Source organism: Melitaea cinxia, chromosome Z, assembly GCF_905220565.1.
Source record: "Melitaea cinxia chromosome Z, ilMelCinx1.1, whole genome shotgun sequence".
Taxonomy (NCBI): Eukaryota; Metazoa; Arthropoda; class Insecta; order Lepidoptera; family Nymphalidae; genus Melitaea; species Melitaea cinxia.
Genome location: NC_059424.1, coordinates 5,848,615 through 6,062,012, shown reverse-complemented (window position 1 = coordinate 6,062,012; position 213,398 = coordinate 5,848,615). Strand labels below are relative to the sequence as shown.

Below are 213,398 nucleotides of genomic sequence, written 5' to 3'. Positions count from 1 at the left end.
TTAAGAATTTTATTATTTATCATTATCTGTCCCGCACTACGTCCGCGTGGAATTTGACAAAAAGGTTATTTTTCATTTCGCAGAGTAATAATTTGAATCAGACCCTTGATCCAACAGTCAAGCGAGAGTTTCTTAAGGTGTTGGTCGAAACTTTTCGCTAATAGACCATTAACCGACACACCAATAGGAACAATTATCGTTCAGTGTACATTCCACATGCTGGCAATTTCGTGGACAAGGTCTAAAATTTACTTAATTTTTCTTTTTGGGCCTTGATGAGATTATCGTCATGTGGAACTGTAATGTCAACAATAATTGCTCGGCGCGCTGATTGGTCTACTAACACTATATCAGGTTTATTGGCTGCAATAAATCTGTCAGTGACAATAGACCGATTCCAGTAGAGCAATGCACAACCATTTTCAAGAAATGGCGTTGGCTTATACCTATAATAAGTCAACTCATTTTCAACGAGGCCGTAACGAATAGCAATTTGTTGGTGTATAATCCTGGCTACTTGGCTATGTCTATGCAAGTACTAACCATTAGCAAGATAAATACAACCGGAAACAACATGTCTAATGGATTGTACAGGCTTATGACCAGCTCGGCATATGTCTGAAGTTTCGTCTTTTAAGATATGTTTCCGGTAGTTCTTCGTCTTAATAACTTCGTCCATAATTGCACAGACAAAACCTTCGGTTTCTCCGAAGAGCTTCCCGTGTTGTAACTAAGATATAGAGCTAGGCTGGTCTACACCTGGGTTTGCAGAACTTTGTAGAACCGGCCATGTAATTCCTTGCTCTTCTATACGGCCACGCGGTCAACGGTACGCATTACTATAGGCTTACGCCATTTCTCTTTGCCTAAGGACAGCGGAGTAAAGCCCATATCAACTACAACAACGTCCATGTGCATATCGCTCTTGATATTTAAAAGGTACTTTCTGAGATTATACACCTCACAATTGTGGAGATTTTTAGCGTTTAAAAAGCCACGACCTTCATATTTTCGTAGGGTGTATAATCTCATTAGAGACGATCGAGGATGATGTATTCGGTACGCTGTCAATAGTTTACGGACTTGGAGATCAAAGGACTCTAATTCCGTTTGAGTCCATCTCAAAATGCCAAAGGTATAGACGTTTGGGCATAACCCAACTGTTAAAGGCACGTACCTTGTTACCACCCGAAAGAAAGCTATTGAGAACTTGCTTCAGCCGGCCAAACAATCGTTTTTTTACCAGTTGTTGCATGGCTCCGTCATCAATGCCCAACGCTTCTGACATTCCGAGATATTTATAGGTTTCATCTTCATTGAGAGATCTAAAAGACAAAGAGTTCGTAATTTTTAAATTTTCTGATGATTCTATTCTACCTTTTTCTACATGGATGACAGCGAATTTATCTACACCAAACTCCATTCTTATACAAGTGCTAAAGGTTTCTGTTATTTTTAACAACTTGCATAAGTCTGGTAGTTTGGGTGCGAAAAGCTTCAAATCATCCATATAAAGTAGGTGAGATATTGCTTTGCTCCCTCTACGTGGTGAAAGCTTAAGCGTAAGGTGAAAGCTTGAATCCTCTAATAAAGTGCTTAAAGGGTTCAAGGCTAGAAAAAATCACAATGGACTCAAATTATCACCTTAACAAAAACCCCGCATAATCCTTATCGGTTCAGTCGATCCTGAAACATCGACCGCACCCAGATGACGTAAAAAAGTGTTCCACTGTCTCATACACGTACTCAGAAAAGAGTACAAAGTAGCATCAATTTTGTAATGCTCCATTACTTTAATAAGCCATGTATGAGGCAGCCAGATTTTTTTCAATTTCGACGTATCTGTTGGCATATGGTCATGTATATGAGGAGAAGTTCCTTGGTACTGCAGTCGCAGTCACCAGACTTACATCCGTTCTGAGTCGTAGCCAAATATTATTTGTAATAATATGTTTTGTAATTTTTGCGACGAGAACAGATGTGATTATCTTATAGATGTTGGGTAAGCAAGTTAAAGGGCGGTAGTTTTTTGGATCAACGGTACGTCCCTATTTGTATAACAGGAATTATCATTATTATTTAAGGAATCATAATCATCATCATCATCGTTTCAGCATATCGCAGTCCACTGCTAGACATAGGCCTCCATAAGTTCGTGCCAAAAATGGTTTGAACTCATGTGTTTTGCTTATAGTCGCCACGCTGGTCAGGTGGGTTGGTGACCGCAGGGCTAGCTTTGTCACACCGAAGACGTTGCTGCCCGTCTTTGGCCTGTGTATTTCAAAGCCAGCAGTTTTTACCATCAACTACAATAGACCGGATATAACGCTCCAAGATAAATTAAATAAAATAACCTATCTGATAGATATTGCTGTTCCAAACACTCATAACCTACAAAAAACAATTTCTGAAAAAATCAACAAATATACTGAATTAAAGGATGAAGTAGCTAGAATTTGAAACCAAAATAAAGTATACATAATCCCAATAGCTCTTTCCATCACAGGTGTTATCCCAAACCATTTGTTACATAGTCTCAAACTACTAGAATTAAACGAAACTCTTTACATCACCTTACAAAAAGCCGCCATTTTAAATACATGCCGAATCGTAAGAAAGTTCTTGCAAATTGACGAACACGAAACAATACAATTTTAACACATCGCACGTTGCATTTATTTGATTTTGACCCATATATGCAGAAAAACCAGCCAAAGGCTGAGAAAAATTACCAAATACAATTAATAATAATAATAAATTCTTTGATTGACCAAATACTGAACAATTTAGTTGGATGGTTATCCCGCGTCGGTCAGCTTTTTAAGTTTCAAGATAGTGGTGGAACTGTGTTATCCCTTAGTCGCCTCTTACGGCACCCACGGGAAGAGAGTTCTTTTCTCTATTCTCTCTATTCTTATTTTCTATTTTCTCTATTCTTACTACCATAGCCACACAGCGCTTTTAGGAATACAGTAGATATATTTAATTAGTACTAATATTTAAATTTTATTTACTTTATTTTCGTAAAAAAAAATGTATTTTAACCGACTTCAAAAAAGGAGGAGGTTACTCAATTCGACTGCATATATATATATATATATATATATATATATATATATATATATATATATATATATATATATATATATATATATATATAATTAGTCTGGCCATAAATACTGTTACATAAAAACTTATCTTTTTTCAACTTTTTAATTATTTTGAAATTGGATCACGTATATTATTTTAAAAACTTATTTCGATTTCGCGCCATTTTACATATTTTTCGTGTTCATTATCAAATTACAATATGGAATGGGGTGTTAAAGAAAACAGGATTGCAGTGATCGCCTTGCACAAAGTGAGTATGAAGCCGTCGATCATATTCCAGACACTTCAAAAGCCTGGTATAAGCCGTATGTTCGTATATCGTACTATTAACAGATACAGCAACACTTCGTCTGTCGAAGACCAGCCGTCGGGGTCGGGGCGGCCGCTGTTGTCGCTGTGTCTATTGTTAGAACTACAAGGGCTGTTAATGCTGTTAAAGCCAGAATTCGTCGAAACCCAAGTAGGAAGCAAAAAATCTTACCGCGTGAAATTAAGATTCCCCCTAGGACTCGGTCGTGTATTATAAAACAAGACCTGAAGCTCGGTGCGTTTCGCCGATATACAGGACATGCCCTAAATCAATCTTTACAATTAAAGAGAGTGGCTCGATCAAAACGCCTTCTGTCGCGATACGCAGGTGAAAGGCACAGAGATATCTTTTTACCGATTAAAAAATTTTCACGATTGAAGAATACTACAATAAGCAAAATGATAAAGTTACGCTCACAGTTCAAAAGAAGCTGCTCAAGTTATCGGAAACGTACAACGTGGTCATCATCCTGCTTCAGTGATGGTTTAGTAGGGTGTGTCTTATTAAGGAGTCACAAAACTACATTTTTGTGAAAAAGGAGTGAAAACTTCAGCCAAAGTGTATCAAGATACAGTCTTGGATCATGTTGTGAAACCTCTCAGCAATACACTTTTTAAAAATATACCGTGGACTTTCCAGCAGGACTTGGCACCTTGTCACAAGGCACGAACTACCCAAGCCTCGCTTGAAACCAACGTTCCGGACTTTATAAGAGTTGAAGACTGGCTCCCATCTACCCCAGACCTCAACCCTTTAAACTTCAAATTATAGTCAATTGTACAGGACATGGCCTGCTCTAAATGACACGGCAACATTGAGTCTCTTAAAAAATCTTTGGAACAAGCAGTGCCGAAATTTTCCTTGGAAACAGTGCGTAAATCCATAGATTCGTGGCCAAACAGATTAAAGGCCTGTACAAAAAACTAAAGGTGGCCATTTCGAATAGAATATTTTTTTATTTTTTGCTGAGACGTTAATAAATATGTAGGTATAAATTTTAATAATATTATATTACTTCATTTTAAAAAAATGCATTTTCATTTGTAACAGAACTTGTGGCTGGACTATATATTACCGGAGGTATATATATATTACCCGCGGAGCGGGCCAGGGAGAATGACGTCTCCGCTGACCCACTCCGGCGCAGACGTACGGGGGCAAGAAGGAGACGTTTTCCCACCTCACCTCACGTAATAGTGGGTTCGCCGGCCGACAGTCGGGGGACATCGGCCGGCTGGACGACACGACCCCACACGAAAAAATGGAGTAATATAAATTTTGGAGTAATCTTTGATAATGAGTTTTTACTTGACTATTTTTTCATCTACCTACATTGTATTACTTGTCTGTATAATTGAAGTCGTTTTTTTTTTTCGTTTGTCAGCAAACACAATTTTTTTTTCATTTTCTTATTCTTCCCTTTACTTGACGTTTCATAAAAGTAAGGCATGACAGGAAATATCTTTTTCAAAATCAGGAGTAGACCGTCTGGGAAAGTATTTATTAACCTGTCAGAAGATCACAATCAATTTATATTGTTCTTATAGTAGTGTGCTGTTTTTGTGCTGAGTAAGGTGTTGCCACTCCTAGAGAGACCTTACACAGACCTCTTACCATTAGGCATAACAAATTGTTTGCAATTATACATATCCTTTTCCAAGTAGGTATGTAATATAATGCTCAATGCTTCAAGCTAACTTGTCTCGTTAACTTGCATAAGTTCGGTCTGCTGATTTAGCAGTGACTGGTTTCAAATTGATTAGCTAACTATATTAAGAATTACACGTGGTTTTATAGCAGATTTTCCTTGTTACCAACTTATTATAATGATAAAGCTATTAATTCACTTAGTTGAAGCCTCTCAACTAGACTAGATTTCAGTGATTAAATCTTGAGAGGGATACGCTGCAAATGCAATCACGAAATTATTACCACAATTACAAAAGTATAGGTACCTACGCAAATATAATAATGTATTTTTTTATTGTTAAGGAACACAAACAGTAAAAAATAAACACATACAATTAAATTTACAAACATAATACATAAACCAAAACTGTGTCCACAAATAAGTTTAATACAATCAGCTTTCGCCAAAACTAAAAGCAAGAATACATTTTTTAAATAAATTAATAATTAACATTAGCATTTAAAAACTAAATTCAGGCTACAACTACAGGCAAAGGAAGAAATATTACGAAACAATACTATACAAAAAATTAAAAAAATTGATCACCAGAACTGGTCAATTGTTTTAAAATTTATATTATGTATATGATGAAGTTGCACGTGGAATGAATGTGTTGCCACCATACTTGGTTTTGGTCTTGGGTATATGGTACGACTCCTTTGATCGAGCACTAATACGTGGAATCAATATAATTATTAATAATTTTATATAAAAAGCACTGATCCCATTCAAGTCGGCGTACATACAATGGTTGGATAGGATGAGCAGTCATGTCAGTTTTTAAAAGGAATTTAGTCCTGCGATCCAGATGTTTAAAAAAAATTGTTTATTTTTTTAATATATTAAACTAGTACTAGTATATTTAATACATTAGACTTTATATAAAAGTTATATGTAGAGGCGTAATAATATATATTAATACCTCTTTGTTTATTAAGACTGGCTTGATATTTTTAAATGTCGTCGCCGTAGAGAAATATTTAAATATTTGAATATAGAAAATCGGTGATGACAAATTAGTTCTTCTAGTTTGAAGCCGCGTTGAATAGCTGTTTGTATTATGTAGCATTTGCCAGTGTCGTTATATTATATTAGATTTAACTGTATTTAATTATTTAATTGTATTTTTCAATACGTTCAATACAAAAAGTAATTAAATAAGTGATACAATGGCCAACTCGGATTATAGGAAGGACGTAATGCCAGTGCGACCGAGGAGTGTTTACACAGCACATTCTTATAATCAGGTTATATGCTTGATTATTTAAAATAGCATTATTTTTATTATAAATAGAAGTAAGAATCTCACTCTCTCCCAACAACTTTGATTGACTCAATATTTTGGCTTTATCATTTATTAAATGTTATTATTGTTACGTAGTAATTATAGAGTGATAAAAATTAATCTACATGAATAGGTAGGTACTAGTAAACTTGTGAATGTCGATGAATGCTAATGATATATACAACACTCTCGTACTACCTACGAAGTGTCCATTTTATAGCTATTTCTAATATAATCCCTATTTAGCATTGAGTTGAGGATAGATTTATTATATCATTGCTATTTAGGTAGCATTATTTAACACATAAATTATAAATTTGACATATTTTATAAACTTGCTTACTCAGTGTCAAGCTTACATACTCTTTAGTAAAAATTGTTGTTTGGAGAAATATTTTGATACAGTCACATTCTTGGTACAAGGTGTACATGAGTCACGAGTACATAAAATTACATGGGGTCATGCATTCGTGTCATTATAAACATAGAAAAACCTTTCTCTTCTCGATTCAATCATATTCCCCAGTATAGTGAGAGTTATCACAGGAATTAAACCTTCATATTATTCCGGAACTTCAGCTGTCTACGCTAAGATTAATTGTTTGTTTTTAGATGATTTTATTTGTTCTATTTCAGTACACCTACTAAATTCTTATTTTTAATTACCATTCAAAGGTTGCTTGAAAGAAATTGGTTTATGCGATAACGCAGCCTTTTGAACTTTTTCTTGTTTTGTAATTTATTTTAATTACTTTTTCTGGTACAATAAAGAATTTATTATTATTAATGCTGAGTAATGAAAGAGTACCAAACATCCGTCCAATCACTACTGAACATAGGCCTCCCCAAGTTCGCGCCCAACATCCCGGTTTTCCGCAAGTACTGTTCATAAGTATGTATGTACATACATATCATACCTTTATGCCGATAATTTAATTTAAATCAAAGTATAAAGTGGTAGGATGCGATAGTTGTCTTAAATGAAAATAAAAATAATAATTCACGATCACTGCTTGCCTTTCAACTCTAATATTTGCAAAACACGTATATTGATTCCCAGTGGCGGATTTACCAAAAGGCTAAGTAGGCTGGAGCCTATAGCGGCAAACTTTGGAGGGGTGAAAATTTTTGCATAAACTTTATTTTTGAAACATTATTATAAACATACAATAATTGTACTTACTCGCAAACGAAAAAAACCAACTTGAATTACATCGACAAGTAATACAACGTAAGTAGATAAAAAAAAAATTAAGAAACGCACTAGTCGTCACTTTGATTTTGAAGGCTTTCCCTCGATTTCTCTGGCACTCTATCATCAGATCCTGGTATTGTTATCATGGTACCACACTTGGGATATCTTCGTTCCAACAAAGAAAGAATTATCAAAATCGGTTTATAAACAACGAAGTTATCCCCGAACATACATAAAGATATACACGGTTGACTTGAGTAACGTCCTCCTTTTTTGAAGTTGGTTAAAAAATGAATGGACATGCATAATAATATATTTTTCCTCGACTCAATTATTTTATGGAATTATGAAGTGGACGTCTTAAAAAAAATCTGCTGCTGGGTTGGATTCGCGCCTGACTGTACTCCTACTAGGAAATAGGGTATCGTTGTCACATGTCAGTAGGGGCGGCAAAAATTGAATAGCCTACTGGTACCAAATTTGTAAATCACCCACGTTTGGGTTCTTGTTTTTATAATGTATATATTTTAGATAATAATAATACGTGTTTGATGCAGGAGGAGTCGAGTCTATCGACATTCCAAGATTACAGTAAATTTCTGGAAGGTGGCCTCGGTCAAGCTGAGTTGGTGGGTGCGTCGGGTTGGCAACCTCCTTGGAGGGCTCCCCTTCAGCGCAAGGCGCCTTTCTATCCGGGCGATGATATCTTTCATGCTGATACTTGGCGAGAATTGGAGGTATATTGTATATTTTCGGTAATCCAATTTATCTTTTTATTTACCTACTAGCTTCTGCCAGAGACTTAGCCCGCGTGGAACTTTTAAAGGGGAACAATTCTGTCATACATGATTTTTGGGAAACACTAACTGTTTACGTAGCGTACGCAGCGGAAGCTCTCAAAAGAAATAAGCTGCCGATTTTGAAATATTCTTCATTGGTGCTCCGTTCCTATTGGTCTTAGCGTGATGCTATATAGTCTATAGCCTTCCTCGATAAACGGGCTATCTAACACTGAAAGAATTTTTCAAATCGAACCAGAAGTTCCTGAGATTAGCGCGTTCAAACAAACAAACAAACTCCTCAGCTTTATAATATTAGTATAGATTGCTGAAAAAAAAAATGTAATCTGTGACGCTTGTATTAGTTACGTAATAGGGCCATAAGAAAAACTTTACATTAATTAACAATCGAAAGGAATAGTCGAGCTTTTTTAATTAATCAAAACAGTACAACTTTTTTAGATGTGTATAAATACAATTAACTTTAAACTTTTTTTGTAATAAAGACACGACTGCGACGAAGTCAAATTGAAATTGGTTACTTCTTAATGGTTTTAAACGACTTCAAACATGCTTCTTTTCGACATTTCTTAAGACTCATGATATAATTACGAAAGACGTGTTCTCATTAGTATTGTTCTAGTCCTAAGGTATCTACTTATATAGCTCTTTAAAAGTATATGTAAATAGTTAATATTTTATGTTTGATTTATTTGTAACTGTCCTTTAAAGCATATCGGTTAACTTTAATATCAAACGACCCTCACAAAGTTCAAACAGTCTCTCTTATATCGGGTTTCCTTTAAGAAAAGCACCTGTAGTTTGAAACGGACTTGTCGACTGATTAGGAAATTGAAAATGTAATTTCTTCGAAAACGATATACCTGTTTACATGCAGTTTATGAATGCTTAGCTTAAGACATATATCTTAAATACAATAATATTAAAAATAGATAATAGTAAGGATACTACTAATACTGTAAAGCTGAAGAGTACAAAAGCTGGGTACAAAAGTTAATTTAAGAAATTACCGATCTTTTAGTGTTTTGTACTCTATTAATCGATGAAGACTATGCAAACAATAGGAGCGGAGCATCACTGAACAATATTCTAAAACCTGGAAAACTTGCACTTTTTGATGGCATAACATATGGGATTATAGGTGTATGAACTTTTTTTACGAAAAAAAAATTGACAATATAGATGGAACTAGTTATGTATATACACATAAATTATTTTACAAAAATCACTTTTGTATAGTATTCATAGTATTTCTAAGCCACAATATAATATTTATGTCTAAGAATCTCAAAGTACAACTGGAGATCCCTCACGTCTTGCGCTCGCTGTCTTGCTACTTAAACATGAACTTACACTCTACGTGAGCTTTTGCTACGCAGACGTCTTCAAGTGTATTCATTTGATGCTGTCAGTACACTTTGCAGATTTGAACTATATTTTTAAGATGTGCTATTAGTCATATTATTAAAAAAAGCTATTATTACTCTAGTGCTAAAGATTATAAGTTACTCTAGAAGTTATTAGGCACAGTGCGCAATACCTGAAATAAAGTATGCCTATAATTATTTCGATCGCGTGTTTTTTTTATTATCGTATCTACATATCTCAGGTTCTAAGCGGCGTATTGTGATGAAGCATCACCAGTTTTTAATTTAGACCTCCAGTAATACAACTGTGAAAATCCCACTAAATTTTATTCAATGGTTAGTGTGTCATACACGGACAAATATATGGATACACAACAGAACGAAAATTTAAAAACTAATCTTTTCGGCTTCTATTGGTCCTATGAAGACTTACATTTTTTTTACTCAAATATCTCTTTATGTGCAGACGTAAACCATCTTATATGTATGGATATATATTCGAAGTTGCTATGTTGGAAATTCGATCCACATTGAGTGTTCGGTCTCAACGCTTCCCTTCACTTTTAGGTAACGGATGGAATGGGAGGAGCGACCTATAATGTTTCTGTGACTCCGCACGGCACTGTCTGCATGCGGTTAAGAGATCGAGTAAAGTAAGCCGAATATTTGTCGTTTCATACAAAAAGCTTGTAACTTAATTCAGTAGATAAGTTTTTGTTGATCAACAAGAAGTTTCACCTGTGTGTTTTTTCTTTTTTAGTTTTCTATATCATTTTTTATTTGTGATTAATACAATGTTTTAAGGTTACTTCATATTAACTTAGTATGTTATTATAGAATTATTATCTAAGTTTTATGTACATTAATAAATTGCAAATTACTTTTACACTTCCATCGTTTGTTACGCTTGCTTATTTCTATTTTAGTTTGTGGTCCGATGTTTGTTACTGTACATAACCAAACAAAAAAAGTTACTTAACATATGGTCAGCATTATATAATTTACTAGTATTTGATTTGCAAATTAAATAATATAATATAGTGTTCATTAACTTAAGTTTGTTATTAATAATGTGGATTCTTTACAAACTCTGTGCGAATAAGCTTAATTACAACCACGGAGTAGTATAATTTCTATGGTCCGTGATTACAACCTTATGTACGCTACAAAATATGTTAAATAAATCATATGTGATATGTTTATGTAAACATGTCTGTTTCTTAGGTAGGCAACATATTGCATGAGCTTAAGGGAACAGTCGTAGATTGATATAATTTTTAAATAATACACGTTTTCGACTTCTAACTGCGTTCCTTCTAATGGCGGTTTGTGTAGGTGTAATAGGTCACATTACGAGTGTAAAAAGTTCCTAGCCCATTTTAAAATTTGTCTTTGTCTAAATAGACAAAAGCTACCTTGATAGACTTTTCGCATGATGCATTTCGTGAGCATATAAATAGTTAAAGACCCTTTTAAATTACGATGAATTACATTCTACGAGGAACTGCCACACCAACCGAACCGAGGAACCAATACGCTGTTTTTTATTTTTAGGACAATATAAAATATTATTAATTTTACTAATGAATTCAAGCTGTGCTAAACAAAGTGTCGTATAGTTGTCGATATCTTTTAAATATCGAACACATCAAAAAATCACTCGAGAATCGATCAAAAAACTCGCACGTATCGTGAACAAAAGTACAGTTGCAAAACAATCGCAAGTGGCCGCTGACACTGCGATTCTTTAACAACTGTACTTTTGTTTACACATAATTCGCTAAGTTGCATAAGTAAGTATAATATATCATAGTACCTAGGCCCTTAAACACGTACATGACTCAAAATCTCAATGAAAACGCAATTGATAAAGCAAACTAATAATTTAGTCCACAGGGCTGAAGTAAAACTTTTTTAGCAATAGGCCTGCCCAATAGGCCTATACTGTGCAACTAAAAAATAACTAAAACGTAACTGGCTATGAGAGAAAGCGAGAAAGAAAATGTGTGCTCGCACTTCTCTCTCTTGGTTCTTTCGCCTCGCCTGATCACACTTTTCGTAACGCTCTCGTCACGCATTCACCAGCATACTCCCCAAGTTAGCGTGCGTAAAAAAGTATTATTTCAAAAAAAAAAGTTTTATATCAGCTATTACAGCTTAAAATTATATAAATCACATTACACTTACAGAATATCGATTTAATATGTAGCTAATACAATAAGTTGGTATGCTTAAAAATCAAAACTATAACTTAGTATTTACACTAATTAATAAAAGCAAATTGTTTTGTCAGGTCTTATAAAGTGTATTAAATAGATATTTTGATCAGGGTCGATATGACCATCGACGGGGCAGTGCGTTTGACCAACGCCAAGAATAATATAATTCTCGCGCTGTCTCGTTCCGGGGCCTCGGCCGCGCTCATCCACCCCAACGGTCGCGTCTATCAGTACGGATCGAGAGTTGAAATCCAGGCTCGACATCAACAAGGGAACAATAAGTAAGGAAACAAAATGCTTATTCAATTAGTTTCATAATAGATATATTAGTACAATAACCGTCCCGATATAGAACGGAGATTATTCAAGTTTTTAAGTAAGAAGTATTAAGCTTATATTTCTCTAATAGTTACAAAAAATATGGGTACCTACAATTAATTAGTAAATGTTTAGCCTATTTACAATAAATTTTAGCTGCAACAAATCACACTATGGTTTATACAGATGTTCAACCGTCAAGTTCTGACAAAAGATTTAGTTGATATGGTTTCTTTTGTTAAGAATAAAATCTAATCTTTTTAAAAGATCTGCAAATCTATTTCGTGTCACAGTTACAATAGTTTTTGATGTGAACGTACTAATGACAAAAAGATGTTAGGAATAGAAATCGATTTACTCATAAACATACCTACCTATGATTGGTTACATGCTATAATACGCTACATAGTTAATAAGTATGTATGTAGTGTCTACACTTATGTTGTAGTATAAACTAATGTAAAATTCATTTGAAGCCTTAATTTTGTTAATTTTGTTCGTTATTTCCGTCCGTGATAGCGTTGCGCTGTAGCTTTCAATCACCACGACCGAATGCATTCATTGGACTTCAATTAAAAGTCAAAGGCTGTTTGGCTTTTCCCTTTGTGAAAATTGTTTCTGGAAATTATATTTGTTAGCTCTGAAAATTTTTGGTATTCATATTACTGCCCAGAATGTCTGCTGTTTTTTATTTAAATTTTCGACATGAAATTGATCTTTATGCTACTTTTACCTAACAGTTCTCTTTTATGCGTATTTTTATTGTATGGTGTAAGTATACAGTCGTCATTATTAAAAGTATTTAAAACTAGCTGAGCCCGCGTTTTCGTCCGCATGGAATTAAGAAAAAACATATTGTTCAGTTCGCCGAGGTACAAAATAAATAAATCCCTAAAACAAAAGTAGCCTAAGTTACTCCTTATTACATCAGCTATTTGCCAGTGAAACTCCCGTCAAAATCGGTCCAGTCGTTTGAGCTTAGCCGGAACAAACAAACAGACAGACAGACAAAAATGGTAAAAAATGTTATTTTGGTATATATGTACCGTGTAAACATCCATAATTATGCATTTCGTAGAAGTGGTTATTTTACTATTACAAACAAACACTCCAACTTTATTTATTTGTTGTATAGATAAATCATTTTGTTTTTGAAATTATGTTTCGCATTAGAAGAAAAATAGAAATTTATAAAACCCAAATATTTATTAATAAATAGCGACCCGCCCTGGGTTCGAACGGGTGCAAAAACTATCAGTGTTCCTCTACTATATTATGTACGTATTATATATATAAACCTTCCTCTGGAATCACTCTATTTACCAAAGGAAACTGCATTATAATCCGTTGCGTAGTCTTAAAGATCTACATAGCATACAGACAGCGGGAAACATAGTATACTATGTAATGGACACAATCTTGATTATAATATAATTACTTTTCATGTACTTTGATGAATAAGATCACGTTATAAAAATGCTTAATTTTCAACCGACTTGATACAAAAGGAAGAAGCTCTGAAATCGACTGTATTACATAACACATAGTTTTTTACTGAGATGCACAAAATTTGATAATTCTTTTTTTAATGGAAATCCAATCCATGTGCCATCAATTTAAATCTGATCAAGATCAACGAATGTTTTTCAAGCTACCCATTATAATTTGTATTTAATTGATAATTTTTTTATACTACTTTTCGATTTTAATTGAAGTCGGTAATTTTGTTTGAAAACACGATTACTATTATTTAGATATATTTAGTAATTTAACCACAGTTTAACATTTGAACGATTACTTGTACTTAATGTAGGGGAGCCCTACCGGAAATTTCGAGAGTGAATCGAGCGCGTCAGAATAACATAATGGGGGAGCCTCGCACCTTGAGAAATATTTCAACCATACTTGAGACCTTTATATAGTGTCGAACGTCTAAGGCATCTGATCAGATCCGATTATTATACGATAAGGACGTTTCATCTTGATGTTTGTTTCGTACTGACTCCGAATCTGACAATTATATGGAGGAAATTTCTTAATCAGACGGTTTCAAAAAAACATCTATCCCTTCGTACGGTCACACCCACCACTCAAATTAGCAGATTAATATTTTCCGTTATTAAAAACACGTAAGGACACCTATTCATATCTGACGTACTCCAGTAGATACCTGTTTCTTGTGACTGACTGCAAAAAAAGAGAGCGCTCTTGGTTATCATATAAGCTTTTTTTCTTTTTAGCATCTTAATCTTCACAATCTAATAGGAGGTCCGCAAGACGCTCGAGTAAATCCCTATTTAGCTATTTGACCTCCGCACCATTAAAAACTGAACAATTATGTTCTCAGAGAAACATAAGTACAAACATAAGTAATGTATATGCTTGTTTGATTTATTTTATTGGTTTGTACTTTTAGATTCTAATTCCTGTGCAGGTACGCTAAGATGTGGTACAAAGGAGTGTCATTCACAGCAGAACAGTGCGCGTTAGTTTATTTAGTAGACGCCGCAGGGACACGCACTACTACTGACACCTTCCTCGACATGAGTCAGGATTTCACGCTCAACGTTTTCTACAAGTAAGCAAAATATCTTTATTAATAAGCCCACCACTGTAGTTTTCATCAATTTAGTCAAGTTTAAAGCAATTTACATTTTATAAAGGAAAAAAAAAATAATAATGAGGTATATTGACTAAAGAAATGTAGGTAGTTGACTCTATTAATTCATTTTCACTACGTAATTGTTATATAGTAGTTATACACTCACCTCTAATTTGAAAATCTTGTTATTCTGATTAAAAAAAAAAAGCTTAGAAACTGTTATACCATATACTCGTTATATCACGTAGTTCGACAAAAAAAAAAAAATTCTTTAACGAGAGCGCCTGTCAGAATCCCAAAGAGCTTTTGTTGTAGAGCGTGTTTGCTCTCTGCGCGCGGTTCAGACAACTGCATTTACTCTTTTATTTGTGCAACACCAACTTTTCATGTTTTATTCACACATATAATTTTCTTTTCTTCTAGAAAATATAATTTTGCGATTAGAATAACTATTGTTTTAGATACTAATAATCTTTTTGGCTCTATTGTTTGTAACTGTCTGCCATACGTATTTACCCACTCAACATAAATTGAGAGAGTTCGACTGGAAATCTTAATGCATCCACGGCCACTAAATACCTACCCTGGTCTTGTACTCTCAGATTTCCATCTATTTTGATCTCTTTAGAATTATTTAAGTAGTCTAAAGTTAACTCCAAGAGCACTGTCAAAACTACTTGTCGCGATTTCTAAAGGAGAAGTCCCAAAATGTCTCCACCAACGATGGTGGCAAGCTATTGAACAAAATGGTACATAAAGTACATCTATTTAAAGTACGAAGAAACTCTTTACCCGACATAACATGATACTTTTTTTTTAAATAGAATTCAATATCGTTCAATTCAATTACAATTTTCTAGTTTATATTGAAGTAATGTTACTTGTAACCCCCCCTCATCATCAACTTCTATTAGTGTAACCTTGACCTTGGGCTACATCTAAGTTTTAGATTATTATTTTATGAATGTGAACAGACGTTTCCCTGTCTAAGCGTTGGCGTTCAATTTGAGTGCTGGTATAATTGATTTATGTAACCCGTAACAGTGGGGGCCAATTGTGAGTCCAAATTATCTAGAACCATTGGTTTTAGTGTGGCGGCATCAATCTCGCGACATACACCCCCAAATTAGTACTGATATAAGTCGTAAAAATTATAAAAAGAATATCATTGTATAAAAACAGCTGACCCGGCGAACTTCGTAACGCTAGAAATTTTTTCGTCAGCTATCGATTTTTTTTTAGAATTTTCTCAATCGAAATGTGGTGCATTCGTTCGGAAGTTATGCGCGTATATACATTTTGGGGGTAAATTTTTATTTATATAGATAAATATTAACAGTGAGTCTCGTCACGGTCCGTCGTATGTGAACGAGGCGCTGTCTCTCCTGCAAGCCGTGCAGTACTGGCTCACGGACGACGGTACCGATAACTGGATCATTAACAACGTCCGCGTCAGCCAAACCTCTGACGGCTTAGTTAGGTAAGTATTATATAAAAATATATTAAAAAAACGACTCGTTTTGCACGTGAACCGTCCAATTTCTAACTTGTAGTTTTCGAAATTGAACAGTTCGTGAGTAAAACCAATCGTTTTTTTTTGAGTATAGGATGAGCTTTTCAATGAATAGGACGTGTAAATTTGAGTCCAAGAATTAATTGGTTACCTAATTATATATACAGGTATTACATTTTAGGAGTTTACTCTCCAGGAAACGATTTTAGGCACGCAGCATGGATAAAGAAAAGGGAATGAAATCATATGAAACAACGAAAGATCTGTGATGCTGAGATTTGATGCTTCACAGCGCTGTTAGCTATACGAAATATATTATAACATCACACCTATGCGTGACTGTGTACGAGCAATAACTGTACCGAAACAAACAACAAGCGTCATTATCTTTTGATTTTTTTTTTTTTTTGATTAATTATAATCGTTTTTAGAAGTTTATCATCATGCATCGGCGCTGACACACACTTTTTGTACATGTGGTATATTTATTAACGTAGGGAAAGTCCAATAAAATACAGATCACATAATATTCATTAAAATATTGCGAAAGTTATACGAAATGGTTGAACCGTGACTTGAAAGCATACACTCGTAGTTATTGCTAGTGGCGGCGAAAATTTTAGGGGACACTGCAGTTTAACGAAGTTAAAATTATGACAACCGTTTTAACAAGTCGTCATCACATGGCAAATGTTAAAATTTTATTTGGAAAAAATAATTTGACGTAAATGAAATGTTAGTGTAAATTTGGACAGTTTGACCAAATAGCCAGCTACTGGACACAAAAAGAAGTACAAAAATCAAAATTTTACGTCAATACGTCTTCCTGTGATATAATTCCAACATATGTTGTGACAAGCTATTGTTTTTACCTAGCTCTCAAACTTTGTTCCTTTACAACATCAAAATATAGTTTAAATTTAAAAGGGACAGGTTAAAACGTCTTGACAATCTTTGAGTAATTCTGAGAGTAAAAGAAATTGTAGGGAGATTTTTTAAAAAGTTTATCTTGCGGTAGGGTTCACCGCTGTAGCCACAAGTACCAGCTGCGAACGAGTCCAAGCAACGGCTCGGCGTCCATCACCAGCCCTTTCCTACATTGCACCGCTTCGCTTGGACAGACACAGCATCTCTTCGTACGGTGAGATTGTTACATACGATACATACACTTTTGATATATTTTACTATTTTGTACAGGATATGCAGATCATTTGTGAAAAGATACCTTCAAGTAGTGGCTACATTTATCATCAATTGTAAAATTAACTTAAGGTCGGTAAGTCCGGGTGTGTCTAAATAAAAAACGAGATTGTACTTCTGTTCCTTCGTATAGTTGTTTGATAACGCAATAAAATTTCGAGCTATCCGATGAAACAGTCTTGAAATACGATTACGTTTGACATAGCGACCCGCGAACGACAGCTCAAAAATGTCCTCGTCGAGTGGCGAAATGCGATATGAATGGGTGATACAATGTTCTCAGGCGCGGGGAAAGGCGCATGCACTTTGATGGGAACTCCTTTATAGTTCGTAACGCGGGACACTCTGCGGGCTTCGACGACAAGAACCAACTGAAGGTCTACTGATAGCGATACCGCGAACCTTCGTCTTTATTAATACAATCTTACAAACATATTCGATTCAATCATTCATTACCAATGTTGTACAGAACTCAGCAGGCGATTACGATTACATAAGTTTAGTCACTGTATTTTTGTCGCTTAGTTTGAAACTAATGTACGAGCAAAATTAATTTCAAATGTATCTTTGTATCGTGTGCAGATGAAAATTGCTTACACAATAAATGCTGATATGTATTTTGTTTTTATGATAATGTAGTTGTTAGTAATAACTGGTTATTGACTCGGGGCCGGTGAAACTATATAATGTTGACTTCCGTATATGTCGCATCGAATGGCGTGAAATTATGAACAGATTAGAGACTGACTCCTATTTTGAAAATGCATTTCATTTGATTCGATGTCTGTGATATTGATCATCTCGCATTTCTTTCTAACTGTAAAAATAGCCTGATATTTCGTCTCTTTAGTGAGATGCTCTGGTAAATATTATTAACAACTACACTCTGTCTATATGTTTAATACATAATTGTGTACTTCTACTGAAGTCAGTGCACGGAAATTTTTACAGAACCCGTAATCCCGTATTCCTTAGCAGATTGTAATAGTGATTAAGACTACAGTTTTATACTAAGTGTTAGATTGATCAGAGTCCCGTAACGTGTTCCAAGTTAATTTTCAATTTGTATTGGTTTTTTACCTCTTGGTTTTATATCTTTCATAAATGTCAGGCACAAGTCGCGTTGATACATTTTCAACGGGATTTTCATTTATATTTTGTTTAATGCGTTGTTAGCATAAGGCTATGTTCATATCCTACGTATTAATGAACCACACTACTTCAAAATTGTTTGCAAGATAGCGAGTGTTTCGTATTAACTATAAAATATACCCACACAAGAAATTTGACGGATACGTGATATTAACCATGTGTTATTAAGTTTATCTACACCTAACAAAGCCTTTGAGGTTAGATGATTGCAAACCGATTTAATATATAGATTAGCTATACTCAGTTGTATATAAGAAACACATTGTTGATATGTATGGTGTAATGTAAAAGACCCATACTTTAAAATAGTGCATGTTTATCATTCGATCTGAGCGTGCCTTTAGTTGTTAAACAAATTGCATTTCTTAAGTGAAATCATAACGACGCATTAAATTAAATTTATTTCTTCCTTAGTTCGAACTCGTTTATCCGTTTAATCTCAGTACTAAAGGTAACAAAACGGCGTGTGACAAAGATTTCAATTGTGACAAGGGAAAAAAAACAGATTGGTATTAAATACAGATTGGTCAAAACAATATTAACAATTACATGTAAAACTATTGTTTTATTAGGCTTGCGACATTAGTTTCAAAGCATTTAAAATATCCAGTGTGATAATTACGTACCTAATGTTATTAATAATAAACATTTTTTGTTGATTTATGGTTTTTATTTATTTAATCATTTTCTTTTAATTTGTTATTAGCCATATATATGTCTAGCTCTAGGAAACCCTTAAAACATCAAACTGGATTTTCTATTTCCAGGCTCACTATAATAGTATGCTTACCAACGATTTATTATGATTATGCAAAAGTGACTTTAAAGTACCGTTTATAAGAAAATCGTCAGTTAGTAATTGTTATGTGTTTTATTGGTTGTTTTAACCATTTAAAGTAAAATTGTATACATGTCATGTACAGCATGAGATATTTGGGCAAAATGTTATCCTCCGGTATTCCTAGTTTAAGAGGAATAGCTGTGATGGTAAAATTTTACGTTAAATTAGTCTGAAACTGAATTTGTTACAAAAAAATTATTAAATTAATATTATTTTTATTCAACTTGCAATGTATTTATGTATGTATGTACGTAAGTATCTTTGTTAGGTGGAACCTTGCAACTCAATTTTGAAGCATATAAATCTACAAACGATTGAAGCAAAAGCTTTTCAAAATTTGTTTTTCTGTGGATCTAAACCTTAACAAAGAATGTGTGCCACAAAATAAGCAATTCAGCACAGAATGGGGCAATTCGGGTTTTAAATTAGCAAACCTGACGGTCCAACTTAAAATTTATTGTAGATTTCGTCTTATTACGTCGCCCAAAAATTGTTAACAACTCTAAAACTATTGTAATGAAATAGCAAAGAGATAGTGCATTATAAATGTATATAATTTAAAAAGAAGTTTGTTCTTCTGCAATATTTTACGAAAAATATAAAAAAATAAAAACAGTTCCATGAGTAATTATTATGCTTTTATTTATATAAATATATTTTATATTACGTGAATATTTTTGTTTTTAGTGGTTCTGATTACATAAATTTATCACAAGGTTGCATAATATTTCAAAATTCATTTCATTTTTGAAATCATAAAATTTGCTGACGTTTGCAAGATTATACTTGAAAAGGGTGGTCAGCGGAATTCAATCCTGGCCAACGAATTGTATCTAACACTGTATGTAACAGAATTTGTAAGTATGGAACCGATTTATTGTTCCGTCAAATTGATGACTCGCATGAATAATGCGTGTCACCGAGCTATGCAGAAATATGCTTATAATCAGTGTGTAAGTCGTCGGAACAAAATAGTTCGTATCTTACTTAAGCTCAAAAAATACAAATTTGTAGTATATATATTTTAAGCTACGTAAGCTTAAATGACATACGCAAAATCTAAATTAAACTAATTTTACCTATCTATTTGGAGTGAGCTGACCTGACGGTAGGTTCGGATGTGTTGTACCTACACTTGAATTGCATGAATGTTAATCGGTTGTTACGTAAAATACGGGCAGTAGGTTGCTTGCCTAAGGAATAGACTATGACCTATGTTCTATCCGATAACAAATCATCTAAATTTGAGTCCTATGTGTGTGTGTGTGTGTGTATATTAATATGGAATCAAAATAATTTTGTCACCCAAACGTAATGAAATAAAATTTTGATATAATAACTACAAATAACTCTGCAATTCATATATTTTTTTTAAATTTGTGTTCTCCAATACCTTTTCAAAGTTATAACAGGTATACTAGGACTGCCATTTAGACGTAAAATATGCAATACTAGTGGTCGCCCAATGGTCAAAATTCGATCATAATTGATTTAAATTATAAGTTTTAATATTATTAATATTCTGTTGTCAAAGACTATACTTCTATAATAATAAACAAGAGTATGTAATACATGGTAGTGTGTGTGATGTTTTTTTTATTACCTTAATGTATTTTTATGCATAATTAAAAAACTATTTGCAATTTGCACTCCTTCTCTATATATATAAGTGTGCAAAATTACATACTCCTCCGTCCGCGCAATTTTCGTAAAAAGGTGTATAAAGTTTTTATTACAAAGTATTTAAATATATAGAAGATATTTAACAGCGTTAACTTAACCGCGACTTCGCGTGGAATTCAACAAAATAGTCATTGCTCAGTTCGCAGTTAAAAAAAAAACTGAAATAAAAATAGCCTAAGTTACTTCTTATTACATCAGCTATCTACCAGTCAAAGTCCCGTCAAAATCGGTCCTGTCGTTTCAGAGATTAGCCGGAACAAACAGACAGATAGACAGACAAAAATTATAAAAAATGTTGTTTTAGTATATGTAATAGATACATATGAATTTAGTAAAAAGCGGTTACTTTAATATTACAAATACTCCAATTTTATTTATTTGTAAAGATTCTGCTATTCAATTTAGAATCGGAATCGGTTCTGATGCGACACATCAGAAGCCATCACGACACGACGAACATAAATGTAAACGTTGTCATTATAAAATCTATGAAAACGATTCTGTTCTCATGCGACACGATACAACACGTCAGTCAAATATAAAACCTCCTTTAAAGTTTAATCATGGTTAATACATGCTTTTTGGGTAATAACTTTAAAAAATTATAATATTCTGGAACCAAATCCGATTTCAATTGAAAATTAAATTAATTACATTATACAATATGCACATGGATTTAGCTTAATTGTATAACATGAGAGTACTAATATGGTATCTGACATTTACGGTCGTTTCATAATTTTGTATCCTATACGTTATTTGGGCGTCTGCGTCTTGTCTAGTTCAAAATGAGTATTACAAAGAACCGGTTATTAAATTAATTTTTCCGTATCGTTAAATTATTTTTTTCTTACCATAGGAACGTATGTACTTTCGTTTCGTATGTTAATGCTTTCAATGCCGATAATTTTGATGACGCGTTGGCGCAACGATCGCAGCACTGACTTGTGGCTATTGCGCTGGCGGTTGCAAGTTCGATCCCCGCACACGGCAAACGTTTTTATTGGCCATAAATATGTTTTCCGTGGTCTGGACGTTTGTGCTTGTGTATTGGGTGTGTTTCTGGACCCCCGATACAGGAGCAAAGCCGTTGAGTGTAATAGGTTTATTATTTATTTATTTGTTTATTTATTTATTATTTAATGCCAAAATACTAATTTTTCATGTAATTGAAAGCTGAACACTATCAAAATCAGATGTTTTTTTAATAAATGCGACACATTCAATGCGTGGCATTTATTAAACTAGGATTATCTCCTGTGTCGTCCGAAAAATCTTATAAATAGGTATATACCAAATTGAGGGGTATGAAAAATAGATGTCGGTCAATTCTCAAACCTAACCGATATGCATCCACATAAAAATCGGTTCAGCCGTTTCGGTGGAGTTTGGTAACAAACACCGCGACACAAGATTTTATATGTTAGATCTTCTTATATAATATGTAGTAATAATACATATACCATAAGATGCAGCGTGTTTCGGCAAAAGTTTTAGTATATGATATGTTGGTAATTACTTATCGTGTAAAAAACAGATAGAGGTCGCTAGTATATATATATATATATATATTTATTATTTATTATTATTATTAAAAAAAAATATTTGTATTTTATTACGATTTGGCATTGAAAAATACATACAACGCAAAACTTTCACCCTTCTGCCACTATTTTTTAATAGCATTTAGTGGTAATACAACGTTTGCTGGGTCAGCTTGTATATATATATATATATATATATATATATATATATATAGCTATAAGTATAACTCCATTGTCTAGCCGTCTGTCCAGTTAGTATCTCTGGAACCGTAATAGGACGACAATAGAAACTTTCATATTTTATACATATGATTTTTATAACGACCCATCCAAATACAGACGTACGTATTAACTAATCTTAATCTGTCTTATCGATTATCCGTTCAATAAACTGAATTAATGCTAAAAGGTTGATTTCATCAGATTACAAAAATTAAATTACATCAATTTCCAATGCTCAAAATTTAGACTTATAAATCATGAGCTAAAATCCTACGGTAGACTGTAGGTAATAAATAAGCGTGATTTTTGATTCATGAGCTCTAAACATTTTTCAATAGATCAAAAATTTGGGAAATCAAGAAAAATAGTATATAAAATTCTGACTGCAAAAATTTTAACGTATAGATGCTTAGGAATTACGATAAGTTAACCAACACCTAAGTATCTAACCATCAGAGTCCATATACGTTGTTACTTATAACCTACGGTCCTGAAGAATAATTGCTAACTGTGAGTCTGAAGGTAAAGTCTCACACAAAAAATTATAAAAATATTGATGCATCCCACGACCTGAACAGATATGATGAGAAGTCCGATCCAATGTTTCAATAAAATGAACTGAAATCGAAAAGTATAATGAATCTAATTAAATGGTCACACTGAGAAATTAAACAATTTATTTAAATTTTTAGTAATCGAGATATAGACTGAGAAAATCAGTACATATGAAAAAGATAATTCAATCAAGTAATGCGTTGACAGTCTCCTTCGAAGATTGCTGTTGCGATTAACCTCTTACAAAGAAGAAATACGCTTGGTTTTCATTTATTTAGTAACTAATTAATAAGGAATAATTTTTTCACCTTATGCTCAAACGGCCAAGCAACATGTCTTGGTTATAGAGTTGTTTGTGTAGTTGCGGATTGTAGATTTAGAAGCATGGCTCAACACGAGACCTGATCACTTTTGAACATTTCGAGCCATACAGTTTAGCCTTAGCTTTAAGAAAAAATAAAATTAAAACAAAAATATTTATGTAACACATTCGAAAACAAGCTTTTATTAAATACATTCAGTAACCGCTACGTGCTTTTTTTTCCTTCTTTTATATGCTTATTTTTCATAATTGTTATTCGTATATAGGTAGATTGATATCGAAATGGTGCTTATAAGCAATACACCCAAAGAAGGTCCATAATACAACGGCAAAATTCACGACTTTTATCGAAGCTGTAATTTTCATTGTAACTTTTACTGCATCCGTTAAATAAACACATTTTTAGTTTAACAATTTATGACACAAAGTACATACTAGTTTTGGTATAACAGAATTCATCTTTTCCAATATTCTTTCGTCTATGTCTATAAAAGCTTAATTGTTGTAAACGCTACGCAGTTAATATAAGAATATGTGTATGTAATATAAGGTAAGGTCTTTCAGATTTTACTTTCTGCTATTTGTTGTAATTCTCATGTACCAAAACCAGCAATTCTCCATTCGACATTTCTAACTTTTTGCTCGGCCTAATAGCATTCTTAGAAAAATCTAATTTGTTGAATCAGTTTAATCGTTTTTTAGCAGATTATGTGTTGCTTATATTAAGCAATTTTTCTACATAATTATGTTGGGCAAATAAATGATAACTGCCCCTGTTTTTTACTTATTGAAAGTGTATAAAAAACCTGATTGTGTAAGAAATCCTTCTATAATATTGTTAGAATGCAAATAGTCCGGAAATGTCGCGTTAGCTTAGGACTTAAGATGGCAATATGACAAGAGGTAGCGGGCGCGGGTTCCGTGGCGTATCGATCGGCTTCTGTGCGGAATGCGCGGACGGCAAAGCGCCGGTGGCGCCGCGGCATGGATGCCGAAAGCGACGTCATCCTCGTGCGCCAGCTGTCAAAACTATGTGACGTAACTACTAGGGCGGCGCACACAGTACACACGGCTGCGGCCAGCCGCTCGTGCAGTACGTCTGTGTAGTCCTCTCTCGCGCTGTTGTGATCGTCGCCTTTCGTCCGCGGTCCAGTGCACTGTGTACCCACGCCGCGTCTTCCGCGCGGCAGGTGAGGTTGGGGCCGGCGGCGTGGCTCCGGTCGCTTAGAATTCGCCCGGCGCGGTATTGATCGCATCCCGTACTGTTCGACTGTTTCAATGTTTATAAACAGCCGGCCGCATCCATTTGTTCCTTCTTGTTTTTGATACGTTTGTTCGATTACAAACGATTTGGATAGCTGAGCCTGAATGCCCCGGTCGCACCGACTACCTTCGGAGGACTTAGTGCAAGTATGTATGCACTAGCGCAAATTTATTGCAGTATATTTTTCTACGCAGTATTATGCTGACGACAATAATACGATTATGGTGGTATAATTAGAAATAAAACCAATAGCTATTGCTAGGATACTGTCTGATCTGCGCTTATAAAAATGTTTTACTTTATACATTATACATTTTTGCTAGCGTTTGTACAAATTTTTAAGAAGAAAAATATATCAAGTTAAATAATTATATTATAAGATGTACTTGTATAAAAAAGTACGTATGCAATTTTTAAATCTCGCCGCATAGACTCTACATTACCTACACCGGTGTAAGCTCATTGATTACATCGGCACAACCTAGTGAATTACGCAAGTTAGTACCTACTTTCAGTCTGGGTATAGGTTATATTTATGAGGAAATAAAAGTGTAGCACCAACTGTATAGTTTTCATATCTTATGACGATTTTTAGTAATTGAAGCATTTTCATCGGAACCGACTTTGCTCTGCAATATTGTTATCTAACGGTCTTAATATATAATATTATGGTTTGTGTCTCTATAGTTATTAATATTTTAATCATATAAATTAAAATATCACCGTGTCAGAGGTTAATAAAGCGATAGTAGAAATTCAATAAAACTTAATAAATACGTAAAATGGTTAGTCATAATCAATAATTGTAAAAATGTGTAAGTATATATGCATAGCGTGTTATACAAGTAAAACGGAATTATCACAGTTTTATTGCGGAAGGTCGCGAAGCAATTTATAGGTGTGATAGTCGGTAGGAGGCGTGCATTTTCCTACGCCATAGCGTTTGAGACAGTAGACTAGTTAAACGTAGTCATCCTGTTTTTGTGCAATATCAGTTCGACGGAAGTTCCAAGAGCTATTATAGATGAAAGTACACCGACAAGACCTTCTATATTGAGTAAGAAACTTTTTAGATTGGTCACGGTATAAAAAAGGCACTAACACAAATCTTTCTCACACAAGTTCAAGGTCAGTTAATTTATAATGCATGTCTTAAAATATGCTTTATGCGATATAATATGTTTGCTACGGTACGATCGTTAATAAGAATTTATTATATGATTTTGTTTAGTAAATTTCAGCGTTTGTTTTTTATTATTTCGTAATTATTGATAATATTCGCAATAATTGATATAGTAGTGATTGTTTTGTCATTGATAAGAAATTCTGATTACATGTAGATAGTGTAATACTAGTACATCTCTAGCACAATCGTAGATCGCCTAGAGACCAGAATTAATAAAAACGTTATGATTACATACTTTTTAGTTAATACTCATTTTTTAAAGTAAATTTGTGTGTACCTCTTATTATGAGACCGTCTAAGGTCCCGGTTGTTATCATAAATAAATTTTTATTGTGGCTCTTGTACTCTGTACATTCCAGTATGCAAAAAAAAAAAATACCTATTAAGTCAGTATTTAAAGATACATATCTTATTTTCTTGGTATTAACATTAAAAAAAATTATATGCATGACTGAAAATGAATTCGGTAAGTCTAGAGATTTATTTTATTTAGTTTAGTTCTGGTAATAATAAATTCAGATGAATAATACATTTGACAAAATAAACCGGTTTGTAATACTGGTTCTATAATAGTTTATATGTATTTTGGAAGATTTTTTAAAATATTAAAGTCTTTATATACCTAAACAAGATTTTAATCTCATTCTGGCACAGGTTTTTGTTTTTATACTATTCATTGAAAAGTAAGGGCAAAATTAGTGCCATTGTCCACTGTTTATGATACTATTGTTACAATGATTCGAATAAAAATATTTTATTTCGGCAAGGCCATAAGCGAAAATAACATTCGATTTTGCCGAGTGATTTATTCGAAATAAGCCTTACATTATAATAACAATAGATTCAGTAGAAACTCGTTAGCAAAAATAAACAAGTAGACGGTAAATATACCACATAAACCTTCTTTTAAAATATTAATTAATTTTTGGGCTTAATTGCGTATTGGCAAACGCAGTGTGGGACTTCCTCCGGCCCGTTGGATCAACGATCTACGTAAGATTGTCGGTGAAGGCTGGATGAAGATTGCGGAAAACCGGGATGCCTGGTGGGAAGTTGGGGAGGCGTATTTCCAGCAGTGAACTTCAATAGGCTGAACTGACTGACTGACTGACTTGGGCTTAATGGCTTTCAGTTCTTCCAGGGGCTTTAAAATATATACTATCGAAGAAAAGAGTGTGTTTGCTACCCACGTTTTTCGTTTAGCTTAAATATGTTACAATGATGTCTTTTAACAAAATCGGTAAATATAACACGAATAAAAATGTACTTCTTCGTACTAACTCAGACACCTTTGTGGGCTCATGCACAACACTTTGCTGAAGATTATGGCATGATCAAATCGATTCTATAAAGGCCATATAGCCAAACATTTATTTATATATATAGAAGATGATTCGAGTAATAATAAAATAGTAAATGCCCTTATTATCTTTGTAAATTATTGTATGTATTATTTAGAAAAAATATATCTTCAGTGGGTATACATTTTTTTAAAAATGATATTTTACTTTTTAGAAGCCTAATCTTAGACCTAAAAACAACACTGCGCTGCTAACCCGCAATATTAAATATGTAATAAATTATATATGTATAGCAATAGACATATTGAGGTTAATCTTTAAGTTTTCTTTTCGCAATAAAAGTGCTCAAGTACAAAATAATTAATAACTAATGAAAACAAAAATATGGTTTAAGAGAAAATGCAACAAACGCTCATTTTGTACTTGACGCTATTATTTTTCTGCCCGTGTTTTTGTCAAGTCGATCATCGAGACTTTTCTTCATTTGGAAAATACCTAACTTAATTTAATCGTTATTCTGAAAAAAACACAATTAATCGTATATTGCTAACGTCGTGCTACGTTTTTCTTTAAGTGATATACTTTTTCATGTAACTTACGGCAAATGAAATAAATGTATTAGTGTTTATACAATTAAGTATTTAGATCACGTCGTTATCGATAAAAAATTACCTACGTATTCGATACTTCTATGGTTAAAATAAAATTGATTATACTCAGTTTGGTCATGCATTTCAATGAGTATCGTTTCAATAAAAGTCGTGAAATAGTGAATAGAATAGTTTAATTTTTTGCTCAACAGTATGATACTATTAAATCGTCTTCGTGAATAAATTAGCCACAGTTCAAACCCCGTAAATACATTCTAAATTCGGGTTGATCGTTGTTGACTTCGATTGGAAAGTCGTTTTATGAAGTTGAAGAGAAGAATCTACAGCTTTGTTACTATAGATAATAGATTAGACACGACTTTTAAGACGTTCTTTGACGTTTCTAGAACAGTTATTCTCGTCGGTTCAAAGAGTTACTATTAACATCGCGGATACCTCGAAATATAATTTCTCATGCACAATAAGAGAACAGTTCCATTCCCGTTTATTATCTACTGATTTTTATATCTAAGATTATAATATAATTTACAACTGGTACGCTAGCAGTTTCTATGAGATCATCTCCGTTTTATTGTTTTCTCATCATAGGATATAATTAGACCACGTTAGAAATGCATTACAAAGCTCGGTGTCCCCGCGTCCTTGTGGATGATGTCATACGGGCAAACACAACAAACAGTGTGTGTCCGACAATAGGGAGCCCTGCCCACGTCATCTGGGTGCGCCAAATCTATCCACCTACAGTGATGAGCATTTTATTCAATGCGGTTCAAATACCTATTTCCCGTTTCTTTTAAACGATAATCAATAGATTGATCAAAGAAATTGTTTTTTTAAATCAGATGTACAGTTTTCTATCCTCAGAGTTGTTAAATTCGTAAATTGATTTGTTTAGTTGCATGTAAATTGCATAATAGGGTTTATTTCGTAAGTGGTCGTAGTAACATTGACCGTGTATGCATCAAAAATATATTACATATTTGCACGAATCGTAAAGTAAATAGAGCTAACAATGTCGACACGCAAATACTAGTGAATCGTTTTTTTTTAATAATTTGTTTGCTGAAATAAAATATTTGAAATCATTTTTGTATCGTAACTGAAACTATAAATACAACGGCTTGACAAATCGATATCCGGCAAGTACGTGGTAAGATTGCACTTGTAAGATTTAGGATTTATTCCACAACGGATGGGCGGCTAACTATTATATAGGTAACTGTTTTATGTTTTTAAAAGCCAAAATTAAATGTCAACTACACACGTACCTGCTTGATTGATTTCGTTCCCCATACATTAAGCCCGTAAGTTAAAGTGGTAAACACCAGCTTAAATTTAGTTCTGGATTAAAACGGTCCTGCACTTTCCAAGCTCTAATATATTTTAACCAAATACTAAGATCATGAAATACTTTATGATATAGATGTAAATCTTCAAGTAAAAAAATTATAATACCTTCTTTCTGGTAAAAAAAAAACAATTAACAAAGTTGTTACTCAACCACAGCAAGTACACATGTCGATTTTCATTCCCTTTCCCAAGGTGACCGACCATGCTCAATTTCTGGTTAAAAAATACCCAATATCTTAAGTCTCAGTATAAATACAAATATTTTCCAAATTTATTTAAATAATATTTTGAGTGAGACGTGCGGACCAAAAACAGGTAGACAGTCAAATCTATAGTGGAAAGTTGGAGGAGTGGAGGCACTCCAAATAATTTTCAAAACTTGTTTAATGGACTGAATTTTGTCTGCTACAGTTTTATTATAAAATATACAGATGTGTATTAAGGTTTGTATTACCGTAGTTATTTTCACATTGTAAAACTTATAAATTGCTATTTAAAATATTACGAACGTAAATATTACGAAGTAACGCTATATAAGTGGATTCTTGAACAAAAATTATGAATTCCGCTACTCGTGTTAAATTAACTGTTTACTTACGTAAGTGAATGCAGCTCTGCATAGAACTTGAGCTTATCGAAACGGAACAGTTGCCATCTTTCCCACGTCTGTAAGAGAGGCGAGAGCTGAGCGTTGAGCGTAGAACTGAAATGGTAACATGGACTGTCCCATATCAGATTGCAATCTTTACTCGGAAACCGTAAATTTACCAGCATATCATATATATACATCTTTAGATTTCACAAATTAAAGAAGTCTTATTTAAATATAAAAAATTGGTTCATTTGTCGTTTCAGTAAATTTTTTAAAGTTTTTAGTTTCTTGGGTTTGAAAACATGAAAAACTGGCACAGAACAGAGACATTAAAACTAGAAAAAAAGTACTGATGTGAAGTGATGATTTGCAAAAAACATTACGGCAGTGGAAACACATGACCGTACGAACGCATACTCACAAATAAACATTTTTTTTACAACAAAACGGTTTACCGTTTTCTTTCGTCTTCGATAAAATAAATAAACACGTGATAAGAATTTTAACGGTGTTTGTAAAGTTGTTTAGTGCTTCATTTTACTATCGTATATAACATTTTATTTGCTAAAGATATATTTTTTGTGAATTTTTGTGCCCCCGGTTGATTGACCCACATATTTAAAAATAAATAAAACCTAATTTAATAATACTTTTATCTTGAATGAAATTGATATTTTTAAATATTGTAATGTCATGGATGTATTTACGTTGGTGTAATTCAGTGTCCTAAATGAAGTTCATGATCCTTCTTTATTAATCAAAAAATGTAGTGTATATGTATGTATGTAAGACTAAGAAATATTTAAAACTCAAAAAAAATTGTTATACCGAATGCTAGAAATGTTTACGGAGCTAGAATGTTAAATACCATTATACCCGCATTTGTTAATAAACTTCCCGAAGACCTACAAGAGTTATACCTGGACAAACGCAAATATAAAAGATCACTAAAAGAACATTTATTGAAATCTTAAAGCGTTTAACAGTCACAAAACTTTGGTAATTACCTTAGTTTAGATTTAATTACTATAATATGGTACGGTACGGTATATGTATTATATGATAATATGGTATGCAACGCGGCGGCTTGTCCGGATAAACTCTTGTGAGTTTTCGTGGCAAGCTTATGTATAAGTGTTAAGTATGTGTTTTTTGTATTTTTGAACAAATAAAAAAAAACTATGGATATAGGCAAAAGTAGCAGAAAAACACTCAGATAAAAATTGTTTTAATTGTCTTTGTAATAACTGTGAATGAGAAACATATTAAGGTCATACATATATTAGTTTTTATTTAAATTCCACAAATACACTTAAATATGTGCATTTTAAGAGATTTTACTCAAAAAATATATATTGTAAAGCACAAAAGAGTGCTATCACGAGGCTATCATGACACTGCAACTATGTCGTCAAAATGAATTATCTATAGCTTTCAAAATTAAATATGTATCTAGATAAATCGAAATGGAGTCAGCAAGATTACAGTCAATTATAGCTCAAGTTAGTTCATTGTATTTTAGCAAAGTCTGACCTTTCCCTTGCTTAAGAATGTTATTATTACATTGTCATTCCTATTTCCTGTTAGATTAGTAATGATACTATTGATGCATATAGAAAATATATGAGCCTTATGGTAGCAATTATGTAATTGAAGATTAATGAATCTTAAATTGCCATTAAAGCATGAATTATATTTAGAAAACCACCTACGCGAAAAATGTGTGAGAGAGTTGTGTTGGCATCAAATCATGTACAATTACACCTGACGTAATATATTTTTGTTAGTATTAATTACAATATAGCTATGCATAGTATTTATGTTAGTTTTAATTAAAAAGATCAATTTCACCGAGTTGATTAGTCGAAGGAGAGATACGTCATATGTTTTTGAAGAGGACCAGATATCCCTGTCATCTATTTGAAGATTCTGTTAGCCTTAAATAGCTTCTTATATTCATTTGAACGTAATTCTTGAAACAGTAATTTAATTATTTTCGTCAATAAAATATTTTGATCAAATAATTCAAAGTTCAATTTTTCAGATTTACGAACGCGAAATGGGACAATGGTTCGGAGTATAGAATTACGTAATTACGTTCTGAAGCATGTAAGTGTGAAGATAAATTTAATATTTACTAGTTTGTTGAGTAATTCATTTCACCTTGACAATGGCAGAACTGGAACAATCTTCTCGCAAAGCATTGGAGCATATCTTGTACGCATTGAAATAATTAAACGTTTTGTATGACGAATATTCGTTACACTCAGAGATATAATCTTAAATTATCTATTTCGAGTTTCACACAGTAAATTCGTGACATTTTATATAACAATAATAAGTATTGGTCTCGATTCGCTCGAATTCTATGAATATAAAAAAACGACAAAAAATCTTCAATGAGATATATATTGTTGCTGTCTGAATTGTTTCCAATGTGAAAACTTACGCAACAAAATGCGGTTTCCTACTCTAACTTGCTTCCGATTCTAATAATCCCACTAACGAACTCATTGATGCTAGTCCAATTGGATCCTAAATGTCTATGTACTGTGTAACATCAAGAATTAATTCTAAAGTTGTTTGTTGTACTACTCGAATTTTCAAGAAGCAATATTCATTTTTTGTAGGTAAGTTTCAGTTGCCAGCACTAATTAGGTCATGGTAAAAGAGGCCAAGAATTCGATTCCTTTGTTGGTCTGTTTCTGTTATAAAACTAAATTATACTTGCTATTTACACATATCTATATAAATTATATCTATATAAATTAATACGAAGTTGCTAGCTGTAATTCCAACAAACAATATTTGGGCACAATATTCATATCCAGATTCGTATTTTATAAATTTGTCTGACTAGCGCAGTTGTATTTTAGATTAATCTTATAGCATTTTAAAGCGATAAAAAATAGGAAGAATATTTTTTTTAATGATAAATCAATGCTTCCTCAAACTCAGATGAAGGTTGACAAGATTTGATAAAACATTATCATTCATAGAAGAGATTATAATTATCTGCTCCAAATCAAGGATTATACCACTCTATTATTTTTAAACATGAATTTTGACAAATTTCTATACACGATCCAACTTCTATTTCACATCTGTTGTGTTATACTTTCGAAAAGTAGCCTTCTATCAACTACCATTTTTCAGAAATTATTTATAAGTAATATTAATAACAGTTACTACAATATTAGTTACTTACTTTCAGTACTTTATTGATATAAACACTGTGACGTACATTAACTCTTTCATACTACTGTCTTATTATCTGTTTTTATTTGTTAAAAAATACAAAAACACATACTTAAAACTTATTCATAAGCCTGCCACGAAAACTCACGTTTATCCGGACAAGCCGCCGCGTCGCATACCATATTATTATTATAATACCTATACTGTACCGTACCATATTATAGCAATGAAATCTAAACTAAGGTAATTACCAAAGTTTTGTGACTATTAAACGCTTAAGGATTTTAATAAATGTTCTTTTAGTGATCTTCTATATTTGCGTTTGTCCAGGTATTGTAGGTCTTCGGGAAGTTCATTAACGAATGCGGGTATAATGTTGTAGCTCCGTAAAAATTTCTAGCATTCAGTATAACAATTTTTTTTGAGTTTTGTATATTTCTTTAGGGTATTTGGTCTACATTTTTCGATTAATAAAATAGGACCATTAACGTCATTTGGAACATTGAATTTCACCAACGTAAATACAACTATAACATTACAATATTTAAAAATGTCACTTCCATTCTTTATAGTAAGGATCATCGGTATGGCAATTATTTCTATAATATTTTTTGGTACTCTATTAATTCAATCTCTTACAATTTTTGTTCAATAAAATTGTATATCTTAACCATAAGATAAACGCATGAATTAGCTCAATATACTAAAATTATCCATCACTCAAACTTTTACTACACGAATAAAATAATGATTACTCCTCTGATATGATTGTTGGTCTGGCTAGTACGAGTCATTCTTGTTATGCTTTATAGCCAATAATTTTCCTCAATAACTACCTATCGTAGAAAATTCTGATTAGACTAACAACTGTCAAGATAAGCGCTTACAAACAAACAAACTCTTTTGGTATCTTAGTTATATGAATATTATCAAAGAAATAATAGTAGATATTTTTTTTTTTATGTCACAAGATCGGCAAACAAGCGTACGGCTCACCTGGTGGTAAGCGATTACCGTAGCTTATAAGATACCTGCAACACCAGAAGCATCGCAAGCGCGTTGCCGACCCAATCCCCAATCCCCCGAGTAGCTCTGGTCACCTTACTCACCAACAGGAACACAATACTGCTTGAAAACAGTATTATTTTGCTGTGATCTTCTGTAAGGTCGAGGTACTACCCCAGTCGGGCTGCTCCATATTTTGAGCAGGAAATTCCTGCTGTGCCCTACCAACACATACATAATAAAGTACTTTTAATTTTTAACGACATTTTTATACTAATATTAACGAAGTGTAATGTTAAGTTTAATTTGAACAGACATCTAATTTTAAATTGCATTTCAGATCACATACACTGAGTGATTGACAAGGGCTAAGGTTGAAGTACGTGTTCTTTTATTGAACGATGTGAGAATAATTTACAAAGCAAAAGTGCATTTAAATGTGAATTGACGGTATTTTTAAATGCTATAAAAGAACTTTCAACGGACAGCCATGCTGTCCTACATGGTGCCCGTAGACGAAAAACCTCCCCCGGTGCCGGGAAAGAACCGTCTGAATCTTGAACTAATCGCAAGCCCTGGTAGTCCAGAATCAGGAATACGAAAAACACGAACAAATATTTCTAAGGATTCATCGACGAGCTCGTTTGCGAGTGATTTGACGATATCGTCTTCGACACCGACGGGAGCTCATGATAAACCCAAGCATAAGCTACTTAGTAATGGCAGCAAACACACTTCGTTAAAAAGGTTAGTAGTTTTTGTTTAAAATTTATCTAAAAATTGTCCTAGACCCTAGCTTTATATAGTCGCTCGGTATTATCCAGTAGCAATGTACTTTTTAAAATCCTTTCTGTTGGTGAATTAAAGCTATCGAAGTGGCACTCTATTACTATATCACGTATATTACGACAGTAATTGGCTTACTTATAAAATGTGTACATAATATTTATAATTTATTTTTAGTAATGATTTATTGCCAAAAAAATAAGGTATTCGAAATAAATAAAAACTATTTTACTGCACGCGAATATGTAGATCATTTTAATTTGTTACATTTAATCTGTGGCTGTTGCCAGAGACGAGTGTTCTCTAATTACTGAGTCAAGTTTTTGAATCGTTATATTTAGAGTCATGTTTAGTTAAATTTATATTTTGTATTATAATTGTTTCAAGTACATATGTAAAAAAGTATTTTTTATGTTACAAACACAACACGAGAAGACTAAATGAATATTTTATTAAAATGCGTAATTTAACAATTAAATTATTGAAACAGGAAATTAAAATGAAAGTATATTTTTCAAACATTAATGATCTTCTTAGGTATAGTTTTTGTCATCCCAGGCATCTGGAAGTCTTAAAGGAATTTTGGTAATCCATGACGGGTAAATTTCTAACTGGCAGTCCGGTCTGAAAAAATAACATTATATATTATAGTTAAATTTTAAAATCTTATTAAGTCTGGTGTTATTAAATTCATCGTTAATACACGAAAACATAAATCACCGAGAGGTTTTGATCCTTTAATTCGTCAAATACTTTTATTAAGTTTATTAATCGAAATTTAAAGCTGAGGTACCCAGATTGTTCAATCAATTGCGTATAAGTAGAGGAATTTTATGAGTACAACAATTTTTATAAAAAATATACTTGGCAGCTAGCCAGCCGATAATGCCCGACGATACGATGGGCACTGGTTTCAATGATTTCGTGGATTCCAATTTGCCCGTGACATGTGGCAAAACAGTGGCAACCTCCTGACGGATCGCATCCGCTTCGATCTGAGCCTGTCTGTAACGAATGGGTTATAAAATCACTTTTAATAATAGACTAATCAATACTGTTCGTTGTCATGTCAGTGATTTTATATTAAAGTTATAATCGCATGTTCGTTTATTTAACCATGACACCAGCGTAAACATCCTGACCTTTTAGTGACAAAACTGGAAGGTGTAAATTGATAATGACCTTTGTAATAAATAAGCCGTAGCAATTAACGTTTCTAATAAAAATATCAATAGTAAATATGACAACATAATCACCAAAATTGAATCTCAAATATTTATTTTCAATAGAAGCCACTCAATTTTTATGGCAAATTTATTACTCAGAGACGGCAGCGTGGGCGAGGTACTATAATATTTGACATTGGTTTCGCACGAAACTACTTTAGACGATTTTAATTTCTGTGGTAAATGCTCCTACTTTGATGCAGCGTTCAAATAGTCAGCAAATGCAATAAACTGTAATCTCGTTGCAGCGGTCACTGAGTAGTGCTCTACTTGTTATTTGCTTTCAAGGAATCTCTTAAGTAGAAAAATACTTGATAGGCTTAATATGATATCATTAACGTAACTTATTATAGTAGGTATTAATTTGTTGTATATTATTGTTGTATATAAAAAAAAATGGTAATGGTATCTTTTCCATGATCAAATTAAAGTTTTGTTTTCCTTTGAGAATTGTTTATAACGCCATTGTTACTTTACCTTAGAAAGGCGTACATCGGTTAATTGTAAATGCTCTGTCTGATATTTAAAAAAAATTACTTTCTTTCATCCAGTAACCAGCTCCACCTCTCAATCCACTGTTTCCGACAATTATCCACTTTCTTCCACTGAGCTCGCGCCTGGAACGCCTCAGTGTTCGGATCATACTTGGGTACGAGTTCCTTGGCCATCGCTTCAATAAAAAATCAATGTATCACCCAAATCCGTTCTCTATACAACCATTTAAAATACATTAGATATCGTTTAATAACTAAAACTTAAAATCAAACCCGTTTAGATAATTATTGCTGTTATAAGAATAGCCACACTGACATTAGTTTTTCGTAAAATTCATAGGTCACAACAAATCCGTACTTAGTTTCTATTAAGACATAATAGGTATGTCTCATATTAACAATTTCACTAATTCGCGAATCTAAATATGTCTTCTTAAATTATCAAAACTTGATTTATGTCAAAAATTAAGAACTCAATGTTGATTTCAACCTATCGATTATTTATAGACAGTTCTGTCTGATTGTACATAATTGTAACAACTATATATGCACGTATATAAGTAACAAGATAGATCTTATATGTGTTATACCTAATATATAATAAATACAAATAATAAGTGACCAATTTATAAATAAATGTTTATCTTTATACCTCTCACTCTTTTTTAGATAATAATAGATTGCATATATATCACAAGGGAATTAGAATCAATTATAGTTAAGTAGGACAGTTTTAACAAAGAATATTAATCAGCTTCCGACCGATACGGAAATAGGTACAATAAGTATAAAAGTTTAGGTGCTGCGTGCTCTACCTTAAAAGTTAATGTAGGTCAATTAGAAAGTATTCGATTTGAATTTACAAAGTACTTTTAAAACCAGCTTAGTTCGCGAGCTAAGGAAGTGTTGTGAAAGAGAGTAATCTTGTCGTTTAAGCATTGTTTACGCGATGTTATAAGACTGTTTTTAATAAATAGACATTCCAATCGATGTTTCATAATTAGCTGTGTTCGATGTCGTAGCTGACATACATTCTTTTATGAATTGATATTTAATAGCCTATAATATTATGTAATCAAAATAAATTGTCACGTATAAGTTACCTAAATGACTTAATAAGAAGTAAGCAACGTAATATTACCTAAAAACTGAAAAATTAATAAACTTTTATTATAATAAAATACTTTAAAAATAACACAAGTTTTTAAAGTTTAATGGCCGTAATATTATTAATTTATATATAATAATATATAAGTATGTGTGATTTATATGTAAGACGACATATTTTACATTTTTATTATTTTTGAGTTCCCGATATTCGAAGCGGCTAGTCATGGGTGCACTTACCAAAAAATCGCTTCACTTTAAATACTCTATAAAAGCACGTACATTTTTACCTGTTTAAAATTAATTTGAAATATTCTTCACAACGTTTAAATCAAAACTTTTGTTTTTGATACTAATGTCATACTAATAGAGTGACTTAAAATAGATTTTTATGTCAACTAAGAAGTTTTTTCTACGTTGTAATTCAACTATTTTTTCTTACGTGACAACGTCTCATAATTCGATGAACGCCGGCGGCATGTACGAAAAAGGATCACTCATTACGTTACGCTCATTTTCCCGTTACGCTCAGTGATAGTATACTATCACTCGATTGACCTATACGTTCGAGAAGATGTTTTCTTATGACGTTGTCACATTAAACAATCGTCCGTAAACCAACTTTACAGACAACCAATTTTTTATTTCGTTATTTTTTAAAGAAATAGCAAAGCTCATCGATTACTTAAAAACAAACACACACACACACAGTCGACTACAATGGCATAATTGATGACAAAAGTCAACAGTGGCTATCAAAGTGCTTGTATGAATAGGAGAATTAGGAGATGACTTAACAGTTAGGTACTCGTAACTATTTGTTCACCTTTGCCCTCCAAAACAGATTTTTTCATTTAATGACCAATTATTTCCGAATCAGACTATTATTTTGGGATGCCTAATAATTTGAATTTGCCTATTGTTTATTTATACGTCACGATATCGAAATATCGGTTATCAACGACTATATAATCATTATAATGTGTGGTCCCGTCGTATGAAGGAAAGGCGAATATGACGTTAAATATTATTCTCTAAACGCCTGAACCACCTTAAGAAGAATAATGTGAATAGAGACAAATATTTCTTTTATGAATAGTTTAATATATAGTATATATATATTAAACAAAAAAGTTTTTGTTCAGTTCTCAGATTTATAAAATAAATAAATATCTAAAATAAAAGTAGCCTAAGATACTCCTTACTACCTCAGCTATCCACCAGTGAAAGTCCCGTTAAAATCGGTCCAGCAGTTTCAGAGATTAGTCGGAACGAACAGATAGACAGACATTTTAAAAATCGTTAATTTTAACTTCTAAACAAAACGGTTGTCGTTATCCTTCAATAAAAACTCCATTCTAGAATTTAAGAAATGTAGTCTAACACACGAAAGTTCTTTTTGAAGTAAAACTTTTTTACGCTCGTTTGACTTGGGGAGTAAGCTGGCGGAGGCGTGACAAGAGCGTTACGAATAGTGTGATCGTGCGTGGCGAACGGAAGTTGAGAGTGAGATATAAGTTAGATGGAGTTAACGAAATTTTACTACAGTTGTGTGGTCTAAAGCACAATCGTTTTTTTTTTAAGAATGTCAAAGTAAGTTACACAACTTTTACGTGGCAACACTAAAACAATGCAACGTCGGGCATTCGACCGAAACTTTAGAGCTCTTCAATAAGAGTTAGAGGTTTACAATATGGAAAGATTTTTTGAAGTAAAACGTCTTTACACGCGCTTGACTTGAGGAGTAAGCTGGCGATGCGTAACGAGAGCGTTACGAAAAGTGTAATCGGGCGAGGCGAAAGGAGCAAGAGAGAGAGGTGCGAGCACACATTTTCTTTCACTATTTCTCTAATAGCCTGTTTCGTTTCGTATATCTAGACACAGTCCAGGCAGAGGTCTAAAGTACACTCTTTTTTTTTTATTAATTTAACTAAAATACATATATTTATTGCAATTACTTTTACAGATTTTTAAAATCGACATTACATCGAAACAACTTATTTTGTTATAACGTAATATTACTTGGCGTACCAGCAATTTAAGGAGAATTTATGATTTTACCGTGCTTTTTTAAGTTCAGCTTATGAGCGTTGTATCGTATCCGCTATTTTTCTCATACAATTTAAAATGATCTGCAATTTATTTAATTTCATAACGAATTTGAATGTCAGCATATTTAAGGAGTACTCATCTTTAACCGACTTCAAAAAGGAGGAGGTTACTCAATTCGACCGAATATATATATTATATATGTTTGGAGATAACTGCGTCGTTTATGAACTGATATTGATAATTCTTTTTTTGTTGGAAAGGAGATATCCTAAGTGTGGCACCATGATAAGAAAACTAGGATCTGATGATGAGATCCCAGAGAAATCGACGGAAACTCTCGAAAATCGTAGTGACGACTAGTGCGTTTGTTAATTTTTTTCGTCTACTTACGTTATATTACTTGTCGATGTAATTGAAGTCGTTTTTTTTTCGTTTGCCAGCAAACACAATTATTTAATACCTTCTTAAATTGTCTGATGACAAAATAAATCATAATATAATAAATATGTTAGCAGAATTTAAAACCAAGTGTCAATATAACTTTACAATATATAATCTAGTAGCCTAACGTTTTAACATTATTATGCTGTTGACAGGGTATCCTTCGGGAGCTCCAAGGGGTCCATGGTGGAGACCCTTATTTACGAGAGCCCTCTTCAGGAGGAGCCGGAGAGCAGTCCTCCGCCGAAGTTTCAAGAAACTGCGTTCCCGTATACGCCCGTCGAAGACGAGTACGTTATGCTCTTTTAATGAGTATGTTTTATTTGTTAACACTAAGCGAATTGGCGAATTATATTTGTGTGTTATTTTACGACTTTCTAAGTAATACGGGGAGCTACACGATATCGTAATAGGTGTTACCATTATTTATTTTATGAAAACAATTACGTTATACCATACTATCCTAGACGCATGCTTTTGTCCATATAGATGAATCATTATTATTACCGGCGAAACATTTATTTATTTAAAGATAAAAATAAATTGACATTCGACCAAACATAACTTAAACTGCAACTAGCGACGAATCAGGGCACACTTGATTACACTGGATTGAAGAAAAGCGAAATGTAACAACATTTGTATTTTCGGTCAGTAGTGTAAATTTTTAAAATAAAATATCGAATAAAATTTCATTCACGATGTAATAATAAAACAATAAAAATAGATACTGTAACTACCTTATTGATTATTGTAGGTACGCAATTAAGACATAAGACATAATCGCTACAGTAAATGATAATTAAAGACTTAAATGAATAGATAAATAAACGCCTCACTCTTAACGCCAACTCAATGGCCCCACTAGTACTAACAAATTAATGTTTATTATAGCCTATAAAAAAATATATTTTTCAAGTGCGGGGATCGAACCCGTAACCACTAACAAAATGCCAATTGCTAAGACAAATGCTCAAACGCGTAATGAAAGTCTAAGATTTTCGACCAAAACAAGCATTTTTAATTTAAAACAGTGTATTTTCAGTTTTACGTACTAGGCACAATATTGTTTCGCAATAAGGCGTCTTTATTAGCCCAAAAACCAATTAGATAACGATACATAGCCGTAGCAAAGTTACTTTTAGGAAACACTATTACTTACTAAGCTTACAAGTTTTACGAGCGTGTGATAGAAGGGGTCAATTGCATAAGGTCCTTTTCCGCGAACTGCGCAATATGGCCCTCATAAAAATAGCGGTTTTAGTATTACCGTAACTTTTTTTAAGAAACTCCAACATTTTAAAAATATTTCTTTATTTCAACGCGTTAAAGACTTTTCTGACAACTGCATACTTGTTAAGGGGCGTTCATAAAATACGAGTACGTGATATGTTTAAGGGGGTCGAGTCAAATCTCATCTAATCTTACGTGGGTCCTCGGCAAATATCACGCAATTTTTTTCTGATTGAAAAGTATTATTTAAGTATTCTATTGTTAAACTTTTATTACACTTATAATTAAACTCTCAGCAATATTGATTAGTAGTCTTAACTAGTCGAAATAAAAGCACGAAGCATTTTTTTTTTCTTTTTACAATAACAATCCAACCCGTTTACGTAAGAAACCTACATTTTGAAAAATCTCAAGTTGGGGGATGGGGGAGGGGGTTGAATAAAATCTCACGACATCTCACCAAGGGGGGAGGGCGGAACAGAAAATTTGAAGAACACACATAAAAATAATTTTACTATTTATTCACAAAAAGAAATGTACAACTGGCGGTCTTATCGCTAAACTGCGATCTCTTCCAGACAATCAGCTAGGAGGAGGTAATGTGAAAAAAGCGAAAAGGGTGTACAGACTTATAATAAAAAAAAACAGAAAGAAAATCAAATATACACACATACATGTATACATATATAGCATACTACAAACAATATTAACTATACTTACAAAAAATTACAGAACGTACTACATAAAAATATATAAATACACTACGTATAAATACATATAAAAAATATATATACACATACAAATATACATACACATATACACATGTATACACATAATATTATATATAAATCAATATTATTAAGGAACAGTAGTGGAACAAATAAGTGTATATAAATATATTATACAATTTGTAGACAGAACATTTCGTTTAATTTTTATAATTAATTAGGTACCTATAGATAATTAGGTAACGTATAAATATTGTGATATAAATAAAATATTTTTAAGCTAGTAAAAATAGAAGTTAACCTCGCACTAAATTACTGATATATTAAATGTAATTTAATTGTTATGTAAATGTTGTTAAATCTTTTTCGATTATTTAAATTATTAATATATTTTTTGTTTGCATTTATAAATTGAAGCAAAAATCTAGTCAAAATATTTCGTAAACTTATCTTATTTTTCTAATAGAAGCTTAAAGACCTGCAGTGTCGAAAAAAATAAATACTTTTTATTTTTAATTGACTCAGGTCCTTCAAGTAAGAGGTGATTCCAAAAAAAAAACAAGTTGCAGATAAGACTGTTTAAAAACAAGTCTGACAATGAGTCATTCTTTATATTTGGAAATGTAGTTTTATAATTGATAATATGTGTTAAGTTTTACGTGTTTTTTTACCGATTTTGTCTTAACATTTTTTCTTTTCTGTTTAAACAAGTGGGTATAATTTACTTAGATAAATTTAAACTGTCATTATTATATTGATGTAGATTTAATCATATTTCGATACAAAATAGAAATATTTAAATATTAGTCGCCGTTTCGTAAACTTTATCGAACCATCAACAGAAAAATAATTGTGTTTGCTCGCAAATGAAAACGGACTTCTATTACATCGACAAGTAATATTACGTAGGTAGTCGGTAAAACAACTCTATAATAACTCAGAAGTACATAATATCTCAATTAAATTTAAATGGGACCACATACGCATAATAAAATAAAGTCGAATTGAGAACCTCCTCTTTTTTTGACGTTGGTTTAAAATGAGATGTAAGACGCTGTAACGAATTTACCGACAAACCAAATAAGCAAAAACGATATTATACACATTGCTTCCGCCTGTAATATTCCACTGCTGGGCATAGGGGCTCTGATTTTTCCCATGTAGGAGAAGGATCAGAGCTTAATCCATCACGCTGCTCCAATGCAGGTTGGCGGATATATTTCCTACTATGAGTAACGATCGCTATCAGGTGTACATGACCACACATGACATACACATGATATAGACAACAGCGAACATCTGTATGGCCAATACAAATGTTTGTATCGTAGTACGGTGAGAAGACCCATAAGGACTAACAACCAGACCGGAAATAAATATTTGTACACAAATGACCACTCCGAGCGAGAACCGTGCCTGCGACCGTCTGTAATTAGATGCCGCCGACACGGCACACGCGCTATTTTATATACATACTAGCTGACCCCGTAAACTCTGTTTTGCCCTAGCACCCTTACAACTTAGAGGTATGTAAAATAGATGTTAGCCGATTCTCAGAACTACCCGATATGTACACAAAATTTCATAAAAATCGGTGCAGCCGTTTCGAAGGAGTATGGTAACTAACATTGTGACACGAGAATTTTATATATACTTAATATTAATTATATTAATTATCTAACAAATAAAGACATCCTCTAGCGCAGTGGTAAACAGTTTCGGTGATATTACATCTCCCTGTCTTACCCCACGCCGGAGAAAAATAGGTCTTGTTCTCTGGTCCTGGACACGAACGCTGGAGAATGTCTTTAAGATGTTGGATTGGGGAATGACGCATCAACGTCAACGGTGAATACATCTCTTACCTTCGTTTCGCCGACGATATCGTCATGTTTGCGGAGACGTTGGATGAGTTAGGCCAAATGCTGGTCGGCCGAAACGAGTCCTCCCGACGTGTCGGTCTCTGTATTAACTTGGATAAAACGAAAGTTATGTTTAACGACCAAGTCATACCGAGACCGGTATCAGTAGATGGTACCCTTCTCGAAGTTGTTTAGGATTATATTTACCTAGGCAATACTATTTAATAAAACACTTTTTTCGGATTTTATCGCGGTTTATTGTTAACTTTTGATTCCCGACGTTTCGGATACTTTACAGCAACCATGGTCACGGGAGGACTGTCCTCCGCGATAAACCGCGATAAAATCCGAAAAAAGTGTTTTATTAAATGAGTAAAATTCGCGTAAACATTAGAAAACAATAGGCAATACTATCCAACTAGGCCGCAACGACTTCGAGAAGGAGGCCGATAGGAGGATTCGGTTGGACCGGGCGGCTTTCGAGTCTTCACTTCGAATATTCCGCAATGCTTGAAGACAAAAGTCTTCGAGCAATGCGTCCTGCCTATGTTAACATACGGAACCGAGACGTGGACATTGACGAAGGGACTGGTCCACAAATTTAAATTCGCTCAACGTGCAATGGAACGAGCTATGCTTGGGGTTTCTCTTAAAGATAGGATTAAAAATGAGACTATCCGCGAGAGAAGGATAGTAACCGACATAACCCACAGAATCAACACGTTGAAGTGGCAGTGGGCTGGTCATCTGTGTGGCAGGACCGATGGCCGTTGGAGCAGACGGGTCCTGGAGTGGAGACCGCGTCTTGGCAAACCAACGATCTACGTAAGATTGCCGGTGTAGGAGGATTGCGGAAAACCGGGATATCTGGCGCGAACTTGGGGAGACCTATGTCCAGCAGTGGACTGCAATAGGCTGAACTGACTGACTGATACAAATAAATAAAATTGGAGTGTCTGTTTGTAATATTAAAATAACGTATACATGGTACATAAACCAAAATAATATTTTTTACAATTTTTGTCTGTCTCTTCCGCCTAATCTATGAAACTGGCCAATTTTGACGGAACTTTTACTGGTGATAGATAGCTGACAGATAGCTGGTGTAATAAGGAGTAACTAAGGCTACTTTTATTTTAAAAATTTATTTATTTTATTACTCTGCGAAATGAACAATATACATTTTTTGTTAATTTCCTCGCGGACAAAGTCACAGGCACAGCTAGTTATACACATATATTTTATGTTTTGTTTTGCCATAGATCTATAAAATGTAATAAATAAATATTAACGGCGAAGAAAATGTGCCATTTACGTAATACAAAGTAAGTAGGTACACAAAAAGAGTCATTTCGAAATTTGAAATGAAATGAATTAACTTCTTTAACCAAACCTACACTGAGGTGAGGCACTCTTTAGTTGATAATGTTTTGTCAAAAGATCTACTAAAACGGTTCATTTTTTATTGTTGTTAGAGGAGATAAAGTACTTAATGCTAAAATAGATTTCACAAACCGATTTATCGAGATCGAATGAGAATCGTGAATCGTGTTCGTGAATGGTAAGTACGTCACTAGGTTGGCACGACTGTGCTCCGCCCGCTTCGCTCCATTCGCCACGGCCGCGCGCGACCGCGACTTCCCGAGATCGATGTTGTGATCGCAGTAAAATTGTTCACTATTGTAGGTCGCTGAGCGAATCTAGCTCTACAGTACTTTATGTTTTTGATCTTAGCTGTAACTGACGAATATTTTTGTTAAGTGCTCTATTAAAAGTGATTTTTGAAATTAATGTCCGCCGATTGTATTTGTGAATATTTGTAAGGTTTAAGGTATGTTATTTACCAGTTCACGTCACTTGTTATGCTGCGCACTACGAATTCATGAGTTGAATATAACATGATTTACATTAAATAAATATTCATGTTTTTTAATTTAGTATAAAGTATTATAAGAAATGGTTGTTAACTTATCTTCGCTGTGGCGAAAAAATTTTTGAGTATACAATAATTTTTGTGTAGAATTCGGTCAGAATGACGTCACGAGGACCGAATTATAAACATAAAACGACAGTTAATTTCATCCAGCAATTTGGAACTCAAGGTCAGAAGTGGTAAACATACATTAGCGATCAATTAGATATTTGCTATTTATAATGCCACTATCACCAATTGTAACCCTAAATCGAGGACCCGCCCTGTGGTCCACTACAAGGTCGTCTTGCTGAGCGTCATCTTTATTAATTCCCCACGTACAAAAATTTATAAAACGAAATATGTTAAAATGTATGATTATATCATTTGGTTATTTATAGACGTTGATTACTTATATGTAAAAATTAAATTTATGAACCAATATTATGAACAATACTTCGTTTCGTTATACTTTCTTTGTTGAATTTTTATTGTAATAATGTAGTAATGTGCTCACAGTTATTTTTAATTTGCTTTAATATTGTTCGACTCTTTTGCAATTATAACCAATTAAGTTAAAAGAAAGATTGCTTTAAAATATTGTTTATTACATTATTTATAAATTTAGTCTATTTATTTAATAAAGTATTTTTTATCGACGCCATTTATTTTAATACCTAATAATGTTAGTGTAATAGGTATATATCGGCAAACTAATATTAATCTTCAAATAATTCTTGTGTAATTGTATAAAATTGACCATCAATTTTGTATACTGTTGTTGCTCAATCAACTCATTACACACATCTGATGTCATGAGTTCATTATTGGACAGCCTCAAATGTCTCAAAACATGTGGGCGGGCATCCTTAGCTGCCGTGATGACAAGTGGAACTCGTGTCAGCATCCGCTTATTTTCATGACCTTTTACTACCAGATATTTTACATAAATAACTAAATTATTTTAAATCGCACAAGTTGACTCCACGCTTGATATTAAAGATAATAAAATGTGGGAGGAACAGTCATTTACTATTAAAAGAACCAGAGGTCCGGAGCTGCTAAATTACCTTCAGTGCTAACTGTGTGATATGCTTGCTAATGTGTCATGAGTGCAAGGCAAATATTACATAACTATTTATATAAATGCGAAATGATTGTTTACTATTGATTAACTACAATAATGTTTTAAATATCACATGTTTTTGTTTAATTCATATTTGTGACATTGTTGCATTTGCAATATACATTTGATTTTAATAAATGTTATTAGGTGATATATTATGCTGTGTGTGTTAAATTGTTTCAATCATGAAATTTATACTAATGTGTTCATTATGATTTCAGTTCGGAGCGTTCAAAAGTGCGCGTATCTTTCTACCAAGGGGCACGGCCGCAGTGTCTGTCACCACCCCCAACACAGTCCGAGTCTCACATACTTTACGCAGACTTACTCTCTGCTGCAGCTAAAGTAGATATGGCAGACCATCCTATGTATAATAGGCAGATCAGGTATTATAGCTTTATTTCTTTTTATTAATTAGTTTACTACAAGCACTTATTGCTACACACACATATCAGTATACTTTGAAACAATTGTTATACTGTTGAAACAATACATGCTTTAACAAAAATAGGTCACTCAGTCTATCGCAGTCCACATATGGACATAGGCCTCCCCAATTTTGCGCCAAAAATGGTACGAACTTATGTGTTTTCAAAATTGGTCAGAAAAACAATATTTAGTTATAGTGAAAATTTTTAAGTGAAAAAGATTTATAAACAGTACAGCAAGGTGTTCAAAGAAATATAAATTACTCTTTTAAACGTAATTTTTAATTGTGTGGTTGTCCTATTGGATACCACAAATTTTATTCTATGAACAGGAAATATCCTGTACTGAACTGAAACAATGGCATTTTCCATCACATGGATTTATACTACTTTATTTAGTGCTGTGTTAACAATTTACAAATAGACTCTTTGTCGGTATTTAAAATGTGTGTGATTGTATTTATTTATATAGTGACCTCATCTTGCGGACACAATGCAATATTGTGCTTTATTCTTTGAGTATTACACTATGTATACTAGTTCTGAATAAAATAATACTAAAATAAAAACAGGCCAAGTTTGAGTAGTTTTTTTTTTAATTAACTGAAAAAAAAACATGTAACACAATAAAAATTAAAATACAACACAAGAAAGTGTTATATTTTCATTTTTATTAATTTTCATTAAGACAGTTATAGTAATAGGGTTCTATTATCACTGGATACCGTGCACCCATGTAATGTAAATTATTCTATATATTATATATAAATATATTACACTAAACTACACTATTTATTTTATAATTTTAGCACCGAAAGCGGGTGGGACAACCCATTCCGCCCAGATGGTGACTTAAGCCGTGAAGCAGATGAGATTGTCTCTCTAATCAAGGGTGGCAAACCTATAACTCCTACACCACCTGCACTTAATCAAACACCAATTTGCGACGAGAAAGAGGAAAAGGTGCATGCAAACAATGTTAACGTATGTAACCATTTAATAATTATCTCTAATTTAAAACAATTGTTTGTAATATTGCATGCTTTATAAGCTAAAATTTTTATCTTCTAAAAACAAAATTAGTCGAGAAATACGCTCATCTCAATTTAACAAAAAAAAAAATTATCTCTAGGCCAGCCCTCCAACGCAAGCAAAATCTTCGAGTCCAGTGCAGCAGGCTACTCCAAAAACTGCAAACGGCACCAAGAACGGCTCAGTGCCTGAAGTACGCTCTGGCCAAGTAGAGGTGCAGCGCGCGCCACCACAGGAGCCTTTGCAGCCAGAGCATGTCACCATCAAGAAGAAGCAGAAGTGCAAATGCTGCGTCATTCAGTAAATCCATAACCTTCCCAAAGCCGGTAACACTCTGCTTTTAGTAACCAGCATATTTCGATTTTGGTGTTTACTCGGTGCTATATCATTTTTCCACTCGTTCTACTACAAGAAGTACCTAAGTAATGTTAAAATTATACGGAAATTCTATGTGTTCAATCGTATTAAAAATTATCACAATACAACTCTGGCCTGTACTTTAGTGTACTTCGATTTTTATGTATGTTTATTTTATTTTTTGAGGTTTCATTATTTAGTGTAACTGTTTTTGTTTATTTGTTATTTCATAAGTATTTGTAGCAGTTATGTTAAACTTAGGGTACAAATATACTTTATTTGACTAGTCTGGTGAGATATTTGATTCAGGTTTCGTTTTTTTTTTTTATATTATGATCAGTAATTGGAAATCCAAGCAGCCCACCAAAGTATTTGACGTTATTATAATTTAAACATATTTGAAAAAGAATCTCAACAGGATTACTTCAGTATAAGAAATTTAAATAAATATATAAATTAAAGTAAAAGAAAGAAATTATATTAAATAAAAATTTTAAATTATTGTGACTACATAATTCAATAAATTATATTTATCATTAAAAAAAAAATCAAAGTGAGGTGTTTAATATCATAAATTAGGAATCAAGCAATTATAATTTATTTTAAAACTGTTACTGAGTTAAATCTGTGTTGAATAATGTTAAAATATATAATTTAAATGTATATTTTTTTATATTTATTTATGAAGAAGTATTATAATCCTTAAACTATAATAATTTACGTAGTATTTAGAGATATCAGCGACAGTAATAAACATACTTTTACTTATATACATGCTTAAATGGTGTCATAATACATACTTTATGGGATGCTGTCAGCTGTTGTGAAGGTTGTACTGAGATGAAAGCAGTGATGATCTCGTTTATTTGGTTTTTAAAATAACATTAAATAAATATAGGACATGTTGGATTTAAGACTGCTTATTTGATACGGGCTTATAGCACATCCATAGTTTTTGAGAGTAGCCCATGAAATGGAGTTGAAGGTGTCTAAATGTAATTCCCACGTCCTTTTAGCTGCAGGCTTACGTCCAGTACAGTGAATGTATGTACATAATGTTAATCATATTTGCTGTTGCAACATTCATCATATGTATTGGTATTAATGTGTCCTTATTATATTCCATTATATTTCCTCATAAAACTATGTGGCCAAGTAGGGTGCTCGTTAATCTGTAACAAGTGGTTAGTGACAAGGATTATTTATCTGATTAAAATTTGAGTAAACAAGTTTTGACATGTTTGCTATGCTACCTTTCCAGTTTTTTTCTAATTTTCAGCAATTTGATGTATGGGCTTATAATTACAGTAATTGTAACAATAGTGCTATAATAGATTAAAATCAATTGATACGATAATTTCATAGATAGGCAAGATGGGAACGAATGACAAAGTTGTATGGTATAGGAACGAAACATCAATTAGATTAAAGAAAGATTGTAAAAAATTAAACGAGATTAGGTTTCCTTTTCGAATGGAAAATTCCTTAAGTAGATAGGTAAATAGAAAGGTATTACCTTAAAATATTAATTTAAGACAGTTTTATTACTCTGGTTATTTGTTAATGATGATTATTGAAAAAGTAATAAATTATTTTGATTTTATTCATAGAATTCTTTTGTAGTTGTAAGCAATAGTGAAATGAAGACAGACGTCCGTCGTTACAACAGTACGATTTTATTATATTGATGATAAATCAAATAATTTCGAGTGAAGTAAATGGGTATGAATGTGATTTTTTTTGAGAATAATAAGGGTGCAGTCGATTTTGTGTTAGATACAGCATCGCTTGGTAGTTATTACAAACAATCCGCTCCGTTTCTGCTTCAATGAATGTTGCATCATACTAAACGTAATATTAAAGAATCCACGTGACTTCCGTCGACGAAGTAGATAAGATATGCACCTAGAAATTAGGCATTTAAATTTTGGCTATGAATGAATAACTGTAAAATGGCTAGTAAACACTTATTTTCTTTTCCAGTATAATTAAAAACAATTGTAATGTCATTTATTATACGATCACGTACCGTTCACGTGGCTTCTTTTTATTATTAATTTAACGTAACAGTAAGAATGTCTAGTGTAATAATGCTTTTTTAAGTATTATTTTTTATTTTGATATTTTTACATGTAATTTTTAAGTGCATCTATTTGGGCACAAAAGTTTTGGTCATATAATTTATATAAAATACATATAGTATGAACAAATATCCTGTTCGAGTTATTTATATAAATTTTTATCATTATTTTAATATTGGTGCTTTATCTCTTTTTAATTCAGTAATGGGCCCAAATATGTTCGAAAAATTTGATATGCCGAAACAGTTTCCTATTTTATATTATCCATATGTATAAGCCGCATAGTCTTATATACCTAGTATCTTGACGTTTTACGATTCAAGTAATCACTAGAATTTAGCTGAACAGTCAAATGCGATGGCCGTTTAATGTTGAAACTCTTAATATTGGGTCGAGAAAAGTAGAACTGAGCTTGGAATATACGTTTGGGAAGAATATTGAAAGTTGCCATATTCATCTTCAAAATAACTATCAATATAGAGCTGTCTTCTAAAAAGAATAGAACTGGAGCCAAATCTAATATTTTACGAACGAAGTGTTTTTTTAAGTATCAATAACGACTCATAATAAAACGTGCTGCGCAGCCCGTGGACTGGGGCGTGATATATGTACCTTGATAATGTTTCTTATTTGCTAATAAAATACTGTCATTAAGGTTCATTATATTTCGTAATGTGAAGCAGCGGCTTATTTCATTATGAAAATAGTAAAATTTAACTTCACGACATTACACCTAAAGTATATTCTCATTTCCAATATTTTACATTGTATTAGATGTGTAATAGAAAACTAAATCTAAAATGACATTATATTTGTATAAACTATTTACTTTCTATTATTATTATCAATCAATGAGTATGTACAAATCGATTACATTGTAATTATTTATATTAAATCTTTAAATATGAAGTCTTGTCTTTTATTACATACCTACCTTTCTAATAATGATGATAACGATAGAACTGATTCACTTCCTTAACCTACATATGGTGGGACACTCCTACCTATAGTGGGACACTCCTACCTATAGTGGGACACTCCTACCTATAGTGGGACACTCCTACCTATAGTGGGACACTCCTACCTATAGTGGGACACTCCTCACTTCCTCACTCCTACTCATGAACATATGGCGTTTTCAGCTACAGTTTATTAGAGTTAAGAAGACAGTTACTCATCGTTCACTCAGCGAAGTTAGTCATACCTTATTATTCTACGGTACCCCTTGACCAATTAAATTGTTTGCATTTACTTGTTTATTCTCTTGTATCCAAAATTTGTGAAAATTATTAGTATGTTGCTGTTTACATTTGACAAAAACAAAAATATATACTCATGACGAATTGTCATTGGACTCACTTTTTGCGGTGTTAGACGTGATGCTATCTAACCGAAAAAAAAAAATTCCGATTCACTATAAACCTCTACTTTAAATATTGACGTCTATTTTCGCAACCTTTGAAACATCCTTACACATATTCCAAATATAAATTGGACAATAAATAAAACGACAACAAATGATATAATTAATATTATTATGGCCTGCTATTACATTTATTTCATGTATATACAACACAAAAACACATTATTTACTATTACATTTATTAAGACGGTTTGCTATTTTTCTTAAGTAAAAAGTGTTAAACTGAACAAGTACTACGTAGTGCTCTTTATCCCTATAGTTTACTATTATTTTTCCATTTATATGTTCAAAATGTGTGATCAATGAGAACACATTTTTATAATACGTGACATTATTTTTTAATAAACATCGTTCGTGTAATAGAACTACTGCATATTGCGATTTGAAAATTTATTTACCTATTCTAACATTCCCATCTTTCAGAACAGATATATAATTTTTTTTCCTGTATATATATATCTTCAGTAATTTCATAATTTTCATATTTTTTGACACGACGTAAGTTCTAAATTTTCATATTTTTCGTGTTTCAGACATTACATGAAGTTTGATAACATGTATTTATATAAAATTGATCAAATTGCGTGATTATATACTACCGACTACTGCATTTTTTACTTCTGTGAAATGTAATGAATAAACAATTATATGTCAACGGTTTGATATTCATGTAGTAGAACGTTGCTTGATTTTTATATTAACAAATTTAAAAATAAACTTAATGCTAAATTTTGTCGATTTAATTATATAAAAACGAAAAAGAGAATAATTTTAACTTAAATAATAACTAAAGGATAAAGTTAAAATACTCTATGTGTCTATAGTACTATCTAATTCGGATCTTTTTTATTTACTTTTATAGAGAAAAGCCTTCAGATCTAAAGCAATTATGTTTATAACGAATTTTATATCACTTCAAAAAAAAAAGGAGTATAAATAACTTTTACAAGTTTGAAATGAGCACTAATTATTTAAAAAAAAAGAGTAGGCCTGATAAAATTCTTATTCATATAGTATAGATACAATGTGTTTAACTAAAATAAAGTCAGATATAAAAATATGTATAAGTACTTGATCTGTAGTAGAATTTATAGCTATATATATGCTAGCTATGTATATGTGTATATATTTGACGTCAAATTATGTTTATATTTTGGAGATATTTTATAGAATTCTGATTTTTTTATAAGATTAAAAGAATAATAGCGAAAGTTAATTTATTATTAAAAATTACATTACATAATATATATTTATTTCTTTTTTGTTATAATGATTGGGCATTTTTGATTGTGGAATGTTCTTAATTCTTAAATACAGATAATATATTAGATTAGACAATTGTTTCCCCTGAAACAGTAAATATCATCATATAAAAAGGAATAAATTGTATATTATAAAATATTAATTCTACATAAGTTTCAAATAGAGATTAAGCTCTAGATATTTTGACTGCTTTATTTAATATTAAGGATACGTCCATCGGTGGGAAGTTTTGCAGTAATTTTACGTTCGACGCGAAATCTCCACTCAATATGTTGTCTCTTACTAACCTGAAAGGCAATTAATACATATTTTATTTTATATCAACAGAAGGGCAAAGAAGCGTATGATCTGCCTGATAAGCGAATATTGTAGCCTATGGAAGCCTGATACAGTACAGTGCCAGGAGCACGTTGCCAAAATTTTTCCTGACAAACCCCCAAAGGTGTAAGACAGAATTTTAAGAAAATTACTCGTTTTGGAATAACTTAATATTATAATGTATATGTCAGGTTGAGAAATAACTATTCTTAACTTACAAAATCATGGCACAGCAAATATATATCAGCGAATTGAACCTCTGCGGGTCGGCGAATAGGGAATCCCAAATCCTTTCAACGTCAGGGAGAGAAAACTCCTGAGAGAGCAGCAGTGTCAGCCATCTGCGGAAAAAAATTGTTTATATATTTGTTTATGTAGTTCGTAGGAGCGGTGAAAAAATACTATACCTGTGCCCAGCAAAGAGGTTCAAAACGTTATACGAGTATAATAGCAGAATGCATTAAATTTAAGTAAATAATGTATCGCTATGTAATATTAAAATTTTTTAACATTTTTAGCATCGGGTGAACAGGTAAATGGAAAATAGCCACGCTAAAATATTTCAAAACAAAAAATAACAAAGCTATTCTGTTTATCCCATAAAAAAAAACATATTTAGTGTTATTTTTCTAACGTCTTCCGGCTTACTTGTTAATTGCAATATCAGAATCAGTATTGTATAAACAAACAACCTACTTGCGATACTAAATAATTTTTATTTATTCAATAAAAAAGTCTATAGTCATAAGTTGTAAGTACAGCGTGTTATATTTCTTTTATTTTTGTATAGGTCTTTCATGTACATATATATATAAAAGTCCCTAAATAAAATAAATAAAAAAGCATCAACGCGCGTCCGGAGTTTACTCCCTTAAGAACGGTTACTGAGATATTAAAAAAAATATTTAAACTTTATTACACAACGTATAAATAAGTTGCGCAAACGGCGGACTTAACGCATGCATAAATATACATTCAATAAATACAGGACGGAGATTTTGCGAAGAAGGACATTGTAAAGAGTATAAAAAAGCTTAAGATAAGGATGTAAAAGTTACAAAATTAAATAAAAAAAGTAGAAACTAGATGGATACGTTGTTAACCAATATTAAACAGACATCTACAAACAGCGCAAGCGATTAAATAAATATTTGAATAAGTGTTTAATAAGCAGTAGTAGTAGAAGTTGAAGGTATAAAATATCGATTAATTTACATATTGACTAACTATTATCAATAAATTCGTTTTATTGCTTCAAATCTTGTTCCCTCTTATAATTTTCACTAAAAATAAGTTGGTATATTAAAGTATTTTTCATTAGTGTTCGATATTTTACAACATACAATATCATATTTAAATCGCATCACCATGATGCTACTACTACTATATTTTGAATCGATATTTCTAGTTCCCATATTTGTAAACGATTTCGAACGTTTTGCGATTGACACTTTTGTGAAAAACTGTTAATGTTTAATGTTTTAAATTTCGAAAATGTGTTCGAAATTTAACTGTTCGTGGGAAAAATGAAATATGTGACTTATTTTTTTATACAACTAAGTCGGCAAACGAGCTTACGGCTCATCTGATGACGCTACACCCAACCCCCTCTCAAGCTTCCAAGCATCGGTCACCTCACGCAACACAGAGACACAACACTGCTTGACATCAGTATCATCTAGATGTGATCTTCTATAATGTCGAGTTTTCTCCCCAGTCGGGCCACTCCAGATTTAGGTTATATGCTGTGTGGCTACGGCATCAAAAAATATGCCCACCCACTCTCTTCCCGTGGGTGTCGTAAGAGGCGACTAAGGGATAACAAGGTCCCACTACCACCTTGGAACTTAAGAAGCCGACCGATGGCGGGATAACCATCTAACCGCTGGCTTTGAAACACACAGGCCGAAGACGGGCAGCAACGTCTTAGGTGCACAAAGCCAGCCCTGCAGTCACCAACCCGCCTGCCCAGCGTGAGTTCACGCATTTTTGGCGTGAACTTGTGGAGGCCTATGTCCAGCAGTGGACAGCAATAGGCTGGAATGATGATGAACGATGATGATGATATGGTTAGGGACGGTTCGCTACATCACCTGAAGCTGTAGTACTGTGGCCTGAGTTCCTGTCGTTGCAATTGCTCCCACACAGCGCGGTCATTCTTCTTAACACACTCGCTCAGCTTGCTCATCATATAGTTGATACCGCTTTCAGTTTCGTCCAATGTTCGGATGAAGAAATCACGGATCTCGGCCATCAGGTTCGTGAAGCAGAAGAAACAGTCTGCCTCCGCGTGTTCTGTTAAATGTAATGATGACGGTTATTTTGGTAGGTATTTATATGTGATTATAAGCGTCCGAAGGAGGCTGTGCTTTACTATAAATTTACTACTTTATATGCAAATTAATTTATTTTCTTACTTATTAACTTTGTAATTAAAAAAAATTAAAGAGTAAAGCGACCGATTTGAGTGAAGGGGAAATTACAGTATGCAGCTATAATATGTATAAAAGAGTGTTCCTTATTAGGTATTTAGGGCCCGTTTCACTGGTTACAAAAAAACCTATCTGACGTATGACTTACATATATGACTTATTTTTACCATCGAATCCCATTTTATTTATGAGATATGTATATTCGAAATCTGTAAATCTAAAAATTATAGTTTGTTAAAAGAGGCGAAACAGAAAGAAAGAAAGAAACCTTTTTTATTAGCCTTTTTTGGCTAGTAGTAGTTTTTAGGCTTTTAAGTAGGAAAAAGTAAATAATAAAATAAAAATATATAAGAATAATAATTGAAACATAAAAAAATACAATTAACAAAATGATAGGTAGCAAATACAAAAAAGCAAAAAAAAAAAAAAAGATAAATAAAAAGGCCAACTAGGTTTCTGCCTCAGCATTGTTTTTGACAGCAAGAATTTGTTGCCAAAAACGCAACAGACCGTTATGGTCTATTTTACCGTCTGCTGTTAAAATCTATTGGCAACTTATACGCAGGGTAACTTCTATCTACTACCGGCGACACGCGGCCTAAATGCTAACAATACTTCGAGTGTTTGATATTTTAATTACTAATTACTTCAGTTCAATCTTTATTACGTCAACTGTTACCAAACATGTGTTTATACCGTTGACTCATCAATAATTTATTAAACAATTTACAGACGTGATTTTTTTACTGTACGTTTGTTATAATATACTCTGGGAGTACAATTGACTTAATATTTATCTCCAATGAAAACAAATTACGTATACGCTTCAGTCTGCAATCCCACTGCTGGGCGTAGGCCTCTTTCCCCGTTTAGGAGAAGGATAAGAGCTAAATCAATCAGCTGTTATTACATATACACATTAAGTTGTCTATCTTAGGAACAGACGACCGTTAGTGTATGTGTGAAGCAGAAAGATATTTATTATTTACTAGGTGGATCGACACACATTGTTCTGCCATATGGACACAATAATCACCTAGGGGTTTTAAAACATAGCCTACGGCATATTCTCAGACCTACCATGACCTACAGAAATACACAAAAATCGGACAAGCCGTTTCGGAGGATGTCTGTACAATGTGACACGAGATTTTGATATATAAGATTTACTCATATCCATCTACAAATGTAAGACACAATTCCTGAGCAAGAATCAATCAACACTCCAGACAATTAAGGTCACGTTCAGTGACAATCAATTAAAATTGACTTGTACTTACTACGGAATTCTTTGTTCGAGTCAGAGGCGAATGTGTGGTAGATGGGACCGATTATTTCGTTCATTCCCTGAACGTAGCCCTGCCCGGGGTTCAGCTTCGCGTAGAGGAAGAGCATCCGCTCGACGACCTCCCAGTGAGCCTCGCAACCTTCGTTCAGAGGCGTGTAGTCCCCGCTGTACAAACCTTCGTTACGACGGATTTCATTACTTAACTGCGGAATTATAAAATATCATCATTACATAGTATAAAAAGAAATCACTCCGCGCTGTCTGTATGCTTAGATCTTTAAAACTACGCAACGGATTTTGATGCAGTTTTCTTAAGTAAATAGAGTGATAGTTTAACTGAGGTAGGGCACAGTAGGAATTTCCTGCTCAAAATATGGAGCAGCCCGACTGGGGTAGTACCTCGACCTTACAGAAGATCACAGCTAAATAATACTACTCTCAAGCAGCTATTGTGTTCTTGTTGGTGAGTAAGGTGACCAGAGCTCCTGAGGGGGATTGGGGATTGGGTCGGCAACGCGCTTACGATGCTTCTGGTGTTGCAGGCGTCTAAGCTACGGTAATCTCTAATCATTAGGTGAGCCGTACGCTTGTTTGCCGAACTAGTGATATAAAAAAAAAGTGATTCCAGATGAAGGTTAATAAAAGTAATACACGCATAATATCGGCGGGTCGCTAGTTATTAATAAATCAAATTTATTTAATTCAGAGCAGCCTTCTATACGTACATAGCCGTTTTGTGCCTGTCGAGTGCGATACTCTTGTAAGAGTGTGTCGTAAAGTAGTTGACATTAATGAACAATAAATAAATAAAATAATTTATTATTGCTATTCTATGTAACGGGTATGAGGATGTGATGCGTGAAGTCGTATAACCGACGGTGAGTACGTATTTGTGTATGTATATACATAAACATTTATTTTGGTCTGGATGTATGTCCAGTTACCACCGTGTATCGAGGAATTTTTAAAGCAGTCGGTTCCTTATCGTAGACGTCAAAATAACAGTAAGATCATGGGTTACTTATAGGTACGCGGAAACGCCGTGGAGCAGCGTGATTCCACAAACAAGAGACAAAGTTTGAGTGAAAACATTACCATTTAGCATTAAACTTAATTTTCTAAGTTAACTGATACATTGATTACATTAATACACTAGCTATGCCCGCGACTTCGTCCTCGTGGAATGTAACAAAATAGTTATTGTTCAGTTTGCAGTTATAAAACTAAAACAAAAATCAAAAACAAAAGTAGCCTAAGTTACACCTTATTACATCAGCTATCTGTCACTGAAAGTTCCGTCAAAATCAGTCCAGCCGTTTCAGAGATTAGCTGGAACAAACAGACAGACAGACAAAAATTATAAAAAATGTTTTTTGATATATGCATTTGCATTTAATAAAAAGCGGTTATTTTAATATCACAAACAGACACTCCAATTTTATTTATTTGTATAGATAAAATATTTAAAAGTTTAATTAGCAATGGTACAACGAAAGATCTACTATACATATTACGTTCTTATTGTAATAGGTGTGAATCCTAAAATAACCCTTTTCAAAAAGATAATAATTATACAGACATTAAATAAATACAGTATATGTACCTATAGGGAACATATTTCTATATTATCATATGCAATTCAATTGTGTTAATTATTTCGAAAAAAATATTCACAAACCCTACCGAACAGGTATATTGTGAACGTGTAACGTGATCTATTATTACGTATCAAGTAACGTTATTAGAATGCGAGAAAATTGATACTCTAGGTATAACATAATGTTGACGTCTACTTTTAATAAAAATGAATTTGATATATTTAACATACTATATATACTCTTATTAGTTATACATATTTTATACTAGCTGCCCGGACATACTTCATTCTGTCAAAAGTTAATAGTAAAAACTTTTTTTTTGTATTCAATCCTTCTATGGGCCTTAAAGAACATATAAAAAAATAAATTAGCCGAATCGGTCGAATTATTCTCGAGTTATGCGCTTAGCAACATTCATTTTTATTTATATACTAGCTGACCCGGCGAACTTCGTATCGCCTAACACAAACTTTATCGTATGGTATTAAAGTTCAAATTGACTTTTAAGTATTATCACAAATCTTTTGTATGGGAGTATAGAAAAGTGTTGTTTTTAGACTTTTTCAGGAAATTAAATTTTTTTTTTTAGAATTTTTCTCTCCGTAAGAACCATCCTCGTACTTCAAGGAACATTTTAAAAAAGAATTAGCGAAATCGGTCCAACCGTTCTCGAGTTTTGCGCTTAGCAACACATTTTGCGATTCATTTATATATATAAGATAGATATATTAGGGTTATTATTCACATCACACATTCTACGTTAATATGTAAAAGCTGAGATATGACGATTTTCAGTTAGATTAACCGAAGCTTGTGCGATTATATATATATATTTTAAAGCCTATGATTGCTAAGGCCCGAAGGAGTTTGGTCTCTGCTAAGACAGATAATATGAGGATGAATAAAATAGATTCTAGGTCGAAACTGAGATTAGACACACAAGTTAAGTGGATTAAGTAGTGAACAAAGATTTTCTTCGCGAATTTTATTTATTTTCAAACTGTAAACAAAATAGTATTCAAGACAACACAAAAACAAAAACAAAATTTAAAATATACAATACTCGTCGAGTCTTAATTAACGCTCTTAATAAACAGACTTGCTAATGGAAAATACGAAAATAATTTAAAGTGTAGGAGATTAGTTTCAAAACAATGTCTTCTTTTCAATAACATCTACGACAACATTTGAAAATTGCTCTACGTTTTCGTAAAAAGTCCCAATTAAAAATAATATGGTAGGCATTTACATTATACTAGTTGACCTGCAAACGTTGTTTTTCCATATATGTTATTATCCCCCATAATCCCCCCCTTCCCTTATAACTTAGGGGTGTGAAAAATAGAAGTTGGCCGATTCGCAGGCCTACCCGATATGCACACAAAATTTCATAAAAATCGGTCCAGCCGTTTCGGAGGAGTATGGTAGCTAACATTGTGACACGAGAATGTTATACATAAGATTATACTTGATTTGAACATAAGAACAGAGTTTCAATCCTTGGTAAATATAACTGAAATTGTTTATTAAAAAAAAAAAAAAAAAAAATTTGGGGATATCCTGTTTGAAAACTTACTTCTTTATTCAAGAAGTTGATGTGTTAAAAAAACTTAAGCTTTATTAAGAAAATTTAATTACCTTAGCGACACCGAGCCCTCTTCGCTCTAATGTAGAATATTTCAGCACCGACTGCTCGACTCTCTTGTGCAAACGTTTCACACCGTTACTGTTTACAATCTAGAAGTAAGACGAAATGGTTTGTCATAAACTAAATTATGACGTTGTCCATAAAAATGAAAAACTATTGACACAACAGAGCAGCTAACAATTGTTAGAAAGTTCAATTATAAATTCAAAAAAAAAAATCTATGAGTAAGTATAAAATATAGGCATTCAAGGCAAGAATGACCCGCATTTTCTACCAAATACAAAAAAAAACTGATTTTTAGGTTTGCTAAAATTAATCTTTTATTTAACTTAGCATGTGACATTTCTTTCTGTAAATTTTGTTCTGTTTTTTAATTAAAGTTCATCTAATCTCGGTTAAGAAAACTAATTTATCAAAACTGTCTTCGCGCATTGACAAGCTTTTAAAAATCTAAAGATATTTGCGTTTACTTCAACTGGGCAATTTGAACTCGTGTTCTTTTTTACTAAGATTTAATTTGTCATAGGGTGTGGTTATACTAAGTGAAAGCAATGACTCACTATATCTCAACAAAAATAAACTATAGTATTAATATTGTGTGAGATTTGAATTCAAGTAAACTTAATATTTCAAGCAATAACCATACAATAACTTACTTCAGGACAAGGGAATTCAGTAGCCGATTGGAAAAAGGATATGTCTGGACATAACCTCCTTACGTCTTTATCTATTTGGAGGAGGACTTCGTTGTCTTTAAAGTAAGTGCTCCATGAACTGTCTGGACTAAGATTTAAGGGATGATCGGTCGGACCTCCCGGCGATACGATAATTTCATCTAAAATACAAATTATGTTTTAAGACTACGAATATCCGTATACATATTATATCATTCCAAAATGCTTTACAATATCAAATTACGTATTTAAGTCAAGAATATTTTCGTCAATAGTTTGGAAAATTACCAATAAATTGTTGATAAAGTTGCCGTTTCTTTAAAAGTGTAGATTCCCAGGCACTCCTTTCTTGAGGTATATAGTGGAGTAGGATCTTCCATACAAATGATCGCAAGCCTTTTTCATCTGGAACCCCTAGATAACAAAACATTCAATAAAAATAGAAATCTGATTGTGGTAATATGTACGGAAAAACTAGCTGCAATATTAAATGAAAGCTTAAGTCACAAAATTATAACACGTCTATGTTATTAAACATCTAAATTAAGTAAGTCTTCTAGAAGCTAATAATAACTTTAGTATTAAAAATTAGTAATATTTTATCAATTTAAAATATGTTAATATTTCCATTATTATTGCTTTGTAATTTTTTTTAGCACAATTACCATTAAAAGCTAGTTTTTGAAGCTGTTTCATGTTTACGACATCTTCGTTTAAGACATCTTCAAAGGCCTTAATCCTGAAAAAGAATAAACAGTTAAGTTAAAAAATAATGTAGGTATGTGTCATAAAATTTAAGGAACAGTGAGAACAAGGTTTAAAAAAATTCTTGTACATGAACTAAGTGAGCTTGGTTCAATTGGAGTATTTTCTTACGTAGAGTAAAACATTCTCTTTTAATATGCATTTAAGTTATTTTGATAAACATTAAATTTTAAAAGTTTTTTTACAAAAAAAAAACTTTTGAATTATACCCGTTTCACAATTTTTAAGAGCTTAAATTATGTGATAAGTGGTACCTACTTTTACAGTTAAATCACTACACATTATAACTTTTCTTTGTGTCAATTCTAGAAGCTTTCTTCTATATATCCTAAAGAAACGTTTCTCAAACAAAAGGTAAAGAGAGGAGTGTCTTTACAAAAGTAGATATTTGCATATTTTTGTTTTTTTTTTTTTTAAACCGAATATACAGTCTTGTTCCGAGTATACAGCATCAAGATGCTAAATCAAACAATTTTGGTCACACAAAACCTAATGTAAATGCGATATTCTCCAAGTAAAGTAACTTTAAAAATGAGTTTTTGTTTCAGAAGGGGATATTTCGACTCATAAATAGAGCTACAATCAGGCTGAATTGATTTTTTTGATAAAGGATATTTACAATTTGAATTCATTATGGTTGCGATTAGTCTTTTCAAAACCAATATTTACAAGATTTTTTTTACTTTCTTATAACTTCATTGTTTTATGATTTATTTTTTTAAACGGAATCCAATATACGAGTATCGTATTGGTAGAAAAAAGTCATATATACACACTCACACACACACACACACACGCTGCAATACTAACTTTCAAATAACTCTCCACTACACCTTAAAGACATAATGATATTTTTCTGGAGAAAGAAATAAAAAAGGAAACCAGTTATCACTAACAAAAATTAATATTACAACATTTTAAAGCTATGGTCATTTAAAAATACTGGATGCAGACTGGATTCTTAAAGATAGCATTCTTGGAAAAGCGATATAAGAAGCTGGATAGCCTATGTTGTTATTAAATAATTGTGTTTGTTTGCAAACGAAAAAAAATCGACTTCAATACATTGACAAGTAACATGACCTAAGTGGTAAAAAAATATTCAAGTAATCCGCGGTATCAAAGATTACTCAAAAAGTACTCATTATATCTTGATCAAATGAATTGAATTTAAATGTGACTACAAAACAAGCATCAGCTTTCGGTTTAAACAAGAATCATCAAAATCGGTATACGTAGTGAAAAGTTATGCGGTATAAATACAACGTAGGTCGTCAAAAAAATAGTTAAGAAATTCGCAGATATATATCAAAAAGTACTAGTTAGATCTCAATTAAATTTAAATGGGACCACATGACACGCCTTTCGATTAAAAAAGAATCATCGAAATCAGTCCACCCAGTAAAAAGTTCTGAGGTAACCTACACAAAATAATAATAATAATACAACAATTGAATTGAGAACCTCCTCCTTTAATAATTTCTTTTTTTTTATTTGCATGTGATTTCTTTTTATTATATTGTTTTAAAAAGAATAACTAGTGTTTTATTATTTTTTGCAATAATATCTAAGTAAGTATACTGCATAAGGGGATGTGACAAAATAGTACACAACTAAAGGGGATATTTATAACTAGGGAAGAATAAATGTGGACATTATTAAGATTTCTGTGCAAAATATTTAATTTTTTGTTTGTTTTGTACCACTAAATTAAAAAGTCAATTTTTTTTAAATATACTATTTTATTACTTATTACTATACCACCTACATAGCTATGCAGTCTTTAATATAGACCTATGTGTCTTATCTCAGCATAGATAAAGTAAAAAATATAGATAACGCACCTAGAACAGAAAAGTGAAGCCACTTTTTTAAAGATGTGTGAGTGAGTGAAGTGTTGACACTTTTTAAAAAAAAGTCCCTAAAATTTTTATTAAACAATTAATTTAATATAGGTAAAATGGGTATGTGGAAATAAAAACCCGTTTATAGTTTTAAATATATTTACTCCTTTTTTCGATTCAAATTGTTACATAAATCTATTGTAGCCGTGTTTTGATTTATTTAATTATATAAATCTGTGTCAATGAAAACTTGCGTTTTTAAGTAATTGATGATTCCTCTGAGGGGCAAGTTCCTGCTTTAAAGACGTCTAACTCTTTGCTGTAATAAATTGATTTTATTTTTACATTTTTTTTTAAATTAAGTTCCTGTTTTTTTAATTTTTTTTTTCTTAGTTTATGTTTTCTAGGTGTATCAAAGATTGAATCTTGGTTAAGGACTGATTTAGACTCATCCGGTAGGTCCTAGAACAAAAAATATAACATTAAAATACGTAGTAGTAAGTAGCAGTATGTACTTGATGGTACTCTGCGAAGTCCACGTTTTGTACTGTACATGTCAGCTTTATCAAAATGGTTTGAACAAACCAACTAGATGATGATGGCTGTCGTTGTAGTTCATTTCGGCTCAGTCGTAAAGCAGCTACCCATTCATCTCCTATTAAAATATTCGTTGGAAACCTAAAACCATGATATTTAGTAGTAAAATGTGAGTAGTTAATTCACAAATTTAAACAGAAACAAACGAGTTAAAAATTCATATTTAACTTGACTTCAATTTAGGAAAAACATAAAAATCACACAATAAAAAAAAAAACAATAATTTTGTCCACTTTCTACTTAATTATTTTTCTATGATTGTCTACAAGTTACTTACCCGCATTTTGGGCTAATGGAAATAAAAATTACTGGTAACACACCCTCGGTACGTCATTTCGGGACATTGAAATTATAAGTTCCGAATAACCTCAATATTATTTTGGAATAACAAGAAATATAAAGTTTTGTATGTACTTACGTGTGAAACGATATTTCTTCAGACTTTTTATTCACTTTGGTATTGTTTTTGCACCATTTAATTACATAAGAACGGCATTTTGAAGGCAAAGTTACTGTACGAGGCCCCGTGAGATACTAACGAAAATGAGCGGAGTTTGATGCATATGTGTGCGTGAGCGCGTGTGTTTACTTGAAGGAGCCGAGTTTTGTGGCTTCAGTAACAACAAAGGCCGCGCATTATCTACCTTTTTTTACTTGATCTATGTATCTCAGACAGTTTTTTTCATTTTCTGATAAAAAAATATAAAGTTGCAATATCCCCTTTTGTAAAGACTCCTCAAGATATCACCCTTTAGACTTTTTTTGTTATCATTCTCCTATTTAGATACTTGCATTTTACTAAATTACGAAAGCTTTATGTTTGAAATATATATAACTCTTGATACAACAGTATTCACGAAAACATACTGAAAAATTATTATAATATTCAATACAATGACACTGAAAATCACAAACCATAAAAACTTGTCTTTAATACTTCCAGTGATTCATTTACTGACATAGGGGTACAACTTGGCAAAAATCTATTTTTACAAATTTTTTTAACAGTTCACTTTGCAAAAAAATAATTTTTGTAACTATAATAAGTATATTTGTATAAAAGAACGTGATACAGACCAAAAAATTAGAAGTATTTTTCTGATAATGGCCACATTAAAATCACGAAAATGGTAACACTCAACTTATATCACTTAAATCACAGGAGGCACAAATTTAATTTGGACCTTCCCCGCCCTATAATGTTCAATGTTTGTTAATATTGGTGTTTAGTCCCTACTGTACATTTTTGTGTAAATATTTTGAAATAAAATTAAAGTACAATAAATAATGTGTCTGTCCTAGTGTAATTAGTGTGTAATAGTTTAGCTACTAACAGCTGTAGTCTTAGTTTAACATTAAATGTTTATGTTGTTTTGGGTTAATTTGTAACAATGAAAGTCTGACTATTTTGTCTCTTTTCAAAATTAAATTGAGACTATTATCTCAAACGCACCGACCAACCAATCTCCTACCTTTGTTGTCCACTCTACGTGACATTGGTGGAATCAACCGTGCTCCACTGGCACAACTTAAAGCCAATCAATCAATAATTTGGACCTGCGGACTAAGTAGGTCCCCAGATATTAACTATGAAATGTTGATTTTTCTATAATAACTGGCTTTTTTCGTTTACACTTTTCTTGTTCCATTGTAAGGCCTACTGCTTCCTATTAAAGTAAAACACCAGTACTTAAAACCAGTGAAATCAAAGAAATAACAAAAGAAATGATGCTTTTAATGTGACCTTTGATAGGATAAAATTCAAAATTTTACTCTCATCATCAAGAAATTATATAAATAAATAAATATCTTATACACATTCACACACAGACATCTGTTCCTATGCTAAGCAACATAATGCTTGTATGCATTATAGGTAACAGCCAGCTGATATAGGTGAATATTTTTTTTAAATATAAATAAAAATATATGGAAATAATACATATATAAATACAAATATTACACCCAGGCTCAGGCGGGATTCGAACCCACAACCCAGGCAGGCCCCTTGGCAGAAACCAAGGCCACTACAAACTGCGCCAAACGGGCTAGTCTTGTTCATAAATTATTTTAGCAATGACTGCAGACATTGTGGCAGTGAGCCATTGTTTAAAGAAGATAACTCTATCTTTCACTTTTAGAAAGTTAAAGTTTGAAAGCAGCTATAACTGTGCATCCCAGTTACTTATGTTAATAATGTTTTAGTATTTTGAATTCACCAGCAAATTTGAGACTAAATTATATCTTGTAAGAATTTGTTGTAACTAGAGATAACACCATAAACTACTATAATAACATCCTACAAGTAATTTTACAATTTTCAATTCATAAATTCATATTAAAAAATATTTAATAGCTAATTACTCAGTAGAGGCGACTAAGGGATAACACAGTTCCACTACCACCTTGGAACTTAAAAAAGCTGACCGATGGTGGGATAAGCATCCAACTACTGGCAATGAAATACACAGGCCGTAGACAGGCAGCAGCGTCTTCGGTGCGACAAAGCCAGCTCTGCAGTCACCAACCAGCCTGCCCAGCATGGTGACTATGGGTAACACACATGAGTTCATACCATTTTTGGCGTGAACTTGTGGAGGCCTATGTCCAGCAGTGGACTGATAGGCTGAAATGATGAATTCCTCAGTACAAGATAATAATTGATTAAGATGTGGTTCGGATTCAGTAGAGTTTGCTTGTATACATTATATATGACTGAATTTATAATTTTTGAATAATGTATCCTGTTGATCCTTTTCAGTAGAATGGATACTCTGGTAACTTTCCACAGCCTCTTTCTCCATGGAGAAGGGCCAGACTTTAATCCACCACGCTGTTACACAGAGGGTTGGGAGATATTTCGCACTACAAGTAACAATCGCTACTAGTTGTCTATGGTAACAACCGGGACCAACTGCTTAACGTGCTCTCTGAGGCACAATGGGTGACCCACAAGGCCAGATAACCAGACCAGAAGGAAATATTTGCACAAATATAAATATCCATCCCAAGCGGGGAGCAAACACAAAATTGCCAATGTGTGAGCCCATATAACATGCACTAATATATCAGAGGGATGTCCAATACGCTCCATAAGCTATATAAATTAATTAAACAAGAATAAACTCTATTTTGTATAATGATGACGGTTTAAAAGTATTTTAAAACCTGATCAAGCAGCAAAAAAATGGTACTATTCTTAAATATTTTGAAATGAATTTTTTTTTTGTTAACTTATTTGATATTGATAAACTCTAAAATCCTAGAAGCACCACCATTAAAAAATCTACATGGACATACCGATTAGGAGTCAGTTATAGGTGCCAAACTACAACATAGGTGAAAATGCTAGGGTCATCTAGTGTGTTATAAAAATAGCTTAAACTTTTATCATAAGGTCGCTGTAATATTAATTTAAAAACAACATTTCATTTGCATAAATAAGAAAGCTATTTAGCATAAAGCAGAATACCTACATTGCGTGAATTACCGTTTATAAATAAAGGGGTGTATTTATAACCTTACTTTAGAAGAACATATTTTATATTATTATATTTATAAGCTAGTGCAATTACCTGGCTTTGTGCAGACTCATTTTAAATGTTAAATGATTTTTTATAAATTTAAACACATAATATTTATCACTTTTTAAACTTTATTTAAGTTTCAATTTTGATCATTTACACAGTTCACCTTATCCACGTAATGTGTAATATTTTGTACGATAAATAACAAATATAATGTGAGCTATGATATACCAAAATACTATACAGATACGTTGTTTTTACACTTTACGTTGATACGATACTGTCATTGTCAGGTGAGCACCGTGAGCATGTTTGCCTATGGGTGCGTTCCACTAAAGGCCTGCAACGGTGTTGTAGGCGAATTTTATAAGCGGAACCATATTTGAGCGCTGTCAGGTGCAAGCCGTGTTGTAAACTGTACATATTACACCATATACCTAATGTACAGCTTACCTCTACTACCTTTGCTATTTTACAGATTTGTAGTCCAAACAAAAGCTAACATTATGAAAGTTCAGGAACGACGAGTGCATTAATTAAAATATGGCAATTTTTTTTTTTTTTTTTTTTTTTTATAAAGGTTGATATAAACTAAGCTGTTTGGGTGTTTTCATCAAAAACGCTGGTTTATCCCTTTGAGATATAATAAAACAATTGGAATGGAAACAATGGAATTATTCCTCATTTATAGGTCTACAAAAGTCCACGATTGCACATCTGTTAAAGATAGCTCATACTATCTCTATGCAGCCTATCGCAGTCCACAGCTAGACATAGGCCTCCCCAAAGTTCGAGCCAAACATGCTCAAAGGTAACTTAAACAACAGTCCATAAAAAAATTTGATCACAACTAGGATCTGAGGGCAAACGATTCTGCCATCCACTGTTTTAAATTGTATGTAATATTATGCTCTATATGAGTTGTAATACATAAATACATATAATCACGCCTCTTTCCCGTAGGGGTAGGCAGAGACCCCTCTTCTTTCCACTTGCAACGACCCTTACACACTTCTTTCGCTTCGTCCACTTACATTATTCCCTTCATACATGCTCTTCGGTTTAGGGTACTCTTGACCTGGCCTTTTTTCAAGACGTCCCTTATTTGGTCTCGGAATGTCCGCCTAGGTCTACCCCTTCCAACCCTTCCATTCACACTCGCCTTATACACTTTTTTCGTCAATCGTTCTTCACTCATTCTCTCGACATGGCCAAACCATCTGAGCATACCTTTCTCAATTTTCGTCACTACATCTTCTTTCAGACCACAACGTTTCCTTATCTCACTATTTCTTATCCTGTCACTCAGTCTAACTTCTATCATACTTCTTAACGTTCTTATCTTAACTGCATTTATTCTGTTTTCATGTTTCATCTGCCATACCTAACTTTCATTTCCGTAGATGAGTGTCGGAACCAACACCCCCTCATGCACAGCCAAACTAGCCTTATTAGACACCTTCCGACTGCTCATAAGTGAGTGGAGTAAGAGTTGTAATATCTTTCGTATTCGAGCTGCGGTGGTCTCTGCATATAAGTTTCCGTATCCTCTTAGACCTCTTAGCTTTCTATTCTGGCGAAGCTGCTTGAGTACTGGGAATATTGCGCCTCCACCGCAGTAGATCCAAGGCTTCGGGAAAAATTTTGGACTGCTTCGTTGATTTCGTTGGCAGAACGTGTCTGTGACCCAGAGTTCACACCGTTTTTACCATGTTGTCGGTCATCTCGTTCAATTCGCTTGTGGTTTCCTGCGAATCGAATCGATTATAACTTTTACTTGGAACTGCTCGGAGCCACATAGTATTTGAAGCGCTGGAGGTCTTAGAGTAGACTCCGCAACAGCCGCAACATATGATTGTTAATTACTATTTTGTTAGGAAACAAATTATGATTGCTAAGTTATATATGACATGTCCCCATGGAGGAGAAATCTGATCTTTTCGCCGAGGCCAGCCTCTCGCTGGAAGGATCCTGTTACCTGCAGATCCGGGACCCTCCAATTAAAGCGGCTGAAGGCACCCGCAGGGGTTTGGTTGGTATTGCAGCCCCAAGTGCTGAAGCTGACATACGGTCTAGGACTGCCTATCCAGGCGTCCTGGATATTACCCGTAATTTATTATATACACTATGATATGATATGAGCAATATGATATGATAAACAAAACCTGTGGTTTCAATTAGATCTTATATGGTGTTGAACACGTGGTTTACTATATTAGCTCGAACTTGAAATATTTCCATAAAGGAAATACGAAAGGCATGAAAATAAACACGCACCATCGCCAGGTATCTCTATTACTCTACATTGGATTGGTAATCCTTCAAAAATATATTGCCTGTAATTTAGTTTTTAATAAGGTTCTGTGTAAATATATGCTACGGAAAAGCGTAACGCACGGTCCTCCGTGACTCCGTGACGACAGGGAGTAAATAAAAAAGTATTCTACTTACGTAAAGGTTAGGTTAGATATTTTATTTGTACTACTTATAAGTGATAAATAATATAAATGTTTCTTGAACTCATAGGGTTGCAAACGCGGTTATTTTCTTTTAAACCGACCCCGCTGTAAGTGTTTTATACAAACTATCAACCCCAATTAAACTCCTTTAGCGGTAGAATATCGCAAAATCTGTTCTTAGCGGACGTCTACTAACTATAATCTACCTCCCTATCAAATTTCATCTATGTCCATCCAGCGGTTTTTGAGTTCTCGTGATGAGTGAGTCAGTGTCCTTTCTCTTTTATTTAAATAGATTAGGAAACTTTTTTGCAGTTTTTGAACAACTCTGAAATCTAGTGTAATACCACTTACGAATGCTCTAAGAGCTCTATAAAAAATTAAAATACTTAAGAAAAATTATTTACTACTGTTAATATATTTATTTTTAAGAACACTTAAAAATACAATATATGTTCGTAATTGCAGTAGTTAAACCACATTATTCGCATTGATCGTTCAGCATTCTTTTAAACGTTCCAAAGAATAACCTAATAAACTTACATTTTCTGTGCAGATATAAATTAAATTAACCAAGTACCTTTATGTTTCCGATAGTTTAAAACTGAAACAGGAAAATGCTTTAACTTTAATTGACATATAGTAAGTGCCGGGCTGTGTGTGCTCCCTCCCCGGACATCCTGTTTAATTACTCTGTTCAGACGTATACGTTAGATCCGTTTAGATATATGTATATATAAATTACGCGTCACGTTGTTTGTCCGCGATGGACTCCAAAACTACCAAAGTGATTTTAATCAAATTTGCACAACGTATTATATTCACAAAAATAAGGCGGTACGAAGATCGCCACGCCAGCTAGTATACACTAGCTGACTCGGCAAACGTTGTCTTGCCGCTAAACGCTTTTTTAAAATAGGGGTTGGTGGTAGAAGGGTGAAAATTTAGGGTTGTATATATTTTTCAACGCCAAATCATAATAAAATAAAAAATAAATAATTTATCTAATAATTAAAAAAAATTAGGGGTGGACTACCCTTAACATTTAGGGGGATGAAAAATAGATGTTGTTCGATTCTCAGACCGACCCAATATTCACACAAAATTTTATGAGAATCGGTCAAGCCGTTTCAAGCCGTTCAAATTTGTGTCAGTTAACTAGATATGTTACTTCTTAAAGCGATTTTCACAGAATCATAAAATATGGCATAATTCAATCTAAACAAATAAAATAACATTCAAAATTTAAAGTAATTCAAATATAATACATTTAAAACCAAACAGATCAGAGTTGACATCAAAAGAGTATGTGTAATCTGAGATTACCAATCAACAGATATCAGATGGCGCCACTACACTTAATTTCCAAGTTGAAGGGTTAGAAAAGCCCTTATATCTTTAATAACACTTAGGTTAAAACGACATATTTTAAAAATTAATCTTGACTAGATCGATTTATCGGCCCTGAAATCCCCTGCATACTAAATTTCATGAAAATCGTTGGAGCCATTTCCGAGATTCAGATTATTATATATAATACAAGCTGTCTTGCCGCTAAATGCTATTTAAAAATAGGGGTTTATCGTAGAGGGTTGAAAATTTAGGGTCGTATGTATTTTTTAATGTTGTATCATAAAAAAAATATCGAATATGCACACAAAATTTCATGAGAATCGGTCAAGCCGTTTCGGAGGAGTTTAACTACAAACACCGCGACACGAGAATTATTATTATATATTAGATATATACAAGAATTGCTCGTTTAAAGGTATTAGATTTTAGGAAGGCGGCAACCCGCGGGATCCCACGCGGGCTTACGTGTTTAAGTATCATTAAATCCCTTAAAGGGGTAAAAAGGAATATTAATGTTAGTAAGAAAAATAAATGGTTTATTATCAAAATGTCTTGAAAGTTTAGTAAATATGGTCTCTAATACAATGAAACATGTGAATTTGTGGATTTTTTTAGATTAGTATCTATTTATATCTATATTTATATTAACAGAAAAGAAAATTGTAGTCGATATGAAAAAAATGCGTTACATCATTTTTGTTGTTTATAGAGACCAGATTTTAGTCAGACCTCCAGGATTAAAATAGAAAAAAGTAAACATAATTTCGTGCTGCAAATTTTTGGTAATACCGGAGCAATCAAACAGACAAACAGGTAAAAAATAATTATGTTGGCTTCTATGGTCGACAAAAAAAATCCTTATAATTCATTTCCCTAAATATCTCTATTCTATTTTATATGTGCACTAGAGCCCCGCCTCGGCTTCGCACGGTTGCAAAAACTACCTGTATTCGTGTACTATAATTATGCATGTAATATAGATAGTACCTGGATGACCGAGCTTAGCTCGGAATTTTCAGTAAGTCGTGTTTTTTGGAAATCACATTTAAATACGAATTACGTATTGATAAAATATGAATAATATTTTCCGATTTTACGACATAACAATAAAAAATATGAACTGGTTATTTAAACGAAAAATCATGAGTGCAATTAGAAAAAATAATCGATATAGGTACGACAGGGATAAAACGACATTTTCTAAAAATGAATCCTTGCTGTATCGATTTCAAAATCAAAATCACAAATAGCTTTATTCAAATAGGCTCAAGAGCACTTTCGAATCGTCATTTTACAAATTAAAACGTTAAAAATAAATTACTATTTTTATAAAAGTGAAGCTACCACCAATTCGGAATGTAGATTCTGCAGAGAAGAATCGGCAAAAAACTCCGTTACTCAGTTACTCTTTTGAAAATAATATATAAACTGTGTTTTAGTACAATATTAGAAACATGTTGCATGAAATACAGCGTCACTAAGTCCAGAGTAATAAGCTTTATCTATCAATTTTTTTTTTTAAAAAAATCTTTAAATTTATGTTGAGACAATTCCAAAATTGTTTGTGGTATTTTATTATACATGCGAATACCATGACCCAGAAAGGAAACGTTTAACCCAGTCGGAAACTTGGAGTTACAATTTTGATATTCCTTCTCGTGTTTACAATGCGATTATTACTATTATATATATTTATAGCCCCCGAAATCCCCTGCATACTAAATTTCATGAAAATTGTTGGAGCCGTTTCCGAGATTCAGATTATATATACAAGAATTGCTCGTTTAATAGTATTAGATAAACCTTTCTCTTGAATCACTCTATTTTTTAAAGAAAACCGCATCAAAATTCTTTGTATAGTTTTAAAGATCTAAACATACAGACAGCGGAAAGCGACTTTGTTTTATACAATGTAATGATAATACATATACAGTTTATTGAAGTAAAACAATAAACGGTACATTAAACTAATTAATTCTTTGTCGTAGTACTCAATGGAGGGTCGTGATCAGGATCTAGTTGTGCTTACGTCTCGGCTTCTAAATTACATCCGGGTACACTGCTGCGGGCTATTGAGTATGAATCGCATCCATTATATGTAATCAAAAGTGTGAAGTTTACTTTATCTGATATAAGTTTTTAGCTTTCACGGCACTATCTACAAATTACTCATAAGATACTTACCTGGACTGTATTGCGATGATGGGCTGCTTTGTCGCCGAAATATTAGAAGTTTCAAGATAACAATAGCGTAAATCCCCGTATAAGAAAAGTTTAGGTAAATGTATCTTTAAATTATGTAGAAACTAGCTGCACCCAAGATTTCGTCGGCATGTAATTTAACAAAAAAGTTATTGTTCAGTTTGCAGAGTTATAAAAAAAATCAATAAAAGTAGCCTAAGTTACTATTAAGTCCCGTCAAAATCGGTCCATCCGTTTCAGAGATTAGCCGGAACAGACAGACTATTGACAGAGATTTGTAAATGAAATGTTATTTTGGTAGGTATATATACCGTGTATAGATCCATATGCATTTTGTAAAAAGCGGTCATTATAATATTACAAACAGACACTCCAATTTTATTTATATGCATAGAGTATAGATAAACACTTTAATTCGGATCATTTAAATAATTAATCACAGTCATTAACGCTCGATAAAATCCGACCCAGAGGTTTTGGATTATCTTTTTTAATCGTCATATTGTTATTACTTTTACAAATGCACATGATTCAATTTTTGCCGTCCCTACTAAACGAAAAAAGAATCGTAAAAGCTAATAATTTAATAATAATCATTAGGTGAGGTAAGATCTCAAAAGGTTTACTCCAATATTAATACAGCTTACACAAAATAATGTACACGTTAGGTAAACGTTACTAAATATGCATAACTAAGTTTAAAGTCAAAAAAATACAAACACTATCTTTATTAATTTTCTGTTAACAATATAGCTAAAGATAGCAAATAAAACATTTAGGTTATGAAATTTTTACATTACTTTTTAGGATTTTAATTCTGCAAATTCATCGTTAAATCTGATTAACAAAATAATTGTGTTTGCTCCCAAACGAAAAAAAAAACCGACTTCAATTACATCGACAAGTAATACAACGTAGATCGACGAAAAAATGGTCAAGCAACTACGCGTTATCAAAGATTACTCAAAAAGTAGTTATCAGATCTCGATAAAATTTATATGTGAGCACATGATAAATATCAGCTTTTGATTAAATTAAAAATTATCAAAATCGGTACACCCAGTAAAAAGTTATTACGGATTTTCGAGAGTTTCCCTCGATTTCTCTAGGATCTCATCATCAGATCCTGGTTTCCTTGTCACGGTACCAAACTAGGGATATCCCCTTTCTAACAAAAAAAGAACTATTAAAATCGGTACATCCAGTAGAAAGTTATGCGGTATAATACAACGTAGGTCGACGAAAAAAGCGTCAAGTAAAAACGCATTATTAGATATAACTCGAAAAGTATTTGTTAGATCTCAAGTATTAGTTAAATGGGACCAATTGGCACACACCACCTTTCGATTAAAACAAAATTTGTCGAAATCGGTCTACCCGGTCAAAAGTTCTGATGTAACATACATAAAAAAAAATACAGTCGAATTGAGAACCTCCTCCTTTTTTGGAAGTCGGTTAATAAATCACAAAAAAGACTTAAGGTTTCTTGACTTAAACTGTTAAGTATATTGTATAGTACCTACTGATTGATATATTGAAATTTTTGTTTAATTTATGAGACTCATTTTCTTGACGTATAATAAAATATATATTTTTAACTAGTTGCCCGAATAGACTTCGTTCCTTTAAAAATTAATAGTAAAAATTTATAATTAATTTTTTTTTTTAATTTTTAGTATTAAAACCTTCCATGGGCCTTAAGGAACATACAAAAAAATAAATTAGCCGAATTGGTCGAGCCATTCTCGAGTTATGCGCTTAGCAACATTCATTTTTATTTATATAGATTTCAGTCAAATTTGCCGCCCCCCTAAAATTTAGACTCCAGCCTACTCAACCTACTGGTAAATCCATCACTGAGCTACCCGTAGTGGTTAATGCAAGTTAATTATTATGCAAAAGTAAGTTATTGATGGACTGGCTTTCCGATCACGGCTTTGCGTTGGTAATAAAGAATTGGTCAAGTGGTTTTGAATTAATCCATTAGAAACAAACAAGAAATTAAATGTTTACTCGCCGTTCACTCTGTAACATATTGTGTTAGGTAAATTTCATATTGTTTTGACTACGATGTTAATTATACCTCATGGGGTAACTAAATAAGTGTTTGAAAGTATGAGGTCGATCTTAGCGTATGATGAGTAAATATTTAAAAAAATAAAAAAATGTAAGTAAAAATATTTCACCTGTTTAGCAATAATTATTTTATTGAAAGTAGAACAACATCTATAGTATGAAATATTATACACAGTATCGATATCATGCCAATGTTCATAATTTCGTTTCTTCTGTTACCGTGGGCTGAATAAAAATCAATAAAGGACATTATTGCACTTAACAGATTCAAACAAATTCCCACAACTAAAAAAGTTACTTCTAAGCATTTGTCAGATTTCACTTGTAATCCTGATTCCAGTAAAATGCCAAAAACTACAATAGAAAGTCCTCCACACACTCCTAACATTATAAAATGATCAAATCTTGTCAATTCATGTCCTTCTGAATTAAAGAAGAATCCTAAAACCACCAGTGCTAAGGCGAAACTACGTAAAATCACAGACGTTATTTTATAAGCCATAGTCAATGAGATTTTATTTTGATTTAAAAGTATAAAATATTGTCTAAGACATTTTCTCAAAATAGCATTAATCGCGAGTGTTTATTGCAGACATTTTTATAATTCCCGCACTAACGTCAGATCACAGTCAAGGTGGCAATGTCAAAGGGATGCAGAGAACTCTTTAAAGACAATAGCAGTTTTATTTTGTTATAAATAAACACGTATATCTTCATAATGACAGAATTTGTCAGGCGTTTTTCATAGAACTGTATTTATTAGAAATGTATCTTTTTATTTTTATTTTAAATTATTTAATGTTTATTTTAGTGTATAGTGATACTGGTAATAAAACTGAAGTATTCGATTATTGTTCGCATCCCGATTGTTCTTTAAGAAATCAGCATACCCTTTGTTTAGCTAAAAACAAGTATAGTACAAGATTATTTGCTTCGGGGATGACTACATGGATGAAATATCAAATTCTCCAATTACATAATCGCCACAGAGATAATATTGCAATGGGCCTTGAAGCGGGTCAACCGCCAGCCGCTAATATGCGTAAAATGTATTGGGACTACGAACTCGAAGAGATGGCGGAGATATGGGCAAGACAATGTCAAAAAAGACACGACGAATGTAGGAATACCGTAAGATTTAATGTTATACAGAACATGGATGTAAGACCAATTTTGCCTCGAGTGACCATTGCACAAATACTAGCAGATACTGTAGGCGCATGGTTTTCCGGGTCAAGAACTCTTCCACCTGAATATGTTCGGTCATTTAAACCAAGTAATTGCAGCGCTCCTGGTGGATGTAACGCTCATTGGTATTCCGCAGCCGCTTGGGCATCGACGTGGCGAATAGGTTGCTCACAGGCTTTGTGTACTGCAAAGCAAAGTTCATGTGTATTGTTTCGAAAAAGACGGACACCGCGACCTCAATTTCTTAATTCAATGCAAAATGTAACACGAACTCCTAAAAAAGAAAATTTACTTCGTAGAACTAAATATATGACAAATGCCACAGTGACACGTTTTGAAGACTTTGCAACAACGATAAAAACTAGTTTCAACAAATCACCATTACACCGCGGTGACTTAAAATTTTTGGACCAAGAAGAAAAAGAACCAAATGTCATGGCATACATATTTTGTAATTATGGACCGGCTGGTAATATTGACGGATTTCCAATATACGAACCGGGTGTGACTTGCAGTAACTGCCCTTATGGAACTAAATGTGGTGTCGGAACTCACAGAGGCTTATGTTCTCTTTTAAGTGATCCAGAGAATAAGCCTTAAATCTTTTGTATTAAATAATAAAGTTCGATAACTCTGATCATTACTATTATTATATTTTGAAATGTATTTCTTAGTTGTTATTGTATATTTTGCACTCATTTTCACTCGAATTATAAGTTTTTTAAAATACATACACAGTAATAATAATCATAATAATAATTGTAATCGAAAGCCGGTACTCGTCATGTAGTCCTATTTAAAATTGGGTAAAATCGATTATTTTAAGAAGATTTTTTTCTGTTTTAGTTATTGAGTACAATTATTTATTACACACACTTTATTCTTCTTTGTTTCATAAATAAAATTGGAGTATCTGTTTGTAATATAAATATCACCGCTTTTTATTAAATGCATATGAATGTATACACGGTACATATATCAAAATAACATTTTTTTGACAATTTTTGTCTGTCTATCTGTCTGTCTGTATACTCCGGTTAATCTCTGAAACGACTGACTGCTTTAGATAGGACTTCCACTGGCAGATAGTTGATGTAACAAGGAGTAACTTGGGCTAGTTTTATTTTAAAAATGTATTTATTTTATAACTCTGCAAACTGAACTATAACTTTTTTGTAAAATTTCACGCGGACGAGGTCGCGGGCACAGCTAGTCTCTAATAAAAAAAAAATAGAATTCTCCTTTTAGACAAATAAAATATTTAGTATGATAGCTTTGTTTTACATTAATTTTGTTGTCGCATTCTCGTCGACCACTTCATGCTTTTTGATCGCTTTTCTTTACTATAAAATTGCTATACGGGTATGAACTGATGAATATTAGAACACTAGTTCTAATATTCTATCAATTTCTACCAATATTTTGGCAGTAAATCGAGGCAATTATATACAAATAATAATAGTTATCATCTGTAAAAGTAATTATTTTTTAAGCTTTGTGAATTGTATATATATTTAAAAATAGCTATACATACCCTGCACGCGTTGCTACGCTTTTTGTTATTTTTTGGTCGTACCAAGTCAAAAACCTTTGTGGGCTCATGTACAATACCTTGCTGAAGAACATACAGACATACATTCATTTTTATATATTTAGATAATAAAACCTCATAATAAATTGTTAGTGATGACATACTACCTCGTTTTACATTAGGAATTAAAAAAAATACGTTTAACGTCATTTTTATCTTCAGCATTTTATGCATTGCGAATATTTTAAACACTGTTTTAATTTGTTTAAATAATTTATCAAGTTTTATATGAACATGTTGTCTGCTGCTAAAGTACGCATTCATGGCATGCAAGATGAGAATTGGGTTATCAAAGATAAAATTAATCAATATCGTGGATTAATCAGACTATATGGTAAGAAAAACTTTTGACAGTGGAGTAATAGATATTATTATGAAACTTCTTGTGAAGGGCAAAAAAGAAGACTATGAAAATAGAAAGGCCACAATGAATTTAAGTTTTTCGATGCAATTACAGCACAAGAGCGATAAAGTTGCTATAAAACATAAAATTTTACAATAAGTTATTTTCTAAGTAAATATAGTATTTATTTTCTTATAATAACTCCTATTATGAAATATAAGTATACTAGTTGCATTAATATTGTAACCCTTTTTTCTTTACGATTGTTATATACTTTTATCTCATTGTATAGAAAGAGATCGTAAGATTCATGAGGGTGATTTGGCTAAGCAGAAAAAACGGTATTGTCGCGATATACGACAATTACGAAAAGATATCACGAATAAACGTGAGGAACTTGAGGTAGCTGTTTATGGAGACAAACAATTTTTACGCAATGCCTTCCAGGAGCACAGACGCTTGCAACTGACGTATATGAACAGCCAAGCTGACGTAAGTTGAGAGTTGTCTTAGTTAAAAATAATTTTTAGCATAAATATGGTGAATTTTAGATAGTCTATAGCTTAGTCTGGAGCTAGGTGAAACCTGCTTAAATCTATTTGATACTAAGCGTTTTAAGTTTGTTGTAAGACTTTATAGAGTAAACAAGATGGAATTAAAGCCCTACTTTGATCTAAGACCGTTCTAATAGAAATAGTTCTTTAAGAATTCCGATCGTAATTCACTTCGGAACTCACTTATTGTTAAACTCTCAAGCAAAACGTTTTCTCACTATTTTTTTCTTTCACTGCGTACTTAATACAAAACTATGTAGAGCTGACTCACATGTAATTCAACGCTTCCGTGCGCTTGTCAGCTAGCTTTCGTTACCAATTTTCCAACTTTGGATTCTAAATTTGGGAGTACCTCAATCTCAAAAAATATCGCTCCTAATACACCACTCTCTAGTAATGATGTGTTGTTGAGATGTATGGTAGCCAGAGCTACTGGAGAGGGTTGGATGTAGATGAGGCAACGCGCTTGCATTCTGCAAGAAAAGGTAAAAATTTTATGTCTGCGATTTTCCTGCGAACATAAGACCTGTTTTATGTAATGCACTAGTTAAAATCTATATCTATACAAATAAATAAAATTTGAGCGTCTGTTTGTGATATTAAAATAACCGCTTTTTATTAAAATCATATGTATGTATACACGGTACATATACCAAAAAATAAATTATAATTTTTGTCTGTCTGGCTGTCTGCCTGTCTGTTTGTTCCAGCTAATCTCTGAAACGGCTGGACCGATTTTAATGGGACTTTCATTGGCAGATAGCTGATGTAATAAAGAGTAATTTAGGCTACTTTTATTTTAGAAATTTATTTATTTTATAACTTTGCGAACTAAAAAATAACTTTTATGTTAAATTCCACGCGGATGAAGTCGCAGACACAGTTAGTAGATTAATAAAAATTATGTGTAGAGAAAATTGACGAAGTTTCTTTCTTTGTGCAATGATAGCAGCTACCTAATACGTACGTCGATTTGCCGCTAAACTATGTAAAACCCAATATTCCCGAATATTGGGTTATACGATATAGATAGGTCCAATACATCAATAGTCTAGCTATGCTGATAACGCTTAACTCTACATCTATCTTTATCTGTCTGTATATATATATTTGTATGGAGAGGTTGGGTGATTCATCATCGTAACGTTGAATCTATACAGCGTTATAAACTACTAACATGAACATGAAAAAGTGTTTAATTTAAGGTTAGAATTTCCATAAAAGCTGAAACATGTGCTAATTTATATTAATTAATAGTCTAGATTCATGATGATATTCAAAAATGTTTAGAATTCCTAATGTGTGGGTAACACAAAAAAAAATCGTGCATATTAAAAATAGCATGGTGTCGTCTCCTGTCAAAGATTTTCATTGTAATATGAAACTTTGAATAGTTACGGGTTTCTGTAAAGAACTCACTATAGACGGCGCCACGGTTCGCTTAAACCGAAAATAAAATCATCACATCAAAAATTTCGATCTAACGGGTACATCGTTCCATAGCTTAATTGGCTAGAGCGCCGACACGGTCAGTCGGAGACGCAGGTTTGATCCCCGCTGGAACGGTCAATTTTTGATATGATATTCAAAAATAATAGTCTAGAATTAAAATTATCTTTAATTCCGCATAAAATCTATCTAATATATAAAGCAAACTCCTGTTAGTTACACCATTTATAGCTCAAGAACGGCTGGACAAATTTTTATGATATTTGATTTTTTGAATTTCTCTTAGTCCGGAGTAGAATAATAAGTATTAAAAACATTGGAAAATAAAATACACTGTATGTACTTTATATAAATGTTTTAAATACGTAGACTAATTTTCTTGTCCTTTTAGAAAGTAAATTTATATGACCTTTGTTGTCTAGCGTGGTGCTTATAGGCAAGGTACAATAGTTCACACCATTGTTGGCGCCAACTTTTGGAGGTCTATGTCTAGCAGTGGACTGCGATAAGCTGAAGTGATCAATCTATACTAATCTATACTAATATTATAAACCAGAAAAGTTAGTTTGTTAGTTTAAACGCGCTAATCTTAGGAGCTACTGGTTCGAACTGAACAATTTCTCTGAGTTGGATTGCCCATTTAAAAAGAGAGATTAGGTATGCTTGAAGAAGAAGTTGAAACGCTATTTTTTTTCTCAAATCAACGCGGGCGAAAGCGCTTGGCACAGTTAGTAAAACCTTTTTATTTATTTCTGATAATTATTCAAATAAACTGCATCACATTTATTTTAGTTTTGCTATAAAAAGTTAGAAATATAGTTTTTTTTTATAAATGTTACTATTTTGAAGTCATCATGTCGTTAACTCCTGAGGAATGTACCAGGATTCTAATAATGCTTAAAGATGGGCATAGTCTGTGAAACATAACGAGAACTGTTAAAGTGACTCTTTCTACAGTTCAGCGAGTACCCCAGCATTCATTATTGAATAATTATTTACGAGATGGAGGAAACCATCCGAGTACGGATACAGTAAAGCGGCGTCTGGCTGAAGCAAACTTAAAGCCATTAAGACCTGTAAATGACCCAAAAACTAGAAAGACACAACAGAAACTCAAGGTTGAGTTATGGTAGAAAACACGAGAATTGGACTCTGATTGAGTGGTCAAGAGTTATGTTTTAAGAGTCTAGATTTCGTTTATACAAGCACGACGGGACAAAGGCAGTATACAGATAGCCGGGAGAACAATATAACCAAGTCTGGACAAGCGTGTGTGCTGGGATTTTTCAGAAAGCTGTGCTGAGCTAGTGGTGATAGAAAATGGAACTTTAACTGCAGACAAATATATCACCTAAATTCTGGATAACTAGGTACGTTGGTCCATTTTTAGTAGATAAAGGCGAGAATGCAATTTCTATGTAAGACAATGCCCGCTTGTATACAGCTCAGATAGCATTTGCCTAGTTTCAAGAAGTCGGTATTACATTCATTGAGTGGCCAGCAAGCAGCCTCGACTTAAACCCTATTGAGCATGCATGAAACAAACTGGGATGACGTGTACGTCATCGAAATCCGCCGCCAATCACGCTACGTGAAATGAAAGAAGCTTTAATAGGGGAATGGCAGAATAATCCGCAGCATCGCCTTAAAAAACCTAGTAGAAAGGATGACAATTCACATAATAGCAGTATTGCGAGCTTGTGCAGGCGACACAAAATACTAAATGAAAGCGGTACATCTGGATATGTTTAATTTCGTCCTTATCTCATAAAGCTAGGGTAGGTACTTTTGAAGATATTGAAAATTTTCTAGTTGACCTTTTTTCTTTGCGGGCTAGTTTATTATATATGCACTTGAAAAACAAGATTGTTTTGAAATCACAAAGAGATACTTTAATTTTATATATATATATATATATATATATATATATATATATATATATATATATATATATATATATATATATATACTAGCTGCCCGGACAAACTTTATCCTGTCAAAAGTTATTAGTAAAAATAAATTTTTCGATTATTATTATTATTATTTTTTAATTTTAAAACCTTCCATAGGCCTTAAGTAACATACAAAAAAATAAATTTGCCAAATTGGTCGAGCCATTCTCGAGTTATGCGCTTAGCAACATTCATTTTTATTTATACACTAGCGGACCCGGCAGACGTTGTCCTGCCCGGAAAACAGCTATCAACAAAAATTTGATAGCTTACATACCGATAGCAGCGCCACCTACCGGTCCAATTGAGATAAAAACTACTCTATCTCCCAAGTTGGACCATATTACAGATGTTTAAAAAATTTGATAAAAATTGGTTCAGTAGTTTCGGAGTTACATACATTTCAAATTTTCATTGTTAACACCCACCCCCGTAATCCTTATTGGGCATGAGGTATCCTAAAATCTGCTCATCGATCATTTCTACATAACATATCGACACCTCCGACGCATAAGGTCTTAACGCATTTTTTATTGAAAATCCATATTTTACATTTTCGTAATAACGTATATGAGCTTTATAAATTCCTGAAACCAGAATCTTAAAATTACTTTTAATTAACGAGTTTTAGAAACGCTTATGGTCGTATATTTTGATAGTTACCGCGCATATAGTCGCATTTCACGTTACGACGATAAGCGTTGTGCTATTGGTTCGTGCAAGACCAATCAAGGCCAGTTACCGCCGTCGTATGTCACTGACAGTGCATATAATAAGATGTGCAAGTAATAAGAAATTTTAAGTGTTTTACGTTATGATATTATCAAGTGTGTTGTGATATGTGGATTGTATTATATTACCACCACTTACGATCATCAAGAATTTTAAAATTAGCACTTAATGAAAATGAAAAAAATTACTTCTAATGAATCCAGTCAAATTGGTAAGTTTTGTTTTTTGATTGATTGTTTTTTATTACATAGTTAGAAATCATATCACTATACAAACTTATTAGATTAGATTTATTATTATATTTATGTGATTTTTTCGAAATTTATAATTTTAATCTAGTTCCACGCATAACGTCGTAATATTATAGTTACGACGTTATGCGTCATTTTTTTTTTCAAAGTTAACGGTCGTAACTAGTACTTACGACAATATGCGTCGTTATTAAAAAACAAAATCTGTGTTCTTATAGTCGTATGTAGATTATACAACGTTATGCTTCGAACTCAATATTAAATAAGACTTTATGCCATTTTTTATTTGCTAAAATCATAAATAAATTTAAAATTTTGTACCATTAATATGTTGTGGTGGTTAATGAAATGTAAGTGTGTGTTTTTTAGAATAACCTGTTCAACTGGAAACCGAGCATAACTGGAATTTGTACACGTCAATGGTTGAGGTCGATGAAATTAGAAAAAGTTCCCAAGAAGTACGACTAGCTAGTTAAATAATTTATAAAATACTAGCTCAAATCAAGACATGAAGAGTTTTATGCCCATCGAAGGATATGGTGAAACAATTAATGTGGCTTTGGAATCCGAGGTACTGTACGTAGTAGATAGCAATCAATCTCAAATTGATAAAACATTATTCCTTCACCCCTAAGCGAACCATTTGGAGTCGAAGAGGTCACTCATGCTTGTCCATCTGATCACAGCCTGGTGCCAGATTCGAATATCTGTTTATCAAACACCAATAGCAGAGCTGACACACCTCTGCATAGTAACGCCTATAGTTTTATTTCTTCACATTGTTCGTCTGTTGAGGGAACACCATCTTCTAGTCGAAAACGACTCAAGCGACGAGATGATTGGAAATATGTAAAACGAAAATGTCTTAAGAATTTAGGTAAAGCCTACATAAGCAAAAAAGACAATGTTAAGGTGAAAAAGAGATGTTAAGGTGATTAAACTTCCGTTTACCTCAACATGTCGCCTTAAATGTCATCAGATGTTCAGTTCTCAGCAACCTTATGCGTTTTGGAAGCTTGGTGACCGTACTAGACAGCAAGATTACATAGCTAAGTATATTGAAGTTTGAATTGTAATACTCATACCACTACAAAGGCTGAATCTAGACGTAAGAAAACTTTGAAATATTCCTTCCCACGAACAGAACCTAATTCCGATAATAATAATATTGTTTTGGTGTGTAAAACTATTTTCCTCAATACTCTTTCTATAGGAGAGCGAACAGTTAGTACGGCCGTGTCGAAGTGGTGTTCATGTGCTGGATCTATTTCCCCAGACCATCGTGGCGGTTCGAGAGTTGTTATCATAGACGAAAAGATTAAACAAGGAGTAATAAAGCATGTATTACAAATATTTCTACCAGATGAATCACACTATGTGCGCAAAAAGTTTACGAAACATTACTTAGATAGCGGACTCACGTTTACAAAGATGTTTTCTTTATATAATGAGTGGTGTACTAATGAAAATATAAAAAGAAAAGTTAAAACAGCTCGGCAATATAGGGATAGTATAAATCACAATTTAAATTATTCATTTTACAAACGAAAGAAGGATATTTATAACGAATGTCATGCTTACGACACAAATAAAAATAATATGACAGAAGAAGAAATAAATAAACAAAAAGAACATAGGTATAATATCAAAAAAATTAGCAAGAAATTTTAAGGAAAAAGACAAAAATTAGCTGTAGAAAGTAAAGGAAAAATAATTACAGCATGCTTCGATTTTTAAAAAATTCTGAATTATTCTCATGGAAATGTAGGTTTATTTTATTATAAAAGGAACAAAAGGAACCTATCGGTCCATAATTTTACAGTTTTCGATCTAGCCAGTAAAGAAGCATATTGTTACATGTGGCGAAAGACTAATGGGAAGCACCATGCATGTGAAGTTGCAAGTTGTGTCTAAAGTAAAAGATAGCGCTAAGGAATTCATTTTTGGTCAGATAATTGTACTCCGAAATCGTATTGTGTTTCCATTTTATACTTATGCTGCAAAAAAATATGGTGTAACAATAAATCATAGGTTCTTAGAGCGAGGACATACTCAAAATGAAGCAGATTCTGTTCAAGCTAGAGCGAAATTCAAAAAATAAACTCATATATACGCCAGAGTAATGGTATGCTTTAGAAAGATGGTCAAAATTTAACACGCCTTATATAATGTGATTAGGATGAGTATTACAGATTTTTATAATTTCAAAAAGTTATTGGATGGAAAAAACTATTAATAACAAACTAAATTATAATAAAGTTGATTTGAAAAAAATATGTTTTTATTACTACTAATCTTATTTTTTATAAGTATGTCAAATTTTTTCATATGCGGTTTATGGTGATCAAAGTTTTGATTGTTTGTCTACCAAGAATTACGTCGTAACAATTTGCAACTTGACGGTATGTAAATTTCTTACCACGCATAAGGTAGCAACCCGGCGTAACTTGAAGGCAAGGAAAATTTACTCCACGCATATCGCTGTAACTCGTCGTAACATAATAATATAACACTTGCATCCCTACGCATAAAGTCTTAAGTATGTAATTTCCGTATTTTTTCATTAAATTACAATTCATTTCCTATAAATAGTGTTTGTTTAAAGATGACTTATGGCACCATTAATTATAAGCTTGATTAAAATTTAAATTTCCTTCTCGTTTTCGAGTAGTGAGAAAAATAAACTTTAAATGCCCATACTGTAAACTTGCCATATTCTGTATACGACCTTATGCGCTGGAGGTGTCGATATAGGAGATTCGTACCAAATTTGGAGTCGATAGTTTAAAAACAGTAATTTTTCATTGTTCCCCGCAACAATATAATAAGTAATGTGAAATAGCTAGTTAGTATCATTTTTACTGTATGTAAATTAAATTAAAATGCGGTCTACGAAAAAGATCAATTTAATCATTAATAACTTACGTAAAATGCACCCTAATATATTATTTAACATGAACTTTATTGAATAGTAATAAAGTTCAAATTGACTCTACATTTTAGTTAGAGAACGTTTGTATGGGAAAAAGAAAAGGGCTGTTTTTAGGGTTTTCACGGAAATTATTCGAATTTTTCTCGCCGTAAAAACCATCCTTGGACTTCAACGAACATTTAAAAAAAAGAATTAGCGAAATCGGTCCAACCGTTCTCGAGTTTTGCGCTTAGCAACACATTCAGCGACTCATTTTTATAGTATAGAATATATCATCATTCATCATTACAGCCTATACAGTCCACTGCTGGCCTCCACAAGTTTACGCCAAAAATATCGTGATCTCATGTGTTTTGCCCATAGTCACCACGCTGGGCAGGCGTGTTGGTGACCGCAGGGCTGGCTTTGTCACACCGAAGACGCTGCTGCCCGTCTTCGGCCTGTGTATTTCAAAGCCAGCAGTTGATTGGTTATCCCGCCACCGGTCGGCTTTTTAAGTTAAGGCGAGTTAAGGTGGTAGCGGAACTGTGTTATTCCTTAGTCGCCTCTTACGACACCCACGGGAAGAGAGGGGGTGGCTATATTCTTTAGTACCGTAGCCACAGAGTATAGATATATATGATAAATGATAATTACTTTATTATGTTTAATTGTAAATAGGTGTGTTTAAAAGGAATGAATAGTATTTTATAATATTTTAACAAATTTTCACAAAATACAATATCAGATCTAAAAGAGTTACGTTAGACTACTCTTGCGTTTTAACAGGATCAGTAGAGGCAGTGGCGTAGCGAGGGTTTCTGTCGCCCGAGGCGCAGGTAAATTTCGCTGCCCCCATTTGTAGTTATTTTCATTCAAAGGGCTTTAAAATAATTTTATAAAACTTTCAAGAACAGCAAGAGCATTTATGATTTTGATATAGGTATACTGTATAAGTGTATACAATTTATTCGTTGTAAATGTAATAATTGAATTTCATAAAAAATTGTTGTTAAAAATGTGTGCAGTGCTTAAAAAATGTTCTTATTAAAAAACGTGCGTGCGTACAAAATACACATGTCAGAAGTGAAACTTCTTTGGCAAACTAATTTTTAAGTCTTGTTTATATTTATACAAATCTTAAGCTTTACATTTCTGTTCCAGCGATCTATCACTATCGATATTAATGTAATAACCTTTGTAGTTTCTATAGTACACTCAAGGTGGCTTTGTTGTTCGACAAAAACGTTGCACATCTTCGTGACGCTAATATTATTATTAATTGCGTTTCATCCATAAAAATTTTACCCCAATGCGCCTAAAGAAGTTTCACTTCGAAAAAAATTCGGTAGAAATAATTTTTTATTTAGTACTAGCTATGCCCGCGACTTCGTCCGCGTGGAATTAAAAAAAAGTTATTGTTCAATTCTCAGTTATAAAATAAATAATTTTCTAAAATAAAAGTAGCCTAAATTACCTCTTATTAAATCAGCTATCTGCTAGTGGAAGTCCCGTCAAAATTGGTACAGCCATTTGGTTGGCCATTGGTCAGACAGACAGACTGACTGACAAAAATTGTAAGTAATGTCATTTTGTATGTCCCGTGTATACATCCATATGCATTTAGTAAAAAGTGGTTATTAAAATATTACAAACAGACACTCCAATTTTATTTATTTGTGTATATGTACTAGCTGTTTCCGCGACTTCGTCCACGTGGAATTTAACAAAAAAGTTTTTCAATTCGCAGAGTTATAAAATAAATAAATTTCTAAAAAGGTGGGCTTTTAGGGCTCATTTTGCCCAGCTAGCCCCGAGAGTCGTCCAAGCCGCCGCCTTCCTGGGTAGGCTGTTGCCGAACGTGGGTGATCCGAGCGCCAAGTGCAGTCGGCTGTACTCCGGCATCATCCGGAGTATGGATATGTACGGGGCACTCGTCTGGGCGGACGCCCTCGGTCCCGCCAACAAGACGCTGCTGCGACGACTGCAGTGGGTCATCGCGACAAGGGCGATACGCGGTTACTGGACGGTGTCCTGGACGGCGGCGTGCGTGATGGCCAACGATCCCCCCATGGGAATTGCAGGCGGAGATCCTCGCCGAAATATATCATTTTGTGGCGGCGAGGAGAACCCGGATCTCCTACGTGGCAGGAACTCGCACGCATACAGAGGCTGGCGCAGGATACCTTGTTGCGGCGGTGGATAGAGGACCTGGCCCCGTCAGTCCCCGGGGCAGTGTACGGTGGACGCGGTCAAGCCGGTCCTCCGAAAGTGGATGAAGCGGCGGTTCGGGCCGCTGACCTTTCGTCTGGTGCAAGTACTTTCCAGATACGAGTGCTTCGGTAAGTACCTGCACCAAATCACGAGACGGGAGGAAATTCCAGCCTGTCACGAGTGTGGAGCGCCAGAATACGTGTGGCGCTCCACACGCTGGAGGTCTTTCAGCGGTTCTAGGACGGAATCTCTCGCTGCTGAATGTCATAGCGGCCATGATGGACAGCGAGAGATCGTGGCAGGCGGCGGTCTTCTTCTGCGAAGAGGTAATGACGCAGAAGGAGACTGCGGAGCGGGCCAGGCAGGAAGACGACTCCACTCCGGCGCAGACGTCCGAGGGCAAGGAGGAGACGGTTTGCCGACCACGTCTGAGGGTTGGCCTTGTTGTGAGCGAGGCTGCCGGGGCGAGGTGGCGAATGCTAGCGCGACCCCATCTCGCCCCACCCAGTCGGACGACTGCTCAACGTGGTGGTTTCTTTCCATGGTGGATTTCCCTACGTAAAAAAAGGGCTGTAAATAGCTGTCTTAATGTTGAAATAGTTAGTTTCTCAGATTTATTATGATTGTGTTTTGTACATCACTGTTCTTAAAATAACAGTATAAGAGACAATTAAGTTCATCAGTATCATAACTTTAAAAACAATGTCAAAACATACCCACCGTTTATAATGAAAAATAAAGATTATGTTATTTAATAAAATATTGTAGAGTCTAAAAGTTTAGTTATTAGAAATTAAAGGGATAGGTTAAGAAACTGAAAAGTTTTATAAAGTCAATAGAATATAATTATATATTTAAGTCAACAATCAATAAGAACTTTATTGGATACGCAGGGGCTCGAGGACTCAAGGGTTCTATTATAAGACATTTTATTATATTTTACTACAAATAATTCGTCTATTTTAAATATAGTTAGCTGGTTAGGTTCCAGACAGACGCTATCTATCTCTCAACAGGTTGGGTTATTTTCGATTTAAATAAAATCAAAACACGGATCTTTGATAACATTCCAATTAACTTTAATTCCATCCCCCCAGAGAAAATGTCAGCTATATATTTAGCTCCAGCTAGAGCTGCTTCACATACCAAAACTGCTGTTCCATTGGCATTTCTAGATGTACAAATTCTAGAATCTAAATTTTATGTAGCTTTATCGTACTAAACTAGTAATTTCCAATGTTATAACTGCCGATTAGTAAAATAACCAGTAAATAAATGACGTTATAAATATTTAATATTTCTATTAAAATAGATAATGTGCTTGTTGCGTTTACTTATACGTCTTACGAACATACATAAGTACCTTATGTAAATACCATATGTAATTAAATTAAAACAGGTAAAGGTATACAGTGTACTTATTACTGAATTTTAAAGTAAATTCATTTACGTAACTCGTAATTATATTAACAAAATATTTATATTTTCCGTTAAACGCTCGTAAAAGTATTTTAACTTTTTATAATATATTAAGTAGTTTTAGAAAAAATGTCTGTAGATAACTGACGCGGGAGTTGAAAGTTGCGAAACTGTTAGTTAGTAGATAAAGTTTCATAAATTTTATTAGGTATCTTGTAGTATGTTTAACAAAAATTGTTTATCACGGTCTTACGTTCAAAGCGTTATTAAAGTCTTATACCGCTATAATTAAAAGACTAATAAATAGTAGAATACGTATATAAAATAATATAGTGTATATAATTTAAGGCGAATAAGGGATAACACAGTTCCACCACCACCTTGGAACTTAAAAAGTCGTCCGATGGCGTGATAGCAATCCAACTGCTGGTTTTCAAATATAAAGATCGAAGGCGGGCAGCAGTGGTCTTCGGTGCGACAAAGCCAGCCCTGCTCACTAACCCGTCTGCCTAGCGTGGTGCCTGCCAGCGTGGCTATGGGCAAAACATAGAGTTAAAAACAGAGAGAGAGTAAGAGAGAGTTCGTGCTATTTTTGGTGCCAACTTGGGGAGGCCTATGTCCAGCAGTGGACTGCGATAAACTGAAGTGATGATGATGATGTATGTAACTTTGAACCCCTACGAAATACAAATATATATTTTTCATATTTCCAGAAAGTGCTAGAGAGTATTCACCAAGAAAATTTCAATAAGAGAAAACAGCTCGACAGAATCAGATACACTAAAAAGAGGAAAATGGAAGAGTTTCGTCAAATCCAAGTACTGTATTAATTTTGTATTATATTTAATTCTGGTATTTTTTTTCAATAGAAGTATTTTTTTAAATATTAATTACGAATTAGATCTAAGTAATGTACATTATTAATTAGATACGAAAGCAGTACGGTTATTTTTATAATTGTATTTGCTCGCAAACAAAAAATACCGACTTCAATTACATCGACAAGCCATGGGACCACACGACAAGGACCATCTTTCGATTAAAAAAAGAAAAGTTCTGAGATTCTCATACATAAAAAAAGTACAGTAAAATTGAGAACCAAAAAAAAAGGAAGACCTTTATTGGAAATCGGTTAATAAGTGACTATAAAGACGACAAAACGAAGTAAATTTCTTTGTATATATATATATATATATATATATATATATATATATATATATATATATATATATATATATATATATATATATATATATATATACATATTAATTATTTGAGCGGTAAGTACTCACGCGCGGTAAATGCGGTAATTTCGAGATAAAAAATAGCCTCTTTGTTGCTCCATGACCTCGTCTATCTTCCAGTGAAAGTTCCAAAAAATAAACGCAGCCGATTTAAAGATTAGCAACATTTAAAAATCGTTTGTGGTGTTTTACTCGTCGTGTAAATAACTAAATGCCAAATACACTTGTAAAAAAAAACGCAGTTATTTTAAATCACAGAAGGCCAATTCAGTTTTATTTATATTATGTACGAATAAAAGTTAAAGGTAGAATAATTAAAAAAATAAATATGAATCTTAGTTAATCAATAGCTGATATTCTAACTGAGGAGTGCCTTTACAAAAAGGTAAATATCTCCACTTTCTCATTTTTTTTTTCAGAAAATGAAAAAAACCGCCTGAGACAAGACACACAGATCCACATAAAGACTGCATTGCTATATAGGTACAATGTAATGAGATTAATAGAAAGGCATATTAAGAAAAATATATTTGACTTTCTAATTTAGTGGTACACAAGAAACAAAAAATGTAGTATCCCCTTTTGCACATGAAATCTTAATATGATGTCTCCATTTGTTTTGTTTTAGTTATAAATTTCCCATTAGTTGTGTACTCAGAACTGGATGGACTGATTTCGATGATTCTTTTTTTAATCGAAAGATGGTGCGTGTCATGTGGTCCCATTTAAATTTAATTGAGATCTAACAAGAACTTTTTGAGGTATATCTAATAATGCGTTTTTGCTTGACTATTTTTTCATCGACCTACATTGTATTATAACTCATAACTTGTCACTGGGTGTACTGATTTTTATTCTTGTTTTATAATCTTGTCAATCAATGGTGCTTGTTTTGTAATCTCGTTTAAATTTGATCGCGATATAATTAGTACTTTTTGAGTGATCTTTGATAATGCGGATTTCTGTGACTATTTTTTATTTACGTTACGTCTACTTACGTTAAATATAATGTAAGTAGACGACGCGTAAATATTCTTTTTTGTTATTAAATCAATTTAGCCATTTAGCCTGAACGTAGCTATATTTTATGGGACGAAACATTTCAAAAATGGATTTTTAAACAAAAACTCGTTTTTGAAGTTTTTGTTCTTTACTTGGAGAATATCGCGTTTTTTTTTTTTAGGTTTTAAGTGACAAAATTATGTGATTTAACATTAAGAACAAGGCTGTATACTTTGTTAAAAAATATAAATATGCAAATGTTCTCTTTTATAAAGACACCCCTCAACTATACTGTAATTACTATAACTTATACGCATTCAGTTTGTATCATCCAACTGCTGGGAATAGGCTTCTTTCTTCATGTAAGAGAAGGATTAGAGCTTAATCCACTACCCTGCTCACTGTTTCTTGGCGGATATGTTCCTTACTACGAATAACGATCGCTATCAGGTATTTATGATATCAACCGGGACTGACAGCTTAACGTGCTCTCCGGGGCACGGTGGGGAGACCCACAAGGACCGATCCGAACCGAAAAGATACATAAACACATACGGATATAGGTGTATCTATACTGGGTGTACCTATTTACGACATTGGAATTCATTACCAACGTTAAATTTTAATCTAAAGCCGTAATTTATTTAAAAATATTACCATATTTTACTAGACAAAAAGTTTAAACTCCGGTATTTCAGTTTTTACTAATCTGTGAAGAGTTATATATATTTAAAGCATTTTATGTGGACATGTTTTTTTTTATATTTAAAGCTTCAATCGGCAGAGTTGAGGGACCGCCTTCTTTATGAAATCGGTGGAAAACTACCGGCTGAAAAAAAAGAACAGGCGGTCGCTAATTACGTCCAACGGGCCAATATTAAGAAGAACGCTGCTTTGGCTATAAAGGTCATGTATAAGAAAATACTGGACATTTTAAAAAAGGTGTGCTATAAAAATAACGACTATTTTTTATGTTCTTTTTTAATGTGTATTGGTAATAAAATACATTTTATTTGTTTACACGTTTTATAACTGCACTATTTTTTAATAGGATTCATCATACTTTACTGTAGTTTTAGAAGCTCTTAAACTAGACTGTCGAGCGCAAGGGAAATGTCTAATGGGAGCTACCGAAATGGGACAGTTAGCTATGGAATATTTAGATGATAGAAAGTTTGAGTTTAACAAATTGGAAAAAGAAGTTAAAGCAAATATGAAGGAAAGGGAAAGAACATTGAAATTAGTGAGAAGAGAAGTAGCTTTCTTGACAGATTCTTTTCCTAATCTGATAAGAAAAGAGGTAAATTTTTGTTACTAATAAGTAAATTTTGTTTAGCACTTTATTACTTACATATAAGTTTAGAAAATAAATAAAAAAGGCATGAAAATACAAGTCTCAAACATCAATTTTTAAATATAGTACAAATGTTTATATGACTAGCCCGTTGGCGCAGTTTGTAGTGGCCCTGCTTTCTTTTCCGCGGATTGTGAGTTCGATTGATTGCCTGAGTTTGGGTGTTGTATGTGTATTTATATATATATGTATATATATGTGTGTGCGTGTGTGTGCGTGTGCGCGCGCGCGCGTCTGTGTGTGTGTGTGTGTGTGTGTGTGTGTGTGTGTGTGTGTGCGTGTACGTGTGTGTGTGTGTGTGTATGTGTGCTCGTGTGTTTTTTTTTTTATTATTTACTTCAGACTTCGTTCTCTTTTTTTTTGTATTAAAACCTTCCGTGGCTTTAAGGAACATACAAAAATAAATTAGCCGAATTGGTCTAGCTATTCGCGAGCTTTGCACTTAGCAACATTCATTTTTATTTATATAGATTTATTTCATTTTAGTTTTAATTTAGTTGAACATTATAGGTATAAACCAAATAAATGCTAAGTTTAAAAAGTATCTGTTGTTCATCATTATTTAAACGAATTAATAGCGATATATCTGTATTCCAATTTCAACTGTCTGTTGGCTTGAATTGAATAGCCCGAAGCTCTCAATACCGGAAAGCGTTGTCAAAATCAGCTTTGAAAATAGCAGTTTTAGGTAAAACCGAATTAGTACGTATTTTATCGACAAAAATTCTATTTCACTTTACATTTCCTTGAATTTTTGTTCATGGCTTCATTTATGTATATAAGAATCAATGTTACATTTAAGTTCATAGTTTTTATTAACATTTTTTCACTTTAAACGAGTACGAGGTCAAACAAAAAGGCCAAGTTAAATTAGTTTTTTTTTTTTATTTTTTAATTTCTGATTTCTATTTTGACAATAAACCAATGACTAGCCCGTTGGTGTGATTTGTTGTGATCTTGTTTTCTTTTATAAGGCTATTGGTACAATTATTACCTCTTGAATTTGTGTAATATTTATATTTATACTAGTGACCTGCCCTGGCTTCCCACGGTAGCAAAAACGATCAGTGTTCCTCTACTATATTATGCATGTATTATATATATATATATATATATATATATATATATATATATATATATATACCTTCCTGTGCAATAACTCTATTTTCTAAAGGAAATCACATCAAAATCCGTTGCGTAGTTTGAAAGATCTAAGCATACAGACAGCGGGAAGCGACTTTGTTTTAAACTATGTAATGATGTCTTAGTAAGTTATTTATTCATTTAAAATAAAATATAAATAAATGTATCAGTTGGCTGTTACTTAAAACATAGACATTAAGTTACCTACCACAGAAACAGTCAACGTAGGTGTAATCTGTGTATGTTCCATATTTATATATTCATTTATTTAAAATATTGATTAAGTAAAACACTAATCCAGACTTTTATTAATTTTAAAATGATTTACTTAGGAGGCAACAAATCTCGACGATTTGTACGAAGACGCTGACGCGGTCAGCCAACACTCCGTCCACTGGGAGCTCGAAGAAGTGATGGGGATCTGCAAACGTTTGCAGAAGGCTACCTTGGTTTCGTCATTTGAAAAAATTCTATTAAGGTAGTAATGATGCCATATGAAAATAAATAATACTATATATGTTTTGAAAATACTAGTATTGTTATAGACTAAAGGAGCAGAGATACCAGACGGAGCGATTGATGACGCAATTAACCCTCAACAGCATGAAGCGAAATGCTCTCATAGAAGATCGTAAACATGCAATATTAATGCTCGATTCACTAAAAAATGTAGGCCAGGAAAGAACCGCGGAGTAAGTATTAGTGTCTATTAATTCCTAATCTATCCGACTCGTATTTTTAAAATCAAAAGATATTTTAAGTAGTTAAGACTTAACATTGCAATATGACTTGCAACTGCAGGGCAGAGGTAAATAAGTATCAACGTATTTCCGTCGTAGTTTTAGACCAAGTGTCTTTAAATAAACGATGTTTGTCAAAGACATGTGACAAAATTATTATTAGAGTGCAGAACTCCGATTGACAAGTAAACAAGACAACTAGAGTTATATTTGTAAATGGGGTTATTGCTCTATCAGCATTACGATATTTGACTTACAAACATCAAAAAGATAATTTTATTTTGGACCGGTAGTTCTTTGCATTAGTTTTCAAGGAACCACATAAACTGTTCGCTTAGTCTTGTATATTAGTTTAGAATAGGAATAAGCAGTCCATTACTATTATTAGACGAACTAGGCCATTCGACTATTAAGCTAATTTAGGACACACTTGTGAGCCCTTTTGGAAAAAAATACTACTTTGTATTCAGTACGCTGGCCTACATGATGTCGTTTGTGCTTTTTTTAAATTCGTAATGTTTCCGTTGCGTGTAAGTTCATTTTTTATTACATAGTAGAACTTCAAGTCGTCAGGAATTCAAATTTTTGTAGTTCGGATAAATAGACATATTTAATCATTTTCTTGATCAAGTGCTTAGTAGTCAAAGAAAAGTAAAAGTTTTTTTACACGCTTTTTATTAGTTTCATCTGTGTGTTTGTATGTTTGTAACCAACTCCTTTGGACTTTATTTTGACCCACTTCAAACGTTCAGATTTCATTTAAACTTTTTAGACTTGTCGAGGACCGATGACAGTACACTAAATTGTAAGATTATCCCTTTTTAGTTTGGTTTATTTATAAAAGTGTGTTTTATTAGTTCTTTTTTAAACTTTTTTATTATTTTGAGCGAATGAACTTCTCTGAACGAAAACTCATTTTTCCAACAAATACAAAGACCTTAATATTATAATCAACCCGCAGTGAAGCAGCGTGGTGGATTAAGCTCCAATCCATCTCTCAAGTGGCGAAAGAGGCCTATGCCCAGCAGTGGGATGATACGGGCTGAATGCGTATTTGTTCATTTTTATTTGTGTTGCGTTTGATGCTATCACTGGTTTTCAATTCTTGAAATAAACGAATTATTAGTAAATTTACTAATTATGTTACTGTTCTTCATACATACTTACAGTAGTATCGCAATGGGTTCTGTACATGTTATTAGATACCCTTTTTTACACATAGTTCACTAGCTGTGACAGCGACATTTTTACAAAATAGTTATTGTTCAGTTCGCAGTTATAAAAAAAAAAAACAATCTAAAATAAAAGCAGCCTAAGTTACTCCTTATTACATCAGCTATCTGCCAGTGAAAGTCCCGTAAAAATTGCTTGAGCCGTTTCAGAGATTAGCCGGAACAAATAGACAGCCAGACAGACAGACAGACAAAAATTATAAAAAAATTATTTTGGTACATGTACCGTATATATATAATTTTAATATTAAAAAACAGACACTCCAATTTTATTTTTTTATATAGATGTATAGATAAAGATTTTATTTTGGAACATATTATTTACTTTGAACTATAAACCATGCCAAATACACAAAGCTAAAAAAATATCCAATCATTTGCGACCTACCTGTCCACGTTTTTAATTTTTAAACTGACGATCAAAGGACGCTTGGAAATGTCGTCTACCGACTGGGACATGCAACGTTAAAAAACTCTACTCTATAATTCTGTATGGACGGGCACGTCAGCATCGACTGCTTTGACATTCTCGTTTAACGTTTCAAATTGCACACAAATATACTGATGAAATAGAAGTCACAGTATTCGAATCTTTTAAAAACAACGCAAATATCACTGTAGAGTTGAAATAGTTCAGTAAATTCAACCATTTCTTGAGAGAAGGTAAGCAAAAGCAACACTGATTTTTTTCTAGTGCGTTTTATATTTCCAATTCAACACATTCGTAGACAGAAACACAGACAAAAATTGTAAAGAATGTTATTTTGGTATATGTACCGTGTATACATCCATGTGCATTTAGTAAAGAGCGGTTATTTTAATATTACAAACACAGTATTTATTTGTGATGATGATAAAGAATGTTATGTAAAATAAGGAAAATGTTTATATTTATAAGCAGTGTTTTGTAAAAAGTAATAAATATTTAACTACTTTATTAAAGAAGAGTTAATCGATTTGACTTTTCAGACTGTTATGAAATAATTTCCATTATTAAAAATTTGTTTTTCCTTATGTAGAAACAATAAACCGTAACACAATATGAATGTACAAATTAATAGGTAACTAATTCGCGTATAACATTTTTTTTAAAATTGATCCCGCAAACGTTGTTTTGCCATATTATTAACCCCCCTTTATTCCTTATAACTTAGGGGTATGAAAAATAGATTTTGGCAGATTAGACCTACCTAGACCTACCCGATATGCACACAAAATTTCATAAATTTCATAAAAAACTGTCCAGCCGTTTCGGAAGAGTATTGTAACTATTCCCTGTGTGGCTACGGTAGTAAAGAATATAGCTGCCCCCTCTCTTCCCGTGGGTGTCGTAAGAGGCGACTAAGAGATAACACAGTTCCATTACTACTTCGGAACTTATAAAGCCAACCGATGGCGGGATAACCATCCAACTGCTGCGTTTGAAATTCACAGGCCGAAGACGGGCAGCAGCGTCATCGGTGCGACAAAGCTAGCCCTGCGGTCACCAACCCGCCTGCCCAGCGTGGTGACTTTGGGCAAAACACATGAGTTCGCGCTATTTTCGGCCTGAACTTGTGGAGGCCTGTGTCCAGTAGTGGACTGTGATAGGCTGAAATGATGATGATGATGATGATTGTCACTAACATTGTGATACAAGAATTTTGTATAAGATTTTTCACTGATTTTTTTGTTTAATCACAATAAAATATAGCCTATGTCACTCCTGAATGGCGTAGCTTTTTATTAGTGAAAGAATTTTCGTGATGGGATCAGTATTTGCGAAGATTACCCCCTACAAACAAACAAAGTTATTGGTGTGCAAAAATATAAATAAATACACAAATAAATAAATAAATAAATACATAAATAAATAAATAAATATGTGATTTTAAGTTATTAAAGCATACTACTATAAAATGTTAATTCTACCTGGGGATTTTTAAGTCGCGAGTGAATAGGTTACTTCTAGGTAAGCGTTCTCCATCTTAGACCACATTTTCACTTATCATCAGGTGAAATAGCGGTCAAACGCCAGCCTATCTTAATATATATAAATCTCGTGTCACAATGTTTGTCCTCAATGGACTCCTAAATTACTTAACCGATTTTAGTCAAATTTGCACACCGTGTGCAGTTTGACCCAACTTAAAAGATAGGCTATATTTTATTTTGATATATTATGTTATTATTATATTTCAGAAAAAAATAAGGTGATACGAAGTTCGCCAGGTCAGCTAGTCTATGTATTAAAAAAAAAACATTTATTCAACATCGTTCCAAAACCTAGTTAAAATTTTCTTTATTTTTATATTTCTCGTAGACGTTATAATACTTTCGTTGTAAATTTTGTTAATTGACTGACAAAACCAAACCATAGAAGGGTAAATAATACAGAAATTTTAAAGTGAACACTAAATTTTATCCGAAATAAGTGCAGCATACATTAATTGAAAATATAAGAGAAACAACGTAGTCACAACGATGCTGTCGATAACGTTCGCAATTGTTCAGTGAAGTGAAATAGAATATTGTTTGCAATTAAATATCGTTTACGTAAATTTATCGGAAGTAGAGGTGTTCGGTTTCATTAGTTAAAATTTTTCAATTCGTTGCCTTCAAAAGAGGACGCACGTGTACATTTTCAAAACAGAGAGAGCAGTTCATATTTACGTTGAGCATTTTGTAATTTGGTCCTTTGATGGTTCCATTTATGTTTGTAAATATAAACTTATTTTTGCGTTTCGTTTGCATAAATGTTTTAGTTTACTCGAATTATATTTATTAAATTGCCGTATAAAAAAATATTAATCTAAATAACCTGGACGTATCAATATACTGCAAATGTAGTTAGTAGTATTTGAAAGGCTAATTATATCCTATTGTGTGGATTGATCCGCTTAGTGGTTTCAAAACATGTGTTGCATGTATGCATAGGGTTTGTGCGATACTAGCAACTTTCTCATAAACCAAATTACGGTTTCAAATGAATATGAGATCGGGTGGAAGCGTAATTCTATCAATGCCGGCGGGAACGTATGGTGGACAATGAATGCAACATATGTTTTATTAAGCATGCGGCTCCTCCATGCAAACGACTATGAATAATTACAAGAATACAATCTCATATATAAAAATCGCGTGTCAAAGTGTTGTTACCGAACTCTTCCAATACGGCTTGACCGATTTTTGTAATTTTTTTTTTATATTTGGTGTATCTGAGAATAGGTCGTGGGCTATTTTTTGTACCCCTAGGAAGTAAGAGTGTTCCTACCTATATGGTAGAACAACGTTTGCCGAGTCATCTTATACACACACTTACACATCTATACAAATAAATAAAATTGGAGTGTCTGTTTCTAATATTAAAATAACCGCTTTTAACAACATTCATATGTATGTTTACACGGTACATATACCAAAATAACATTTTTTATAATTTTTGTCTGCCTGCCTGTTTGTTAATCTCTGAAACGACTGAACCAATTTTGACGGGACTAAATAATAAATTAAGAATAATTATAATTAATTATGATATAATAATTAGGATCTGATTTGATTAATCTGAAACATGCCATTGTTGGCCAAAAGCCTCTTTCTACCGTGAGAGAAGAGTAATTATCTGCGATTATAATTGTCAATATATTTTTTGATGAATAATACAAAATAACGCGAAACTTAATTAATTTAATTGATACAATACAATGTATACAGTGACAGCTGCAAGTGAAGTGATTTCACGTCCGCATTGTGTTGCCTATTGCATTACACAACAAAGATGTGATGAAGACTATTTGCATACTAAATGTAATTGTATGTGGACCTCCACTGTACCCTTAATGTATTACCTATCAATGCAATTCGTCTACAATGTCACAATGTATCTACGTATTAAACTAGATGATATACGTTGTTTATAATTATATTAAGGAGTATGAGTTTCGTTAACTTGCAAAAATTATTGTGTATTTTATTACGTAATTTTTAATGGATCAATTTAATTAGGATTATGATCAGAATTTCTACTTAACGCATTTAAACATAATGCCAGTTCTGTAGTATTATATACCTATACTATCAGATCCGGCAGACGTTGTCCTGCCCGGAATATTAGCTGTCAAATTTGATTGCTGACATACCGAAAGCAGCGCCACTTACGCATTAAAATTTTGTTTTCAAACAATTCATGAACACGCGAAATTGCAATCATATCGAGCCTACCGTTTAGTAGAAGTTAGTTGACAAACACAGGTAAAGAAAAAAAAAATTAAACGAATTAGTATAAAATTGATTTAATCTATTATAACATAATTATAATAAAATTAACCTATTATAATAAAATTGATTTAATCGATTATAGCAATACACATGAGTTCACGCCATTTTTGAACTTGTGGAGGCCTGTGTCCAGCAGTGGACGGCGATAGGCTTAAGATGATGAGGATGAACTTTCTTTGTAAATATGTATGATTTTTACTTGTTTCTGCTTTTAAGTGCAATAAAGAATATATATCTACCTATACAGTATAATTAAAACAACAAAATAATATAAATATGTTTCATTATTGCAATAAGTTAAACTGTCTCCTATAATATTTCGAATATTTTAAAGTTTTAAGTAATTAACGATTATTTTATTAATTATATAATTTAAGATTATTACGCGACATAAAGAGTGTTTAAAAAAGTAAATAAAAATTTAATAAAAAGGTTCAGCACAAAAGCAGCTCCGATAAAAGCTTTATAAATGAATCTCTGACGAAGCCTTTTTATTTGAAGTGTCCTTCACTTCATGTCTACTTCTCGGTTGAGGGTTGCCGAAACTTTTAAAGTGGTCTACCTACCTACTTAAAAATTACATTTTACCTGGTCAGGTTTACTTATATTACGTTTTTGTGTAAATTAGTAACTGTAAGATTGAAAAGAAATGGCTTTATTTATAAACCTCAAATTGAATAAACGATAACAAGTGACTGTCTTAATTTTGGTTCCAGATACGTTAAGAATAAAAAACGACTTCGGGCAGAATTAGATGTAGAAGAACGCGAAGAGAAAAATATAACGCAGTTACTCGACGAGAAAGGGCGTCTCACTATTGAGATGAAGACTTCCTTACAGCAAATAAACCAGCTCCTTTCTAATGTCGGTAGGTATTACATTACTTAGTATAATGACATAGACCAGTAATTCAACGTAGGTAAACGAAAAATTAGTCAAGTAAATACGAAGATTACTCAAAAAATACTTGTCAGATCTCAATCAAATTTAAACAGGACCGCGAGACAGGAGCACCAGATTTTAGTTAAAAGTACCGAAATCGGTCCACCTAGTAAAAAGTTATGAGTAGTACAACGTAGATTGACGAAAAAATAGTCAAGTAAATACGCATTACTAACCATAACTCAAAGAGTCCCTGTCAGATCTTAATTAAATTTAAATGAGACCACATGACACGCACCACCTTTTGGGCGAAAAAACAAATTGTCGAAATTGGTATACCCAGTCAAAAGTTCTAAAGTAACATACGAGTACATAAAAATACAATCAAATTGAGAACCTCCTCCTTTTTTGAAGGCGGTTAGAAAAGTGGGAAAATCAAGAATTTCTTTTCTATCTAAAAATCAATATTTCCTCCTGCGAAAATAAAAGTCTTTTTTACTGCGGAACCTCTTGCAGGTGTAACAATTATTTCATTGGTATAGTTTTTATTCACTTCAGCCTATCTCAGTCTACTGCTGGACATCGGAATCCACAAGTTCGCGCCAAAAATGGCGAGAACTCATGTGTTTTACCTAAAGTCACCACGCTGGACAGGTGGGTTGGTGACCGCAGGGCTGGCTTTGTCGCACCGAAGCCGTCCGTCCCGTCTTCGGCCTGTGTATTTCAAAGCCAGCAGTTGGATGGTTATCCAGCCATCTGTCGGCTTTTTAAGTTCTAAGTGGTAGTGGAACTTTGTTATCCTTTAGTCGCCTCTTACGACACCCACGGGAAGAGAGGGGATGCCTTTATTCTTTACTATTTTAACCACACAGCTGATATATAATATAATAATGTAGTTTTTATTATTTATCATCAATTAATTTGGACTAATTTTATTAAATCAAAGCTTAATATTAATAATGATTAGTGTATCAACTTTCATCTATAATATTATATTAAAATCTATTGTCGTACATAGTTTCAGTTATCGTAATTTGATCGAATGACGAGGCGTGCCTTGCGTACAGAGTTTAATCTTTGAATTATTGCTACGTTCGTATTAATTATGACTAATTAAGCCAAACCTTGCACCGCATTGTTTTCAATACCGTGAAATATTAATTTGTATAATTTATATTTGTGTTACCACACATTTTTTAAAAATGTTTGGAATCCCCTAATTCTAATGATTTTTTTTAATGAATATCATTATAATAATTACGTATGCCAAGTATTTGTTCAAAAATTGTTTGAATAAGCTTTATGGCATAAACTTTTCAGATAAAAATTTTGAAAACTAAAGCGAAAAGTAGTCCTAGTAATATACGAGTATAGTATACGCGTCATCAAACATTAGATAGCGATCAGAAGAAGAAGAAGAAGAAGAGAGAGAGTAGAAGTTATCAGATAGCGATCAAATTGATATAGGACCACAAGATCATCGTTAATGACTGCGACACAGTTTTATACTAATGTAGTTATTATCGTTACAAATAGTTTTTGTTATGTACCAAATATTTGAAATAAATAAATATTATTATATTATATATTATTATATCATCAAAATCGGTACCTACACCGGAAAAGTTATACACTATAATACAACGTAGGTTGACGGAAACATAGTCAAGTAAATACGCATTATTAGATATAGCTCGAAAAGTACTTGTCCGAATAAAATTTCTATAAATAAGATACTGAGGTGAGAAAGCTTTATCTTGATATATATAAACTAGCTGATCCCGCAAATATTTTTTTGGCATATGTTATTAACCCCCTTAATCCCCCCATCATTATATCTTAGGGGTATAAAATATATATTAGCCGATTCTCAGACCTTTTTTTTTATATCACTAGGTCGGCAAACAAGCGTACGGCTCGCCTGATGGTAAGAGATTACCGTAGCTTATAGACGCCTGCAACACCAGAAGCATCGCAAGCGCGTTGCCGACCCAATCCCTAATCCCCCAGGAGCTCTGGTCACCTTACTCACCAACAGGAACACAATACTGCTTGAAAACAGTATTATTTAGCTGTGATCTTCTGTAAGGTCGAGGTACTACCCCAGTCGGGCTCCTCCAGATTTTGAGCAGGAAATTCCTGCTGTGCCCTACCTCAGTTAAACATACCCGGAATGCACACAAAATGTCATAAAAATCGGTCACAGAGAATTTTTTATATGAAATTACGCGTCAAGTCGGTTTGCCGTGATGGACTCCTAAACTACTTAACCGATTTTAATCAAATTTGCACACCAAGAGCAATTTGATCCAAATGGGTTTTGTAGAGACCGCTGAAAATTGCTAATTTTCAATTCGCATTTGAGACTGAACGAATGGTTTTAAAAAAAAACTACATAGTGATATTTGTAGTGAATTTTAAATACTTTAATATTTGTGTGCAAACCACTAAAATTTAATAGTTTTGAAGGTTTAGGCAAAAAACCGAAAAATAGCAGGTTTTTTTTTGTTTTTTTTTGCGTTGTTTTCAATGTTGCGTCACGAAATTTTGTCTGCAAACCTCACATTCAGATTCAGCATCCCAAAGTACATCTAGAATGAAAGAAATAAGAACTACACCAAAACTTTCTTAGTAAAAACAAAATTTAACTGAACTTTTATATGTATAACTAGATGTGACCGCGACTTCGACCGCGTTGAATTTAATAAAATAGTTATTGTTCACTTCACAGTTACAAAAAAAATCTTAAATAAGAATAGCCTCCTCTTTATTACATTTGCTATCTGCCGTTTCAGTGATTAGTCGGAACAAACGGACAGACGGGCAGACAAAAATTGTAAAAAAATTTATTTTGGTATATGTATCGTGTATACATCCATATGCTTTTAGTAAAAAACGGTTATTTTAATATTACAAACAGACACTCCAATTTTATTTATTTGTGTAGATTCTTTCGACTATCTACATTTACTCGTATGATGTTCTATTAATTGTCGACGTTTTATTATCTGTCGATGTAAATTGAAGTTTTTTTTTTTTTGTTTTGGTGACCACATTATCTAATACTTGTAGGTCTCGGTTTCCAACGATTGAGTCAGTGATGCTAAAACCCAATAAATTATTACGATTCGTTTTTGATCTTTATATGAATTTCTGCCAACGTTTTCGTGCTGGTTGAATTCTGGTATAACATTCGTATGATGTTTAGATCAGTTAAACCTACTCCAACATCAAACCCGGATCATTTGTAAGCCAAATCTTCAACATTTCTGTATTGTGAAGTATTTACACAAAAAAAAAAACTAAGAACTACTTGCGAGGTATAAGGCCAAACAAAAATGTGACTTTGTCAGTTCGCTCTGAATGTAGAAACTTTAGCTAAACGTCTTAATTGAACTACATGGTAGTGACATAGTTGTTCTATATTAGCGTATACGATTCGTACTCGACGAGCAATAACTTACAGAGAAGTGTTGTAATGTTAGGTTCGTTGTGGGTTCTTTATTTTTATTGCAAATAATTTAAATACATAATGCTTTTTAAATGCAACGTAAAATTAATTTGCTCTTTACTTCTTACAAACATCCAAGTTTAATTAACTGTGTCTCGACGTCTCGTTTAAATTCTACGCTTTCCTTTGTAGTTCACTTTTCTCTCTCAACATTCCTATATATACTAGCTGTACCCGCGACTTTGTCCGCGTGGAATTTAATAAAAAACTTATTGTTTAGTTCGCAGAGTTATAAAATAGATAAAATTCTAAAATAAAAATAGCCTAAGTTACTCCTTTTTAAGTCCCGTCAAAATTGGTCCAGCCGTTTCAGAAATTAGCTGGAACAAGCAGACAGACAGACAAACAAAAATTATAAAAAATGCTATTTTGGCTCATGTACCGTGTATACATCCATATGCATTTAGTAAAAAGCGGTTATTTTAATATTACAAACGGACACTCCAATTTTATTTACTTGTACACGGGTTTATTGTTTTCAGTTTAAAAACATTATCACAATTTTAAAATCCATGAAAGCAGACATAAAAATTATTTAGATAGTTTCATTTCAACGCACAATATTCCCAGCACTATAATCGAAATGTTAAATTTCGAGATGATACCGAAATATTCCAGCTTAGAGTTATGAACCCGACTCTGACAAATTGAGATAGCGTGCTTTTCGCGACAAAACAAACGATGCGTTAATTCGTGGTTCATTAAAGGCGGTAGAATGTAAAACGATGGGTAACTTTTCACTTAAATAAACTTGTCTACCCTTAACATAATGAAAAAAATATGACCGATCGAAAACTACACGCTACGTGGTGCGAAGGTCGCCACTACAGCTGGCAATGTTTAATAGACATTCTGCTTCTGGACTGTCACCCCACCGAACTTGAAGTAGAACTGAATAACATTAAGTGGAGCATACTAGGGTTGTTTGTGACTTCCGTGAAGGTGATGGATTTTCTCAAGGTGGAGTCGGTTGTAAAAAAAGAGAAAGAGGAATGTTGTGAAAGTCAGCAGAGTGTCGACCCAGGTACACCCTGACAGGTACTCTCTGAAAGTGATACTGGTATATGCGCCGACCTCATCACGCTCTGACAATGAAGTCGAAGCCTGGTTAATAGGATATAACAAAAGCTCATGATAGGAAGAAGCCCCAAAGGTGGTGGACATGGCAGAGCCCGGATACTGTAAAATTAAAAGGGTTGGTTTAATCAATCTGGTCCGAATGCGACCGGGTTGTTAAAAATTCGATAGAAGCCGGCCAGATTGTAAACGACCCTTGATTGCAATCCCTTTAATTTTGAATATCAATTTTCATTTTTTTTTTAAATATTGTTTTACAAAGCGTAGAATAGAGAATGCAATACGTCATGGTATTGACCTTTTCTTTTAAAAAACTTTAGAATTTGTACATTAAGTAAAGGTCACACAAACACTTTTATCAAATAATTCGTAAATTGTTGCAAACAATGTTCCTCTAACCTTATCAGTAAATCTTCAGCTAAATAAATACTTACTCCATAGTCAAAAATCGAAACCAACCGTATTTGCTCTAAAAGTTTTTTCATTGTGAGAAAATACTGATTGAAATAATGTTTTTTCACATACAAATTTTCATATAAATTTACAAAGGTTTGTATTTTATTGTCTTTTTCTCTTTAACACCAGCGGTTTCTTGTTTCTTTTTTAAATTGATTGATCATCAAGTCTATCGGTCTTCAGCTATCATTCTCATATGTATTATCAAACGAACTATATTCCACACATTTACAGCTTTATAACGAAGTCGTTTTCCGTAACCTATTGAATAAATTTCAACGTTCTTGAGTCCTACTTAGCAATCACGTCTCAAAGTTTCTAAGCTGTGGTAATATGCTATGTGAAACCCAATTTTAACTACTCCAACGCATGTGATTACAAGACAAAATTAAATATCTAATTCATAAATTCCTTACGCTTTTTGCACCTATTTAATTTTTACATTTTATGTGTAGATAAAATAACGATAACATTATTATTAAAAACTTAGCTCATCACTATTAAGACCCGTTTATCAAAAACATTGAAATATTGAAGAAATAACGATTAATTTAAAATCTTTTTCAAAGGTGTACCAAACGTGAACAGGCCTTTAACATGTGCACCTTCAGCCCTTCAATATGCACTGGATGATATGATTCAACCAGTTCCGGAACTCGAAGCTGACTGTAAGTTAATCTTTACTATCTAAATTGTGTTAAACTTAACGAAGTCAAACTCGTCGAGACAATTGTAGTTAAATACAACATCGTCTACAATTTCGCATCGCTAATCACGATATCTAGTCAAGCATTCCACTAAATTGAAACGCTCTAGGATATGTTTCTACTCAGCTTCAATCCATCGTACGATTAATAAATAATCGCTTTGATACAATTGTTATGTTATATGTTTCTATGATATTATTTTATGTTGACAATGGAATAAATATAAAAAAAAAAATATCAATGGTAGGATGACATTAATTCTACAGACTTTTTTAAATCTAAAGATATCTTTTTAACCTAAATCATATTTAAATATTTTTTTTAAAAAATGTATAAAATTATGTTTTTAACATAAGAAAAGTGACATTCATTTTTTTAATAAGCGCACATTACGCAACATATGTTTGAAATCACTTTAAATTTAATTAATAGATACTGTTGTTTTTTTCTGTTAGACACAATAAATAATTGATTATATTTTACAAATTTTAAAGTTGTATTTAAAGTGAAATGTTAATTAGCTTTGTCAAGAAGACTATAACTTAACAATGTTTTTGTATTTCTCTATTATTTAATTACATTCAAGTAAAAAGATTAATGCTTGCTTAACTCTTGCTTTAAAAACTGAGGTTTGTGACCTTTTGAAACATAAAATTAAGATCTCCCTCATTTACTCGTTTAAGACTTACGTATTACAACTCCTTTGAGAAAATACTAATGGACACTAAAAATAGATTTATACTTAAGAAAAAAAAATATGATTGGTGTAAAGTAGTAGGCTCTTAACGTTGAAATATTTAAATAAAAGCAACACAATTTGAAAAAAAAATGTTGAATTTTATATATATTTTCTAGTTCTTGATTTTTTTTTTAATTTTGTTGATTGGTTTTTAATTAAATACACAAAAGTATTTTTTATTATTATTTAAGTGATATATTATGCTTAAGGCTTATTATGCCCGTGCTTTTGTTATTCCATTTTTTTGTTTTTTTGTTTAAACATACATCGGTACTTCACTGCAACTTTAGAATTTTGGAAATCTTAATAACTAGTCTTAAAATTTCTAAAATTCGACGCGAGTCCACTGATCAAGACTATTCTACATATTGCTTTTTTTATATAGTTATTATTTTTATTATATTTACACTTAATTGCTAACTCTAATATATGTACACCTATTTTTTAGCTACAATATATGTAAAATTATTTGCTACTTACAATGTACACTTAACCTATGTTATTATTATTAGTTAGGTACTTTTTTGTGTGCTTAGAAATCGTTTTGTCCATTTAACTTTCTTTTTTTTTAATTTTTATTAATATATTATATGACTAATTCTATCTTATTAGGTACATATATAAAGCCTTATCATTACAATTACATTATCTTATACCTATACTATTACATTTAATTTTATTATTTATATTACCTACATTAGACTTTGACTTTTCAGTCGATGCGAGCGTGCGCAGCGAATCGGTCGATGTTGTGTTACGTCTGTAAAAATGTCTGTGAATACTATTAAATGTGTAAATTGTAATGTGGTTATTTCAGAAGTATTGGCGTTTATACGCAATAAACACGATGTTATGGACAATGAGAGTATAATTCGGATCTGTGAGTCCGCTTTTTCTGAAGAGGAGATTGACAAGGCGAAGAAGTTGTTATTTACATCCGTTAAGACAAAACAAAAATGTGTGTCTAGACGGAAACAAAAGAAGCAAAAGGATTTGGATGATATTATTACTGTATTTAAAACAGTCGATCCTGAGCAGATACCAGTGTTTGTCGCTTATGATCTACACAAATTACCGCCCATTTGTTTCGATCATGTAGATGTCACAAAAATATTGAAGGATTTGTTACTTTTACAAGCTGAAGTTAAGCAGATAAAAAGCAACTATGTAACTACAGATTTATTAGAGGGCATGAAACAAAATTTTCAAACACCAAGGCAGCCGTTATCGTTTTTAAACGACGATAATATTAATACGCGAAGAGGAGGGTATTTCAGAGACAGCGGACCGATAGGCCTACCGCACGTGACGTCGGAGTTAACAGCTGATACGCACGTCACAGCGCCTGCCAAGAGCAATGAGTCAGCCGCAGTTACGAGTGCTCACACTAACGATGAAAACAATGTTTCAATGAATATGCCTACGTATCGTTCTCTCTTTCGCTCTCAAGCGAATTACGACGATAATAATACCGTTGTTCCGACTGCATCGCATGTCGAAGCTCCTATATTAAAGAAAGATGTATTTATTGAGAACAAACATAATGATGGTTGGACTTTAGTCCAGCGACGTAAGTCGCGGAATCGTTTTACTGGCAAAACAGGAAAGGCAGCGGCATCTCCCTCGGGAAAGTTTAAAGCGGCGGAGACGAAGATTCCCTTGTTAATATCAAATGTAAATAAGCAAACTACTGAACACGACATCTGTGAATATATTCAGAGTAAAACACAGGAACTTGTACACCTGGAAAAGATTATTATGAAAAGAGAAAAGCCTTACAATGCTTTTAAGTTATTTGTGTCTAAAAATAAGTTAGATATTTATCTTAATGACAATTTATGGCCAGAAGGTATTACATTTCGACGTTTTATTTTCTTTAAGAAACAATTGGAAAGAGGTAACACTCAAATTATGAATGATATTTCACCATCATAATGGATAAACTGGATACAAGAAAAATTATTCTATCAACTTTTAACTGTAAATCGATTATAAGATCTACGGAGTGTGTACGGAGATTATGCAAAACATCTGACGTCATCGCTTTACAGGAAACTTGGCTCTGGCCTCATGAATTACCATATCTGGGAAGCCTGGATGACAACTTTGCATACACGGGCAAGTCATCTATGGACACGACGGTGGGAGTCGTCAAGGGGAGGCCTTACGGTGGAGTGGCCTGGTTGTGGAGAAAAGGAGCTTTCCAGTCTGTGTCCTTGGTGACGTGTAATAGTGATCGCCTAGTTGCAATAAAAATTGTGCATGAGAACCGTACATTATTGTTGTTTTCCGTGTATATGCCATTTGATAATAATCAGAGTGATAATTTAATAGAATTCAGTGAATGTCTCAGTGAAATGTCCGCAATAATTGACAGTGAGAATGTGGATTCGGTTATCATGGTCGGTGATTTCAACGCACATCCTGGTGAAAGATTTTCGAGGGAATTGCTGAGTACATGTGCTGATCAATCGTGGTGTTGTATAGACTCGGAACTTTTACCTTGTGATACACACACTTTCGTTTGTCAGGCTAGTGGGTCACAGCGGTGGTTAGATCACTGTATAGTAACATGTGCAGCGAGAAATCTGTTTATAAAAGCATCTGTTTTATACGGAGTTTACGCATCTGATCATTATCCTGTTACTTTTGAATGTGACATTACTATTGTTAAACCGAAAGTATTTACTACTAATTTTATTTGTGATAAGGTGAAATGGGGTGAAAGAGACAACATACAAATCAATAAATATCAAGAATTTTGTAATTCAAAATTAAAATTAATTGACTTTCCCCCTGAATGTATAGAATGTTCATTTAACATATGTAAAAACCCTAGTCATCATAAATTAATAGACGACATGTATAAAAATATAGTGTGTATACTGAGGGAGGGTTCATATTGTACGTATGTAGGAAATAATAAAATAGGAAAACGTAAACGTGTGGTAGGCTGGAACAGACATGTAGGGACAGCTCACAGGGAGGCTCGATTATGCTATCAGGAATGGCTTCTGTATGGTAAACCTACAAAAGGAAATGTTTATAACAAAATGTGTGAATCTAGAAAAGTATTTAAGGCTAAATTAAAATATTGTTTAAATAATGAACAACAGATAAAAATGGACATGCTAGCACAATGTCATGCAGCAAAACAGTTTAGTAAGTTCTGGAAATCTACCAGTAAACTTAATGTAAAATCGAGCTTACCTGTGAGTGTTGGGGGTTTCAGTGAGCCTAAAGATATTGCCAACCTATTTCAGCGGCATTTTAAAGTCGAGTCACCCTTGCTACGCGTGCAGAGGATGCTCGGCGCTGAGTCCGGAGCTAAGAGGGTTTCTACCATATTCACGGCGCAGGAAGTTGCGTCTGTTATTAATACTATGGTGAGAGGAAAGTCTCCAGGACACGATGGTCTCAGCGTTGAGCACCTTAGGTACGCTGGCACGCATTTACCACGGGTCCTTGCTTTATTTTTTAATATCTGTCTTGATCACGGATACCTACCGCGGGATTTGATGCATACTGTAGTTGTACCTATTGTTAAAAACAAGACTGGGGATGCCTCTGACATGTCCAATTATAGGCCCATATCCTTGGCTACTGTTGTTGCTAAGGTACTGGACAGTTTGCTTGACAAACAGATGGCTAAGCACTTTGAACCCCATGACGCTCAGTTTGGGTTCAGGCCCGGACTGTCTACGGAAAGTGCCATACTGTGTCTCAAGCAGACTGTACAATACTACACAGCTAGAAAAACGCCAGTTTTTGCATGTTTTTTGGACCTGTCAAAGGCATTTGACCTTGTATCGTACGATGTGCTATGGGATAAATTGTCTAATGATACCACATTGCCACCTGAAATAATATCTGTCTTTGCATATTGGTATCAAAACCAAACAAACTGTGTGAGGTGGGATGGAGCGTACTCGGACATGTACAGATTGGAGTGCGGGGTGCGGCAAGGGGGGTTGAGTTCGCCCCGGCTCTTCAATCTCTACATGAACCGGCTGATTGGTGAGCTCAGTAGCACCAAGGTCGGATGTCATGTTGATGGAGTTTGTATGAACAATATCAGCTATGCGGATGACATGGTGCTGCTGAGCCCATCCATTGGCGCTCTTCGGGATCTATTGGCAATTTGTGAATCCTATGTGGTAGCTCACGGGCTAAGGTATAATGCAGTGAAAAGTGAGCTTATGGTTTTTAAGTCTGGTTCTAAGAGCTATTTGGAGATACCGGGAGTCACACTCTGTGGCACACCGCTGCGCCGAGTCAATAAATTCAAATATCTGGGCCACTGGGTTACCGACAGTTTAAAAGATGACTGTGATATTGAGAGGGAACGTAGGTCGCTGTCTGTCCGATGCAACATGTTAGCACGTAGATTTGCAAGGTGTACGAAGCCGGTTAAATTAACGCTTTTTAAAGCATACTGCCAGTCATTTTACACCTGCAGTCTTTGGGCAGACTACACACAGCGGGCATACAGCGATCTACGGGTCCAGTATAATAACGCATTCAGGATTCTGATGGGGCTGCCGCGGCAGTGCAGTGCCTCAGGCATGTTTGCGGAGGCGCATACAGATGACTTTTACGCCATTATGAGAAAACGGTGCGCCTCCATGTTAGCCCGCCTCCGCGGCTCCTCCAGCGGAATGCTGAATGTGTTTGTTGACCGCTGGGACTCGCCACTGATGTATCGGTGGGTGCAACTGCACAAAAGACCGAATTGTGTGACTGTGTCGTACTAACATTAGTTTTTTAGGTTTTTTTTTTTTTTTTTAGGTTTTAGAATGTTACTAACAATTTTTATGCATGAAAATTTTAAATAAATTATAATTGTTATTATTATTATTATTTAATTTTAATTTTGATTTAAGTTTTGATTGTAGTCGTGATTTTAGTTTTGATATTTGATTATGATTTTAATTTTGAATTTATATTCAATACGGTGATAATTTGAGACAATTTATTATATTGACATATTTTTATTTTTATTTGAATTAAATTGAGTAAGTCATTATTTTAAGCTTTTAATTGATTGAATTTTACTTTTTAATTTAGTTGAAATTGTTATTTAAATTTAGTATTGATTGAATTTCGATTTTTAGTTTTAATTTTCATTGAATTTTAATATTAATTTTTGTTTGGTTTTTGATTTTAATTGCATTTTAGATAGAATTTTAGTATTGATTATGTTTTTAATGTTAAATATTGTAATTTTGGTTGAATTTTAGCATTTGTTTTAGTTTTTAATTTTAAATATTGTATAATATTGATTGAATTTTGGTATTGAATTCGGTGATGATTTAAATTTCGGTATTAATTGAATTTTAGTTAATTGATGATGATTTTAATTTTAGTGTTGTTTAATTGAATTTTTGATTTAGTATAATTTGTTTTGTCACAATTATTGAAACTAACATAGTTAAGGAAAAAAAAATGTAACTAACAAAAATATGGACTACGTCTGAAATAAATTATTATTATTATTATTATTATTATTATTATTATTATTATTATTATTTGATCTACGCACAATTTATACTTTACATAAAAGTATTTAGGAAATTTAGTATTTTAGAAAATAACAAATACCGTAAAATAAAATAAATCAAACAAAATAATAATAATAATTCAAACTATTAAGTGAAATAAAAAAAACATATGTCTGTTTATTTTTGTCGACAGTATAAAATTACATAAATAATTTAAAAAAAAAGTTTACTAGTAATATTTTAGTTTTCCAAACGTCATATTATACAGTCGTGTGACTGATATTACGTCACTTCCGTTATATATTTTTCTTACGGTTTTAGTATCACATTTTTTTCAGTTCGGTCGCCCAGCCAAATGTCAAGCCTGCCGTAAGGAACTTCGTTCCAAAACTCTCATTTTAACGTTAAAATTAAATAGTTATATTATAAAATTCAACGTTTTCACTTAATTATATCAAAGCTATACGAAAAATTGTACTACTATAATTGTTCTAAATTCAGGCAATATATTGCTGTCCACTAATCAACTGGTATGCAATTAATTGTTTGTATTATTTACAGTCGATAAACTTCTTTTGAACGCTCGTCAGAAGATAAATTTATTAATCCAGGCTGTATCCAAAATGGAAGTTAATGACGAGGTTCGCGCAAACGCACGTCTCTTCTACCACAATATACTGGCACGATTCATGAAGGATAATTATAAAGAAGAAGCGGTAGCGGAAGGAGGTTATTTTTATTATTTTATCATTTACCTTCGTAAATTAATAGTTTTTTTTGGTGATAAGTTTGTTCGGAAATATGATCTTAAATATGTTATATATAGTAACTATATATTTTGAAAATATTAAGCAGTAAACTAACTTCTAAAACCAATATCACATACAAGCATCTCTTAATAAATCTATAACGCTGTGATGTACCAATTATTTAGAACCAATAAACGTATGACGTAAATTTAATATTTAAGAGGTTTAGCAACATATTATTTTACAAACGTTTAAATTTTAACTTGTACTGAAAATTAACCAAAATTTCTATTTATTTTTGTTAATTAAGGTCTCGTCTCTGGACAGGTAGAAAATTTGGAGTAGCATATTATGTATATAAGAGATTTCTATTACGGATACTCGAACATTTAAGTTGAATAAATCTTTTGTGTGCAATATAATAACATCTGTTCATATTTAAGGATGAATATTTTATAAAGTTTATTGTTACATAAAATATCTGCTTACTGGTCATTGTTGCTTCGCTGGGCAGCGGACAAGCGAAATTTCCAGTAACAAACGACGTATTTTTTCGAATTGGGGTTGATTGAAGAAGTGATGCGTGATTTTTAGTATTTTGTTTTATTTGAATGGATTTATTTCTGCAATTTTCAAGTAATACAAATGATAGTTGGTATCATATTATACATAAGAAGGTATATTTATGTTTGTACGTATGATAATATGTCATTGAAATGTAAGTTTAGCTATGTAGGGTTAAAAATTAAAAATTAAATTTCAATGGTTATAATAACATTTGTGTCATACAAATGTCTGCAAAAATCACATGCCACACACATTTTGCAAAACATATGTTTTTGGTAACAAAATGCAACCATACATTTTGTATTACTTAGTAACTAACAAAGGCAGTTATATTTTTACCTGTACCGCATCAGCTGTTATAGACCTAGCGTTGCTCTTAGAAAACCTATATCATTATTGAGTAAAAAATTATTTTTATAATGATATTTTTTAAATATTTGGTTAATAAACAACCTATATGTATCTATATGTTTTTATGTATGTATGTATGTGTGTATGTATGTATGTATGTATGTATTTATATGCAAATGTGTTTAAGTAAATATATTCATACGTTTAAGTCACAATTTGTACGCCTACACCGACACAATACCATCTTCTCTGCCTCTAGGTTGCCTGGAAGAGACCGCTTTTCAGCGATAAGGCCTTATTAAGTATTATTTCTGTTTTGGTGTACAATAAAGTGTATTGTTATGTTATGTTGTTACTAGTTCTCTACTACTTGTAACGATCGCTATCAAGTGTCCTCTATGACAACCGGGGTCAACAGCTTAACGTGGCTCGGAGAGAAATGAGAGAGTATGACGGCTCTCGGTCAAGGACAAACGCGTAGTCATGTCGTGATGACATTTAAATTAATTCATTTATTGATTGTAATTTGCATCTAAGTAAAAAATATATTTTTTATATTTATATTTTTTATATACTTATTTATATATACGTACAAACCTAGTATAATTTTTTAAACTACAAGATCTACTAATGTGATTTAAAGCTACATGTTAACAATTTTCTTTGTCATACGAAAGGTATCCAGAAACAGTACAACAGTCCAACAACAACAAAACGTCGTGACTATGGCATATATTCTTAAAGTAATTCCGCTCGAATACTGTTTTAAAATGCATCGATGAACTGCTCGTGTTAGCCGTACAAAGTGCAAGGGATTTGTTAAAAATTCATATAATTTGACAGAACTAGGTTACTGACTACAAAATAAACCAATAACGCTACACGCCTATATACGCCTTACGTAATCCTACTAATATTATAAACGTAAAAAAAAAAACGTAAATGTATGCTTATTTTTCTATCACCCGAAAACCACTAAACTGGTTGTAGATAATATCCAGAATAACATATAGGCCAATTTTCATCCCGACGTTCCCACGGTTTCAGAAATCACGCGGGTCAATCATAAATATGAATATAAGAATATTGATTATCTTATAATTATTTTCTTTATTAATACTGAAGTGACCTGACGCTTCTCATCAACCTTAAAGAAGCCACTTCATGATTTTTAAAAAGTGTAAAGTGTAAAACCGTACATACAAAAGTCTGTTTCGTGTTTCGTGCAAGTAACATATCAAGTTTGGATGCGTCGCGATTAATAGTAGATTAGTAGCCAAGGGCTCTAAGGCATCAATTGCAGCCTGAGATATAGTGCGAGGATGCTATTGATGCTTACACCCGAGCTAACTATTCTTCTTTATATCTCGATTGTGAGGTAAGTAGAAAAAAACCGGCATTTCAAGAATAAAACATTTTATCATTAAAAAGAATCAAGTAAAGAACTTTTATTTTTCAAGATCGAAATTGAGCTTCGCCGTTCGATATTTAAAATTGATGACTATTATACTCACACAAAGACAAGGCTGAATAGCAAAGCAACCTCTTTGGTCATTGGGCTGAATGCATGATGTCTATTGCCAGTATGATGGTTAAATGTACGCGAACTTTTTGAAAGAAAGAATTGTTTTTTAAATTACTTACCGCCCTAGGGCTTTTCTAGCTACATTATTACCCTAGAGCGCTAATTAGTCACATACAAGCCCCATTTGGAGGTAATAAGAACCTACTTACCGAACATGAGAGATGTAAATAATATTTGTATAATAACAAGTAGTACACTTTTAATCACGAGTAATAAGTATCACATGACATATTACATATTGTAGACGATTTCTCCAGGAAATCTCTTAGAAACAGAATATATTAATAAGTACTCTCTGAGTACGTTTAAATAATACAATACACATACTAAACCCTTTTTAAGCAGACACCAAAAATGTTTTCCTAAAATAGATTACTCCTTCATTGTTACTCTTGAACAGAAGGTCATTCTTTATTAATCTTATGAACTTAGAGAAAAAATCTAACACAGTAAATAATCAAACGAAAACAGTGATATCTCTCTTACACTTAGAAAGATATAGGCGTGTGTTGTAGCGACTATTCTAAACTCAGCTAACTTTCACAAAAAAGCTCGCAACTTTTAAATAAATTATCCCAATCTGTCATACGCGGTCAAAGCGTTAGTTTAGTCAAGTTTATGGAATGCACGTTAATCTAAAATTCGCTAGTTCCATTTCATCGCTATTTTCAAAATGTTAAACAGAAAGTATTATTTTATTTTGATCTAAAAATATTATATTCTTGTCGCAATTTTTTAATTTTTTATATTTTATTTATATTATACATTTATTGTTTGTATTATAAAAGTCGGTGTAAAGTAAAATGCATAAATGGATATCATTTGTAATATAAGTAATTTGTGGTTCTTAATTTTATTTTGAATTGGGATATTAAAGACTGAAGCGTTATCGCTTCAATCTTTAATATCCCACTGCTGAGCACAGGCCTTATTTTCCATGTAGGAGACGGATCAGAGTTTAAATTACCACTCTGCTCCGGCTTAGACCGGAAATAAATATTTGTATAAGCACAAAAATAGACTCAGTGTTTAGGTGACGCTGGCACGACAGACACACCAATACACGAGAGCGGTCGTCATTTAGAATTATAATTTTTTGATAATTTCTTAACCATTAAAACATGATTCTCCTGTTTAAATTTCTTTACTCAAAGAAAGATAGAGTTGCCAGTTTAAGCTGAGCGAGTAGAAAGTTTGTCTGTACACAGCACTGCACCGAGTGAAAGCAGTCATTCACACGATTTACTCGTGAAACTTTGCTTAAGAAGTTTAATACTAACGCCAGCCGGACCCATGTTGCTTTAAGACGATGACTTGTTTAGAATTATGTTTGTGTCGCTATAAAAAAATTATTTATTTAATAAAGGCATACCAAATAAGTACAAAAAAAAACTTTCTACATTAAAACAATACCACTAAGTTGTACAATATGCACTTAAATTAAAGGTTTGCACAACATTTTTAGAACGTTACTATAATCAGACATTAATCATATTTGTGTAATTTACCGAAAAAATTACATTTGTTACAATAAAAAATAGAGAAAAAAAAAAACAAATCCATTACAATTATACATCAAAGTCCATCAACACTTCAATTATTTTTCCCTTAAATTGGCTCAATGAATATGCGAAGATGTCCATGTCTATGTTAAGAAAAACTTCATTTATTTTTTGTACGAGTATACTCATATATATCATGCATAACATGAAATGGTTTATATATTCTATTGAAGCTATCCATGGATGATATTTTGGGTACACTCAAATTAATTCGTTTCAAAAGGGAAGGATAGTCAATCATACGATTAAGCAGCTTATACAGTAAAATGCCGCCAGGAGCCTGATTGCGTTTCCATTAGGGAAGATAGTTGAAATAACGTAACCAGTCGTTATAGATATTGAGAAGCCGATCGTTTTGTGTTCTAGCTTTAGGAGATAGACTTTTTAAAAATATTTTTTTGCACCTTTTCAATACATGTAAATTGTTTTCAGGCCAAGTCTCCCTACCTACCCGATATGCACACAAAATTTCATAAAAATCGGTCCAGCCGTTTCGGAGGAGTTTAGCAACAAACACCGCAACATGAGAATTATATATAGATATATACCTATATATATACGTCTTAAATTAAAACGCGAGTAATTAATAATTTAATTATTAAATAATACACCAATAACTTTTTTGCAGGCTTAATTGAATTTGAGATGGAGGATCCTAATGTACCCAGCCATGCCATCATCAAACTGCGAAGCAAACAACTTGTAGATGCACAAGTCAGTGAGTTCGATGTACCTGATATTCCAGCAAAGAAGTAAATTTATTTTTTGACATCATTATATTTTTAAATTATTGACATCAGTAAAAGCTTTTGGTCGAACATATGTATGAGTATTTACATTTACTTTACTTAACTTTCTATTTGTATACAAAATAATAATTAAACGAATCTAATATAATTGTTTAAATATATTAAATAATATTTAAAGTATTTAACCAATTCCATCCAAATTGTCATAAAATGTATTAAAATTAATTAAAGTATGGATTTAATATCCTTATGTTTACTTTTCAACAATTCATTAAAATATAGCCTATGTCACTAAGTGACTATTCCGTAGTTTTTAAGTTTATCCATTACAAAGAAAGAAAAAATCAAATGTGTTTTCTTTTCCGTAATAATACAGATGAATTATTCTTTTTTCTGTTCTTTTATTAATAATTTTTCTCTATAATGACTTATGGGGGGAATTAGGGGTTAAGGTCGGCAACGTGCTCGCGATGCTTCTGGTCTTATCACTTACCATCCGATGGGTCGTACGCTTGTTTGACGACCTATAATAAATATAAAAAAAACTTATTAATTAATCCACATGTTAGAACAGCGACGACCGTTATTTTTTATTTTATTTTTAATTTTTAATTTTTCATAACATAGGTTTATTATTGACGTGAACCTTTATGTTATTTGTGAAAGTCAGTTATAAATAAATAATTTCATACTTTGTACTATCTTATAAAGGTTATAACGGGTCTTTGCGTGGTGTTTAAAATAAAACTCAATTATTTATTATTATGTAATTTAATATATATGTGTAATTTGAAATCCCACTCATTAGCCATATAATGGTCTAGACTAGCAATATGTCATGTTTGAAGACTAGACGGTCACCTGTATTGTTTAATATTTTCTAGTGGGCGTCTTCTATTGTCGGGTAAAAATAACGATGTTTCAATAAAATCCCTTTTTAACCGACTTCAAAAAAAGGAGGAGGTTACTCAATTCGACCGTATATATATATATATATATATATATATATATATATATATATATATATATATATATATATTTTTTTTTTTTTTTTTTTTTTTAATGTATGTTCGGAGATAACTTCTTTGTTTATGAACCGATTTGGATAATTCTTTTTTTGTTGGAAAGGAGATATTCATAGTTTGGTACCATGATAAGGAAACCAGGATCTGATGATGGAATCCCAGAGAAATCGAGGGAAACTTTCAAAAATCGTAAGAGTGACTAGTAAATTTAATCATGTTTTCATTAGGTACTATAAAGCACTACTATTTAATAAAGATCTGGAGTCGATCTGATGATGGAGAAGAAAGATAGTCGAGGGAACTCTTCAACAATTTATAGCAATTACCTGCTTTTTGAACTTAATTCGTTTTTATTGATGAGAACTTTGCACCTGTATGAGTTTTAAGTGCCATTACAGTCTGATGATGGAGACAAAAGTTAGTCGAGGGAACTCTTTAACGATTTATAGCAATTACCTGCTGTTTGAACTTAATTCGTTTCTATTGATGAGAACTTTGCATATATATGAGTTATAAGTGCCATTTCAGTCTGATGATGGAGACGAAAGATAGTCGAGGGTACTCTTCAACGACTTATAGCAATTACCTGCTGTTTGAACTTAATTCGTTTCTATTGATGAGAACTTTGCACCTATATGAGTTACAAATGCCATTACAGCCTGATGATGGAGACGAAAGATAGTCGAGGGAACTCTTTAACGGTTTATAGCAATTACCTGCTGTTTGAACTTAATTCGTTTTTATTGATGAGAACTTTGCATATATATGAGTTATAAGTGCCATTTCAGTCTGATGATGGAGACGAAAGATAGTCGAGGGTACTCTTCAACGACTTATAGCAATTACCTGCTGTTTAAACTTAATTCGTTTCTATTGATGAGAACTTTGCACCTATATGAGTTACAAGTGCCATTAAAGTCTGATGATGGAGACGAAAGATAGTCGAGGGAACTTTTCAACGATTTATTGCAATTACCTGCTGTGCGATCATCTGTGTCGCAGGACCAGGTTTGATGATGGAGCCCATAAACACTCGAGGGAATTTCTCAACAATTTACAGCAGTTACTTTTTGCTGTTTGACGACCGCTTTGATATAATGGTGCATGTGCCGTGTCGGCGATACCTAAACACCGACGGTCGCGGGTTCTATTCCCACTCGGAGTGGATATTTATGTTTATACAAATATTTATTTTCGGTCTCGTTGTTAATCCTTGTGGTTCTCCCAACCTAGCCTCGGAGAACACGCTAGGCTGTCAGTCCCGGTTGTTATTACATACACCTGATAGCGAACTTTACTCATAGTATGTCGACGCGTTAGCGCAGCGGTCACAGCACCGGCTGTTGCGCTGGCGTTAGTGGGTGCAATCCCCGCACAGGACAGACATTTGTATTTGCCATATAGATATTTGTCATGATCTGGGTGTTTGTGCTTGTGTATTATGTATGTTTCCGAACCCCCGACATAAGAGAAAAAGCATCCTTGTTAGGTTAGGTTAGTTCTAGGTTAGGTCTACCCATCACTAAAAATTGTAAAATAAAATAATTTTTAACAAAAAAAAAAAAAAAAAACAAAAATAACAGAATAATAACAGTATTCAACCTAATAGTCAATGAAACAAATTATGAAAGAAAACTGAATACAACTTAAGAGTTGATACTAGAGTAGTTATTGTTTTACTTGGCACCAACTTCAAAATTATAAAATATTTATTTAATCATTTCTGATTAACTAAATCAAAATACGAATTACTTTGTACTAAGTAAATTTATTTTCACTTTTTAGTTTCCTTTTTGAAGTCGGTTTTTTTTTGTTAAAAATTATTTTATATCGTCTAAAAGCCACTCATACTTCGAGATAGTATAACTTATGTATAAAATTTACAAATAATTATAAATTACTAAAATATAGCGTCTACCGAAGTTCTAGATAGTTTAAGGACTGCTTGTATGAAGTGCCAACAAAAAAATACTCGCGGATGCTAGATTTTTTTTATAAAAAAGACACGTAATATTAGGTACAGTCCCGTGAACGTTATTGTTATAAACTAATAAATTAAAAAGTCCATCGAAAAGGTGGTTGACTAATTATAATTTTCTGGGTAAAAAAATATTCGTACTTAGTTTTAATTTTTGATTGATAATTAAAAAAGTTGAACACACTACGTAGATAATAGATATTTACATACATATAGATATATGAAGCTTGATAGACTAATAAAAATAAATATAAGTAATATTTCTTAAATCTTATAAGTACATAAAATGAGCTTAAATTAGCCTCCGGATTTGCGATGATCCAAATGACTCTCAGAGTGTTCGATAGAAGCAGGCGGAAGATATTCTTTCTATTTGTGCATCCAAAATATAAATTAACCATCCATCTAGTGCTATTTTGCTGAAAAAATGTCCCTCAACAAAGTTGCTGCCATGTTTCAAGGGAAGTTTCAAAACTGACTGGCTATACGTTCAACTCTCCAGACTATAAAATTGAATTTTCCTACACATAAAATTAGCTCCATTGTTAACTAGTTTAAGCGGACGTACGACGTAACAAAATTTCTCTTATAATTTCTACTGCATAAAAGCTAATTATTTTTAACTTTATCTTAGCAATGGTCTGGTATTAACATTGCAAGTGTGACTCTTATTTAACAAAATCATACCAAAAGATTAGTTAATAGAAGTTTAAGGAAGTCAGATAGTTAATTGTAGGTCAATGAATACTGGTAGTATTTTTATACTGTTATTAAGTAAACCTTGAAAGATTTCGATATCTCCCAATTTAGCTCCCTATACATACTTTTAATTTTAGTAATCTTCGATAATGCGTATTTTTAGTTGACTATGTTATTGTTCACCTATATACGTTGTTTTATTTGTCAATTATTGTAATTGAAGTCGGTTTTATTTTCGTTATAAACACACAATTTCCGCAAATATCTTCTATAACTTAGGTAATCAAATAAAAAAAAAAAAAAATAAGCATCAAATATTTAGCAATTTATTTTTATTTCTGTAGAAGATTAATACAAATGCAACGTGTAATTAATATGACTTTATTACATACAGGACATAGTAACTTAACCTAAGTATCAAATTTCCCTTATGAAAAGGAAACAAAAATAGCTTTTGTCGCCATAAGATCATTACACACTTAACGATCTTCAAATAAATATTATTAACAATAACGAAATACACAAAAAAAAAAGAAAGTTGTGGTTAAAAATTTTCATCTTAACATTAGGTACATTACAAGCTGAAGTAATATATTTAGTGTTATTCAACAACCTTAACTAAATCACAATATTTAATTAGCATCTCTGGGTAGACATTATTTTCCTAATATATTCTTGGCTTTATTAAATACTTCAATAAATAAAGTAGTGTAAAATTCTAGTATAGAAGTGAAAAAAAAAACCGGAGGAAAAGACTTTAAAATTTAAAGTCATATCCAAGCCAAAAAAACACAACAGTATGACTATGAAATTATCAGGACAAACACGAGACAGCCAATCGTGTGTACCGAAATCACCACATGCCACCTAATCACAACATTTATGGCTGTATCTATTTATAGCGCGGTTCATAGACATAGCCTAATGAAGCTTAATTCAATCCATGGCTTTTCATCGCTAAGGTATTCATGGATATTATAATAAACTTTTCAGGTGTATATATACTACTATATATACTAGCTGTGCCCGCGTCTTCGTCCGCGTGGAATTTAACAAAATAATTACTGTTCAATACGTTATAAAATAAAATAAAATCTAAAATAAAAGAAGCCTAAGTTACCCCTTATTACATCAGCTATCTACTGGTGAAAATCTCGTCAAAATCGGTCCAGTCGTTTCAGACATTAGCCGGAACAAACAGACAGACGGACAGATACACACAGATTTTAATATTATAAACAGATACTCCAATTTAATTTGTTTGTATAAATTATTAAATCACAAAGCCGGTTGCTGGGCGCTAAGCTCGAGAGAGGCTGAATCAATTCAAGACCTTTTCTTAAGATTTTTAATAAATTAATAATAATAATAATAATAATAATAATACGACACCCTGACAGAGGAGTCCGTACAACTATGACGCACCATTGCGTGCATCACCAAATGTCGTCGGTCATGAGACTGTACATCCCGCGGAAGTGTGGTGGTCTGGGTATGTTAAGCGCTAAGACCATGCAGAGCCGCGAGGTGTGCAGCCTCAGGACCTACTTAGAAACGAGACGTGACAACGCTATGCATGGTGGGTGATTTTGTGGGGACAAAGCAGCAAGCTGGATCACTACAAACTGCACCAAGAAATGTACAACAAGTTCCTTTTTTATCTGTGAAGCTATCCGACGCGTAAATATTAGCCATTTTTCCAAGGAGGCCGTGATGTGTATCAACACGAAAGTAACCAGTAACTAGAGATAAAAATGCAAAAAAGTGATTTAAATTTCAGTATTGAATGATAATAATCTTTTACGTAATGGCGACAAGTAAACTTATTATGTGTGAAGTGACTGAAATATGTTCGAGTGAACAGATTATGATAATGTTGTGTGATCCCGCGTTACAATGACATGCATTTATTAAAATCGCCGGTGTAAATAAGGAGAACATGCGTGGCGGCTTTCAGTCGTGACTCATAAATATTCAACCAGTTTTAAAATTTATGTCAGAACATATAACACATACTTAAATGCCCTTCCGGCTTCCGTTTTTCCAACTAACTATAACTTGGATATCTTATCCATCTTAGGCTGCATCTTCACTTATCATCAGGTGAGTCTAGTCTATATATTAAAAAAAAGTACCTTATGAGACTTAAGTTAATATTTTGTTTCAAATACAAACTAAGTGTGAAATATATATACATAGAAAAATGAGCATAAGCGCTGGCTTGATTTCTTATATTTGTTAAATGTCTGTATCACCTCTTAGCTTAGAAAATAAGCTCAATGAGGTTGTTTGTATATCAATTCACATTCGTTTTAATAATAAATGGTGTTCTTTATTAGGTTAGGTTAGGTTTTAAAAGTAAAGTGGGGTCGGCGGCCGATAGTCGGGGGACTTCGGCCGGCCGGACGACACGACCCCATACGTCTGAGGGGTGGCCTTGTTGTGAGCGAGGCCACCCCACTATCATGCCGGGGCCCGGAAGCTTTGTCCGGACCTACCGCTGAGGCGAGGTGGCGAATGCTAGCGCTAACACGTGGTGGTTTTTAGTCAGTAGGAGTCTGACATAACTGAAGGTTTTATATATATTTTGTAAATAGAACACATTCCTATGACATATTACTTGACTCTGTAAATTTTTCTAAGACTTATGTATGTTGGATAAGAAGTAAACACGGCTCAAATATGATATAAATAGTTTTATTTAATATATATTCCAACATTTGGTAGCAGAGCGTGGTTCATGATTGTAGAAGTGAAAAGTCGCACGTAAACTCAAAAATAATCGAGTATGATGACGTCTACAAATTATCGGATCGAACCGCTGAAAAAGGATAACTACGATACGTGGTGCGTACAAGCTCAAGCCATCCTTATTAAAAATGAGTTGTGGAAATATGTAACAGGCGAAGTCGCCGATAAAAAACAGGACATGATGGCGAAGGCTGAGATATTACTTCTCATGTCACCTAATGAGCTAAAGCAAGTAAGTGGCTGCACTACTTCAAAAGAGGTGTGGGATAAGTTGAAGTCTATCCACCAAAGCTCTGGGCCTGCACGAAAAGCCGGTTTGTTAAAACAATTAGTTTTAAAAAAGATGACAGCACATGAAGATGTTCGGGATCACCTTAATAATTTCATGGATATTGTAGACAAATTGCAAAACATGGAAGTAAGTATTCACCCAGAACTGCTGAGTATTATGATGCTTTATAGTTTACCAACCTCCTACGAAAACTTTAGAATAGCGATAGAATCGAGGGATGTTTTACCGAACCCTGAAGATTTAAAAATCAAAATCATTGAAGAGAGTGACGCTCGACAGAGTTGCACAAGCAGAGAGGTTGAAGGTGCATTTTATAATAAGAATAAAAAATATTCTAAAACGAATTCTACTGAACTAATATGTTTTAAATGCAAAAAGAAGGGGCATAAGGCATCTGAGTGCTGGTCGAAAGGTAAATTTATCAAAAGAAACGGAAAAGATTCTTCTGTTGAGAAGCCGAAAAGCTTCGGCATATTACCGACTTTTTTGCATAGCACAGCTAAAGAAAATAATAATAAATGGTGCTTAGATAGTGGGTGCTCATCCCATATGACAGGAGTGAAAGAGAATTTTTCTAATATACACGATGAAAAAGGTTCTCTTAAACTAGCATCAAATAATCACACAACAGATATAGCAGGTAAAGGAAAAGTTGAAATAAAAATAAAAAATATGCAGTATAACCTCCTTGATACATTGTATGTACCAGAATTATCAGTGAATCTACTATCTGTGGGAAAAATTACTGATAAAGGAAATACAGTTTTGTTTAATAAAAATAAAGCATTTATTATAGATGACAAAGGGGAGGTTTTAGTTACGGCTGTCAGAGAAAATGGACTCTATTATCTGCAAGTTGAAAATGTCAATAAAAATGTCATTGAAAATGCTAATTTAGTACCTGGAAAAGAAAATAATATCCTGAGATGGCACCGGAAACTCGGTCATATAAATGAAAGTGACTTAAAACTACTATCAAGGAATAAACTGCTGCGCGGATTAATAATTAACAATGATGAAAAATTAGGTAATTGCGAAACTTGTATTAAAGGGAAAATGACAGTTTTACCGTTTCATACACATGAAGCATTGAAATCTACAAGGCCTTTACAAATAATACACACTGATGTCTGTGGGCCTATGCGTTGTGAAACTATTGCTGGAAATAAATATTTCGTCACTTTTACCGATGATTTTACAAGATACGGTTACGTATATTTTATGAAAAATAAAAGTGAAGTATTGAATAAGTTTAAACAGTACAAGACCGAGGTAGAAAATCAAATGAAAGAAAAAATACAATTTTTACAGTCGGATAATGGAACCGAATATTGTAATAATGATTTTAATGAATTTTTAAAGGAACATGGTATTCAGAGAAGGCTGTCCGCGCCTTATACGCCTCAACAAAATGGTCTAAGTGAGAGAAAAAATAGATCACTACTCGACAAAGCAAGATGTTTATTAATTGAAGGTAATATCCCAGAATTATTTAATTAATAGTAGCCCGGCAAAAGCATTGAAAGGTGAGACGCCATATCAAAAATGGGCTGGTCGTATACCTTCAGGAAATCACCTACATGTTTTCGGTGCAAAGGCTTTTGTTCTCAATAAGAAAAGGCAGGGAAAATTTACACCCAAGGCAGAAGAAGGTATTTTTATGGGATATGCATCAAATGCCAAAGCATTTAGAATATATTTGCCTAAAAAGAAAGATGTTATTGTCAGTAGGGATGTGAAAGTTTTAGAAATGTTTTATTACGATAAACAAATTGAGGTAGTAGAATTGAAACGTGAGGAACCTGAAATAGAAATAAATATTTTTGAAAACAATAAAGAAAAAGATTTAACTGCTCAAAAGGATGCTGAAAATAACTTACCCGTCTTAGTAGAAAAAGAAACCAGAGAAATTAAGATAATGGATCAAAGTGTAGAGAATTCACATTCTGAACCCGAAATTTATGATTCATGTCCTGAAGAAGAACCAGATCAAATTATACTTGACAGGCACGAAAGACCTAAAAGAGTTAGAAAGCAACCAGATTGGTTTAAAAGTTATTTTTTAGGAGATGACTATGAAGAAGTTCTTAACAACCAACAAAGTAACGAGTATAATTATAGTTGTGACGAGGAAGCCTACTCAGAAATGGATGATGAATGGCATGAAGCTATCAAGTCAGAAATGATGTCACATGTAAAAAATGGTACATGGAAAATTAAAGCTAAAGATAAAAGTAGAAATGTTATTGATTTTAAGATGATTCTGAAAGATAAAGGACAGAGAAAGAAAGCTCGCCTCGTAGCAAGGGGGTTTAGCCAGAGACCAGGAATGGATTATAATGAGACGTGGGCACCTGTTGCAAAGTTGAGTTCACTAAGATTACTACTAGCAGTAGCTGTAGAAGAAGATCTTTCGTTGAATCAGATGGATGTCACAACTGCATATTTAAATGGTGATTTGGATGAGGAAATTCAAATGAAAGCACCAGAATATTTAGAAAAATATTTAATTGAAATTATAAACGATGAAAGTAGCAATCAAAATTCAAACTTATTAGTTAAAGCAAAGAGAATGTTAGAAGACCTAAGGAATGTAAAAGGAGAAAAGGTCTGTGAATTAAAAAAGGCATTATATGGTTTGAAACAATCTGGAAGACAATGGTTCAAAAAGTTGGACACAGAATTAAAATCTTTTGGTTTCGAACCGTCACCGGCAGACCCTTGTATGTATTCTTTTAAAGAAGGAGGAGATAAAATATTAATTTGTCTTTACGTTGACGATTTAATGATTGCGTATACATCAGAAAAGAAGTTACAAAAGGTAAAGAATTTTCTCACAACGAAGTTTGATATGAAAGACTTGGGAAAACCATCTGAATTTTTAGGTATACAAGTTAATATAAAACAGGGAAAAATTAAGATATCGCAAGAAAATTATATTAAGAAAGTTCTTTGTAAATATAAGATGGAGGACTGTAAACCAGTGAGTACACCCATAGAAGCACGATTAAAATTAGATAAAAAAGAAAATAAAGTAGAAAACTTACCGTATCAGAATTTGATTGGAACATTGATGTTTCTTGCTGTGGCTACCAGGCCAGATATAATGTTTGCTGTTAGTTATTTATCACAATTTAATAATTACTACGGTGAAGAACATTTTAAATGTGCGAAACGGGTACTAAGGTATTTAAAAGGAACTTTACAGCTCGGAATAATTTACGAGAAAACTGAATGTCCCATTTATGGATTTGCAGATGCAGATTGGGCATCGTGTACACTTGACAGACGATCCTACACAGGATATTGTTTCAAATTAGCTGGCGGATGCATTAGCTGGGAATCAAGGAAACAAAGAACAGTAGCCTTGTCTACAGCCGAGGCGGAGTACATGGCATTAACAGAAGCCGTAAAGGAGGCTATACATTTAAAAATGTTGTGGAATAGCATTGCCTGTAAACAACAAAATAGTGTACTTATATATAGCGACAGTCAAGCGGCAATACAGATGTGCAAGAATGAAATTGTGAGCAATAGAACCAAGCATATTGATTTGAGAACGCATTTCATTCGACAGCACGTTAAGGAGAAAACAGTTTATATTATTTATGTGAATACAGAGAGGATGGAAGCTGATATTTTAACTAAAGGGCTGCCATCCCAAAGATTGGAGAATCTGATCAATAGTATAGGAATGCGTTAGGAGGAGTGAAGGTTTTATATATATTTTGTAAATAGAACACATTCCTATGACATATTATTTGACTCTGTAAATTTTTCTAAGACTTATGTATGTTGGATAAGAAGTAAACACGGCTCAAATATGATATAAATAGTTTTATTTAATATATATTCCAACATTAACCCTCTGGCGCCCCCGCGCTGGAGGGTATCCATGATGGATTTTCCCCACGTAAAAAAAAAGGTTTTAAAAGTAAATGCTTATGCAACATTAATTTTTAACATTAATTTCTAATTCCTTTTGAAAAGGGGTTCCCTAAAATTTAGTTATTGAAAAAGACGTATCACTATCTTATTAGGTGTCTATTATATAGAATTGTGTCGTATGAAAGTACTTGATAATTGCGTTGTTGTTAATTATTAGTTAGTTACATCAACGATTACTGTGTAGTAAGTCAAGCTCAACATTTAGTTGTAGCATTAAGTTGGAAATTTGAATATAAAAGTCATTTCCGGTATGTTTTGATACTTGTGAATATTTGTCTATTCAATCACGTAATTTTGCTGGTGTTCTGAAGTTATAATAAATGACTCTGGCGCTATTGTTATCATATCCAATCTCGATGTTATCGTGACTGGTCCAGCCGTGTTAAAGCCATTGAAACTAAAAGGTGAGCTCGCAGCTTTTAGTGCTCGTAGTTGTTTTAAATATAAAAATTAATAACTGTTACGTTCCTCTTACATGATATAGCTGGACGTGGCGGAAGCTAGAGTAAATTTATTTGATGCATTAAATTTCGTACGTTCCACATGGACGTCTCTTGAAAGTTTATTAAAATAGAGCCCGGTGCTGTCGGTTTTCTATCCCGTCAAACGAGACATATTTTGAATGTAATTAAAATAATAGTTAACTATCGTTCTTTCAGTGACAAACTTTAAATTTCCTAATTAAAAAAAAAAAAAAAAAACGTTTTAGGATAATTTAGTTTACGACTTTTAGTTTATGACTGCTCGATGATTTTTAAAAGTTAATATCGTGTTCTATATTTGACTGCTGCAGCTGTGTCCGCGAGGAATTTAACAAAAAAGTTATTTTTCAGTTCGCTGAATTTTAACCCTCCGTTGGTCGCGTGGGGTCTTTGAAAGCCCATGTGTTACAGAAATGTAAAATGTTAACATTTAAAACCATCTCAGCGATTCAATATTTTGGGTACCCTCCTAATTTGGATTATACTTGCTGCGTATACCCATTAACTTCAGTTCGTGTGTAAGTGGCGTAAGATACAAACGTGTTTTGTGCGTACGGGCTTTGAAAGACCCCACGCGACTAACCGCGTAAGTAAAATTTAATTGATTTTTTTAGTTTAGATTTCATTTGTAACATATTTTTATGTATTTTTTTTTGTTATTTTAAATTTAATTAACTGGTTAAATGGACGAAGAACAACAACGTCATATATCAAGCTGGTTAGATGATGAAAATAACGATGTTTACGGTGGTAGTAATGATGAAGATGCGGTATATATCCGGATAAAAGGAGTAAGCATAACACTGATTCTGAGCAGAAATGTGAAGATGAATCTACAGAAGAATATGAGGTATCTCGGGACGAACTGCTCGAGAATTGGGAATCTTTGCGTGAGCATCGTCAGGTTCTGGAATCGTTGGACGAACAGCATGTGTTTGTGGAATCGAATAAACAACACATAGATTTGAAAAGTTCGTACAGAGATGATGATGAAGAGCCATTGATAAATATATTGTCACAAAAGTTTTTCATCGTCAAAAAGAGGGAGAGAAATGGGACCTACAAAATAAGTTGCAAATTGATTGATAAATTGCAAAGTGACATAAAAAAAAGAAAAAAAATGAGGAAGATACCTTTGCATTCATTGTCCAAGATCATCAGATCGAAAATTCAAATCTGTATGCCATTATTGTAAGGGTAACATATGCCTAACACGTATTAAAACGGTATACACCGACTGTGTCCAAAAAGATAATCGGTAAAAAAATGACTGACTTCAATTGGTAAAAGTTTATGTTTTTTTTTGTTGGTGTTTTTCAAATTTTACGTAACTGTCTTTGTTATTTTAGTGTTATTGTATATAGATTTATTAAAAGGAGAAGTGCCTGCATTTAGTTACATTAAAACATTTTTTTTTTGTGATTGTGATCTCAAGGAGAGATATTTAGGTTCCTACTTTTAGAGTGTAAGTTGAAGGCAGATATAAGAATATTTTTACATAACTCGTTGTAGTTATATTGTAATTAGGTTTATTACCAATAATTTGCTAAGATAGTTAAGAAAATTTAATTAGATAGTTGTTTTTTAAGCTATTTATTTTTGGGGTCTTGAGAGACCCCACGCGACCAACCGCGTAAACAAAAAATGCGCGACCGACCGAAGGTTAAATTAAATACATTTCTAAAATAAAAGTAATCTAAGTTACTCCTTATTACATCAGCTATCTGCCAGTTAAAGTCCCGTCAAAATCAGTCCAGCCGTTTCAGAGATTAGCCGGAACAAACAGATAGACAGACAGACAAACAGACAAAATTATGCATGACATATTAAATGTAACAATTATTTTACTTGCAACTATCTATGGGCGAAGAGTTATAAAAACATAGTAAAAAGTTATGAAAATATAATAAAATGCACTCTATGTTTTTTACTCTGAATTGAATCATTCTCTTAATAACTTTTATTATTATATAATTTTATTTTGAAGTAATTAATTATGATTGATTGTTCGATCTTCTACTACTGTAATACTCTTTGTAATTAAAAATTATTTTGTACTTTTTAGTTCGATTAGCGTGATACTTTTTACCTTTTTAGTTCGAAAGCGTAGTTTTTTTAAACTATAATTTTTTATATTAAACCTTCTAGTAACATAATGTAGCCGATAGAAATACTTCGAGCAATTAGTTTACTACATTAATCGGTTTTAAATTATTCTGTTCTGTCAAACTGAGAAACTTAAAAGCTACCTAAACTAAAAATTTAAGACTACCATAATAATCTGGTACATGTAATTTTCTTCCGAAATATTTGCACCTTATATTCATTTTGTTAAGGTTGAAACAAAAAATGTTTTTCTCTACCAATATGTAAAATAAGACTTTCCTTACTTTTAGATAGCGACAGATTTTCGACTTAAAAATTATACAATTGCGACATTGATTCTTTCACCAACTTTGATTCTTAAACAACAAAATCTTACTACACTCGACTTTCGACCTTGTTATTTGTTATGTCTTTAACACACTTAATACGTCTCCTTAATCATATACCTGACTTTTTAACGTTTTGTTATTTAATTAAAAAAAAAAAAACTCATTATATGATTTCGTATAACTGTTATTAAAATTTTACGCAAGCTTTTAAGGATTAGGTTTTAAGTTTATTAGCATTTTCAGAGATTAACTAATATAATAGCAGTTTAATTATTGACATTTATTTATTTTCAAGTTCAATTTTTCTTCAAAAAGTCCTTTATACTCGCGATCAACAAACAAAACTACCATTCTTTCTATAGCATGATATGCTAAAACGCGGTTTTTGGAAATATTTTTGGATGACCGTCGCTTTCGCGGTTTTAGCTTTTTATAATTTAAAGCATTTTTATTAGATCAATCACTCAGCTGATCTCATGGGACGATGCCAACTGATATAAAGAGCCTCTACGCACGAAATCTTATTTTCGATTTTTATAGGTACGCAGTAATCGTAGTATCACCGATGATATGTTTGCTACGAATGGAAAACAAACTTGCGGTCGTTAGCGCTAAAACAACTTTTCGTACCGGTGATATGCTTGTTGCCAGACTGGTTGTTTTCACATTGTAAAAAAAATTAGAAACAGTCACATTCTTTGCCTTTTTTAAAGCTTTAATGGTACTTGGACAAGTAGAATTGATAGTTATTCTGGAAGATTTTTTTGATATGAAACATCTATAGGCGAGGGTAAACCTGATTGTTTGCATGGCAATACAAGCCGTAGCGACGCATCGCCACGCTATATGATGGAATATATGTACTATACTATCTAAGGGATGAACGCTATATTGGTAAAGAATGTTAGGGATGAATATCGAAGGACGAAGAGCGATCGGCAGGCCAAAAAAGCGATGGATGAATTGTGTAAGTGAGGACATGAGATAGGAAGGAGTAAGCGCTGAAGTGACGAATAATAGAGAGGAATTGAAGAGGAAAACACGTTGTGCTGGCCCTACATAAGGGCAGGAAGATGATGAGTTATAGGGATTTTAAAGAAATTTTTGAATTAAAATTTTTTGTATGCTGCCAGCCGCCACGTGACGGATCTCATTTTTTTACTAGTTTTGTTATTGACAAGGCTTGCTGGACATGACTCAATTAAAAAAAAAATGTTATACGCGAATTAGTTACCTATTAATATGTACATTCATATTGTGTTTCGGTTTATTGTTAATAATAATAATAATAATAATAATAAATACTCTTTATTGTACACCACAAAGAAACATTACAAATAAGTGATACATGAAAAAAAAGATGTACAAAGGCGGTCTTATCGCTAAGAGCGATTTCTTCCAGGCAACCTTTGGGCATAGTACATAGCGAAGAAAAAGAGAAGCGGGAGGGAAGTGTACAAACAGTTGATAAAGAATTGGCGTATAGTTAACAAGCAGTATGATATTAACAGAAGTAAATATACATATACACATACATATACACACAATATACATACACATACATATATACAAATAAATATATACATATATACTACATAAACAAATACTACATAATATATATATATTTATGAAGCTGATAATGATATTTCTACATAATGATTGTTTCTACATAAGGAAAAACAAATTTTTAATAATGGAAATTATTTCATAACAGTCTGAAAATTCAAATCGATTAACTCTTCTTTAATAAAGTAGTTAAATATTTATTACTTTTTACAAAACAGTTTGCTTATAAATATAAACATTTTCCTTATTTTACATAACATTCTTTATCATCAACACAAATAAATACAATTTGAGTGTCTGTTTCTAATATTAAAATAACCGCTCTTTATTAAACGCAGGTGCGTACACGGTACATATACCATAATAAAAAAAATACAATTTTTGTCTGTCTGTCTGCCTGTTTGTTCCGGCTAATCTCTGAAACGACTGGAACAATAACTATTTTGTAAAATTCAACATGGACGAAGTCGCGGGCACAGCTGTTAGTAAATAAATAACAATTTTCACGAACAAATAAGAAATATTGAGTTCGCATCACTGTTTCGGCAAAATACGCATTAAGTCGTAGGCGGTAAGGGCACGTTAACATTTTGTGGTGATGTTGTTTGTGTCGGATTGTAAGACTAAAACAGGTTTTTTGTGTGTAAAGTTAATTAACAATATTTGAATTATATAAAACCGTGACATGAAGCAACCTCAAAATAAATAAATAAAATGAGACCTCCTATTGAAGTCGTTTCACTGAGAGCAGAAAATACAGAGCTACATATGTACGAGTATATCCATGGCAAAAGTGTTGAATTACCCTCGACGCTTATCAAATTTTGTAAAAAAAAAAAATAATATACGACGTCAAAGTGTTCCAGTGCAGCGCCGACTTGCCTTCAGAGCTTATCGCTAGCCGACCCTCTGTTTGATCAGGATTCCAGCATGACGTCAAAACTTTGAGTCCTTTTAGCGGGGATATTTTTTAACAGAAGTGTACCTACCATTGCAAAATACATTTTTAGCCTTTGACAGCCACTCTTTTAAAGGTGAGTAAACGCAATTATTATTGATATTAACGATATTTTATATTCAAGGGATGACAGATGTCACGTGATCACGTTATTTGCAACGTTACTAAACTATCGGGAATCTTATTATAACGGTAATGGTAAATCTATACGTATACGTGAAGCCAAAACTGTACTCCTTTTTACGAAGGGTGCGCGGACGGGCAGTATGAAATTTCGAATTTCGTGCTCTGAGCTAGTATAAATAATAATGCTTATCTGTGTTTTTAAAGTACTAGCTGTGCCACGTGGCTTCACACGCGTTAATTAGAAGAAAAAATCTTATACTTAGCCTTTCTCGGTAGATGGACTTATCCCCATTTATTTATTTCACTTGATCATTACTTTACTGCGATGTTATTTTAAAACTGGGATTTCTCCTAAGATATTCATTGAAATTGAATAATATAAATGGCATCGGTATGATGTAAAACATTAAATTGATGTATTTTGTTTTAAATTAAATACTCGTGATGAATAACGTCTTAATTTTGATAAGGATTAATATTTAATATCATGTTTGTAAAAAACACCTTCGCAGATAATGCATTATTTTAAACCAAATGGTTAACATAAAAAAAACACAGACTTAATTGAAAATCACTACATAGTATAAAACAAAGTATCGCTTCCGGCTGTCTGTAGATATACTTGGATCTTTAAAACTACGCAACGGATTTTGATACGGTTTTCTTTAGTAAATAGAGTGATTCCAAAGAAAGGTTTATATGTATAACACATGTATAATATAGTAGAGGAACAATGATAGCTTTAGAGGTTTCTAACGTGATGTTGTAAATAAACACATTATATTTATTTTATTATATTCTTTATTTAGTATCAGCATTGCACCCGTGCGAAGCCGAGGCGGGTCGCTAGTACCATATAAATCACATCAGCGACAAATCAAGAGCCATCCTAGCGAATTTTTCATTACTGAAATTGGACATACCATAATCAATTAGACTACAACTCTACAAATATCTGGTTGAGTCGATAATAAGTTATGGTTATAAAGTTATGACAGAACGTACAAAACGCACTTAGATATAAAATTGTTCCTATTAAAATTAAAAATAAATTCAAAAATAATTATCACCAATTATTTGACTATTCCAAAATAATACCTATACATGATAAGATTAAGCTCACCTTATTAAGTGAAGAATTTTTTAACGACTTCTTAAAATTACTTAAGAGTTTAGACCCCAATAGTATAGTCACCCGACAAAAAAGTTACTATATGATACTGTTACCAAAATATAATAGCTTTTAAGGTCAATGAAAATTAAGCTATATAATATCACGTCTTATGAAATAATTTCCTTTAATTTACGGGAATAAAAAAGATACTTAAAAAAATATTTTATTAATAATATATAATAACACCAAACCTCAAATTAAATTAAACATTTTAACTGAATTAAATTAAGCTGGTTGGTCGGTCTATCGACATACAGCTTTTAACCGATTGATGTGTGATGATTTTTATTTAATTAATTAATGCTGTGATAGCAGAATGGTGTACTTCAACATTAAGTCGAATGTGTACCTATTTACCTACTGATGATGTCGACAACACCGATGTCCGGTAAAACTCGAATGAGTTTATGTGGCATCTTATTATTAATGATGGTAATTTATATTCTATCATATACCTAAAAATAAATAATAAATGTCAGTAGAGTAGTCACCTGTGTCGTAGGACTGATGGCCGCTTTGGCAGACCTGTCTTGGAGTGGAGACCGCGCGTTGGCAAACGCAGTGTGGGGCGCTCTCCGACCCGCTGGACCGACGATCTATGTAAAATTGCTGGTGGTGGCTGGATGGGGATTGCGGAAAACCGGGATGTTTGGCACGAACTATAACCGGCAGTAGACTGCGATAGCCTGAACAAGTATAGATGTTTAACGTATGCAAAAAAATACACGAAACTGTAAACAAGAACGTCAGCTAAAGTCGTTCTTCAACATCATGGACTGGCGATAGTTGTAATAATGCTGTGGATCCGACCATTGGTTGGGTGGATTGGGTTTTATTATTTATTTCATGACATAATTATGAACGACGACGCGTTGGCGCAACGGTCACAGCACTGTCTGTGGCTGTTGCGCTGATTGCGTGTTCGATTCCCGCATATGACAATCATTTGTATTAGCCATACAGATACAGATGTTTGCTGTGATCTGGGTGTTTGTGTAGTCCATGTGGATCTCCTCACCGTCTCTTGGAGAGCACGTTAAACCGTCGGTACCAGTTGTTATCATGTACACCTGATAGCGATTGTTACTCATAGTAGGGAATATCTGCCAACCCGCATTGGGACAGCGTGGTGGATTAACCTCTGATCCTTCTCCTACATCGGGAAAGAGGCCTATGCCCAACAGTGGGATATTACAGGCTAAAGCGTAGCGTTTTATAATTTTGAATAAAAGTTATTGTAAGCTTTACAGGCGTGATGTCTTGTATTATAACAAGCTAATAAAAGAAATTTTACAACTTTTTTATAATTTAAATATATATTTGAATAAAACCAAAAATACATATATGCTCATAATTGTAGTATAAGATTAAATTTTTTGCTCCATGCTATGCGTGTACGTGAGGTTCAACTATCAATTTTTAATCAAAAATTCCATTTGCTTTTTCCGCGATCGTTACTTGATACGTATTTTCTGCCTCAGTTATTAAAATGAACGTTCGTTTTATCAAATGTTGTAAAAACTATTTTAAAATAATGGAAAACAACGGAGATTATTTTCCATTTGTGGGTATTATGAACAATGATTGAAAAGAGCTCTTAAAAGCTTACTAAAATAAATCAAAATTTGTTTTTGATATTGAACATTAAAATCAAGAGCTCAAAACCTCACATAGAAAAATAAAAAACTGAACAATGTTATTTATTTGACAAGTCCATTGAAACAGATTGTAGTGGCCTGCTTTCTGTTCCACGGATTGTGGGTTCAATTCCCGCCTTAGTCTAGGTGTAATATTTGTAAATATATGTATAACAATTATTTCTATATGTATTTATTAAAAAAATTGCTATAAAAGTTGTTTGTTTTCTATCACATTATCATATCACATTATCATTATCTTAAGTATAGACGATCGTCTGTGTTATTTATTACAAAAATATTTTTTTGTAAATCGGTCCAGCTGTTTCAGAGATTAGCTGGAACAAACAGATTGACAGACAGACCGACAGACAAAAGTTTATAAAAATTTCATTATTGGTATATGTACCGTGCATCCATATGCATTTAGTAAAAAGCGGTTATTTTATTATTACAAACAGACACTCCAATTTTATTTATTTGTATATTTGTAATTTGTATATAGACAAGTGACGTAATTCGATCGTCTTTTACTTATCATCGAAATAAAATCAATTTCCTTTTAACCCTAGCGGTCGCACTCCTTGACATAACATGAGTCTAAGTCAGATACCGTCTACTCTCTAGTAAAATGTGAATCAAATTATATGCAATGCAGAATTAATTGTTTTTGTTTTTTTTAGTCATAATTAGTTTATTTTTACTGTTTTCTTCATTTAAGCAGTTCGTAACGATATATTTATCGATTTAATTTCACAAAACATACTGTATTCGATGGAACTTTTAAATGATATTATATACAAAGCTATTAATTTCTTTAATTTATTATTTTTCTTCGTGGAAAACAAAATAATTATATTTCATGAAAACGTTAAATATTACTCAAAGCAGTTCCAAATGCGAGAGATGTGGACAGTCGACAAAACCTAATCCCTGTTATTATATTAACAATATCATATACACATTCCACTTCAATCCTCTATGCAATCAGAAATATGATGTACAATTTATCAGTAATAACGTTATAGTAGTAGTAAAAAGTATGCGCAGTAGTTATATCGACCGACGATCTCACTATAATTGCCGGTGTAGGCTGGATGAGGATTGCGGAAAACCGGGATGTCTGGCGCGAACATGGGGAGGCTCATGTCCAGCAGTGGACTGCAATAGGCTGAAGTGAGTGAGTGATTAGTTATATTACGTATATAAAATGTGTAATAGAAGTTAAATAAATATAAATCATCACTTTAACACTAACAAAACATTTTAAAAACTAAATGAATAGCCTAGTATATATAGATACGCAAAAACTATTAACTACTAACTAAACTAAATTATTAAATAAAAATACTATTCACCTCGCTAGAATAAACAAGTCCCTCTTTTATTAACCGACTTCAAAAAAGTAGGAGGTTCTCAATTCGTCTGTATTATTTTATTGTCTGTCGTCGCATCCTATTCCTGTCGTCTCTGTTGGTTTGTGTCGTCGTGCCGCAACTGTGGTTACTGACGGCTTTCCTACCAAATAAACATCGTTAAAGTGTCACCTAACGATGTGCGTTATTCGATCAATGTGTCAAACCTTGCTTCCCGTCCGAATAAATGAAAATTCTATCATTACATAACAACAATTTAGGATCTCTTTGTATGCCACATTTTCTATTCAAATTTCGTTCACTTGACCAACCAGACTGATCGCAGAGCTCACTCTCGATAATGCTTTATGGAACATTCATGCGGAACCAGTCGTCTCATACGTCTTCTCAAGCCATTTCATTGGCTATAGTTTCAGTAATATTAACTAATATCTTATTTTATCAAAGAGAACCTCCGCAAATGCTGGAGCCCTACTTATTTATGTTACATTCGATCAAAACGTTAAAAATAAAAATTCATACGAAAGTTCTACTTCCAATACGTGTCCAAGAATAAAGAACCCAGTCTAAGAATACAGTCCAGAAATATGGATTTCTGCAAAAATACGAAGCACTTTCATACAAAGATTATGATGGAAGTGATTTTCTCTCAATTTCAGTAATCCTAAAATACATATTTATGTATTTGTGATCACCAGCGGACATAGGTGAAAATATTCAAATTCAAATACATTTTTTAAAACCTTTATTGTCACACCTCATCTTAATACATTTTAAGCGACTTCTAAAAAGGACGACTTCCAATCATCATCATCTTCATCATCATCGTCACTTCAGCCTATCGCAGTCTACTGCTAGACATAGGCCTCCACAAGTTTTCGCCAAAAATGAAGTGAACTCATGTGTTTTGCCCATATTCATCACGTTGGGCAGGCGGGTTGGTGACCGCAGGGCTGGCTTTGACGCACCGAAGACGCTGACGCTGTCTTCGGCCTGTGTATTTCAAAGCCAGCAGTTGGATGGCTATCCCGCCATCGGTCGGCTTTTAAAATTCCAAGGTGGTAGTGGAACTGTTTTATCCCTTAGTCGCCTCTTACGACACCCACGGGAAGAGAGGGTTTGGCTATATTCTTAATGCCGTAACCACACAGTAAATATTTTTTTATGTATAACGGAAACAGAACTTTTGAGTGGGTGGACCGATTTCGATGATTTTTTCTTTTAGCTGTGTTATATGACATATTGTCCCATTTAAATTTATTGAGATCTGACAAGCACTTTACGACTTATATCTCATAATGTGTATTTACTTGACTATTTTATCGTCGACCTACGGTGTATTATACCGCATAACTTTACATTGCATTTACCAATTTTTATGATTCTTACTGTAATCTAAAGCCAGTGCTTGTCATGTGGTCCCACTTAAATATGATCGAGATATAATAAGTACTTTTTGAGTAATCTTTGATGACGCGTATTTATGATACGTTGAAGAGACTTTGTTGCAACGCCATCTATCGGAATCCAGTAAAACTATTTTGGTGAATATTGATTAAATAATGTTACATCGCCACATTTACTATAACGTAGTAAGCTGTATTGTCCACTAGAAAAGCAGTTTATTCTTTATAAATAATTTTGATGATTCTTGTTTAATCAAAAGCTGATGCTTATCTTGTTGTCCCATTTAAATTTGATCGAAATCTGATTACTATTTTTTTAGTAATCTTTGTTAGCGCGTATTTACTTGACTATTTTTCGTTCACTTTCGTTTGTTATACTTGTAGATATAATTGAAATTGTTTTTTTTTTTTCGTTTACGATCATTCGATATTTAAACCTTAATATAATAACGAAATTTAATTACAAAAAATCTTTATAGACCTAAGTAGTAATCAACTGTACCTTTTTATTTTACTAATTTTTTTCTGAAACATGTGCGTATCGATGTATATAACACGTCAAATACACTTTGCTCATTAATTATTATTATTAGTTATTGGACTTCATTCAAAATTTTCTATCAACGAGAATGATTAATTTTGTTATTTATGTTCCAATACAACAAAATTATAAAATGTGGAATCCAATAGAAATTGGATAATTGTTTGTTTAAAACATTTTGAAGAACATCTTTTAAAATTTAAATTAATTTCCAAACAAATAAAAACAGAATGTGAGTAATTCATATAATTTTTTATAAACAAAATGTGACTTTTATAATATCGTCGCAATAATTAAATATTGTAAATTATAATATTATAATACATATATCCACAATTTATTGCCTTTCATTATATCGACCTCAAGACAATTAGGCAAAATTATTATTGCCAAAATAAATAAAAAATTTAACGATCTCAAGCTTGCCGTTTATATTATTATTATAGATTCACATTAACGTTTAGAGGTAATACAATCGTAAGGTTTTGATAATATCGACGTTTGATTATTTCAAGGTTACTAAAGTAGCTCCCGTCTATCTTCTCAGATATTTTTTAGAATGGAGAAAGACTTAATAGACTGCTACACCAATGGTTCTCAAATATATGCGACAATTTGAGGTATTTCAAACTGTTATGGACATTATTTACATAATTATGTTTATTATAAAGTGTTCAATATATATCAGTTTATTACGTTTGTTTTATTAAAATCTAACTAACACGACTTAGCGTGAAAAGTAGACTATAAAATTTTCTTATCGCTACTCACAGCTGGCTTGTAAACAATTATAGAACAAATATTTGTTCAACTGTAATATAGCTTAGGTACGAAAATGCCGTGGAAAAATGTATTTATGCGTATAATGTAACGTTCGTAAAGATCACTAGTTCCAGATACACCAGATAAAAATGACGATATCGCAGATATTGTGAAATATTATCGGCGATAATCTCAAGGAGTTTGATATCGTTTCTATATTATCTAGTTGGACATCGTTTTATCTAGTTTTAGTAAGTGAAACAATTTGAGAGCGATTTTATTCATAAAATTAATATGGTTACATATATGTATTATAATAATTTAAAATGTATCATTTAATTTCAAAATTAAAAGACTACCAACCTGTTAAAGCTGTGCCGTGTCAGATACAAAGATAAAATTTTATCGTCACAATTCCTTCACTGTGATTAAGCGATTTGTGCTGGAGTGACGTTAACGTTCGCAGTTGATAAGTATTTCTATAGCCATGTGAAATTATTTACGAAGTTTTGTTTTTTACTATTTAAAGTGAAATCGGTGATTTGACGATAAATATTATATGTTCGTATGTGAAGTATTAATATGGAAAAGCTGAAGCAGAAATTAAAAATGGAAAAACAAGTAAAGGATTCTGGTAAAGATAAATATCCATTGTTTATTACAGATGTAAAAAGTATTAAAGAAAACTTAAAGATAAAGGAAATATTGAGAACTGTCAAAATGAATAGTAGCATGAGGATAAAAGCGCCCCGTGGCAGTAAAATAATGAGCAACAAAGACTTTACTGAAGATGACTGCTTTGAAGAAACGTCAGTTAATCAAAACTCAAGTGAACCACTAAGTGCAGTAAATCCAGATGTTCATGTTGCGACAAATGCGGAAGGGTCATTAGTAGAGGATACAAGTCTATATCATAATTTATCCAATCTGGAAAGCGGTGATGTGACCCAAGTGAATATTTCCGAAGAGACAGATATAGCGGGAAGCGACGAAGTGCCTGAAGAAACTAATTCTGACATCCTTTCTCAAAAAACTGTAGTAGATAATAGGAGCAATCATGACATTACAAACGATAATTTAAGTACTTTTGCATCTAATGGCAAACTTGGTGAAAAAATTCGAGATAGAAAACTATCTTTAGACCATACGATGCTGTCTAGACAAGATGGTTTCTCGCAATCTGAATTAGATTTACATACAATCGGAAAATCTCCACTTGAAAGAAAGTATTCGTTCTTTAGAAAGAAAATGGACAGTTTTGTAAGGAACACAACAGAAATGTTTAGAAGGCAAAATAGTTCTTTGCAACGACGTGTTTCAATGTCGGTTTCTCTTCAGTCCTTAAACGAAAAATGCTCTACAAATGATATTGGTAACACGCAATCACAATACCAACAGGTAAGCAAAGTTTTTTTACAGTGCACTGAATTGCATATTTACATAGGCCTTAGAATTTAAAATAAAATTGGTTCACAAATAGTTTTTTATAGTTTTTTTTTTTTTAATGATATGTGTAACAATTCAATTTTATTATACCCACCACTGATTGGGATGTTCGTTTGTCAATTAATCAAAAGTTTTAGTGGCCTTATTTAATTATTTTTAGCACATAATCCTCATTAAGAGAAAGCGACACGAGTATCGCTGTATTATGTACTAGATTCTGCCTGCGACTTCGTCCGTGTGGGATAGAAACAATTCTGTTGTCCATGATTTTTGCAAATCTTAAACTGTTTACGCTGTTAAAATAATATATATAAACACATATATAACTATAAATATACTTAAATATACATACTTGCAGCCATGAAATTACATAAACACACATACGTTCATAAATATAAAAAACAACTAATGGATATTATGAATATAGGAGAGATTAGCGCGCTCAAGCAAACAAACTCTTTAGCTTTATAATATTAGCATAGATAGAAGTGCAAGCAAGGTTTATTACAGCATTTTTAGAGATTTAAACACAAATACAACAAATCTTCTATCTTTATATAAATAAAAATAAATGGTTCTAAGCGCATAACTCCAGAATGGCTGGACCATTTCGGCTAATTTATTTTTTGTACGTTCCTTAAGGTCCGGGTATTTCTATGATTTGGTGCAATTCGGAGAGATTTGTGAGAAAAATTTCAAAAGCTTTTTTACAACACTCACAAGAATCTTTACTAAGAATATAAACTATTTATGTGATTTATACAAAATTATACGCATTCGATAAATAGATATCGACTAATGAAAATCTATACTGCTGATGATAATGAAAACTGTGGATATGGATGATTGAAGAGGGGGGGAATCAGGTTTTATTCACGTTTAGATCTCTTTTTACCGTATAGAACCTTAAAACATATAAAGGGTTAAATATAATATCACATAGAAATAAATGAAAAATTCATTACCTTCATTTTTATTGCATTACAGTCACCTTCATAGCTGAAGGTAATCGATGGCAATGAAAGTGAGGGTAGTGGATTTTCAAAGCTGTTTTTGATTTTACTCGGCAATTAATCGATTAACGTAAATAATAATAATTATAAACATGAATATACGAATTACAAATACTTCGAGACTACGAGAAAGCCTTCGTTCGACTCTGTCGAGACCTGGGCTGTCCTGGACTCTCTGCAGAGATGTCATATCGACTAGCAATATATCGAGATACTAAAATGCGGCGACGATGATCGTTCATGTCTAGGACCAGAGAACAGGACCTATTTCTCTCCGACGTGGGTTAAGACAGGGAGATGTAATATCACCGAAACTGTTTACCACTGCGCTGGAAGATGTCTTTAAGACCTTGGATTGGGGGGAAAGAGGCATCAACGTCAACGGTGAATTCATCTCTCACCTTCGTTTCACCGATGATATTGTCATCTTTGCGGAGACATTGGATGAGTTAGGCCAAATGCTGGCCGGCCTAAACGAGTCTTCCAACGAAAGTTATATTTAACAAACAAGTTATACCGGTATCGGTCGATGGTACCTTTCTCGAAGTTGTTCAGGATTATATTTACCTAGGCCATACTATACAACTAGGCCGCAACAACTTCGAGAAGGAGGCCGATAGGAGGATTCGGTTGAGCTGGGCGGCGTTTGGCAGGCTTCGTCGAGTCTTCACTTCGAAGATTCCGCAATGCTTGAAGACAAAAATCTTCGAGCAATGCGTCCTGCCTGTGTTAACATACGGAGCCGAGACGTGGACACTGACGAAGAGACTGGTCCACAAGTTTAAACTCGCTCAACATGCAATGGAACGGGCTATGCTTGGGGTTTCTCTCAAAGATAGGATTAAAAATGAGACTATCCGTGAGAGAACGAAAGTAACTGACATAGCCCACAGAATTAGCAAGTTGAAGTGGCAGTGGGCTGGTCATCTGTGTCGCAGGACCGATGGTCATTTGGAGAGGAGACCGCGTGTTGGCAAACGCAGTGTGGGACGTCCTCCGGATTGCCGGTGTAGGCTGGATGAGGGTTGCGGAAAACCGGGATGTCTGGCGCCAACTTTGGGAGGCCTATGTCCAGCAGTGGACTGCAATAGGCTGAGCTGTGTGTATGTATGTAAATATATATATATATATATATATATATATATATATATACTAGCTGTGCCCGCGGCTTCGCCCGCGTTGATATCAGTGTGTCACAAAGTTTTCCCAGCAAACTTCCAGTGAAACTATTATCGAAATCGGCTTAGCCGTTCCGTAAACTCAAGAGGAAGCTCTTGAAGCTCTCTCTCCATTGGTGAAACCGCATGAAAATCCGTTCAATAGATTTTGAGGGAATCGATCACATACACTTTTGGGGACTTTGTTATAAAATACACTAAATGTTGCCCGCGACTACGCTCGCATGGTTATAAGATATGCATTACTATTAAGATGTTTAACGCAATTATTTTTTTATTTCAGTCACTTGAAATGCTTATCACACTGGGTAACTTTTTAAAAGCCACAATTTAGTAAAATTTAATAGTTATATTTATAAAACCTCTCTATACACCTCATTTTTAGTTTTATTTTCAGGCTGCGGTATAAAAAACCTATCAGGCGAACTTATAGCTGTTGTAAATGTTTCATACAAACTATCAACCCCAATTACACCCCCTTAGCTGTGGAATATCGCAAAATCCGTTCTTAGCGAACGTCTAGTAACTATAATCTACCTCCCTGCCAAATTCCATCTTTGTCCATCCTGGATGGATGGGACCATCCAGCGATTTTTGAGTTCTCGCGATGACTGAGTCAGTGACCTTTCTTTTTTATATATATATACATTGCTATGCATTATTTAGACAACTCCTCACCATCTATAGAGCATACATTTTAAACTTCAAGCCTCTTACTTCAAAAATATAGGATTTTCATACAAACTTCCAACCCCCGTTTTATTCCCTTGGGGGTCGAGTTTTGTTAAATACATTCTTAGCGGATGTTTACGCTCTATAAGGAACCTACCAGCCAAACTTCAAGTTTGTGGCTGTTATAGTTTCGGAGATTTCGTGATGAGTGAGTCAACCTACCATCCCCCGTTTTAACCCCAAATGGGAGTTGATTTCTAAAGATACATTATTTAGATACCTTCTCAATCATCTAAAGAGCGTACATTTTAAATTACAAGTCTCTTACTTTAAAAAAAATCGGACTTTCATACAAACTTCCAACCCCCGTTTTACCCCCTTAAGGATCGAGTTTCGTAAAATCCGTTCTTAGCGGATATCTACGCCCTATAAGGAACTTACCTTCCAAATTTCAAGTTTGTAGGTATTATAGTTTCGGAGATTTCGTGATCAGTGAGTCAACCTACCATCCCCCGTTTTAACCCCAAAAGGGGTTGATTTCTAAAGATACATTATTTAGATACCTTCTCGCCATCTATAGAGCATACATTTTAAATTTCAAGTTTCTTACTTCAAAAACATAGGACTTTCATACAAACTTGCAACCCCCGTTTTACCCCCTTAGGGGTCGAGTTTCATAAAATTCGTTCTTAGCGGATGTCGACGTCCTATAAGGAGCCTATCTACCAAATTTCAAGTTTATAGCTGTTATAGTTTCGGAGATTTTGTGATGACCGAGTCAACCTACCATCCCCCATTTTAACCCCAAAAAGGAGTTGATTTCTAAAAATACATTATTTCGACACCTTCTCACCATCTAAAGAGCGTACATTTTAAATTTCAAGTCTCTTACTTCAAAAACATAGGACGTTCATACAAACTTGCAACCCCCGTTTTACCCTCTTTGGGGTCGAGTTTCGTAAAATCCGTTCTTAGCGGATGTCTACGTCCTATAAGGAGCCTATCTGCCAAATTTCAAGTTTGTAGGTATTATAGTTTCGGAGATTTCGTGATCAGTGAGTCAACCTACCATCCCCCGTTTTAACCCCAAAAAGGAGTTGATTACTAAAAATACATTATTTCGACACCTTCTCACCATCTAAAGAGCGTACATTTTAAATTTCAAGTCTCTTACTTCAAAAACATAGGACTTTCATACAAACTTGCAACCCCCGTTTTACCCCCTTAGGGGTCGAGTTTCGTAAAATCCGTTCTTAGCGGATGTCTACGTCCTATAAGGAGCCTACCTGCCAAATTTCAAGTTTGTAGGTATTATAGTTTCGGAGATTTCGTGATCAGTGAGTCAACCTACCATCCCCCGTTTTAACCCCAAAAGGGGGTTGATTTCTAAAGATACATTATTTGGACGTCTTCTCGTCATCTATACAGCATACATTTTAAATTTCAAGTCTTTTACTTCAAAAACATAGGACTTTCATACAAACTTGCAACCCCCGTTTTACCCCCTTAGGGGTCGAGTTTCGTAAAATCCGTTCTTAGCGGATGCCTACGTCTTATAAGGAGCCTACCTGCCAAATTTCAAGTTTGTACGTGTTATAGTTTCGGAGATTTCGTGATGAGTGAGTGACCTTTCGCTTTTATATATATTACAGATATATATATATATTTACTATCAACTTTTGACAGAACGAAATCTGTCCGGGCAGCTAGTACATATATAAAACATCATTACATATTATATTGCTAAGTACAGTTGTCTTTTTTTCCATTAAAGGAGCCTCGAGGAAGCAGAACAAGTCTGCAGATGCCGTCTCCGATGACGCGCAGTACCTCCAGTATATCATTGATGCCGAGTTCATCGTCACAGACGAGTCTCGCCAGTAGCCAGCCTGCGCTTCATGCCCTTTCAACTCCAACTCTTGAGCGTATACATTCTAACTCTACGAGTGCCCACAGTAAGTGTTTTTGTTTTGTATTTAGGAATAAATGTATTAGTATTACAATAATCTGTCATGTTTCTTTAATTTAATATTACAAATGTCGTAAATTAATTTAAGTACACTTTTACTTTAGCAACATACGTAATTACGCAACAGTTAAAGAGTATATATATAATTATAAATACTAATGTCCGAGCTGGATAGACACCACGGTCTCCTATACTGACAGAAGTTTCATCACCACTAAACAATAATCGTCTTCGGTGCGACAATGCCAGCCCTGAGGTCACCTGCCCCGCGTGGTGACTATGGGCAAAACACATGAGTTCGCGCCATTGTTGGCGCGAACTTGTGGAGGCCTATGTCCAGCAGTGAACTGTATTAGACTGAAGTGAAACAATAATGGTCACCTACATATATTTTCATTATCTTAGAAAAGTTTTATAACTGTAGAAGTAATTTTAAAACATTACCGACTAAGAAAAATCGTCGAAAAATTATAATACCATACTAACATATACTCAGCTTAAGAACTGGATGATACAATCAAAATTACACAACGAAAAAAAAAAAAAAAAAACTGGCGGCTGATCTTTTATTGTGCGTTTGATTTCCTACTGTTTGTTATTTTGACATTAAAATTTTTGCATTAGAATTTTTGGATTTTTTAATCACCGCCTTAAAAGTCTTTAAGGGTTACTGACTCGTTCGTATCTTTAAAAATTTGGTTCTGAATAGTTTAATACACATTGAGAACCACATACAACAATAGAAAAAATATATTAACCTCGGCTTAAGGCTCGTGTAATCCGTTCGGCTTTTGATCTGTTCGTGACGTATGAGACATGATATGATCTTTTCTGCCTACGTACAAATCTTTCCGTAATAAATATTTGGAATTTATACTATTTTTTTATTTCGTTTGTGGATTATGTATCTAATTTTAATGTCATTGTTCAAGTTATATATATATATAAATTTCGTGTTACGATGTATGTTGCAGATAAACTCTGAAACTACTGAACCAATTTTTCCCAATTTTTGTAAGCTTCTGTAATTTGGTCCAAGTTGGGAGATAGGGTAGTTTTTATCTCAATTGGACCTGGTAGGTATCGCTGCTATCGGTATGTAAGGAATCAAATGTGGTAGCTGCTTTCCGAGCAGAACAAAGTCTGCCGATTCCGCTAGTATATATATAAAAAATTGAAGATCAGTCTGTAATTTAATAATTGTGTTTGCTGGTAAACGAAAAAAAACCGACTTCAATTACATCGACAAGTAATACAACGTAGGTAGACGAAAAAATAGTCAAGTAAATACGCATTATCAAAGATTACTCCAAAAGTTGTAATTAGATCTCGATGAAATTTAAATGTGACCGCATGATAAATATCAGCTTTCGATTAAATTAAAAATTATCAAAATCGGTACACCCAGTAAAAAGTTATGCGGATTTTCGACAGTTTTCCTCGATTTCTCTGGGATCCCATCATCAAATCCTGGTTTTCTTATCATGGTACCAAACTAGGGATATCTCCTTTCCGACAAAAAAAGAGTTATCAAAATCGGTACATCCAGTAAAAAGTTATGTGGTATAATACAACGTAGGTCAACGAAAAAAGCGTCAAGTAAAAACGCATTATTAGATATAACTCGAAAACTAGTTGTTAGATCTCAAATAAATTTAAGTGGGACATGGCTGGCATCGCTGGCATGTACCTACCGCCCAGACAGATATAAAATAACCAAACTTTTTCTATTAAACACAATTTTTGCGAACAAATCTATACATCTATACTAAAATTAAAAAACTGTTTTTTTTTTTATTGGATAGACCATTGACTGATTAAGACTAGGCTATTTTTCCTACAAATTAAGGCGGTTGAATCGCGGAGCACATATAGTAAATAAATAAAACTGAGTGTTAAGCATAACGTCACAATTGTCAATAAAATGACCAGAAACTATTAAAAACCTACGACCTTCCTTTTTATGTATCGTGAGTGTACAAGATTTGGTAGGTACTAAAGTTATAACTTTCAAATAAACCCATCACTCTTATCATGTTATTACTAGTTGAGTCAACAGACGTCCTGTCCGAATTAAATCCATCTACCGTGTTATTACTATTTGAGTCAACAAACGTCCTGTCCGAATTAAAGCCATCCACCGTGTCCAGTTATATAAATATATATAATCCAGGGACCCACTCAAATATTTTTTTTTAATCAAAATGGTAGCCACACCAATTAGGTAAAAAATATCAATGACAAGCAAACTTACATCTTATATAAATAAAAATTAATAAAAAGTTAGGGGTAATCAGGTCTAGCAGAATGTTTGCATAAAAGAAAATGCGAAAATAAAATCGATATATTTATGAAGAAAAAATGCGATGGTACAAACTTCGCTGGGTCAGCTAGTATAGCATACATCATGATCATCATCATACATACAACAAAAATGTAAAGGATCGCTGTCTGTACATGGAAGATATATGATAAAAAATTGGGATCTTTATCAACGCAAATTGCACCCTAAATAATGAATAAAAAAATTATTGTTAGAATTTTTGTAAGTTTGTCTGTTTGTCTGTGCGTTTGTGCACGCTAATCTCACTAACGGCTTATCCGATTTAGATATGATTTTCACTAATATATTGTGGTAAGCTTTACTTAACATTTAGTGTTTGTTTCATGTCAATCGGTTCATAAATAAAAAAGTTATGCAAATTTAGAGAATCGTTGAACATGTAAATATCCAAACGACGGTGTTTATAATCCAAAATAAACCAAAAGATAAATCTAACAAATGCAGTCTAAAGTCGCTATTGCACGCGGACTAAGTCGTGGGCACAGCTAGTGTAAAATATATTCTTGTGAGTTCTTAAAAACATTAATAGATATACAAGTAACCAGAAATGTCTAATAATTTATACGTAAGCAATTGTTATCTTTGACGATGCCTTTGTACTTAGTGTGACTTGTTTTATCCGACGTATACTCGTAGAACAATATCAAAATATCGTTGCTAGGCATTCTATTACGTCATATGTATTGACGTGTCTCAGGTATTTAAAAGCTTTCATTAAACTTGCAATGTATGTATTAGGTTGGGGGAAAGGTTTCTTCATATTTTATATACAAATTCAAGGTAAAGTTTTACAATATTTATTTACATTCATTATATGAACCATTTTGTTCGATAACCTGTACCCTCCGTACCAAGCATCTCATAAGTAGTGACAGGATTCCGTTGCTGTAGAAATTTTGGGATTTTTTCATTAAAAACCGCGACAAGTAGTTATGACAGTATACTCTTGATGTTGACTTTGCACTTCCTACAGAATTCTGAAGAGACCGAAACAGATGGAAATCTGAAGGTCGATCAAGCAATGTCGGGTTCATATGGTAAATATGGTATAGCATTAAGACTTCCCAAACATATACGTGTTTAACTGGTAAAGATATTGATCTAATTTTTTTATGCTTTCCTACTATATGGGTATCAAACGAAAGGCCTTGCTGAGAGTAAATCGAAAAATAAAGTGACGTTACTCTAAATCAAATTAATAATACGGATAAAGTTTTTTTATGTTTTACTATATTAGGGTATCAAATGAAAGGATTTGCTGTGAATGCCAGACTAACGAATTTGTCAAGCGATAACTAAAAAATGATTAAAACAAACTTTTCCTTTAAAACTCTTACTATGAACTTATGAAGTATTCAATTTGTGTGATATAAAAGCTTATCGCAAGATTTACCCGTGTAAACAAACAGGGGGGATATACAACAATTATTTGATAAAACTTCATAACGCAAGCTTCGGGAGTAAGCTGGTGAATGCGTGACGAGAGCGTCACGAAAAGGGCGAGGCGAACGGATTTTCAGTGAGTGATATAAGTCAGGTGGAGCGAAAAAAGTTTTACTTCAGTCGTGTGATACTCTTGTATTTTTTTTTTTTACTAAAATATTTTTATTGCGGAAACAAAAGTTAGCTTTATATTATTACGTAACTTTCTACTAGTGAAAGAATTTTCAAAATCGGTTCTAAAGTTCCAAATATTAACCCATACAAATTTTCATACAAATATCACGAGATGATAACTCTACTAAATATAAGTGTAGATATTTTTACGTTGCAATATTGTTAATTATTTGTAATATTTTTACAGGTTTGAACGAGATTTACTTAAAAGAAGCTATGTTAAACTCGCGCGCTATTTCGATGAATTCAGGCCTGGACGCGCCATTCGGCCAGCAACGGAGGAAAGCATCTCGCTCGAACAGGTAAATGCGATAAATTACACGTCACGGACATCTAGGTTGAAACGTTGTTATAGTTACTGACTAACGAACTGACTGATTTGACTGAACGGACTAATCAACTAACAAGAAATTTAAAGTAAAAATTACACTCACTAAAGAGTTAAGAAATAATTTATATAAATTTATGAATTATTTACTCACAATGGTGAGTCAAGACCTAGAGAACGATAAGTAATTTATCCACTCGAGAGCTCACATTCACCCCAATTTAAGGGTCGAAAATATCCCTGAATATCCAAGTACATTTTTTTGCAAAGATGTTACAATCGGTTCCCTCTGATTCAATCGCTTACACAAGATGATCTAGTTTATAGATCTCGCTTCGATTGTTCCAATTAAATCTTAAATGTATTACGTTGTTGCTGAAATAATGACTTTCCACAAGTTTTAAAACTCTATATAAATAAATAAAATTAGAGTGTATGTTTGTAATATTAAAATTACCACTTTGTACTAAATTCATATGGTTGTATACACGATATATATACAAAAATAACATTTTTTTTTACAATTTTTTTCTGTCTGTCTGTCTGTGTACCGGCTAATCTCTGAAACAGCTGGACTGATTTTGTCGGGACTATCACTGACAGATAGCTGGTATAGTAAGGAATAACATAGGCTACTTTTATTTTAGAAATTTATTTATTTTATAGCTCTACGAACTGAATAATAACTTTTTTGTTAACTTCCACGCGGACGAAGTCGCAGGCACAGCGAGTTATAAATATCAACCTAAATGTACTTTACTCTTTTTTTACTTTATTAAAGGGTAACGTGGATTGCCAGTGAGGGGCTGACTAATTATTTTCGACGTAAGATACAAGACGAAAAAACAAATGAAATGCAGACCTGTCATTCATATCAAGACTTTTCATGCATACCTGAAAATGAACAGTATAGACAGAAACCTAATATTAATGGGCGAAGGCTGTCGTATCAACGCGCGGTGTCAGGAGAAGATCCGATGCCGATGCCTGTGAAATACCAGGATTCCTTATCGAGAAAGAAACATCCCATTCCAGAGAATCATGAGGTATGTTATTCGTTTTAAATTACGTTAGACAAGTAAATTATTATATTAAGCTCCAATCCTTCTCTAACATGAAGAAAGAGGTTTATGTTCAATATGGAGATGTTAAAGGCTGAATCGTATCGTAGATAAAAAAAAATATTTACTTTCAATATTTACAATTTAATAGTATTAGTAAGAACTGTTTAATTCTATAAAATAAATTAGAAGGCCTTAGACGAAATTTGTACAATATTTTTTTACGCTTGGAAACAAACAACGGATTGAATAAAAACAAAAGATGTTTTTAATTTAACGTTAGACTTGCGTAAATAATTTTGTCGTTATATTACTTGAATACGTAAACGAGTTATTTTATTTTATTATTACTTGAATATTAAACTTCTTTGTCAATACAATGTGTACTTTTACCGAACGGCCACTGTAGTATTTCCAATTACTCGACCAAATTACTACTTTAGTCCTTTAGTATTCTGAGGTTTTGTTTCTTAGTCAGAATAAACATGTAGTAGAAAAAAATCATGTAGCTTCAAGCTTGACGAGCGAACGTAATACAGTATAGATTTCATTATCTATACCGTAACATTACTGGACTGTGACGTTGGTACGTAACATTTCTATTTTATTTTTGAAAAACTTTATCATTTCGTACTTTCATGTTTTAGTGTTTTGTCTCTTACGTTGTTGTTCGGAAATAAAAGACTTTAAGGATTAGTACAAAAATGATTTTACTGTATAATGGACACAATCATAAATTATACAATATAGATTACCCTGACTCCTGCACTAGTTTGCACTGTGTTGCAGATGCCAGTATCCTATAACTTAGGGGAATAAAAAAATAGATGTTGGCTGATTCTCAGAACTTCCCGATATGCACACAAAATTTCATGAGAATCGGTCAAGCCGTTTCGGAGGAGTTTAACTACAAACACCGCGACACGAGAATTATATATATATATATATATATATATATATATATATATATATATATATATATATTATTCATAAGTATGTTTATCGAAAACAAAAATATGTAGCAATACCAGTCGGCTGCTACCTATAACACAAGCATTAAGTTGCTCACTTTAGGAACAGACGACCGTGTGTGTATTGTGTAGATATATGTATATTTATTTTATTTATTTTATTCCTGGTTAGTAAGGTTGACAGACCTCCAGGAGAGAATCGAGAATCGGCAACGCGTTTGCAATGGTCCTTGTATTACAGGCGTCCATAGGGCTACGTTATCTGCTTACTAGGCGGACAGAGCGCTTGTTTGCCATCTTTGTATTTCAAAAAGTATAAGACTGTAGTTACAACAGTATAGTTAGGTAGTGTATCACGAAAGTAGAGTAGTCACGAAAGCCATTTTAATCTTACTAAATTAAACGATAGGTGTAAATATTTTCATGTGACGAGGTTTTAGTTGTTTATAAATTTACATTAGTGTAAAAACCTATTGATTATATTCTACTAAAAGCGTAAACTATTACAGTAAAAACATAACAAGTGCTAAGTATTTAAATAAAATATTTGAGTCATGCGTAACAATGCATTATTAGACATTATATACGATGGTTTAATGGTTGTTTGTTATACGTATTAATAATTTTTACTTAAAAATAATGTTTTTGCACATATATGTATAATGTAATTTTACCCTATATGTAAACTTCTTGTGCGGTGTGTCAATGTGTTGCTATTAAATTTACATAATCATGTTGGCTCAATGAACATGCTTATACAAATTAAGGTGACGATTAATAAGGAAAATGACTTCAGATCGATAGTCCTGTGAATGCCTAGTTAGAGTAGGACGTGGTCCGATATTGACGGTGTTTATCTGTTGTTCTGTCATTACCGTATCAAAGTTGGTAATTATGAACTTTTTTTGCATGTATTGTAATATTATTTTGCAAAAACCTTAACCACAATGTTGTTACGACATTCGGTTGCAATGATAAATGCGTGAGCGTTTAACTGTCGCGGAAAAAAATTGTACAGACTTAGGTATACAAAAGAAGAAATTTTGAGACATCTCTATTTACGAATCTGCAGTGATGCATTAAAGTGACTAACCCCTTAATCAGATAACCTTTCCTAATAACATGTAAAACATGATCCATAAAAGCACGGAAATATTATAAATAAGCATAAAAATTTGATTTTATCAGTTTTTTTTTCACATGGTGTAATTCACTTTCGCAATGGTCCATTGCGTAGCCATTGAAAGCCATATTCCATTTTTTATTTTATTTTTAGAACCTTCTTACCATTTTGATTTTTGATCATAGACCAATAAATAACCAACCTTTTTAAAAATTCGCTATGTAATTCTAGTCTATTTCATGTGATTTTCATACGTCATAGTAATGATCAAAACTGTACATAATATTCCTCTACGTAACTACATATAAGTAGGTGAAATATCTTATTTAAAGTAAAATAAAAAAAAATTGACGACACCTTGGCGGCTGGCGCAACGGTCACAGCTCTCGGTTATGGCTGTTGCGCTAGCGGTTGCGGGTTGATCCCCGTACATGACAAACATTTGTATTGAGCATACAGATGTTCGCCGCGGTCTGGGTGTTTGTGTACTACTTGGGTCTCCTCACCGTACCTCGGAGAGCACGTTAAGCCGTCGGTCCCGGTTTTTATCATATACACCTGATAGCGATCGTTACTCATAGTAGGGAATATATCCGCCAACCCGCATTGGAGCAGCGTGGTGGATTAAGCTCTGATCCTTCTCCTACATGGGGAAAGAGGCCTATGCCCAGCTGTGGGATATTACAGGCTGAAGCGTAGCGTTAAAAAAATTAAAAAATTATCAAAGCTTCAGTTTTTAATTAAACTACTGTAGGAAACAAGTATCTCAAATAGGAATTTCACGGAATAAGAATTACCTCAAGCTCGGTCTACATATCAAAACGTCAATTACGACCACAACGTATCTGTCACGACTGCTCCCCGCAATTGAATCTAATATCTATTTATAGTCTTTGCCCACTTACGTAGCTTATATGATTTAGTGCATCTATTTTATTGTATGCATATATTAGTATTTGTAAAATTTATTTAGTAATATATCAGTGTAACATGAAAACGTTTTTTAGGCACCGTTACCCTGTATTTTGTTATTTTTACATATTTGTAGATTTGTGTAGCTGATTAATATAAATCTCAACAAACACTCTTACTGCTCTTACTCTTCTTTTCTCAACAATTATTAATAAATAATTATTAATAATCCCGATTTACAAGTACCACTGTATACATATACCAACTATACGTATATAGAGTAGAGGCTAGAGCGTACTTCATATTCTTGATTGCGCGATTTGGCAACACCGCACATAATAAATCAAAGGCTTATTTTCCACAACAACACTTTTTTTTTAATTAGAATGCATAAATATTTTTCAGATTTAACTAGCGAGCAATTAGAATCGACGAAAGGGCAAATTTTTAGCTTTTATTACATTTTCAGAAACGTTAACGTTAAACGTTAGGTTAAAGAGATACTCGTATGATTATTTAAAGTTGGGGTGAAATTTAAATTATTTATTTATTCGATGTTTCTTATTCGCACTTAAAATATTTATATACTTTATTGCACTAAAAATAATGTACAGAAAAATTATACATAAAGTTGATGGCAAAGGTGGACTTATCTCTAGAAGATATATCTTCCAGTCAACCAATGGTCATGAGAGAGAGTGTCATATATCACTTACTATGAATTGTACTAAACTTCGTCTCATAGTAGCGCAATCGCTGGCGCTCCACTCGTATAACTTGACGTCAAACGTACGCGTAGGCATTAGGTAATATTATAGACTAGTACCTGGATGACCGATGAGGTTAGCTCGTTTTTTTTTTTTTTGTAAATCATGTTTTTTGGAAATTTTATTTAGATAAGACATAATAAATAAGAAATATGAAATGGTTATTTAAATGAGAAATCATGAGAAAAAAAGAGAAAAAAATTATCTATCTGGGGGCATGTGGTGTTTTGTCGCCATGGGATCGCCCGATTTTCCTCCTGAGCTATTATAAACTTACAAAAGTTGATGAAATTCACCTGTGCATTCTAATAATATTGTATCCATTTTTTTTATAATGCCTGAAAACACGGATAAATGACATTTTCTTAAAATGATCTTCACTAGATCGATTTATCGCCTCCTAAGCCCGCTGCAAATATATATATATATATATATATATATATATATATGTGTGTGTGGGCGGGAGTGCTTGTGCAGTACCAACGTTCTTTGAGATGAGTCGCCTCTGCTAATTGGTAAGCCCAAGATCCCAATTTCTACTGTTTACTGAATTTAAATTAAACTCAATAAATTTTTGTTTTAGTTATCTTTTATGTAAATGTTCCGAAATTTTCTTTTGTTGATTGACATCGTTAAAATATGTAGCATTATCGAGTTCCTCTCGACAATAATTGACTATTCATTTTTTTAATATTTAATTTTTAGAATATTCCTCTTCGAGTACATACTCGATACTGCACATTTGTTCAGAATCTATTCAAGTGCGCCGTGCTTTCTGCCCGGCTAAGCATTTTCATCTCAGCTATGTGAAGCTATTTTTCAACATTCTTTAATCGAACTGAGCAAGTATACTCGTGGATCTTACTTCTATTTTTTATATTTTGCTTTAAAAAACTTTTCTATTGCAGTATAGAACACCAGACAAAATTGTCATTTCTCTCTTCGCGATGATTTTTTTTTCTAAAGTCATCATTATGATTGCACGCTCAATGCACTTTACAACGAACGAAGTTCGGTGTAAGAAGTTAGTTGGAAGTGTGTTGGAAGCCGTCAATCTGAATAAACGAATGAACAAACTAACAATTTAATGTACAATAGCGATAAAGTAATTCGGGGCTATGATTTTTTACAGCTACGAGTACTGAGAGCCTGTAACATCCCACTGCTATTACTGTTACTCAAAATAAAGGCTTAGTTTGTTCTTATGGGTCTCCTTATCGTACCAAAGAGGTGAAACCGTTGATTCTGGTTGTTTTGCTAACCAGTTGCAAATGACCTGATAATTACAGTAGCTCTTCGAAAATGACTTATTTCCAATTCGTACAACTTTCATAGAAATGTTCTATTTACTAAATAAAGAGTGGCGGGAACGGCGGGAATTTTTAATAGTTACATTGAATACTACTAGTATGACATGTTCATCGGTGATACACAATTAAACGTCAGCCAGTACGTTTTACTCATATTTGTTTCTAAGACGGTTGGTTAATTATATACATGTGTGTCAGTAAAAGATTTAACAACGATTGGGTTAACCCATGAATTCCATGAATTGCACCGTCTTAGCTTACTAATTGAGAACGAGATACTTATGTCAAATTGGGATAGTTTAAATTATGGACTTATTACACATTTAGTTTTCTTTACAATAGAATAGAATATACTTTGTTGATGTGCTTTTATCTTGTACCACTTTGAAAGGATTTACATCAAACTATCAAAGACGGTCTTAGTGCTAATTAGATTCCAGACAACCTTTAGAATCAAAATCAAAATCAAAAATAGCTTTATTCAAATAGGCTCCAAGAGCACTTCCGAATCGTCATTTTACAAATTAAAACTTTAAAAATAAATTATTATTTTTGTAAAAGTGAAGCTACCACCGATTCGGAATGTAAATACCGCAGAGAAGAATCGGCAAGAAACTCCGCAGTTACTCTTTTGAAAATAATATATAAACTGTGTTTTAGTACAAAATTAGAAACATGTTAGATACACGGATTCATCCAAAGAAAAGATAGGCGGTATTTGTTGTCTTCTGTTTGGAATTTCATTGCTGTAATTAATTATAATTCGATACATTTAATACAACATTTTATGTTTTAAACGTGACGGTGATCGTTCTTAAGGAGAAAACTTCAGTTGCGTATCGGTGCTAATTACACACACATCTTTTAACGATTGTAATACTTTGTCACCTTTTAGTTATTAGAAAATGAAAAACTAAAAAAAATTATGAAGCATTGTAAAACTTCATTAAACGTAGCTATTATTTAAAAATTAAAGCTATTAATAGTTCGCAATGCAGGACAACGTCGGCTTAACTCGTTAAATGTATTTCTATGTTATTTTTTATTAGAATTAGACACGGATTTTTTTTTACAATAGAAACAGTGTTTGCTTTTAGACGTTATATCTTAGTTAAACCTTCAATATCTTATACGGACAGCGTTCACTATTCGCTTTGAGGTTCTGCTGCTTTGTTTGACGTCACGTCGAAGTTTTTTTATGGGTGGATCGCGTGTAGCACGCAAAATCTATACACTGGACTCGCACCCTTTTTTAAATACCGCTTTCAGCATCTTGGATTACTTCAAATTCTTAGGTTGCGTTGAAACACGATAATATTTTCTTAAACTATTTCTATATATCGAATTATATGCACACCTATATGCTTAGCACTGTATATAATAAATCTATACAAATAAATAAAATTGAAGTGTCTGCTTTAGTATTAAAATAACCGCTTTTTACTAAATACATATTGATGTACGAGTATGTATACACAGTACATATACCAAAATAACATTATTTACAATTTCTGTCTGTCTATCTGTCTGTTTGTTCTGGCTAATCTCTGGAAGGCCTGAACCGATTTTGACGGGAAGTTCACTGGCAGATAGCTGACGTACTCGTAGTAAGGAGTAACTTAAGCTACTTTTATTTGATAAATTTATTTATTTTATACTTTATTTCTTTTTACTTTGCGAACTGAACAATAACTTTTTTGTTAACTTGCGAGCACTACGTCCCGGGCACAGCTAGCTCAACGACTTCTAATTTAAACAACGTAATGCTTGTGTTTTAGGTAACAGACAGCAAATAAAGTACTATTAAAAATTAATACTACATAATATAAAAGCACCAAGAATCGGATGAAAATTGAACTTACGCAGCGCTAATGGGCTATATATATATATATATATTATATATGAAATTCTCGTGTCACAATGTTAGTTACAATACTCCTCCAAAATGGCTGGACCGATGAATGAATTTTATGAAATTTTGCGTGCATATCGGGTAGGTCTGAGAATTAGCCAATATCTATTTTTTATACCCCTAAGTTATAAGGGGAGGGGATTAAGGGGGTTAATAACATATATGGCAAACTAACCCCGTAGGTAAAAAATATGAACTGTATTAAATTTAATAATGTTCAATATCGACTTTATACAAAGACGGTCCTCTCAATCCAAGCTTAATAAATTCCGTTCGAAGTCGTATAAGATTTCATTTAAGATGATCTTCCTTGCTATTTTATTCTGTCAAGCTCGAAGCCAACATAATTATTCTATTAAAATTATAGTTTTTGACGATGTATGGATGGATAGGTGGATGAAAACTTGATAAGTATGTGTAATCCAGAAAAACATCTCCAGGCTTCTTACTTTTTAATGGACTCCTGATTTTTCCATGGGATTCTCGCGAGTGAAATCACAAGGCGCAGCTAATCTAGATATACATATAGCTTATTGTATTATTTGACTAATAATTCAATGTTTTGATTCTGTTCATTATTATCATGATGTTAAAATGTTAATTAATTGAATATTCGTTTGCATACCAAAATTGAATTTGATCATAGACTGTTCGATTCGGGTTGGATTTCCCGGAGCATAACAATAACCTATATGCGAGTGTAATAGACATTTTGTTTATGATATCTGTTTTCAACTATAATAGAGTTATAATAAAATGATAAGCCTTAGTGAGGTCATAACTAATTCTATAAAAAAGACTGAAACTTATTTTTATTATTTACGCTTATGTCGAAACACTATTATTATAAAAATAAATTTCTATTAATTTTATAAGCATTTATTTTTTCGAAACATTATTTTAAATAGGTTTTTGAAACAAAAAAGGGAATTTGATTCCAAAATAATGAAAAAATACTAGATTATTCTTATTAAACAAATAATATACTAATTCCTATTGATATTACTCACAGCGATTTTCAGAAGAATGCTAGATTCGTTTTAGCGCCATTCTAGTAAAGAACTTCAAATAAATGCGAGAAAGAAAAAACAAATTTACGCGACCCGTAGTTAATTTAATTAATTGAATCGACAAATTGAACTACAAACGATAAAAGACAGTAAAATGCAGAACTCATTGAGTTATTTTTTTATTATTTACGGACCACATACAACAGCTACGATTGTTTTCCGAAAATAGAACAAAAATTATTTCACGATGGCCAGATACGTCCAATTTTACGTATTTCAATTTTTTTTTTTTTTATCAACATCGACATTTTAACACACTTAGCTGTGTGGTTATGGCAGTAAAGAATATGGCCACCCCTTCTCTTCTCGTGGGTGTCGTAAGCAGCGACTAAGAAATAATACAGTTCCACTACCACCTTGGAATTTATACAGCCGACCGATGACGGGATAACTATCCAACTGCTGACTTTGAAATACACAGGCCGGTGCGACAAAGCCAGCCCTGCGGTCACCAACCCGCCTGCCCAGCGTGGTGACTATGGGCAACACACATGAGTTCACGCCATTTTTGGCGCGAACTAGTGGATGCCTATGTCCAAAAGTGGACTGCGATAGGCTAATGTGATGATGATGATGTAGTGAATAATTTTTTTTTGTAAACTCATAAATGAGTTTTAAAATGTTGTTATTGAAAGGCTTTTATGAGAAATTTCAAACGATGAAATTATTTTTCGGCTTTCACATATAAGCTTCTAGGAGACTATTTGTATATTATGTAATATTCTAAATCTCTCGATTCAGTTATCCCCTATAAAAAAGTCCATACTAGTTTAAAAGCATACGGAATCAATACAGAAGATTGAAAATTGAAAAAAGCTGGGTATAACCGCTTAGTATGATTTTTGTATTGTATATTTTAAGTTTACTTTTTTAATCTATAGAAACCTATAATATTGGAGTGTATGTTTGAAATATTAAAATAATCGCTTTTTACTTAATTTATATGAATGTACACAGTACATCATAAGCCAAAATAATATATTTTTTTATAATTTTTGTCTATCTGTCTGTTTGTTTCGGCTAATCTCTGAAGCCGGTGGACCAATTTTGACAGGACTTTCACTGGTAGATAGGTGATATAATAAGGAGTGACTTAAGCTACTTTTATTTTAGAAATTTATATATTTTAGAACTCTGCGAACTGAACAATAACTTTTTTAAATTCCACGCGGACGATGTCGCGGTCACACCTAGTTTAAATATAAAAACACAAAGTGCTTTTCGTAAAACGTTAAACGTGATATATTGCATTAAGAGGAATGTGATATAATGACGACGAGGATATAATGACGCCGCGTTAGCGCAACGGTCACAGCTATAGATTGTGCCTGTTGCGATGGCGGTTGTGGGTTCGATCCCCGCATATGACAAACATTTTTATTGGTCATATAGGTGTTTGCAGTCCTTGTGGATCTCCCCGCCGTGCCTCGGGGAGCACGTTAAGCCGTCGGTCCCGGTTGTTATCATATACACCTGATAGCGATCGTTACTCATAGTAGGAAATATATCCGCCAACCCGCATTGGAGCAGCGTGGTGGATTAAGCTTAGCTTCTCCTACATCGGAAGAGAGGCCTATGCCCAGTAATGGGATATTACAGGCGTAATCGTATCGCGTAGGCGTATCGTAGGCGTAAGAGGAATATCAATCGTAAATATTATCAACTTCTACGCGAGTAAAACCGCTATAAACTGCTACTTATCAATATAGTTTGAAAAACTTATACGCACAATGAGAAATATTCTTAGACGTTAAAAAAACATAAATTGTTTATTTACTTAAACTACCCAAAATATGAACGAATAAAGTGAAGCAGCGCAACAAAAAAAAAATCAAAATCTCTTACAGTATTTTTTTTTTGTAAATTTGCATAAGTAAAGATATACGTCAATTAATTTTTTCTAAATTTTATTTCTTAGACATTACCTAATCAAAAGCTTAAAAATATATTACGATATTTTTATTTTTAAATTTTTTCATTTAAACATTTATTGCACATTTAAAATTATATAAAGAAATACAGTACGATATAAAAGTAAATAATACATAAAAAATAAAATATAAAGGTACTACGAGTATTAGCTTGTTATACTCTTCGAAACATTCACAAATAATAATTTGATTATCAAAATTTGTAATACTTCTGAAATAGCTTCACTGTTATGAAAAGCGTACTTTCAAGTCTTTTTCTACTTTATTTTTACCGTTAGGTATATTCAGAGGTAACAAAACCTATATCTTTAATATGTTACATCTTCTACGGAGATAGAGTTCTTCATATTTCGAAAATTGAAACGATACTCGCGTTAACGTAAAGTAACGCAATTTAACTGTTTAATTTAAATTACTATAAACTTATCAAGGTTTTCGGAAATAATGATATATAGCACTACGTTTTCAGTTATGTAATTTTTATATGTTGTGTATAGTTAATGTAAACAAAATACATAGCACTTCAAGGACCATTGAAGCATCTACTAGTGCAATTTACTTTCAAATGCAGCGACTCACATATGTACTTTTTATGTTTCTTATTTGAAACGTGAAATCATTTTATCATACTTTTCGTTAAAAATGACTTAATTTTTCATTTTTCATTTTGGTTATAAAACTTCATTGTAAAATTACGATACTTTAAAGTATTCTTAACTTTCAAAGATTTCATTAATTAAGGATCTCTGTTTGATCTGTCGCGACGAGAATTTGAGAGAGCTTGTGATAGGTTAGCGATATAAATATACCGATATTAAAGCTGTGATTCAATTTAACTTATCTGGAAGAAACTCTTATTAGGCAAGGAATTTTCGTGAAGCATTATATATATATATATATATATATATATATATATATATAATGTTAATATATAGTGGTGGTTTTGGTTAAAATATTTCAATAGGTACTATCGCAATAAATAAATATTATGAGTGTACTTATTTTTTCTACGATTTGTCGGCTTAATTACTGTTACAATAATCTTATTTCTTTTTTAATGAAATGTCTTTACAGTAACAACAAAATTCTAAAAAATATGTTCAAAAACAAGTTGATTTTAAAAACAAATTGAAAAATAAACAATCTGTACTTTTACTTTGATATCGAAAACATTCAATGCCTAATTATTCATTTCAAGGCGTGGGTTTGTGACGTTTGTGACTAATTAGTTAATTAGTTGAAAACAGTTTTTTTTTATATTATCATTTTAAAAAGTAAATCTAAGCATACTGAGCGATCCTTATTACCTTTTTTGTTGTCTATTAAGTTTCTAAAATGAACCACGATGATTCTGAAATGAACGTTACATAAATCATATAAATAATTATAGCTAGTTTTCTCATTTTGCAGATAATCGTGACATTATTGATGAATAAAAAATTTACACGTAAATGCGAACTTTGATTAAATTTTATTTACATATATATAAAACTTACTATTTATTATTTCAAACGAATCAATATAATTATATTTATTTATTGGCATTTGTTAACAAACTTTTGTAAAATTTTGAAAATACTATCAGCCTTTGCCTCGCATTCTTCGAAATATTCACAGATTATTGGATAATGAAAATTGCTATTAGCTTCACTGATTAGCTTCACTGTTATGAAACATTTAATTTTAGTATTCTATTTCTTTTAACCGTTTGGCATATTAAAAACAAGGTATATAAGATAGGTTTGGTATATTAAGACAAAGGTAATAAGACCTTTATCTTTAATACGAAACATCTTCTACAAATGTAGGGCTCTCCAGATTTTGGAAATTGAAACGTTTTTCGCGTTAATAACGTAAAGTAAAACAATTTAAATCACTATTTTGTCAAATATTTATTATAAAAGACAGCCGCTAAAATGCAAATGCGGTGTAGGTGGGTTAGAGGTGAGGAGGTAGGATGCGCAGGTAACCAGCGCAGGTTCGCAAGGTACATAAGGCAGGGTTGGACCATCCCTCGCCACTAGAGGATCACCGCCGGCCGTCGACGCACTACGAGCGACAAACAGCACTTGGCTAAAAAGGTAAGTTCTGTTGCGGAACGTTCCGAGTTTAAAAGTGAAAAAAAAACTTTTGCGGCCATTTATAATCATTATTTTAGTTATCTTTTTATTTGTTTTTTTTTTAAGTGTTTGTATTTTATTTGAAGTTTCAGAAATATGGTTAATTTTGTTAAATTTCAATATTATTAATATTTATATTATAATTTTTTTGTAATAATTTAAAACTATTTTTTTATATTATTTTTTATTTTACTTTTTATAAAAAATTAAATAGATACAAGTTTTACTTAGATAGTTTGTTACTTAATATTACGTTGAAAGCAAACGTAATAAAACTTCCTATTTGTTATACCAAAGCAAATAAATTTGTCGGTTTTAAGCTATAAGCTTTAGGTAGCAAATTTTTACCGAAGAAAGAACCAAAATGCATTCTCGCAACGAAGTCTCATGTTGCAAGCGCGCTTCAGACTAGAAATGAATTTCAGTATGGGATGTTTGCGATCCTTTCTAACGAAATATTGATTTGAAAAGTACATTTGAAGGAGAATTTTATTACACGTTTTAGCTTTTAAATGTCGAAATTGTCAATCGCAGATGAAAAAAAAAAACGTTACGCTGAGCTATAAGCTGTAAAAATGTTTTTAATACACTTCTTATTTAATCTAAAAGGTGAATATCAGTTCGCGTTTGCTTATAACTTTTATAAATCTGTTTCACTTGCTTTATTATTGTTAATAACTCTATGTATAATATGTTCAAATCGACGAAAATAAAAAATATTTTGTTAGTAAAAGTTTTAAAACTACGGATAATCCATATATATATATATATATAGGTACCAATAATAACGTTCAATGTTTTAAATTAAAGAAACGTCTGTGTTTCGTTATATACTAAAATAATACGTTATTAATAACAAAATACATAATTTCTCCTTTGCACAATAATATGAACTTCATATAGTTAAATATCTATGAATTTCCCGTTTTAGGCACATCGATAATTACAATTCGATTAAAAATTGTATAAACGTTATAGCGGGATATTTTAAGTCCACAATTTTTTCGTAATATTTTTCGGAAGCACAATTATATATATATATATATATATATATATATATATATATATATATATATATATATATATATATATATGAGACTGGGCCAAAAAAATGACTATTTGTTACGCGAAAAAAAAAACGATAAACTATTTTTGAATTTAACTTCAACGTCGAATAACTTTGTAAGGAGCGAATTTAATTAAAAATATTAAGAAACTTTTTTGTACAATAATATTAAATTTTCTATGAAAATAAGTATTTTGAACCATAAAAATATTGATATTTGTGGTAGTTACAAAAATCCAAAATCGAAACGCGAAATTCATAAAATAGATCAATGTTTAAGGCGCGATTACAAGGAAACCGCTTGTTTTACATTATTTTATCAAAAAGCTTTTTTCTAGGAAATTTAATTTCCTTTAAGAATACGCATCGCTCAAAAATTTTCAGACTGATAATTGTCGAGTTTTGAGTTTAAAAAAATGCGATAACTTTTAAAAACCTATAGGCGTAACGATACACCCTTAATATTATTATTAAGGGCTCAAACTTTCACAATAATCTTTTTTATCATCAATATTTTCTCAGTATCTTGCAAAAAAATAATTGCTTTTTTTTAACCTAGTCTAATATATATATATTTATACTTTTTACAACTATTTTTTGCAAATAATCATCATCATTTCAGCCGATCATAGTCCACTGCTGGACATAGGCCTCCATAATTTCACGCCAGTAATGGCGTGAACTCGTGTGTTTTGCCCATAGTCACTACGCTGGGCAGGTGGGTTGGTGACCGCAGGGCTGGCTTTGTCGCACTGAAATCACTGCTGCCCGTCTTCGGCCTGTGTATTTCAAAGCCAGCAGTTTGATGGTTATCCCGCCATCGGTCGGCTTTATAAGTTCCAAGGTGGTAGTGGAACTTTGTTATTCCTTAGTCGCCTCTTACGACACCCACGGGAAGAGAGGGGGTGGCTATATTCTTTACTACCATAGCCACACAGTAGTAATAATAATTTATTAAAAATACAGGAATATTTTATTAAAAAGTTTTATATAATTAAAAATATAATTAACTAGTAGTTAGTTTGCTTATTTTCTTTTATTTATTTATTTTGTGTTAAGTTGACTGACAAATCATGGATTAAAAATGAAAAATATGTTGAACAAAGTGACCCGAAAGACGTTGTCGTGTCTTGTGAATTTCAAACGCGTAAAGCTTAAATAGTTAAAAAGGTAACGAACTTTTATAAAAAAAATTAAACAACTTTTTGTTTTGTAATAGCCCTTTACAAAGCATTATAAAACTTAAAAAAAATAGTTAAAATGATCTTGAGTTTGGTGCAACATATTTACTGAATCAGCCGGTCACAGTTACTTGTGAGATCTGTAGAGTTCTAGTAGAACTACACTGCACTCTGTCATCTACTAGCTTGGCGATCGTAAACCGGTCATCAGATTGCAACAAATAGGTAGCAAATAAATTAATGGCCCGCCTCGCGCTAATTTTTCATAACTGTACTTAACTGGATTATAAGTTTTATATTAAAAACGCGAATACAATTCATGCAGAATGATATTACAGGCTGAAGCGTAACGTAAAATATCTTAACATTATTTTTTATATGTCGTCCGGACACAGCATTTAAGTCTAATTTTATAACATTATAAATCAATGTATTGACTTTATAAAAAAACAATATCCTAATGGGTCATATTATATATCATATCATATCATATCACCCACTATTCGGTAATGTAAGACCATGATAGAACTTAGTAACTAACTTAATAAGTAAAGAACAAAACGTCAAACTATAAGACAATTTAAAAACAAAGTGTTTGAAAATTGTCTTACAATTTAATTGCAGAGTTATTTAAAAAAAAAATAATTATTAATGGAAAACTAATCTGAAAATATTTTGATCGCAACATACTCAATATCAAAAAAAATATTACTAAAACAAATAAACTTCATTAAATTTAAAATAAGTATAAATATTTTTTAAAAGAAAAGACCCACTTTCAACGAAAAATAATAATTATATGCTCGTGAGTTTTAGGAGACTTATTCTTTGTAGGAAAACACTTGTGCCTTTGTCCAATTCGACCGTACTCGTATCGCGACCATTTTGAATTAAAATTAATGTATGCTTTATTTTAAAGCTGAATAATACGTAGCATATTTTTTGTAATATTAAAAATATAAACCTACGTTTAAAAACCGACTTTAAAAACTAAAAAGCAAAAATTGCTATTTTTTTTAAACACGTCTTCTTGTGCAAATCTTACTTAATAATTTTAGTAAGAAACTATTAATCGCATGGGCTGCGTAACACTGGTAGGTTTGAAGTATGTGCCAGGCTCTAAACAAAATAAAACTTAATATTACTTTTAAGAAGCTAATTATAAAAATAAGAACTTGAATTGTTAGAGCTGAGCTCTGATAGAAAATTTAGTGACATGTTAATGTGCTGTAAAAAATTATTCACTTTTATATTTATGATAAATCATTACCTACTTAATAATTAATGTAATAGGTATATATTTATTTGTGTATTTATTATTACGACAAAACATAATGTAATGGGTATGTATTTATTTGTGTATTTATTTATTTATTTATGTTTATTATTTATTTACCATATGTTGCGCCAGAAGGCGATGAGGTCAAACGTACTTGGTTTTAGAGAAGCAGAGCACGGTATCGGGTTCTCCAGCTTTCAGAACCTTTTCTGATCACTCAAGAAGAGGCGATTTTGTCGGTTGTCAACTCTCACAGAGTAACTCCGAATGAGCTTTCCCCATGCCGCGATTCTCTGCTTCAGGCCGTCGATGCACTCCGTTAGTCTATCGGCTATGTCAGGCTGATCGAGGCTAATGCCTAGCCCGTTGAAGGCCATTCTAACAGAGCACACAATCCTTGGCCTTGTGTTGCCCGACCTGAAGGCTAACAGCTAGGCCCGTTGGCCAGGCTACTACGGCGTTCTATTCTCCTCTTCCAGGCTGGTATGTCGCTACTCTTGTGAGTAGCGCGTCCAGACTCCTGGGTCTTGGCTCCGACAAGGCGGTGCACCGCTAGAGCGGAATCGAAGAAAATAGAGCTCGTATCCTCCAAGCTGAGGCTGCCTTCCAAATATGGAGGCAACAGCCTGTTGGCTGCCTCAATGGCACTCCACGTCGCAGCATTGAGGGGGAGGCGAGAAAGTTGCGGTCTCATTTCCAGAAGATCGCCCCGAGTCTCGGAAATCGCCTTTTACAAGATCCCTCTCATCTGTATATAATTATATTAGATTGTAGAATTCACTTTATTTTGCCTTTTTATTGACCCTACTCTGTTTTGTTTTAAAACTCCTGTACCCAGGTTGTCTGGAAGAAATCGATTACCTAGCGTTTTATCTAGTTTTTTTTAAGATACATATATGCACTTGTATGCACAATAAAGTATATTTCTTCTTCTTCTTCTTCTTCCATTATAAATAGCTTACATTAATACTGGTAAATTACTGTGACGAAATTCCTACTACACTTTGGTTTTTTTGTTCTAGACGAAATCAAGGTCTCGACGAGTTACGTTTTAGCTCGGTTAGTTAATTTTTAATTACATTGATTTTCACAGGCTGATTCAATCAATCAATCAAAAAGTAAAGCTAATAACGAACGCAGAAAATCCTTTTCGATTTTTTTATACCGTAAAAGCAACGTCTACCTATCACTGCATTCCTGTCACTTTTAATTTTAAAAATCCCATTTTCACATGTAACAAAGTCTGAGAGCTACTAAGTGGCTTTCACAATTTTAAATAGATACTATATGGCGGCACTAGTACACTATTAAGGGTATTCATTTGTTCTGAATATATAAAGGATAAATTTAAACTTGAATTTTTTATAGGACTATAAAAATATATAAATATTTCAATTTCAAATATCTAACAGAGCAATGAAAAGTTAATTCTTGATTTAAAGACACCGGCATTTTCCTCCCTTAACGCGTTAGTCGTTGCATTTTAAAGTACCGTAGCCGCCTCGTAGCAGCCTCGTAGACGCTATCTAAGGAATAGCCCAACCCGCGTTATACACCCATGACCTCATCAAGCTAATTTCGTCGTTTATATAGCCTTTTATTATTTTACATTTTTAAGGTACCTACTTTAAGCTGTTGTTAACATTATTATATTATGAAGTTTAAGATTTATTACGTTAGAATATAAACTAAACAAACTTATTGTTTTACAAATATACAATAAAATATTTTGACAGTGTTTCTATTTCGGAAGAACTTATACTAAGACTTCTTAGCTATAGTAAAATATACAAAGGTAATGTAGCTAAAGTTTAATGTGTTATACTTTAAATTATATTTGTCACACAGGTCTCACCACCTTTATAAATATACAAACGAGCCGTACGCGATAAAAAATGAAATCCTTAAGACGAGACCGTACCCGCAGTGAAAGCCCTGCCTTGCAAGGCTCACGGTCGCCAGTCGGCAGCCGTCCAGATGTAAGTCAGTGCATGAAATGAATGTGCTGTGATTGTAAATTGAATTGACACCGACTTCCGATTCGCATGATACCTTGCCTCTATGATGTTTCCGGAAATTAAATGTTAGAAAATGTTACGTTGCGTTTTCTGTTATTATGAATTAATTTTTAGTTGAAAACACTTCAGCAAATCGAGCGCTTATTTTCTTGTACTTGATGTTGTCAGCACACAAATGCACAATCTGATTTGTAACTGGGCAGCAAAATTTAATTTGCATAAAGACTAATATCAACACTTTGTGATTCAATTGCAAATCAGAATGAAGCAACAGAAGATTTTCCCTTTAAAAAATAGACAGCCGAATCCAACGTTTTATCGCCAATAAAGATCTTATATAGGTAGGTATTTTGCATTTTTTAAACGATTAAATTATCAAAATATTTTTAACTTACAATTGTAGCTGAAATTGTTGAAAAAAACTTTATATTTCTTAAAAACATTACTCTCACAACACTGAATCAATCTTGAAAATTTACATTTGATAATTATATCAATTTAGATGAGAGATTATCTTTAGAAACAAATAAAGGTAACTTGCCACATCATATACCATATCACAGCAAATTATACTTAGTGATTCTTAATAGTTGTTGAACTCCTACTATGACACGACTTTAAACGTAAACTGGCATGTTGCCACAAGGTACGTGTGCATACCTAGTTATTATACAATATCTGAACGTTCAATAACTGTGCCATGATACACTTCTATGTATTTCGTAGTTGCTCTGTTATCACTGCTTTTTATGTGAAAAACATTCTTTATTTTTTGCTCTAAATGTTGCATTGTGTTGATAGTTTATAAGAAAGGTATTTTTATATATGTGTGTACAGTATTTATGTGCATATATATATGTACCTAATTATTTACAAAGACTTTTTTAAACCAATATCTACATGGTATGAAAATTTTATTTTATTTGTCATCGTTACATATATTTTATGGTATTATTTGATTACGTATTTAAAAAATTTACAAAATCCTGAAGATTTACTTCCTTAACTCATAGTTTATGAAATGGGGAGAACCATACTTAACTTAGTGAGGTGTCAAAATTCAAACAAAAATTTTAGAGCTGCATGCTTTTAACGTCAACAAAGCGAGGTTTATCTCAAATCCTAATCGTAAATTTTATGTACAGCTAGCTTATATATATATATACTAGCTGAAGACGAAGCCACGCGTTGTTGTGGCTCAGTAATTATAATAGATTGAATCAATATTTTACTAATTCATGATACAATCAAATTAACATTTTCTTTAAAAAAATAAAAATAGATAGTATTCAAACGCGCCATCTATAATCTAGAAATAGAAATACGGCGCCATCTATCAGAAATCTGTGCAACTTTACACAACAATTATTATTTTATAGAACTAACCGATAAATAATAAACATTTGATTTGCAATAACAAATATTAAGATCAATAATTGTGATAAAAACTAAAATAACCAAATTGGACCGAATTATAGATGCTTACAGAATTTGATACAAATTTGTTCAGTAGTTTCGGAGTTTATCGCTAACATAAATCGTGACACGAAATTTTTATATATATAGGATTTTCTAACTTAATCTTACTAGACGAAAAAGATACAAAGATACAACATTAGTGCCTAGCCTGACCTAAGCCTATATTGGATCTACCTACGTTCTCCCTGAATTTATAGGGCGAATTATATATTAACAATTGTTTGTATATACTGAAGGTGCATAAACCTATTAGAAATCATCATTATGACTTTGGCAACGCTTCGTTAATTCATAATATTTTGGTTTCTTTCAACGCTTCGCTGTGTTGAGACGATTGATAGAAAGAAAACGCTTTTAAGATCTCGTAATATAATGATTTTAAATTCTGCCTGCCTTCCACTATTTCACTTAGTTTATTTTTATTCTTTTTATAAAGAGTATGAATAAAAATTTGCTAAATCAGCATCTATTAGAGAAGGTACTACTTTATAATTGTGCTGGTTCTCAAAAAAAAAAAAAAGAATCGACTTTATTCTATTCGACCCGTAATAAAATTAAAGATATAATTGAAAAACTACTCGTCAGATCGATCGTTCGATCATCAAAATCAGTATATTTTTAAATTCACTAAATCAGCAAATGATGCTGTAAGGAAAAAAATTGCCAGAAAAAAAGTTTTTTCTACGCTCTCGCATCTTCATTAATAAATACTCAATCTTCCATGTAATCTAACACTTCATCTGCTAGGTTACAGTTTGATATGTACGTAGTCGTCTAAAAACTGGATTGCATTAATAATATGATCTAGTGGTCATAAAGTGGTCGAAATTCAACCGTAATTAATTTAAATTATAAGTTTTAACATTATTTAGGTTCTGTTGTCATAGACTATACTTTTATGATAATAAACAAAAGATTATATATTTGTGTGTATAAAATACAAGGTAGTGTGAGTTATTGATTTAATGTATTTTTATGCATAATTTACTCAATCACTCCTTCTCTACATAAACTATAAGTGTGCAAAATTTCACAATTCTCCGTTCGCGCAATTTTCGTAAAAAGGGGTACAAAGTTTTTGCCTCACGTATCACGTAGTATATAGATATTTACAATAGGTAATATTAACCTATTTCAACCGATACTTTTATCGGTATATATTATATTTGCACAAACTAATAATTACACAAAGTATTCAAATGTTGCTTAACTTTCTCATAAACGTTTCCAAGGTCTCTTGTTTGAAGTAGTTCTCGTTGAAGGGAAAGATACAACTCAATATCAAATATTGGATTAGGAACTGTGATCAAATCTAGTAATAAAATACAACTACAATATATTGAGAAACTTTAAGAAAGGATCTAAATGAGTTCCAACAGTTCAGCAAGATATGATTGACAACCAGTAATGAATCTTAGGTGGTACGAACATTTTTAATTTTCAGTGTAAAGCTTACAGTAGTAAGTGGCTCGATTGATAAATCTATACTTTGATACAGTCTGTCCAAATTTAAGATAACGAGAGCTGCAATTTTCTGCAAAACGGTATTACTGTAGACGATTTAAAAGCTGACAAAATCACATCAGTCCATATAATCAGATCGAAGAAAGAGACTAGCCTTACAAGTAAAAAATAATAAGTTCTTGGAATAGATTGCCAACCTTTAAAAATAATAAAAATTAACCCTCTGAGTCAAAAATATCTATTAATTCTACAATAATCAAAAACAAGTAAAAAGCGAAAAGAGCGAAAAAATAGCAAGAAAATAAATAATGAAACTCATCTTAGTAATATATAAATAATAATAACGCCACGCACTACTCTCTTAAAAAGGTTTTGCTCGACAGCTCGTGACCTCTTTTATAATTTGTTTTTAACGGTAAAATATTTACGAGTGTTTAATTATGAAACACAATTAAATGAAAACGAACGACCTCCACATAGGTAATACATTGGTTATCTACACGTGGTTGAGTGTCACATATTAGCTCACAAACGCATTATGTCCATAGTAAAACATCTATTGTCTAATATAACCTTTACACCCACGGACTATAACTTACATTTAAATATTATATCCGCTTAATACAATTCGAATTAAATTATTTATACTTCAATATTAAGTTGGGCAGAGATTCGATTACAATACGTCTCGGTTTTATTTTTCTTTAAAACAATATCTTTTTATATTTCTATCTCATCTATATTTTTATGACATGATATAGACTTGAGCGCTCAGGTTGTTTTTAATATATTCGAATTCGAGAAGAAACATTACTTTGACATTTAATGAATTGAATTTTTTGACCTGTCTTCAGTAAAGCCAACCCTTTTGTTCACTGCGCAAACATTAAGCGATCTTTACGCTCAACCCTCGAACTTTTCTTGATTAATTTTATATTTGTGGAGTGTATGAATATACCAAGCCGAGGTAGCTTACTATGTTATTCGAGTTTCTAAACGGGTGATCATGAGTTCAAATCTGAAGAAGCGTTTGAATTACAAATGTCATAATATTTGCTCGCCAACGAAAAAAAAAAACCAATGGAAACATGTACTTTTCTGCTGTGTGGTTACGGCAGTAAAGAATATAGCCACCCCCTCTCTTCTCGTGAATGAAAACACAGTAGCAATATTGTCCATTGATCAGAAATAAACTTCTGAAGAATTAAGAATATTAGTAGCCTATCGAAGTCTGCTTAAATAATTAATCAAACCACAATCAAATATAAATGTAATTTATATATATGGGTGTTAAGTTCTTTAAACTACTCCCGTAAGATGTGATAGAACCATTCATACAGAACGCAAAAAATATTACGCATTGAGTTGTAACAATAACAAGACGATAGACTGACTTCGGTTTCGATTTAGTTACTCTGGATACACCACTAACTAAATACACAGAGCTTTTAACACATAATATAAAAGAAAAATGATAACTAATACGAACACACAATATATATGACAATGTGACCACGATTAAAATGGATATTTAGGACCCTCGCAGGTTGCTGCCCCGGGCCATGGCCCTTTTGGCTCTAAGGTAAATACGGTAATATTGGTATCGAGGGTGTCGAGAAAAAGACACTGATGTAGGACTATCCCACAAATTTAATGTCACTCAACGTGCTATGGAACAACGAACGTGCTATGCTTGGTGTCTCTTTCAACGAACTCTTTCAGGAACGAGGTTATTTGCGAGAGGATTACAATAACAATGTCAATTGTGTGTTAAATTAGTAAGTTAAAGTGGCGATGACCAGTAAAGCAAAGATGTCCTGAAATAGAAATCGTGTCTCGGACAGTGTAGTTTAGCGCGTTCTCTATCCCACTGGCCCTACGATATGCGCAAGATTGCCAGTGGAGGCTGCATAAAAGTTGCAACCGATTTATAGACTGCAAGCTTTTGGAGATATATGTCCTAAGAAATGTATGTGTAGAAATATCTCAACCTTGAAGAACTCGAAGCCAATTCTTGTAGAATATTACTCTAAGGATTGGTGCATAATATTTATAGATAGACCTATATGATATTTTTACAACTTAGAAATTGTAAGAAACTCAATGTATCTCAATAACCTTGAAAAAGTGAGCAAACGATTTCCTTATCTGTATATCAACCACTTATATTGCTCACATATAGTAAGACTATATTTAACAGTTGAAGTAAATAATTCAGACCTCCTGTACTTTACTTTTTGACCGACTTCCAAAAAAGGACGAGGTTCTCAATTCGATTGTATTTTTTATTTATGTTACTTCAGAACTTTTGACTGGATGGACCGATTTCGAGAAAAAAAATTATCGAAAGGTGGTGCGTGTCATTTGGTCCCATTAAAATTTATTTGAGATCTAACAACTACTTTGAGTTATATCTAATAATGCGTTTTTATTTGACTATTTCTTCGTCGACCTACGTTGAATTATGCCGCATAACCCCGATTTTGGTAATTTTTAATTTAATTAAAAGCTAATATTTATCATGTGGTCACATTTAAATTTCATTGAGATCTAATTACATCTTTTTGAGTAATCTTTGATAACGCGTATTTACTTGACTATTTTTATGTCGTGTCATAACGTAGGTAACGTTATATTACTTGTCGATGTAATTGAAGTTGGTTTTTTTTTTCGTTTACAAGCAAATAGAATTATATTAAATGGCCAAGGAGCTTGACTAAGCTCAGTGACAACGACGAGTCATTTTATTATTATTATTTTTATTTTCTTATAGCGCATAGATTATAATGACTATATAATAACTATTTTTATTTAGAATTTCTGAACGAGGTGTTTTAAATTATAACTACAACAACAATAAACAATTTACGAGAATATTGTGTACATAGTTACAAGTTAAACTTTAATAGTTGATTAATATACAAAATGTACATTGAAAAAAGTCTATACAAAAATTTCCTAAAAAAAGTGTTTGAAAGTACTTTGATGATGTAATTACATACGTAAAACAAGTAGTATATACATACGTACATTACACAAACTAGAGAAAATCTTATACCCCAATAAATAAGTGTTACGATGAAATAAAAACTAGCATGTTAATTAAAAAGATAGGTTTAAAAATAAATACGAAAATTTAAGATTTAATTGCGCTTAAAGCCAAATGTAGAGAGTGCTTGGTGCATAAAGTGAGATCCACACATCTCTTTACAACCTAGGTGTTAATGGACAGACAGAATATTTTAACTAGAAAAAGTTAAAAGGACTTATGGAAATATTATGAGGTGAAAAAGTGCAGTAATTGGTTTTCATATGAAATTAAACAAACGAATGAAAGTAAGTACTAAAGATCAAAAGTGTATTTATTAACTTTTTAAATTTTATAAGTTAGCCATACTAATAAATAACCATTAAATAACTAGTACCTGGGTGACCGAGCTTAGCTCGGTATTTTTAGTAAATCGTGATTTTTGGGAATCATATTTAAATACGAATTACATATTGATAAAATATGAATAATATTTTTTTACCAACTATAATAAAAAATATAAATAAATATAAAAAATCAAATATAAAAATTTAAAATCGATCTAAAAATTGAGGATTTGAACCGTGGTCTTTTTGATCGATCGTGTCCGGCCAATTTCCCACCTGAGCTATAACTTTATTGACAAATGCGAAATTTACCTTCGTATTCTAACAATATTGTAGCCATTTTTTCATTGCCTAAAAACTGGGATAAAACTACATTTTCTTTAAATGAATCCTAGCTAGATTTATTTAGCTCCCCCGAAATCTCCTGCATACAAAATTACACGAAAATCGTTGGAGCCGTTTCCGAGATTCAGATTCTATATATATATACAAGAATTGCTCGTTTAATAGCATAAGATTAGATTAGATTTTTAGTCAGTGTTGTAATTTATTGTTATCTACTTTTAAAAAAAGTTCCTTAAACTTTAACAAATAAAAACTTACAATATAACAACTTTTATGGTACTAAATTTAAAAATTGAGTATGTATCACGGTAATTAAAATATTCGAGTGTTTTCTGAAATGCTCCAACTTAAAACCAAGAATAACTGAACATTGATGCCTAATATTAAATTAAAGAGTCGAGACGTAAGGAATTACTTCCATTTTCCCTTGCATAATACAAAGACCGTTTATGTCTGGATTTCTTTATTAATTAAAATCACCAAGATGTTTCAAATGATGATTAAGGTAAAGCTAAAAGGAACTCTCTACGTAAGTTGTCCAGACGTATAGCTATACAAGTACTTGTAAAAAGGTACAATTTTTAACCGACTTCCGAAAAAGGAGGAGGTTCTCAATTCGATTGTATTTTTTTTTCATGTATGTTACATCAGAACTTTTGACTGGGTGGAGCGATTTCGACAAATTTTCTTTTAATCGAAAGGTGGTGTGTGCCGATTGGTCCCATTTAAATTTATTTGAGATCTAACAACTACTTTTCGAGCTATATCTAATAATGCGTTTTTACTTGACGCTTTTTTCGTCGACCTACGTTGTATTATACTGCATAACTTTCTACTGGATATACCGATGTTGATAATTCTTTTTTTGTTGGAAAGGAGATATCCCAAGCTTAGTACCATGATAAGGAAACCAGGATCTGATGATGGGATCCCAGAGAAATTGATGGAAATTTTTGAAAATCTGCAATAACTTTTTATTGGGTGTACCGATTTTGATAATTCTTTTTTTGTTGGAAAGAAAATATCCTTAGTTTAGTACCATGATAAGCAAATTAGGATCTGATGATAGGATCCCAGAGAAATCGAGAGAACTTCTTGAAAACCCGCAATAACTTTTTACTGGGTGTACCGATTTTAATAATTTTTAATTTAATCGAAAGCTGATGTTTGTCATGTGGTCACATATAAATTTTATTGAGATCTGATAACTACTTTTTGAGTAATCTTTGATAACGCGCAGTTAACTGACTATTTTTTCGTCGATCTACGTTGTATTACTCGTCGATGTAATTGAAGTCGGTTTTTTTTTCGTTTGCGAGCAAACACAATTATATATCTCAAATTTGTTCGTAACTCCACCAAAAGCAGTTCAAATGAAAAAAATAAAAGAAAAAATCACAGTAAAAGAAAAAAAAAATAACGAAGTAACTAAACTGGCAAATGCGGTAGGATAAGGTTAGAATTAAAATATCTAATAATTGAAATAGCTAATTTAAATTGTTAATCACAAATAAAAAATAATGCGGTGTCATGGGACACCAGCTAGGAACGAAGTTCCTTGGGATAGTATTCCTTGGGGTAGATAGTATAGAGGCAATATAATTTTTAAAAAATTGTTTAATTTTATATATATTTTCTAGTTCTTAATTATTATCATTTTTTTTTTTGTAATTTTGTTAATTGGTTTTTAATTAAGTGCATAAAATTATTAAGGAAATTCAGTATTTTAGAAAATAGTAAATACCGTAAAATAAATTAAATCAAACAAAAAAAAATTCAAACTATTAAGTGAAATAAAAAACATGCGTCTTTATTTATTTTTGTCGACAGTATAAAATTACATAAATAATTTAAAAAATAAAAGTTTATTAGTAATATAGGTAATTTTTATTAATCAATTCTCAACATTAAATCCTATTACTAAAACTATCGGCTTGTTGTAACTATATAAAATAAGATATATATACTTGCGCTTTTATTTTGTGGGAATATCTTGAAAAAGCAATATCAATAGTAGTACCATATCTCGTTGTCGATTCTTTTGGATTGTTGTTAATACGTAAGTTAAATTTTTCTAAAAGATAATATGTTTTTAGTGGTTCTGATTTTTCATATGCAAAATTTATGTTAAAGTCACCAGACGAAATCATCGGAAGCTGATGGAAATTTTCACCAAGTATTCAGAAACCTCTTCAGTATATTCTTTCAGTGCTCGGTGGATGAAATGTTTTACATTCTCAATTTTCGTATTTGGTGAAATGTAGATTATTACAATTTCAACCCCGTTGTTCGTTTTACATATAGCTGAACAAAATCTACATCTCCTCTACTTACAGTCTAACATTCACATTGTCAGTATTTTTTTAAGATTATGTCCATATTTGGTGTCTAAAATATTAGTAGCTTGTTGATTTCTTTTTCGTTGCAGCAACTCTTTTTGACGTTGTGCATTAATTAGTTTTTGGAACTTTCTCGGTTCTAAAAATTATTCAACATTATAATATAAGTGTAGAATACATATTATGTACACATTGATTATTATAATTTTTATTATTTAAATATACAATCTCAACAAACAACTATTATTATAGTATCGAAACTAAATTATATATTAGAATTATTATCACGATCAAGATGGATTCATTGTTAATTATTAATGTAATCAGTCTCATGAACTTTGCTTCAGAAACATTATTTAATACTACTAAAAACATAGTAATGGCATTGGTACTTGCATTTGGCTGTCAGTATTTGTTGCAAAAAAAGTTACATGCTAAATGAATAAACAGTAAACGTAGCAAGTACTGCATAATGTTAATTAAAAATATGTAGTTTACTTCAAATATCTATTGGTCTACAATTCTGGATTATAGTATCGATTACTGCAAGTAAAATTAGTAGAATAGAGTTGTATAATTATACAATATGAAATATTAACCATGTACATTAACTATATTTATAAACTAATACACACGTATTTAATTTTGCGCTAAATAATTTTCAACTATTGTCACTGGCAGTTTCATTTAAGCTACTTGTTAGTTCACTTGCCATTGTTACTATATTTAATATCGTATTGAAGACTTAAAAACTATACGAAATAAACGTATTTACTTGTTTAATAATTAATATTTTTTAAATTTTTAATATGTCACTTAATTATTTCAACATCTTTTTTTTTTAAGGCAAATAGGGAAGACAACAGGAAGTGGTGATTATATTTATAGAGTCACAATTAGTGTAAATGAACAAAAGAACGATAAAATAGGCCGTGTCCTTTACATAAATTTTAAATTTTCACGAATTACAATTTCTTAATAAGTTATAAAACAATGTTACCGTAAAGTGATTTGTTATTAAGTTTATTTATTTATTTATTTTACAGGAAAACTTACAGCTAAATAACATGGGTTTAAATATACAAACAAGTACATAGAGGCCAATTAAAAGTTTCCACATATAGGTATACAAGTAAACTTAAATATTGGACAGACACGTGTACTAATGCGCTAACACAAGACGAGAGGACTATAGTTAATACAAAAGAAAAAAAATAAAAATAAAAATGTGATTTCTTACCTATGGTTGAAAAACTGATCGGCCATAAGATTAAGTTATTAAATATTGTTTATTTTTTTTTATGTTGAGCGAAAAAAATGCTTACAAAATCTTACAAATGTCAATCTTTTATAGTAGTATTTATTGTAAAGGTTTTATTTTATATTATTATTATGAATATTTCTGAATATCAATTCACTCTGAACATTTTTAACGCTATTCCATTTAATATAAAATAACTTTGCCTATTATAAAGATACTCGATTATTTATTTATTTATTTTTTTCATACCTGTACCTCTGCTAATTCTTAACAAAAATATTCAATATATTATCAGGTTTTGAAATAATTTCAACAATATTTCAATATAAAATGAAGTTTACTCTCATCTATGGCTTATTAGTATTGTTCATTCATTTGCTCTTTGTGTCACTTTACTAAATTATACTCTAATTCTCTATTACTCTAATTTTCTGTGGTCGGAAGTACGCCATATTTGTTTACCATTTAGGAGACTTCTAAAAAAATGGACTATACAAATAGACACTACACCCCAACCATAGCTGTTTTAATTCATTATTTTACCAAAAAACGCCAAATATTTATAACTGTTAATGTTAAATGAGTTAGGTTAGGTTACATACGTCATATTATACAGTCGTGTGACTAGTATTACGTCACTTCCGTTACGTATTTTTCTTACGGTTTTAGTCTCAAATTTTTTTCAGATCGGTCGCCCAGCAAAATAGCTATCTCTTCCAAGTCTGCCGAAAGGAACTTCGTTCCAAAAAAAAACATACGACTTCCATGACCATTTTATTCTTCTTTCCATTATGATCTTTCGACGTAACACAAACCGTAGCTGACAATTTTCAATGATTAATATATTTCTATGACGCAGCATATTACTTTATGACGTAAACTTCATGCAATTTTTTCAAGACTAGATTTAAAACTCAAAACATATGACACAATTACACTCATCTTCGGTGTCCATTGAGCGTTATTGAATCATACGTATACGGTATATACGAATCAAAATTATTTCACACTAGCATTCCGCCCCGGCTTCACACAAGTATTTAGCAAAAATTTCAAAATAATTTTTTGGCACCATTTTTTTATATAAGTAATATAGCCTATAACAGTAGTATAGTAGTAACTTCCCAATAGTGAAAGCATTTTTCAAATCAGTTCAGTAGTTTCGAAGCCTATTCAATGCAAACAAACAATCAAATCTTTCCTCTTTATAATATTAGTATAGATTCCATTATACAAGTTTATTTAACAATAGTACCAAGTGAAATTTAAAGACAATAAAAAGGTAAAAAAAGTAGATAAATATTTAAAAAAAAGAGCGTGCGTACAAAGTACACATGTCAGAAGTGATACTTCTTTGGCAAACTAATTTTTAAGTCTCGTTTATATTTATACAAATCTTAGATTCAAGCTTTAGATTTCCGTTCCAGCGCCATCGACAGTAACGTTGCCGTTTCATAAGTAAAAATTTTACCCTCATACGCCTAAAAAGTTTCTCTTCAAAAAAAGCTAAAAACAATTTTTTAATACATAGGTTTACATATTTTTTATATAAAAATAATTTCAACTACACATACCTATAGTATCAACCATATGTCCATATAGATTTTTATCGATATGCAATTTAATACATGTCATTCATAAGACCTGATTTAAATATTTTAAAAATTGAAAACCTTTGGTAAGCAACCGATAGTAATTTCCGTATTCCCAGACAGAATAAACAAACCTTCAGTGATACCTACCTACGTAAATAAAATCGATAAATGTCTTATATTTTATTTCAATACCGTTTTATACAGCATTGTTCTCTAATACTCTGCAAATATTTCAACGTTGAAAAAATATCATCTCCTTAGAAAGAAAAGGAACGTTTTATACCGACACTGCACTGATCGACAGACAGTATATAAGTACTGCAAATAAATTACCGAAGATTCTATTCTCTATTATTGATACTAAAGCCAAAACTTTTTTTTTCCTTTTTGACTGTCTTCTGTCTTCTATCAGAGATATTAGCCACTCATCGCGCTGAAATTAGTAAACGGCAATTAATGAAACTGGGTGTAAATTGACATCATACTACAAGTTATCATCATATATACCTTAGTAAACTCAAAACGGTTTTTAACAAAATAAATCTAAACTCATGTAATGAGATAAACTTCAAACCAAATTTAAAGGTGCTATACAATATAATGTATTTATCATTACAGCCTATACAGTCCACTGCTGGACGTAGGCCTCCACAAGTTTACGCCAAAAATAACGTGATTGAAAAATAATGTATTTAGCCATCGAACAATGCAATACTATCGTTACTATTATGTTGGTCCAAAATTTAGTAAAAAAATTGTTCTAGTTACACAACATTTTCGGATTTTATCGCGGTTTATTAAGTTTTCTAAAAGATGTTTCGGATTCTTTACACACGGCAGGACCGCCCGTGACCATGGTTGCTGTAAAAAGCTATTTCATTATATTGAGTAAAATTAACTTAAACATTAGAAAAAAAATTGTGTTTATTCGAGTTTATTCGATTGTGTTTAACGAAAAAAAACCAACTTCAATTACATCGACAAGTAATACAACGAAAGTAGACGAAAAAATAGTCAAGTAAATACGCGTTATCGAAGATGACTCAAAAAGTAGTCATCACAACTAGATCAAATTTAATTAGTTAAATAAGTCTACAAGACAAGCATCAGCTTTCAATTAAAATAAGAATTACCAAAATCGGTATACCGTATAATTGAAGATTGTATATCGGTCCATGTAATTGAAGTCGTTTTTTTTTTCGTATGCAAGCAAACACAATTATTTCGCTCCTATACCTCTCTCTGTGATAACGCGTATAATCAACATCTATAATTGGTCATGTGCCGAGAAAATATTTTCGAAAACGCATTTGCAATGCACTTGCTTTTGCAGACATTCCCAGGAATATCTTCTGCAAATTTTTACTATTAGACGGACTATACGCTTGTTTGTCATCATACTGATCCAAAAAAACCCAATGATGGCTTGAGAAAATAAAATTCTGTACCAAAGTTCCTCCTTTACCGTAAGTTATAATCCTGAAATAGTTATGATAACTTATTTTCAACAAGATATACGATGAAAATATTTTTGAAACATTCATGATTATTAATGGAGTAACTTTATGCATGTGAAAAATACAGTACCCGTCTATACATTTTCCTCTCTTGTTCGTAATTTGTAAATATTTTATACCGTGATAACCTTTTATTATTGATTTTATTATTGATTTATACATCTTGTATAAATCTTTTACACAGTGATAACCTATTATTATTGATTTTATTATTGATTATTTATACATCTTGTATAAATCTTTTTATATCTACTGTGATAATCTTTTATACTGTTATAACCTTTTATACTTTGATGACTGAATATTGATTAGGTACTACTGTACTTATAATAATCTAGTTATTGGTGCGATCTGTGTTGAGTTAGTAATAAGTTCTTGAACAAGTTACTAACTGTTAAGTGCGGCCTCACTCGCATAGAAATAGATTGATTATATATATATATATATATATATATATATATATATATATATATATATACAAAGACAAAAGAGACCTGACTATTATATTAAAAAAATTAGAACCTATTGGAACTATCAGAGAGCTCATAGTGCTTAGTTGTCGTGTGAATCAGGACAGGCGAAAATTTGTGCGAAATACAGTCTCCCCTTATAGATCTACTTCAGCTATTTTAGGTAATTTCAGCAATACGAACTAATAGGCATATTTTACCCATACCAATCTAAAATACCATACCAATCTATCCTTTAAACAAGCAATTCTTGTGTAAATATATATAATGTGAATCTCGGAAACGGCTCCTACGATTTTCATGAAATTTAGGTAGAAAGCAAGAAATCGAAGTTAGAAGGCAATAAATCGATCTAGCTAGGATTCATTTTTAGAAAATGTAATTTATCTATGTTTCCAGGCATTATTAAAAAAATGGCTACAATATTATTAGAGTACGAAGGTAAATTTCACCACCTTTAAGTTTATTAGCTCAAGTGGAAAATCGAGCGGTCCCAAAGCGAGAAAACCCCTGTTCAAATCCACACGTCTCCTGATCGACAATTTTTTTCCCTTTTTTTTCTAATTGCACTCGTGATTTTTTTTTTTTCAAATAACCATTTCATATTTTTATTATTATGTCGGTAAGACCGAAAAGTATTATTTATATTTCATCAGTAGATATGTAATTCCTATCTAAAAATTTTTTCAAAAAACACCTTTTATCAAAAAAAACCGGTCATCCAGGTACTTTACTTAACATACAATCAAAAACTGAAAACAAAATTTACATTTAACATACATGAAAACAAAAATTACAGACATACTTTTAAGATATAGATATATATTTTACAATTTTAATTAAGACTGGAATAAACTTAATAAATAACTTTCCAGCGTGGTGACTATGGGCAAAACACACGAGTTCACACCATTTTTGGCGCAAACTTGGGGATACCTACGTCCAGCAGTGGACTGTGATAGGCTGATGATAAAATTTTTGCAGAGCTTTAAGGGCTCCCTAATGCGGCACTTTGCAAAATTCGTTCTTAGAGAACGCCTACTACCTGCCAAATTTTTACACTGTAACACAAAAAATGAATATTACTAATTATTAATAAATACTTTTCATACAAATTTGCTCGCGCCCTTAGACTACCTTAATCCGGTGCTGTCAAACATTCGTTTTAAGTGGACGTCTACTAACTGTAAACTACCCCCATGACACCATACCCCAATGACAAATATTATCTTTATACATTAAGCGGTTTTTGAGGGTTCGTGATGAGTGAATGAATAACGATTTTATATATAAACTGAACTAACGATTTTTATATTAAGAAGTAGACGACAGTTTACACTAATACTAATCGCTAATACTTCTTCATTTTGTATCATGCTTGCTATGAGTAGGTAAATTACGAAATAAAAAATTCGCAAAAGGTTATATATCTACTTGTACCCCAAGAAAACAAATGTCAAGTAAAGGCCAGTACTTAAGGTCGCGTTTCGGTTATAATAATAATGTTAGGTTAGGTACATCTTTAGTAAATAATTTTTCAATTATACTGAACTTGGATCAATTGACTAAATGTGACTAAAAGGGACTATGTAAAAAAATTAAACATAATGTTATTGCTAGCGTGATAGAAAACTTAGATTATAAAATGACCTCAAATATCCTAATACTATACATCTATACAAATAAAAAAATTGGAGTACAATAAACAAACAGACCTTTGTAATAAAATAGCCGCTTTTTACTAAATGCATATGGAACACTGTACATATACCAAAATAACATTTTTTACAGTTTTTGTCTGTCTGCCTGTCTGTTTGTTCCGGCTAATCTCTGAAACAGCTGGACCGATTTTGACGGGACTCTTATTGGCAGATAGCTGATGTAATAAGGAGTAACATAGGCTACTTTTATTTTAGAAATTTCATAACTCTGCGAACTAAAAAAATACTTTTTAAATTCCACACGGGCGAAGTCGCGGGCACAGCTAGTCTTAAGATATATTTAAATAAAAACTATTACATTTGATTCATACTTAAGTAACACAGAATCGCGTATTTTTCCTAATTTTGTGTATCATTTGAACGAATTTCCCATTCATTAATTAACGTCTAAATTTTATATTCTGTCTCTAAGTTGTTTAAGATACAACTTTTATCTTTTTTGGGTTCTATTACTAATAGTCAGATTGATTTATTTCACTCGCCTCCTTAATTAAGCGGATAAACGAATATTAGCTTCGAAAAGCTTCTGAAAATTCTTCATGAAAGAAATATTGATGAAATCAATTCAGTAGTTCAAAAGTTCAAAACGAGCAAAAAAATTGGATAATAAATATTAGTGTAAAATCTCTACATAAACTATTAACTACATATAAATTTTAATATTATTTGTATTCTTCTTCGTTGTGACGATTTCAAGTACAATTGCATACTAAAATGAAACTTAATTAACTTAAATAAAAAATATTTCTCACCACACTAATAAACGTAATTTAGATTGAGTGATGACTTAACTAAAGCATTAAAGTTAGCAATGGAAATTAAAAAATAGCAATGATGTACCCGCGCTCAGTAATCGATTCATCGTATCTTGCACAGCCTTATTTCGACTAATTATTGTGTTAAATAATCTCTCTACCGCGCCCTATTTCACGTTATGGTTTCGAGAACAATAGTTTTACACGATAACAACAAAGATTCGAATATTTAATATGATGGTTTGTACACCTTTAGTTGAGACGGGACACGGCAAAACGGTAGAAAATTGATCAAAAAATGTTAAGCTACACGTTTGTTTTTATTTAAAGTTTGTTTTTTTTTTTCAAGTTAATCTGTACACATGTCTCCAAAGACTAACTAGAAATTATATCTGGGGGCACGGTAGTGCCCCCGCCAAGACGAACCAAAAAAAAAAAAAGAAACAAAAAAAAAAAACGAAAAGCACTACCTATCTTTTCTCGAAGTGCTTCGCCGTTTTTTTGAACCCTCATAACTTGGGTTTGGATTATACTAGATAAACAAAATTCTGGGGATATGATTTCAATAGTAAACTTATTAAACATATAAAGTTTCAACTGCATAGCTCTTATACTTTAGATTTTATTGATATCTAAAAAACCCCGATTTCGTCACTCACTGATGATCATCAAAATTCTTAGAGTACTTCCTGAAGTCCCAGAAAGCTGAAATTTGGTATGCAAGCTAGTATTAGGACACAAACAACAAAAAATTCTAAAACCTGGAACTTTTACCCCCTAACCCCTTTAACTAGGGGATGGAAGTTTGTATGAGACTTCCGCAAATTTTGATGCTAGAGGTCTGAAAATTGATATAGGGACTCCTTATTATTAATAATAATAATAAAATACATAAAAAATAAAAATTAGTTATTAGTTTATGTCGAAAATTTACATTTTGTAATTTTGGTATTTAAGTTTTGGCGGAGATCACCGTTTGCATATCAGTTCAACATAAAATCAAAAACAGCGTGCTTAAACCGAATATGGTGAAGATTGGATGATATTTATGGTATAAAATGTGTCGGAGGTAAAATGCAACTATAATATTGTCATGAGCAACTTACAAAAAGAAGTGAAATCCCACCAAAAACATTTTCATGTAAAATGTTGCCAAGACGAGATCATATGGCTCGCACTGTCAAAAAGTTATCAGATCTCATGTAGAGCCAAGCTTCTAACTCTACACGCCCTAACTCTACAAACCCTAACCTCACAAACTCTATACCTTAGTCAAAATATGTGGCTGGGCGTTTCGTTACTACCGGCTGCCGATGTTGTAGATGACGACTTTCCTGTCTCATTCATATAAATATATTTTCTCTTTTTATTTTTATTTGTATTATATGTATATCAATTATTCTTCTTCTTTTTATTTTTTATTTAATAGAACTATTGTATGACAGAAAAGTAAAAAACAGTGAAAAAAATTTCACCTTACGCCCACGTGACGGTAGCGAAACGGCCAAGCCACATATTTTGACTAAGGTATAGAGTTTGTGAGGTTAGGGTTTGTAGAGTTAGGGCGTGTAGAGTTAGAAGCTTGGCTCTACATGAGATCTGATAACTTTTTGACAGTGCGAGCCATATGATCTCGTCTTGGCAACATTTTACATGAAAATGTTTTTGGTGGGATTAATTATTTAGAAAGTAAAGTTCTGTGCTTGTATTTTTCTGGTCCATACGAACTATTCGTTTATTGATGATTCCAATAGCTTTTATTGTCTAAATCGCAAAAGTTGTGCCTGGATTAATTAAAAATCCATCGAGGATAAATTATAAATTACTTGTGGCGAATCCAGGAAACTTTACAAAATACAAATAGGCCATTATATGATACATTTTTTTTATGAAATACAGCACCTCTTCGTGTGGATGTGTGTGCAGTGTGGATCTAGGCGGGTAGAAGCCCTTTAAAAAATTATAACATCCTAGTTGTTCAACTTTTGTTTTCATTGACTTATGCTTTGCTCATCACATATCTTAAATTTTGAGTCTAATAAATTTATTTATGTATTATATTAATTAAAACGGCTTACACCAGTTACAGTAGTTATTAAAAAAAGAAATATCAAATATAAATACAGCAATCAGATAATAATTATACGACAAATAGAACTAAAAAAAAATACAACAATCAATACAACAATTATACACCTCGCTCATAAAACTTCATGCATACAGATAGTATTTTAGCCCATTCATCCGCAATCAGATCAGGGCATGCACTCAGAAGAGCGTTGAGCGTGGTGAGAATGCGGGGTATAGGCGAGTTCGCTCTCGCGGAACCGAATATGGGACAGCAAATCGACACAGCCCGTCACTCAGGTCAGGAGCGTCAATCCTACCGCGTAATATTTTGCACGCTGTGACCAACTGACGGTGCAGCCGTCGGACCTCCAACGAATTATAATTAAGGGAACCCAATAGAAAGTTTGTTAGATACAAGTAGGGATAGTATCCATTAACACGCTTATAAAGATATCGTAGGAAGTTCTTTTGTACTTTTCCAGCAGAAGATTGTAAGTGCTATGGTAGAGATTCCATACACAGGCACTTGTTTCCAGTTTGGATTGCACAAATGCATTGAATATCAGCCGCAACACACTGATGGAAGGGAAGTCTTTTGTACTCCTAAGCACAAACCCAAGACGCTTATGGGGTTCTTTCGCTAAGGACATCACATGGTCGTGGAATGTTATGTTGGGTCGAATACAACCCCAAATTCCTTAATGGTGTCTGCCCTGGTCATTATATGATTGTTAATTTCATAATCAAACTTTAGGGGATCCCGCATCCGACGGAAGGTCATTATGGAACACTTATTAGTGTTAAACTCCATTTTGTTCGTGTCACTCCACTGTACAATGCAGTCAATGCCTCTCTGTAATGCAACACAATCAGCCTCTGATTTAATCGCCATGAAGAGTTTTTTTTCAAGCACAGCAAAGGCCCAAGGATCAATCCGACTCATAGATACCGAGCTTGACATACTGCGGGCGGTTGCGAAAGTAGTCTGCAATGAATCTGAACAGACCAGGGGCAAAGCCAATGACTGTAAGCTTTTCCATCAGTATGTCATCATTGACCCTATCAAACGCCCTCCGGAAATCAAAATAGCCGTGCTACTCATTACATAAGAATGTGTCTACCTGGGCACATAGATACTTATGCAAGACATTAGGCAAAAATTTTCTTGTAAAAGAAAGTGTGTAAAAAACATTTAATCTCAATAAATATTCAATCATCTTAATTTATTTCGTAGAATATACATCAACATAATATAATTTTTTTTTTCCAAAAATTCAAAGTTTGAAGAAATAAGTATGTAAATAATAACGTAGTAACTACTAAACAGCTTAAATTGCCATGCAAACACATTACGTATGTTGAAACAGCTACAGAATATAGGTACAGTAAATAAGATTGTAATGTACGTCCCGAAACATGGCTGGCCTAACTAACTAACATTGTTGTATGAGAGCTGAACGAACTTTATTTTGTCGCTAAAATTTCTATATGTTTACCTTATTTTTATTACTTCTTTAAAATAATTTCGTAATTTAAATGTCTCTGATTACATATAACTTTAACCTAGAAACAATAATTTGGTTTGGAAGTTTTTGGCTAATATTAAAAAAAAAAAAATTGCTTTAAGGGTTTATAAAAGAAATACAGTCACAATTCTGTAATATATTCACTGTACTTTTCAATGTTCAGCATGAACCTGAAGTCGATTTATTAACATCGTCATAAAAAAAAAACATTAAAATATTCTTTGCTACACAAAAGCTTAAATAAAATGCATTTTACATAAACACCCGTCAGCCGAACATCTCTGAAATACAGTGAGAGACGTATCAATAGCGGTTGCATGGTTCAAAAAAGAAACGGAGAACGCGGACACGTGGAAATGTTGTTTTTTTTTTCTTGCTATATTCATCGAATTTACTATGTGACTGTTTCCATATTATTATTTTTCTGTTTCTTTCTATTATAACTAATAAAAATTAATTGATGTTTTAATAAATAGTTGTCCGAGTTGTTGCTTTTCGATGGGAGCTTTAATAGATTATTTTCTGAAATCGTATTTCCAGATTATTTTCTACTGACTTAATATAAAAACTTCATTAATTTATTTTTATTTTTTATATATGTTTACACTAACTTCTTTCTGGGTAGCTTTGCGACTGCGTAAAGACAAAAATAGTACCAGTTTTGATTGAAATTTTATAAATGCTAATTTATAAAATATCAATTTACCCAGGTTTAACTTTGTAAGTATATGTGTACTGTTTTAATAAATATATAACATCAATTTTTCCAAATTTAACAACTTGCTTTGACCATAAGGATGTTATTTTATCGAAGATAAAAATTATATAGGTAAGTCTTAATCTCACGACATCAAAAGTAATTTTAACTATCGTTGTTCTAAAAGTATTGAATTTATGTATATTTTCCTACAGATATTAAACTGAAAAATAAAATATACGTCACTTTATAAGAGAAATATTCTTAAGAAAAAGTTAACTAACAACACTAGACCAGTTCATTATTTTTAAGCGAATAATAATGCAACTAAAATTTATACAGTAATGGATGAAACTGTAATCCCAAGGTCAATCAGTTTATTTCACATAATTTTTTAAAATCAAATTGATTGGAAATATATCAGAATCAGACTAAACTAATTTTAACTACATTTTTTTCTTTTTTTTTTTTTTTTGACGGTAGGCGTCAAAAATTGAATTCTCTCTTGAACAGAGCTTCTAGTTTATTTTTAATTTTTAACAAATAAAACTAGTACATTTTAGTTTAAAATAATTGTTTAACTCTAAGTGAAGTGACTAACTATAATTATAATTACCATCACAAATCTCATGTGAGATACCTTCACCTGCACCTGCTGGCTGGAAATATTGATCTCACATATTATTTTAATACATTTTAACTATACATACATCGAAAATCACTATGCCTTAATTAGAAGACATTCTGGAAGTGCACCGCAAAATTGAGGAGCAGCACCGATTGATGATGTGGACAGTCAGTCTAGGCGAAACGTTATGACGTTCGGTGGTATTGATGAAGCAAAGGGTGACAATTTAACTTCCACAGTGCTGAGCATGGTTCATGTTCTCGTGGAGCTGCGACAAATTCAACCATCAGCAATTGAACACTGCCATTGATTGGGTACCAGCAGCAATAATCATCCTCGTCCAATATTAGTTCGCTTTAATGACATGAGTACTAAGCAAATGATCTGGAGTAACATGAAGAAATTAAAGTCCTCAGCAGCGGTCATTAGCGAGTTTCTCACTAAAAACCGACAAGCATTGATTGTGAAGGCTCGGAAGTATTTTGAGTTCAGGAGCTCCTAGACGCTTAATGATAATGTGTATATTAAATTACCTACCGGTGAACGTAAAAGGGTTCCATCTTTAGATGACGTTGAGGGGCGTTGTAATATCTAAGCTCAAAATCCTCAGTATCACCTACAAGCAAACTTAGCAATGAACACTCTAAACAAATAAGCCCAGGACAAATAGCTGCTACTAGTGGAAAACCAGTAACAAGAATTTTAAAAAACCTACATAAGTATTTTACCGGTATGCATGTGATATTTGATTCCATAGTATTTATTAATTTTGTTACGGTCAAAGTCAGTATAAAATATAATTACAGTATAAATATAATATGGCGTGTACACGTTTATTTATGTAATTGTCTTTTAGTTAACATTCTAGTATAGCAATAACAGCTATGTATTTTTCTTCCGTCACCTACAAAACTTTGAAACCTTTCAAAATTACTATGTTTTTTATAAAATATTAAGTTACTTGTTAAATTCAATTCTTTGTTGTATTTATGGCTTTTAGTTGTGTCAAACCTACTGTTGTTGTACCTACTTATTTAACATTGGTTTTGAACATTTATATTATACTTATTTACACCTAGCTGTGCCCGCAACTTCGTCCACGTGGAATTTAATAAAAAAGTTATGTTCAGTTATAAAATAAATATTTTTTTTTAAATAAAAGTAGCCTATCATCAGCCTAAATCAGTCCAGCCGTTTCAACAACAGACAAACAGACGGACAAATATTGTAAAAAAAAATATTTTGGTATGTGTACCGTGTATACATCCATTATCATTTAGTAAAAAGTGGTTAATTTAATTTTACAAACAGACACTCTAATTTTATTTATATGTATAGATGTATAGATTAGTGATATAAATTCATCTTGAATTTTATTATCGATTTCAGCATACACAAATAGTGCCACAATATCGCGTAAAATCAAGCGGAAATCGCCAAAATTAACCTGAGGCGTAGAGTTTTATTGTATGGGGTGTTGTAGCCGGACTTGTAAAAGCGTGACATACTTAGCAAATATTCGACTGTAGGAATTCAAATGTGTCACTAGGGTTTTTTTTTTTTAATTTTCATCAACTTTACTTTTTTTCTACACTACAAGACTAATCAGTGATTTTATAGGTTGACTGGCTGACCCCGCAAACGTTGTTTTGCCATATATATTACTAACCCCCTTAAACCCCTTCCCCTTTTAACTTAGAGGTATGAAAAATAGATGTTGTCCGATACTCAGACCTACCTAATATGCACACAAAATTTCATAAAAATCGGTCCAGCCATTTCGGAGGAGTTTTGTAACTAACATTGTGACACGAGAATTTTATATATAAGATAAATTGATTTCTGAGTTAAAAACGTTAAAAACATCATAAACATCTACACTTGAATAATATAATTTGTGTCTTTTATACTAATTACGTATTTGACTGAGTCTGAGTGTTGTTCAGCACAATATCGAAACCTCAGCAGGTATTCCCGTGTAGTTGGAAGCTAGAGGTGGGTAAATAAACTACACCAATTGACTTAAAAATCTTTCCATTAAACTGGCTCAATACTTTAAATGCAGAACATTTTATTTACTAGCTTACAATTATTTTAATGAGAGGATATGTTTCGAAATTAATGATACTCATATAAACTCCAAAATGTTTCATATTTAGTCGTGAAAAACATAACAGTATAATATGATGTCAAGGTGTCGCACTGCATAGCTTACTTCCTTAATCTATTGTCTAGGTCCTAGACTCTAGGCTATCTTAAAGTTACTTATTTGAATATTTTAATTCAAAAGGAATTTGCAGTATAAGTTTTGTGCATTATTTACTAAGTATTTTTGTAAACTAAAACACTTTTCACAGGCAAATTTTGAGCTGGCCAACTATTTGACCGAGTTCACTACCAAAGGGGTGCCTGTGTTAAGTGGCTTCGACGTCGAGCCCGTCCCCGAAGAGACCTTCGCGTACCTCATGTGGGCCACGAAGCCGGAAAACATCGAAGACGTGTTCAACTGGAAAAGTAAGTCCTTACTATTAACTTGAATTTGTTACCGATCACAGACATCCATCTGTCCTTGTGGGTCTCATTACTGTGCCTCGGAAAGGAGTGCAACAAGTCGATATTCCCTGTTGTCTTCATAGACAGTTGATAGCGTTTTAGCATGAAATATATTTGCCAATCCGCAGTGAAGTAAAAAGCGGCTTGGCCGTTTCGTTACTACCGGCTGCCGATGTTGTAGATGACGACTTTCCTGTCTCATTTATATAAATATATTTTCTCTTTTTATTTTTATTTGTATTATATGTATATCAATTATTCTTCTTCTTTTTATTTTTTCTTTAATAGAACTATTGTATGACAGAAAAGTAAAAAACAGTGAAAAATTTTTTTACCTTACACCCACGTGACGGTAGCGAAACGGCCAAGCCACATATTTTGACTAAGGTGTAGAGTTTGTGAAGTTAGGGCTTGTAGAGTTAGGGCGTGTAGAGTTAGAAGCTTGGCTCTACATGAGATCTGATAACTTTTTGACAGTGCGAGCCATATGATCTCGTCTTGGCAACATTTTACATGAAAATGTTTTTGGTGGGATGCGTATTTACTTGACTATTTTTTCGTCTACCTACGTTGTATTACTCATCGATATAATTGAAGTCGGTTTTTCTTCGTTTGCCTGCAAACACAATTATCATAACTGAAGCTTACTCTAAGTCTAAACGTAACGGACAGATCGACAAACACACAAAGTACCTTTAAAATTCATAAATTGATTACATTTAAAAACTTTATCATAAACTACAAACATCTTACGTTTCTATGACATGTGATTAAAATCTTTAAGAATAATCACTTCGCTCCTTTTCAACGTATAAAACTTTTTTGAGAACTTCATATAGTCCTGTTTCCTCTTCATACTTTTTCAATATCACAGCTCCGTATTGGAAACTTGAAACAGTTCCATCTCAGTTACGCTCACTTGTTAAGTATCTCAGTATACACGTATTGTATAACACATAAATTGTTATAAAATACGTAATATTTTATGTGGACTTAGAACTGTAAAAAGCACGTAGAAGTTTTTATAATACGATTATTACCAAGGAGCCGTTAGTAACTGTTATTTATTTAAACGCTGCTAAGAAAAATACTGAAAAATACTACCTATCACATCTTGCCAAGATTCCAATAAATATGTATTAAAGTTATTAACTAACTAGTATTACAATTAAAATTAATCTTTAAGATTTTTTTTTTTGTTTTTAGATGTCATGAAATGCGTTGATTGAATCGAATGTGTAATGTAACACAAAATATATTAAAATTATATATAGCATTAAATTATCTTTTATACGACAAATAATCTGGTACATATTTCAAGAAAACTTGAGTCATTTCGATAATACAACTGTAGCTAACGATTTTATTAGTTAACCATAAAACGTTCTGATAACACAGCACTAGCGACCATATTGATTCCTTAATTATAGTGAAGGTTGGATTTTATGCCTTCTAAAACGTAACACAATTGATCATTAGATCATGTTAACGCAATGGATGGATTATAAATAAACAGTGATGCTAGCAACAATTGCAAGTTTTATTTATTATTTATTTATTTACATTTTCGCACACCAATACAAGGTTTTAACGGCATTGCAAATGGTATATAAAAATAGAATTTGCATTAGTTGCAACAGGCGGCCTTATCGCTAATATAGCGATCTCTTCCTGTCAACCTTTGGGCAAAGGACTAAATAAGAAGTGTGGGATTTTATAGCGCTTATTGAATAAATTGTTATTTTTTTGTAATTCTATTTTGTTAACATGGTGGCTTTTATAGTTAGACTGTCAAAAATTTCTTCTGTATTTTTACAAAACATGTGTTGGAAGTAATTACGCACCACGATTTAGTAATTTTAAAACTCAGTTTTGTAAATTGTTTTGTGGATACGGCATTAAAGAATATAGCCACCCCCTCTCTTCCCGTGGGTGTCGTAAGAGGTGACTAAGGAATAACATAGTTCCACTACCACCTTGGAACTTACAAAGCCAACCGAAGGCGGGATAACCATCCAACTGCTAGCTTTGAAATACACAGGCCCAAGACGGACAGCAGCGTCTTCGGTGCGACAAAGCCAGCCCTACGGTCACCAACCCGCCTGCCCAGCGTAACTATGGGCTATGGCCAATGTCAAGCAGTGGACTGCAATAGGCTGAAATGATGAAATGCTTGTGAATTGACTCTACTATTAATTTAATATAAGAAAATTACAAAATATTTGTTGAGATTTACTAAACTTTTACTGTATAGAAGTTTAGTAAAATTCCTAACACGTATTGTAATTTTATTAATCAAATGATACCCAAGATGTTTACACTTTAAGGGATTATGTATGGTACTTATACTATACATACATTCCATCTATATTTAACAATATTCCCTTAGGGGTATCTATCCCTTCATACACCATACACAGAGTAAGTTTATATTTTTAAAATTTTTTTAGTGTCTGTTATATTTTTTATGTATTTACGTATATTTATGTTTGGATGTTTTACTGATTCTAAAATATAAATAATAATAATAATAATAATATTTTTATAAAATATTACCGCCCTAATCGGTGCCGTAAATCTAAATATTACAAAGAAAATTACTAAATTTTCAATGATTCTATTGGAATTTCTATTAGAAATTTTGTGATTTTCCACAAATTTCTAATAAGCCAAATTAAAAACAATTTTTGTAAATCTCAAAGTTTCTTAATGAAATTCGACGAACAGGTCCATAAAATTACAAGACAAGTAGGATTTTTACATGAAGATCGTAAAATTACAACACATCCTACTAAGTCATTCTACTAGAATTGTTTCATAATTTCGCAGTGGTAAACATCGATTTGTAATTGTATCCAACCTTTGTTTTGTAAAATAATTGTAATTTTACAAATATTTTTAACAGTGTATGTTAGCAACAGATGTAAGTTTCATAGTTTTTTCGCATACATATACATATATTTTTGGAAGAACAATATCTGAAGATATATTATGTATATCCAGGAAATTTTTTCCAGAACTTTTATCGTCATTGTTCAAAATTACTTTCTAAAATTATGATAATATTTGCACGGTCATTCTCCAATTCGGCGTTCTTTGCCTAATTACCGTGACGTTTTTTATTTTTCACTGATTTGACTTAAACACATTAAAATATGAAACAAATCAAAAATACGAATTCAATAATTATTTTGGCATGTAACAGTTAATTGTGGTTTTCTAGATAATGAGACTTAAAAAATTTATGGGTATGGTAATTAGAAAATTTTTATATTTAATGTAACGGTAATTAGAAAATATGCTGTGTGGTTACGGCAGTAAGAATATAGCCACTCCCTCTCTTCCCGTGAGTATCGTAAGAGGCGACTAAGGGATTACACAGTTCCACTACCACCCTGGAACTTGAAAGTGCCGACCGATGGTGGGATAATCATCCAACTGGTTTTGAAATATACAGGCCGAAGACGGGCAGCAGCGTCTTAGGTGCAACAAAGCCAGCCCTGCGGTCTCCAACCCGCCTGCCCAGCGTGGTGACTATGGGCAAGACAAGACAAGACACATGAGTTCACGCCACGTTTTTCTTGAAATATATTCTCTCTTGCCAGGACAAATGCGACTGATCTCATCTTGCTCAACAAAAATTTGGACGTCTTGTTTGGTTTTCTCTACAGTAGTCTCTATATTATTACAATGTAAATACTTTGGTTCTATTTCTCTATCATGACTTTGTTTTGGTTTTGGATGTGGCGTGTTTTATATTTCAGTCTTAATGCTTGCTTCCTGTACTTTTCTTTTGCTCTTCTTAGCTCTACTGTTTGGTCTCAAATATGACATTTCTTTATGTCTTTTCTATACATGCCTTCTAAATAACAATAAGAGTGAGATTTTTTTACGTATCGGTTTCTCGACAGTTATCTTTGAAGATGGTGAAGTTGGTGAAGTTGGTGTTGAACACAAGGAAGACGCTCGTTCCGTAATATTCACACTTGTATCTTTATTTTCGGTCAAATGCTCATTATTGATTAATAATAAAATAACATACTTTCAGTAGAAGATGATGACAGAGCACTAGATGGACGCGGCGTTGATGTGGTTAAAGAAGGTTTAAAATTTGGTGCCTTTTTCAAGGGAACTAATTCTTTTTCAAAAGAAGTCGACTGCAGAAAAATTTGGTCTTGCTGATTATCTTCTTTTTTTGATTTGGGATTTTCGGGACAATTTTGTACTCTTTTAGTGTACTTTTTAGCGCAGCGAGTATGATAAATCATTGAGATGTGGTGTGACAAAGTTTCAAGAGGATCTGTTATATTGTTATCAAGCACCTCTATATCTAAGGTCACTTCTTCCTCGATTGTTTTAAATTTTCCCTTTTCCTTTTGTCTTTTATAGTAAGCTCTGAAATTTTCTCTACTTCTTTTTTGAGTTTTCTTCCGGCTTTTGGTGACATTTCGCAGATAGGCAGTATTTTTTTTTTATTGTACCCTTCTTTCTCCTTTATTTTTTTTGATTGCTTATACAAAAAGGGGCATTTTTAATTCGTTCTCGGCATTGTCGCGCGGCAAGTCTTCTATTTTCTTTAACTTCCTCTTTGGTCTTTTTAGGTTTATCTTATAAATTAAATAATTTGATGAATGGTCAGCATATAATATAGACATATTTACGGACAATAATAATAATAATCTACGAAAACCGCGGTAAACAAGTATTACTTTTTCATACAACGGTAATTATAAACATATGGTAATTAGTATACGGTAATTAGAAAACGATAAATTTTCATAAAAATGTTTAAAACCGACACAGTATACAAATTCTAGCTTATTATAACGTACGGAGGCTAAAGTACTGTCTCCATTTACATGATCAACTTGGGTCTATCTTAAAAATCTAGTATTAAAATAAGAACAACGGTAATTAGAAAAGTTTTTAACCAAGGCTACGGTAATTATATACTCACGTGCTTCATTGACGGTACACTAACATGAGAGTCATACAACTGCTGATGGACCTCGGTACATACTGAGGAGACGCGATGCGTACGGTAGTGATGTGCCAAATACTTTTATTTAGGGATGTGCACTCGAGAACAGCAGATGTTACGGTAATTAGAAGTTTCTATTGGACATACGATTACTTCATAATAATTATTAGTAGACTGGTTCTATTGAGTTGATATTTTGTTATGCGATAGACGCTGCTTAATATCGTTTAAAACGTTTAATGGATCAAAGTAAATCTATACGCTATAAAAATTACAAGCAAGTTTTAAGATTAAGTTGGTGTGCGGACACGCCACGGTAATTAGAGAACAGAGGTTTTTTGAACATAAGTTAAATTAATTTAGTCTTAATTACTTAAAACAGAAGCCAATATTTTTTTTACAGCTAGGTACGGATGCTATCTTTAATATATAAAAAAGTGCATGATTGAATATGATAATATTGCGGTTTAAACAAGCCCGGACACGAAAAATTTGCTAATCGGAGAATGGCCGTGCATCAAAACAGTTGACAAGAACAAATTTATTTTCAATTTGCACATTTATTTCAGCAAACAATCAAGCTTTATTACACTTTAAAGTCATTCACGCAAGTTTTTAATACAAAATTAAGTGTGTTATAATGTACCCGATGTGTCTTGTTATCTATGTTAAGAAACTAGATCCAATGAAATACCAATAATTACAAAATCAATCAAATATATATAGGCACTAATCATTAAAGTTATTTCGATGATTTATGTCAACAATAACCAAGAATTATGGTCTTAATTAAAGACATTACGCGGTAAATTATCTCATAAAAGGGCAATACGAGTAAACACATTTAAATGCTTCATACCTTTAAATTAATGAAATGTTTTTTAGACTTAGTCTCACTTTTACAAAACAGATTTGTATCTAGCCTTCTAATTGCAGCCCGTTTCATTTGACTCTCATCTTATAGGTCTTTCAAGTATCTTACATAAAAATTATAATTGAATCTCTTTTATTACATTTGCCCGTCTGCGACAGAACCGAAGTTTAATTTTGTTTTTGATAGATATGTAAGTCTGGTCCTAGGTTCAGTCTTATTCACTCAACAGAACAGCCGTTTTCTTATACTTCTTACTAAAAATTTATAAATTCAAAGTAGGAGGATGCGTGTGACATATTTGAAAATTAAAAACGTTTAGTTTTAATCCTAGAGTAATAATTATGCATATAACAGTGTAAGGCCCAAAGATGCCTTTAAGTTATAAAAATAAGCAGCCCAGTAGGTATATTTTCTAAAACCATGAAAAGGCGGTCCTAAAATATTACACAAGATATACACCTATTTTTGTGTAAATCTAAAGAAACCCCACAATTTATAAAGCCTATTTAAAATATTATCAACTTTGAAGACATTTTTAATTCTACTAATGTCAACTTGTCTTTTTTAAAAGAAAAATCCGTTGCGTTTACAGTAGCAGGCTATTACGGAAGAGAGATTAAGCTCTTGGGTCGCAACTACTCTAAACTAAATTTCGTATATTAGCCCTTAATAATAATACATAGGTACCTCAATTTAGGTTGATCCTTGCGAAGATAAGTTGGCTATGATATGGCTTATTGAAACGACAAATAGTTTTCTATCCAAATTAAAAAAAAAGTGTGTGCGTGTATGAGATTTGCGATGCCTCTGGTGTTGCAGGCGTACAGCTATATAATAGCTATAAGCTACGGTAATCGTTTCCCATCATGTGAGCCGAACGCTTACCGACCTAGTTAAATAAAAATATATATATATTTATTTATATATATTCCCATCTTACACTCTTAAAAAGGATAAAGTAATTTGATATACATAAAAGTTCATTCAAGTTAGTATGTGCGACTGTACGCATATGAAAATAAAACTTTACTTTAAAAAAAACACCAGTCTTAACAAAACTATACGATGGTAGAATAATTATACATATTTTGACCTCAATAATTTCTTACGATGATTTTACGACGTAGCAAATAATAGACCGCCCATAAAATTAACAGAATCTAACGAACGTCGGTACAGGGTTAGAATAAAATTATCTTTGTTTTGTATGTTATCAAAGTGCTAATCTAAGGAGTATCTAAATTAATTTAATATTTAGAAAAACAAGGCTGAAATAATAGATCAAATTATAATAGATAGTACCCATGTTTAAAGAGGAACTTTATCGGCTGTAAAGCACCATACTGCTGAGTGAACAATAAACGTCTGTCACATAACATTGAAATACACTTATATAATATTTCCTTAAAACGTAAATGTATGAAACCTAAAAAAGACCATTGCGTATTCATATATGATAAGAAATGAATATTCAAATTAATAAACAAATAAAATTTGCAGTTTTACTTATAACATTTGTTCTACGCAGCTTTGCCACCGAAAGAAGAAGCGAGACAAGCTGTCATAAGGGAACTTATATACACCGAGGCTGACTACATCAAACACCTGATGGCAATTGTCGAAGTAAGTCTTACTTTTTAATTCAGGAATTTTTTTTTTTCGATTAGATGATATGATATTTTATTACCTGTATGCAGAAAGTAGGTCAATCTTAAAATGATAACATTATTCATAAATATCAACCAATCTAAAAAGACCTAAAAACTAAACGTCAATAAAAGCACTCGGCACGTGTTATTACAACGATAAAATAAAAAAGATTTTTATTATTATTGGTTGTAAAATATTATTATTTTATAAGGATTATTATATTTTTATTTCCTCATTTCAACTTTCTCCCGCGTATCTTAACCGATATAACACGCAAAAAGGTAATTCATCAGTGATTCAAGTTCGTCGGCCGAAGGTTAATCCCCAAATATCGAGGGTGCGAGGTTAGCTGAATGATGAATGTAGGTCTTTACGTACTGGTGGATATTTATGTCACTGTTATTAAAATATAAGAACCTTTAAACATAACATCGGGGAGGAATTTTTATGTAATTAAAAATATTTGTTGTCTATTTGATATCCTTTTCACTGATCAATGATTCTGTATTTATGGTAGAATCATTAAGGGGCGGACTTTGATACTGGTGATAAAATCAAACATCCTATTATAACATTTTTTCAATTATAGCGTCGGATTAATAAATATTTCAAAAAAAAAAGATTAGAAAAAATCTAAAATAACAAGGCAATATCAAAATGATATAGATACATACCTAAAATGGAAAATATGCTAATTTAATTTTTTTTTTAAGTATTAGTACGACGACGTACTATATGTGACGATGCGTTGACGCAACGATCACAGCACTGGTTTGTGGCTGTTGCGCTGGCGGTTGCGGGTTCGATCCCCGCACGTGACAAACATTTGTATTGGCCATACATAATTATGTGTTGACCATACAGCTGTTTGCCATGGCCTGGGTGTTTGTGCAGTCCTTGTGGATCTCCCCACCGTGCCTCGGAGAGCACGTTAAGCAGTCGGTCCCGGTTGTTATCATGTACACCTAATAGCGATCGTTACTCGTAGTAGAGAATATATCCGCCAACATGCATTGGAGCAGCGTGGTGGATTAAGTTCTTAACCTTCTCCTACATGGGGAAAGAGGCCTATGTCCAGTCGTGGGATATTACAGGCTGAAGCGTAAGTATTAATATTAAAAAGTAAACTGTACATACTTTAAATAGAACTTTTAAAAATATCGGAAATATAAAAACATTTAAAAAGTTTCAATTTTCTTGAAATTCTGCATCTATCTATTTTTACCGGCAATTCAAATGAAAAATTACAGAGTGTGTTTTGTAGACAATACCCTCCTATCCAGATTATATTACAAACCGAACCACATTGAACGAACTACTGTGGAGAACATATTTCGTACTAAAATTCCTTACATTCTTGCGCTTCCACTTGGAATCCTAACCCGGAAAATAACTATTTCAATCAGCCCTAAATACGGGATGATTAAATATTTATAATTGCTCTAAGCATTCTAAAAGCTTAAGAGCTTGTCTCTCGATTCTTAAGTTAAACCAATTTCTGCTGTTCGATTAACAGAAATAGACTATCAATATAAGTCATTATGTTGCCTATTTAAATGATTGAAACATATATGTGCTTAGAGGGACACTCGCTAAGTACAACAAAAAAAAAAGAAGACGTGTTCTTAGTAATTTTGCGATGTTTTTTTTCAAATGAAAGATTCAGTATACAACGTTTATCGGTTTTCAAAGACGGGTTTTCCTTACGAAAATCGAATATGATACCGTTTCGTGAAAGGTTATTTTGCGCAGCCGTTTCAACAAGTTTCTAATAAATATCTAATGAAACAATAGAGCTTTGCATCGATAGCCGACGTCTATAGCAAATAAGGTCGGATAATATGACCAAAATTAAATATGTAGGTATTTACAGTGAATATAATAGAAATAATATACTCTTTCTCCTTTTCTACTAATTCCATAACATGGCGTAGGTACCTACTTTATAAAAATCATCAGTGAAACTGTTAATACTATTATGGAGACGTTTTAAATCTTCTTAATATTTGTAATCTAAAAACCTTTAATAATAGAAGTTAAAGTTAGAATGTAGAAATAAATAAAACGGCGAGAACAATAGGTACGTATATTGTTTATAACGTTAGCGCAATAATCGATAAATTAAAAGTAATGAACTAAAAAAAAACTTCCTTTCGTTTGATGGGTATCTATAATAATGTAGGAAAACATAAAAAACTTAGTGTCCGCCATATTTAAAGGCCCGCCATATCAGATTTAAAGTAACATCACTTTATTTTTCAAGTTACGCTCAATAGACCCCTTTCATTTGATATCCATATACTAGCAATATACAGTTAGTTAGTTAGTTGTGGGCTCAGTTTTCCGCATTTAGACTCAAAGCTGGTCCGTTATGCGTGACAGCAATACATATTTAATTTAAAATTAACATCCCGTGGAAATTGCACTGTCTTTTGTTAAACATCATGCATTATAGTCGTGCTTATCCTACAGGTGATATATTCCATATTATTCAAACCACAGATCGACAGTTCTGTGAATGCCCTGTAAACCTAGGACGCGGTCCGACGCTGACGCAATTTTTAGTTTTTTTTTGTATGTATAAAAATACATAGTATATGTACTCTCATACAGGCACACAGACGTACATTATATTCATCACTCAATATTTTTACGCTAATCTATCAATAAGTCAATCCACGACTTCTATGACAGTAAAAATAAAAATGTAAATTCATTTCCATTTCATTATTTTTTATTTTATTTTTTAGTGAAAACTCCAAAGTAGAGTGTTAATTAGCTGCCAGGCATTAATAGTTTAATGTACCTTGTTAACCACCAATATGTGTGCGTTATCACATAAATTCATATATATGTGTAACATTGATGTGGCAGTCGTCATTCAAACAACACGTCTTTCGAGAGCTTAATGATACGATAGCTATTAAACCTAATTTATATACATAAAATGTTTACATTACAATATAGACCTTTTCATTATTTTACGGGAAAATAAGAATCAATATTTTCAACAGCCACTATTACATTATAAAATAAACTGGATGGGAGTAGACCAAAAAAGTGATAAGTGGACCTAGATTATAAGAGCCGATGATCCAAAAGAATGATGCAAAAGATCGCGCAAGGTAGAAAGGCGTTAGTTGAAAGGCAAATCCGGGCAATAAATGCTGGGAAAATAATGCATGGTAGAAGTAAAGAAGAAGAATGAACTAGAATTTATAAAAACAGAATTTTCACTTACGCACACGCAACTACTGCTGCAGCATTTATAAGTTTGATACACATAATATGAAATGATTCAAAATTTCAACAATGATTTCAAGAACTTATACCTACATGATTGGTCAAAGTCTTTTCTCCTGTACAAAATAATTTTAGAAGTTTATTTAGTAACTAGCGATACCCGCGCGAATAATTCGCACTAAACAAGTAATAAAATTATCAACCGTCAATCATGTTGACGTTGTTTCAAAATTAAAGCCGTCATATATATAATTTTAATAATTCATTAATTTACAAAAACAAAAGCAATAATAATTTTTTTAGTTGTGCATGCCGGTAGAGCAAGCAAAACTAAATATTTATCTATATAAGGATATATAATTTACTAGCTGGTACCTGCGACTGCGCTGATACTTCGAGTAGCTTATTATTTTCTTAATATCTATCTTTATACACAAATTCATCAAAGTTGGTTCTGCGAGATAAAAATCAATTTGTTACTACCAAATGTGCATTAGAAATATATTATCAATTTTTATTGTATTTTTATGGTTCACTGTTTTTGCGATAATGGCTTACTCATAAAAGATAGACATATGCTGTCGCGGACTTTTTAATAGGACTAAATAAGATAAACATTCTAGTCTAATACATTATATACGTGTATACTCTACAGTTTTGCAGCGTACGCCTGAATAGCTCGCAGATGGCAGGTTTTTTTCCGACTTACTTGTCAATTATCATTATATTTTAAACAATTCACACTCATCTTTAAAAATTATAGCCTATGTGTTATTCTAATGTATAAGCTATATTACTGTAAACTTTCATTCAAATCCATTCGGTAGTTTTTGCGTGAAAGAGGTACAAACATTCATACATCCATACATACAAAATTTCCCGTTTATCTTATACTATTAAACGAGCAATTCTTGTATATATATATATAATCTGAATCTCGGAAACGGCTCCAACGATTTTCATGAAATTTAGTATACAGGGGATTACGGGGGAGATAAATAAATCTAGCTAGGATTCATTTTTTGAAAATGTCGTTTTATCCCTGTTTTTAGGCAATGAAAAAATGGCTACAATATCGTTAGAATAAGAAGGTAAATTTCGCATATGTCAATAAAGTTGTAATAGCTCAGGGGAAATCGGCCGATCGCGCTCGGCCGAAAAGATCATGGTTCGAATCCTCACGTATTCCAGATCGACTATCGTTTTTTTTCTTTTTTTTCTAAAAAAAATAAAATCGAAAAATATTATTCATATTTTATCAATATGTAATTCGTATTTAAATATGATTTTCAAAAAACACGATTTACTAAAAATACCGAGCTAAGCTCGGTCACCCAGGTCCTAATATTAATAGGATATTGAATAATTGTGAAGTATTTTTGTAAAAAGGGAGGCAAACATCGTAACCTTATCGTATTTATATATGATGATGATGTAAATGAAATTTTAGGTGCGTTCTTGTTTAGTTGTAAACAAATTAAGTTAGTAGGTATCACCCAAGTATCGCCTGATTACGTGTACTGGATATTTAAGGAAAGGTTGCAAATCGAATTATATAAAGGAATTCGGCAGGAACTGTTAGAAGCAGCTTTATTAAATTGAGATGATAGTCGACCCATGTATGGGTAAATAAATGTATTAGATTGTGGGTAGATAATTAGTATTTTTGATGCCATTTAGAAATATTATACAGTTATTTTCTGTTATGTATGTATTGGTTAGCCATTGTATGGTAGGATAGTAATTACTAACTAACAAATTAAAAATTAACTAACAAACAGAGTACTGTTTGTGATTTAGTTTAATTAAAAGTAAAATTCTAAAGGAATAACGTGACACAACGACTTAACTTTAACTGCTTTTCAATAAAAAATAGTGCCAATACAAAATGACACGTAATATTAGTAGAAAAGTGACCACAAAGGACAGCAAGTTGAAAATTTTATTACTAATCTATACAAATGAATAAAATTGGAGTATCTGATTTTAATATTAAAATAACCGATTTTTACTAAATTCATATGGATGTATACACGATACATATACCAAAATAACAGTTTTTACAATTTTTGCCGTTCTGTCTGTCTGTCTGTCTCTTTGTTTCGACTAATCTCTAAAACTGCAAAACCGATTTCGACTGGACTTTCACTGCCTAATGTAATAAGGAGTAACTTGGGCTACTTTTATTTTAGACGTTTACTTATTTTGTAACTCTGCGAACTGAACAGTAACTTTTATTAAATAAGTCGATAAGTCGCAGGCATAGTTAGTATAGTATATATAGCACGGCCATTTTAATGACAGTGATAGGCATTTAATTGATGATTTCGACTGTACGAATGAGAAAGGCTACGTATTCAATAGCGAACACCTCATATACCTTCGACTTGCTGATGATAAAGTAATCCCGGCAGAGTCCCTGAAAGAACTCAGCACTAGCTAGGTAACCTCCATAGCGCTTCGCAACGGGTGGGTCTTAAAATGAACATGGACAAGACAAATGTTATGTCTAATGTCCGTGTCCACCCATAACCCTCGTTGTTGACGGTGTTACTCTCGAAGTTGTCAACGAGTGCAGCTACCTAGGACAACTAATCCGCATGGGTAAGTTCAACTACGAGAGAGAGGTAAGTCGTAGAAACCAACTCGGTTGTGCAGCGTTCGAGAAATTACAAAGTAGTTTCTCTTCCAGAATACCTTAGTGCCTGAAGTCAAAAGTGTTTGAGCAGAGCGTGTTGCTAGTGATTATAGATTGAGCTATGCTTGGTATTTCTCTACGCGACAGAATCCGGAATGATGAAATCCGTAGGCGAACGAAAGTCATACGATCTCTTAAAATCTGTAAGCTGAAGTGGGAATGGGGCGGCAATACTGCAAAGAGAACCGATAATCGATGGGGAAGGACGGTTCTTGAATAGCGACCACATCTCGGCAAAAGGAGCGCAAGTCACCCTTTAACCAGCTGGTCTGATGACCATAAGAAGATAGTGGGAAGCCGCTGTATTCTGTAGGTTCAGGACTGGACGGAGTGGCAAACATTAGAAGAGGCTCATATCCAGCAGTGGATTGCTCTTTGACAGATTTGTTGATGAATGGACTTTAATGATCTTTTACATATTTTAACTCTGATGGTGTATTTAAAAGTATTGATAATTAACACTTTGTAAAATAAAAAAATTGCGTGTAGTAACTATTTTTTAATTTACAGAATTTTAGCGATGATTATTTTATAGAGATATTTTTAATTATAAAGTGAAGTTCATCCACGATGTTTTTAAAATGAACCAAACGTCCGAAATACCGACTTAAATATTATTTATACTTTATCATTTCTGTACAAGTACATGCCGTATTCAGTAATAAGAGTAATCTTTGTAAAATTACTCGGGTCGACTGATACTTACACAGTAGAATCTAAAAGCGAAATCCACGAGAGGGCTGAGTTTCGAATTCGTCGTCCCATTCAATTATATTCGCTGGTTCGCGACTAAATGAAATTGCTGAAATTATTAAAACAAAATGTACATATAAATAGAATATATAAAAAATAATTGTAATTTCTATAAACTTATGGAACACTTTTTCATTACATCTTAAATTCGTGTAATTTATATTAAATTTTTAATCGTCTATAGTTTTCTAAGAGTAGGTAAATAAGTATAATAAATACATTAGATAAAAAGCTTGTTACGGTTCCCGAATAGGTACAAACATTTTCCCTATTTTACAACTTACTAAAATTTTGTTTCGAATTCGTAGATTAAAACCGTGTTTGAATACTTTGTATAATTTCGAAATGATGTCTGACGTTAGTTGAAATTAAACTAATTGTGAGTTGTTTTTGGTGAGAAAACAGTTATCTGAACAAAGACTACTAATCTTGTTTGAATATATGTATATATATATATTCAAACAAGTAATAAATTCAAATAAATAATAATTAAAAACCGACTGTTTCGGCCTGCGCTACACTACAGCGTATCTCCAGTTAACATTAATGCAACGCGTGTAACGCAACTTTTGAAGTAAAAGTTGTTTACGTACGCTTGACTTGGCGAGTAAGCTGGTGCATGCGTGATGATTGTTACGAAAAGTGTGATCGGGCGAGGCGAACGGAAGTTGAGAGGGAGAAACAAGTTAGTGAAGATAGAAAGAGAGAGAGATTTACGTTTCGTAAGTTTTACTTCAGTCGTTTGGTCTGAAGCACACTCGTTTTTTTTTTTTTAATTTATCTTTCATACAAACATTGTCCTGACCATTATGAATACAAAACGAGAACAATTATGCGTCTTGTGCGTTACATTGCGACGGTTTATTTTTATGTAAGTATGTAGATGGAGTACTTATAGGTAGGTAGCTACTTATACTTTTCCATGTATTATATAATAAAAAGAAATTTACTAAATTTATGAACTATGATACTTTTTAAATGCTTATAATAATTCTATCTTTTATAATAACATATGTTATACGTAAAAGTATATTGATGTAACATGATCTATAAAACGTCATATTACACTAAGTTGCGTAATACATGTAATATTACTTGGACTGGCCGATTTCCTAAAACCTTCAAAACTTTTATACTTAAACAATAGGAAATTAGTATAGTGGGTACAATTTTAAGCATTACACTTACGAAGCCAAGATTGCCAGAATTATATGGAGTCAAGCTTTATTATCAACACTTGAAAAAATACATAAAAAGTTTCAAGGGACTATCAAAAACAGTAGCGATGCTAATAAGAGCGTACATATATCAACAATTTAGACTTGAGTATCACTCAAGCTTACGCCTCAACAGAAACCTCGACGGAAGAAGAACTAGAACTTTTCTACATTACTATCTACAGAGCCATAGAACTCTCAGGAAATAATACAATAGTGATGGGTGACTTTAACGCCAAAATTGGTCAACCCAAACCAAAAGAAATTATCATGGAAAACTACGGCTATGGTAATAAAAACTTTAGGGGAAATAGACTCATTGAGTTCGCGTACGAGAACAATCTAGCCAATATGAACATTTTTTTTTTCAAAAAGAACAACAAACAGAGAAGGACTTGAAAATCACCTGATGGTAATACAAGACGTGAAATAGACTAAATCTTAGCAAACCTACTAAAAACGTACACAATATACAAGTCCTAAGCATCACTTACCCTTCGTACCATATACCTGTTAGAGCAGCGTTCAATATAGTTTCAAGGCCAAAAAATCGTATCGAGTTCGGTAAATACCCGAGATCAACGTTGAGGAACGAAGAAGAAGTGCAGACCTACATTGAATCGCTAAACAGCTGCTCAGCAAATCTACTCGACTACTAGAATGAAAAAGACACCGTCCAGAATTGCTATGATAACAAACGCAATCGATATCAGCTTAAAAAGCATACCAGTTAACATCTAGCACAAACGCAAAGAAAAACCAAATAATTTCAGCACGAACAAAGACACTAATCAGCAGAAGACAAGAAATACAAAAGACAAAATGAAAATCAAGGGTTTTGAAAAACGAATTAAAAGCACTTTATTAGATGATAAGTAAAATAATTAACCAAGACTATAGTCTTGGTTAATTATAGTAAGGTATGCCTTATAGTCTTAGTAGATTATTTTGCGGTATGCCGCA

The 213,398-nt window shown here is 32.6% G+C and overlaps 6 protein-coding genes across 6 annotated transcripts; 4 read left to right on the top strand and 2 right to left on the bottom strand.

Moving 5' to 3' along the window:
- Positions 1-6,280: 6,280 nt before the first annotated feature.
- Positions 6,281-17,996, top strand: LOC123669001. The gene is made up of 8 exons (XM_045602678.1): positions 6,281-6,358; positions 8,149-8,328; positions 10,326-10,411; positions 12,088-12,258; positions 14,730-14,873; positions 16,237-16,377; positions 17,429-17,551; positions 17,894-17,996. Exons 1-8 carry the CDS (start codon positions 6,281-6,283, stop codon positions 17,994-17,996), a joined length of 1,026 nt encoding a protein of 341 aa, XP_045458634.1.
- A 6,959-nt stretch (positions 17,997-24,955) lies between these two features.
- On the top strand, positions 24,956-49,509 carry LOC123668987. The gene is made up of 7 exons (XM_045602668.1): positions 24,956-25,339; positions 32,278-32,342; positions 34,777-35,183; positions 40,698-40,832; positions 47,625-47,789; positions 48,641-48,815; positions 48,964-49,509. Exons 3-7 carry the CDS (start codon positions 34,927-34,929, stop codon positions 49,165-49,167), a joined length of 936 nt encoding a protein of 311 aa, XP_045458624.1. The 5' UTR covers positions 24,956-25,339; positions 32,278-32,342; positions 34,777-34,926; the 3' UTR covers positions 49,168-49,509.
- On the bottom strand, positions 35,657-37,116 carry LOC123668988. The gene is made up of 3 exons (XM_045602669.1): positions 36,986-37,116; positions 36,087-36,227; positions 35,657-35,846 (listed from the first exon to the last, which is right to left on the bottom strand). Exons 1-3 carry the CDS (start codon positions 37,114-37,116, stop codon positions 35,756-35,758), a joined length of 363 nt encoding a protein of 120 aa, XP_045458625.1. The 3' UTR covers positions 35,657-35,755.
- Positions 49,510-53,924: 4,415 nt separating the features above from the next.
- On the bottom strand, positions 53,925-68,746 carry LOC123668951 (TBC1 domain family member 13). Its single transcript, XM_045602642.1, has 9 exons — positions 68,727-68,746; positions 62,611-62,684; positions 62,234-62,359; positions 61,928-62,106; positions 61,262-61,360; positions 58,018-58,228; positions 56,399-56,600; positions 54,524-54,646; positions 53,925-54,274 (listed from the first exon to the last, which is right to left on the bottom strand). Exons 1-9 carry the CDS (start codon positions 68,744-68,746, stop codon positions 54,154-54,156), a joined length of 1,155 nt encoding a protein of 384 aa, XP_045458598.1. The 3' UTR covers positions 53,925-54,153.
- Positions 68,747-69,346: 600 nt separating this feature from the next.
- On the top strand, positions 69,347-78,593 carry LOC123668530. The gene is made up of 2 exons (XM_045602265.1): positions 69,347-69,489; positions 77,494-78,593. Exons 1-2 carry the CDS (start codon positions 69,347-69,349, stop codon positions 78,554-78,556), a joined length of 1,206 nt encoding a protein of 401 aa, XP_045458221.1. The 3' UTR covers positions 78,557-78,593.
- A 1,182-nt stretch (positions 78,594-79,775) lies between these two features.
- LOC123668950 lies at positions 79,776-120,853 on the top strand. The gene is made up of 11 exons (XM_045602641.1): positions 79,776-79,881; positions 80,183-80,382; positions 92,086-92,190; positions 94,390-94,560; positions 94,670-94,918; positions 96,448-96,593; positions 96,661-96,807; positions 103,061-103,212; positions 108,840-108,938; positions 115,779-115,946; positions 120,660-120,853. Exons 1-11 carry the CDS (start codon positions 79,776-79,778, stop codon positions 120,785-120,787), a joined length of 1,671 nt encoding a protein of 556 aa, XP_045458597.1. The 3' UTR covers positions 120,788-120,853.
- The last annotated feature ends 92,545 nt before the right edge of the window (positions 120,854-213,398 follow it).

What these genes read in the sequence shown, in the direction of transcription:
- LOC123669001 (XM_045602678.1), top strand. Translation starts at nt 6,281, where the DNA reads ATGGCCAACTCGGATTATAGGAAGGACGTAATGCCAGTGCGACCGAGG. An exon ending in ATACTTGGCGAGAATTGGAG is followed by an intron (nt 8,329 to 10,325) that starts GTATATTGTATA and finishes CTTCACTTTTAG; the next exon opens with GTAACGGATGGAATGGGAGG. An exon ending in ACGCTCAACGTTTTCTACAA is followed by an intron (nt 14,874 to 16,236) that starts GTAAGCAAAATA and finishes AAATATTAACAG; the next exon opens with TGAGTCTCGTCACGGTCCGT.
- LOC123668987 (XM_045602668.1), top strand. Translation starts at nt 34,927, where the DNA reads ATGCTGTCCTACATGGTGCCCGTAGACGAAAAACCTCCCCCGGTGCCG. An exon ending in TATACGCCCGTCGAAGACGA is followed by an intron (nt 40,833 to 47,624) that starts GTACGTTATGCT and finishes TTATGATTTCAG; the next exon opens with TTCGGAGCGTTCAAAAGTGC. An exon ending in TGCATGCAAACAATGTTAAC is followed by an intron (nt 48,816 to 48,963) that starts GTATGTAACCAT and finishes AATTATCTCTAG; the next exon opens with GCCAGCCCTCCAACGCAAGC.
- LOC123668988 (XM_045602669.1), bottom strand. Translation starts at nt 37,116, where the DNA reads ATGGCCAAGGAACTCGTACCCAAGTATGATCCGAACACTGAGGCGTTC. An exon ending in TGGTTACTGGATGAAAGAAA is followed by an intron (nt 36,228 to 36,985) that starts GTAATTTTTTTT and finishes CATTCGTTACAG; the next exon opens with ACAGGCTCAGATCGAAGCGG. An exon ending in ATCGGCTGGCTAGCTGCCAA is followed by an intron (nt 35,847 to 36,086) that starts GTATATTTTTTA and finishes TTATTTTTTCAG; the next exon opens with ACCGGACTGCCAGTTAGAAA.
- LOC123668951 (XM_045602642.1), bottom strand. Translation starts at nt 68,746, where the DNA reads ATGAGTCTGCACAAAGCCAG. An exon ending in ATGAGTCTGCACAAAGCCAG is followed by an intron (nt 62,685 to 68,726) that starts GTAATTGCACTA and finishes ATTCTTTTTCAG; the next exon opens with GATTAAGGCCTTTGAAGATG. An exon ending in ATTTGCTGTGCCATGATTTT is followed by an intron (nt 54,275 to 54,523) that starts GTAAGTTAAGAA and finishes ATTGCCTTTCAG; the next exon opens with GTTAGTAAGAGACAACATAT.
- LOC123668530 (XM_045602265.1), top strand. Translation starts at nt 69,347, where the DNA reads ATGGAATTATTCCTCATTTATAGGTCTACAAAAGTCCACGATTGCACA. An exon ending in CGAGCCAAACATGCTCAAAG is followed by an intron (nt 69,490 to 77,493) that starts GTAACTTAAACA and finishes TCATAATGACAG; the next exon opens with AATTTGTCAGGCGTTTTTCA.
- LOC123668950 (XM_045602641.1), top strand. Translation starts at nt 79,776, where the DNA reads ATGAACATGTTGTCTGCTGCTAAAGTACGCATTCATGGCATGCAAGAT. An exon ending in TGGATTAATCAGACTATATG is followed by an intron (nt 79,882 to 80,182) that starts GTAAGAAAAACT and finishes CTCATTGTATAG; the next exon opens with AAAGAGATCGTAAGATTCAT. An exon ending in ATATGAACAGCCAAGCTGAC is followed by an intron (nt 80,383 to 92,085) that starts GTAAGTTGAGAG and finishes TCATATTTCCAG; the next exon opens with AAAGTGCTAGAGAGTATTCA.